Source organism: Typopeltis vanoorti, chromosome 12, assembly GCF_054136105.1.
Source record: "Typopeltis vanoorti isolate ZY-2024b chromosome 12, IOZ_Tvanoo_1.0, whole genome shotgun sequence".
NCBI classification, from domain to species: Eukaryota; Metazoa; Arthropoda; class Arachnida; order Uropygi; family Thelyphonidae; genus Typopeltis; species Typopeltis vanoorti.
In genome coordinates, this window is record NC_143560.1 from 86,643,222 (window position 1) to 86,873,082 (window position 229,861).

The window sequence follows — 229,861 nt, forward strand, 5'->3', positions numbered from 1 at the left end:
TTCATAAATGTGACAAGAAATATCTTAAATATAAAATATTTTTTTAAAAAAATTGGTCAAACGAAAGCATAAATGAATTTATATGTAAACCACGATTGTCTGTATGATTATAGAATTGCGAGAACTAATTTCACAAAATTAAATAATTGTTACGAATACTGATACCCCTCAGGGTAAAGAGTAAAAGTAGTTGTATAAATTCTAAATATTATTTACTATGATGTGTTTCATAGTAAATATGCGCATCATAGTATTGGTTTAATAAAATAGTCTGATTGGAAGTGCCGTTTGTATCTAAATAGACTAAAGGTTCAAGTCTAGTCGCCAACTAGACGAACGTTCTAAGCCTTTCTTCGACCGATTACCCATTTAGTCAATCTCTGGCAGGAGTAAGTGTGTTTTTCTACTGGAGACTCAGGTTTCTATCCTGTAATCTCAAGAAAATCGCAAGTAGAAGCTAGACCATTTCAGACAATAACATATCCTGCTAGGGTTAGGTATCAAGCGATGGCAGCTCACTTGTTTGCCCGTCTTCATCAGTTGCCTCTTACGATTAGTGATAATCTTGGGCCAGCTATCTCTGAATTGGCTACAGGTGGAGAAAGAACTGCCCACTCAGTCTCTAGAAGCCAGATAGGGTTAAGAGGTTTCGCCTACTCCCTATAAAGGATTAAAAGGTGTTAGTTGCTTGTTTTGTTTTAAACCAAGTAAAGAAGAAAAAGGGAGTGAATTTCTTGAGAGACAGTTACCTTAGCAGAATGTAGCATAGGATAAATGACAATCAAATGACTTACATTAAATTATTTTATCAGAAGATGTCATTGTAAATGAAGTGTCAAATCTCAGTTTAGTTGCTGAAAATGACTGTGAAGTGATCACTAGGTGATGACCAGACATAGAAGGATTCTGGATATATGGTATCCCATAAAAAAAAAAAACTACTGAATTTCGACACCTCCTTTAGTACATACTATTAGATATGCCGTTCGACTGCATGCACATTAATGCTAGAGCTGTTAAACATTATTTTTGTCCATACAGAGTTAGTAGAGCAAATGATCCAAGCCTACTACAAGTTTATGAGCAGTTTGTTCGTCACTTCTGTAAGCTTGTTCCAAGCAATAGTGTCATCATTGCCTTAATCGAGAGGTTCCGCCTTACCTGGAGTGTTCTGCCACAATGGAAAGGGTATTCAGAGAGACCACGATCTGTTAACACAAATAAGAATCACGAGCGTACTAAAACAAGTGTTAGTCACCGAAATAATCCGAACACTCCCCACCTCAGTCAAGACCAAACAGCGGTAAAACGTGGGGTACAGAAGCGGTGACTACAGAGAATCCATAAGGAACTGGGTACCTTTTCGTACGTCATTCAGATGGATCAGTGTTTAACAGCAATAGATTACGTGGACGGCAGGAATTTTGTGCAAGTGTGCTGGCCAATATTTATGAAGAACCGTACTTTCCCTAAAACGTCTGGTTCTCGGACGAAGCGCATTTCCATCTAAGCGGTCATGTAAACAGACAAACCTATAGGTTTCTTAATTTCTCGAGACCTGAATTTGCCCAAGAGAAACCTTTATACAGCATGAAGTCAGTCATCGCATGGCACGAGGTTTCCGGCCATGACATAACTGGGCCCTACTTCAATGAAGAAGGTGATCTAGAATAGGGAACGCTATATCGGGAATGTGTTGGTTCCATTCAACCAGGATTTGCATGGTATGTGTCGTGAAAAAAACATTCCATTTCCTGGCACAGGTACTCCAACAGAACAGAGCAACTGTCAGTCATCACGTGGTTACAGAGCCTATTTATGAGAACATTTCCCCTGGAGGTTCATTTCGAAGTTCACAGAATTCCTATATTCTTCACGTTCTCCTGATATCATATCACTAGATGACTTAGTTTGGGTTGAAGGAATGAGTATGCCATCATGACTCGCTTTCAAACCTTAATGAATCAAGGGATAAAATTTCCTGATATGTCCAACACATATCCCAAACGTTGTTCTCCAAGATGACAGAGATCCTTCGCATGCGCTACGAAACCTGCCTTCAAAGACAAGGTGCCCATTTCGAGAACGTAATCCACTGTTATTAATGCTTTATTCGCCAAAGAATCCATCGATAGTTAGGGATATAATTATCAGTGGAATTTTTTTTTCCATACTATATATGAAACAATATTGATAGTGATAATGACAAATTGAGGAGGCAGCTTGCAGCTATATCATGAAATGAGGAATTTAAAGGATATGCGATCAATACTTCTAGGGAGCCCTGCTCAGGAACTATCTGACAGAAGAGACAATGTCTGAATGAATGCATTCCAAAATTATAAGGTTAAATAAAGTAGATGTGAAGTGGATGAATGAAGAGGTGATGCATGCAATTTGGAAGAAGAAGAAGACATCGAAGCAACACAAAATGAATGACAATAATTAGCAATGAGAGTACAAAAATCAGGCGAAAAGGTTTATTTGCTTTTTTTAAAGTTTGCGAAAGTGCATTATATGAATAACATTTAGCCATCGATGGTGTGAGAACAGGAGATACATGTATGTATATCTGTAGACACGTATATGAGGAGTTGAGTAAACGACTGTAGAACTTCAATGTGTGTGTGTGTGTGTGTGTGTGTGTGTGTGTGTGTGTGTGTGTGTGTGTGTGTGTGTGTGTGTGTGTGTGTGTGTGTGTGTGTGTGTGTGTGTGTGTGTGTGTGTGTGTGTGTGTGTGTGTGTGTGTGTGTGTGTGTGTGTGTGTGTGTTGAGAAAATGTCCCAGGGAGTTAACAACAGCTTCAATGTACCCTTTTTTTTTTTTAAGGTTAGTCTTGTGCTGGGCCAAGTTCCAAAGAAGTGAAAAGAGGACAAAACGTTGTCCTTCTTCATAAAGTAACTGATGGGTCTAAGGCTTCGAACTATAGGCCAATCTGTTTGTTGTAGTAGTTAAAGGGTTGGAGAGGTCAGCGAGGACCTCTCCAACCCATTCAAAACTTGGTTGACAACATCATTCTCTTTAATGGACAGCCTGGATTTGCTAAAAGAAGATCTTGTTTTAGCAGTTAGCTTACTTGTTATAATAGCATGACAAATGTATTAGAAAAGGGAGAGGTATACACTAGTATATTGGAATTTTGCAAAGGCCTTTGATAGACTGCCACATGACAAGTTAATAATAAGACTGGATGGAGTTGGATAGTTAATTAGTGCGCTGATTTGAAGATTGATGCCTCATGGTGATCAATAGGCTGCATGTGGTTGCGATATTCCAAAAGAGAATAGTCACGAGTGATACGCCCGAAAAGGTCTCTTTCCAAGTCGTTGTTGTTTAACTCGTATGTTAGAGATATTGAGGAAAAAAATTCGGAGGGACAGTTGATTGCAATATTATGCAAAATTGGGTAGAGCTATGAAGAATAGGCCAGATGTAGCTTGCAAATGTGAATGAACGAGTGAGTAAGATTTTTCAAATCAGTGTTGCAACGCTACAGATTTTAAAATTCGGGAGTGCAGAGTGCAGACGACGGCGACCTCGTTCCTGACAGACTGTTTAAGATCACAGTCATTCCTCTTAGACAAGTATTGTAGATTTTTTTTCCACTCATTAAACATCCATAATATCTCACCTTTTGAGAAACCAGTCGGCTCTACTATTTTCAAAATGATGGCACTAGCTAGGTGGGTACTCACACACAATAACCCCTTTATCGAACTCCGAAAGATCCTTTGCTTTCCACATTGTGTTTTCCACATTTTCCGCTATTGACGATTACTGACCAGCCGCACTTAAATAATTGCCTAGAACACATGGTGATGCACGTGACAATATTTTGCACTCCGCGTAAGTGATGCTTAAGTACATCTGCACAAAGGTTTCTAATCAGTGGCCAGTTTCTAATCTAACCATTACTACTACTGCTAATTAGTAGGATTAGTAGTAGTAGTAATGATGATATTTTATAATCTATTCCCATATTATCCAATTTATGCAACAATCCTCCATACTTTATTCTGCATTAACAGTCCAAAAGTATCATGAGGTATCCATTCCCTTCATCCAATTAAATTGTGACTTTATTATAGAATATGAACTATTTGCTCACACATGACTTCCCTTAGTATATCTATCATGTTCATTGCACAATATGGATTCTCTGTCAACTCATTAATCTATGCTTCGTCTGACCAACCTTTCCAAAATGTTTACACCCATTGCAGAGATGCTGATAGGTCGATCGTTGGATACGGCAGTCATTGCACCATTTTTATACAATGGAATTACTATATTTTACAGAATGTAAAGGAAATAAGTGATCCATTGAGGTAATAGTGTATAGGAACCTAAACTTTCAAGAGCATTTTGCTAAACCTACGAGTAGAGCACAGAGGATTATGGCAATAATGTGCAGGACACTGATGTTGAAGAAAGCATGTTACGATTCCATTATACCCATATAAGACTTTAATCAAACCATTTATAGTTACCATGCAAAAATTTATTTGGTCATTTGGTTTTCAAAAGGATGAAGATATATTGGAAAGGGTCCACATATGATTGACTAAAATAGTTTCTGGCTTATGTAATGTTAAACACGATGAAATGAAAGGCACGCAACTTGCAGAGTCTCTTGGGGATCGAGGAGAAGGAGAGATCTATTTGAGACGTATATGACGATAGATTTTTTACCGGATTAATATGGATGAGTTTTTAATAGAATGGATAGAAACACTGTCCATCTAGAACAAAGGGCAAAAGGATAAAGGTAAAGCTTAAATTAGCCAGCCACATACAAATGTGACAGGGGTTTTATCACTTGAACACTCGTGTTTTTAAGTCTTGCAGAACACACAAACTGTGCCGGCGAATATGGACAGCTTAAATATATCAGCCTATGTAGTCAGAATTAGCACGCTATCATGGTATTAATTACATTTCTAGAAAACCAAGTTACTTGGTCATGAGAGGTTATATAAATTGTTATTTTGAGATTACCATTGAAGCAACTAAGGCCATGAAGACAGTGTTTGTTATGTTTGTTAATTATATGCGTTCTTCAGACTGGTTTGGGCTGTGACAGGCCAGTGAACGTAACATATCAGGGAAAGATTAAGATCTGAGACAGCAGAGTAAAATAATAAAAATCTATAAAAACTAAATGAAAAATTGCGAAACTTGATAGACTTGGTCATAAGCAATTATCTCGAGATTGAGATTTTTCTCTAGATTTAAAAAAAAAAATCTAAACGAATGAGTAACAAGTAAATGCGATTTTTCGGGAGGTTGATTAAATACTATTTTTACTAAATAGCTTAAGGAAATTACAACGTATACTAGGATATACATTAATATAAAATTTAATACACTTCCAATATTTCGGGAACGTCACATTGCCATTTTCACAGGAACTTAAAAACAAGACACGTGCACGCAAGCACAACAGACAGTAAATGAGGACGAAGAAGGAAGCTATTCTTTCTCCTAAAAGTCCTGATGGTGCCCCGCTAGCGGGCAATGTTGGCATTCTTGGGCGATTGGGCTGAAGATCTTGATGTAGGTTTCCCAAATTTGGGACAGTCTCATGCAACAGGACTTTTAGGAGAAAGAATAGCTTCCTGCTTCGTCCTCATTTACTGTCTGCTGTGCTTGCGTGCAGGTGTCTGTCTTGTTTTTAAGTTCCTGTGAAAATGGCAACGTGATATTGGAACGTTGCCGAAATATTGGAAGTGTATTAAAATTTATTTTAATGTATATCCTAGTATACGATGTAGTTTCCTTAAGCTATTTAGTAAAAATGCATTACCAACGTCTAGGCCTTTCCACAAGAATGATTAAATACTAATTTACAATTAAAATTTAATGCTAAATAGCAAATATAGTTAAAATATGCCATGTACCAAAAGGATATTCATCCTTTTGCCACGTACCTATGAAGTAGCCCTTCACAGCAAATAGCAAGGAAATAAATAAGTGAAGTCGCCACTTTATTTATTTATTTTAGATTCACATTTTTTGTGTGTCTGTGCTGAAACATACAGAATTTACATACAAAAATCCTATTTAGTAGAAAATAAGATTAAGTAGGAAAAATGGTGTTATGTATAAGGAATAGAGTATCCTTGAACTCCTTGGGGAGACTCTCCAAGGAGTTCAAGATGTGTCATTTAATAATAATAGTAATGACTAATACGACAATCTATGTTAACTCACTGGACGTTGGCTAACACTAACCCATTCTAGAATTTCGATATTGCGCATAATTCCAGTCATTTAGCATTTGCTTTTTCCTTTTAGCTTTGTTGCAATACACGTACATGTTCGTTAGTGGTATACACAATGGTAAAAAATGTATTAATTAATTAATTAAAAATTTAAAAGTGTGGAAAATCATTTATGGAAAGCCATAAAAGAAAAAGATCATTTCCCATAATATTTACAAGAAACAAACACATGGTGGCTGCTTATAAAAGCATGCTGAAAATGGCTGTATACGTTCTTCAAACATTGCTTCAATTCTCTATCTATTTATAGTAGTTCAGTGCTATAAAGATTCGTGAGAAGATTTTACACGGAATTCTATTGAATCTATTTTCATAGAAGAGTTGCTGCGTCAAATAATATTTCAGTTCGATACGCTTGCTGTACAGTTCACTGTAAGTGAACATTAGACAGTTGCAGTTCATAATATGAAGTGATGAATCGCAGTTAACACTCCAAATCAGATAGATGAATTTGCTACTGAGATTTCCAACTATCCAATGTTGTTTACCAGAATGTATAGTCCTATCTGTTAACTGAAGTGGAAGTGCTGTTATTGGTGAGTATACTTCTGATTTTGAAAGGATGTCCGGAAAAATGAATACTTAACATTTCACTGATATTCTGAAGAAATCCGAGTTGTCAGCAGTTTACAGTGATCAACCTGAAACATACGAAAGTGTTATATGAAGATAATCAACGTGAGTTGTGAAAGACGCTATGCCAATCTATTGGGGATGTAGCTAAATGCATTAAGGAAGTAAGGGTACAAACATTATTCCAATAAATTAAAACAATGTAAATTCATCCAATTACTACCAGACCGTTTGTTCCCGCTGAACCTCCTAGATATGAGCTACATTCCTGAAATAATGTCAGTGAACAGAGAGAGAGAGAGAGAGAGAGATGGATATGCTAAATAATATAGTTTATACCAGAAAGTGAGGTACTTTATATTGCATCGTACAGTAAGAGTTACTCTCTATCTTAGGCAGATCTCCACACTTTGAAAACGCTTATCAAATAAATGAAAATGGAAATGGTTTCCTGATTTTGGATACAACTACTGTGATCAATAATTCTAATTTCATTGACAATTCTAGTAATGTGATCGTGACACTAAGAAAGACAGTGAGTTTTTGTGACATTTTCAAGCTGTGTATAATTTACTGGGAACTCAAGATAAATATCATTTTATTACATTGGTTTCATACACTTATTAGATGATTTTGCATGCAAATGTCTTGGCGGTAAGAGTTAATTGTGCCAAGAAGATACATAAGTTGGCACCGTGTATTTGATCTCAGTATAGGCGTTTTCGCCCCCAGTCTGCTCCAAGACTTCTAGGGTTTGCTGAATGATATCACCCAAGTTTTCCTGCTTTCTTTGGCCATACTCAATATGATCCAAGAGGTTCACTGAAAAAAAAAACACACATATATATATATATATACACACGTGAGCGTGCGTGCGTACAGGGGCGCCCCATGAGTAAGAGGCGCCTTTGTTCAAAGTTATATTTCAGCGTCTCCATAAAATAGCATTTTCAAATTAAAATGAAATGGTGCTCCTCCTGATCAGGCGCCTTTGTACATGCACGTGGCGGCCCTGTGTGCGTGTTTACATGCATAATACAGACTAGCTTCTGGGTTTCTCTATTCTTATTATTCCAGCAAGTACCCCACCCCTCATTAACAATATCCATCTTTGGATATAGGTCGCCGAAAAAATTGAAGAAGCGCTCGTATTGTTACTGTTATTATTTCCAAAGTGATGGGGTTATTTCGATGGAGTTAGGCATAACAACTTCTTACCAAGATGCCATTCATGGTCTCCCTCCTACCCTTTGTGAGAGGATTGCTCACTACCTCTCTGATCTTCCATTATCTCTCATGGCAGATGATATTGTTTCATCTAATTTATCCATCAATGACATTTTACCCTAAGGTTCTGTGGTTTCATCTCTATCTTTCTCTTATGCATCGATGGTGTGCTCTCGACAGTGTCCAATACTACACACAGTTTTGTTAATAACGTACACTTCATTACTCTTTATCATTCACAAAACCTTGTAGTATTCACAATATTCAAACTTCGAGATTTTCTATGGTCAATGCCTTAAACACCAGTCGTTTGCCATTCTCAAGTGGGGTAAAGATACTTTAGTAAATTTTAATACCGCTAACATACAGTCCTATTTTATTTCTTTAAAGGAACTCCATGCATTACTCCCCATCATTTAGGATAATATTCCACTCACTAAAGTTCAGATCTATCCTTTTGTACTTTTGCATTTAGCCCATCCTGTCAAAGACACATCATGTTCATAGCATCATCAGTTTGCAAAAAAGTTTAATATAAACTTTCTAAATATTCCTTCTTTTCAAGTTCTAACACTATATCCCAAAATCCTTCCAACTTTAGACGATTGTTCTCATATTTGTTGTGGCACAATGGATACCTCCTCAGAATTTTTGATTGTATTCGGAAGAGGGCTGTTCTGCTTAACAGATAATCTCTCTCTCTCTCTCTCTCTCTCACACACACACACACACACACACACACACACACACACACACACACACACACACACACACACACACACACACACACACACACACACACACACACACACACACACACACACACACACACACACACACACACACACACACACACACACACACACACACACACACACACACACACAGACTCCCTCCATTCGCTTTCCTTTCAGTACCAAGCTTATCGAATCAACTGCTCATTTCTTCCATCATCCCATATACTTATGGGGACGGCTGAATTCCCTTGGAATTCAACCTTCCCCATACTTCAATACACACATATATAAGGACCCTGTCAAGGTCTCTTTATTGGATGCTGCTTACTTAAAATTAGTGGTTGTCTTGGGCTTGTTATCTCTGATTGGCTACCAGTAGAGATTGAACTGCCCTATATATATATATATATATATATATATATTATTTTTTTTTTTTTCTCAGATTGAAAGTTATTTCTTCTATAAAATGTGATATTTATATTGATTATCTTTTAAAATAATAAGCGTAAGAATAGGCTTATGTTACAAAATTTTGTTCTCGCATCCAAGACTATCTTGACACAGAAAGTAAAGTTATCAGATAACCATTTGGATGACGAAGGAATGGTTGCCTCTTTGGAACTAGCCAACCAAATCATATTCTATATAGGAAGAAGTAGCATATATATATATATATAATTTCGGTGCAACAAAATCGGATATTCCTCCTGAAGTGTGACTCTCTATCTCCACTTTTGTTCTTTTCCTCAAACCGTCAGACAAACATGACCCAACCACAATGTCTATTTCTGAAACAAGAAAGAAACAAAATGTCATTTATCATGAGATTTTTGAGAAGCCTTGTATAGCTCAGTGGAAGCAACCTCTGCCGTTAAACTACCTGAAAAAATGTTCTATTCTAATTGTCCACTAAAGAAACATTTACTTTTTTCTTTTTTTTTTTTTCTTCGCCCTACTGGTTCGCAAGTTTCTTCGAGTTCTCGGGCACGGGCAAGCAGGTTTTTTTCACCTGGAAAGTCAGGTTTTACGTCCTGTAAATTCAAGAAAATCGACCGTAGAATCCACACAATTTTCAGATAGTAAAACGTAGTGTTAGGGACAATGAGAGGGCTGCATCTTTTCACTGTGGCGTGTTTAATTATTGATAGTCTTGGGCCAGTTATCTGATTGGACCAGTTATCTGGTGGAGACTGAACTTTTCCCTCAGTCTCTAAAAGTTAGATAAGGCTAACAAGGAAACAAATGGCATTAGCTGATGTGTGTGTGTGTGTGTGTGTGTGTGTGAACTTATGAATACTCTTTCACTCATATAACTTTCAAAAAAACATGTCTTTTTCTTAGACTACTCCCATGTACAACAGTTCTTCTAGTATAATTAATATAGTCAGAATGTATATACCCTACTTATGAATATAAAATATTACTGTATAAGTTTTTTTATGCCATAACGAAGAAATTTATACGTTTCCCAGTCGATTTTATTAAAAAATTTAAAAAAATTATACAGAATACCATAATGAAATTTTAGTTCTAGGTTGTTGTCCAAAATGAATAGAAAATATTTAAGTAATAATAATAATAATAATAATAATAATAATAATAATAATAATACAACTTACTGTTTCTGCCTTTAAACATCCTTGCAACATGTAAGAGATCGCGATAGTGTCGGACTAGTGCTAGTCCAACTAATGGGGATGCTGTGGCCATACGTTGCATGAGTTTAAAGGTATTTATCATCACTTTTAAATTATGAGTTTCCAGGGCCTCTACAGGAGAAATAAAAAAATGAGAACTATGAAGCAAATCATTTAAGAATCTAATTTCAAAATCGTTTCTATAACAATAAAAGAATTTGCAAACACATAGGTGATAATCATTTTCCTAACGCAATTTTTATTATTATTACTTACACTGAGCCCATATACGAAGGGTTGCTTGGCCAACATATAGTACATTAGTACCGTGTATATGAAGAGAAATGAGAAGCGACAAACTTGTTCACATTGGATTTGAAGGCCTGTGCATTGTATTCCTTGGGAAACATATGGGAAGGCAGGATGTTCCACAATACAGAAGCAGTAGGAATGAAGGAGGAGGAACTGAAATATTCTATGAGTGCGGAGAGTGACTGTGAAGAAATACCGGGTGGTAGCTGCACGTGTTTCAAAGGATTTCGTAGGAGAGAGAGAGAGCTGGGTGGGTGGATAGTTCTAATGAACATTTACAATGGAAATATCTCTAGAAGATGCATGGAGTACATACACAGTGAAATATAGCGCCCTTCGATTTGAAAAAACCTGAGTTCGATTCTGGTGGTGACGAATCTTTATATGGGCCTTTTCGATTGAAGGTGAGTTAACCAATTTCACGGAGGTAGAAGGGTTTTTTCTCCTAGACACTCTGACTTTTCATCCTGCATGGTGATGAGGGTAGGTAGCGTTGATGATAGTAGTAGTGGTGTAGTGTGTATTTGGAGAATGAAGTATTAGGGGAGACAGTGAGATATGTGTAGTGGAGTAGCGTAGAGTGCCCTCCCATGATGATTACCTGGACTACTTGGAGTTTCACTTAAAAATAATAATAATTAGCATGAATATAAAATATTCACTCTAATTGTATTCCAAAATCATAGTTTGTGTTTTAAATCAAATTATGCAGGACCTGAGGAAGCAAGAGGTGCTGTAGAAGTGCAGGGGAGTAAGGTAGGCAAGATTGTGCATGAAGAGGTGAGTGGTACAAGTGAAAAGAACGAGAGAGAGTGAAGGAGCACTGGGTAGACCGGAAAAGAATGGAGGGCCTGGGGAGAGGCGGTGTAATATTACAATATTACACCGTGTAATATTATAATATTACCCCATTCCTTACTGTTATTCACTGTCTATGATCACTATCAAACGTAGTTTGATAGTGATCATAGACAGTGAATAACAGTAAGGAATGGGGAGGAGTGATATCCAAGAAGTAGGGTCAGTGGGACTTGTTATAGCAACAGAAATGAGCTAGTGTATATGTTTACAAATGCTAGAAGTATTCGGAACAAGGGAAATGAAACTGGCATTGATAGAGTTCAGTCGCCCAAAAATTGCATCGTTGAACGAGGACGACTTTCTGACAGAAATAGAGATGATGGGATAGGCAGTCTTTCATGAAAACAGGCAAGGCAAAAAGGGAGGAGGAGTGCTATTAATGATGGCAGAGGAGTTGGGCCCATCTAGGGTAAAGATGCAAGGAGCAAATACTGATAGTTGTTTTGAAGCAATAATGTGAAGTGGAAGTGGACAGGATGAAATGTTTAGTAGGGTATTGCTATAAACCTGGTAATGCGGAAGGCAGCAAGAAAGTAATGTTTAGGCAAATTGGTCTGGTTAATAAGAAAAGGGTGATCATTCCATGCAAACTTCAATTACGGTAATATAGACTGGAATGAAGAGGCAGCATTAAGAACCACAGAGAATGAATTGCTTGAGTTTTTAAGGCACAGCTACCTTAATCAGTATGTAATAGAGGCCACACGTGGTTCGAAAGTCTAAGATTTGATTATCTCATCAGAAGATATTGTTGTAAGTGAAGTGTCACATCTTCTTCCATTTGGTGAAAGTGACATTTGAGTGGTGACCAGCCATATCAAGACCATTGGGAGAAAGGGTTGTATGCTGAACTATAAGGCAAGTCATGAAGCAGCTTGCAGCGATATCATGGAACGAGGAATTGGATAAGAAGGAAATCAATGTTGGTTGGTCTCAGGAGGTATCTGGCAGAGGCAAAAACTGAGTGTATTCCAAAGGTCAGGAGATTAAATAAGGTACATGTAAAATGGATGACTATAGAGGTGAAGCATGCAGTCTGGAAGAAAAAGGCATTGTGGAGGCAGCACAAAATGAGTGGAGATAATCATTTACACGAAGAGTACAAAAAACAAGGAAGGTGACTCATTAATAAGGGTAGCAAAAGTGTCCTACATTTGATATCGGAGTTTTTTCGATATGTGGCCAGTAGATAAAAGAATGATGATGTGGGTGACAATGGGATAATAAAGTGATAATGGGAGAATGATATACCCTGAGGAGGAGGATATAGTAGAGGTGTTTAATATAGTATTCCATCCTTGTGATTGAAACACAATGCAGAATTTGAGAGCAGTTGGAATGGGAGAGGAACCACTGATAATTAGTCTGCAGGAGATTTGAGTAAACTTGATGTCAACAAGGCCATGGGCTTTGATGGTATATCAACGCGTGCCTTGAGGAAATATTCCAGGGAGTTAAAAACTGCTTTAAAGTAATTTGTAACATTAGTTTTAGATTAGCCAAGATCCCAAAGGAATGGAAAGATGTCAAAATTGTTCTGCTTCACAAAGGGAACGGTAAGAATAAGGCTTTGAATTATAGTCATTCTGCTTGTCTGGAGTTGTGGTCAAGGGGTTGGAGAAGATAGTGAGGACAAGAATTCAAAACTGGGTGAATAGGAGTAGAATTCTCTGTAATGGACAGCATGGGTTTGCAAAAGGAAGTTCATGTTTTAGCAATCTGCTCATTTATTATAACAAGGTGATGAATACATTGGAACATGGGAGATGCATGTACAATCGTATATTAGATTTTGCGAAGGCTTTCGATAGATTTCCACAAGACAAAGTAATAGTAGTAGTTAAATTGGTATAGACGGGGTTGGAAAGTACATTAGTGCGTTGGATTGGAGATTGACTGTCTGATTGATAGCAGGTTGTGTATAAGGTAGTGATATTCCAGAAGAAGAAAGTCATTACTGGGTTCCTCGGAATCTTTTGGGGCCCCTTTTCGTTAATTTATATACAAATGAGATTGCAAAAGTACTTAAATGGTGATATGCACCTATTTGCAGATGATGCAAAGTTGGGGACAGTTATAAGAAATAGAGCAGATGTTGTGGATGATGCTGTAAGAGGATATAAAAAAGACTGTCTGAATACGTGAGTGTGTGGGGATGTCAGTTTAATATAGTAAAGTGTAAGATTTTAAAATTTGGGAAGCAAAGAAGGGATGAAGAATTCGTGGAGAAATTTTAGAGGTGATGAAAGATCTGGGAGTGATGGTGGATAGTGAAATAAAATTTAATGGATATTTTGTTAAAATGTGAGGACAATACAGTGGATTATGGGAATGATAAGAAGAATACTGACGTGTAGAAATGTCGCTGTTCTTGTTCATTTGTACAAATCTTTGATCACATCACACAAGGATTAATGTGGAGAGATTTAGTCAGCTGGTTTAAAAAAGATGATGGGATGCGGATAGGGTTCAGAGACGATTGACTAAGTTGGTTTCTGGTCTCTGGAATGTGGAATATGAAGACAGATTGAGAGAATGTAAATTGCAGAACCTAGTGGATAGAAGGAAGAGGGAAGATATGATCGAGACATAAGTTGGTAAGGGATAATTACCAGATTAACGTGGAATGAGATTTTTCATAGAATATTTGAAAATATCTCGTTATCCCTCTGTCTCCAGAGAGAGAACGAGAGGCCATCCCTGGAAGCTGTCTATGGTGGGTGTGAGCAAAGGAGTGAGAAGTAGATTTTTTTTTGTATGGAGAGTGGTGGGAGATTGGAATGCATTGCTTGAGAGTGTGGTGAGTGCAGGGATAGTGAATGCATTTAAGTCAAGGTACAATGAGCTGTGCACGTAAGAATGGGTCCTCCATGCATTAGAATCCTCAATCCTGTTTACATGATCGAGGATTCTAATGAATTCAAATGAATATACTGCTTTGGTAACTTCATACTTTGTTATGGTTCTACCTCCTTCATTCCTTTCCACGTGATAGTTAATTTGCCGGTCTCACAAGGAAGTGACTTGGTATGTTTCTATTTTATCATCCGAAAACAAACAAACTGATAAGATAAAATCTCACTAAATTAACAAATATAACACGCGAAGCGCATAGCTACTAGGCTAACCGCATGGACAGTTTTATATTACTGATATAATATAGCAAACGAATATACTATATCCTGGTCTCCCAACCTTTTTGAGCAGCAGTTGATAAAAGCATTTTCTGAGAGTGAGAGAGAGAGAGAGAGAGGATGCAATCCTTGGAGGAAACAAGAATTCTTCAGTGCAGATTTCATTCCCCTCCATAATGGTAATGTTTCTGATGCAAAGTGGCAAAGTTGCCACTTCTCACTGAAAGGGATATTTAAACAAGGCCTAATTAATTCCTTTGGATTAGCGTCTGGCAAACGAAAGTTGTATTATGTTAATAAATCATATGTATGTTTGAGTAGGATTTTAAAAGAGGAAAAATTATTGTCATATAATTAGTAATGTAACATCATCGTATAAATAGTTTATAAATAGTAATGTGCTTGGAAAATATATCTGGAATAAAAAAAAAAAAAAAAATAGTGGCCCTTCTTATTCCGTGTAAGGGAATAGAAGACGTTAGCTGATTTTTTTTTGTTTTTGTAGTAAACCTTTAAAATGTCATTGCTTTAAATAAATAGCATTGAATAAAGAACGAAAAGATTCTAACATTAAATATTATTATTATTACATGACACCTCCAAGGAGTCCAAATAATCATCGAGGGGAGGGCACCTACTCTACAGCTCTCCATCTACAGCACTCACGCCACCAACTAAGGCAAACCACCACTACCATCATCACCTACACTAACGCCATTATAAAGAGGAGGGATACAATTTTTAAATCAATTTTAAATTTAAAAAAATTTAATTTTTTAAGCGCCTCCGTAGCGCAATTGGAAAAACGATGGTATTGCGCCCTTCAATTGGAAAATGGCTAAGTTCGAGTCTCATCATGAAGGAATCTTTATATGGACTTTTTCAATTGAAGGTCAGTTAGCCGATCTCATACGGAGGCAGCAGGGTTTTTTCTCCCGGAAACTCGTGTTTTTCATCCTGCATACAGACAAATCCGCCCTTCAGAACACACGCAATTTACAGACAAAAAATACTAGTTGGGGTGGTGGTGGGCGGTAGATAGCGCTGATGTAGATGATTGGTAGTAGAGGGTCAGTGTAGTGGTGGTGGTGATGGAGAGTTGTACAATAGGTGTCCTCCCGAGATGCGTCTTCGGACTCCTTGGAGGTGTTACGAATAATAATAATAATAATAAAATATTTTTTGGACTTGAAAAAATGACAAGTTGGCATTCTTCTGAAAAAAAAATCGCTAAATAATTATGTACAAAGAACAAATATAAACCAAACGAAAGTAGTAGGGGCCCCACTAGTAACCAGATCAAGATCAAGATAAGATAAGGAATCGTGACGTGATTGGTTGTTCATTTGATGACGTCATGGGGTTAGAATTTCCCTGGAGGTATATGTGTCAGTGATCTGAGTTCTTGTGTTTTGGTTCGTGTATGGAATTATGAGTGATGGTTGATATAAGGATTCGTGTTGTGATTGGTGGGGCACTAGTGACCAGATCAAGATCAAGATAAGAAAAGAAATCAGGTCATCGGTGTGTGTTGTTTTCAGATGTAGATTAGTGACGTCATTTCTTATTGTAAATAAGTGACGTAATTTGTTAGTTGTAAATAAGTGACGTTATTGTTTTGAATGGAAAAGGGAGGTATATTAGTGGATAAGGAATCGTGTCGTGATTGGTGGGACTTCTAACCAGATCAAGATCAAGATAAGATAAGGAATCGTGATGTGAATGTTTGTTGTTATCAGATAAAGGTAAAGATAAGTGCTGTCATTTGTTAGTTGTAAATAAATGACGTTGTTGTTTTGAATGGAAAGGGACATATATTAGTGGATAAGAAATCGTGTCGTGATTGGTGGGACACTTTTAACCAGATCAAGATCAAGATAAGATAAGGAATCGTGACGTGGATGTGTGTTGTTATAGTTTGGAATGTTTGGAATTTCGTTAGAGCCCTCGTCTATCAGGGACATCACGTGGTGTGTTTCGTTCGCTTAAAGGATTATGGGTGATATTTAGAGATAAGAATCGTGACGTTATGTTTTTGGAAATTTCTGGGGTACATATGTCTCTCTATGATATCACATGGTGTTTTGGTTTGGCTATGGAATTATGGGCGATGTTTTTGAGATAAGATATCTTGAAATTTTCCCAGGGTGACACGCATCGGTTATTGTCGACATGTTTTGTGTTTGGTTGTCTATAGATGAGTGTACTAATTTTCCAATACATTTTGGGGTATGTCTTTCCTGTTAAAGGATGGGAATTCTTAGAGTAGAGTAGAGTCTAGTGGCAGCTGTGTTTCCAGCTTTTTACTTAGCGCAAGAATGCAAAGCAATCTGGCGTTAAGTAAAAAAAAAAAAAAAGCAAAAACAATCAACAATTAAAGATTTTTTTTAAATAGATAAATGTAAGTATACATTGAAAATTCATTTATTTTCAAATCAGCTAAAAAAATCAGCTAACGCCTTTTTATTCCCGTATACGGGGAGTAGGCGAGGCCATTTAAAGGGCCATCTATCTCTGATTGGTACCAATCAGAGATAGATGGCCCAAGGCTATCACTAATTAAGCGGTACTCAGTGAAGAGAGACGGCTCAAATGTGCCGCCATCTCGTGGTCCCTAACACAATATATTTGTCTGAAATAATGTGGGTTCTACGATCGATTTTCTTGAGTTTACAGGATGAAAAACACGAGTTTCCGGGAGGAAAAACCTGCTTGCCCGTGCCAGAGATCGACTGACTCGGGAACCTGTCGAAAAAAGGCTTAGAAAAATTTCTTCCTCTAGTCGCCGACTAGACTCGAAACCAAGTCTTCAAGTGCGGCCAAGCGCCATGCTTGGCAAACGCCACATCCACTGAGCTTAGACTCACATAATAGCAGTAAGTCATCTTTTAGCCTTTTTTTTAAATTTTGTTTTACATTTCCTGCTATTTATTTGCAGTAAATGTAAAAAATTTGCACTTTTTTTCTGAAAAGTGTAAAAAAGGGGTTTTACTGTATATTTTTGTTAGGATTGGGAAAGATATTGAGGGTTGATGTTTAGTAAAATGGTGTTAGTGAAAGCCTCATGTAGTGTCTAAATTGCCAAATCAGCTTAGGATGACATTGAGTTTTTTTTACAGTGACTACATTACCGAATTTTGTCTTTCTTTTTAATATATAAAGTTATAAGGTGTTTTTGCAATGGAAATTAAAAACATATTCATGAAGATATTTCAAACTGTTTTTGTGTTAAGTGAAATGCTCTTAGTCATTACATAATATATATATATATATATATATATACACATATATATTTGCTTGTTAGTGATTGGGAAAAGATGTTGAGGACTAATGTTTAGTAAAATATTCTTAGTAAAAACATCATGATGTAGTATCGAAATTGCAAAAACATCTTATGATGATTATGATTTCTTTTATTTCTAAACGATATTTCTGAAATCTAGAAAGTAATTTTTTTTTTAATAGCAATCATCCGTTATTCGTTTTGTTGATGGCGATGAGAATGTTTTTAATCATCACCCCATTTTTCTAGAGGTTGATTTGACCGGAGAAAATGAACAAAGCACAGGATGTGGTGTTGATCCTCATGTAACAATCGCTGGTGTGGCTGGAGGAAGTCGTGACCCCCGAAAATTTATATAATTTACATTCAGTTTCTGGATGTGAAACTAAAGTCTCTACTTCTATTATTGAACCCTCACTCTACAGGGATTTTTATACTGTTTCGGTTGCCGATCACGTAATTCTATTAGGTACTCGTCAATTAGAGTATCAAATTCGATTTCGTCATCTTGAACGCTTTTCACCAGATTGTTTTTTTGAATTTTTTCGAGATATGCTTAATAAGATCATTCAGCATTTATCAAGTTCAGGAACTTTTTCTCACTTTCAGTTGGGCATTAGTGCATTCAGTTTAGAAAGCAATATTAACTTACCCTTCATGGTGCTTTCTGAACTAACTATCCAAAGGATAGTTGATGCATTTTATGCTGCCGCCCAATCGAAATGTGAGTTTCTTTTTGTAAATTATCTTGTTATCAATGTTGTACTGATTAATATCTGTAACAATGGTGGTGGAAGAACCAATGTAAAAAGAAGAACGCTGATAAGCCTGGATGAATTTATGAAAATCAAAAGAGCTGTTGTGGAAATTAAAAACAAAGACAATCTTTGCATGGCCCGAGCACTTGTTCTGGATGATTCTTCACACACTGATGATGTTGCAACATACAGACAAGTGCGTTTAGATCGTAAACAGATAAAAACAAAGAGGGCTTTAACTCTCCACAAAATTGCAGGGGTTCCGCTCATTTCTTGCGGTATTCCAGAAGCAGATCTCTTTCAAAAGCATTTGACTCCAGAATACCAAATCGTAATTTTTTCGGCAGATGCTGAATTTTCTGTGGTGTCTCATGGTGCAAATGCAAGTAAACAGATCTGTCTTTTATACCGCAACTCTCATTATGATATGGTGCATAGTGTGCCAGCTCTGCTTAGGAATAAATATTATTGTTCCAGTTGCTTTCGGACATACAGCACTTCTATCAAATTACAAATGCATAGATGTAAAAACGTGTGCGCATCCGCTGCCACACAAACGCCAATCATAATGTGCAGAACCTTCTTTTGTGTGAGTCATGCAATAGATATTTTCTACGGCAACAATTGTCTGAATTTATACATACAAAATAATATTTGTTCAAAACTCTATCATTGCGGACAGTGTTTGGATACTTTCTCTACAGATAAAAGCCACATCTGTACACCTTAAAATTTCTGCCGCCACTGCAAATTAGTTCACCCAAAACAGATGTGTTTTGTGCAAAAATCAGAGGTCTCAAATAAGGAAATTTCTATGATTTTTTTGATAGAAACTATTGCTAAAAATCATCGCCATGTTTCTGTTTTGTTGATTTTGGTAGTCACGAACGTGAGTTCTGGGGTGAAAACTGTGTGGGTCAGATTCTAGATGAGTTATTTTCTGTCAAGAATATCATGAAACGGGGACAACCACTACACCGTCAAACCCCGTGTAGTGTTTGATGCAAAGACCCATTAAGCATCATATTTCTTGACAGTTTTTCCTACATTAGTGTCACACTTAGGAAACTTCCAGCCATGTTTGATCTCCTAGAAGTTCATAAGGGTTTCTTTCCTCATATGTTTCACACATCCGATTCTCTGGATTATCATGGAGTCATCCCCAAAAAATCATATTCCAGCCGGAATTTATGAACAAAGAAACTCGTACAGAGTTCGAGACTTGGTACGAAAATCAGCTAGACAGTGAATACTGCCTGAAAGCGGAACTTTTAGCTCATACAAAAGATGATGTGCATGTTTTGCATGACAGTTGCAACACTTTTTGCACTCTCTTCATAGAGCTCACCCAGATTGATCCCTTTCTCCATGACATTACAATTGCAGGATTATGTTTGAGAGTATTTCTCCAAAACTTTTGGAAACCTAACACTTTGGCCATACTTCCTGCTCGGGGTTACATAGGGGCAAACATGCAAAGTCAAAAGGCTTTGTCTTGGCTCAAATGGCAAGAACAGCAGAACCATACAACATGCACGTTCTGTGGGGGAAGAAGTCCACATTGGACCTTATTTTGTTGATGGGAAATGTGGAAGCTTATTATATGAATATTACAGTCTCTTCTACCATGGGTGTCAAAAATGCTACAGACCAAGTACATACCAACCATACAGAAACAGAGACATGATTTCCCTTTTTGAGCAAACGAAGGATCGCGAAAACTATTTTCGTAGCAAAGGATTCGACGTAATCTCAATTAGGGAATGCGCAATTTAATACAGAAATTTCTGAAAACACAGCCTTGAAAACTTTATTGCTGCTCTTAATATTCCAGACTGCTACAAAATATATCACAAAATTCAGTCAGAAGGGGAAGTTATTCGCTATTTGGACTTCAATAGCCTTTATCCATGGGTAATGAAATACCAGGTATTTCCTATTGGGCATCCCGAAGTTATTCTCGATACTTTTTTTGACTATTCTCCTGGGGTATACTCTGGTATTTGCCATGCAAAAGTGGAAGCACCTACCGATATCTTTTTATCAGCTTTGCCCATCACAGTTAACAAAAAATTAATCTTTCCCCTATGTGGAAAGTGTGCTTCCGAAATGGCCCCATTATGCTCTCATACGGACCAATCTTTTACAGGTTATTGGTGCACTCCAGAATTAGATTTAGCATATGCTTGCAGTTATAAAGTTTTACAATTTTACGTGGTGTGGTATTTTCCTCAAAAATTTGAAGGTGAAGAAAACTTCTTTGCTCACTACATTGATACCTTTCTGAAGCTGAAACAGGAAGTATCTGGATGGCCTGAAGGTCAAAACTGACAGTCTTATCTGGATGAGTTTTTGCTAAGGGAAGGTGTTATGTTAAATAGTGAACACATTAGTAAAAATCCTGGTAAACGTTCACCTGCTAAACTTTGTTTGAATTCCCTATGGAGAAGGCTTGGTATGAGAATGTTAAGAACTCAGACCCAGGTGATTTCCTCTTATTAAGACCTAGTAGAACTTTTTTAGATAACAGTAAAGTTATCCAAGATGCCAGGTTAGTTTTTGAAGAGCAGATGATGGTTGCCTACTCTCCTATTGAAAGCACTGAGCCTGAAAGTAGGAAAGGGAATGCTGTCATCTCCTCATTTGTAGCTGCCTACGGTAGGATAAAGTTATATGAGGTCATGAGGGAACATTTGCAAAGATGGCTTTTATACACAGATACTGATTCTGTCATTTTCAGTGAAAAACCAGGTGATTACTCACCGTCCACTGGTCACTACATTGGTGAGCTAGGCGACGAACTTGACGGTGACTTTATAGTTGAGTTTATTACCACAGGCTCCAAATCTTATTCCTACAGAACGCGGAGGGGGGTAAGACTGTGACCAAATGCAAAGGCATTACTTTAAATTCTCGCGTGGCCACTGATATTAATCTGGAATCTATGATAGCAGCAGTAAGGGGTGAGCCACAAAACATCCAAATTCCTGTATCATTTTCTATCCATAGAGACAAATGGAGCTGTCAGCTCAAAACGACCTCTGTAACAAAAAGATTTGGACACACTTTTGCGAAGCACATAGTGTCAACAGACACATGCACTTTTCCTTATGGGTATTTTAAAGGATAATTCCTTACACTCACATACCCCATAAGCAAAAGATGCCATCTATGGGACAGAAAACTAAACAACATTCTACCTGGTAGGTAAAAATCCATGATTGTTTCCCAACACTATAATTTGCAGTGTCGCTGTTCTCTTGTACAATTTTCACATCAATGTTATTGTTACTATTATTCCACAATAGCTTTTTTTTCTATCTTAGAATTTAAAAAGAAAAAAATCGTCTTGGCATGATTACATGGTGACTGTAATAAAAAAAATTCTTGATGGGGAGAATTTTTGATATTAAAAACAAGTATCTATTTGTTTTTACATGATCTCTGATTATATAAAAATAATCACAGTCTAATTATGTTATCATTTTCGATATGTTCATATATCCATTTACATGCATTATTTCGGGAGCTACTCAGTCAGGAAAAACAACATTCGTGTTGTCTCTCATAGAACATTGTAATCAACTAATCAAACCACCCACCGGAGCGAATCGTTTACTGTTACAGCCAAAATCAGGATAAATTTAAAAAATTTACCAACATAGAATTCGTGAATGGTTTGAAGTTACCTGAATTTGATTCAGGTAACTTCAAAGTGGAGCACTGTTCTCTTTATTACGCAGTATCATTGTTCCTTTATTGAGTTCACTTATTAGAAAATGAATATGTTTAAAAAATTTACGCTACTCCAATCACCGGAGGAGCGTGAATTGTACACACTCGATGATGAAATGAGTGCCATTTTAAAAATAAGAAATAACCATGCAGATGAAAAAGTAAAAGCATATTTAAATGTTCTGCAAAAGTATTTAGGTTTGAACAACCAATTGGCTCACACAGAAGGAGAGCAATAGGAACATAGACTGCCACATCCAGAACCTTCACTGAACAAACCGAATACCCAGACCTATTCTCATCAACCATCAACGTCAGCCAGTCCCAGTGAGGAAAATGCTTCCACTCCAATCCCTGCCCGCAAGAGAGCTCCAAGAAGGACTACTAAATCCGTCTTTTTATCTCCAGAAAGCTGCGTGGGAATAAGAAACTGGTGTGGGAAAAATGGTAAGTGAAAAAAAATATTTTTTTTAAAATTATTTTTTTATTTTCAGTAAATGATCTGTAACAGCATAAGTTACTACAATATCATTTAACCACAAATCCTTAGAATAGCATTTGCTAATAATATTTTGCATAGAAAGACCACGACATCTCAATATTAAAAAATATACACAATGCAATCCACACGCGACAGATTCCTTAGCTTGTACAGCTACAGAATTATAATGCCATTTATTAGTGTTGAGATTCAGAAAGTTAACAGTATCGTTTTCGGGTGGACGACCGAAGCTATCGAAAAAATCGCCGTGTTTGTCTTTAATATAGATAGCTTGCCAATGTTGTCCTGGCAATCAGGTCGGATATGTGTTCACGACGAACATCGACTGTTGTTTTCTGATCGAATGTTGTGGTAATTCATCACGAGCACAAACTCCTAAACCCACTTTTCTTGTGGTGGGTTCTAACTCTAGTATACTTACTAATTGTTCAGTGTTCATAGTCCAGTAACACAGAACGATCCTTTGTTACGGATAACGTACACTCAAATTCTGCATAAAGAACCACTGTGATGTTTTCAGGAAGAGGTTGAGCAAATTTGACTTCGATTCGCACACTTCCTCTTCTTAATGGGCTGAAATAGGGGTCAACGGCATTTTGATCTGGCGAAAAGTCAAATCCATAGAGAACGTTTCCCTTTACGTATTCCTCAAAAGAAATGTCATTACCAGTCTCTGTTCCATTTGCCTAGTGATGTGGACAGTAACATATAACATCTGCTGTAATGCCTTTCTTTGAAGTTCGGAGTCAAAGGTTGTGAGGGACACTGAATACCGTCAGCTGTCACTACAAGAAAATTCAGATTGAAATGATGAAAATTAAATGGATTTCTGTTGAAAGTGCCATTAAATCCATCACTAGCGACCAGTCCAAAAATTAATCTAGATGGTATTTCACCTAGATACAGATTGTCTCGTGTGGCATCTGACATACCCTTGGGAATCGAAAAATAAGACACTTGCACACGATTGATGGGATATACCATGTTTGACTTGTCTAAACAGACAGGTGAGCCAGCTGAATCTTTGGATTTATTTTGACTTTGCGCAAAAAAAAGTGTAGTCTCTTCAATTTGCACTTTAGCCTTAGAATCAGCATTTGCAGTCAATAAACAAAATTCGGGAGAACTGCGAACCATACGAACACGAACAGTAACGTTGTTGATCAAGTACCGGTCTTAATGCATGATGTCAGCGTGTATTCGCCCAAGCATCTCGACACTTTTCGATTGGTTAATTCGAGCTTGTCGTCTATGCATCCCGCATTCACTTTTGGTAAACATATCACTAATGTTAGTCACATCATCTTCAACAAATAGTTCATTTGTCAGTTGAGTGTTTTTAGCATCTCTGTCATAATTTAGTAGGTTTTCAATATAAGCCCTATAAGGATACCCTATAAGGATATCACTGGTTTATTTTGGAGAAAAAAGTCAGTTTGACTGAACAGGGAATGGAAAAAATTATTCACAGCACCAACTGAAGAATCTTCGATAGGTTTATTATCATTGTCAGTGATGCGCACACGAACGCGTAGGTATTATTTTCCCAAATCCAAGTATTCTTCAGATGTACCTGGTATGCAAAATTCCACAGGACCTCCACTGTCAGTACTGGATATTGGTTGGTAGGTGACATAAGAACTTCTTTCCACACACATGTTGACACGAGGGTGGGAAAGAAAGATCTAACTCACATCATATCCTCAGCAAAAGATGTCATCTCGCTTGCGCTTTTTTGTATTCGTTTTTTTCTTCTTGCTTCCTTGACCTCTCTGAAGTAATCGGCTCTGAGCCTTTTCAGCAATGGTTTTCCCAGCTTCTGATGCTCTGTTTATAAAGGCTCGACGTACAGGTACCCCTTCTAATACATCTCCTATCATATGCTGACCGGCTTTTAAGGCTTGACGACCGACAAATTGAGCTGCAGGTTTTAAAAGTGGACTTAGAAAGGAGAAGGCACTTCTGAAAATGCTACTTAATCCGTACCCACGCTGTATTGAGGGGGCCTTTCGTAAACATTTGAGCCCGACCTGCCTGCATTGTGTAATATCTGAGATAATCAGTCATCCGGAACTGTAATTTAACTATTGTCTTTCCGCCACGAAAGTGGAACAACTAGCTGCTGTCAGAACGAATTTCAATGCTAATTGACTGAAATGTTTTCGTAACGGATAATAATCAGGTTGAGCAAAAACGAAGGAACACTTGTGCTGCATTGAACAACTCGTAACAATGGTGCACATGTATCACCAAATTTCTGTTCTTGGATTAAATCAGAATAAACAAAATATGCGGCTACACCCCTCTTTATATCATTTATGTAAACTGTTTATATCAACTGGATGTTTCCCTGTGATTGTACCTTTCAGTTTAACACCAATCTGATTAAAACCTAGTAGAAGGTCCAAACCAGAGGCCTCCTTGGGACACACCAGGTTGTAATCTTTTGGGACTGTCAGAGAAATTGTGTTGTTTAGGTTCTTTTTTCCAGTAATCACAGAACACATCAAACACTGCTTGAAGACGTTTCAGAAGGTGAATTGTAACTCCCAGGGGGAATCGTTTACACTTTGTAAAATCCTTCTTTAGACTTTTCGAAAACTTTATTTCCTGTGATGTTGTTGCTGTCGATAGTGTTGACTCCTCTAACTGCACGTATCATATGAAATTCATCGTAACCGAAATCGATGTTATTAAATTCTCCCGGAAGATGAATTTCGGCAAGAGTAACTTCCCATTTACCTTTAAGTCTGCTCTCGTGTGGTAATTCCACTTGAAATTTCGTTTGCGTGTTTGTAGGAAACATTTTCACACTGGCGTTACTGGGAAGGGTTAAGTAAAACATTTTCGCTACGAACCAAAGAATTATACGATGAGGGATAACCGAGCCATTTAACAAAATACTGAAGCTTTCCTTTCTGTTTGCGGTGTTTAAGTACTTGTTCGATTAGATACACGTCTTCCGGAAGTTCATTGGGTATATCAGCCTTTTGCAGTTGAGGTTCGTAGAAAGTTCCCTCCACTATCTCTCCGTCCCGACTGCGAACTCTGTATACGACAGGGTTTCTATTAATAACCTGAGCAATAGTGAACAATTCTCGTGTCTAGTTACCCCAATACCCTTTTCTAAATTTGTGGGTATCATCACTTAAAACCACACTATCACCTACTTGAAATTTTGGATTGGTAGTCTCCTCTTGGGTTCCGTACAAATATTTCCAAACACGATCCTCGTTGTGAAGGTTAACTTCCGAAGTAGCCATACCGATAGTGCGGTGTGGTGCGAGGTTATAAGTATGTACAAGGGTCGGCAAAACTTTCGTATAACTTTTACTATTAGTATACGTCATCCATCTGTAGATCTTTGTTTTCAATGTTCTGATAAATCTTTCTGCAATGGGTGTTTTCATTTCGCTCCTGGTCGTGTAGAAATGAATATTATGGTTCTTAGACAATTCACGAACTTTCTTGTTGCAAAACTCATTTCCTTGATCAGTGTTTATGTAACATGGCGATTCCTCTTTAAAAATAGACTCAAAAGCATTAACAACAGCGTCTGGTGATTTCTTCTTCAGGGTTCGAATCCACGCAAATCGGGAAAAACAATCAATGCATACAAGAAGGAAACACACACCCCAATTCTCTTTTGCATGGGATGACATATCTGCCAAATCACATTGAAAAGTGTGTAAAAGTGTCGGGACTTTGATTTGATTGCGTTTAAACTTTCTTCTAATGGGTTTATGTCTCACACATGTAAGCTGTGTTGCTAACCAACTTTTCACGTTTCACGTGGCAAATTTGTATGTTTCTGTAATGCTTTGATACTTCCAAAACTAACTACTATATTAGGATTACTATAATCTACTAACTTTTCCATTACTAACAATAAGTTTTTTCTTTGCAAGTGAAAATCAAGAACCATCGCAAAAGTGGCAGATGCTTCCTTTTATAGCAGTACTGCTAATATTAGTGTACATGGAAATTACCATAATCATCTGGGAAGCAGTATCAAAATCAGGCAATCACACATGCCTCATCAAAGAAAGGTTATGACAAGAAAAACACCACATGCATTGGTGATATCTGTAAATTCCTATTTCTGCATATTGCATTGTAAATAATATCTGTGAAATAAATATGTAAACTTAAAAGAATAAACAGTGTCGTTGATGTGTTATGCATGTTTAAGTAAGATCACTTTTGAAATCACAGTGAATTCACACACAATTAATTTATTTATTTATTTAATGAACGTTTAGATCTTAAATTTCAGACAAATCAAAATATTCGGAGTAGTTATGAATAAAATATGATTTAGAATATGAATATAGAATAAAATATAAATGAGCTATGGAAAAAAGTGCATATTTGAGTGACATCAGCGTATAATTAAATTATTCAGAAAAGCTTGAAACATGGCCGCTACTAGACTGACTCTACTCTACTCTAAGAATTCCCACCCTTTAACAGGAAAGAAATACCCCAAAATGTATTGGAAAATTAGTACACTCATCTATAGACAACCAAACACAAAACATGACGATAATGACGGATGTGCACCCTGGGAAAATTCCAAGATATCTTATCTCAAAAACATCGCCCACAATTCCATAGCCAAACCAAAATACCATGTGATATCACAGAGAGACATATGTTTCCCAGAAATTTCCAAACACATAACGTCACGATTCTTATCTCTAAATATCACCCATAATCCTCACCACGTGATGTCCCTGATAGACGAGGGCCCCAGCAAAATTCCAAACATTCCAAACTCTATAACAACACACATCCACGTCACGATTCCTTATCTTACCTTGATCTTGATCTGGTTAAAGGTGTTCCACCAATCATCACAACACGATTCCTTATCCACTAATATATCTCCCTTTTTCGTTCAAAACAACGTCACTTATTTACAACTAACAAATGACATCACTTATCTTCATCTGATAACAACAAACATTCACGTCACGATTCCTTATCTAGTAATATATCTATCTTTTCAATTCAAAACAATAACGTCACTTATTTACAACTAACAAATTACGTCACTTATTGACAATAACAAATGACATCACTTATCTACATCTAAAAACAACACCCACCCACGACACGATTCCTTATCTTATCTTGATCTTGATAGTGCCCCACCAATCACAACATGAATCCTTATCTCAACCATCACCCATAATTCCATACGCGAACCAAAACACAAGAACTCACGTCACTGACACATATATCCCCAGGGAAATTCCGAACCACGTCACACACAAGGACGTCATCAAATGAACAACCAATCACGTCACGATTCCTTATCTTATCTTGCTCTTGATCTGGTTACTAGGGACCCCTACTAGTAAAGAAAATAAACCGCTTGTCTGATTTCCTTCCATACTGCTATATCATACACTGAGGAGGACCCGAGAGCTTAGGTAAGGCTAAAATTTTTCAAAGTGGCATATTGAAATTTTTCAATAGTGGCGTAAAAATTTTAGTTACATCAATATGCTTTCCCATGTTAGAGCAATCAGTCAAGTCAATTTTTTGTCCTAAAACCATTAAATCCACTTCGATTTAATGTTACTAAAGTAGTAGTGTTTTAAAATAAAGTAGAATATTTATAATGAAGTTAGATAGGGATAAACGGCCTCGCCTACTCCCTATATACTGGAATAAAAAGGCGTCAGCTGATAAAAAATTTTTTTTTATATATAATGAAAAAATATAAATAAATGTATGAACATAAATATATGTATAGAAATAAATTTATGTTAAATATATTTTATCAAAATATTTATATTTATTTATAAAATAAGGGTAATAATAAAAACGATGAGATTAATCAGTGTTTCAAGGTCAGTTTCTATGGCACTATGAATCGCATCATAATTACTCTCAATCGCATCAGCATTGAGAGTAATTATTACTGTATTCTGTTTATAACAGTCTAAATTTCTGTATATTGAATTTGAATCATATGGATTTGAGTTAATGTTAACCGATGAACGTCAATATCTTCTTTTGATTAAAAGAAAAACAAATAAATAAAACAATGAAATTCACATTACTTACTTTTCATAGACTGAATGAGTCTAGGGAGAACTCGAAGAATATCATTCTTGGCCTTCGGAAGTATTCCATAAATCCCTTGGAACACCAAAGTTTCATAAGGAAATGTGGCTTCTGAGAGCCCTTCGAAAAATATTGGGAGATAGTAGCGATAATTGAGCTTATCAAGGTCGGCCTAAATATAAAGAATGATTCACAATGAGATCATAAATATATATATATATATATCATGGCCCCCACAAGGAGGCTGACATGACTCTAGCCTGAGGGCCCGTCTTCTCGGGTCAGCCAGTTAAGTGAGACTAATAAAAGACAAAACGAAACTTTATAAAATATGATATATATATATATATATATATATATACAGGGTGTTCGGGATAAATTTGACAGTTTCGTAAGGAAAAAGAAAATCTTCTTTGTATCTATTAAATTTAATGAATTGACAAAAAAACATTACAGGCAGAGTTAATTACAATACTATCAACAAGATTTACTCAAAATAACCACCATTAGCATCGATCACAGCTTCAATTCTGCTTCGGAACCTCGAACAAGCTGATGCTACAGTCTCCCTGGGAAGGTCCGCAAAAACTGTTTTAATTTTATCCATTAACTGGGCTTTTGTATTACTGGAAGTGCGATTGGTGTCTTTTTCAACTGCGCCCCATACAAAATAATCCATGGGGTTAAGGTCTGGGGAGTTTGGAGGCCAAACATTTGGACTGGTGAAGTCGTAGAAATTTTCGGACAACCATTTTTGACTTTTCCCAGAGGTGTGACAAGGGGCCGAATCCTGCTGCCATACATACGGCCTACCATTGACTACCCTTGTTATCCAGGGCTTGACTACAGTTAGCAACTCCACGAACAAAGCCCGAATTCCAATGCCAGGGTTCTTCAACACCTGTTCCTGCAGATTTGCGAGGAATTCTGCTGTACGAACGCAATCAGATCGTCTGCTAGGGATCTTTCTTCTTGCTACATCCTCGTAGTCACCATTGCAAGTCTCTAGTTCATGCCTGATTGTTTTTACTGTATTCAGGGAGCATTGGGCAGCAGTCGTAATATCCTTATTTTGATGGCGGGCACGAATCATCATGATACAAGTTATTCTCTTCCATGATTCAGGTGGGTTCCAGCTATCCATCCTTTCTGACATCTTGTATATGAATGAAGAAGGGTCCAAACTTTTAAATGAAGAGAAGTGTGTGTTAATACATGTAACTTACGGAAAAATATAATTAATTATAAATATGTCAAATTTATCCCGAACACTCTGTATATATATATACACACACACACATATATATAAGATTAAGATTATAATTAATACTATAAGCCAGTCAAGTCAAATTTCAAAAAAAAAAATAATAATAATAAATAAAAAAAATCAAAATTTCAAATTTTCAAATATAAAACTTCAGAATACAAAAGTCAAAAAAATCAAAATTAAATTATAAACTTAATGTTGACTTTTTAAAATCATATATAAGTGCCTGTGTAGCTCAGCGGATGTGGCGTTTGCACACCGCCGCGCTTGACCGCACGAAGGAAGACTTGGTTCCGAGTCTAGTCGGCGACTAGAGGAAATTTTTCTAAACCTTTTTTCGACCGGTTCCCGAGTTAGTCGATCTCTGGCACGGGCAAGCAGGGTTTTTCCTCCCGGAAACTCGGGTTTTTCGTCCTGTAAACTCAAGAAAATCGACCGTAGAACCCACATTATTTCAGACATTAAATATATTGTGTTAGGGTTAGGGACCACGAGATGGCGGCACATTTGAGCCGTCTCTCTTCACTGCGTACCGCTTAATTAGTGATAGCCTTGGGCCATCTGTCTCTGATTGGGTACCAGTGGAGATTGAAATGCCCATTCAGTCTCCAAAAGTTAGATAGGGCTAAATGGCCTCGCCTACTCCCGTATACGGGAATAAAAAGGGGTTAGCTGATTTTTTTTTTTTTTTTTTAAATCATATATCAGTTGTTGTTTTTTTTTCTGTGATATCTGAGTACATCTTTTTTAAAGGTTTTCTTTTTTTATAACAAAGAATATTTTGTAATTCTCTTCTGGGTATATGATATAAATAACGATTTTACTTTCATTAATAAAAGGAAAAAACTGAAGATCTGGGATGATACAATCAAAGAAATAATGAAAAAGAAAAAAGAAACCTATCACAAATGGTTAAGCAGTAAAAGATTAGAAGATGAAATAGAATATAAAATAATAAGAGCCATAGCTAAAAGAGAAGTCAGAAAAAGACATAGAATTTTATATAATTCAGAACATGATTTATATAAAATAAGACCCAATGTATATAAGATTTTGAAACACTTGAATGCAGATACCAAAGAAAACATAAATTTAACACCGAATTGAAATTAGAAGAATTTCTAAATTACTACACAGAATTGTGGACAGACAAATATTTAAAAAAAAAAGACAACTGGCAAACAATTAACGAAAATGAAAAGGAAATAACTAAAGAAGAATGAGAAATCAGCCTGAAAGAAACAAGAAACGGAAAATCACCTGGTGAAGATGACTGGTGAAGCTACGTTCAGAACTATATAAATATGCAGGAACAAGATTCAAAGAAAGGCTCTTATTATTTTTAAATAAAATTTATTCAACTGGAACCCCCCCCCCCCAATAGAATGGAAAAAAGCAATTGTAATTCCTATCTTTAAAAAAAGGTAATAGAGATGATCCTAAAAACTATAGAGGTATCAGTATACTAAATTCCTGTTACAAAATATAGCAGAATCTTAAATAGTAAACTAATGAAATATTCCGAAAAATTTATTTTAGAAGTACAGAATGGATTTAGAAAAGGACGATCATGTATAGACCTGGCCTTTTGCCTAAAATTAATAATAGAGAAACGAAGAGAATACAATTTAGAAACACATATTGCATTTATTGACTTTGAAAAAGCATTTGACAAAGTTAAAAGAAACATATTATTTAACATATTAAAAGAAAGACAAATACAAATAATATCCTAAAAGCTATCACAAGTATATATGAAAATAATCAAATACAAATAAGATTAAATCACGAGCTATCATATACGAGAGCGATAAACCAAGGGGTCCGACAGGGATGTCCCCTCTCAGCAACTCTTTTTAATATCTACTTAAATGAAATAATAATAAAATGGAATAAAAATTTACATCAAGGAATTAACTTTCTTCTACAGTAAACTTAAACTCTTCTCTTTGCCGACGACCAAATAATAATTACAAATTCTGAAGATAACTTACAGAAAGCTATTTTTAGATCTAAGTGAGATATCCAAAGATTATGGTATGATAATATCAACGGAAAAATAAAAAACTATGGCCTTTAAAGGACAAGATCCAGCAAGAACTAAAATAGTAATAGATAACAAGATCTTAGAACAGGTGAATTCATTTAACTGCCTAGGATGTATGATCACATATGAAAATGAAAAAGATATAAACGTAAAAATTGAAAAATATTTAAAAATAGCAGGTGTAAATAACTCTATATTTAAACCAAACCTAGTTCAAAAACAAACCAGACTAAAAGTATACAATACATTAGCCCTACCAGTCTTAATGTATGGAAGCGAAATCTGGACAATAAAACAAAAAGACGAACAAAGATTAACAGCAGAAATGAAGTTTATGAGAAAAACTGCAAAGTATACCCTATTTGATCACAAAATAAATGAAGAAATTATGTAAAAATTAAACTAAGAATCAGTAATAGAAAAATTAAAAATATAAACATAAATGGATGGAACACGTTCAAAGAATGAAAACAGAAAGATTACCAAAACAAGCCTTAAATACAAGCCATTAGGAAAAAGAAAACCTGGACGTCCTCTTAAACGATTCAACGATGACTTCTAAGGCCGGAACAGGCCATGCTAGGTCTAAATCCTTGACACTGATGATGATGATGATGACATAATGTATTAAGCAAAAATAATACTAATTACTTTCACTTTAGAATACTTTCAGCAGTATCGATACAGTTGTATTCAACAGTATTATAAATTAGTAAAAGATGGTTTATACCATTCTTATATAGCAATCGTACCCACCCACCAAAATCGGAACTTAGGCGAACTGTCTGTGGACGTATGCTGGGGCAGCCAATTCTGCCTTCCGATAAGAAACGTAATGGCTTCAGAGCAGTAATTAAAATTATCTACCGCCTCTAAAAATTTCTCAAATCACTACCAAGGCTATCATAAGTTTCAAATTCATAATCTGCTGGCTGCAAAGCTAAAACGCCGTCTATTCGACTACAAGGCCAGTGAATTTACTGTCAAGGGTTGATAGTTATTCACATGACACATTATTGTGACGCCATATTGTCGCTTCCCCTACTTCACTGTATTTTGGGAATGAAGCCTTCTGCCAGAATTAGTGGTAGGGTCGCAGAGTTAGACATTAATTTTACTATGGACAATTGACAAAACAGTAATTAGTTTTTTTCAGTATTTAGTATTTTAAGATGGTGTACTTAATTTTCTTTTTTTTTTTTCAAATAATATTCATTTCAGTTTTAAATGCGTACGGGAGTTATTTCCAAAGTTTCTACAAACTATATTTTTGTTAAAGCAAAATATTTATTTAACAAAATATACTTACAGACCTTCATTATAACAATATAATATAATTATAATTTATTATAACATAATGTCTGTTTTTCCTTATCGCTGGTGCACTACGTTTGTAGTCTTGTATTCTTGTCAACGGAAGTTCGGCTGAAGTCAAGTTTACTTATTCTTTTTTGTTGTTTATTTGATAAGTGGATTCAATTCAACAGAAACCTTGTCATTAATAGTGAAGCAACTTTTAGAACAAATAATCTGTAGGATTTATGTCAAGACTGCGCACATGATGGAGGGGTTTCGGAACCCTTCTCATCTGCAGTTTTCCATAAGCTGTTCATTACACAATATCCACATCACTCTTATGCTCTTCTTCTTCCATTCGGACGCCTCATTTTGTCGAAAACAACATCAGAAATAGTAAACGAGAACACGTTTTATGATTCAAACAGTTTGGCTTACAAAATTTAAAAATAAAAATAAAATAAACCAGCTAACGCCTTTTATTCCCTTATACGGAGTAGGCGAGGACTTTTAACCCTATCTAGCTTTTAGAGACTGAGTGGGCAGTTCAATTTCAACCGATATCCAATTAGAGATAACTGGCACATCACTATCGCAAATTATAAGCGGCAACAGATGAAGAGACTGACAAACAAGTGCTGCCATCTCTTGGTACCTAATCCTAACAATATATGTTCTTGTGTGAATTAGTGTGGGTTCTACGGTCGATTTTCTTGAGTTTCCGGGACGAAAAACCCTCTTGTAAGTGCGAGAGATCGACTAACTCGGGAGCTGGTCGAAGAAAGGCTTAAAAAAGTTTTCCTCCAGTTCTTAGCGCAGAGGATGCAAACATCACTTCAACTGAGCAACACAGGCTTTAAAACTTATAAATAGGATTTTATTTTATTTTTATTTATCTCACTGAAAATTCACGGTAGTTATTGTTCCAATTTCTTTTGAAGGACTATCCCTTAATCTCCGTCATATACTTCATGTGGCACTACATACTTACATGATGTATCACTTTGAAATCAAAAACTTAATGTTGGTTTTGTATCATAGCAAGTCAACGAAACCTATGCAACTCACAAAAAATCAGAAATAACATAATGATTTAAACTTACTAGCCACTTTAGTTCATAGGTATGTTTTCTGTAGGAAAGGGCAATGGGAAGCTCTCCTCTGTTGTAATGATTTCGAAACTCTGTTGGTGGTAAAGGCTTATCTCTGTGTATAGTAAGAATATCTAGGCTTGGAGGTTCTGGTACCTACAAAAGGGAAAGTAGCAATTAAAGTTAAAACGATAATTTATTTTTCATGAAGAAAAATTATTTGGTATAAAACTCAGAAAACTCAGTACAATAAGTCGTAAAAGATCTAAAGGAAGAAATAAATTTCCTGTGAATAATATATATTTTACAGTTTTATTGTATTAGTTGAATTAAATGATGCTATTTTCTTAAAAAGTTCAACTGCCTTATTATTATTATTATTATTATTATTATTATTATTATTATTATTATTCTGACTGATTAAAATAAAAACCTGAATTCTATCTGGTTCCAGGATTTAGCAAAATTTACCTGCGTGTTTTCTTGAAGGGCTTGTATGGTAAAAGCAGGCACAGTTCTAATTGGATTTCGCTGTTCAATTCGCAGGAAATTCTTCTCCATGATGGACCTTTGATGTTAATTTCGGAAGTTATTGAGTTCATGACATGGCCCCAGGTGTTTTGGTATTAAGGCAGATGTTATGCCACATGAGAGACCATTCAGTCTAAAAGCAATGGTGTCCCTAGGTTGACTGTTAGGCTAGCATTTGCTACAATGAGATTTAAAACAAGTAGTCGGGTCAACGACGTCACAATTATTCAAACAGACAGATGTGAAACAGTTTGCCTGAGTATTAGAGTACAATGAGAAAGAGATGGAATATTTTAAATTGCCAAAATAACCCCATATTATGGTATTATATATATGCAATATGCAATGCCACTGGTCATTTTTTCGTTAATTTTTCTCTAATGAATTAATACTATGTTATAAATACTGAATTAAGATTGCATTTTTGCACATTACACAAAATATATGTATATTAGCAGAAAGAAACAAATTTGTCACATTTTTATATCACCAGAAATTCACGGGTTTAGGTGTAAATTTTTCGGTGAGGCAAAGGATGTGGTTTCGAATAATCTTAAAGAAATTCGTAGCGTACATAAACATTATTTAAAATATTAACATAGCCTGGGAAGATCTAAGAAGTTTATTTATTTGATGAATCGCAATTTATTTCCCGATAAGAATCCTGGGATACTTAAAAGAGGGTTTATTTATTTATCATGTCATCATCATCTTGACGCGATAGGCTGAATGATCTGTTCAAGGCTAGGAAACCTGACTTACAGAAACCCAATTCGTTCTATATTAAGGATGTTAAAACGACGAAGACACAGGATAGATGTCTGAGGATACGTGAACACAAGGTAGACAGGCATTGAAAAAGTGACTATAGATGGATATTAAATACTGTATTCAGTATCTGATGGAAAACATGACAGAGAAGTAATACTTATATTGAGTGAAGAGACGAGTAAAAGCTTTATGAACTGAAAGCCTGCAAGTTACAATAATAATGGCTAGAAAATATTATTCAGATCTTGAAGAAAAGGAGATCTTTTGTGAAGAACTACAAAAGTGAATGGAAAAAATTTCGACAAATGACGATACATGACGTAGTGGAAATGGAAGAACGAAGGTACATTGTGCCCTTCAATTGGAAAAGACCCGCGTTCGGTTTTCGTCGTGACGAGATTATGTGAGGTTTTTTTCAACTGAAGGTGAGTTAGCCGATTTCAACGGATCTAGCAGGATTTTTTTTCTCTCGGAAACTCCGGTTTTTCATTCCGAACAGGCAAATCGGCCATGAGAACACACGTAATTTACAGACAAAAAATTCTGTTAGTGGTGATGATGATGATGATGAGTGGTAGATGGTAGTTGTGTGTATTGGGAGAATTATGCTTAATTCTCCCAATAATAGTAAGGGGGGGACGATGAGATGTTTGTAGCGGAGTGAAGTATAGCGCCCTCTAGTGATGAGTCCTTAGAGGTGTCACATAATAATAATAATTATTATTATTATGGGTGATAAGAATGCCAAAGTTGACAAAAGAAATAATGAGGATGAGAGAGAGAGGGGGGGGGGGAGAGAGAGAGAGAAAGAAAGAAACTTTGCATTATATTAAGTTGAACTGAATTAGTGTCATAGGACGAATATAAGTTACTAACCAATCTTGAAGCGATGATATCTACTCTTTACATTCAAATTGTGAACATCTCTATGCATATAAGGTACCATAATTTTCATCAGCATAGTGTATATGTATATATAAATGACAGCATTTTCTGTTTAACCGTATGTATATAGAAAACGAATATTAATCACGTATAAATTAGAGATGATCCCATGTATTTCCGTTTCAGAATATAGTGATTTTTTCGCCTGAAGGTCTCATCCGCATCATGCTTCAAATCTGCAGCTGAATAGATAGCTATTATCTCTTAGGAGAGAGAGAGAGAGAGAGAGAGAGAGAGAGAGAGAGAGAGAGAGAGAGAGATGCACTTATTAATTTCTTGCGTAGAAGTATACATTATTTTAGGTATATTTTGAGATTTTTTACGTATTTGAATTTCTGAAATCTGAAAATCAAATGCCTGCATATCCTCCTGTAAACCCCTGTGTGCTCTATTTACAGAAGAAATAATTATCCGTTCAATTTTAGTTAGCTACCAACTAAAATAAATGAATGAATCCTCAAACGCTTTTTTTTTATATATTCCCAAAATATAAGATATATGAATATTCATATATTCAATATATGAATCCATTCCACTCATTCGCCATTCTCCAAGAACCTAGTCTGCACACCCTTACTAACCCACACAACTTCCAAGTGTGACTCCTTGTTTTCTCCCTACTCTTCATGTATTGAAAAAATTCTTTTGTGTTAATCTTACACAATCCTTTTTAGTTACTTATAAGTTTCTATCATATTCCCCTCTCCTAATAATTTTTCCAAATACAGCAAATTCATCCTTATAATCCAGGCGGATCATATAATGTTCGCTCTGTTATTTTTATTATTTTTATTTTTTGTAATTTTTTTCTCGGATTCATAAGAAAATTGTAAAGTCACAATATTTTGGTATAAATTTGGTAAGATACCAAATCACCACTGTCCCTGTGGAGCTGAGACCCAAACCATTTACATATAGTACAGGAATGCGAGCTGACCAGTGGCGTATTTAGATATTTCCCGCCCCTAGGCCAGCAGAAAGTGGCACCCCCCCATATTTAATGAATATGTTGATTTACATGTATAACCTATTTATATCGTAAATTCGTAATATCAATATAATTACAAAAATGAGAGCCCGGTAATTTCCGCCTCCTCTCAAACTTTGTCGTTCTAGGCCCGGACCTACACCACCTATACCTAAATACGCCACTGGAGCTGACAGCATATCCAGGTGACTTTAAGGATATCTTTGACCTATGCCCAGAGGCGATCAACTGGATCAAAAACCTAAATGTTAAAATATGACTTCTGTCTGATTCATATTTGTATTTGCCTGAATGTAGACTTTTTAAAAAAAATTTTTTTTTATCATATATGTGTATCTTATCTATACTCATGTGTATTATATCTTATTGTCTTTTAATCATGTGTACAAGCCATACGATAAATAAATAAATTTGGTATAAATACACCATAAGGCTACTACTGTTTATGAATGTGATAATCTATCACCCAACTAGTGTTAGACCGTAGATGGCGCTGTGGTGAATATAGTAGTGCTGCCTTGTTGGAGGATTAAGTAAGGAGATAGTTGTGGTGTAGCAGAGTAGTGTGCCCTCCCACGATTAGTCAGTGGACTCCTTGGAGGAGTCACATAATAATAATCTCCCTTGTGGCATATACTGGTGTGTTTTTCATAATAAGCATTAATAACAATCTGCGTGCTTACAAATCTCTAAGGCCTGCCAACAGTGGCTTGCGTAACCATTATTTTAGGATAAGGGTGACAAGTCTTAAGCCTTTATATATATATTATATGTTACGGGATTTGAACACAGGGCTTTTCAACCAAAGGTCTTCGCCTAAACCACTGAATCGTTAAAGCTCCGTGTTATTTATTTATTTATTTTTATATATCATCTGACAATTAACTGGTTAACTCGCAAAAAGGCCTAAAATTACCCAACGTCGACTATCGATTACATTCTGTTGGAAAACAAATTATTAAATTTAAAATCTGTCCATAGTAAACAGTAAACTATGTTATTATTATAAGTCAAGTGAATATTGGAGAAAGTAAAATTCTACTCATTTTAATAGTTCGATTTTTTTTTTTTTTTTTTTTTTTTTTTTTTTGAGTGACTTTAAAACACAGCACTTACTCAGTTGATCTTTTCACTCAACTAAGGGTCGACTTTATGGCGCATACTTTTACAGACAGTACTGGTATCACTCATATGATGAACGGATCTTGTACTGGAAGAAATTTAAAAAAAAAAAAAAAACTGCTATTTTTCGAACTTTATTTACTGCAAAATTCTTATACAGTTCTGTTAGTTTTTTTTTTTTTTTAATTTATTAAACATACCCTCCCTAGACTTAAGTTTAAATTAATACATAACACACAGATGAGAAAAAGAAGTATTATCACCGGAGGCCACAACGAATGTTTATTAAATTCCCTATAATTACAAGAGTATCGTCCAGATAAATATAGATTAGTTGTGGAAACATGATACATAAGTTGGCACATTATATTTGATCTCCACGTGTGCATTTTCACCTCCAGTAAATTCTAATGTCTCCAGGGTCTCCTGTATGATGTCGCCCAAGTTGAGCTTCTTCCTTTGGGCATACTCGATGTGATCCAAGAGGTTAACTGTAAAAATAGAAGAATACTAGTATTAAAAATATATTCAAAAATGAATTCTTTTTAGCTGGTTGAAAGCGCGGATAGCGTATGTGCATTCCCAGTCTATACGTGGGATTCAAATCCCACTGTGATAGGAATATTTGTTAACATCTTTAGATAGTATACGAAATTTCATCTTCCTGTGTGAGATCACCACCCTACATATCGAATACTTGAAGGTGTCATGTTTACATTTTATATCACGGTTGCCGGATTATCTAACCTCAGCCCATTCACAGTAGATATTAAAAAAAAATTATACAAATAAGATATTAGTTAGCTATACCAAACTGAGTTAATATTAAGATTGCATTCGGCCAATTATACATAAAGAGATATCATATCAAACACATGATAAACAAAAACAGTTTTCGCAAACCTCCCCCCCCCCGCGACTGGTCAAAAACAAAAAGAAACTGGTGAGAAAGGTTAAATTTCCACTAAACTCATGTATCATTGGTTGTCATTAAATTCAATGAATAATTAGCGGCATTAAGAAGATGCTCGATATAGTTATACACAGTGGTGTGTTGGGACTGGCTCGTGCGAGCCGGTTGTTAAAATTTTTAAAATTTAGCCAGCCGGTTGTTAATGTTTTTAAGTCGGGCGAGCCGGTTATTAAAATTCTTTATGAAAGGATAGATGATGAATGGTGGTATATACTTTTTCTCGTAAATATTTTGAAATTGTATAATAAACACTTACATATATTATTATTATTATTATTATTATTATTATTATTATTATTATTATTATTATTATTATTATTATTATTATTATTATTATTATTATTATTATTATTATTATCAAAAATAAATGCATAAAGGAGAATTCACAAAACACAAACTCAATTTACGAACGGGAATTTGGAAACGATTTTATTTACTAAACAATGTCTGTATTCATTAAAACACAAACACGTTATCAAAACTCCCGAACTGGGTATTTGAATAAACAATAATGACTTATTTTATGGGTTTGATTCGTAGTAGAGGTTCGGTGTAGTGGTTGAGACAGTTGTAGGTGTCCACCTGCGATGAGTCTTCTGACTCCTTGGAGGTGTCAGGAATAATAATAATATTTTTCGGCGAATTTCCAAGAACTTGCAACATTAAGTTCTTGGAAATGCAACATTGTTGCACTATCGATAAATACAAAAATTCGTCGCGACGGCTACAGTCTCTGATCATTTGATCGACTACGAGTGGTAATATTAGTGTTACATTTTTTTTTTTGTTCAGGATTTCATTTGATAATAGGTAAGTTGTAGGTAATATAGGAAAATTTTCTTTAATATATGTTTTTATTTCGGTTTTTCTCTTTTTTTAATAATTAAAATAATTTTAATCAGGGTTAGAGTTTTGCGGTAGAAAAAGCGGTTAGCCGTTAGTTGAAAAAAAAAAAAAATGAAATAGAACGAAACTTCTTAAACATTAAAAGGACAAAATTTGAAGAAGAGCAGAAACAAAGACATCTGAAGATACAATAGAACTTTGTGAAGAATCAAATTTTTCATAAAGCGAGCCAGTTGTTAAAAATTTACCAACACACCACTGGTTATACAGTACTGTTCCAAACCTCCTATCCCCCCCCCCCTCCACACACACACACAGTACTAATATTGGATTCGCACTTTAAAGCTCTCTCCATACAATAAAAATTAATCTAGCGTCATCGTTGTTTTCTCAGCTAATGATTGGGAGTGATCGTTCGTGATGTTTCAGCTGAGGTGAATGAAATGAGATACTGGTATTTTGCCTTTAATCTTGAGAAGTGAATGCTAGTAATGGCCACACTTAACTTCGGTCTGGTCATTGCGAATCGGCCTTAATCTCCCATTTAGAATCATCTTTAAGAAGTTCTTTGGTCATAATGGATTAATAGTTGGCTTCAGATATCAACTGGGAATAAAAAAGTTATTACTATTACCTATTAATAATTAACTAGTTATTACAATAGTAATGTACGATAGGTTTGTAGATTAGGGAGGCGATATTCACATTTAAAAAATAATAAAATAAGATTAGGCTGCCTGGAAGAAATATGGCCGTTTAAACTGTCACATTGCTTTAAAATATGATAAGCCAAAAAAAATCTTGCTCATTTAGAACATTTCAGGGCTTCATCCCATCCAGGCTTTTCCAAGGAGAGGAGCCCAGAATAAAGCCCTAGATTAGGAGAAAGCTGTAATGACAGAAGAATCAAAACATCGAGAATCTCACAGCCGGATAAAGCCAATCCATATATTTAGAAACAAATTTCCCGGAAGCGTTGTATTATCATCTATTTTTCCTTTCTCCCTCTGCTTGTTGTCTTTTAAATATTATTTAGTGGATTCCAACAAAATAGATCAGAATTGGTCACAACTTTCTCAAAAATTTTGCTTACCATTTTTCCCTTTAAACATTCTAGGAATGTGCAGAAGATCTTCGTAATATTTTAGCAACGCGAGACCAACCAGTTTTGATGAAGTGGCTAAACGCTGTAGTACACGACAAGTATTTATAATCACCCTTAAATTTCTTGTTCTAAAGGCCTCTAAAAAGTATACATAAAAATCGTTAATCTATTAATTAAAAATGGGAAAACATTTATCAGAATAAAACCTATCAGCATTATTGTGCAAAAGTTTTATCAGTTCATTTTGTACCTATCTGGAAAAGTTTTTTTATTTTTTTTTTTTTTAAGTTACATGCCATTCAAGCAATCAACCATTGTGATTCGTCATCATCCTCATCCGCTGTGGTAGCCTCGTCCGATAGGTTGAGGCTACCACGAACAATAGCTTTCCTGTTTAATCTGCCTGCAGTTATTTAAAATTCTATACAAGTTCTGGTCACTTATGCTTCTGCTTTTTAACTCTTTAACTCTACTTTTTTTACTGTTTTCATCATATTCTGGATATATTTAAAATAATAAAAGGTTAGAAATTTAGAATGCTTCATTAAGGATGATTAAGCAGAGTTTTATCTCATGGACTGTCGGGTTTATCATCCCGCGTACAGACAAATCGGTCTTCAGAACGGCACGCAATTTACAGACAAAAAGTACTGTTGTTGGTGATGATGGGCGGTAGATGGCGTTGATGGTAGTAGTAGCGTAGTAGGAGAATTAAGTAGTAGTGGAGAAGGTGAGATGTATTTAGCGAAGTAGAGTAGAGTGCCTTCCGGCGATGAGTCCTTGGATTCCCTGGAAGTGTCACATGAGTTTGTTGTGTAGATGGTTTATGTGGCTATTCCAGTTCATATCTTCATCGAAGTAAATTCCAAGGTATCGTATTGTTTCATAATAATAATAATAATAATAATTATTATTATTATTATTATAATTTTTTTAACATTTTATTATTTCTTAGGTAAATTACATACATTATATGAACACAATTATGCATAACAAATACTTTGTCGTACATAAATTTTTTTTTAAAATAATAATAATGTTATTATTAACAATAACTGTTTACAGCATATATTATTATAATATTTATAATGATGATTATTACAGATTTTTCGTTGCAATTTTACACTCTATATATACAATATTAATGGATATAATCACTCTATATTGCATACTTTTGTAACAGTTATTACATACATAACATACATTTGATTACATATGATACATTACTTACTTTTGTTTACATATATACATTACATGCATTTGGTTACATATGATACATCTTGGATGAGAACTAATTTCTCTGCTTTTATCCTCGAAGCTTATATGTAAGCTTATCAGAGGATGACACCAGTTGGTTATTATTTATTGGTTTTTTTTTTTGCTGTGTTGGGAAGCTACGAAATCTATGATTGAGAAATTTGCGCCCGCCCGCCCGCCCGCCCGCACGCACGCACGCACGCACGCACGCACGCACGCACGCACGCACGCACGCACGCACACACACACACACACACACACACACACACACACACACACACACACACACACACACACACACACACACACACACACACACACACACACACACACACACACACACACACACACACACTGAGGTCTTGTTATACAGCATGTATTTCTGACTGTCCTGTAGATGGCATCGAAATAATGTTTTAGCAAAGCTGCATAGTGACATAAGTGTTTTGCTGTCAGTATTTTGTGTTCTGACATTGCAATGTATATAAAGTCGATATTGTCTCTTTATTCCCAAAAGATCCGTTTTATCATTTTGTACTGTAATGACATTAATGTATTTAGTTTGTAGGGTGCACAGAAAGCATACGTTGTTATAGCGTATCTTAGTATATTTTGGCATGGTGCTTTGTATATTAGCGTTTTTAGGCATGTGGAGCTATGTCTTTTAACCTGTAGAGTTTGTCAGTTATTGTTCGGAGTTTGTTGTGTAGATGGTTTATGTGGCTATTCCAGTTCATATCTTAATCGAAGTAAATTCCAAGGTATCGTATTGTTTCAACCTGAGTGATTGTAGTGGTTTTACTGTTCGGTGTGTTTTTTATGTTGGGGAGCGGATGTTGGATGGTTATATATTTGTTATCAACTGGTCGAGTCAGTGGATTTCTGAATATCATTAATTTTGTCTTATCTGAATTTAGGTGTATGGAGTGAGCCAGTCTATGAGCAGATTTATATCATGTTGCATATTTGTTTGGGCTATGCTTGCGTTATTATGGATGGATATTATAGCTGTATCGTCTGCGTATTGGAAGATCTTATCTTTGAGTGGTAGCCGATTAATATCGTGAGTATAAATGTTGAATAGAGTTGGGGAAAGTAGCTCCCTATGGCATTCCACAGGTTACTGGTAGCTCTCTACTTCGGTTTGACCCGATACGTGTGATATTCTTTCTATTTCGAAGATAGTTTGTAAACCACCTGTGCAGAAGCCCATCTATTCCAACATGCCTCAGCTTTTCTAGTAAGATTTGATGTGTAAGTGTGTCAAATGCTATTGTTAGATCAATAAAGACTACCATGGCAATTTTGTTTTGGTCTAAGGCGGTATTAATTACGTCTGTAAAGTCTTCCAAGAGTGTTCCCTTATTTTTCTGAAAACCGTATTGTGTTTTCGGGATAATATGAAAGTTTTCTGTGTATGCTGTGAGTGTCTTTAGTACGATCCGCTCCATAATTTGATTGATAATTGGTAATGTTGCTATGGGTCTGTAATTGCAGATTAAATTTCTTGTTTGTATATGGGTGTGATTATGGCAGTCTTTAGCATACTAATACTTCAGAATACTGATACTAATATTACTACTACTAATAATAATAAACTTTACTGATCTGTCATAAGTATTTATTTATTTATTTTAAATTATTTCCTAAGAAATATTTCCTTTCTGTTTAGTTGGTCCCTTTCGGAGTTCGATAAAGGGCTTGTTGTGGATGCCCATCTGGTTGGAGCCACCATTTTGAAAACAACAGAGCTGATTGGTTTCTCAAAAGATGAGATATCCAGGGTGTTAATCAGTGGGGAAAGTAATCCCTTTGCTGGTCTGAAAGGTGTAACTGTGGTTCTGATACAGCCTGTCAAGAACGAGATCCCCATCGCCTGAGAAGTCTACGGACAAACAGAACTTCCTACAGGCAGCAATTGACGGAAGCATTTAATGAAAGCTGTTCCCTATTTTACTTTATTTATTTTTTTGGTTTATGCATAGAAGATCCTCATCCCCATTATGTATTGTAATTTCTAACATATAATTTTATATCATTTTGCCATTTTTTTTCTGCAAAATGGTCCGACTGAAATAAAAATTAAAATGGGTAGATAAATTTTAGAAGAGATCCCAGTACCTCATTTCATTTCATTGATATTTATCTAGCCAGAATGGAGTTATTACTTGCATACATTCAAACCTTCCTGCCATTAAAAATGGTCTGATCGAAACCAAAATTAAAACCGATTATCAAACTTTAGTAATGATCCCAAATAATAAATTTCAATAAAATTCGTCAGCTCATGTCATGTCAGAATGGAACATTATATGTTTACAGAGAGACAGATAAAACTAATGTAATCGCTGATACAACGTGATATGTATCGCGTTGTCCTCGCGACTGCGATACGGAAGTGCTCAGATATAGAAAATGCCAATAGTGAAAATGCACCTTAAAGAGAACGAAACTAACTCACTGCAGAAGAAGAACGAACTGAACTTCCGAGGAAGTTCATTTGGTAAATGCTACAGGTTGTTCATCGATAAGGCTAGGAATGTCTTGTTGGGTAGTTTGGAATTGCGGCCGAAGCAACTAAGGTCATGAGGCAAGAATATTGTGTTTGTTAATTGCGTGTAATCTTATGGCCCGTTTAACTGTTTGTTGAGATTGAAAAATCCCAGTTTCTAGTAAGTAAGAAAAGTCCCTCTACCACCTCCGTATGAGAGACCCATCCTCGTTGGCCGAGAGGATAGCATACTCGCTTTCTAACCAACATGCTGTGCGTTCCAATCCCACCATGAGCATAAATGTTTGACATTGTCTTATTAATTCTCTGTGAAAAGGACATCTGCGACCTTGTCACTTCTTCTCCCAACAAAGACGTCACTCCCCAAAACCCTAAGAGATACGGAAGCAACCATATGGCGTCCAATAAGATCTCATGTGAAAAACTAAGTTAATAAGGAGTGTCTTGATAATAATAAACTGAAAAAATTCTACGACACTACACAGTATTTTTTTCCCTCCAAATAAAAAATTAGAACTGGCGCACATAATTTTCTGAAATAGTGGATATATTGAATTATCAAGTATAACTAACACCGATACAAGTTTTGTCATATAAAATTATGAAGTGCAATTAGCTTAAAAAATACACAATTTGCTTACCTTTCATATGCTGAACTAGTATAGGCAAAACGCGCAAAGTGTCCGTTCCTGATTTTCCAAGCATGTCATAAATTCCTTGGTTCACCAAATGTTCATAAGGATGACCGATTTCCTTCAGGCCTTCGAAAAACAGCGGAAGGTAATATCGATAGTTGATTTTATCCAGATCTGCCTAGATGTTAGAATTGTTATAATTTTCAAGTTAAAATTATGAGCTCACTGAACTCAGTTGAAATTTAATTAAGGCTCAAAGCTTGGGCAAGTATTTTTTTAATAAAGATCTAGTTATAAATTGAAAGAGAATCTAACTGTTACCAATGAAAGGATTTACGTTACAAAATTCTTGAAATATAGACTAGTCAATTTATTATAGTTAAAATAAATAAATGAAAAAAAATATTGTTTTGTAAACATGAAAATATCTTATTCAAACTACCTTGAATTTATCTGCTCCTGTGCATAGACATTGAATAAGTCATTGATTTTTATGATGTAAACAAACCTTCTACAGTTTTCTCAAGCAAACCAAAATCAAGCAGTCTCTTCTGTGAAGTGCTAGTCATTAAACAAATTCAGTTTAGGTAAGGCATTATATACCTAAACTGTATACTGTACCCACATTAAGAAAAGCATCAACCAGCATGTCTTCAAAAGGTCCTTGTTTTGTTTAGCAGATAGCATTGTTCAATAATAACTCTCACGTATATACTTCACTGTCTATCACACGTATGCTTCCTTTCTGTTGCTGAATAATTTCTCATAAATTGCCCTTGAAATTCTCATAATTTCAAGGGCATTATTTAAATGAAATTACATTTTTAATTCTTTCGCTTTCTTTTTTTTTTTTTTTTCCTGAATCCTGCTAAAAGAACGACCTGCATTTATTCCCTATTTATTTATTGATAGTTCAACTTCGAAAGCAATGTTCTCTTCTTACTTTCTTATTGTAACATATATCTTTAGAAACAATCAGTCCTTAATATTTTACAGAAAGTAGAGCCTATTATTCAAAGAAAACAATAACAGCATTGTTTCGCTTTTATCTGTGTCTTATCTTTGTATTATGTGTGTTGTGTTTACACTAGATTTTCAGTAATTCATTGGTAAGGTTACTAAAATAACAGTAACAATAAAATGAGCGAATGCGGCTAACAATGGAGTAATAATCATTATTAGCACCTCCGTGGAGTCCTAGTGAATTGACTACTAGTGGGAGTCAATTTACATTCCATCCCTTTCCTCTGACATATCTTACACATTATTAAAAAAAACTGTAAGATTCAGAAAAGTCCTACTGAAAGCTGAATATCATCTTACGGTCATATTAGCATTAAAGAACCCGATATAAGATGATTACCCCCATCGTCAAATAAAGTAAAAAAAAAAAAAAAAAAAATCCCTGCACAGTTTCCTCAGAATCATTGGCGAAAATTCGAATTCAGTTCTTTTCTGAGCAAAGAGAGTATGTCGATTAGTCCTTCAGACTCACTACGGAGATGCTGTATAGGGTGGAAGAGAGTCCGACAGTCATGTACTAAGTTAGTGATACTACATCGCATTCTTGAAGAACAGAGTTACATTCATAGAAACATAACTTCGTTCTAAACAAGGTCATTCAAAACTTAATTTCTGATTGGAGGCATGCGACAGACTGATCTTATATTCTAAAAGCATTATTACAAAAATGAAAGGGGAATCTATAAAGAGATAGAAGGTGCCTGTAAAGTTCTGGGGAAAAGATATTTGTATTTATAACGCTAAGGTGCATGAAGACAGGCCATTATATGTTCAATTCTAGTCTCCAACTAGAGAAACGTTCTGCCGAGTTTCCGGGAGAAAAAAAACCCTTCTACCTCCGTATGAGATTGCCTAACTCACCTTCAATTGAAATAAATCGATATAAAGATTCCTCTCATTAAGACGAGAGTCGAACTTAGGCCTTTTTCACTCGAAAGGCACAGCGTACCCTCGTTCTTCCAATTGCGCTATGGAGCCGTTTATTTAATAGTAATAATAATAATGTGCTGACGCCTTTTTATTCCCTTATAGGGAGTAGACGAGGCCTCTTAATCCTATCTAGCTTTTGAAGACTAAGTGGACAGTTGATCTTCGCCGGTAGTCAAACAAAGATAGCTGGTCCGTGACTATCACTAATTATAAGCCGCCGCCGATGAGACCAGCAAGAAAGTGCTGCCATCTCTTGGTACCTAAACCTAACAAGATATGTTACTGTCTGAATTAATGTGGGTTCTACGGTCGATTTTCTTGACTTTATTTAATAAGCATCCTTATTTCTGGAAAAAAATAACAGCTTTCCTTGATGACTTTCTGCATAATAAATATTTTGTTCGAAAGATAATTACATTTAGATTTACTTTTAGGCGTTTTTGTCAAGTACTAACTATTAAATGGACACTTAGATAAATTTCCAAGAACAGTGATGTTTAACATTTTACTGCATTCCTAAATGAGAGTATTCATATCATGCTTTTATACTAAAGGAGTGTTTAAATTTTTTTTAAAAAATCTACCCTAACGAAGTTCTGATACTAATATATTCTAGATTAGCAGTCTTTCGTGGGATTTACATAAAAAATAGATAATAACGCTTGCTTTGATACTTTTAGTAGTGAAATAGTTATTTTATTAGTGGACGAAGTCTAAGATGTTACTTTTTTTCGGGCAGTACATCCTCTGTCCAAAAAGAAACCGAACTCTTTGAAAACAGAAGAAACTAGTGGAGCCACTTGTTGTATCTTTTTTGTTGTCGAAAGTAGAGACTTTCATTAGTGTTGTGTCAACTGTTTATCACATTGGTTTCATTAGAAGCCGAGTTATAGCGCCAAGAGTGGCAGTGTGTTTTGACGAACGGTTGGAAAATGAGTTTCAAACAGAGAGCTGCGATTTACTTTTGTGTTAAACTTGGTAAAAGTTTTACCGAAACGCATCAAATGCTTCAAAAAGCATACGGTGATGAATACTTATCCCGTACTCAAGTTGAACAGTGGTTTAAGCGATTTCAAAGTGGTCGTGAGAAGCTTGAGGACGACGAAAAGCCGGGCCATCAAAAAACTGGACTGAAAGAAGTTAACATTCAAAAGTGTGTGATTTCATCAAAGAAATCCCGAAATCGTCCGTGAGATTGATTGAAGATGAATTGGGGATTCCAAAATCAACTGTGCACAACATTTTGACCGAGAGTTTGGGCCTTCGTAAATTGAATTCGTGATTTGTTTCCCACAAGTTGACCGACGACCAAAAAATGTATCGAATTGAACACTGCAAGGACTTCATTAAAACCGCTCGTAAGGACTTAAACTTCCTTGAAATGTTCGAATATTCGCTACTGGTGATGAAACGTGGTTTTGAGTATGAGCCCGAAACAAAGCGCCAGAGTGCTGAATGGAGACCACCAGAAGAGGGGCATCCGAAAAAAAGTCGCTTGGAGAAGTCAAAAGTAAAGACAATGCTGATTTGTTTCCGAAGGCATTATCCACAAAGAATTCGTTCTTCCTGGCGAATTGAAAGCGAGAATTCGTCGCGTACAGCATGAATATCGTGACGACCGACCGTTCGTCAGAACACACTGTCACTCTTGGCACTATAACTCAGCTTCTAATGAAACAAATGTCATAAACCGCTGATACAACACTAATGAAGTTGCTTTCTTTCGACAACAAAAAAGATACAAAAGGTGGCGCCAGTAGTTTCTTCTATTTTCGAAACGTTCGGTTTCTTTTTGGACAGAAGGTGTATAATATCTTTAAGCTGATATCCCCCATCTCATAGAAATTGCCTTATATTCTTTCGTCCCTCACTTGGCAGTTTTTCTTAGGTTGGCCTCGTTAGCCACAATTTTCACTGCATATTATTTGCGAGTAGCTAAAAGATAGATAATCTGTAAAACGTGTTCTAGAGATGATCAAATAGTCTTGTTCACAACTTCAACAAGGAGATGGTTTCATAATTCAGTTATTGAACATCATGTCGAACTAACTGCACCAGCAATAATGATATACCACTGATATGTTTCTTAATACGAAATAAATAAAGTTAATAAATAAGATAAATAAGATAAATAAGAGATTTCATCCTACTACTTTTTCTTCAACCGATCACTGTCACTGCTGAAAAATTTCGCATTTATTCTTGTCTTTATATAGTGTGTGCCAAGCATGGAAATTTACCAAAAGAATAACTTAATTAATTGCGTTATTTAGAGTTTACTTATGGATTCAAATAGAGCTTTTGTTGGTGTAGTGCTAGAAAACGCCAAGGCTCAAACATTTCTTGAAGAAATAATCTGATACCTACCAGCCATTTTATTCTATACTGATGAGTGCTGTAATCCATGGCAATTGGAAGTTCTCTTCTGTTATAATAATATCTGAACTCTGTTTTCGTCAGTGACCTTTCCTTAAATGCATTACTGCTTGGTGGTTGCGAAACCTAAAAATGATTAAAAAAAGCTTCTGAGATTAAAAAAACAACTTTTATATCTTTACGTCTCGAAGTGATTAGCAAACAACATGCTATGAATTATCCTTACAGCTAAAAACACTCAAGTTTTAATTTAATACAAATTTATTTTTATAGCTTTAAACAACATAACATTCTATTGCCGGTTTGTAGGATAAAAATCCCTTTTGCTTTAGTATGAGATCGAAGAACTCACTTACAGGAAAAAAACTTTTATATAGATTCTAGATGCGATTCAAACCTGGAGGTTCCATCCAAAATACGTTGCCGATTACCAATTGAACTATGAATACTCGAAGTAACTATCAAGCAAACGTTGGTAGGTTTTCTCGATAGTAGCATCTCCACTCTCTCTGATCAACAGCGATCTCACTCTAACAAGGACACTTGTGATGGTCTTGAGATGGTAGAATCTGCTCATTGGAAGTCTGAAGTGGCTTAAAAATTATTGCACTATTTGGTGTCTAGAATAAAATTCTTGGATTATTTAACCCTCAATCCCCTGCTTCTACTATGGACTATAGGCTTATAACCTTTTGGGGGTGAGATTAATATATTATATTAATAATATATTAATAGCATAACTTTTGGAACTAATTTTCAAAGAGACCTCGTTTCTTTTCGCTTCGTTCCATCACTGCCGGTCCTAAAGTAAAGCTAGAAGATGCTCTCTCTCCAATATTACGTGGAAATAAATAAGGTGATTGTTGTACCTCATTGTTTTTGATTAATCAAAATACTGAGATATACTGGTTCATCTATCTCAATTCCTGAAAAAGAAAAAGAATTTCGTTTGAGGTCTGTGGAGCGCATGAGATGTGATGCTTTGTTGCGAGGTGTAACCGTTCGTGAATGAATTCTCTACGGTAGACTGACCGACCTTTAACCTTGAGATGTGTAAGCTTGTAATAACTGAGTTCGTAGTTCTTCACTTTCTTGCTCAGTATTAGCCATGTTTGATAACAGATTAACCATTATCATTAGCCAGTGATTATTCCAGTATGTGCAATAAGAGTTATCGAACATTGGAGAGCAACGACAAAGTCATTATCACGAAAAGCCACGCGAAGAAAAATATACGTGATGCAAATATTAGCATCCCTACTGATAGTGATACTCGTGGTAGCTCTAGTGCTAATGATAAGAAGCTGTTCAGGTGACAGCTAACGCAGTTTTCGTAAAAATAAATGGAACAACAATATGAAAACGTACAACGTAAACGGCTGGAAAAATATAATTGAAGAACGAACGAGAGAAGTGAGAGTGAGTAGTGTAACCTTTATTTCTAACTTAACTTTAAAACATTAATAAGAATGTTCTCGTTGAATTAACGATATGCTCATCAGAACTCATTTATATGCTTTTCGATTTCTTTAGTTTATTGAATTATATAAAGCGACACTAACAAGATCTCTTATGTAGCTTTTGTGGCAACCTTTCTGGTTTCATAATGGTTCGACCTAAAGAAGAAGAAAGCACGTTCTAGGTTTCATTCTAGTCGTTGATTAGGGGAACTAGGTCTTTTATCAGAAGGATACTGAGTTAGTTGTTCTTTGGCAAGGAGTAGGTTTCCTTCTCCAAATCAGAGAAATTGACCATGGAATTCAAAGAATTTCGACAAAAATCCACGCTAAGAATGATCACGAAATGAAGGCGTTTGTCTGTTGTACTTTCTCTCTGTTCTCGGTCTTTTCAAAGTCATCAGCAGCCATGAATTCAGTTCAGATATGTGTGATGGATTTATAGGCAGTAAAGACCACTGCCTATCAATTTGGCAAGAGCAGTAGGGTGCACCATTTCCTATATATTTTATCTTAGATAAAATATCAGTTCTGTTCTGTTCTGTTTTATGCTTGCACATAGACCCACACTATATCACGTAGGTAAATCAGTCCGAATAGGTTGGTAAATTCTATTCCCGGAATCTCCTACTTTGCATCTTACTTGTGTTGTTCTGGTCAGATTGACTATTTTGCGGGAAAGTCGAAAAATCAACTTACGATCAAATAAAAACCCCGATAAAAGTTCTTCTTGACGTCCTTGACGGGATTCTATTGGAGGTGGTCTTTCCAACCAAAAATCATAATCGAAACTGACTGAGCTGCTACAGAGGATCAGTAGAAGGGCGAATTCAATAATAATAGAATTGAAACTGCATTAATTAGGTATATTATATTAAAAGCTTTTGCAAAATGGTGGATAGAGTTATAAAATATGGACATATGAGGAATAAATTCCTATATTAAGCTTCATCGAATTCGTCAATTTGTTTAAGATGAAATGCGCAACATGACGTCATGCACATACATAAATTGCTCTTAAGTGTTTCCCTATTGAAACTTTAAAATACTGACAAAAGTCCCCTCGTTTTGAGTAAATTCAATTAGAAATATATATAAATTAATATACTCACCTTGGTGTTTTTCTGATAAGGCTGAATAGTAAAAGCGGTTACCGTTCTGATAGGGATCCGCCTCTCTATTCTTAAAAAGTTTTGCTCCATTTTGTCTCGTATGATATTATTTGATGTTAGGTATTTTGATGAACAACGACTGATGCCAAACTTTTTGTTACATGCGAGATGGTTCACTAAATGGAAGCAATAGATCCTGTCAGCAGTTCATTCTTACTTTGATGAAATCGCAACAATGTGATTAAATGACCAACAAAGTGATGTCATAGTTGAAAGAATTCTTTTTGATTGAATAGCAAGGCAAAAAATAACTGTTACCTATAATTCTTTTTTCTTTTCTGTTACCTATATGGAAAAAAAACAGAAGACACATATATAAAACATACATTAAAATACTAAAGAAAATTAATGTAAAAATTCTTACATTTTAAATGTAAGAATTTTTACATTAATGTAAAAATAAAAATAAATTAATTAATCAATTTATTTTTATTTTTTTTTTTTATAAGCAGAAAATTCTTCTAAACTGAGGCTGTGTGGAATTTCAATGTGCATGCCCAGTGTTTCACATTTCTTATTTCATAGCATGATCCCAATACTAAAGTGCATGCGTTTTTTTTTAAATATTGAATTAAATTAAATTTATAACTGTTGAAGTATAGCCAAAAGCCAAAACGCAAGAAACTTAACTGACTGAAAGAAACGCTGGACCTTTAAGCATGTTGGCATACACTTTTGGAAACTAAATACAGTACAATACATTTAAATATAATACTGCACATTTATGTGATTAATTTGCATGATGCGCCTTTTAAATCAACAGCGGATAGCTCGAAAGATCCCTCACGGATCACATTTCAAGAATACAGGACAGCGAAGATAATATTATTGGCAAAGCAAGCGATATCGCAATGAATTAAATCAATATTTTGCATCAGCAGAGAGAGGTGTCTGCACATTCATAGTAACTCGCATACAAAGTCGGTAGATTTATGAGTTGGATCTCAGTTTCCTCTAGTTTCTCAGTTTCTCAACCAATTTCAGAGTTCTCCAATCCATCTTTGTTGTGGATAAGTATCGTATTTTTTTTTTTTTTTTTTTTACCTCTCTAATGACTACCGCTTCAAATCGTACATCCTCAGCAAAATCAACAGAACATATACCAGCATAAGAACATAAATACTACTTAAAAATTACGAGTAGTACATTCAGAATCGGCGCTAGGGGTTTTGCCGCCCGCATGCAATTTCTATCTAAGCGCCCCTGTAATGATCCGGAGGTGTGTGTGGTTCTTTTACGGTAATAAAAATTTTAATTATTTGAAATTTCCTAAATAAATTTTGACAGAACAGCCACACGTTGGTTCGCTAAATGTTCGAACAGGGGGTGTTGATTAGGCAGGATAATCGTTAAAAACCCGAATATTCAAAAAATTCTCAAAAGTTAAAGCAAATTTTGATAAAGCCACTTCACTTTAATCGTTGAATATAATGATACAGGGATTATAGCCTTCTCACCGACCCGAATCGCTAACAAAATTAAAATGAATTTTAATTAAAGTTAAAATTTATTTGAACTAAAGTTTAAAAAATTCTTGCATTTTACAAGTTACTAAATTCTTAGTAACTTGTAATAATTTTTATAAGTGGAACTATCTTTTAGGAAATTCAAAGAAACTCAAGATAGATGAGAAAATAAGAAAAAAATTCAGAAATAATTAGAAATTTAATATAAATATTCAAAAAATAACATCTTTACAGAATAACAGAAAATAAATTAAATTACATAAATATACTTGAAATTTTTTAAATTAAAATTTTAATGTTTTTGATTTCATATTCACCAAATTAGAAATAATGGTCTTAACGTCTAATTCCGCACATATATCATTTTCAATAGCTATTAACGCCAAACGAACAAGCCTTTTTTGTGACATACTTGTCCTATAAGTAGGTTTTAATCAATTTCAACTTGTAACAGATAAGGTTAATAGTATTCTTAAAGCAATTGAAAAGTTAGGGAAAGATAAATTATTGGACAAAAGCACATAACTCGTCAGATAGTCCTATTGCCTTTATGTCTTTATTGTCGCCGTCCTTCATCTCTAAATCGTCACAATTTTTTCGTAAATATTCGTTATTAATTTGTAGTAATCTGTAAAATAAAATTAAGAATATCGAAAGGGTTTTGAAAATTTAAATTATCCTTCAGAAAAATATCACGGAAAACACATAACTCGTCATATAGTTCTATTGCATTTACGTCTTTATTGTCGCCATCCTTCAAAAGAATCTCTAAATCGTCACAATTATTTCGTAAATCTTCGTAATTAATTTGAAGTAATCTATACAAGAAATTGAAATTATCATGATATGTTTTCAGTTGTTCAAAACGTTCTATTAACGAACACATTGCAACGTCTAGAAGTGTATAAAACACGCTCACTCTAAATTTATCTTCTGGCGATTGTGGCGTTTCGTTATGATGCTCGTAGTCAAATTGTCGTGTCTTCTTTCGTCGTCAGACTTACGAACCAGTTTTAAATTCTTGTTCTCCGTCCACCTCTTCAGTCAGTTCTTTTGCCGTTTTTAGAACTTCTTTAAAATTTGTATCTGATCGATACTCTTCTAAGAACATTTTTAAGTTTTCGATAGATTCTAAAGCAAGTGTAATGTTCATATTTTTGTCTTGAAGCATTTTACTCACAGGCTTTATTCTGTTAAGTAAATCATGCCAAGTTATAAGAGAGCAAATAAATTTGTAGTCCTTTATTTTAGCACATAATGTTCGTGCTTCATGCCGAGTTTCTTTATTAAAATTTTCATTACTTAAAATTTCAAAAAGTGCATTGTAAATTTCTCCTGACTGATATAGTGGAGAGCTGAAGCATTAATTTTACTTTCCCATCGCGTTTCTGATGGCTGTTCCAATGTTAATTTTTTTACGAATTTTAAAAGGATTGTCAACGTTTGTAAGAGAATGAAAATAAATTGCATATTTCTTGAATAATTGCAAAGAAACTAATTGTGTCTGAATTCACTTTGGCTGCATCGTTAATGATTAAATTTAGAGTATAAACAGCACATGGTACGTAAAAAGCTCGTGGATTTTTGTTCAAAAGCAAATTTTGGAGCCCATATTTTTTCCCATTCATATGAGACAAGAGACGTGGGAGTTATTGTGGACAGAGAACTTACGTTTAAAGGGCATATTGCAAAGATTGCCAAAACATCACATCAAATTGCATGGTTGTTGAGGAACACACTAACAAGCAGGGATAGGGAAGTTATTGTTCCACTCTATAAGGCATTAATAAGGCCGCATTTGGACTATTGTGCACAGATCTGGTCGACAGGATTTCTTGGTGATGCGGAAGTGGTGGAGAGGATTCAGAGGCGGGTTACAAAGATTGTTGCAGGTCTGTGGGATGTTCCCTATGAGGATAGATTGATGATCTGTGGGCTCCAAAAATTAGCTGATAGACGTAGGAGAGGAGATATGATAGCGGTATTTAAATTGTTAAAGGGATTTTACAGGATTGATACTGATGATATTCTTAAGACCAGTGCAGGATGTGAGAGAACGAGGGGCCATCCCTGGAGATTGTGTAAAAGTGTGGTTAACAAGGATGTTAGGACTAGATTTTTTACTTGGAGGGTTGTGAATGGGTGGAATGCTTTGCCAGAGGTGGTTGTGAATGCTTCAACTGTGAATGAATTTAAGGAGGGGTATGACAGTTATTGTGTAAATAATGGTTAGTGTGTCAATGTCGGGTCTCTCGCGATGAGTCTTTTGATTCCATGGAGACACCGTTAAAATAATAATAATAATAATAATAATAATAATAATATTTGTCCCATTGTCATATACCCTTGACCTCGCATGTCTTCAATGGGAATGTTCCATTTTTCCAGTTGTTCCATTATTGTTGCACATAAACCACGTCCTGTGGAATCTGATATATTTGCAAAACCTAAAAAGTTTTTCCTGATCTTGACAATTCCATTGTCACAGGAAACAAAGCAAATAATAATGGTCATTTGTTCTGTTTTACTTACATCAGGTGTGCAGTCTAAAATTATGGAATAATATTTAAATTTTCGAATTGATAATAAAATTCTATCCCTGATTGCGTTACTTAAGGTTTCCAATATTCCATTTTGACTGTCTTTACTCAAATAGTGTACTCTTCGCAAACAGTTCGACTAATTTAAAAAAATTGCCGTTATTCCTTTCATATAATTTATCAGATGATCCGCGAAAAGCTAAATTTTGGCTACCAAGGAATTATATAATTTCAATCAAGCGTTCTTTTAGTCCAATGTTTCTTTTCCATTTCATACATATTTTGAGTCTGGCAAAACATGTATTTCATACATGCTTTGCCAGGCTCAAAGTATAGTTTTGTTTTGTTTTTAAAATTTTTATCAAGTTCCTTCCATTTTAAGAAATTTTCCATGTGAGTTAAACTAGTCTCATGTCTATGCAAAGTTGTACTTACATTTCTCCAATTGTTAAAGCCTTCTACACGACTCTTGATTCAGTAGGTGCGAAAAGTTTGCAAAAAAGCAAAAAACAGAATTTAAGGTTTCGGAATAAATGAGCCATGTTCTTGGCACGAGCTCCCCGTTTTCCATTTTTCTATTATAATAGGTGTCGCCAAATTTACGATCATATGTATCTCTGGGATATATTATATTTTTCTTTTGAACGGGCCCCATTTCAATTAAAACAACTCGTAATTTTTCATCAATATTTCCCCATTCACCTGGATCTTCTAAATTTTCAGAGACTAACAATGTGTTAGTTTCGTGTTTTTCACTTAAAATATGCGTTTTAAGTGAAAAAGTTTTCACCTAACTGTTTTTCACTTAAAACATGCGTCTTGTTATCTTGGTCAATAGTTGCAATAGTACTTTCACGCAAACCGGATGATGTGCACGGTTCTTCAACTCTGATTTCTGATGTATCGAGTTGGTTACAATCTGACTCAGAATATTTTAATATTTTAACAAATTTATTAAGAGCCCAACTTTGATTCTTAATATGTGCTTCTTTCGCAGCATGACGCTTACGATTTTGTGCACTGTATAACTTTTTTTTAAATTTTTGATTCCATTTCTATTTTATCCCACAAGAAATTATTACACAACACGACAAAGAGACGAAATAATAGTCTGCACTGCTCTACTGTCAATAGCCTACTGAGATGCGTAGCATGTGACTGGTTAACTAGCTACAAATGTTTTGTACGAAAATTTGTTTCTGCGCATAAAAACCGTTCACCATTTCACTTCAGATAGATTGCAGTAGATACAAAATTCTGCAGGCAATTTAGCCTCATCTCGCTGCAAAATTGTAAACTGCCGGCTGATCAAAGAGGCGACAATATACAATTTTTTAAATTTTTATTCGGTGTATCCGGCCTTATTTATTTTAATATTGATCATTCGAAGAATGATCAATATTAAATTTTGTTTCTTCAAAATGAACCTATGAACCGTAACCCGACGGTGTCCCCTTCGTAGCGGCGCCTACATGCACCACATGCCCGCTTCCACCGGCCTTGTGTACATTGTCATAACGTATTAAACTACAGCAATGAAGATGTAGTTACCTCTTGAAGGCGAAGAATTAGTGATTAAAAAAAAAACAAGATCTGTTTGCTACTTTCAGGAAATAAAAAGGTCGAGGAAGTTATACACTGCTCAGAAAAATTAGGGAATATTTCAGTTTCTGTAGGATAATTATAAATTTCTGCATACAATTATAACTATTGGGTACTTTATACATTAATAAATATTTCTTACTTATGGTGTAATTGATGAGATATTGTTTAAATAACCGATATTTATTACAAATTTAACAAATTACACATTTTAGTCTGAAATAATTTTAACGAGAATAACAACAAGAATAGCCAAAAACGGTTTTGTTAATTTTTAATAGAGCGTATGGTCTCCATTAACAGCCAAAATTGCGGTATATCTTGATTGCATAGACCGTATAAGATGATCAAGCAGTTCATGTGGGATATTTCCCCACTCTTCTGTAAGAGATTTCGACCAATTGAAGCGATCGTGGTGGCACCAGTCGAGCAGAAGCGCGCTTACCTAAAGCATCCTAGGCATGCCGGTGATCAGGCAGGCCAGTCCATTCATTCAATACCTTCTTCTTCAAACCACTCTTGTACTAAATTTGCACGGTTTAGACGAGCATTGTCATCAATAAAAATGAATTCTTGGCCAACTGCGGCAGCATATGGACGAACTATAGGTCCCAAAATCTCATTGCGATACCTTTGGGCTGTTAAGGAACCGTTTCTGATAAAATAGAGATCAGTATGGCAACCTATACTCATTCCAGCCCATACCATCAAATTCCCACCTTGATGTTGGGCTCTTTCGCGAACAAATGGTAGATGATTTCTTGTTCCACTTCCACGTCATATCAAGGTACGTCAGTTATCTGGTTGCAGACTGAATCTGGACTCGTCATTAAAAGTACATGAGCCCAATTCTTATTTGTCCAATTGCGGTGTTCATGTGCCCAAATTCTTCTGACTCTTTTGTGATTTGCAGTAAGTGGAATGCAAATCATTAGTCTTCGAGCATATAAGCCTATTTCATGAAGACGATTTTGAAAATTTCCCTTCTCCAGAAAGCGATTCCAAAGTGCAACTTGCTCGTTTGTCCAGTTCTAATCGACCAATGGCTCTCCAAACCATGAATTCCGGGATATCATGTTGCTCTGCCATTTTTAACAAACTAATGGGTGGTATGTGACACAAGTGTTTACAATTGAAGTGATAATTATGCACTGTGGAAGTGAGGGCGACAAGCCATGCCTTTTATACCCCCCTTCCCCCACATGCTAATACGGATGGTAAATTAGTATGTTAGATTTTTTTTTTAATGTTGGGCCCACATACGAGAGGTTGGCTGGTCAACCTATAGTACATTAGTACCGTATGTGGGTAGTGGGGTTGGGAAAGGAAAAACTTGATTACATTTGGTTTAAACGCCTGCATATTGTATTCCTTGGGAAATACATCAGGGGAAGACTGTTCCACAGTACAGCAGTAGCAGGGATGAAGGAGGAGGAAAAGAAACTTGGTGTACTGTGAAAGAATGTTGGGCACAGCTGTATGTTCCAATGGGCTTAGTACAGATTGGGGGAATTACTGATGCTGTTTCAGATGAACATTTTCTATGGAAATATTTATAGATATACAAATTGCAGAGATTAAACGTCTATGTGAGAATGAGGGGAGCGAGTTGGTAAGAGATGGGTCATTTATCAGTCTAATTACTCTCCTCTGTATTGAGTCATGCATTTTGAGGGAGCTTTTAGGAGCTCCACTCCAAATGTGAGAGCAGTATTCGATAGCTGGACGGATTTGCGATTTGTATAAGGTTAACAGCTGTTTAGAGGTGACGTAACGTCTTGAGCGAAAGAGTAAACTAGTTTTTTGGAGGCTGAGGATGCAATGCTTATGATGTATATTTATGCCAGGAGAGGCTTGATATCAGAATAATTCCGAAAAGAGAAATCTCATCTTGTCTGGGAATTTGAGTGTTATCAAAAATAATGCTGTGGGAAAATGGTTCTTTTTTTGTGAGAAATAAGACAAAACTGGGTTTTACTAGCGTTGCAGTTGATGAAGTTATCTGCGCTCCATTGGAGGATGGCTTGGAGGTCAGAATTAAGGAAAGTGGTGGTTGATGCTCTGTGAGTTGTGGAGAGTACGGTTTGTCAAATGAAAGCGAGGAGTGCAATGTGCTGTCGTCTGCAAAACTGTGTATTGGGTTGGAGGTCAACTGAAATAGGTCATTGATATACAGAAGGAAGAAGGTCAATGAGAGAACTGAACCTTGTGGGGCACCAGCATTAGTTGGATGGTGAGAGGATAAGGAACCGTCTACCATCACACATAATGTGTGTCCAGACAGAAAGCTGGCAAATCCATCTGCATAAGCCCTGAGATAGTCCAAATGATGCGAGTTTACTTAGTAAACGTTTGTGCCAGACCCTGTCAAAGGCTTTAGAGATATCAAGTGCAACCACTCGGGATTTTCCGAATTTTTCCATAGCATTTTTCCAGCAAATTCAGTCCTATCCAAAGTGATGTTTTTCTCCATTACTTTGGATAGGACTGAAGTGAGTGAGATAGGGTGGTAATTAGATTGCAGGGATTTATTATTATTATTATTATTATTATTATTATTATTATTATTATTATTATTATTATTATTATTATTATTATTATTATTATTATTCCTGACATCTCCAAGGAGTCCGAAGACTCATCGCGGGAGGACACCTACAACTGTCTCAACCACTACTACGAATCATCTCCATCAACGCCGTCTATCACCACTACCACAGCTAGTATGTTTTGTCTGTAAATTGCGTGTGTTCTGAAGGGCCGATTTGTCTGTATGCGGGATGAAAAACCCGAGTTTCCGGGAGAAAAAACCCTGCTACCCTATTTGTCACCCTTTTTTTTTTTTTAAGGAATGGGTTGAATATAGGCCAGTTTCTAGGCTTTGGGATATAAACCTGTGGAGTAAGAAAGTATGTACAGACGGCATAGGATAGGAGTCAATTCTGGTGCATTCAGGACAATTGGAGGAATGCCATCAGGGCCAGGAGAGTTTTTCGTGTCTAATTTAGACAACCGATTTATTATCTCTTTTTGGCAAATGGATACAGGGGGAATTGCATGTTGGGCAGTTGGAATGAGTGGAGAGCATTTGCCATTTTCAATGGCAAATGCTCTCCACTCATTCCAACTGCCCAACATGCAATTCCTGTTTGTCTGCCAGTTTGGCTGCTTGCGGGATTTTCATCCCGCAAGCAGGCAAACTTGCCCCTTGGACACACAGGCTACAGTCATAGGATACCTCAAGGGATGAGAAGTAACCAACATATTCCGTAGGGTTTTGGTTCTGAATGCCTACACGGTAAAAAGTGTAGGTCTACGCGTGAGGGTAAATTAGGAAATTAGGATAGGAGATTTAAAAAAGTGGAATATGGAAAAGCATTTAGAAAAAAATTTTTTTTTTCTAAATAATAGAGAAAATATGGAAACTGTTTAAATTCTGCATGCTTTATAGAAGCGATTCAGTTTTGTCTTTTATAGTAATTTTGTGTTTATAATAAAAAATGGCAGTAAAAAGAATGTGTAAGTTGGTAACATTTTTTTTTTTTTTTTTTGGTAGACTCACTAAGCTACTTCGTTCCGTCTGAGATTACAACTGGATGGGATGGCAGCACTGTTTTATGTATATATATATATATTTTTTTTTTTAATGCAAATTTTGTGGTACATGTGTTCGTGAAGGAACGTGTTGGTTGCGGAATCAGAAAATCGGGTTAATAGTTGTTATTCTGACTTTCAGGGTTTCGCAGCTTTTTCGGAAGCTTTTCGTTACGTTCATGCAGTTCGTAAGAAGACTTCTCAAAAATGCCGGTGAACGAAACCAATGCAAAACCATCAAAACCTAAAGCTAAGTCGAAGAAAGCTGTTGCTGAAAAGGATTCCAAAGCGTTAGGTGCCCCTGATTCGAAATGTAAAGTAAGTTGTGAAATGAAACGTGCAGTTCGGTCATTCATGTTACAAAAACAATACTTATAATTAAATTTCAATAAATGGTAGCTCCATTATACCAAGTTTGTTCTGATGGCTTTCATATAGGATTGATACTGGATACATACAGGATTGAGACTGATGATATTCTTAAGACCAATGCAGGATGTGAGAGAACGAGGGGCCATCCCTGGAGATTGTGTAAAAGTGTGGTTAACAAGGGTGTTAGGACTAGATTTTTTACTTGGAGGGTTGTGAATGGGTGGAATGCTTTGCCAGAACTAGTTGTGAATGCTTCAACTGTGAATGAATTTAAGGAGAGGTATGACAGGTATTGTGTAAATAATGGTTAGTGTGTCAATGTCGGGTCTCCCGCGATGAGTCTTTTGACTCCATGGAGACACCATTAAAGTAATAATAATAATAATAATAATAATAATAATAATATTTGTTCTGCTAGCTTCCGATGGTGCAAGGCATTACTATCGTACTATGAACCTAGATAATACATGCAGTTTAGGAAGGGTCCAGTAAAATTCTGAAAGGTCTTTGGAATACCTGTGGATGAGAGCCCGAAAGTAGCGGTGCCTTTGCGATGGTGGAAGTTTTTGTTGGTGCAATAATTTTATATTGTTATTTCTTACTGCAAAGCAGTTTTTTTTTCACTCAGCTTTATACAGACCAACGGATTAATATGCTGTACCTGTCATTTTACAAAACAGAACACTGGCATCCTAAAAAGTTGGGAAAATGATAAAAAGAAATAAAATGTAAAATAAACAAACAGGAGAACAGAAAAAAATTTGTACACATACATAAAACAATTAATCTGATAAACTTAACGGTTTAAATTTCCACAACTTGCCACGTTATCCACATAAGTTGAAGCAAAAACACCTGTAGCCCCCAAAAGCTAATGTATCTTTTAAAGCCACAGAAACTAATGTATTGTCCCTGTAGAAATGTGCAGCCATGTCAATACTAAAAAAGAAGCTGACACCATGCAGGTACCAGCTTCAAACTTTCAAAGGTTATTAGGCTAGGCCTGTTTGGTTCTTGGTACCTGCATGGTGTCAGCTTCTTTTAAATTGTCCGTATTCATTATAATTTATAATTGCTCACCTTGTTTATAAAATGAATGCATTTAAATTTTAATTATCAATATTATTTACATGATCGGCCATTCACCTTCATCACGCGATATATTTGAATCTTTAGCTCCAATGCTTCTGTAATTAAATTATAACAATCAATTACCCAAATAGCGTCATCTTTGCTACCATCCAGGGAAGTAGAGATACCAGTTTTTAAAAAATTCTTGACAATTATTTCTGGCAAAATCATGTCCCAATCTCTCAAAATCTATTAAAGAACAGTTGTAATGATGGTCTCTAAATCTTCTCTGTCAGAGCCAGGTCATAGCCACTGGCTGCCATCCATTCCACTCTGTATAGAATCTAGACCTCACCTCATTCACTGCTTTGCCCCTGTGTAATCCAAAATTGAATAGAAACCAATGCTCTCACTTCCACATTTCCTCTACTGGTTGCCTATCTCTGTGCATATAATTGGTGCACTATTAACAAAAGATTGCACAACTCTGTGACAAAGGCAGGCTGATGATTGTTGAGTTAATGCTGATTCTCTTCAAGTGAATTCAAAAATATCTGAAACTGCCATAACATTCACTATCTATTTCTTAAAGTTCTAAACGTTTTTCATGTGCGAGGTATATGCGAAACTTTTTAATTCCATTTTTCATAAAGTAAATTAAAGGATGTAAGATATACATGAGAACGAGTATATTCTAGTAAATACAGTATTTGCAATATTTACTATGTCCCCTGAACTTCAACTTGCTATCTACTAACACTCCACGATCCTTAGTCTGATTCAGTTTCTTCAATATTGGATATCTAGTCACAGCAAAGTACATGACTACATGACTTTGTGTTTATTCCATGCCCACAATTCCAGCCTATTCAAATCATTCTGCAAGTACTGCATATCAGTAGCATTCCTGATTACCCTACCTATCTCTGTATGTCACCTGTCAAAGCCTTCCCAATATCATCAATGTACAGATTGAAAAACAGTGGACCAAACACTGATCCTTGTGGTACACCACTAGTTACCTTAAATCTTGTAGACTCACATCCCTTATATACCATTTTTTGAGATTTGTCAGTCAGCCATCCTCTTATCCATGCTAATATTTTATAATCCAAACCCATATTCTCCAATTTGACTGTATTCGGTCAAAAGCATTCTGCAAAATCCAAAAGTATTATGGTGTATCCATTCCACTTGTCTAGTTCAATGGTAATATTATTATGGAATGTGAATAAGTTGCTAAAACATTACCTTCCCTTAGAGTAAACTCATGCTGTTCATTTCAAAGTAGAGATTCACTGGCTGTCCCTTTTACCAACCTATATAATTTAATCCCAGAACACAGAAGGTTCCGCAGGAATGGAATAAATGTATGGTAATCCCATTGCACAAGGGTGCTGCAAAGACTGGGTTATCCAACTGTCAACCCATTTCTGAATGCGAGCCCTAACCATTTTTCCAAAATCTTCACCACTACTCCTGAGATACTGATTGGTCAATAGTTGGATATACTGGTCTTTGCAATGCGATTACCTTACATTTTTTCCATTCCTGCAGCACCTTCTGTGTTCTGGGACTCAAATTATATAGGCTGGTCAAAGGAATAGCCAGTTAAGCTGAACACCCTATTAGCAGCACCCTTGCTGATATCCCATCAGTCCCTATTGCTGAATTCTTATTCAATTTGTGCAACAGCACTAATACCTCCTCTTCATTCACCTGAGTTTCTTCATTCAGTGAAGATGTAGCAGTTGAAGAACCTCTTCTGCATCTATCATCCTCACATCACCTACATTCAGTAGATTTTTTATTTCATATTATTATTATTATTATTACATCACACGTCCAGGGAGTCCAAAGACTCATCGAGGGAGGGCATCTACTCTACAACTCTTCGTCTCACTACTCCACCAACCTTCAGTCAAAAGCTGTATTCAAAAGTAGTAATCATTCTTTTTTTTACTTGCAGCATATTGATAGAATTCTTGTGGGTTGTCTTTAGCTTGCAGAGCCAGTTTCATTTCATACACAGACATAGCTTTCTGTACAACAGTTGTGGCTATTCTCGCCTGCTTCTTATAATTTTTCATAACGGGCATCATCCTTATGCACACGGTATTCCTTCCACATCATCCGTTTCTTACGAATCTGTTGCTTAATAAAATTACACATCCATTTGACTCCTATCTTGTTTATTCATTGAACTCTTGGGACTTATTCTGATATTGCATTATTTAAGTACAGTGGTATCTCGCTAATCAGAACCTCTTTAGTCCGAACCCTCCAGTAATCCGAACTGCGGTTTGAAAGAAAAAAAAGTTTTATTTATTACGCATTATTATTTTGTGTACTATTATTTTTATTTAATAATTATTAATTTAACTATTATTATTTATTTTATTATTATTACAATACAGTACAGTATTTTTTCATACTGTCTATTGTGCGGTTATACTGTAGGCCTTTTTTGATTTATTGTGTATTCACGTTTACTTTTTTATACTGTACACAAACGTAAATTTCACAAACAAATGTTATGGAATGGATTACAGGTAAAACCGAAAGTGGAAATCAAATCAGATGCTGAAATTATAAGTATGACGCTACAGAATGAATTAGAAGACAATATGACGATAAAGAACTTGAAGAAAAAAAGGTAAAACATGAAGAGGCAGTTGGCAGTTTTAATATGTCTATAGAATGGGCTAAGCAGAATGATATGCCATTCCACAAAATTTTATTGCTAATTCAGCTCCGAGAAGAAGCATTCAAAAAAAGTTTAGCTTCCAAGAAGCAAAAGAAAATCAATGACTTTTTTTTACAAAGAAATAAAAAAACGTTTTTGTGTGTTATTTTGTGAAACTTTTTTGTATTGTGTACAAGAAAGTGATTTTTTTAAAGCAAATTAAGTTATGTATACTGAACTATACAATTTTATTAAATCAGAATCCTCAAAAATGCAGGTACATACAAACTAAATTTTTTACTAAAATAAACTTGGGTACTGTATTATTTTTTAAGTTTTACATTACAGTACAGTAGCTTTTTTTTTATCAGTTACTTCATTTATTTACAGAATTAAATTGATGTACCATTAGAATCTGATTATTTTTGTATTAAATGGTAGTTATTGTTGTCTCTTGGGGGAAAATTCACTAATCTGAACGAGCATGGTTTTTATTAGTTCAAATTAGCGAGATACCACTGTATTTTTTAAATGCTTCCCATGCACTGTCAATATTCTTCCCGTCTAGTAATAGTAACTGATACCTTTCTGCTGAACTCAGTTGGTCATAATTTCCTGCTTTATAGTTCAGCATGTAACCTTTTCCGAATGGAACATTCATAAACTTAGTCACTTCCCCAAGTGAGAACTTCCTGATCATGGTCACCAATCAGAGGGAGAATCATTACGTCCTTACCTGAAACATCCTCTGATACCATAATCCAGTCTTTCTCAACCTGTGGTCTGCCGACCACCTGTGGTTTGCAACGATGGGACAGGTGGTCTGCAGGCAGACTTCAATTAATTAAATAAATATATATTTTTTATTTATCCAAAAAAAATTATCCCATTTTAATAAATGGGACTTGTCCTCATTCGAGATGTTCAGGGGGCTTGCAATCGTCAGCAGTCTATTATAAAAGTCTGATGTGCTTTCTCTATCCTTCTGTATTACCCTCTGTAGTTTCCATAGGTTTGGGTCCTATGCCCCTTATTTTCAAAAACTGGGAGATTAGAATCTGTTTAAATTTTGAATAATCTAGGGTTCTGTTCAGAACTGGTGATGAGTAGAGAAAGCCTTTCGCCTTTCCTACCAGCTTACTACATAGCAGTATGAGGAGCTGAAAGTCTGTCCACCTTCCAGTTTTCCTCGACGTAGCAAAAAAATGCATGAACGTAGTCTGTTTCCTCCCCAGAGAATTGTGGAAACACCTGTTGCGGATTTATGGTTCTAAAGAATTCATTATCGTCAATATCTGTACTTGATGCTACAGCCATTGTGATATGTCAATTACACTTGTTATAATACTTAAATTTTAAAGTTCTTAATGTTTGGCTTGCCTGATCCTTTTCTACAACCTACCCACTGATTTCTTTTAATTTTTCTTAGAAATCAAATCCTGTCGGCTGTGCCATTGTTACGTTACCCCCTTTTTATTGTTATGTCTATTTTATGGTCAAATTATGTCTCTTCCTTCCCTTATCTCACTTCTTTTATATGCTCTAATCTTTACTCTTAACTTGGGGCCGTATTTTACTATAAGGATATGGTTCGTGGGTTGAAAGCAAAGAGAGATTCCCACCAGACAATGGCAATTCCTTTGTTTCTGAGCTAATGCTGGTTCTTTCTTCGGACTTAAGGAAAATTTCTATTTTTGCTGCGCCACCCTAAGTTCTAGATTTTCAAACAGTGAAGAATCAAAGAACCAGTACCGAGCTCTGAACTGTATCCTTAATTTCTGAATCTTATATAAAATAACTCGAGTCTCAAATTTATCGCTATCTTGGAATTTAGTCTGTCTTTCTAAACTAGGTTTCTTAGTTTAGAGTCCTTACGTGAAATCACAATATTCTAGACTTAAACATTCCATTAAAAGTTACGATCACTCTTTCTGCACACTTTCATTGAACAAAGAAAAGTTTTCTACGTTACCACCCAGTTGGGCACTGGTGGAAAATCATACACATCTTGATACAGTTTCACCTTCAGATTTGTTCCTGGTTCCGTTCAACCTGCTGTTTTCTTCTCGTCAGATTCGGGCTAGATGAATCTTGGACACTGAAGACATGTGCTTGCTGTTCACTGGTCGCCAGGTTTAAGCAAAGCTCGGCTGTCTATACTGCATACAGGACCTCAGCTCCGCTGGACGAACTTTCTATCGGCAGATTCTCAAGGACTGCTCGGCATTCTTTCCTCACTTGTGGCTCGACGCTTTGCCCAAGAAACTGGGACGAACATCGAGGCATGGAGAGTATGACTCCCACAAGAGCAGATGACTGACCGGCAAGGGACTCTGGCAGAGGATCCAACGAATGAGAGAAAAAGCCCCGGTTCGGCAATGCATTGCCTTTTTAAATTACGCGTCCCTACACTTCTGTACTACGTCATATCCTTTTCATTCCTTGCTCACTTCAAAGTACAACTCCCTTCACTAGTGCCACGTTCTCCCCTAGTAATCTCTTTGGTGGTGATGAGGGTTTTTAATCGCGTGCCTTCTCTTCACGGTCAACACATACTCTGGCACACATGCATTGCCTCTGGCAATCGATCTTTGATCCGTTAGAACCGTCACTCAGTAGTGCACAAACACTCATGCTATTTTTAGCAAAGCTTAGACAGTGGATTTAATCACAACGAAATACATTATAATATTAAGGGATAAATAACAGAATTCTAAAATCACTAATTTGTCTGGCACCTTTACATTTAATTTTACCTGCTTGACATATCAGTATGTGCAAAGTTTTAAAGTGCATGTTAAGCTCTGAAGAAATTATAAGTTAACCACTTTTAGTTTTATTCAGAACTTAACAGCACGGAACCAAAATTGAATAAGTAAGTTAAAATTATTGAAATCAAATGGAGACTTATAAAAAAACAAATATCATCAGAATGTTCAAAGGCGGAAGCAATAAAACTATATTGTTGTTCACTTCACCCTTTTTATTATTCATCATTCTGCTGCTAAATTTGCAGTGGCAGAATGACAATAATAAAAGAGGGGTGAAATGAACAATAATATAGTTTTATTGCTTCCACCTTCCCTTACTGTTTTGTCAGATTTGAAGTGAACATGTGTTATCCACATTTCAACCAATGGCTTGTTGTTTATTGATTTTTATTATTGGAGGTTTCTTGAGAAGTGCTAAGTGATACTTGGACAAAGTGTGTCCTGAGTTAACTCCAGTATTATATATTTATATATTTTTCAGAAACGTTTTTTAATAATGGAAAAGTGGCTTAGAACTAGGACTTTGAAAGAAGAATAAATGAAACAAATGATGCTAACCCTAATTGTGATACAAGTGTTGTAACGGCGAGTAAATCTGATACTATTAAAGAAGAAGAAACAAGCAGTTCAAAGAAAAAATACAGTAGGAAATATAACAGTTCATATTTGGAATTCGGGTTTACTTGGTGTGGAAATGAAAGTGAACAGAAACCTCAATGTGTTTTGAAGTGTTGTCGAAAGAGTGCATGAAACCTGCGAAACTCCGACATTTAGAAACTAAATATTGTGATGTGAAAAATAAGCCAATAGATTTTTATTCAGCAACGCTTAGGGACATTAAATCATGGGAAAGATATAGTTTCGGCCATGGGTTCCATTAATAGCAAGGAACTGGAAGCATCCTGTCTCTTAAGTTTGCGCATAGCGAAAACAGGGAAACCTCATTCTATCGGGGAAATTTTGATACTTCCAGCTATAAAAGATGTGGTAAAAACGATGTTTGGCAACAAGTTACTAAAAAATGTTGATTTGATTCCATTTGAAAGAGGAATCAAATCAACATTTTTTGATTTGTTGATTTTTAATTCGCTATCAGTTGCAGAATTAATGATATGGCAGGTGACATAGAATCTCAGTTAATCGAAAGAGTTAAGTAGAGCCCTTATTATGAGTTACAAATAGATGAAACTACTGATGTCACAAGTGATGTGCTGTTAATATGCTACGTAAGATATGCACTTGATAACAACATTCGTGATGATATTCTGTTTTGTAGAACTTTGCCATTCCGAACAACTGGAGAAGAAATATTTCACACTCTCAATAATTACATAATACACAAAGGGATCCAGTGGGGAAAATGTATGGCTTCTGTTTGGATGGAGCTCGCGCCCTTACAGGCAGGCATAGTGGGGTTGTTTCTATGGTCAAGGAAGTAACTCCGGATATGAATTGGGTACATTGTTTCATACATAGGGAAGCGTTAGCCTCCAAAGGAATGCCACCAGAATTTAAAACTGTGCTATGTAATGCTGTAAAGCTAGTTAATTTTATTAAAGCTCGACCATTAAATAACATTTTTTTCAGTATTCTGTGATGAAATGGGCAGCGAATATATACAACTTTTGCTTCATTCTGAAATTCACTGGCTTTCCAAGGGCAAAGTACTAAAAAGGTTATTTCAGTTAAGGCATGAAGTTTTATTATTTGTAAATGAACGTAATTCTGATTTTGCATCACCCCTTGTTCACAAAGCATGGTTATCAACACTATCCTATCTTTTAGACATTTTTTCGAAATTAAATGAACTAAATTTGAGGGAAATTCTTTAACTGTTTTTGATGCCTGCGACAAAATAAAGGCATTCAAGAAAAAACTGGTTTTATGGATTAATTATATAAAAGACAATTTGCACTTTTTCCAACATTGGAATCCTTTTTAATAGAAAATGATATTTTTGTTGATTCTGAGTTTCTGGAAAGGGTTTGTGACCACCTCAAAAATCTGAAACGGAATTTTGAATCATATTTTCTGAATAACTTTTATAAAAAAATTTTCTGTGGATTCGCGATCCATTTCAGGCTTGCTGTCACGAGAACGACCATTCGTTATCAAAATAAGAACAGTTAATTGAGCTTTCAAGTGACAGTGGACTTAAAATGCAATTCCCTGATCTTGGTTTGGCTCGATTTTGGATCTCGCCTTCAGTGAGAAGTGAAGTTCCTGTATTATCTGAAGCATTGAAAATCAACACGAAGTTCTCTACAACCTATCTTTGTGAGAAAGGATTTTCATCACTCCTTCAAATAAAAACAAAATACAGAAATCGTCTTCATGTGTGTGTGTGCCGATCTTCGACTGAATTTGACCAATATTGAGCCAGATATCCAGCAACTCTGCTATGGCCGAGAAGCTCAGCCATCTCATTAAAAGTAAGTAGTAACATAATTAGATCATATTATTTATTTGTTTAATAAAAATTAAAACTTTGTTCAATGGTGATACACTTTTAATCATTTACTTCCAATTAAATTAATTATGTTTCCATATGTATTTAAAACATGCTTTTAGATTTATTATGTTATAAATAGCACAGTTTTTCCGAAATGTTGGTAATTCCTACTTAGGTTTAAAAAAATTACGAAAAGTCAAAATGACATATAAGGAAATAAATTAAAAACACTATGTTTATTTTTGAAGTAAAACTTTAATTCCAACATTCTAAAATGTTATTTTTCTTGCTTTTCTGTTCGCAAAATCGTCGATGACATTGTCGAAGTCTATTTCATCACTCTGTTGCTGTTTTATAGACAGTAGGGCAATATTTCTTAAACACCAAAAAAGTGTTGCCCTGGGACGGATCGCCCCCAGCTACGCCTCTGTAACTTAGTGGTCCGTAGAATTGTTTTCAGCATTTTACTAGTCCTTGGCCTTAGAAAGGTTAAGAAATGCTGCTATAATCAAATCTAACAGTCTTTGACCTTGAGTTCCTTCTGTCACATGCTGCTTGAGGAAGTTGTCTCACAACAACTCAATAAATTCAGTTTCATTCTTCTTGTGAAGTTTTACTGATACCCAGTCATTATTTGGATAATTAAAGTCTCCCATTATGATTACTATTTTTTGCACCCATCATCTCTGTTTGGAGGTGAATTTCTTTATCACTAGCAACTGATACACCAGGTCTATAACAACACCCCACTATGTTATTGATCTTGTTAGATTTCACCTCACACCAGATGGCTTCAAATTCACTGCCACATGAAATACTGTTACTACAATCATAGGTCTCAATGATAACTGTATTCGAGTCATCTGATATCATTAGCAGCATGCCCCTTTTTCTCCTGTCCTGTCTATCCTTCCTACAGATACTATATCCTTTACACTCAATACCAGTTAGTATGATTCTCATTGCCAGGACTCGATAATTCCTACAAATTGAGGTCCCAAGGCAACAAACTCTATCCCTTTGTTTCTGATACTCCTTGCATTCGTGTATAAACATATTAATGTTTAAAGTTTATTTTTCACTTGGTTAGAACTGCAAAGGTTGCTCCACCTTTGCAATGAGTTGCCCGGTGTTGTACCACCTTACCCCAGTCCTGAAGATACTTCCAGGCACAAACTCTGTTTGCTCACACTTGGATAAAGGATTAAACTAAATTTATTATAACATATTAATCTACCTGCATGTTCTTTTGTGTACTCATGCTTGCAGTCTGCATGATACAGTTGAGCAACTTGCAGATCTCTATTCTTCTCTAGTGCCTTATACATGAAGACATCTTTGTACACGTTTGATGGGTCCGAACTGATGAACACAAAGTCAAAATTGTTCTCTCATTGTAATCATTTCCATGATAATGCCCATTCACATCATTAGCACAATTATATAATATTGTTACTCTTATACTCATATTCTCACCATTCCTCCCATTATAATTTAGTTTCCCTGATTGTGCATTAGGTCTAATACCAGTTATTAGTTTTTCAACAATGCCATTATGCAGTGTTGAATGTTATTTCACAGGTTTCTGATTTGAATGAGTTGGTAATTGGGGAACACAAGGGTAATTGTGGGAATGTTGAAATGTATCTACACAAATGCCAAAAGTATCAGCAAATACTTCTGGGAAAGGGAGAGGAGTGCAGCTCAAATTGGCAAAGTTATAGGCATCATTGAGACCTGGTTGACATAGAATGATATAGGGATAGAATATAAAGGGTGTTGTATTTTCAGGGAGGATAGAGGGAATAGGATAGGTGTGGGCATTGCTGATGAAAGTTGAAGAACTGCAACCAGCAAAATTAGAACTCAAAGAGGATTTTTAGGTCTTGGGGAGATGGTTCATTTAAGATGGTCTGATGTGAGATAGAGTCCAGCAGGACAAAATATATTGTTGGGTGCTACTATAGACCAGGGATTCCATATGAAGATGGAGATACCATCAGCAGATAACACGGTAAGTGTAATGTAAGCAATTATTATGGGAGACAACTATGGGGACATAAATTGGAGGGAGGAAAGGGGGCATGGCAAGATGGAAGTGGAATTTATACAGTTGCTAATGGAAAATTACTTGAAACATGTTACGGAGGGGGATCAAGGGTTTGAGAGTGTTGGATCTGGTAATATCATCAGAAGATATATTCATAACCAAGATAGACACTGCCTTCAATTGAGGAGATTGACTGTGCAGTCAGGTTCTGGGAAGTTGCCAAACGTGGAATTCTCTGTCAAAAAAGTGTTTATGTTGAATTATAAAGCTGGTAATTATGACAGACTTAGGAATCATCTTGGAGCAGCACCATGGCTTGAAAAGCTACAAGGAAAGAATGTCAGAAGTGTGTGGGAAATGGTCAAAGATTGTTTGAGAGAAGCAGTATCAGATTGATTACCCAAGGTCAGGATGATAAATCAAGTGATGATTAAGTGGATGAGTAGAGATATAAAGCAAGTGGTACAACAAAAAGAAAGAATTGTCAAAGGAATATAAAGAATAAGGTTATCATGCTCATGGGCAGTACAAAGTGTGAGGAAGAAGAGTGACTAGTATGGTAAGAAAGGCCAAATCAGATTATGATAGGAAAATTAGCTAAGTAGACTAAAGTAAATCCAAAACAGATTTTTGTTATGTAGCAAGTAAGCAGAAAAATAACTCTGGTATTGCAGTTGCTAATGTGACTAGGCTAATGTGAAGATTCATATCAAAATTGAGGTAGATGAACAAGAGATGTCAGCATATACTGTTGAACCTCACTGTGAATATAGCAGTGAGACTGGATGGCATGTCATTCCGTGTATTATGCAAATATTCAGGAGAACTTGTAATGAAGCAGTCCAATTCTCAGTTCTGGCAGGGTTCCAGCTGAGCAGAAAGAGGGATTAAGTAAGATAGTTCCATTGCATAAAGGTGGCTCCAAGACAGAGGTGGCAAATTGCAGACCAATTAATATATCAGGAGTGGTTGTTCAGGTATTGGAAAAATTGGTTAAAGGTAGAATTCAGCATTTGGCAGATAGGAATGCAGTACTCTATAGTGGTCAGCACTGCTTTCTAAAGGGTAGATCCTGTCTTAGTAATTTATTCACATTTTATAATAAAGTGACAGCAGAATTGGATAAAGGAAATGGCTACGTCATGATATTGCTGGACTTGTCAAAGACATTTGACAGAATACCATGGAAAACTATTGCAAAGTTGGAGCGAATGGGTATGAAGTCGGTATGAAGAAGATGGATAGGGGAGTGGTTGACAGATGGACACCAGAGAGTAGTATTTGGCAGAATGGAATCTAGGAGAATGAGAGGGAGTACTTCAGAGTTCTGTATTAGGGCCACTATTCTTTAATTTGTATATCAATGATATAGGGAAAGATTTAAGGGAGTTTAAATCTTTGCAAAACTATGGGGGGCAATAATTGATAAAGGTGATGTAGATATCCTACAGGATGATTTAAATAAATTGGCATTGTAGGCAAAGATTAATGATTGTCAATTTAATGTTGCAGAATGTAAGATTATGCATTTTGGGTTGAAAAGGTTACATATGTTGTATCATATTGATGGTACTGGATTTCAAGAAATCGATGAGGCTAAGTACTTAGGAATAACGATGGTTGAAGGATAGGTTGACGGTGTGTGGCTTACAAAGTCTGGTTGATGTGCGGAAAAGAAGGGACATGATATAAACTTACAAGATAATAAAAGGGTTTTATGAAATTGATGCAAAGGAAAATTTTTGGTATATGATAAATAGAGAACTGGGGATCATTTGTGGAAGTTGTGTAAGAGTGTGATTAGTAAGGATGTGCGGACTAAATTTTTTGTCTGGAGAGTTGTGAATGAGTGGAATGGATTGCCAGAATTAGTTGGGAGTTCCCTGACAGTGAATGAGTTAACAGATAGGTATAATAGGTTTTGTGTGTATAATAGTTAGTTTGGATCTCTCATGATGAGAGTCCTGACTCCATGGATATACTGTATCATAATACAGTAAAATCTCAATTTAACAGACTATTAAGGACTAAGGATTGTCCATTAAATTGAATATTAGGAATAGTATTGAAAATAAAACTTTCAGTGGTACAGTATTAATATATTTTAATGAGAACATTTTTATGTAACTACCATTTTACTGAGAATTGGGCTTGTAAAAAAAAAGCATCAAGTTTCAGTTGCTTTCTACTTTTTATACTTTTCTTAATAATTAATGATTGAAATTGCCGAAAATGTTCTTAATAAGCAATCACCTCTGGATCTGAAGATGCACCTGTGAACAAGATGTTGTCGTCCATGTGTTCTCTAACCACCAATAGTTTCGGACCAGCTGGAACCGCTTCTTCTTCTTCCTCGTTGTCAACCTCCTGATCGCCTAGTAGAACATCTTCAGCAATCTCTTCCTGAATTTGGTAGCTTGGGTCACCCTCGTCGATGTCTAGCCATTGTTCAATGTCATTCTCACTGATCACCAGCTCACATCAAAGTTTCATGGAAATCAGAGATTTCAAAACCTCTGAAATCGTATTCTGGTTCACTTCCATTCAGTAACTTGGTCCAGCCATTAGCCAATATTGTAGCCTTTATCTCCTTCCAAGCAGCAGCAAAATTAAAGATGGTGGACTTGATGTTGTATGCGTGCAAATTTTGAAGTCTGGCTCCTCTTGTATCTTCTTTGGGATCATTTTCATTCTCCAAGACAACCATAACCTGTTATGGTTATGGAAATTAATAGTATATAATAATTTCCTCTTCAAGAAACTTATACAACCAACCTCTTGCAGGCAATAATGACTTCCTAGTCTATAGGCTGTATCATAGAAGTGGCGTTTGAAGGAAGATACATTTTATTCTTCCATTCCAACTTATTAACTCAAGTGTCTCTGCTATCGTCAAGTTTACTCGTTTTCTTTTACCCCAGACATATTAACTGATATTAATAATGATTAAACGGTTTAACTAAAATTATTCCAGCAACAGCCTAAACACCACGTGTTTTATGCTGCTGACGCTATGCTATCGAACCAAACCACATGCACGCGCACGAACTATTAAGAGAGTACGCACGAAATATCATGAATATACGTGAATGTATCCGAAGATGCAATTTATAAACACTGCCAATCGCTTCCAATTAATCATCATATTATTTATTTTTTATTATTATATAAATACAGATTATTTCATTATCTGTGTTTATTTTTCAAACTATGTCCGTTAAATCCGAAGTCCATTGAATCGGGGTCTGTTAAATCGGTGTTGGTAATGTTGTTGATAATCTTGTTAAATTATCAAGTTCCTGATATCTACCTTCAAGGAAGGGGGGGGGGGGTATATAGAATTACATGAAGGTTTTACATTATTACTAAATTCCTGTCAACAGTTTTCTTCAAAATTAGTCTTATCTGTCAGGACCAATGCTCATGTTTGCATTATTAGTATATAATAATTTCCTCTCCAAATTATAATTTGTAAATAATTAATTTAAAGGCATTCTTGTCACTTCATTGCATCTAAAAATTATATTTTGTTCTTTTAGGTTTCTGACAATACGTCTTCTAGTCCTGTTGCATCATCTCAGAAAACAGCACCATCAGAATGGTTTACTTCAGAAATACAAGCTATGATGTATTTTCAGTTATTTCAATTTCATAATACTAACTAAATTAAACTTGAAAAGAAATTATATTCTTATTTAATCCTTTATCCAAGCATAAGGAAACAAAGTTTACATATGAAAAATCTTCCTTACTGATCTGCTTATATATAGAGGCTGACTTCATATCAGTTGCTATTCCTGCATGATAGCAGTACCTTTCTTGAGGTACTTCTAACATGCAGGAAATAACCTCTCCCAGAACTCTGAGTGCTCTCCATGATTCACTCTAAATCTCACTGAATGACCTTGAAAGGTCATTGACAAGCAAAACTCACCAGCGAGCAGAACTGCTATTCTCCCCAGGATCACTCGGAGTCTGATCTCAAAGAGATACTACCAAAATTTAATAAATGTGGAAATCATATATTTCCCACATGCAAAAGTAGAGAAAAGGTGTATGACCTTATTATTGAAATAGTCTGGTTCAGAGATAGTTGTGTTAATTTGTTTCACTTGGTTATAATTTAAATTACACTTGTAAAGAAATTATATTCTTGTTTAATTCTTTATCCAAATGTAAGCAAAAATGTTCGTGTGTGAATTATCTTCACAACCATGCTACTTGTATACCAATTTCCTTAGTATCTCATAATGCAAAACACACTTCCTTTTGGCCTTGCATAATGCTATGCATTGGTCTGTATGCATTATTATTCCCCCCCCCCTTTAATGCTTATATGAGAAAAAAACATTGTTTTCTTTCTTTTCAAATATTAAACAGAATATATTAAAGAATATTAAATATTTTTTTTAAACCTTTACGTATGTGGATCAAAGACACTTAATTGGTCACACAGGTACGCCATTTTTTTAAATTACAAAATTTAAATACAAAATTGTTTATTGTATTCGCTTAACACGATTTCACTTGACACACATTAATTGATGGATTAATTAATTGTGTTGAGTGAGGTTTTCCTGTATTTTTTTTTTTTTTTAAATTAGGAATTTGTTGACTATTCTGTCTTATTCTGTGGTGGTGGTGCTTTTTAAAATACTTCTGTTCTTTGCATTTTAATTGTGTTCCATTGTCAATGTACTGGAGATACTCTTGCTAATAAGGCAAAAATATTTAATCCATTAATTTCATTTTCACCTAAGTCTTGGTTACTATCTGTATTTTCAACAAACATAACAGCTTATATACCTATTCTGAAACAGGTGCTGAAAGTGTGGGCCACTAATAGTGATGCACTGCATACAGCCTCTCCTTGTCATTTGTCATCTTGACCTTTGATGTGACCTGTTTCCATAAAGGAGCTCTGTCATGATCACTGAGTATTACTGCAAAAAGATATCTTCCTAGGGAAGGAAATGCTATCTCGATCCACCAGGTGGCAGATAACTTTAATCACCTGGTGAAACAGCACTCTGATTTTTGGAGGCCTGAAGTGGCCAGTGCCATATTTGGTTTGGAGAGAGATTCCAGCTTCTCTATCATCCCCTTTTCCAATTAGTATAAGTGTTATCCTTCAAGAATCTGTTAAGCATACATGGACGCATAAAATGCTCTTAATTTCAAGGGCACAACAGTAAAAATGATTTTGTAGGCCAGCTGCCAGTAGTGCCTACAGAGTGTCCAAGTAGTGGCACGTTGAGACCATGTTACGGTAAGGATACTGAATGCTCTATATATGTGATATGTCCAAGAGTTTGTCTTCTTTCACTGCATGTCTCTTTCTGTTTTGCTATTTGTATAAATTTGAATTGTTTCTGCAGCAAACTAGTTGAGTGCTGTGTGTTTTATCACAGTTGTAATATTTGTTGTAATATTTGTGCCCTGAAGATGCTAGTTTGAAATCCAGTAAAATATTAATAACTCATTAAATCATGTAATTTGTTCTACTGGTGTTGTTTTTATTGTAAATTATTATTATGTATACGTGTGTAGAGGCTTAAGTGCTGTGAGGACATCATGTTGGAGGCTTAATGGATTTTTTACAACACTCAAAAAGAATTAAAATAGAATTTAATACTTCCTATATTTCGTCCTAGTCACTAGGACATCTACGGGGATTACAAAAACAATTAATGTAACATATACACAAATAACAAACAATACTAAGCCCAACCACGTGGGTGACACTAAAGTCCTATCTAGGTAGAGCGCCCTCTAAGGGCAGTAGTAGGTGGCCTGGAATGTAAGGTGGGAACTCTGGTGATGAGTGTTTCCCAAATCTTCGGAAGCTTAATGTAACCGTATTTATTGAGATTTGGTTGGTTTTTGAGAGCTGCTGCTGCTGCTTCTAAGAAAAGTCTCTCTTTCTTGAATTTGCTGTGGTGGAGCATGGTGGTTTTCTTCCATGATACCCTGTGGGTGGTGTCCAAAACATGGTCAGCCAAGCCTGAATGGCCATAGTTGTGTTTGAAGATGTAAGACCTGTGTTCCTCTAGACGGATGGATGCTGATCTGCCTGTCTGTCCAAAGTACGCCAGCTTACAGGAACAGGGTACTTTGTAAACTCCAGGCAGAGAGAGAGGAGGGAGCTGATCTTTCGTAGAACGGATAAGGGTAGCAAGTTTGCGGTGGGGCTTATATGCTGTGTGTAGGTTGTACTGTTTTAGTATCTTGGCTATTTTTTCGGATGTGCCAGGGATGTAGAGTATGGTGATGGCATCTTTAAAATCTTGTTGACGAGAAGAACGGGGAATGGGGGAGGAGTTGATTATTTTTTTGATACTGTGATCGCTGTAGCCATTGGAGAGGAAAGTGCTGTGTATGTGGTTAAGCTCAGTAGTGAGGGCGGTTCCACTGGAACAAAGATTGTGGGCTCTCTTGGTAAGAGTTTTAATAATGCCATATTGTTGAGAGGGGTGGTGGTGGGAGAGTTTGTGAATGTATCTGCCTGTGTGTGTGGGTTTTCTGTATACGGTGAAGGTAAGTGTATCATTAGGCAGGCGTGTGACTAAGGTGTCTAGGAAGGGTAAACACTTGTTCTTTTCCTTTTCCATAGTGAACTGGATTCTTGGATGTAGACTATTGAGATGACTGAGGAAGGAGTCTAACGTGTCTGGGCCATGAGGCCAAATAGAAAACACATCATCTACATATCTTAGCCAGATAAAAGGTTTGAGTGGGGCTGAGTCTATGGCTCGTTTTCGAAATCTTCCATATAGAAATTGGCAAGGGGGGGGGGGAGAGGGGGGAACCCATGGCAGTTCCCTCTATCTGCTTGTAGATTTTGGTGTTCCAAGAGAAATACCCAGAGTTAATGGCAAAGGAAAAGAGATCTAAGATGTCAGAGGGAAAACGTTTTCTAAGAGAGATAAGGTGTGAATTAAGGGAATATTGGTAAACAAAGAGGAGATATCAAAGCTTACCAATATGTCTGTCTTATTCAACGTTAAATTTTCTGTGAGGGCTTTAAAGTGGGTCTAGTTTTTTATATAGGAAGGAGAACTTCCGGTGAGGGGGATCAGAGAATTGGCCAGCTGTTTAGATAGTCTATAGCAAGGTGCATTGGTGGCATCTACTATAGGCTTGAGTGGGGAATTGGGTTTATGGATTTTTGGTAAAAGAAAAAAAAAAACCTTTCCGCTCCCATTCCTCCCGAATATACGGTTTACCAAAAATCTATAAACCCAATTCCCCACTCAGGCCTATAGTAGATGCCACCAATGCACCTTGCTATAGACTATCTAAACAGCTGGCCAACTCTCTGATCCCCCTCACCGGAAGGTCCCCTTCCTATATAAAAAACTCGACCCACTTTAAAGCCCTCACAGAAAATTTAACCTTGAATAAGACAGACATATTGGTAAGCTTTGATATCTCCTCTTTGTTTACCAATATTCCCTTAATTCACACCTTATCTCTCTTAGAAAACGTTTTTCCCTCTGACATCTTAGATCTCTTTTCCTTTGCCATTAACTCTGGGTATTTCTCTTGGAACAACAAAATCTACAAGCAGATAGAGGGAACTGCCATGGGTTCCCCCCCTCTCACCCCCCCCTTGCCAATTTCTATATGGAAGATTTCGAAAAACGAGCCATAGACTCAGCCCTTCTATCTGGCTAAGATATGTAGATGATGTGTTTTCTATTTGGCCTCATGGCCCAGACACGTTAGACTCCTTCCTCAGTCATCTCAATAGTCTACATCCAAGAATCCAGTTCACTATGGAAAAGGAAAAGAACAATTGTTTACCCTTCCTAGACACCTTAGTCACACGCCTGCCTAATGATACACTTACCTTCACCATATACAGAAAACCCACACACACAGGCAGATACATTCACAAACTCTCCCACCACCACCCCTCTCAACAATATGGCATTATTAAAACTCTTACCAAGAGAGCCCACAATCTTTGTTCCAGTGGAACCGCCCTCACTACTGAGCTTAACCACATACACAGCACTTTCCTCTCTAATGGCTACAGCGATCACAGTATCAAAAAAATAATCAACTCCTCCCCCATTCCCCGTCCTTCTCGTCAACAAGATTTAAAAATGCCATTACCATACTCTACATCCGTGGCACATCTGAAAAAATAGCCAAGATACTAAAACAGTACAACCTACACACAGCATATAAGCCCCACCGCAAACTTGCTACCCTTATCCGTTTTACGAAAGATCAGCTCCCTCCTCTCTCTCTGCCTGGAGTTTACAAAGTACCCTGTTCCTGTAAGCTGGCATACTTTGGACAGACAGGCAGATCAGCATCCATCCGTCTAGAGGAACACAAGTCTTACATCTTCAAACACAACTATGGCCATTCAGGCTTGGCTGACCATGTTTTGGACACCACCCACAGGGTATCATGGAAGAAAACCACCATGCTTCACCACAGCAAATTCAAGAAAGAGAGACTTTTCTTAGAAGCAGCAGCAGCTCTCAAAAACCAAACAAATCCCAAATACTGTTGCATTAAGCTTCCAAAGATTTGGGAAACACTCATCACCAGAGTTCCCACCTTATATTCCAGGCCACTTACTACTGCCCTTAGAGGGCGCTCTACCTAGATAGGACTTTAGTGTCACCCACGTGGTTGGGCTTAGTATTGTTTGTTATTTCTGTATATGTTACATTAATTGTTTTTGCAATCCCCATAGATGTCCTAGTGACTAGGACGAAATATAGGAAGTATTAAATTCTATTTTAATTCTTTTTGAGTGTTGTAAAAAATCCATTAAGCCTCCAACATGATATTATTATGTATAACCATCAGTCCTTAAACTTATTATGTTACTGTTCTCTAAGCTATTTTCATTATATCCTCCAGATTCATGTTTCACTGCAGTTCTGGACATGTAACTTGAAGAATTTCTTTTTTTGATGGCCTTACTTTTTTTTTTAATATTCCTGAACCTTTTTTCCCATTTTTTATATCAAGTTGGTGTCTCAAAAAATCTAACTTCTGCTGCTTCTGTTCTTTTCTTATCTCTTTCTCCTCATGTCATATCCCTGGTTTTGAATTGTTTTGGAAGTAATGTTGTATGATTCTGGAGACAAGTAGAATTAAGTGTTGGCACTTAAGATTAAACCTCAAAATACAAATTTATGCACCCACCTCTGGACATTCGGATGAGGAGATAAAGAAATTCTATGAAGAATTAGAAGACTTTAAGATTAAATCAGAATAAATGGATTATGGTAATGGAGATTTTACCTGTAAAATTGGAACGAAGGACAATAATGAAACAAGTATAGGAGAGTTTGGTATTGGAGATAGAAATGAAAGATGAGAAAGGCTAGTAAGATTTACAGAAAGTCAGGGTCTGTTTTTAATGAGTACATTTTATAAAAAGAGAAAGGCATGAAAATGGATATGGCACTTGCCTGATGCTATCACAAAATATGAAATAGACTTTATTTTGAGTAACAGAAAGGAATTAATAGAGGATATATTAGTAATAAATAAGAAAGATTTTGATAGCGAGCATAGAATGCCCTGAGCTGAAATCAAATTAAACAATGGAAAATATAGCAAAGAAACAAATAGAACTAGTGCTAAAATAGATAATGAAATTATTAGAACACAGTACAAAAAATTTGAAAAGATTTTGACAGAAAAACTTAATACAAACGAGAAGAACCTTAAAAAAAGTAAAGTAAGAACTAATAATTAAGTCAAAATACTAAAGACTTAATTAAAGAGAAGAAAAAGACAAAAGGTACTAGGGAAAAAATAGAATTTATTGAATTTAGAAAATTGGTGAGGAGAGAAATAAGAAATTATATTAAAAGCTATAACATCAATACAGTAAAAGAAATTATAGAAAAGAATAAATCATTGAAAGTAATAAGAAAGGAAACTAATAACGGTAAGAACTGGATTGCATGTCTCAAAAATAAAAACAAGGAGATAAAGTACGATAGAAATGAAAACATGTGAAGACTTTTATACCAGGATGTATGAAGATATCTATCTATACTTGGATCCACTGAAAATGAAGAAGCCAAGATGATACTGGAAATAATGTTGGATGAAGTGGAGAAAGTAATTGCAGAAATGAAATTTAACAGAAACCCAGATGAAGATGGAATACTGGCTGAACATCTAAAGTCAGGAGGGAGGACATTATGGAAGGAATTTGTTAACACCATGTTCCAACATAAAAATGTGCACAAATTCACATGGAGAGAAGAGGCTAGGAATAAGAAAAGTCTCATTGACTATGTTATTGTTGATAGTGATGTTTTCTCCCTGGTGCAGGACACCAGAGTGTACAGAGGATTTGAAATTGGAAGTGATCACTATTTAGTCTTGAGCAGGATAAAATTGAATTTCATATTGAAAAGAATAACATGTAAGAAAGTTTTAAAGCGAATAAAAGTTGAGCAGCTCTCAGATGTGAACTGTAGACTAAAATACAGAAAGATTATTGAAAAGAAAATGAAAGAGTTTGAGAACAGGAATCAAACCTTGGAGATTCAGTGGCAAACTCTGAATAAAACATTGATTCTGCCAGAGAGGCATGTGGTGAGGTTGTGTGCAAGGATAAAAAAATCAGAACTCCCTGGTGGACACAGGAAGTTAAAGAGGCAGTGAAGGAAAAGAAGAAAGCATATCAAAAGTTCCTGTCAAATAAGTCAGCTCGTGCTCTTAGAGAATATAGAGACAAATGCAAGAATGCTAAACACTCTGTAAAACTAGCTAAACAAAAGTCATGGGAGGACTTTGGCAAGAATATAGAAAATAAATATCAAGAAGGTGGCAAAATATTCTGGAGGTTGTTGAAGAAGCTTAGGAATGGAGGAAAGAGTGCTGTAAAAGGAATTAGAGATGATAAAGGTGACATGAAAACAGGAGAAAAAGATATCCTTGAAGTATGGAGTAATTACTTTGAAAAATTGCTAAATGAAACAAGCAGTGATGACAGCACAGTGATAAAAAAAAACACTGACCAGGCATGCAGTCAGGAATACATATCCATACTTGAAGTAGAAAAAGCCATCAAAGGCTTGAAATGTGGAAAGGCAGCAGGAGTAGATGATAATCGACCAGAAATGCTGAAGTATGGTGGTATAAAAGTCTTACAGTGGCTGCACTGCATAGTTCAGAAAGCCTGGACAGAGGGACGAATTCCCGATGATTGGAGTAGAGCTCTCATAGTACCCATATATATAAAAAGGGAAATAAAACTGAATGTGAGAATTACAGCGGTATTTCCCTACTGAGTGTTCCTGGCAAGATCTATGCAAGTATACTTGAGAAACGGTTGAGAAGAATTGTGGAAGAAAAGCTTGGTGAAGAACAAGCTGGATTCAGGCCAAATAGAGGCTGTCAGGATCAGATCTTCACTTTATGACAAATAGTCGAGAAAGCATGGGAATATAACAAAGATCTGTATTTAAGTTTTGTCGATTTGGAAAAGGCATATGACAAGGTGCCAAGAGAGAAGCTATTCAATACGCTGCAGTTATATGGTGTCAATGGGGCATTATATCAAGCAATACTTAGTCTTTATTTGAGTTGTAAGTCAGCAGTTAGAATTGAAGGAAGTACAGGAAGATGGTTTAATGTTAAATCTGGTGTGAGACAAGGATGTACATTATCCCCTCTGTTATTCATTATCTATATGGATCACATTATGAAGGAATGTGGTATTAAACCTGATATCAAAATTGGAGATGTTAATGTCAGCGCTTTGCTTTATGCGGATGATATTATACTTCTAAATAAATCCGCTACAAGTCTGCAAGATTCTCTGACTAAATTGAATAGCTTTTGTAATAGATATGGTATATGAAGGTCAGCAATAAAAAGACAAAGACAATGAAAATAGGCAGAATCATTGAAAATGTCAACTGTGTTGTGAATGGAGAACCTGTGGAACAAGTAAAACATTTCAGTTACTTAGGCCCGATTTTTACTGAAGATGGTAAATTAAATATAGAAATAGACAACAGAATCAGCAAAGCTGGTATGGTGGGAAGTCAATTGAATAAATTCATATGGAATAAGAAAGAAATTAGTCGGAACACTAAATTAGCTGTATACAAGACAGTGTTCAAACCAGTTTTAACTTATGGATCTGAGAGCTGGGTCAGAAGTAAAACACTTGACCAAAGACTAGAGACCGCAGATATGAGAGTCCTGAGAAAGATTATAGGAATGAACAGATGGCATCAATGGCAATATCATATTAAAAACGAGGATATTAGGAAAGAACTTGACATTGTCAGCATCCAGTAATGCATTAGCAGAGCTAATCTCAGGTGGTATGGTCACTTAAATAGAATGGGAGAGGAAAGATTAGCAAAACAAGTGTTCTCTGCCAGGTTGGCAGAAAAACGACCCAGAGGAAGACCAAGATATAGGTGGATTGATACGGTACAAAGTGCCTTAGACGATAGAAATATAAGATCTGATAATGTTGGAGTCTTGACAAGTAACAGACTGATTTGGAGGAAAATTGTAGATAGGAAGTTAGTAATGATGTAATTTTTTCATGTATTACTGTCATATCCTGTACACCCCTTGAGGGTACATGGCAGGAATGTGATGATGATGAAACAAGAAGAAAAAACCATGAACAATGAAATGATGCAATTATGGTCCTAATCCACAAAAAAAAAAGGAAATAAATAATTACAGACCAATAAGCCTATTATCACAAATATATAAATTGTTTTCAAAAATATTGTTAAATAGATTAATGATGAAGTTGGATGAAGCTCAGCCAGTAGAGCCAGCTGGTTTTAGAAAAAAAAATTTTTTTCTACAATAGACCATATTCATCCTATAAACCAACTAATAGAAAAAAACTAATGAATACCAAATAGACCTTCATGTGACGTTTATAGATTATACAGAAGCTTTTGAATCCATATTTCAAGATGAAATGATGGAAGCATTGGAAAAACAGTTTATAGAAATAAAATATTATGCTAATAAATAAACTATATGAAAAAAACAACAGTGATAATAAAACTAGAAAACAGAAAACCATTTTGAATACAGAGAGGAATAAGAGAGAGATGCACTTTCACCCAAACTATTCAGTGTGTAACATTGGGAGAAATATTTAAAAATTAAATTGGGAAGCAAAACAGAATTAATATAAATGGGAAGCAACTCGGCCATCTAAGATTTGCCAATAGAGTAAAGAACTACAATCTGTGGCAAATGAGCTATGGTGGGAAAGCCTAAAAATAGGACTTAAAATAAATATTGATAAACAAAGTATAGGACAAAATAATTATAGCCGGAAAAGAACTAGATCAAGTAGATGAATATATTTATCTTGGACAAACTGTAAGTTTTAAAGAAATACAAAATAAAGAAATAGAAGAATCATTCAAGGTAATAGAGCCTTGAATGTAATAGGAGAACTCCCATTGTGTTTAAAAAGGAAAATATTCAACAGCTGAATGACACCAGTGTTAATGTGTGGTAGCAAGACATGGAGCATAACAGAGAAGCAATGTGAAGATCTGAGGATAGCCCAGAGAAAACTGGATAGAAGAAAATGCTGAAATTACTTAAAGGGGTTAAATTAAGAATGAAGAAATAAGAAAACAGAGAGGAGTAAGAGATACGAGGGTGGTCTGAAAAGTTCTTGGCCTCAACCATAGATGGCAACACTATCAGCAAGATTTTTTTTTTCTAAGTTGGTACATCTGTCATAAGCATTCATGTGAAATTGTAAGTCATTCCATCAAGTAGTTTGTTTTATACAGCTGTCTGAAGCAAAAGTGGATAAAATTGAGTATCGTGTGGTTATAAAATTCCTTGTAAAAGAAGGTTTAATGCCAAAAGAAATTCATTCGAAGTTCATAAAAGTTTATGGGCACTCTTCTTCATTTTCAACAATTAAGAAATGGACTGCCGAGTTTAAACGTGGCCGTACCAGCCTTGAAGATGATCCACGTGAAGGACATCCAAAAAAGTGTAACAGCACCAGAAATCATTGATCAAGTACATGATATGGTATTGGATGACCGGCGAATCAAAGTGCATGAAATTGCTGAGACTAGGCATTTCAAAAGAACGTGTAGGATATATTTTGCATGAAGCACTGCAAATGAAATAGCTTTGCGCAAGATGGGTGCTGCACTTGCTCACAGCAGTTCAAAACAGCACTCACATGAAACTCTCTGAACAGTGCTTGGAGCATTTTAACAAGAATAAAACTGATTTTGTGCGTTTATTTATTAATATGGATGAGACTTGGATTCACCATTATCAGAATCCAAACAGCAGTCAAAACAGTGGACAGAAGCCGGTTGTTCAACTCTAAAGTATACAAAGTCGGTTCCATCAGCAGGAAAGGTCATGTCATCAGTGTTTTATTATTATTATTATTAAACAAGACCTCATGGAGTCAAAGACTCATCTAGGCGGTCCTTTTATCTCACACACATCTCATCATACCGGGTCTTAAACACATTCAAACTCCTTGCAGACACCACACTCTCAGGCAAGGCATTCCAATCATTCACAACTCTGCACGAAAAAAACCTGCCTCTCACTCCCCTACTCACACCCTCTTTATACAGTTTCCAGGCATGACCTCTGGTTCTCCCCTGATCTCCCACTATTCTCTGTAGAACTTCTCCACCATTGATCCTATAACAACCCCTTACCAACTTGTAGGTCTCTATCATATCTCCCCTCTTCCTTCTCTCCACTAGACTCTGCAAATTACATCTTTTCAATCTTTCCTCATACTCGACATTCCAGAGGTCAGAAACTACCTTAGTCAGTCGCCTTTGGACCCTTTCCAACATCTCTTCATCCTTCTGAAAACCAGGTGACCAAATCTGGGCACAATAGTCCATGTGTGGCCTAATCAAAGCCTTATACAATGGAACAAGAATCTCCCTACTTCTACACGTCAGTGTCCTCCTCATCATTCCCAGAAGTCTTTGTGTTGTCTTCACAATTTTGGCGATGTGTCCCCTAAATTTTAGATCCTTATCCACTATTACTCCCAGATCTCTTATTTCCTCTACTTCCAACAATATATTCTCACCAAGCATAAATTCTGCATCCCATCTTTGTTTTCCAAATTTTAAAACCTTACATTTTGCAACATTGAACTCACATCCCCATTTGTTTGCCCAATCACTCAATTTATTCAAGTCTTCTTGCAAGACCACAACATCTTCACTACTCTTAATGGTTCGTCCCAACTTTGCATCATCTGCAAACAACTGAATATCTCCATCCAAATCTTTGCCAATATCATTAATATACAAGTTAAATAGTAATGGCCCTAAAACAGATCCCTGAGGCACTCCACTAGTGACTTTCCTTTTCCTGGATATTGCACCCCCATACACAACTTGTTGATACCTATCAGATAGCCAGTCTCCAATCCAATGCACTAATCTAATATCCAACCCCATCTGCTCTAGTTTGACTGTCAACTTATCATGAGGTACTCTATCAAAAGCTTTTGCAAAATCCAAATATATTACTGCGTATCCTTCTCCTCTGTCCAAGGAAGCAGTCACTTTATTGTAAGATGCTAACTTATTGTAAGAAAGTCACTTTATTTTAGGATGCTAAAATTTTGTTTATTAATTATCTTGAAAAGGGTAAAACAATAACTGGGAAATATTATTCCGATCTTTTAATCAGACTAGATGAAAAATTTGTGAGAAAAGACGCGGTTTGCAGAAGAAAAAAATCATCTTTCATGAGGACAATGCACCTGCCCACAAAGGTGTTTTGACAATGGCAAAATTAAAGGATCTGCACTATGAATTGTTGGACATTCACCCTATTCCCTCGACTTGGCTCCCTCTGACTTCTATCTCTTCCCAAAACTAAAACTCCTCGTTTTTCTTTGAATCACGAGGTGATTGCAGCTGTGGAGGGGTATTTTGCAGATCTTACTGAAAACCTCTACAGGAACTGGATAGTGGTGCTGGACAATCACTGATTGTCCATAATCACTGTCCATAGTAATGGACAGTGATTATGGACGAATTTATAATTTCTAAAAATAATTTTGAAATTATAAATTCGTTTTTTCATTGTTAGGCCAAGAACTTTTCATACCACCCTCGTATAAAGAAGTGATAAAAAATTCAAAATGGAGATGGTCTGGTTATCTAGTGAGAATGAGATGACAGGTGGACAAGATTGATAGCAGAATGGCAACCAAGAGAGGGGGAAAGGAAAAGGGGTAGACAGAGAAAAAGATGGAGAGATGATATCCAGACATTGAGAGAAATGAAATGGTGGTCAGAGACAAAAGAGAAGGAAAAACAAGAAGTTGGGGAGGCCTATAACCTGTAGTGGACAAAGAAGGGCTAAGAAGAAGAACCTCTCTCCACAATCAGCATTGCAGAATCATGATATTGTTTTGGTGCATTAGAAGATAGAAATATAAGATCTGGCAATGTTGGAGCCTTGATAGGTAACAGATTGATTTGGAGGAAAATTGTAGATAGGAAGTTAGTAATGATATAAATTTTTCATGTAGTACTATCATAACCTGTACTCCTCTTGAGGGTAAATGTCAGGAATTTGATGATGATGATGATATTGCTTTGGTCTGTGGACCTTCTCCAGTATTTTTCCACATCACAGTGAAAACTAGGTGACCAACTCTAATAGTCCAAATGTGATCTGGCCAATCCTTTATACAGTGGCACAACCACATTATTCCTACTTGTCATTACTCCATATAGCAGCAATGCAATGTACAGTTCTTTGCAGCACTTGGAGTGTGTCCTCTAAAATGGCATGCGAGTCCACTATCAACTATTCCCCTGCAGATATCAAATCTCATCCACTTTCAGAAGCACAGTTCCATCAATACAGTCCACTACTTTTATCTCTGCACTGCAAAGTGCAATAATTGGTGCTTATTACTATTAAAACTACAACATCTTCATTTAATAGTAATAAGCACCAAGTTAAGTATAATGGAGACATCGCTCCATTATACTTAACTTGCTGGTATTGTTCAGAGTCAATCTGTATCTTACCACTCAATTATCCATTCGTATTTTATTACACTCATACAGAATCCTATGTCCATCTACCCAATTATTTATTCTATTCCTAACCAACTTCTCCAATACCTTGACTACAACTGCAGTAATAAAGACCAGTCTATAATTGGAAACTTCTATCCTAGAACCATGTTTGTAGAGTCATAATATTTTGCCTTCTTTCCATTTTTAGGAACTTTTCTCACTACAAAACTTGCATTAAATAACCAGGTCAAGGAATAAGCCAACTGTTTTGCATATTCCTTAAAAATACATGTGGGGGATATGTCATCCATTCCTATAGCTGTATTATTATCTAACCCAATCAACACCTGATACCCCTCTGATTCTTTTACATCTAATTCCCTTAATGTTGCCCCTTTTATACATGTTGCACACCGTCATTTACATTAGTATGATATACATTGATAAAGTGCTCATTAAATGATGTGGTCACTTTGCTAACCTTTCTAACCTGCATTTATATTCCTCATGCAGCTGCTCACTATCAGCTGTCTTGCATCTCCTCCATAACATCTTTTACACCACCAATTGTCTGTTTTCACTGTTCATCCATTTCATCCTTACTCTATTTGCTTAACTCTTCATTTATTTATTTATTTATTTTTTTTTTAATCTGGCTCCCACTCACAAAAAGTTTTTTTTGTAACCCTGTAGTACATTTATACCTTGGGTGGGCTAATTTTATTAATTTTTTTATACAGTCCAGAAACCCTGCTCTAAAGATCAAATGTACACCTTTTTCAAGTCACTCAGGTCTCCAATAAGCATGGCACTGGTCTCACACCAGGCAACAAAATTCATATCCCATCTAAAGATGATCATAAACATTCATGCCCATAACAGGATTCCAGCCTGTTGGTTGGAGGTAGATACAGCCAACTAGACTGGCAGACTATATTGTCTGACTATCGGTCATAATTGCAGTCAGTTTGAGAAAGATGAATAATCACTGGACTGGGATAAGAAATGACCAAAATTGTGGGCTTGAACTAAACAAGATTTTTTTAACCAGTTCTTAATTGTATGGCACTTTCTTAATACGTTCAAAAGGTTGCGTAACCTAGTTTAGTTCTTAGAAGGTTACATAGCCTTTCACTGAGCTGTGAAAGTGCCATGCCAGTATGTTGTGAAATGCTTCCTGATGAAAAGAAATACAATAGCAGTATGTAATTATTCTAGTAGAAAGTCTTATACATTGGCTATTCCATGTCAGAAATGTAACATTGCTGACATATAGGAAGTATTAATTAAAGTTGTTATAATTGATATTGAGTATCCTTTGTCATTTCCTGACATATAAGTTTCATTTCATACTAAACAAAAGTACTTAAAATAGAATGTTAACTTGGAAGGCATACAAAAGCTGAGTGTCACAATGTAGTGAAACACATCAATTTTTGGTCACGTAACATTATTACCAAATGAAAACACTAGATGGTGTGATATGTCAAACCATTTGAAAATGGCAACTTTCGAAGGTGCAGAGGGAGCAGGTTGTGGGTTTGAGTTTGAGGAAATGAAGTCTGCAACACAAGTTCAGAGAGATTTCTGCATGCAATACAGCAAAGAACCTCCTAGTAGACACATGATTTACACATGGCACAAGATTTTTATGGAAACAGGCTATTCTGTGCATCATCCAAAGTCAATGAGAAGGCCACGTATTGCCAATGCTGTTGTAGAAGAATTTTGGGAAAGTTTCTAGAGAATCTCTGGAAAGTCAACCAGACTGGTGTCTCATCAAATTGGAATTCTACATGTGACTGTGTGGTATATTTTACAACAGTATCTACATTTAAGGCCCTACAAATTTACCCTCATACAACATTTGAAAAAAGATAAGAAAATATGCCAGGATTTCTCTGTGGAAATGATCAATCAGTAGTATAGAAGAAAATTAGGACTTTTTGGACAAGATCGTTTTCAGTGATGAGCACACTTCTCATGTAAGTGGACAAGTAAACACAATTGCAGAATTTGGTGAAGCAAAAATCCACACACCATCATAGAACATGGTTGTGACACCCCAAAAGTTAATGTTTTTTGCACCATGAGCAAGAAGAAAGTGTATGGACCCTTCTTTTATTTGGAGTCTACCATTTCTGGTGGTGTGTGTATCTGGACATACTACAAGGGTACCTAATATCACAATTAGACGATGATAACCATGATGGATGCTTACATTTCCAGCAAGATGGTGCACCTCCTCATTACCTGACAGATGTAAGGTCGTACCTTGACACCTGTATTTCAAGCAGATGGATTGGTAGAGGTGCACCTGTAGCACCACATTCCCCTGAACTGTACACCATTAGATTTATTTCTTGTGGGGCTTTATGAAAGATAGAGTGTTTGTACCACCATAAACAGCCAATTTGGATGAACTGCATTCCAGAATTACTTCTGCCATTGCTGAGGTTACGCCAGATATGCTCTGCTGTGTGTGTGGCAGGAAATTGATTATGGATGTGACATCTGCAGAATTACTGGAGGCAGTCGCATCGAAATTTAACTGTCTGTGTTGAAACTTCAAGTATTACGCTACATTTGTAATAAAAATTGTTCATCTATTGCTATTTACCTTAATGGCAAGTTAAATATGGAAATAGACAAGAGAATTGGTAAAGCTGGTATAGTAGGAAGTAAGCTGAATAAATTTATATGGAATAAGAAAGATAGTCGAAATACTAAATTAGCTGTATATAAGATGTTCAAACCAATCTTAACTTATGGATCTGAGAGCTGGGATAGAAATAAAACACTTGATCAAAGACTGGAGACCTATGATATGAGAGTTCTGAGAAAGATTAGTGGAGTGAACAGATGGCATCATTGGCAGTATCACATTTAAAATGAGGATATCAGGAAAGAACTTGCCATTGTTAGCATTCAGGAATGTGTTAGTAAAGCTAATCTCAGGTGGTATAGTCACTTAAATAGAAATGGGAGAGTATTCTTTGCCAGGTTGGTAGGGAAAAGACTCAGAGGAAGACCAAGATGTAGATGGATTGATACAGTAAAAAACACCTGAAAAGACAGAAATATAAGATCTGATAATCTTGAAATCTTGACAGATAGCAGATTAATTTGGAGAGAATTGTTTATTGGAAGTTAGTAATGGTGTAACTTTTTCATGTAGTACTATCATAATTATCCTGCACATCCCTGTAGGTATATATCAGGAATTTAACAATGATGGGAGAAAAAAAAAATCAAGATTCTTCATTAATTCCTGTTGAATGCATAAACTACTGTATGCTGTCTATTTGGAAGAGAGAAAAAAAAAACTTTTGGGTTAGGGATACTTAGAAGTGACCAGATTTTATGTCTAAAATCGGACTATTTTTTATACATAAAAAGATATGTTTCAAAAATCAAATCAATTTAAGTAGTTATTCTCGTGATTATTTTCATATTATTGGAGATATTTCCCATGATATGAAAATGTGTCAACAAACAGTTCATTTAACTGGGCACTCTTGAAGAAAAGATTGACTGTTCATAATATAAGCCTCTGATGGCAATATACCACCTTTCAGGTGATTGAATCTTCTAGGATGAATATGCTGCTGTGTGTGCTAAAAAGATTATTTTCTTCTGACAGTACAGAGAGCTAAGTGCATGTTCTTAGTCATCATGGCCTTTGTAGCCTGAATCCTATAGGATTCAGGTCACAAAGGTCATGATGATTAAGAATTAAGGAGAGGTAAGACAGTAGCCTATCTTATTCTCTAGTATTAGAATTGCTGGAAGAGTGGCTGTGGTCTAAAATATGGCTACATGAACTACTTCTTAGCTCTGTACTGTTCTGTGTGGAAGTAGCAACTTTAAAGACCACAGATAATCCTCATTATACACCATCATTTTCATTATTGTGCCCTTTATCTTCTCACTTATTAAAAATTTTTTTTAAATTGTTCATTATAATGCAGCACTGGTAATAATTTTAGGCATGGCTTTGGTGATAACAGACGTCCTCTAATAGAATCTGCTCGTTTAGTTGAGGAAATCGTACATCAGCAGATGAACACCATGGTAAGTTTTGTGTTACTGTTCATTATTGTCACTTGTCTTGTATGTAGGGCTTATTGAATGAAGTGTGTGTGTATAACTATAGTATCATACCTTTCTTTAAATTTATTCAGCAGTGTATGTGTGATTCAGTCATCCCTTTCTCCTCCCTCCTTGTTGAGGATTTACTCATTATGATTTGTTATTGATTTCAGAAAATGATGAAAAGAGTAAAATGAAATTAATTTTATATTTAATAATTTTACTAAATAAATAAATATTTTTATTCTTCTAACATAATCAATAAACTGTTAGCAATATAAATTATTTATTTTGGCTACTGTTTTTGTTACCATGCATGCAAAACAAGTTTTTAAAAGTGGATAGATTGCATAGCCATAATGTTCATATCACCTTCACTGACACTTAATTCAATTATTATACTTGTATAACATAAAAGTATACTACAAATGATAATACTCCATCGTGGAAGTATGATTTTATATGATAAATTTGATTCATTTTGATAAAATTATGGAAACTGCAACTGTGTTAAGAAAATTACTTTAATTTTCTGACATTTCAACCTTCATATTAATTTTATTATCTGCAATATTCATGGAGCGTACGTACAGAGACAAGCTATATTGCATTACAAACAGTATGCCAAAGTAACAATGATTTAATCAACCAGCAAGTGGAGGGATAAAAAAAAAAAAAACTGCTTCAAAACTATATCCTGTTTATAACATCATAAGAGACCAAATTCATGTGAATACTTTTAATACAGCAATAGTGGTGACCTAATCAATAATTTAACATAAGTGTTAAGGCTAAGATACTAGATTAATAGTCAAAAAAGTTTGTGGGTAGAATATGTGCCAACCATATTCTTGAGATTTTTAAACCATTGTTATTGTTAAGATTAGGGTGGTTGATAAGAATGTCACAGGCCACTTTAAATTTTCATTCATGCTACATTTTGGTGTGATGTAATGAAGAGATGCCTTTCAAGTCAGTCTTGTATAGAGTATTCAGGGCATGATCAAAAAGGCCAGATTTACCATAGTTGTTAAATTTAATGTATCATTTATGTTCCTTTTATCTGATAGGAATAGTGTGTCCAGTTTCACCTATATAAGGCAAATTACAGGTACACTGAATTAAATTATTGAAAGATTTTTTCACTTGGTTATACTACAAATTAAAGATGCCAAGAAATTGTATTATTAGTTTTATCCTTTATCCAAGTGTAAGCAAACAAAATTTGCACATGAAGTAACTTCACGACTGGGCTACTTATATTCAGAGGCTAATGACTTCACATCAGTTGCCTTAGTATCCCATAATGCAATGCGCATATTCTTACAGACATGTATGGGAAGCTATGCATTATGGGAAGGGCCATTACCCAGACTGGTTTCAACCTTTGAGGTCTCATCAGTCGGAGTCTGACCCAGAAGCGATACCAAGGTTGAAGTAATGCAGAAAGTCATATTTCCATATACAAGTAGTCAAAAGGGGTTACACCTTATTACTAAAATACTCTCGATTAGAGATGATTGTTGAAAGTTTTTTTTTTTAATTGTTTATACTGTAAATTAAAGATTCCAAGAAATTATATTCTTGGTTTTGTCTATCCATCATGGGTAGTGGCCCTTCCCATAAAGTTCATAGTTTGGAGGATTGAGCTAAGGAGAATGGATGTCAATTTAATGTGGAAAAATGTAAGGTTTTGCATTTTGGGGTGAAAATATTAGCAGCAGTATATCGCATTGGTGGAACTGTTCTCCAGGAGATTAAACTAGGCCAGGAATTTGGGAGTGTTGGTGGATAGGGAGTTGACGTTTAGGGGACACATTCCAAAAGTGGCAAAATCAGCTCATCTAATCACTTGGTTGCTGAAAAACACTTTAATGAGCAGAGACAAACAGGTTATTGTTCCTCTGTATCGAGCCTTAATAAGACCTCATCTAGACTACTGTGCCCAGATATGGGCACCAGGGTTTCTTCTCGATGGGGAGGAAGTGGGGAGGATCCAGAGACGAGTGACCAAGATAATAGCAGGACTATAGAATGAAACTTATGAGAACAGGTTGAAGATTTGTGGATTGCAAAAATTGGTTGATAGGTGGAAAAGGGGTGATATGATTGAGACATTCAATTGTTTTTGACCTTGCAATATTTTCATAGTCAAGTTGATATGAAGAAGTGGCCAATTGCAGACAATCATCCAAATGATCATTTGTAATTTGGTTTCTTAATTGATTTTTTATGACGGTCATATTTGAAAAAAAAGCGGATTCTGACAAGTATGTCGATTCGAAACATGACAGACTTTTTTGTGCAATATTAGTTAATATTGGGAATTTTTCATATGCACACTTCCAAATGACTTCATTGTTTATTGATTTTAAATGTAAACTATTCTGAATATTTATTATCTCAAGTTCTACTTCAGCTTGGTTTATATCAAAGAGTCCACTAATTTTATTTGAAATGTCTGTGATGTTCAAGTTTTCTTGAAATGGATTATTGATAAAAAATACAGTCATTTCAGTTTTATCTTTAAATCTTGAATTTATTTCTTCCTCAACTAATTCTATTTCATGAATAAATTCTTTTAAATTATAGCGAAGCATTTCTTGATTTTGTTCAAAAAATCTTAATAAATATGGGAGATGTCTGAAATCGCAGTCATTTATATTTTTCTTTAATAAAAGTAAGTATTGTTGGAAAGTTTTTATTGAACTCAACATGTCAATTAAATTTTTATTTCTACCTTGTAACTCTAAATTTAAATTGCTTAATTTCGTACAGAAATCTACTTAAAATGATAAGTGTAACAACCATCCTTTATCACTCAATTGTGGATAAATATCTCCTTTTTCATCAAGAAAAATTTTTATATCATTAATTAATACAAGAAATCTTTCTAAAAATTGACTTCTGGTGAGCCAGTGAACATTATTGTACAACAGAAGTTCCCTATCATCATCATCTGCCTGTAATTTAAATAACCGCCATTGCAGAGCTTTTCCTTGAACAGAATTTACAATTTTAAATGTAATATCCAAAATATCTTTTGTGTTTAATCTTTTACTACACAGTACTTGTTGGTGAATAATACAGTGGTATGTTAAAAAATCTGGATATTTGTCATTGTTTTTACATAATGAAATGAAGCCTGATTTATTACCTATCATTGCAGGAGCACAATCAGTAGTAATAGACAAAAGTTTAAAAAGCAGAAGTTTGTGTTGTTTCACAAATTCATCAAATGCTGAAAAAATGTCTTCTCCCCTAGTCCTTCCCAATAATGGTATAATTTTTAAAAGTTCTTCTTTACTTGAATAATCTTGAAATACCATGCGAATAAATACCATTAACTGAGCAATATCAGTGAAGTCATTTGATTCATCAAATTATAATGAAAACGCAACACACTGGTGAATGTCTAACATTAACCTTGGCTGGAAACTTTTCTCCGGCAATTTGAAACCTTGTCTGCGGCCTTGAAGTAGTTTCTCTGTAGCGACGTCTCGAGCCGAGAAGCTCCTTTCTGGAAGCGAGAAACTCCTCTCTCAAGCAACGTGGATCCGGGCAGTCTCTCTGATGGTGACTCTTGACTGGGTGGCCTCCTCTCTGACAGCAATTCTGGAACCGGGACCCCTTCTGCTTGCTTCAATCCCTTCTTATTAGGCCTCCTTTGAGACCTCGCATGAAGTTTGGCAACCCCCAAAGAATCGGAATGAGTCTTCCATCTTAAGTTTCAAGTTTGGCACGCCTTTGGTTCTCCTCCGCTTTCTTTTGATTGTAAGTTGCTGGCCATCGGAAAGTTGTTTGAGCTCTTTCTGACTGACTTCAGAGATGTTTACACTTAGAGCCTGCAAGCCTTTCTCGTACATACAAGTTTCGATAACAATCTTTCTAATGCCACCATGTACACTTTGGCGACAAAAACATTGCCTTTGTTTTTAACACACTAACATATTCTTATTAAAGCAGTATATACAGTTAGCTTCAAAAGAGTTATTTACAAAAACATTAATACAAACTATACCGAGACAAACAAAGTTTATTTTTTTACAATATTCACATGGGACTTAACCTAAGTAAAAAATCGATGTAATGTGCTTTAGAATATTTAATATTTAAGCTATAATCTAGTTTTTACACTTTGCTTATAATCGTATTCACTCTGCTCGCTGTTTGACTTCCACTGATCCAAATTAATTCATTTACCCAGACTTATAAAAAAATTTACTGATTTGACAATTTTAACGAAAAATAAACAATAGCAATACACTTAAAGTGAATTAAAAATAATACAAAATAATGATAACTAAAATATTATGTTTTCAGTTTTAATTAAATTTGTAAGGAGGAATATACAAGAGATCGACCAAAAATCGCTCCGCAATCGATGGGTTGAACACCCCTGTTGTATTGGAAAGGGATTTAATCATAAAAGGTCGATTATCGCTTAAATTATATAAGCGAATTTGTTCCTTTAATAAATTCCATATGTAAGTAGATCCGTATGCAAAGTATTTGAATAAGTTTTGAAAAGGTTTTTGAATAAGTCCAAAAAATTAAGTTGTTTCAACAGATTTAGAGAATGAGCGCTGCATGGTATGTATTTTGTCCCACGAGATTTAGAGAATGAGCGCTGCATCGTATGTATTCAGCCAGATCATTGATTTCTTTTATTTGGCTTTGCACTCCACTGTATTTCCCTGACATGTTTGCTGCATTGTCATAACTTTGAGAATGACAGTTTTTTATATTGAGGTTGCAATCTTGAATAAATTGTAAAATCTCTTGAGGTAATGCACTGCCTTTGTGACTTTTAATAGGCAGAAATTTGAGAAACCTCTCGTGTATTTCAAAAGTACTTGGATTTACATATCTTATTATAAAAGTCAGCTGATCGACATGTAGCAAATCAGAAGGGAAATCGACTATAATACCAAAGTATTTTGCTTCTTTAACTTCTTTTAGAATTTTGTCAAGTACATACTCTCCTAACAGTTGAATAAATTCATCACAAATAGTTGAGGACAGGTATGACGCATTTCCACATCCACAATTTGCAAATTTCTCTATGTGATTTGCCAGAAACACATCATATTTTGCTAATAATTCTAGCATACCAAAATAATTGCCATTGAAAGGCGATCCAAACATTTCGTTTTTTCCTCTTAGTGAAAAGTTTTTAGTGCAAGCCCTCGCTCACAAAGAAAAAGTATTACATCGACTATTCTTTGTAATACTTGTTTCCAATATTCGGACTCGGTTTCCATTTTTTTTAATAAAAAAGTTATCTAAACCCTTCTTGTTAGATCGAATGGACCAACTCAACTATTAGTTGATCCCGAACTTCAACTAAAGAATATAACTTGCAAAATCCGCAATACACCGTTTTTGTCTTTGGTGAAAAAACTAGCCAAGGACGATCAATTTCTTCGCCATTCAGCATTTTCCGTTTGAAAAAGGATTTTGAAATGAACCGTTGAACTCCTCCACTTATTTGCAGCGTAGACTTTATCGTTTCTTTGTCATCAGAATCAATATTTTGTAGAAAATAACCTTTTTTGAACAAAATATTGAATCAGCTGTTCTTGCTCACAATTATTCCATTTAGCAGGGTCATTATTTGGCGAAACACGAACAGTCACTGTGTGTGATGCACTTTCTTGTCCATTATTATCATTAAGCACAAATTTTCCTCTCTCCTTAAAATTTTCACCATTTGAGCCAGAACTAGGCAGAGAAGGTGCGATTACTTGTTCATCATTTTCATTTTTCATAATAGAGCTCTCGGATGTCAATATCGAAGAAATGCTACTAGCATCATTGGCTTTTAATTCAAGAAATCCTAAATTTGCCCCTTTGCTTCTCTTTTTTTTCTTTTCTTGTTGTACTTTCCGCTTTTCTGCTCCACTTGGGTACCGCCGCTTCATAGTTAAACACTGAGTTTTCCAAAAAAAAAAAAAATTTTTTATTACTTACATTTGCTCTTTAACCTGATTGTTTATCTGTTTTTTTTTTACAATTTTATGAAGTTTTTTTTTTACTTGCACTTCACTCAAATAAAGAAAACATGAAAAGTTTTCTTTATTTGAGAAAATAAAGTTATTTTCAAAAATAACTAAAAAGTTATTTTTGAAACAAACACCTCACTCTTACACGATTCAATAACAAATGAAGTTAAGGAGCAACCAGGCGAACCTTCCTATCTTGGCAATGCAATCAGTTTTTGTGACCTCAAGGCTGTCAACAGCGCCGTGCGCCGACATTGGTAATGCGGTTTAATTTAAAGCGTAGATAGCACGCGCTGTTCAAAATATGAAGCTTGTCAACTAGCGCTGACATTGGTATTGCACCATTATTTAAAGCATAGATAGTACACACTGTTCAAAATGCGTATTAAAACATAATGTTTTGAAAAAATTTTCGCTTAAAATAATTAAGATTTTTATGATGTTTACTGAAAACATTAATCTATTTTAGGAAAATGCCTTGCCTTCGGGGAGCCCCCCCTAAAGCCTGGGACCCCTAGGCACGTGCCTCATTGCCTTAATGGGTAATCCGCCACTGTGTGGATTACCCACGCAGTGGTGTAATCTCTTTGACCCTTAAGCACCCCAGCTTATGTATATATAAGTGGTTAATTCATTATGCTCATATTTAATGACTTTGGCTACTAGTCCATTAGCACGCTTTGTTGTTCTTCACCAGCTTTATACTTTCCTCTACTTCAGCCAGGGAAGGTTTAATTATTTCTGGTTGACAAGTATGATGAGTATTCTGTTTGAAAGACACAGTAGGTTCATCACAATTTAGGAGTTTGTTAAAGTACTCTCTCCACCTGTTTGCTAATTCATCTCTAGTGGCTAGTATTTGTCTATTGCTATTGTTGATTACTGTTGTTTTCATATGTGGGCCTGTTTTTTGGTTTTTAGTTTCATGGAAAATTTTCTGGGTTATTTATTGTAAAGTATTTCTGGATTTCTTCTATCTGTTCACGAAAGAATTTTCTTTTCTGTTGTCTTATTTTATTAGCTTCCTTGCTGCTCTCTTTGTATCTCAGAGAGACATGAATATCAGCTGGGTTATTAAGCCAAGTGCTTCTATCTTTTTTGCTTTTTCTTTGCTATTCACATTCTTCATTGTACCATTTTTTGCCCTGTATTTTACTTTGAATTCCAGTTGAATTTTCTGCTGCTACTTTTATCCTATCCTTGATATGATTCCAGATGTTTTCAGTATTTTCATTCTCCTCTGGTTGTATATTTTTCTATTTCTATTTTCATTCACACTCATATTTTCTTATCTCTTCTGTTATATCTAGTTTGTTAATATTGTATCTCAGTTGATTTGTATGTACTGAAAAATATTTTCTGTTTATTTTAATCTTAAGTAAGGCACCAATTAGAAAATGGTCACTATCACACTAATTTCCTCTGACGCTCTAGATATTCTGAATGCAATTTCTGTCTTTTATTGTGTGTGTGTGTGTGAGAGAGAGAGAGAGAGAGAGAGATCCTGAACTCCAAATTGCTAGCAAACTGTCCTAAAGATAAAGAAGACCCAAGTTATGTTCAATAGCTACATCCAACCTGAAATAATAAAAATCAGTAATGATGAAATTAAACAAGTAGATCGTTATATATAATTAGGACAACAGATATCAGTGCAACAAAATATCATGGATGAAATTAAAAGATGTGGAATGCTTGGGTGTAAAGCATTTGGAAAATTACATTCAATATTCAAGAGCCAACTATCATTATGCCTGAAGAGAAAAGTTTTTAACCAATGTATTCTTCATATATTGACATATAGCTGTGAAATATGGACACTAAATGCAATGAAAATTTCAAAATTAAGAATAACATAATTTATTATGGAAAGAAGTATGCTTAGTATCACAAGACTGGGTCACAAAAGGAATGTGGATAAGAAATCAAACCAAAGTCTCTGATGTCATAGGAAGAGTGAAACATCCAAAGTGACAATGGGCTGAGCATATTGCTTGAAGACAAGATCAACTATGGACAAAAGAAGCTGGATTGGATTCCATGAGAGGGAAAACGACCACTATGCCGACCTAAATCACAGTGGATTGATGATATCAGATTTGCAAGAGTGATATGGGAAAGGAGATCCATGGACCGACAGTTTGGACTAATCTTGGAAAGGCCTTCATCCAGCAGTAGATTGACAGTCGCTGATGATGATGATATATGTATAGTGTGCATATATATATATAGACACTCCGAAATATGTAAATCTGTACTTACAGAAGAAATTCTGCAGTCCCACATGCTGCATCATCCCAGTTCTCGCATGTCTCTTGCTATGAATGCATATATATAGTGTTCTACTTATTTTATTATTTTTTTAAATTTTTTTTTAAGTGTTTTTTCCAAATATTATTCACAATGGTTGGTGGTAAACGTGTCCTTAAATCAAAACACAAATCATCTCACAAACATACTAACTACAATCGATCTAGAGATGAAATGACAGATAATAAAGAAATATGAAGATGGATGAAGCTTATCAGGTGTAGCACATGAGCTTGGTCCTGCAGTATCGACAGTAAATACCAGAGTAAAATAAAGGATGTCTTGTTTATAAAAGAATATGTTAAAGGAACAACAGGCAGCAAAAAAAAACCCATTAAGATGCACTAATGGAGATAGAAAAATTACTTATGATATGGATGGAAGACCAGATCTAGAAACATGTTTCTTTGAGGACCTTAAGGGAAATGTCTTGAAGGAACACAGTCATTTGCTGCAAGCAGTGGTTGGTTTGCATCCTTTAAAAATCATCTTGGCTTTCAAATGGTAAAATGTATTTGGTGTATTATGTGTTTAAAAATTGTCCAACTGGATATGGTGTATAATATATGTATCTTTTATGTATTTAATACCTACGAGGGTGGTCTGAAAAGTTCTCTGCCTTGATCATAGATGGCAACACTATTGGCATGATTTTTTTTTTCTAAGTTGGTACATCTGTCATAACCATCCATGTGAAATTGCAAGTCAATCTATCAAGTGGTTTGTTTTATACAGTTGTCTGAAGCAAAAGTGTTATCTGTATCCCTTGAAATGGATAAAATTGATTATCGTGCAGTTATAAAATTATTTGTAAAAGATGGTTTACAAAAGAAATTCATTCCAAGTTCATAAACGTTTATGGACACTCTTCTCTTTCATTTTCAACAATTAAGAAATGGGCTGCCAAGTTTAAACATGGCTGTACCTGCCTTGAAGATGATCCACGTGAAGGATATCCAAGAAATGAAACGAAGTGCACGATATGTTATTGGATGACCAGCTAGTCAAAGTGCGTGAAATTGCTGAGACTATAGGCATTTCAAAAGAACGTGTACGATAAATTTTGCATGAAGAATTGCATTTTCTCAGGGGCTCACATTGGTGAGTATGGGCATGGCAAACCTGAGATACCCAGGCTAAACCTGATCTCACTTTGTACAATATATACTTGGTATATCATATCTGGAGACTGGTCTTCTACTCTTCTTTCCCTCTACTCTCTCTCTCTCTCTTACTTCTTACTCCTCCCCTCCCCCTAAGTGCTATTAGAGCAATTCGAGGGCAAGGGGGGTGACTCTTTTCTCTCAAACTGTAATTTCCACTTTCTACTAAAAAAGGCAAGCTTAGTTGTCTTAAAGTGGCAGCCCCACCACTAGGATACCTGTCGTCATGCTGGTCACTTGACATAGGAAAACACATTACTTTCAAGTCTCAACGAAATCCAAACCGGACAGAAAACATGGGAAACGAATGCAAACTGGAAAAGGTTAAGAAACTTTGGAAAAAGAAAAACGTGGTGCAATATGCTACATGGAACACAGAAAGAAGAATTAGATAAAATTTTAAATGACGAAAATATAGAAATTGCAGTTCTTACAGAAACAAAAAAGAAACTTAAAGAAACAGCTAACTACAATATCATATATAGTGGAGTTGAGAAACAAATACATGCAAAATCTGGTGTAATGATTTGGATCCATAAATCAATTAAAGCAAAAATAACACATTATACGGAATGAAAGATTATTAGAAGTGTGATTAAAATTAAATAAAGAAAATTTAACAGTTGTTGGAGTGTATGCACCCATGAAGAAGGAAAAGAAGAAAAAAATGATTACTTTTACAGAGAGTTACAAGGAATATATAAAAAATTAAATAAAACAGACCATATAATTATAGCCGGAGATCTTAATGCCAGAATAGGAATTAAAAAAATTGACAATACTATAATATGCAAAAACTAGGGGGGCTCTGTCCCCCCTGCTGCCTAAGGCACCCCCCCACCCCCAAGTTCTGGACTAGTAGGCTGGTTCTCCTTGAATTTTGAAGACTCTACACTCAGACACTCAGGGTAGCCCATTAGTTTCAAAACGTGACATAAAAAGGCTTATAATTTTATATATATATTTAGGGTAGATTTGGAGAACCAACAGTAAACAAAAATGGAAAGCAATTCATTGATTATACAATATATAATAATTTAAAAATAATGAATGCATTTTACAAACATAAAAATGTATATAAATATATGTAGTGTGCAAGAGGACAAAAATCAATAATAGACTACTTTATAGCAAATGAAAAAGCAGCAAACCTCGTCCTAGACGTTAAAGTTAGAAGAGGGCTAGAAATTGACACAGATCACTATTTAGTACAGGCAAAACTAAGATTTCTGCCATACTGGCTGCAAAAATATACAAAAAAATAAACAAACTAGAGAAACAAAATCTAATTATAAAGTAAGACTACTAAATGATTCAGGTATAAGAAATTTATACCAACAAAAATTACAAGAAAATGAAGACATTGAGAAAGAATGGCATAATATAAAAGAAATTATCACATCAGCAGCATATGTAAGTGTCTAGGAACACACAGAAAATATCATAAAAATAAAAAATTACATATATGGGACAATGAAATAAAAACAATAATTGAAAATAAAAAGCTGGTTTTTAAAAGATGTTTAAGTAGCAAAAAACAAGAAGATGAAATTGAATATAAAATAAGATGAGCAATAGCCAAAAAAGAAACCAGAAAAAGACACAGAGAAAGCTAGGAAAAATTTGTATCATATCTAGAAAATGACATATACAAAATAAGACCTAGTGCATACAAAATACTAAAACACATGAATGCAGATATAAATTATGAAATAGATGCAAAAGAATTCTTGGATAACTTTATAAATCTTTGGAAGGATAATACTGGCATCAAAAATAATTACACCAGAAACTTACAAAATATCTTAAATGATATGATAACAATGAAAGAATTAAAGGACAACCTAAATAAAATAAAAATGGCAAATCAGCAGGAGAAGATGGGATAAACTCCGAACTGTATAAATTTGCTGGAAAAAAATTTCATCAAAGATTACTAAAATTTTTAAATAAAATATATACAAATGGACAAATACCAATAGAATGGAATAACTACAGAGGTATTAGTTTATTGAATACATGCTATAAAATATATAGCAGAATACTTAATGAAAAACTAAAAATATACAGTAAAAACATATTATTAGAATGTCAAAATGAGTTTAGAAAAGGATGCTCTACAATGAATGCAGCTTTCTGTTTAAAACTACTTATAGAAAAAAGAAGAGAATTCAATTTGGAAACTCATCTTTTGTTTATAGATTACGAAAAAGCATTTGACAAAGTAAAAAGATATATATTGTTTGATATATTACAAAGAATAAATATACCTAATATTTTACTACATGCAATATTGAATATATATAAAGATAATGAAATAAAAATAAATGAAAAGTTGTCTGAAAAACAAGCTATAAACCAAAGAGTAAGACAGGGATGCCCTCTGTCTCCAACACTTTTTAATATTTACCTTAATGAAATATTAATACAGTGGAACACCTTAAACAATCAAGGTATAGAAATTTCCTGGAATAACAAAATAAATATGCTATTATTTGCAGATGATCAGGTAATAATATCAGATAAGGAAGACAATATATAATTTAAACATTATAGTAGAACAGTTTGGAAAGAAAATTTCCATATATAAAACTAAAACAATGGCATTTTGTGGACAAATTCCAGTTAGAAGCAAAATAGTTATTAATAATAAAATAATAGAACAGATAAATACATTCAGTTATCTTGGATGTGAAATATCATATGAAGGAGAAAAAGACATAAAATTAAAAACTTCAAAATTTTTACAGATTATAGGCCTGATAAATAGAACACCCAACCCAAATATAGTACAAAAAGAAATACTCTTGAAAATATACAATACTTGAGCAGTGCACACATTATTATATGGCAGGTGAAATTTGAGCAATAAACAAACAAGATAAAGAATAAAAACAAGTGAAATGAGATTTATGAGAAGAGCTGCAAAATACACATTATTAGATCAAAAAAGGAATGAAGACATTTTAAAAGAACTAAAAACAAAATCAATAAAAGAAAAACTAAACAATTATAAACAAAAATGGATTGAACGTGTGAACCAAATGACCAACATCCGATATCCTAAACAAATACTAAAATATAAGCCAATCAGAAAGAGAAGGCAGAGTAGACCTCAAAAAAAAAAAAGGATATTGGATGGATAATGAGACCAGAACAGACCAATATGGTGTATACCTGTAATTGGTGTTTTTTGAAAAATGCAAATGAAAAAAGCTTTCGCAAGATGAGTGCTGCACTTGCTCACAGCAGATCAAAATTGCACTTGCGTGAAAATCTCTGAACAGTGCTTGGAGCATTTTAATAAGAATAAAACTGATTTTGTGAGTCGATTTATTACTATGGATGAGACCTGGATTCACCATTACACACCAGAATCCACACAGCAGTCAAAACAGTGGACAGAAGCCAGTTGTTCAGTGTCAAAGAAGACAAAGTCGGTTCCATCAGCAGGAAAGGTCATGGCATCAGTGTTTTGGGATTAAGGCATTTTGTTTAGTAATTATCTTGAAAAGGGTAACTGGGGAATATTAAGATCTTTTAACCAGACTAGATGAAAAAGTGAGAAAAGACCTGGTTTGCAGAAGGAAAAAAATCATCTTTCATCAGGACAATGCACCTCCCCACAAAGATGTTTTGGCAATGGGAAAATTTAGGGATCTGTACTATTAATTGTTGGAGCATCCACCCTATTCCCCAGATTTGGCTCCCTCTGACTTCTATTTCTTCCCAAAACTAAAACACTTCCTGATTGGTCAGCGTTTTTCTTCAAATCAAGAGGTGATTGCAGCTGTAGAGGGGTATTTTGCAGATCTTACTGAGAACCACTACAGGGACAGGATAATGACTCTGAAGCATCGCTGGAATAAATGTATTAGTCTTAAGGGAGATTATGTTGAAAAATAAAAATAATTTTGAAATTATAAATTCATTTTTTTGTTGTTAGGCTAAGAACTTTTCAGACTACCCTCATATGTTTATACGTTTTTTTTTTTACTATATAATATTTCTGTATTGCATTACATTTTTATTTTTTGCATATGTGTTTGATATCACAAAATCTATTGAAAGGTTGGGAGAGGGAGGGGGAGTGGAATTCGACTTACACGAATTTTGACTTGCGCAAAGAATTGTGGAATAGTCTACTTGAATATTTCGAGGAGTGTCTGTACTAGTAACCTCACTATGCCAACATATGAAGTTATGACTGTTATAAAAGTAAAAAATTATATTTTTTAATGTTTTAATTCTAGTTGTAAATTAATATTAGTGAAAAAACTGAACATGTTATTTGCTTGGTTTATACCGCTCAGGAAGTCCTAAAAATTGAATTCTTGATAAAATACTCTGAAAGGTGCAACAGAAAAGTTAATTTCAGTTTTCTTCATTTTCATAAGGCAGAAAATAACACAATGGGACCAATTTTGTAGCCACCTATCAAGAGTATCATAAAAATTTTTAATTTTTTTTTATTTGGTCCCACCCCCCACCCCCCCAAAAAAAGATTTTTATGCTTCAAAGCCGGTTTATTGTCAATTTTGAGGCAGTTTTGTTTATAGAAGACATGATTCAGTCAGAGTGATCTGGGTATATTCGTATTCCACCACATATGTATATATAAATTAAAGATACCAAGAAATTATATACTTGGTTTAATCCTTTATCCAAGTTTAATCAACCAGAGTTTGCACCTGAACTATTTTCAGGACTGGGGTAACTCATAAAGAAGCTAATGACTTCACATCACTTGCCTTAGTATCCTATAATGCAAAGCACATATCCTTACAGGTATGTATAATGCTATGCATTAGGGGAAGGGTCACTACACAGACCAGTTTTGACCTTTATTGAAGTCTCATCAATGAGAGCCAGACCCAGAAGTGATATTAAGGTTGAAGTAATAACGAAATATTTTCATATACAAGTAGCCAAAAGTTAAACCTTATTAAAATACTCTGGATTAGAGATAGTTGCTGGAAGGTTTTTCCACTTGGTTATACTATAAATTAAAGATACCAAGAAAGTATATACTTGGATTAATCCTTTATTCAAGTCTAATCAACCAAAGTTTGTGCCTGAACTGTTTTCAGGACTCGGGCAACTCGTATAAAGAAGCTAATGACTTCCATCACTTGCCTTAGTATCCCATAATGCAAAACACCTATCCTTATGACCCTTCCTCCTAATGCATAGCATTATACATACCGGGAAGGATATGTGCTTTGCGTTATGGGATATATGTATGGATACATGTACATATGTATCATACAAAAAATTGTACTTGTGGGATTCATCTTAGAAAGTGTAGGGTAGGCAAAAAAAAAGTGCACTCAGAACACCTAAAGCAGGTGACTACCATCTTGAAAAAAAAATAATCTGTCGGAAAATGCAAAAAAATTAAAAAGTAATCAAATCTAAAGCAATGCTAGTAAAAAAAAAAAAAAAAAGAAATTGCACAAGCTGGAAATAAGCTGTGATGAATTTTAAAACCCCTCCAAAATTATGAAAGGGCTGTGGTTATGCCAAATAAAAATGGCTGCTATAATTAATAGGATGCCAGGAAAATATGGTGACAAAATAACTCACTTTCATAAAATCAAAAATTATACAGATTCTATTCCCTAATAATTTCACTTGGAATGATCCATTTGAAATGCAAGGAAATTTTCAATTCAGATGCTTATATATTTTTTTCTTCTTTTATTTTTAATGACAGTTTATTTCTTTTGTTTTCACATTTGTAGCTTTTGAAAGCAGCTGACATAGCTTCTCTCAGAAGTGCACGGTTTATTGGTCCAGAAGATATTTTATTTTTGATGTCTAAAGACAAAGTGAGTAGCTAATTCTTTCTGTATCTTAAGTGTTTCTGTAATACAGTTGACTCTCAATATAGCAAACACGACAATAACAAACTCCCCCTTAAGCAAATTACTGAAAGGTTCTGACCACCTACACGTATGCTGCTAAACTTAAAAAAATTCACTGTAGCAAAATATCCACTATAACTATTCATGTGATCCTACAAGCTTGCTATAGTGAAAATCAGCTGTATGATTAGTGCATAGTGCATTCATAATATTATTAGTCACAGTAGGAGCATTGTCCATAGCAGTGGCTCTTGTATGCATGTTGCTAAGATAACTCATTATTTTTAGTAGATAAGCCTGAATGGCAAAGAAATGGAGCTAGCTGAGGAATTAGATAAGTACCAGATCGACATAATAGGGGTGACTGAAACAAAAAAGACCAAAACTGGTGAGATCTTTCTGAGCAATAAATACAAAATGTTATATTCAGGCAATGACAATCAAGGAAAAGAAGGGGTAGCCATAGTATTCAATTCCACAGGCACAAAATACGAGGCTTATCTTCTTGAATGGCAGTCAGTCTCAAGTAGAGTAATGTGGACAAATATGAGAATGAGGAACTGGACAATGAGACTTATTTGTGCCTATGGTCCCACAGAAGGTTCTACTAAGGTAGAAGTGGAGGAATTTTTTGACACTTCAGAAAAAGCAACTAACACAATGAAGAAGGAAAAGTTGGTCCTTGTTGGGGATCTAAATAGCAGAGTAGGAAATGATTGTGAGACATACAAAAATATTTTGGGAAAATTTGGTGAAAAGAGCAAAGCTAATAATAATGGCAAATATCTGTTGGATTTCTGCTCAGGACATGGACTGGTTATTACTAACACCGTGTTCCAACATAAAAATGTGCACAAATTCACATGGAGAGAAGAGGCTAGGAATAAGAAAAGTCTCATTGACTATGTTATTGTTGATAGTGATGTTTTCTCCCTGGTGCAGGACACCAGAGTGTACAGAGGATTTGAAATTGGAAGTGATCACTATTTAGTCTTGAGCAGGATAAAATTGAATTTCATATTGAAAAGAATAACATGTAAGAAAGTTTTAAAGCGAATAAAAGTTGAGCAGCTCTCAGATGTGAACTGTAGACTAAAATACAGAAAGATTATTGAAAAGAAAATGAAAGAGTTTGAGAACAGGAATCAAGCCTCGGAGATTCAGTGGCAAACTCTGAAGAAAACATTCATTGATTCTGCCAGAGAAGCATGTGGTGAGGTTGTGTGCAAGGATAAAAAAATCAGAACTCCCTGGTGGACACAGGAAGTTAAAGAGTCAGTGAAGGAAAAGAAGAAAGCATATCAAAAGTTCCTGGCAAATAAGTGAGCTTGTGCTCTTAGAGAATAGAGAGACAAATGTAAGAAAGCTAAACACTGCATAAAACTAGGTAAACAAAAGTCATGGGAAGACTTTGGTAAGAACATAGAAAATAAATATCAAGAAGGTGGCAAGATATTCTGGAGGTTGCTGAAGAAGCTCAGAAATAGAGGAAAGAGTGCTGTAAAAGGAATTACAGATGACAAAGGTGACATGAAACAGGAGAAAAAGATATCCTTGACATATGGAGTAATTACTTTGAAAAATTGCTAAATGAAACAAGCAGTGATGACAGCACAGTGGTAAAAAACACTGACCATGCGTGCAGTTCAGGAATACATATCCATACTTGAAGACATCAAAAGCCTGAAATGTAGAAAGGCAGCAGGAGTAGATGATATTCAACCAGAAATGCTCAAGTATGGAGGTATAAAAGTTTTACAGTAGCTTCATTGCATAGTTCAGAAGGCCTGGACAGAGGGACAAATTCCAGATGATTGAAGTAGAGCTCTCATAGTACCCATATATAAAAAAGGAAAATAAAACTGAATGTGAGAATTACAGAGGTATTTCCCTACTGAGTGTTCCTGGCAAGATCTATGCAAGTATACTTGAGAAACGGTTGAGAAGAATTGTGGAAGAAAAGCTTGGTGAAGAACAAGCTGGATCCAGGCCAAATAGAGGCTGTCAGGATCAGATCTTCACTTTACGACAAATAGTCGAGAAAGCATGGGAATATAACAAAGATCTGTATTTAAGTTTTGTCGATTTGGAAAAGGCATATGACAAGGTGCCAAGAGAGAAGCTGTTCGATACTGCAGTTATATGGTGTCAATGGGGCATTATATCAAGCAATACTTAGTCTTTATTTGAGTTGTAAGTCAGCAGTTAGAATTGAAGGAAGTACAGTAAGATGGTTTAATATTAAATCTGGTGTGTGACAAGGATGTACATTACCCTCTGTTATTCATTATCTATATGGATCACGTTATGAAGGAAAGTGGTATTAAACCTGATATCAAAATTGGAGATGTTAATGTCAGCGCTTTGCTTTATGCGGATGATGTTATACTTCTAAATAAATCCACTACAAGTCTGCAAGATTCCCTGACTAAATTGAATAGCTGTTGTAATAGATATGGTATGAAGGTCAACAATAAAAAGACAAAGACAATGAAAATAGGCAGAATCATTGAAAATGTCAACTGTGTTGTGAATGGAGAACCTGTGGAACAAGTGAAACATTTCAGCTACTTAGGCCCGATTTTTACTGAAAATGGTAAATTAAATATAGAAATAGACAACAGAATCAGCAAAGCTGGTATGGTGGGAAGTCAATTGAATAAATTCATATGGAGTAAGAGAGAAATTAGTCGGAACACTAAATTAGCTGTATACAAGACGCTGTTCAAACCAGTTTTAACTTATGGATCTGAGAGCTAGGTCAGAAGTAAAACACTTGACCAAAGACTAGAGACCTCAGATATGAGAGTCCTGAGAAAGATTCGAGGCATGAGCAGATGGCATCAATGGCAATATCATATTAAAAATGAGGTTATTAGGAAAAAACTTGACATTGTCAGGAATGCGTTAGCAGAGCTAATCTCAGGTGGTATGGTCATTTAAATAGAATGGGAGAGGAAAGATTAGCAAAACAAGTGTTCTCTGCCAGGTTGGCAGGAAAACGACCCAGAGGAACACCAAAATATAGGTGGATTGATACAGTACAAAGTGCCTTATTCGATAGAAATATAAGATCTGATAATGTTGGAGTCTTGACAAGTAACAGACTGATTTGGAGGAAAATTGTAGATAGGAAGTTAGTAATGATGTAATTTTTTCATGTAGTCCTGTAATATCCTGTACACCCCTTGAGGGTACATGGCAGGAATTTGATGATGATGATTAGTGATATCGTTATATATAATTGTTGGTATTTTGTTTATTTTTGGCTGTGTTATTAAGAGGTGTTGTTTAATCATCTGTTGTGTGTTATACTTTCAGAAACATTTTTCATTATGACATCAATGTGTATGAGAAAAATGGTGACCAAGACATCGATGTTGACTAATATCATTTAGTGCAACATAACAATGTAGTGGAAACAGTGAATGATAGTGTATGAAATATGAATGAGAGTTTGAGGGAAGTGGTTGAAAGTAACAATGTGGATGATGAGATGCTAGTGCAAAAAGAAATTGCATGCTTACCTCATGGGACAAAACATGAACTTGAGTGACTGGAGAAATGATTGGCATGTGGTACAGAAGGATGGAGAATGAAAGAAAGAAAGAGAGTGAATGGGAAATGTATAAAAGTGCAAGAAACTGGGAGAAAACAGATAGTATTATATGGGGATTTGATGATAAGAGGTATACTTAATGAGAAAGTGACAAAAGCATGTTTTCCAGGTGTGAAGATAAGAGATGTTAGTGAATCTTTAAGTTTGCAGAAGAAAGAAGCAAATGAATTCATTATTTTGGCAGAAACAAATGATTTGAAATGTGAGAAATATGCAATGAGAGAAGGTATGAAAGAGTTGTTAGAAAAAGCAAAAATGAAGAGTAAGAAAGTAAAAATTGTACATCTGCTGCCTTGGTATGATAGGATAAAATTGAAAAGAAGGGCCATGATTGTCAATGAGACGATTGTGCAGGAGGAATGGTATGCAGTTTATAGATGCGTAGAGTGAATTTGATAGATATAGGGACCTGTGTATGCCTGATGGACTGCGCTTAATTTCAAATCTCTCTCCCACAGTGGATAGAGATTTCAAATTCAGAAGACATATTACAAGAGTTGGCACAACAGCTGAGAGGATTACTTGGGTGCTAAAGAGCACAGTGACAAGTAAAGTTAGGGAGGTTATTATTCCTCTTTATAAGATTATAATTCGGTCACATGTTGACTACTGTGCACAGATTTGGTCACCTGCATTTCTTGGGGATTGCAAGGAGGTACTGGAGAGGATTCAGGGATGAGTCACCAAGCTGGTGACAGGTCTATGGATTGTTCCCTATGAGGATAGATTGAGGGTGTTTGGGTTGCAGAGTTTAGCTGACAGGTGGAGGGGAGGGGATATGATAGAAACTTATAAATTACTAAAGGGACACTATACGATTGACTCAGAAGAAAATTTTCAATACATGGGAAGTAGGGGGGGGGGACAAGGAGTTGGGAGGTTATTATTCCTCTATATAAGGCTGTGATTTGGCCACATGTTGACTACTGTGCACAGATTTGGTCACCTGCATTTCTTTGGGATTGAGAAGAGGTTTTGGTGGAGAGAATTCAGAGAGTCACCAAGCTGGTGACACGTCTGTGGAATGTTCCCTATGAGGTTAGACTGAAGGTGTGTGGGTTGCAGAGTTTAGCTGACAGCTGGACAGGAGGGGGTTAATATAAGAACTTATAAATTACTAAAGGGACACTATAAGAATGACAGACAAGAAATTTTTCAGTACATGGGAAGTAGGGGGGAAACAAGGAGTCGCACTTGGAAACTGTCTAAGAGTGTGGTTAGTTAAGGGTGTGCAGACTAGGTTCTTTTTTTGGAGAGTGTTAATGAGTAGAATGGACTGCCAGAAGCAGTTGTGTGCACCCCAACAGTGAATAGGTTTAAGCAGATGTATGATAGGTGTTATGTTAATGGATAGAGTAGTCACTAGTATGGTTATCTGTAAATATGAGTCTTACTGCCAAAATGGACAAACTTTTAATGATGTGAACAGGTGACCAAACTAGTGTGTGTGTGTGTTCCCTTTCGTCCTTCCTTCAATAATCCATAGTTTTTTTTTTTTTTGTTTGCATAACTAAGTAAATAAATAATGTGACAAAATATAGCTGACACTAGGTTTGATAGGTTATGATAATATAGATAGTTAAACCAACTAGTTTTTACCATATGTTAGTGGCAAATAGCACCACACACCATCCAACCACCACCTCAAAATTTCACAGTTGGAGTTATGATTCATCGTTCCATAACACAGCTCTCGAGCTCCATATCCTACTCTACATGCTCCTTGCACCACTGAAGACGATGCTGCATGTTGGTTCAAGTAATGTGAGTCATGCATATTGTGGTTCCTTTCATGGAACCCATGTTGTGAGCCTCAGTTCTGAATGTTTTTGTGCAGATTCATGTTCCAGTTGATGCCAAGAACTCTGCATTCAACATGTCGGTCAACGAATGGCAGTTTTTATATATTATCCTTTGTAGCAGCCTCTGATCACATTCAGTGAGTGGTTGATCCTCGACTGTGGGTAATACTTTCAGCTAACTCCCAGTGCTTCCATTTCAATATGGTATCATGATTTGGCTGAGAGAAGGGAACTTTGTCAGTTCCCTTCTCTCAGCCATTTCACCTGCACACAGTTGCAGTGACTTCAGAGTATCCATATTCTTCCAATTTATACTGGCAACAAACATGTGGCTCGTTACATGGCACAATGCACCTAGATCATTTTGGTGTCCATTAGCTTCTTTCCAAGCAGTGTATTTTATGCATTCTCATCTTCCTTTTCCCCTCTTTTACCTTGTGGTGTCGAGGGTTTATTAATCATCAGACCTCAAGCTGTTCACAGGATAAGGTGGTCAGCCCTATGCCCCAGTGTATCCTATATCCGTAGTGTTGAGTTCTCAAGGCCAGTTTGCCTGCTTTGCGGGATGAAAAAACCCTACTGTCCATCCACTCCCAAGACCGGCTAACTTGGCTATGGCTGAGGAAGATCCTTCAGCCCCTCACCTCACCAACGGGAATCGAACCCAGGACACTCCTTCCCCAGGCATATGGTTGTAAAGAGCACTGCCACTAGGCTAACTGCGCTTAGTATTTTATGCATTAATTTAATTTAATTTTTAATAGTATGTTCACAAAGCCAGTGAACAGCAGCTTGTGAAAGTATCTTATTATTATTATTATTATTATTATTATTATTATTTATATGGGCACTCCGCATAGTCAAAAAACTTGTTGTTGAACCATACTAGTAACTGGTGTAGCATTTTTCACTTCATCAGGGGCTTTATCTTTTTTTTTAACAGCTAACGACAGTAGTGTATGAGGTAAGTTTAGCATGCAGCGAATTTCAATACTCACGACACCAACAACAACATCCTTAAATTTAATCATTTTAATCTTAGTATCTAATGGATAAGGCTATGAGTCTTCTTCTGTATGAATGGGCATTGGTCATAACTGAAGACCATCATATGAATACTGTCATGAAGTGAAGCATCGTTATGAAGGGCTTTACTGTATATTGGACTTCTTGTTTTACATGTGATGGGATAGTGTGTATTGGAGGCTTTCCACCAATGTGCAGTAGACATCACGTGGAACTTGTTTCCATTCCTACATCAAAGCAGCACTGAGTCAGCGATAGATTGAAGATGTGCTGCTCTGGAACTCAATTGCCACTCCCATTTGTCTCACAGGTGTTCATTAGGGTTGAGGTCAGGGCAGTCGTTTAACAGCTGCAGCTTTTGCCATGGGACATTGTTGTCTTGATAGTAGCACGAGTCTGTTCCATAAAAATTCCACAGTGTAGGCAGCACCTGATTATCCAGAATATCAAGGTACTGAGCTGCTTTCATGGAAACACGGACAGTGACCAGTGGTCCCACTCCAAACCAGCTGAATGAACCCCACACCATTACTTCACCACTACCAAATTTTACTGTGGTTACAACACACTGTGGTAACAAGTGTTCACTAGGCAGCCTCCACACCAGCTATCAGACTAGAAACAGGTGAACCTTGATTCATCACCCCAGAGTACTGTTTTCCATTGGGCAGTTGTCCAGTTCACATGCTCTTTGCACCAGGCCAGACGATCCACCTTGTTCATTGTTGTGATGTTCAGCTTGTATGTCTCTGCTCACCATGGTGTTACTGGCATTCTGGAACTCATCATGGATGTTTTGTGACGATTGTAGCTGGTTTTTGTGTGCATTTTAACACCCTCCTGTCCCTGTCAGTCATTTTCAGTGGCCAGCCTGGGTGTTTTTCTGCACTAGTGATGCTCGAAACGTCTCCATTTGTTGATCACATCGCCAACCACTGATTTTGGATGCTCCAGTTGAGTATGGCAACAATGCCACCAATGTGACAGCCCACAATGACACTGAGTTCATATCATGTTGCCATACCACCTGTATTCAACTGCTATGATGAAATACTGCTTCTTACTATCTGTATACAAGTTTTTATGTTATTAGCAAACCTGAAATGTTCCATAACTTCAAATAACAGTGGTGTCTGGACAATTATTGGTAGATTGTGCGTGTGTGTGTGTGTGTGTGTGTGTGTGTGTGTGTGTGTGTGTGTGTGTGTGTGTGTGTGTGTGATGCAACAGATTTACTCAGCTATATGACATGATTAAAAAAATAGAAAAAATACTATTTATTATTTGAACCCATAACTAGTTTTGTCTTAAAAGACTTCATCAGGTGTGTAACATGAAAAGAGAAATACAAAAATATATACATTACAAGAGGCAGCTATAAATTAACTTGCTAAAGTATTGCTGACATTCGAAGCCAATCTAAATGACATAGCATTGTTGGGCATGTTCGCACAGGCATGATCTCAAATATGCCAAACTTGGATAGCTGAAGAGTGACAATCAGATAGGTTATAGCTAAGGTTAGTATTAACCTTAGGACAATTTCTATTAATTCCACAATTCTTCTCTCTGATTCATCATAGCATCTAAATATGTTTTCTGATTTGTTCCAGATTACTGGATGAATGACAGAATCTTCCGTAGGGCGAGCAGAATTAAGAACGTGATTAGATAGTGCACTGACTCTTTCAGCTTTGCCGTATGTAATGTTTCTCACATATTTTTCGATATGCAACTCAATGGATTTCTCTGTCTGACCAAAATAGGACACATTGCAGTTACACCAAAGATGATAAACTCCTGGATACTTAGGCTTTAAGCCAAAACGAGTAAGGAAGAGAGTTTGGAAAGAGGCATGAAAGAAGTGTGGATTTTTAATTTCTTGAGGGTTTTAGCTAACTTCAGTGTAACGGAACTGATGTACAGTAGAGATATAAAGCATTTTACATCACTACTATCTTCAGTACAGTGAGCAGATGGATTAAAAAGTAGCTCACAAACTTTCTCTTTGGGATCGCTGTTTTTCTGAAAGGTTGTGTGAAGAAACTGTAGTTTTTTGGTGATCTCTTCTTTTTCACTGAGGAGGAAGTGAGGCACATTTACCCAAAGTAGAAATAATGTCAAGTTTCTGGGGGCAGATAATGATGTGATTGCACATGAAGGCATCTGTTGGTACGTGTGGGTTTTCTATAAAGCCAAGGTTATGGAAAAGATATATTGATGTTTTCTTAATTTGGAGTCATGGGCCAGATTCTTTAAAGACTTTCTGAACAATCAGTGCCCAAGAATACAATTTACCTTGGAATTGGAAGTTAACAGTGCTCTCCCATTCTTTGATGTAAAACTCACTCACATGCAAAAACCAAAGATTTCTATTTATAGGAAACCCACACATACCAACAGATACTTTCATGTGCAATCACACACATATGTATATGTGTGTGAGTTGTGTTTAATATGTTCCCTGAATGACTGTGTAGAGTTGCTAGTAATCTTAACTGTAACTTTTTTAAGCATTTCATACAGAGTGTTGTACTCTTATAACTTTTGTGTATTAACATGCTTTTGTGTTTTGTCAATTTTAGATATGGCATCTACAGAGAAGCAGCAAAATGTGAAGTGTTGCTTTGAAAAAAATTGAAACAGCTGTGGGGACTTGCAGTATTGCATCAGGCTTATGATATTGGTAATTTTAAGTAGAATGAAGACAACGTAAGGATAAACATTTTCAAAGTTAGAGATACTAACCTTCAGCTTTGAAAAAAAAAATGTTGATTGCTGAGGTGAAAGAAGTTATTCAAAGAAATTGTTGAGTGACTGTCAAAGCAAGAAATGGTAAAAGAGACTGGAATATCCATGACTGATACCATGCAGTTCTTAACAAAAGGAATTTATGAGATCTAAGCAAAGTTTTTGCCAAGTCTTTTGACAAGGATTAGAAATTTAAATTTATTTCAATTTGCAGATATCTCCTATAATGAATGCATAACAGTGAACATTATTTGAAAAACATCATCACAGAGATGACAGATTTATAGATATAACAGATGCATGAGAGACATAATTCAGCATTATTTTCTTTTATTCTAAGTTGTTTAACTCAACTTAAAAATAAAATCAAAAAATCTATGACAAAAAAAAAAAAAAATTTTTTTTTGTTACTTTCCATTGCTTACCAGTGTATCCTTGAAAATGCTGACAGATATTAGTCGGTGAAACATGTCGGATATTAAACTATTATTTACTTGACTAACGTACAGAATTAAATCTTTAATTTATTAATACTAGTGGTCAAGAAAAAGGTCATAAAAAATTATTTATAATTATAAATGTATATTTTTTAATCTCACAAGTTGCACACAGATTCATTTCCCAACACATGAATTATTCAACTAATCTGTTAAATCATCAAATGTTTGAATAACCAAACATTTTTAATTTACAATAACATGTAAATATATAGAACATCAAATTATCAGGACCAATGAGAAAATATACTTAACATTTTTGCCTAATAATAACAAGCAAACAAAAAAATAATACACACACACACACACACACACACACACACACACACACACACACACACACACACACACACACACAGGTGTCCCTCGATGTTACCATGTATATCAAAATCGTGTTGATCAAATATAATAATCAATGGTAAAAAGTACAATTCATCCATAATCAATTACTGTATTAATAGTTCGTTTTATATGGTAATCTTTTAGGAAAGATAAAAAATGAATGCAAAGTAAATGTTTAAGAGGCGTTTGAACAGTTTTGGTTTTTTTTTTTTTTTCTTATCGCCATAAATCCTACAATAACAAGCAAAATGACTCTCCGATTCTTGGCAAACAAGCATTCTTTGATTAACATTTGGATCCATATCCATTACTTACTGCTTAAGTGATTCTAAACTGTAAAATATTCCATCCGGTTCTTTGACTGTTATCTCCTTTGGGACCTCATCTTCACATTCCATTTATTTGTTGTCTTCATATGCACGTTGTTGTTCAGTTTCAAGAAGATCGTTGTCACTGAAATCTTTTGAATTTGAATCCAATAATTCTTTAACATCTTCAGCATCAACACTATCAAAACCAAGGTCTTCACCAATTGCAACGATTTCTTCAATATAAATCAGGATTTTGAAAACAACCTAAGTCATTAGTGCATTCTGGCAAAATGTTTTTCCAAACAGCTTTCTTGCAGCTAGAAGACACTTGCTCCCACGAGTCGTGAATGTTTTCAAATTACGTGTTTAATGTTAAATTTTTTCCACAATTCTTGGAGCTTAATTGCATTTTCTCCCATTGTTGTTTCTACTGCCTTTGAGAATGCCTTTTTAAGAAAATATGCTTTGAAAGTTGCAATGACGCTCATGTCCATAGGTTGTAGCAATGATGTCGTATTTGGTGGGGAAAATAAAACTTTCACATTCTCACACAGATCATTAAGAGAATTTGGATGACCAGGTGCGTTATCTAAAACCTAAATTATTTCTCTTGCAATAAGCTTCGACTGCCGGGCAAAAATAAGACTTAAACCAATCTTCGAATAGACTTTGTGTTTCCCAAGCTTTCTGATTCGCCCACCAAATTACAGGTAAAGAGTTTTTGTTACATCCTTTTAAAGCCCTCAGGGTCTGAGTTCAATAGACAAGCAGTGGCTTCAATTTAAAATCTCCATTAGCATTCCCTCCAAGCATAACAGTTAAGCAATCTTTTGATACTTTATGGTCAGGCTGCTTCTTTTTTTGATATAAAAGTTCTAGATGGCCTTTTTTTTCAATAGAGGCCAGTTTCATCTACATTGAAAATTTGGCGGTAATCGTAATAATTTTCTTCGATAATTTTCTGCAGCTCAGCAAGAAATGCAGATGCAGCATCTTCATTGGCACTTGCAACTTCACCTGTTATTTTCACATTGTTTAGTCCAGCCCTAGATTTAAAATTTTCAAGCCAGCCTTTGCTAGCTGCAAATTTTGAATTGTCTTCTTTATATTAAGTCTCTTTAAGTCTTAGAGCTTTGGCCGTGATATTATAGGCACTAATTGGAATTCTCTTTTGATTGCAGTCTTCCAGCCAAATAACCAACAGATCTTCCATTTCAGCCATTATAGCAATCCGGTTAAGTGTGCATTACGTAGTTGCAGATGTAGATGCAACTTTACCTTGCTTGCAATACTCATCAGCTTTGGATAAAATAGTCCGTATTGTAGACTCCTTAAAACCAAATTCGCTTCCGATCTTACTTTTACTTTCACCACATTTAAATCTTTTAATTATATCAAGTTTTGTATCTAAGGTAATTACTTTCCTCTTCTTTTTTTCACTTAATGACCCTGTTGTGGATTGCTCTTATTCTTTGACAAGATTAATGGGCTGTAAAATTTACGAAGAACGTAATTTGTAAATACATGCAGCAGAACAACTGGAGCTTGTAATACACCCACTCTTAATGCTGGCAGCGAAGTAATTGGCTAGCACTCAGGCTCAGGGAGCATGGCTGCGTAGGAGGAATGACGTCATCATGCTCACGCCATGAGGCTTGCATGTTTTTGTGTGGCGAATTTAAAGGTGCTGCATTAATCAAAATTCTTGCCGCATATATCAAGGGATTGTCACAATTAATTTTGGCGTGCTAATTAAATTCCGTATTAAGCAAGGGATACCTGTATATATCAGGGGTGTATATTCAAGGTGTGCAGTGCACATTCATGGAATTGCAATATCACTGATATTATATTTTTGCATCCTGTTAAAGACTCCCCTAATTGTTTCCTGACTGCATGATTCCTAAATTTAAATGCAATATACTAATGCTTCATGAAGAGGACACTTTTCGATCCGTAAACATTGCATCACGTTAACATGAATGTCATGCATAGCCCTATGTGCAGTCACAGATATGGACACCTTTGAACAGATGTGCAGTAGGTCAAATTCTTAACATTCCAGTGGTTTTTAAACCACCCAGAAGGCAAGGCAAGGTGTGTGCTGAGACTATAGCACCTAGAAATCAGTGGCTGTGATTAGTCATTTTGTCAACCAATCCAGTTTAACATTGTCATTTGTCATGAGTTGCTGTTTTTGTTTTCTGAATTTCATCTGTTTTGCATGTCTGAAGTGTGAACTAATGTGTTTAAGACACTGATACAGACAAGTTTTTAATATATAATTTTCTATAAATAAGTAGAATGAGTTATTTCCACCTTTCTTTGGTTCATTCCGGAAAAATAATTCCCCAAGTGATTACTTTTTCCAATTTCTGTGCATATTATATAGCTGTATTTAAAAGTCGTCATAATTCAAATGATCCATGTCTCATTCAAGTATTTGCTAATGATAATCTAATCTTACCATGAAGTGTAAACCCTCTGTGCATCTCACATAAACGGCATGCATGAAGCATGGCTATTGTTCATTTGACCTTTATGCTTTCCATATTTAAAATTCTATCAGTTTATAAATTATTAAAATTATTGATATTAATTAATGATTTACGAGAGAGATAAACCAAGGGGTTCGACAGGGATGTCCCCTCTCAGCAACTCTTTTTAATATCTACTTAAATGAAATAATAATAAAATCGAATAAAAATTTACATCAAGGAATTAAACTTTCTCCTACAGTTAACTTAAACACTCTCCTCTTTGCCAACGACCAAATAATAATTTCAAATTATGAAGATAACTTACAGAAAGCTATTTTAGATCTAAATGATATATCCAAAGATTATGGTATGATAATATCAACGGAAAAATCAAAAACTATGGCCTTTAAAGGACAAAATCCAGCAAGAACTAAAATAGTAATAGATAACAAGATCTTAAAACAGGTGAATTCATTTAACTACCTAGGATGTACGATTACATATGAAAATGAAAAGATATAAACATAAAAATTGCAAAATATTTAAAAATAACAGGTGTAATTAACTGTATATTTAAACCAAACCTAGTTCAAAAACAAACCAGGCTAAAAGTATACAATACATTAGCCCTACCAGTCTTAATGTATAGAAGCGAAATCTGGACAATAAAACAAAGAGACAAACAAAGATTAACAACAGTAGAAATGAGAAAAACTGCAAAGTATACCCTATTTGATCACAAAAGAAACGAAGATATTATGAAAGAATTGAACCAAGAACCAGTAATAGAAAAAATTAAAAAATATAAATATAAATGGATGGAACACGTTCAAAGAATGAAAACAGAAAGATTACCAAAACAAGCCTTAAAGTACAAGCCATTAGGAAAAAGAAAACTAGGACGTCCTCTTAAACGTTCAATGATGACTTCTAAGGCCGGAACAGGACATGCTAGGCCTAAATCCTTGATACACATGATGATGATTCAAAGTTATCCTACAATTAATTGTATTGGACCAATTAAGATGAGTGCAGATGTGCTGTGCACTCTTAAAACTTTCATACAATCAAATTGACATGAATTTTGTACCACGGGTTGCATAAGCCACACGACAGCACACCCAACCTAAATGGGCACATGATGCCACTGATATATATATATATACATAAAATCTAAAGTTTTTTGCTCTGAAACAGTTTGAGAACGGGAAACTTGATAGACCTTCTCCCTAGTATTTTCACAGACACTCACAAACATCCATGTCCACGGCAGGATTTAAACCCCCAGCCTTTTGGCTGGAAAGTGGATATGCTAACCACTTGGCCAACCAGGCAGCGTATGAACATTAACTTTATTAATGTTCATAATAAAGTAAGAGAAATTTGTACAAAAATGGAACTGTGGCAGAAATGCTTCAACAATCAAGATTTTTACAAGTTTCTCAGCTCTGGATGATTTTATGTTTCCACCTGAAAAAATTCTTATCTGATTATTGAAGACCTCAAACCCCACAAACCAGACCTATGTGAACAATTTAGAAAATATTTTTCAGAACTAGAGACGGGATTTGAGTAAATCAGGAATGCTTTCAGATGGATGGATTACATAAAAACATCAAGGATAAGCTTACATCGAATGGAAATAGATAATTTTGTAGCACTAGCTTTAGACATATCACTGAAGAGCTCAGGGAGGAAGTTTGATGGACTTATGGCTCCATGTGCAGTTGGAATAATATTAGATTTGTGAACATAGCTATGAAATATTATTACCATTTTTATCAGTGTATAATGTCATGTTGGGTTTTTCAACACTTTTAAAAACAAAAGAGATTGGTTAAACATGGAGCCAGATATGAGACTAAAACTCTGTAACTTAGAACCTGCGTATGTTTAATGCTGTCTGAAAAAAAATAGTGCTTCTTCACATTAATACATTTAATGTATAAAGTGCCTCTGTAGCACAATTGGAAGAACAATGGAACATAGCACCCTTCGATTGGAAAAGACCTAAGTTTGATTATTGTCATAATGAGAGGAATCGTTATATGGGCTTTTTCAATTGAAGGCAAATTAACCAATCTCATACTTAGTTGCAGTATTTTTCTCCCCAGAACCTTGGGTCTTTCGTCCCACATACAGGCAAATTGACCACGAGAACAATTTACAGACAAAAAATACTGTTGTTGGTGGTGCTGATGGTAGTAGTGTTGTCAGTGTGTTTTAATTGGAAAATTAAATAGTAAAGGAAGTGGCAAAGGACCTTCTAGGTGCCACATTGTAATAATAATAGTAATATTTTGTACTTATTTTTATACAAACTTAATTCCTGGAATACTTGAATAACCAATTAAAAGTAAGTTTTTTTTTTGTTGTTTTTTTTGTATAATTCACTTCCTATCTTAATTTTCTTTTGACTTAATTTTTCACTGAAAAATATTAAGTGTATGTTTTGCCAATTGCTCCAAAAATTGCACTTAGGGATGATGTATGAAGGTTCACCTCTAGTGGTAAAATATGACCTATTGATAAAAGATGGAATATGGGGTTAGTGGGCTGCTGAGTTAATGTGCTTTACTCAAGTGGACCATAGCTAGTAAAGTTTGAAAAACACTGCTTTAAAGAGTACTTTCAGAAGTGGAAAAGAATGGGAGAATAGAGCTTTGCTGCTCAGGCAGATCTTTGAAGAGGAAACTGAGTTGTAACTCTTGAAAGAAATTATCAATGAATTCTAGTAACTTTTTGAGACAAAACAAACAGTATATGTTTCTCTTTTCTATGTCATTTAACCTTTAAGTTCTATACAATTTTAAATTCTGTAAATAAGAAGCTATGTTACTTGCTTTATCTTTTTCAGATGGTATTTTATTTTTAACACAGTATGATTTCATTGTTATGCTCTGGAAAGATAATAATGCTTATCATTAAAAACAAAGTTTTAAAACTTACTAGCAAAGTTGTCACTATTGTATTTACTTCTTTGTTTAGGTAAAGCTGCACCGTTTAGTTAAATATTTAAGCATGAAAGATGTAAAGGCTTCGTTGCTAAAACCATCAATAGGACTTGAAGATGACGAAAGCATTGATGGATCAGGTAATTTTGTAATGTTCTACAGTGCAGTGGGTGTTTACTTATTGATTACTTGGGGGGGGGGGAATAATAAAAGTGGTAAGAGAATTTCATAGTTTGTGAGTAGTTGTGAAAAGTTTTTTTTTCGAAATTATCTTCATTAATCCCAAGTGACTACAAAAATTCTTCATTTTCATAGTTGCTTGGGGGTTATGGTCTCACTGCTTATTTTTGGATGTAAAGTGCTGGTGAACTTTCCTGCCTTCGTTATATTGTCATCAATGTGCAACAAACTTAAAAATATTTGAATGCCTAAAATGGGCATAGATAGATTCTTGACGTTCTTATGAAGGTGGGACAGAGTGAAACATATTCTTCTTAAAAGGAAAGAATTTCACTTGTTTCAGTTTCCACATCTCATTCGGGATAAATTCATACGTCTCAATATGAGAATCAGTTTCTGAAGAGCTTTTGAATTCTCTCTCATGAAGTTCATATTAAGATGATAGTGATTTCAGTTTGCATGCTTCATTAACAATTTCCTTTTAGTTTGCTACACAAGGAAATTGTTTAGCAAACCTTGTGATACAACAGACTATTTCTCTTGTTCCTAAGGGTTCACTATAATAAGCATCTACTCGTGTTAGTCAAACACCAGTTTCCCTTATATTCAATTTAACGAGTAAAGAAAAACATTTTGCTTTTTTTTTTATAATAATGTGGCTGTTTAAGTATATTTTTATTGTAATTTTCTTATGCAAAAATTTGTGATACATTTACATATACTATTTAAAGTTTAAATGCCATTATTTCTCTTTCAGTTAACTGTTATAGTAGAGTAGCCGATATGCTTTTCAACATATGTCACATCATTTTAGTACATTGTTTTGTCCATTTTTTATTATCATAGTAGCAAGTATTCATCATAAAACATTTTAGCAGCTAGGTGCAATCTATATGAAAGTTTAACTTTGACATATAGTATTGCTTTACTTTTTTTCACTTTATTTATTTTATTTTTTTTGTAGGCTTATGCCAAATACTTGTAAAGGAAACTCAAATATACTTATGTTTGTATTATGACTCAGTAGACAGCTCCTGGGTATACATCATGTAACTAGCATTAATATTGCATGATCACTCATATTTATTTGAGGAAACATTTTTCTTCTCTCTGATGTACACATTGTTTACTATATGTTAAATATGGTTCCTTGACTTGGCATTTATGAGAATGTGTTATAACACAGAAATGATGCATTTGATAGCAGTCACCTTTTATACTTGACATTAATTTTCACATGTTAACAAACATGATTGCTTTACAGATCTATCATTCACTGTGATGAATGACATTCTGTATTCAGTGTCATTCTCAGAGACAGAGAAAATCTATTTTTTCCTCAAGCAAATACTGAATTAGTACTTCATTTTATAACTGAAAATGAAAGTTTCTTTTAAAGTTGCAGAATTAAACCTTGTTACATATTTTTGAGATAGAACACTGCTGTGGGCACTTAATGTAAAATATAATTCTGCATCTAATATAACAGAATTATTCCCACACTTTTTGAAACATTTTTGAAACATTCAAGAGGAATACTTTAAGAAATTAATTTAAAGCAAAAGATGAATTTTTAAATAAAAATGCTTGAGACAAGCTTGCAGAAATATCTGAATTAAAGAACGTTGAGAGAAAATATATTATTATTATACCCCCCATGGAGTTGGCAGACTCGTTGTGAGAGGCTCATTCAACTGACAATATATTTATCATACTGAATCTTGTTTAAGATTCAGTATGAATATATAATTCAGATATGAAGTGTCAAAATCTTAACACTTCCTGCATTAACAACTTATTTTGGTAATGTGTTTCATTCACTCCCAGTTCTCCATGTTAAAAGTCTATTGCTCACACTCTTCTTCACCACACTTACATAACTCTAGAGGACCTCTGGTTCTTCTCCTCTCATCTTTTGCTCTTTTTATAATCCCCTCTAGTCTAATAAAATCCCCTCACTAACTTAAATGTCTCTATCATATCACCTCTTTTTCCCCCTTTTCAGAAGGTTCTCCTTTGTAATAATTTGTAAAAAAATTCTGAATCAGTTTGCTTCTTATAAAGCAATTTGGAATTTTTACCTTGTTGAAAAATTCTCTTTCCTTAAAGAAGCTCTTCAGATGTTAATTCAGATATTTTTGCCATTCATTTCTGTATTAAGTATAAAATTTCTGTTCTTCTTTTGCTAGCTCTCTGTTTAGCAGCTACAATAATTTGCTCTCCTTGCATAATTCTTTCCTAAATGAGAAAATTATGTAGTTGCTTAATAGAGGGACTGGTCAATTCTTCAAGATGAGCAAGCGTTGATTTTATCTATTATGTGCCCATTCCCATTTTTTGGCATTTAATGCACATTTCATTAAATTATTGCTTGACTTTGTGACAGCAAAGGAAAATATAGATATGACTTAAAAATATACAATTGAGTGTTTGATGTATATTAACAGTAGCTTGCAGCATATGCATTTACAGGTAACCCTCCTTATATGCAATCTCACTTTACGCGTTTTCGCTATAATGTGATTTTAAAAAGTTAATTTAAAAAATCACAACTGGTAGCAATTTCGTAGTCATTGCTGTGTATGGTCGTGTGCCCTGCTTTGACAAGGCAGCATCGTGCTGCATGTGAGTCTCACAGAAGGTGTAGAACTAGTAACCTCAATTGTTGGAGCCTTCTGCAATGCAAACATTATGGAAAAAAGAGGTAATTGTGATTAAAATACTTCCAAGACTAAAAAACAGAGAAAAGCTATAACACTGGAGGAATGTAGATGAGACAAATGTGCATGAACTGCTCGAGTCCCACTCATCAGAGCTCACTAATGAAGATCTTCTGGAAATGGAAAACGACATAAATGGTGAAAGTCGGGAGCTCTTTGTTGCTGATCAGATCAAACAGTTTTCAACAAAATTATTATTTTATTTCAACAAAATAAAATTATTCTGTCATCACAATAATTGAAGAAAATGATCCTAATGAGACTAGAAGCACCAAAGTTGCAAGAGAAATTCAAAATTTTTTGACTTGCTACAAAGAACTTCATAGAAAGAGGAAGAATGCTGCCTGTCAGCTGAGTCTCATCTGTTGATCACAATCTGATCTTTTGTGAAGATCATCAGCCTATCATTCCAGGGACTTCAAGAGGGTGATGATCCAGACTCACCAACCCAGTCCATTCATTATCTGATTGAAGATTCAGCTAGTATGTCAGAAGTATGTAGTGTTTAGGTGTTTATGACATTGTATTAATTAAATTCATTCGTTAAAATTTGTTTTGCTCACGGGTGTAAAGTTTTCATTTTTTTTTATCCTTCTGAAGAAACCCCTATCCCTATCTCACCCACGCTAAATTCACCTCACTTTAGGTGATTATTTCATAGAACCAATTAATCGCTTAAAGCGAGGGACACATGTATCTTATAGTGAGGACCATTTTCAGCAACACCAACTCATTTCACTAGCTGAATTAATTATGCTGAACTGTGGTTTCTTCATCTGCTGTTTATGGAAAATTGGGTAAATTTCAGCTTAAGCCTTCATTATCTGGTGAACTAACCTGACCTTTTAAGTTGAAGATATTCTTTGGTTACCAGAGGAGACATAACCTCCTTAAATAATGAATGACTGTATTCATCTGTGGATGCAAATGTTTGTTATCACAGAATTGATTATCTAATAAAAAGATTTATTATTGTTATATTTCACACTAGTTTCTTTGTGTATCTGCTTTGAAAATTAGCTAGAAAATTGTTTTCATGGTAGACACATAAACATATTGTATTGAGGCAAAACATAAAATAGATTAAACCATAATCATGCCAGTTGAAACGGAAACATGTGGCTACTGTATTTCTATTGCTATAACATGGCATACATGCAAGGGAAGATGAAACCTCTCTCTCTCACTCTACACACACACACATTCATATTAAAAAAAGTATTTTTTTAATGTGAATCTTATCTATGAAGGTTATAAAATAAACCAATAGTACCTTAATACTGTGGGTTGGCCAAGAGTTAGATAATGTGGAAATAAGCAGTTCTAGATACCAGACAATGAAAATTTTCAGACCTGATCAGGTCTTTGGTGAGCAGAGTATTGGTTTCACACAAGGTAATGAAATTCATCTACCACCTAAAGACATTCACAACTAGGTCCATAGTAGGATTCAAACCCCTACAACCTGTATCATTGAAGAGCAAAAACAAAAAACTATCACTTTGCCATCTAGGATGGTCATGTTTTGCTTCAGTGCAATCTGTTAATTTACTGATCACAGAGCCAAAAGGTTCTTTGCTGTTTTGTCTCCTTTGAAATGAAGGTTATGTTATCATTTAAGAGTATTGATTTACAAGGCCTATAGTGATTCTCATAGACAGGCTTATACGTTGGTTATGCATTACTAAATCACTTAAGGAATTGACAACGTAGATACGAATATAAATTAAATTACACTTTAATAAATATTTCCAATATTTCGGCAACGTCACGTTGCCGTCTTCAAAATGAACTTACAAAAAAGGCATGTGCACGTAGGCACTACAACACAATAACTGAGAATGAAGTGATGAAGCTATTGTTCTGCAAAAATTCCTGATGATGCCCCCAAGTGGGCTAAGTAGGTGTTCTTGGCCATTGGGCTGGTCTGCTGATATAAGCCTCCCAAATTTGAGGCAGTCTCATTCAATCAAATTTGTTCAGGTTTGGGGAGTTTCTTATGGCTGAGGCTGATTCCATAAATAGTCTTTCGAATTTGTATTTGCTATGGTGTATTATAGCTTTCTTCCACCATATTCTGTGGCATGTATCCAGAACATGGTCTGCAAGACCAGAATGACTGTACTTGTAAAAACGGATCTAGTCCTTGTGTTCCAAAATTCTGATATTCGCTGTCCTGCCTGTTTGCCCAAAGTAAGACAATTTACAGCTCCAAGGGACCTGGTATACACCAGGTAGGTCTAGGGGAAGTGGTTGGTCTTTAGTGGAGCGGATAAGGGATGCCAATTTTCTGTATGGTCTGTAACAGGAGGTCAAGACATGTTTTTTTAACATTTTGGTAATTTTTTCCGAGGTGCCTCGGATGTAGGGAATGGTGATGGATTTAGAGTAATCCTTATTGTGTGTGTGTGTGGGGGGGGTTGTGTGGTTTGTAGGGTTCAATATTTTTTTTTGGGGGGGGGTAGCCATTGGCTGAGAAAGTGTTCAGGATGTGACTTAGTTCAGTGTTTAGGGCCATGTCGTTGGAACAGATTAGTTTAGCCCTGTTGTATAGTGTTTTCACCACTCCATATTGTTGTGAGGGGAGGGGGGGGATTATTGGGGAATGTACCTGCCTGTATGGGTGAGTTTTCTATATACTGAGAAAATCAAGGTTCCATCAGGCTGGCAGGTGATTAGTGTGTCTAGGAAAGTGGAGCTGTTGTTTTCCTCTTTTTCCAGGGTGAACTTGATTCTGGGGTGTTGGTTGTTTAAGTGTGTTAAGAAGGAGAGGAATGTATCAGAGCCATGTGGCCAAATAGCGAACACATCATCAACATAGCGAAGCCATATGGTTGGTTTTTGTGGAGCAGAGGCTAAGGCTTTTTCTTCAAAGGTCTCCATAAAGAAATTGACCAAGGGTGGGGAGAGTGGTGAACCCATGGCTGTCCCCTCTATTTCTTTGTAGAATTTTCCCTGCCAAACGAAATAGCCTGAGTTCATTGTGAACTGAAATAGGGTTGAGATATCAGGAGAAAATTTAGCGTGGATTAGCTCTAAAGTTTCCTTGAGTGGGACATTTGTGAATAAGGACGAGATGTCAAAGCTGACTATTATGTCAGTATGTTGGAGTGTAAGGTTTTCTATGCTGGCTTTGAAGTGGGCTGAGTTTTTTTGTGTGATGGTGTGTTGCCAGTATAGTGTGTGAGTGCTTTGGCCAAATGTTTAGTTAATTTGTATTTGGGGGAATCAATGCCATCCACTATGGGACGTAATGGCACATTTTCTCTATGTATTTTTCGGAGTCCATAGATACGGGGAGGGGGGTATAGAGTTAAACGGCTTTAATCTGTTGGTAACTTCTACAGGCCAAGAAGTGACTTTCTTAAGGAGCCTGTGAAGTTTTCTGATTTGTGAGTTGGTGGGATTGTATTCGATAGGGAGGTAAGTAGCCAATCTAATAGAAGAGCATTAAGCTTACCTGTGTAGTCCTTTTTGTTTGGTACTACAGTTGCATTTCTCTTATCTGCTTTGGTGATAACTATTTCTTTATTATTCCTCATTTCCTGCAGAGCTTTATATTCCTTGTTGGATATGTTGGTTTTTGGTGGGTCTTGCTTTGGAGAGGAGACAAGCTACATCCAGTTTTACACTGTTGGCGATTTGATTTGGAAAGTGGCAGATTCCGCTTCGATCTGGATCATAATATCCTCACTAGGTATTTTTCTGGGAGCAATGGCAAAGTTGTGGCCACATGAAAGCACGTTGAGTGCTTCAGGGTAACTGAAGAAAGGTTTATTGCGGTTTGGTAGGAAGTTTTGGATTGACAGTTGACTCTATCCCCCCCCCCCCCCGTATTTATTGACCAAAAATACATAAAGAAAATGTGCCATTATGTTCCATAGTGGATGGCATTGATTCCCCCACATACAAATTGGCTAAACATTTGGCCAAAGTGCTCACACACTATACTGGCAACACATCATCGCACATAAAAAAACTCAGCCCACTTCAAAGCCAGCATAGAAAACCTTACACTCCAACATACTGACACAATGGTCAGCTTTGACATCTCGTCCTTATTCACAAATGTCCCACTCAAGGAAACTTTAGAGCTAATCCAAGCTAAATTTTCTCCTGATATCTCAGCCCTATTTCAGTTCACAATGAACTCAGGCTATTTCGTTTGGCAGGGAAAATTCTACAAAGAAATAGAGGGGACAGCCATGGGTTCACCACTCTCCCCAGCCTTGGTCAATTTCTTTATGGAGACCTTTGAAGAAAAAGCCTTAGCCTCTGCTCCACAAAAACCAACCATATGGCTTCGCTATGTTGATGATGTGTTCGCTATTTGGCCACATGGCTCTGATACATTCCTCTCCTTCTTAACACACTTAAACAACCAACACCCCAGAATCAAGTTCACTCTGGAAAAAGAGGAAAACAACAGCTTCCCTTTCCTAGACACACCAGTCACCTGCCACCCTGATGGAACCTTGGTTTTCTCACTTTATAGAAAACCCACCCATACAGGCAGGTACATTCACCAACAATCCTTCCCCCCCCCCCTCACAACAATACGGAATGGTGAAAACACTATACAACAGGGCTAAACTAATCTATTCTAACGACATGGCCCTAAACACTGAACTAAATGACATCCTCAAAACTTTCTCAGCCAATCGCTACCCTCCCCAAAAAATATTGAAACCTATAACCACAACTCCCCCCCCCCCCCTCCACAACAAGAATACTCTAAATCCATCACCATTCCCTACATCCGAGGCACCTCGGAAAAAATTACCAAAATGTTAAAAAAAACATGTCTTGACCTCCTGTTACAGACCATACAGAAAATTGGCATCCCTTATCTGCTCCACTAAAGACCAACCACTTCCCCTAGACCTACCTCGTGTATACCAGGTCCCTTGCAGCTGTAAACTGTCTTACTTTGGGCAAACAGGCAGGACAGCGAATATCAGAATTTTGGAACACAAGGACTAGATCCATTTTCACAAGTACAGCCATTCTGGTCTTACAGACCATGTCCTGGATACACGCCACAGAATACAGTGGAAGAAAGCTACAGTAATACACCGTACCAAATACAAATTCGAAAGACTATTTATGGAATCAGCCTCAGCCATAAGAAACTCTCCAAACTTCAACAAATTTGGTTGTATGAGACTGCCCCAGATTTGGGAGGCTTACATCAGCAGACCTTCAACGGCCAAGAACACCTACTTAGCCCGCTAGGAGGTACCATCAGGACTTTTAGGAGAACAATAGCTTCATCACTTTATTCTCAGTTACTGTGCTGTAGTGCCTACGTGCACGTGCCTTTTTTGTAAGTTCCTTTTGAAGATGGCAACGTGACGTTGCCAAAATATCGGAAATATTTATTAAAGTGTAATTTAATTTATGTTCGTATCTACGTTTTCAATTCCTTAAGTGATTTAGTAAGGCCTATAGTGATTTAACATAACAAAAAAAAATAGGTTATATAAGTTTAACTTATATACATTAAGGAAATGCATTAAATTGTTTAGTATTGGACCTCCAGAGTTCACTTAATGTTGTGTAGTGTGCTTTGATAGGAAAGGCTTTCAAATCTTTTCTAGAATGTAAAGAACTTTTCTACGGTCCATTTAACTTCAGGTGCATTGTTAGCTGGTCACATATAGAGGATAACAGGAATTTCTTTTCCCTGAAATTTGGGTTTCTCATCCCACAAAACAAACAAACCAACCAGAAAATTGGCAGACCATCAAAGCATTAATTAGGTTTATACGTAGTCAAGTTACTTGGCTGTGATGGGTCTTTGAGCCTAAGACATAAGGAAGAAAATGAAATTAATTATTTATTTTTTATTATTTTTTAAGGGGATTCTAAAGTACATCTATCTCGATGTAAACATTCAAAGTTGTGCCATGATTTCCTTACTTCAGTCGATCAGACAGGAGAGTTAATGTCTATTTTCACAGACGATATCTTTGATGAAATCAAATATGAAAGAGAATTGGTAAGTTATTAATTTACCATCATGAATATTTGACTTGAAAAAATGCTGAAGCAGCAGATTATTCAGTATATATTATTTCATGTATATTTTTTAATTCTTTATTAATGTAGAGAAAAGATCAGCAGACAAAATGTATGGATCAAGCACAGTATCTGGAATATGCTGAAGCTAGGCATGCATCATTTTGTAAGTTTTTATTGAGTTTGAGTATATCTCTCAACAGTATTCAGTTTTGATAATGAACAAGATTAAATTTTAAATATAAACTAGGATGATCTTTCACAGAATATTTATAAAATTTTCATTTTATAAATTTATTTTAGTTATATTTTTATAACTAGATAATGCACGAACTAGTTTCACACCACTTACATTAAGTGGTGTCTTCGGAGTGGTAGATATAGAAAGAATGAAAACTCAGATAAACTGCTTGAGCAGTCAAAATGGGAACAGTGATGCGTTGCACACTTCAGCTGTCTTGTTTGATAGTTTGAAGGTGTTTGTTGTAGTAATTGAAGGTAATATTTTGAGAGATCCGATTTCTGTAGAGTTAGCCACGTGACTGAATAATCAGTGGATTCCTTGATTTCATGCAAAAGGAATCCACTAATATAGAATGCCTGTTATTCTAGATCAGGCATTTTTGGCTGTACCAGTCGATAGGGTAATTTGTCGTGGATTCATGATGTGCAAGTTTAGGTTTTTCCGTGCTTTTGTATTCTATATTGCTGAGCTGTTTTTATTATTATTATTTAAGAACTTCTGCATGTCTGTCCCATGTAACAGATCACAAAATTATGAAATTCTATCAAATGGATGTTTCTAGGAGTTGCTAATTTTTTCTTTGTAGAAGTGGTTTTAATTATTTTTTTTCTTGTATCTTCCACTATGAAGAAGAAGATAAACGTAAAGTATGAAAATTATTTTGTGCATTACCTAGTTGTAAATTATTATAATAACTTATGAAAACATTATTTTATAACTAAGTCGTAGTTGTATTATTATTGAATACCTTCTGTAGCTCAGCCCACCTGTTCATACCTCTTTTTAAATTCATTCAGGATCAATACATTCACTACAAGTGAAATTGCTTTTCACTCCCTTTCTACAAATGCCTCTCTAGAACACAACTGTGAGAGTGACATGACATTTGGCCATCATTGGAAAAGACCTAGGTTCTAGTCTATCAAGGATGTGAGGAAACTTGAAGTTCTCCATATTTTTCTAAAAGTGACTTTGCCTTCTTATGCGGAGATAGCAAAGGTTTCAATCCTGGATTTGGGTTGTGCAAGCAAAAGGGAGAACGCATAGTTAACCAACATCGTATGCTTGTCTTCAGTCTTGGTTGCTTTGGCCTTATTTCCCATCAAACCAATCCTGGTTATTGATTCTCTTGCTATATGTATTGAAAAAATCCCCCCCTTCATTTATGCTGTAAATTTCTACACCACGTTATATCTGTATGCTATCTGCTCTTTTCTACCTGTTTGCCAAACTCTACTTTCTATCCATTAATCTAGTCTCGTAGTCAACATTCTATAGTCTTGATATCATCTTATTTTCATCTCACCATTGCACATGTTTCTAAAATTCAGGCGACTAGATCTGCACACACTCTCAGGTGGCTTTAGATCAAGATCTGGTAAATAGGAAAAACAATAACTTTCTTCATCCTTCACACCCATAACAGTTAGCTTTTATGTTGTCTTTACCATATTTGCATTATTCTCTCTGAACTTCAACTTCTGCCCAATGTCACTTTGTTTCCTCAGTTTCTAGGAGCAATGTCACCAATATAAGAAACCAGTCATAATTGTTTCTATCAGTATAAACTCTGTGAACAGTATTTGTTGTTTTAAGGATACTTGCGACATAAGACTGAATGATATAATCACGTAATCACAAGAAAGATATTTATTTAACCAAATATTTCGGTCTGGAAATAGCAGACCATCGTCGGTGGTATTACAAGAACAGTTTAAAAAATATACAAGCTAGAATACTAACAATAGATCGTTGAAATTAGAACATGCCGCGTGATGTTATATCACTAAGTATGAAACGAAATATTTTGAAGTAGAAACATGATTGAATTTGCTATTAAAAAAAAAAAAAAAAAATTAATGAGTAATCTTGATTAGGCTTTCCCAGATTTTTGATATAGATATGCAGTCATTACGATTCAGGTTGGGATGATGGAGCAAGGCCTCCACGCTTTCCTTGAACAAACGTTCGAACCTATAACGGGATCTATGTAAGAGGCGCGTCTTGGACCAAAGGATGCTGTGGTCAGTTTCAATCCCGTGTTGAGCCAAACCAGACTTTTCAGGTTTATTGTGAAGAATGGATGATTGATGTTCTTGGATTCTTTTTTCAAGAGAACGTCCAGTCTGTCCAAAGTAAGAGAGATCACAGTTGCAAGGAATTTGATAAACTCCAGGAAGAGATAAAGTTGAGCGTTTGTCTTTAGGAGAAGGAAAATGAGAAGACAATTTGTTAATAGGAGAATACGTAGCTGTTAAATCATATTTCTTCAAAATTCTTGCGATAGGTTCTGAAATACCGGAGATATAAGGAATAGGTACTCGACGTATTGAATCTTTGTTGTTTTGTGGAGGATTATAAGATGTAAGAAGACGTTGAATACTTTTTTCAGAAAAGCCATTGAGTTTCATGTGTTGCTGGATAGTAGAAAGTTCTTTCTGTAGATAATCAAAAGTAGAACAATTAGTTTTGGCTCTTTTGATGAGACATTTTATAATTCCTGTTTTATGACATGGATGATGGGCTGATTCTTTCAGAATATAACGACCTGTGAATGTTGGTTTCCTGTATACTGTAGTTGTAAGAATATTTGAAGATGATCGGATGAGGAGAACGTCTAAAAAAGATAACTGGTTGTTTTCTTCTAATTCCATAGTAAACTTTATGCGATGATGTAAGGAATTAATACTGTTTAAAAAGGAAGATAAAGTGTTTTTACTGTGAGGCCAAATAGCAAATATGTCATCTATATATCTTACCCAAAAAGATGGTAGAGGGAAACTAGATGTGAAGAGGACTTTTTCTAAATGTTCTAAATAAAAGTTGGCTAAAGCTGGAGAAAGAGGACTTCCCATGGCTGTTCCTTCTACTTGGCTATAAAATTTGTTTTGACATATGAAATAACCAGAATGTATAACGAAATCGAATAGTTTTATAATATCTTGAGGAAAGATGTCAGCAAGTAGTTTTAAAGTTTCCTTAAGAGGTACATTGGTGTATAAAGATTCTATATCAAAACTAACCATAAGATCTGTAGGTTGTAATGAGATATCTTTTAATTTTTCTAAGAAATCTGAGGAGTTTTTTAAAAAAGAACTCGAGTTGCCAATGTAAGATTTCAGTAATTTAGCTAGATATTTGGCTATACGGTAAGTAGGAGAATCAATGCAATCTACTATTGGACGAAGAGGATAGTCAATCTTATGGATTTTTGGAAGGCCATAAAATCTAGGAGGTCTTGCAAAATGAGTTTTAAGTCTTTCAATTGTGTCTTTATCCAAACTGATGACTTCATCAAGGAGAGAATTTAATTTCTTTAGTTGTCTGTTGGTTGGATTATAATCAAATTATTATTATTATTATTATTTTTTTTTTTTTTTTTTTTTTTTTTTAATAGCAAATTCAATCATGTTTCTACTTCAAAATATTTCGTTTCATACTTAGTGATATAACATCACGCGGCATGTTCTAATTTCAACGATCTATTGTTAGTATTCTAGCTTGTATATTTTTTAAACTGTTCTTGTAATACCACCGACGATGGTCTGCTATTTCCAGACCGAAATATTTGGTTAAATAAATATCTTTCTTGTGATTACGTGATTATATCATTCTGTGAACAGTATTTAATAGGGTGATATGAATATATTTCAAAATTCAAATTGAGCACTTAGACTTATTTGTTCCTAAAACTTCAGAGAAAGTTCTGTTGGAAAATTAAATGTCATTAAAGAATATCCAGTATAAAGAAAAAACAACAATTGATTCTTGTTGGAGACCTAAACAGCATCAAATTTCTGATATGTATCCTTAAGAGGTATAAAGAATATTATCATTATACCACATGTTGACTAAAGTTATACTACATGTTTACATTACTGCTCACTTCCTATCAATGATTTTCCTCCAAAGTAGTCTGTTGTTTGTCAGCACTCCAATATTGTACAGATATTGTATTTCAGGTGCTATAAACTGCATCGGTCCATCTAAATCTTGGTCTTCCTATGGGGCTTTTTCCTGCTATCCTGTCATTAAAAACCTGTTTTAGCTAATCTTTCCTCTCCCATTCTGTTTAAGTAGCCATACCACTTAAAATTTGGCATGGTCACTTAAGTCACTTGAATTCTAATAATGTCAGGGTCCATCCTAATATCTTCATTTTTAATATGATTCCGCAATTGATGCTATCTGTTCACGCCTCTAATTTTTCTCAGAATGCATATCTATAGTCTGTGGTGTCTGATACCTGTTTTATTTCTAACCCAGCAGTCAGACTCATAAATTAAAATTCATTGAACACTGTCTTATATACAACTGGTTTGACTACTCTCTCTTATTTCATATAAATACATTAATCTGATGCTCATCACACCGCTGCTTATTTTGCTAAATCCGTATTTAGTTTGCCATCCTCGCAAAAAATTGTGCATAAATAGTTGAAATATTTTACGTGTTCTATACATTCAGGATGTAGCTGTTGTTTGCCAGATTTGTTACAACATTCAGCTTAGTTCAAGAATCTTGCCGAGTCTACTGGATTTATTTACGAATATCATACCATTTGCATAAAGTAAACTTTTGTAAATGGCATGATATTCCTAGGTTGTGATAATATAGATAGTTAAACTGACTGGTTTCACCATATACATTTGGAGTTACGCGGTTTCTTATATGTACGTATTCCCGTCCCACTTCACGCCACACCACTAGTTGTATCTTTCTGGCGCTGGCTGCATTCGCCAGTGTCGCACATGCTTTGAACAAGCACTGATGTGTTTCGTGCAGTCTCCATTCATACACAATTTTATAGTCTACAAACCCTGCGATTGTTTAATGTTATGTTCTTGATAAAAATTTTATCATCATCATCATCATCAAATTCCTACCATGTACCCTCAAGGGGTATACAGGATATGATAGTACTACATGAAAAAAATTACATCATTACTAACTTCCTATCTACAATTTTCCTCCAAATCAGTCTGTTACTTGTCAAGACTCCAACATTATCAGATCTTATATTTCTATCATCTAAGGCACTTTGTACCATATCAATCCACCTATATCTTGGTCTTCCTCTGGGTCATTTTGCTGTCAACCTGGCAGAGAACACTTGTTTTGCTAATCTTTCTTCGCCCATTCTGTTTAAGTGACCATACCACCTGAGATTAGCTCTGCTAACGCACTCCTGGATGCTGACAATGTCAAGTTCTTTCCTAATATCCTCGTTTTTAATATGATATTGCCATTGATGCCATCTGTTCATGCCTATAATCTTTCTCAGAGCTCTCATATCTGCAGTCTCTAGTCTTTGGTCAAGTGTTTTACTTCTGACCCAGCTCTCAGATCCATAAGTTAAAACTGGTTTGAACACTGTCTTGTATACAGCTAATTTAGTGTTCCTACTAATTTCTCTCTTATTCCATATGAATTTATTCAATTGACTTCCCACCATACCAGCTTTGCTGATTCTGTTGTCTATTTCTATATTTAATGTACCATCTTCAGTAAAAATCGTGCCTAAGTAGCTGAAATGTTTCACTTGTTCCACAGGTTCTCCATTCACAACACAGTTCACATTTTCAATGATTCTGCCTATTTTCATTGTCTTTGTCTTTTTATTGCTGACCTTCATACCATATCTATTACAACAGCTATTCAATTTAGTCAGGGAATCTTGCAGACTTGTAGTGGATTTATTTAGAAGTATAACATCATCCGCATAAAGCAAAGCGCTGACATTAACATCTCCAATTTTGATATCAGGTTTAATACCACTTTCCTTCATAACGTGATCCATATAGATAATGAATAACAGAGGGGATAATGTACATCCTTGTCACACACCAGATTTAATATTAAACCATCTTACTGTACTTCCTTCAATTCTAACTGCTGACTTACAACTCAAATAAAGACTAAGTATTGCTTGATATAATGCGTCATTGACACCATATAACTGCAGCGTATTGAATAGCTTCTCTCTTGGTACCTTGTCATATGCCTTTTCCAGATCGACAAAACTTAAATACAGATCTTTGTTATATTCCCATGCTTTCTCGACTATTTGTCGTAAAGTGAAGATCTGATCCTGACAGCCTCTATTTGGCCTGAATCCAGCTTGTTTTCACCAAGCTTTTTTTCCACAATTCTTCTCAACCGTTTCTCAAGTATACTTACATTGATCTTGCCAGGAACACTCAGTAGGGAAATACCTCTGTAATTCTCACATTCAGTTTTATTTCCCTTTTTATATATGGGTACTATGAGAGCTCTACTCCAATCATCGGGAATTCGTCCTTCTGTCCAGGCTTTCTGAACTATGCAGTGCAGCCACTGTAAGACTCTTATACCACCATACTTCAGCATTTCTGGTCGAATATCATCTACTCCTGCTGCCTTTCCACATTTCAAGCCTTTGATGGCTTTTTCTACTTCAAGTATGGATATGTATTCCTGACTGCATGCCTGGTCAATGTTTTTTACCACTGTGCTGTCATCACTGCTTGTTTCATTTAGCAATTTTTCAAAGTAATTACTCCATATGTCAAGGATATCTTTTTCTCCTGTTTCATGTAACCTTTGTCATCTGTAATTCCTTTTACAGCACTCTTTCCTCTATTTCTGAGCTTCTTCAGCAATCGCCAGAATATCTTGCCACCTTCTTGATATTTATTTTCTATGTTCTTACCAAAGTCTTCCCATGACTTTTGTTTACCTAGTTTTATACAGTGTTTAGCTTTCTTACATTTGTCTCTCTATTCTCTAAGAGCACAAGCTCACTTATTTGCCAGGAACTTTTTATATGCTTTCTTCTTTTCCTTCACTGACTCTTTAACTTCCTGTATCCACCATGGAGTTTTGATTTTTTTCTATCCTTGCAGACAACCTCACCACATGCCTTTCTGCCTGAATCAATGAATGTTTTCTTCAGAGCTTGATACTGAATCAAGGTTTGATTCCTATTCTCAAACTCTTTCATTTTTTCTTGAATAATGTTTGTATATTTTAGTCTACAGTTCACATCTGAGAGTTGCTCAACTTTTATTTGCTTTAAAACTTTCTTACATGTTCTTCTTTTCAATATAAAATTCAATTTTATCCTGCTCAAGACTAAATGGTGATCACTTCCGATTTCAAATCCTCTGTACACTCTAGTGTCCTGCACCAGAGAGAAAACATCACTATCAACAATAACATAGTCAATGAGACTTTTCTTATTCCTTGCTTCTTCTCTTCATGTGAATTTGTGCACATTTTTATGTTGGAACATGGTGTTAGTAATAACCAGTCCATATCCTGAGCAGAAATCCAAGTACAGGTAACCCTCGTATAACACGGTTTCGATATAACACGGTCTGCAAATTGTAGTAACCCTTGTTCAATGCAGTACTTATACAGTGCAGTTTCGATCCAACAAATTCTACAAATTGCAGTAACTCTTTATCTTTTCATATATTTTTCATCACACTACTTAAAAATCAAATTTTATCTTCGTTAAATTTGCGTCTGCCCGTATCGCGCATGTAGTTATAAGTAGCGAATTTATATTAGGGGAAATACCCTTTAGCACGCATAGTTTCATAGTTTTGTTTCATTGTTTATATGTTTTCTTAACTTTCGTGAATTACCTGAATTAAATAAAAATATTTTTTCTTTGGATATGTTATTGTCATTTATATAATTAAAAAAAAAAAAAAAAAAGACTATTTCGGAACATAACCCTACTTTTTCTATGTGATCTGAGTCTCGCATAATGCGACATTTCTGTGGAACCTAACATCCATGTTATACGAGGGTTACCTGTATTTGCCATTATTATTAGGTTTCTTTTCTCCAAGTTTTCGCAAAATATTTTTGTATATCTGACAATCATTTCCTACTTCTGCTATTTAGATCCCCAACAAGGACCAAATTTTCATTTTTCATTTTGCCATTTGCTTTTTCTAAAGCCTCAAAAAATTCCTCCACTTCTACCTTAGTAAAACCTTCCGTGGGACCATAGGAACAAATAAGTCTCATTATCCAGTTCCCTGGTCTGATATTGCCCATATCACTCTACTTGAAATTGCCTGTCATTCAAGGAGGTTAGCTTCATATTTAGTGCTTAATACTATTACTACTCCTTCTTTTTCCTTGATTGTCATTGCCTGAATATAACATTTTGTATTTATTGCTTAGAAAGATCTCACCAGTTTTTGTATTTTTTGTTTCAGTCAACTCTATTATGTCGATCTGGTACTTATCCACTTCCTCAGCTAGCTCCATTTCTTTGCCATTCAGGCTTCTTATGTTGATAGTATCGATCTTCAGCTCTGGTGATATTGAGTTGGGGTGTGTTTTAGGATTTTTTCCAGTCGCTGACTTTTCTCTCTTTGTCCTGATTCCCTGGCGAAAACAACGAGGCCTTGTTTAACCGGGTGAGCAATGCCCCAGCCAGAATGAAATTCTGTCATGTTGTACCATCATTTAATATTTTGGTTTAAGCCAATAAGAAGACAATTTGTTGGCTAAATCCCAAATTTGCCAGCCCATCCTCGTGCATTCAGTATCCAGGTAGATATTTAAGAGGGTGCCCCACGAGAAGGTGAGGATTGGACATTAGGCCAGAAGCTCTGGTCGGTTCTGTGCATTCCTTTAAAGGCTATGTGGGTGGAGTTCTCCTCTCAGTTGTACATTATGCTTTGTCCACTACTAATAATGTTCAGAAAGGGAGGAAAGAATACTTACCACAGAAATGGATGAAAAGTCATAAAATCGCAATGAAAAGTGAAGATAAGGATGTTCTGAAGTATTTAATTTTAAAAATTATTAAATGAGATAAACAGAATAGAATGGTGGAAAATATCTATGATAAATGCAGTCATGAGTGCATTTCATTATTGGGAAAAAAGCTATCAAAAAAATTTTAATTGTGAGAATTAAAAAGATGTTTCCTTACCGAGTATTCCGGAAAAGATTAATGCAAGTATATTTGAGAAAAGACTAAACATTTAATAGAGACGTGGTATAATGTTTTAAATAAAGGCTTCACAGATGTAAGAGAAAACTAAATAGAGTATATTACTCCTATATATTTTGCTGAAGTCATGAGCTTCATTCAGGGAGAAGGCAGAAGAATTGATACAGGCATTTAAATTATGAATACAAGAACTAGTCATATAGCATTCATATCATATCACCTATCTTGGTCATAGTCTTCAAGTAGGAGGAAACACTATTAGAGTTTGTAGAAGTGAGTGTAGGTGTATAATTAATTAAAAATTATAAACAATTAACAGTATTAACAAATTAAAAATATTTAATTAAATATTTACAATCCTAGTTCTAGAAATCAAAAAGTGCAGACTCTGAAATTGTCTTCATGGAAAATGTGGAGCATGCATTTAGTTTCATATGTTAGAAGTAACCATTGTAATTAATTCCATGTTTTTTACAAGGGGGAGAAGGGTAGGCATTTAGAGATAAATGCAGCTAGAAAATGTGTAGTTTGTTGCATATTCTTTTGCAAGGGGATATGGGTAGGAATTAGAAGTAATATGCAATTAGAAAATATGCATTTACTTCTAAATGTCTATATCTGTCTTCTTGTAAAAAAATGTGGAAGTAATTGCATGCTCCACACTTTCCATGAAGCTGAACAGGGAGAAAGGTTCAGGTTCTTATGATATGCTTCCTAAAAACACCCCAGAAAATTTCAACCTCCATGCTCCTTCCATACAATTTCACTAGTCAACAATCTAAAAGAGTGCAGTTTTTAATGTGTGGAAATTACTTCTTTTATTTATTTACTTTTTTATTTACATGTTCTGCTTTTTAACTGATCAAAAAAAAACAGAAAGATTTCTTTTCCTTTACTGCCTATTTTGTCCATTCTCATTAATGTAGGCCTTTATGGGAGGGAGGGAGGGATGTGTTATATGTGAGGTCCAAGTTCTTCTCATGGCATGCTTCCTAACAATACCCCAGCCAGCTTCCAATCATGACTCCAAGTTCATAAGCTGCAAAATTCTCTAACTTGTATATTTCTGTCATGTCTTGTCTCCACCTGTTCAAACTTTGAAAACTACATGTCTTTGAGTATCCTCACATGCACATTCCATAGGCTGGTTATAATCTTGGTGATGTGATGAAGCTGAATCTTTTTAACTGGTAATCATGTCAGGTAATCATATTTGCATGCAGTAATCCATATGTGGTCTAATCAAAGCCTTCTAAAGTGAGAGAATAAGTTCCTTGGTGTTCTCTTTAACAGCACTGTTACATGATGTAATGACTTGCCTGCCTTACCAATATGATATCTAAATTTTAACTCACTATCCACAATAACTTCTAAATCTTTAACTTCACTGAACCACTTCCAAGAAATTCCCATTAATATAATATCCTGCCTTGATCTGCTCTGTCCAAAATGCATAACTTTACTTGGCAACAATAAATTGATATTCATTGTCATTATAAACAGTCTGTTATAATAAATCATGTCTCTTCTTGAGCATGTTTACTAAAGACACATTTACAGCATCTAACAATAGTCCATTCCACATATGTGATAGGTATTTTCTTAACATACGACTATTTAAATGAACTCTCCCTCGATGAGTCCTTCAACTATCTGGAGGTGATTCATAATAGTAAATTTAATTCCAGAAATACAAGATGCTGAACTGTTTACAAGTTTTCAAGACTCAGTAACTTAATTGTTGTAACATCAATTTCACATCAATAAGTGAAAAGAATAAAATTATGAAAATGGGTAGAAACATTGAAAATACCAATTTTCTTCTCAGTATTAGTACAAACTAATAAAATATTCCAACAACTCTGCACAGTAGTTTTTATTGAAACAGGATAAAAAGTTAATAGAAATCTCTTTTTATTAATTTCTCTTTTACGCAAAATTATATATTTTAGCCAGCCTGGTTGGTCAAGTAGATAGCGTATCGTCACTCCAGCTAAAAGGCTGCAGGTTCGAATCCTGCCATGGGCATGGAAGTTTGTGATTGTCTGTGGAAATACCAGTGGTGGCTGGCGGTACATGGTGTTGGTGTAGTTGCGGTCAGTTGGTGATTGAATGGTGGAGATGGAGTTGTAGAGTAGGTGCCCTCCCTCGATGAGTCGTTGGACTCCCTGAAGGTGTCAAATAATAACGATAATAATAACAATAATATTTTACGTAGAATTTTCTATAGAGTATGTAATGGTATACAGAATAAGAATGAAAAAAAATTGAGAAAAGAAAAATATGTATAAAAAATTTTTAATTAGTCTAGAAAGTTTCAGAGTTGAACTGTAGACACAAATATATAAATGGTATTGAAGCAAAAAGCAAAATAGTTTGGAAACAAAGAAGATTCAAGAAATTAGAGGCAGTACTGAAAAAGATAATGTTGAAAGTTCCAGGCAAATATTTTTTCTTTAATTTTTTTGTCATATATCCTTAGAGAATACCGAGAAAAATGTAAGAAAGCTAAACAAAAAAAGTCATGGGAACACTTTAGGAGGGATATAGAAAGCAAATATCGTGAAGGCAGCAAAACATTCTGGAAACTATTGAAAAAGCTTAGAAATGAAGGAAAGAGTACTGTACTGTAAAAGAAATCAGAGATGATAAAGGTGATATAAAAACAGAACATAAGGATATTCTAGATATCTGAAGTAATTACAGTGAGTGTCTGCTTAACATGATATCTGCATTCCTGTAATTTTTCCTTTGGAATGCATTAAAATGAAATTGTAGTTAAATTCACTTCACTTTGATTTTCTGAGTCATGGGACTCTTTTTCAGTTGAAACAAGTGCAATTTCTTATTGCCTATTACTATGCACTTGACAGTAAAGCACCAAACCCACACGATATCATGCCATAAATTTGCTTTTGCTTTCTTTTTTTTTACTCATAAATTTCTCTATAGCAGGCAAAGATGTTTTAAGCCATTCTTTGCACTTTAATTAAACAGGGTTTTTGGATCTATTTTCTCAAACTGAGCTAAACAGGAAGCCAATTCTCAAAATTCTTTGGCCATCTCTTTTGCTATGAACCTTTTTTGCTGGCCTGGTTGGCCGAGTGGTTAGTGTATCTGCTCTCCAGCCCAAATCTAGGGGTTTGAATCCTGGCGTGGGCATGGATGTTTGTGATTATCTGTGAAAATACTAGTGGTGGTCGGTAGCAGATGGTGTAGATGATGAAGGTATTAATAATCTTAAACCAATATTAAGATTACATTTAATAAAAAAATGGTACATATTGTTGCATGTTGATTAGTTGCTAGTTATTAAAAAAAATCTGTCAAGAGATATTTGAACTTTTGCTTTCTTTCTTTACTCATAAATTTCTGTATAGCAGGCAAAGGTGTTTTAAGCCATTCTTTGCACTTTGATTAAACAGGATTTTTGGATCTATTTTCTCAAACTGAGCTAAACAGGAAGTCAATTCTTAAAATGCTTTGGCCATTTCATTTGCAATGAACCCTTTTGGTTCCGATTCTGGTTCCACAGTTTTGTGTCTTTCTTCATCTGCAACTTTAGCTTCTAGTTCAATGAGATCAGCATTTGATAACTGTTCATCGTGCTATTCTGTATGTTCCTCCACATCATGCTCACCAATTTCTATGTCTAACTGATTTGCAACAGTTAGATTTTTTTCACTAACTTCCTCAAATGTTTCGTCCCTTTTGAAACTTTGGTCACCAGGAACAAATTGTGAACAGATTTTTTTTTCCACACTCATTTGAAACTTTTGCTTTATTCCTCCTAGCATTATGTCCAGCTTGGGGTCCACTATGATGATGTGACTTCAGTGACTTGCCACAGAGCCTAATATGTGTGTGTGTGTGTGGTGGGGAGGTCATTATATAAGTATTTTATGACTATAGACGTGTGTTCACAGGACCAGTTTTTGCCTGTTTTGAGGGATAAAAAACCACAGTTTCTGGGTGAAAAGACCCTCCACCTCCGTTTGAGACCAGCTAACTCACCTTCAGTAAAAAATACCTGATAAAAGGTTTCTCGTGTCATAGAATGGAATTGAACCCAGGTCTTTCTAACCAAATGGCTTCATCTATATCAACTGTGTTACAGAGGCTCCTTTTGCAATATTCCTTATTGCATGATAAATACTGTAAGGTTTCCAGAATTCCCTAAGTGTTATTTTGGGATTTGTATCCAGTGCTTCATTTGATTGGACAAATGTTCTCCATAAATAGTAGGCCTTGAATTTTGCTATGACATTCTGATCCATCAGCTGTGGTAATGATGTAATATTGGGTAGAAGTTTTACAACTTTTAAAATGGGTGGAAATCATCCACACGGGCAGGATGGCTGGAGAATTGTCTGAAATAAGCAGTATCTTAAAGGGAATGTCATTTTCTTTGCAATATTTTTCTACTTCAATAATAAAACAGTTGATAAACTAGTCTTCAAATAATGCTAGAATTATCCATGATTTCTGGTTGGATTGATAATGGACCAGAAGTGTTGCTTTTGTAATGCCTTTTTATGCTCATGGGTTTTCAGAGTTGTGAACAAGTAGTGGTTTCATCTTGCATGTTCCAGATGCGATTACACCAAGCAGAAGTGCTACCCTGTTTTTTTATGCTTTGTGTCCTGGCATAGTTTTTTCCTCTATGAAAATGTAGGTGTGAGGTGACATTTTTTGATAAAACAGCCCTGTTTCATCCATGTTAAATATATGCTCAGGCAAATATGGATTATGGACTGTAATCACTCCAGAAAATTTTGGTTGCTTCATTATGACCACTAGTAGCCTCACCAAATATGTGTACATTATGAAAGCCAGCATGATTTTTTAAAGCATGCAAACCAACTATTGCTTGCAGCAAACCACTCTGTTCCTTTAGGATATTTTCCTAAAGGAATAGTGGTTTAACAGTATAACATGTTCTTTTATACGTAAGGCATCCTTTACTATAGTATTTACTGTTGATGCCTCAAGACCTAGTTCATGTACTATATCTAATAAGCTTTGTCCATCTTCATATTTTCTTTATGATCTGTAATTTCATCTTTAGATCAACTGTAATAAGTATGCGAGATGGTTCGTGTTTTCATTCAAGGACACATTTACCACGAGCCATTGTGAATAATATATATAGAATAAACACCAAAACCATGGAAATAAGCACAAAACTATGTAGATGTGTTCACAGCAAGAGAAGCACTGGAACTGGGACAGTGCAGCATGTGGGGCTGAGTATCAATTTGTGCATCTTGGGGAATTTCTTACATTAGTACAGATTTATGTATCTCTGGGGAATAGAGAGTGCATATTTTCAGGCCCACCAAATTTTGACTTACTTTTTGTATACAATCCCCTATATAAATATTAGGAAATTGTTTTGGTTTTCAGTTAGTCAGTGACAAACAATAAATCTTCAGGTTTTCTGTTGGTCTCATGTAATATAATAAAATTTATTATGCCAGTAGCACCACAAAAAAAAGAGGTGCAACAGATTGAATGTTCTATAATCACTTGTTGGACATGATGCTTTCCGTCAATAGGATGTATCATAGTGTACAAAAAGATGAGTTTCATTTGTGAAAGACTATATCATAAGGAATTGTGAGGCATGTGCTAAGTGCCATAACAGTGGTTAAGCTAAGGATAGAAATCTTGCTGCTTCTTTAAAAGAAACCTCTGAAATAGTTTGCAGATAATGTGAAAAGCTACAGATACATCAGAAGAAATGAGATGTAAAAAGTAAATGAAACATTCTGTAGTCACATATAGAATGGAGCACTGTGAAAAGACTCTTTCTCAGTAAAGAGATCTCTCTCTCTCATAGAGAACACCTAAGCATGCATGTTTTGGGATTTCAGAACATTTAAGCAATTTTTATTCCTAAAGATGAGCTTTAATGATTCAGTATAATTTTTTTAGAATTGGTGAACTGTTTATCTAGTTATGATATCCTGCCAAAAAAGAAAGAAAAGTGATGCTAGTGAATCTGTTTCAAACAAAAGCGAACTGCTGAACCTAAAAAAGTATAGGGATTTAAATATGAAGCCGTGCATCATTAAACAAGCTGAAAGATGAATGTGGGCTGATGCATGCCAATTTATTAAGATCTGATCATCTGTGGCACACTGACAACATTAGGTGAGCAGTCCCTGACTTTCTCCCTCTGAAAACAAGCAGAATGACTGATTTTTCCCACCTCTCAAGCAACTATGAAAATTATTAAAGAAACTCTGTAAATAGTATGCCTTGAAGTTGGATTATAGGGAATGCGACTCATTTTGAAATGTAATGGATGGTCGCATTTAATTAATTTTATTTCATTTTTTTGAGCAGATTTTAAAGAAAAAGACATTTTACATTTACGGCTTTTTATTAGTACTTTTTTTTTTTTTAATCAATGTGTAATTTACAGTTGTGTTTATTTTAACATGCATTTTCTTGAAAGAGGAAAGTTCATGACAGCATTTTTTATTTATTTATTTTTTATGATAGCTAAAGAAGATAATTTGATGGAGAAGGAAATGATTCCCATTGCTTGCTGATTGTGAAATTCACTTACTGTTTTTTATCATGACGAGCAAGGTGCGGTGTGCTAGCCATTTGGTTGGAATTGTTGCCAAATGATAAACAGTGTTAATCATGGTTAATCATGGTAAGCAGAACTCACTGTACTTGGAAAGATTGTTAAATGAAATAAACCCTTATGAAACAGTGCTAAGAAGTATTCAAGTATTACAATCAGATTTACATATCAGTGCATGGAGAAAGAAAAGCAATTTAAGGAACTTGCATTGTTAAAAGGTAGCTGGAGTCATTTATGTTTGATTCCCATCTTGTCAAGTGTTATCTCCATCCAGGAGGTTGACTATAATGGATCTGGAATTCATAATGTGCAGTAGAAAGATAAAATGGTGATGCTCTAATCTCTTCCATCTTGCAGGTAGTATCCTAGAAATGTGTGTTTCCATAGCCAATTTGCCTGTTATGAGGAATGGGATAAAAAAACTTAAGTTTCCAGGAGAAAAATACCCTTCACCTCCATATGAGACTGGCTAACTCACCGTTTGGTTGAAAACACTTGATAAAGGTTCCTCTCATCATAGATGGAATTCGAACCCAAGTCTTTCCAACCAAAAGGATTGTTCATACCAACTGAGCTATAGAGGCTTAATATTTGATTATTAATGTCCAAATATTGAGATATAAAAGTTATCGGATTTGTTACGCTGCATAATTTAGAAGTTTTCATAATTCTGACGTAATTCAGAATTCTAATATGCTTAACGGTAATCAGAATTGTGGAAGAGAAACTTGGGGAAAAATGGGCCAAATAGGATTTATCAGGACCACATATTTACTTTAACCACATTGACGTTAGTATGGATTAAATCCTCATGCACTTCATATCCATGATATTTCAATGTAATGTTAATGCTGATAGAATTTTAATATGTACTTTGTATCCACTGAAACTTTGATGTGTATATATGTCAAGGTTGGTTGGGTGGTTAAGATAAGTAGTTGAGAAATTGTGAGAATCAAGGATTTGTAATTGGAAAAGGTGTATGACAAGGTGTCAAAAGAACAGTTATTCAAAATGGTGCAATTATATGGTGTAAATGGAAGGCCTAACTAAACACTTTAGAAAGGCTGTACTAGCTTTATATAAATCAAATATAAGACAAGGGTCATCCTATCCCCACTGTTATTTGTATGGATCACATTATGAAAGTGGCATTAAAACTGAGGTGAAGAAGATATTGCTAATGATGGCAAAAAATTGTGACTAGCAAGAGTAGAAGTTCAGCAAGAAGATATAGCTGAGGGTAAGCAATGCATTTGAAGCTATCTGGTGTTGAGATAAGAGTCAGTAGGACAAAAATGGTTGTAGTTAGAGGCTTATAAGTGCAAAAGGAGGGATGGTTGACATGCATTGGAAAATTAGTGTAATGAGCACAGAGTGAGTAATAATTATGAAGGAATTTGACTATGGAAACATAGATTCAAATGAGAGAAGCAAATTGAATCTATGTAGTTGCTAAGAGATAGTTACTTAAAACAGCATGTGCTAGAAGGTAATATGGGTTTGAGATTGTTAGATCTGGTGATAGCATAAAAAAAATTTTTACTAAGGTAGCCAACCACTTTGCCTCTAATTAAATTGGAATCAAATGGACTGTAGATTTTGAAAGATTAAGAATTAAAAATATCAAGAATTTGAACACCAAAATAGGAACCAAAACTAATGAATTACATGCAGGAGAAGCAACGTGTGGTGTGCTGGCCATTTGGTTGGAATTGTTGCCAAATGATAAACAGTGCAAAACTCATATTTTATGTTTTCACATAATTGAGCTTCATGCTCAACATCTTTCTCTTATATTTTTTATCTCGATCAAATTTGGCTTGTCAACAACTACCTTCTCTCTAAAAAAATACACATCCAGATATGTCCTTTTACTATTTTAATATAAATTCAAAATTTTATATTGGTCAAATCTAAATTAGCCTTTGGTTGGAAAGTAGGGTGGCTCCATTACCAGCCATGCTTTCTATATTCCTTCAGTAATTGCTTGAATTCTCTTTTGACATACTACATTTAGTTTATTTAGCCATCCAACTGGCCTTGACATGTCCAAGCTGCCATGATGCGAAGTGTTTGTAATTCCCATTATATTATATTTGAAATATACAGGATGTTTCAAAAAGAATGACCCGATTTCAAATAATTATTTTATTTATTGTGGGGTCCCGTGCGTCCAATCCAACGCTGAGGCAATGTTTTTTAGAAACTGACGAACTTGGAGGTTTCAATGTGACAGTCCTCCGTCTTGCCAAAAAATGTAATCTTCAGATTCTTTATTCAGCTGTGGAAGTAGCCAGTCCTGCAGCATCAGGGCATTCTTTTTGAAATACCCTGTATATAGATGGATAGGAAGTGCATGAGGAGGGATATATTTCATTTGTATTGATATAGAATTAAATGATTTGTGTTCTAAACTTAAATGAATAGAAATGTAGTCAGTATTTTCTCTTTAATGTTATTTCATTATCATAACAAGTATAAATATAATTTGAAAAAACATTAGATAATGTCATATGGAGAAGCAAATTTAGGCAGATAAGAAACCTTTGTTTGTAGCATTATTACTATTATGAATTTTTTTTAAAATGCCACACTTCTTAGAACACATGTCTTATAAGTCAAGGGATACATGTAATTTACATTTTATTTGTTTCATTTTCATATTAAAGCTTTGCTGTTTTAAATTATATTTTATTCTAACCATTCTTATGTATTCTAGGTCGTAAATATCGTGCTACAAAGTTTAGAGACTGGCTGCTACGAGACAATCTCACAGATATTAAACCTAGTGCAGTAACTTTGGAAATATTCAATTATCTTGCTTATGAAACTGTAGCACAAGTAAGTTTTATATTCTGATGAATATTTGCAAAATTCATTTTAACAATTACTTTAAGCATACAGAAAGTCTCAAATCAAATTTGCATTATTATGTATATTATTCATAATTGATTTGTTATTGTCATGTATTCCTTAGCTACATCATATGTAAATTTATTCTTTGCATATGACTACTTATGGTATTTTTTGCCAGCAGGATTAGAAGAGTGAATAGCATCTCCACTGTCTGATCAGCACACCGTAGATTCAACGATTTTATGATAAATCTTATGTATGGCAGGGTTGTGCACTGATTCCACTGCTCTTTGTGTTCTAAATGGATCACATTATTAAGAAGAATGGTATTAAACCTAACTCAAAATTGAAGCTATTAAGATTAGTTCTTTACTTTATATAGATGACAGTAATAATAATAATAATCTGCAGTATTTATAGGCCTTTAAGGGCTATAACTTGCCCAGATTGACTTTCATAATCATATAGATGACATTAAACTCTTTAAACAAACCAGCCACAAGTCTGCAAGAGTCTACAATAAATTACCTATAAGTTTAAGGTCATATCTACGTGTTTCATTTAGCATTGTGTTGCTTCTGCCTGATTCTAGTTGCCAGCCAGTGGAAATTTTTCTAAGCCTTCTTTCAGCCAGTTCCTGAGTTAGCTGATCCTTGGTGCATTCAATGTATACAACAGTGGAGTTGTGTACTCATTTTGATTGAGTGTGCTGTCATGTGGCTTATGCAGCCTATGCTACAAAATTCATGTCAATTTAACTATATGATTGCATTTTTATTGACATATGAAAGTTTTAAGAGTGCATAGCGCATCAGTGCTCATCTTAATTGGTCCAATGCAGTTAATTGTAGGGCAACTTTGAATACAGTTATATCATTTAATTTATCAATTAATTATAAGCAAATATGCATAGAGCAGGGGATAATGTGTTTGTTTTAAGATATATTAGTAAACAATAATGAAGGAAACAGCTATATTTGGTTGGTATATTTGAATTACTGAAAGGTGTAAATAGAATAGTAAATTTGGAGGAGGAGCACGAGGCTTACCTTCTTTGACTACAATCGTACAATCCATTAAGGCTCTGTGCAGAAAATGGGACATTCAGTAGATTATCAACACTATTTTCCATTGTAAATATGTGTAAAGAAGTTATAAATTATTTATAGAAAATTATTAAAAACTTGTCTATATCCGTGTTCTAAACACATCAGTTCACACTTATGTGTGAACTGATGTGTTTAGGACATAGTGCAGCAGATCATATTCTTGATTTGCTGCACTATGTTTTTGTCTGTTCATTGGGCTCAAAGGTGTCCATATTTGTGACTGCACACGTGGGCTATTAACATTAGCAAATGTGATGCACTGTTTACACGCAATGCCTGAAAACAGTTAGGGGAGTCTTTAACAAGAATAAATGCAAAAATATAATATATCAATGATATTGCTATTCCATGGATGTGCTCAGCACACCTGAACATACACCCATGGTATGCAAGTAGGTCCCCCCCCCCCCGAAAAAATTAAGGTTTTTAATCCCACAACTCAGTGAAAGTGACCATAGCATACTGTGGGAATGTACTCACTCCTGATGATGGTGCGAGTTGTAGCCATTTTCTTTAGCTTCAAACTTGAAGCTAAAGAAATTATCACCTCCTCTTTTTTGGAGAATGGATAGGCATTAAAGAAGACTTATTTACAACTTTTATTTTATTTATATCAGCATCATCAAGATGTATATTTCCATAGCTGTTCTATGATTCATGTTGAAGTTTCTAGAACAGAAAACTACATAGGCACTGGAATGCAAATAAATTTAATGACTGAAATTAACTATTTACAAACTGATCCCTTATTGCTAACTTATACATGGAAGTGTTTGAATCCCCCATCAAGCCCAGAGACATATATATGATTGAGACATATAGACAATGTTTTTGCCATTTGGCTGCATGGCCCACAAGCTCTCTCTAACGTTTCACATTTCCTCAATAATAACCATCTTCAGATTAGTTTCATTGTAGAAGAGGAAAAAGAAGGAGCTCTAGCCTTCTTGAATACTTTAGTTACAAGGCAAGCAGACAGTTCTCTCATGTATTTAGTTTACCATAAGTTCACGTGCGCACACGCACACAGAGGTAGATGCCTACATTCCACTTTACACCACCGTCCTGCCCAGAAACTTAGAATTTTCAAAAGTTTAACCTCTGGGGCAGAGCAGATTTCATCTTCAGGACCAGCACTGCACCTGGAACAACAAGCTCTACTCACATCATTCCATCAAAATGGATACAACAAAAAACAATCCTTACCAAACTCCTTAAAAAGAACAACAAATTCTCATCCCTCAAAAAACAAAACTATACATACACCATATCTTTACCTTACATCAAAAGTGCAACAAATAAACTCAGCTTTCTTCTGAAACAATGCAGAATCAGAGCAGTATACAAACCTCTAAACAAAGTATCCACCTTCCTGAGACAATCAAGGATTGCCTAAACTTTCTCTCTCTTTCCAGTATTCATTGCCAGTGCTGAACTCAGTATTTTAGATAGACAGGATAAGAAAAACAACTTCATGATATGGAAGAAAGCCAGGCTAATTCACAAATCCCAGTTTAAATTGGAGAAACTGTTTCTGCAAGCAGCACAAGTTTTACAAAACCAATGGTTTAATCATGCATAGATTTTGGTGCACTTCCTTGCCTACTGTAAAATCTTGTGTAGAAGGATTTTTGTACAATCTTGTGTAAAATCTTGTGTAGAAAGTCAAGATCTTGTGTAAAAGGATTTTTGTACAAAAATCCTTCTACACAAGATTTTACAATCATATACTGATTTTACTCAAGATTTTACAATCATATACTGATTTTACTGGAAAACAAAAAAACATACGAAATACTGCTTAATTAGCAAATTTTTTAATGTTTATGTAATATGGAAATATTTTAGAGTGAACTGTTAAATCATTTAACTGCCAAATTATTGTATAATAACAAAGAAAGTTAAGTATAAATTAAATTGTAACAAAGGATTGTTAAACAAAGATATATCCCAAACAGATTAAAATATGACCTAAGGCAATCACTATCGCAAAAGTCAAGTATGTACAGGGTTTCCTTCATTAATGCAGCAACCTAAAAGGGTGCTGTGTGCAGACCCATGAAATACCTAAGGGAATAAAATCGTAGCAGGACCCAAGGTCGATGGAGAGATATGAATTTTTTTTCAAAACTTTAAAAGGGGGAGACACAGAGTCACGATACAGCAGTCTCGGTATTCATCGTTGGAAGGTGGTTCTTGTTGTGGTTCATTGGTATCGTTAGATTTTCGTAAACCGGGGTAGAGGTCAGTCACGGTCTTATCCAGGTTCGAAAATGTTGTGCCGATTCAAGGTTGGTGATCTATGTTCCAGCCAACAGAGCCAGAAGTACAAGATAACTCATTTGTGTTTTGAAGAAAGAGTTCCAGATTTCCTGACAATCTCAGAAATAAGAAGTGGCCCTCATCGATCAAGGAAAAAGGTGCCCGTATGTGTAGCCAAGATCAGAAAATAACGGAGGATGGTGATTTCAAGAATCTACTAGTGTGAACCAGATGACTACGTACAAAGTAAGGTCAAATATATTGTATTTTACTAGAGGCGGAAATTGTGATTACTATAAAGTTTTATGTTAATATTGTTTGAGGATTGAAGGCATTTAGCTAATCATTGAATTAACTTGTTCGGTTGTAGAGACAGGATAGAATTGATGTAAGGTGAAAATTTAATATGCTTAATATTGTTTATTAGCTAAGCCTGTGTGTTGTATAGCATGTGTAAGTTTGCACTGTGTAAATTAGTACCTTAGACACTTTATCTAGAGAGAATTGTTAACTTAGGATGATTACTTATAATTCCAAGCATATTTTGCTGTAGAAGTATAGAGCCTGAACTATTTGCATGTTTAGTGTTGATTTTTAATGTACATTCATTTATCATGAATAAATTGTTTTGTTTGTCAAATAATTTGCCTGATTCCTGCATACCAATGTACTGCTCATAAAAATCGAATCTGTGTGACCTAGAGTGTTAAGTAGCCACGACTGAAAATTAGTAATTTTGTGTTGCTGGATTTAGTAATAAGCATGAGACAGGAAAGTTCTGTGCCTTGCTGAGTGGATTTTCTTTGGAAGGATATTCAACTCCTATCCACGAATCCTGATGGCGCAGTCGATATAAACAAATAAATTTTCAGAATTCTATATAGAAAAACGCCAGTAGTTAAGACAAAGAAATTGGCTCCAGCCAGAGTCAATTTCTTAGTTCTAAAGTTTTGTGCATGTGAAGAAGCATAATTACAGCCTTGAGACAGGGGAGGGAATAAAGTTGAATGAGAGGATTAAAAATAGGAGACTAAATCAAGCAACATATTTAGAGCTTGGAGTTAAGACTGTATAATAAAAAGAGTATAATAAGTATTACAAACTAAGATAAAGTTAACATAAGTTTTGAATAAAGAATAAAATATATATAATAAGAATTTTACAAAGGTGCAGTAGACATATCAATATCGATATATCAAATACAATTACAACAAGTATAAGATAAGGAAAATTAAAGTAATGGATAAATATTGAATAGACATTTAGAATCAAGTATAAATAAAAATTGACTAAAACAACCATAAGAATCCTACATTTTACACTACCTATTTTCATTAATTAATAACAGGAATCAAATCACCTCAAAGAGTATCACTGTTGCTCTCCATGAAGCTTGTTATTCCAGGTGCAGTGCTGGTCATTTTACTTTGTGTCTTCACCAAGTGTGTAATGTTAAAATGCTTCTGATAATGCTAACTTCATCATCATGTACAGGATATGATAGTACTGCATGAAAAATTTACATCATTACTGACTTCCTATCTACAATTTTCCTCCAATTTTGATCTTATATTTCTGTCGTCTAAGGCACATTGTACCGTATCAATCCACCTATATCTTGGTCATCCTCTGGGTCGTTTTCTGCCAACCTGGCAGAGAACACTTGTTTTGCTAATCTTTCCTCGCCCATTCTGTTTAAGTGACCATACCACCTGAGATTAACTCTGCTAACGCATTCCTGGATGCTGACAATATCAAGTTCTTTGCTAATATCCTTGTTTTTAATTTTTTATTAAAAACGAGGATATTGCCAGGACTCTCGTATCTCCGTGTCTCTAGTCTTTGGTCAGGTGTTTTACTTAGGACCCAGCTCTCAGATCCATAAGTTAAAATTGGTTTGAGCACTGTCTTGTATACACCTAATTTAGTGTTCCGACTAATTTCTCTCATTTTCCATATGAATTTATTCAATTACTTCCTACCATACCAGTTTTGTTGATTCTGTTGTCTATTTCCATATTTAATTTATCATCTTCACTAAAGATCGTTCCTAAGTAGCTGAAATGTTTTATTTGTTCTATAGGTTCTCCATTCACAATGCAGTTTGCATTTTCAATGTTTCTGCCTATTTTCATTGTCTTTGTCTTTTTAATGCTGACTTTCATACATATATATTACAACAGTTATTCGATTTAGTCAGGGAATCTTGCAGACTTATATTATTTAGAAGTATAACATTGTCTGCATAAAGCAAAGAGCTGACATTAACATCTCCAATTTTGATATCATACTTAATACCACTTTCCTTCATAATGTGATCCACATAGATAATGAATAACAGTGGGGATAATGTACATCCTTGTCTCACACCAGATTTAACATTAAACCATCTTCCTGTACTTCCTTCAATTCTAACTGTGACTTACAACTCGAATACAGACTAAGTATTGCTTGATATAATGCCCCATTCACACCATATAACTGTAGCGTGTTGAAAACTTCTGTCTTGGCACCTTGTCATATGTCTTTTACCAGATTGACAAAACTTAAATACAGATCATTGTTATATTCTCATTTCTCGACTATTTGTTGTAAAGTGAAGATCTCATCCTGACAGCCTCTCTATTTGGCCTAAATCCAGCTTGTTCTTTGCCAAGCTTTTCTTCCACAATTCTTCTCAACTGTTTCTCAAGTATACTGGCATAAATCTTGCCAGGAACACTCAGTAGGGAAATACCTCTGCAATTCTCACATTCAGTTTTATTTCCCTTTTTATATATGGGTACTATGAGAGCTCTACTCCAATCATCGGGAATTTGCCCTGCTGTCCAGGCCTTCTGAACTATGCAGTGCAGCCACTGTAAGACTTTTATACCACCTTACTTCAGCATTTCTGGTCGAATATCATCTGCTCCTGCTGCCTTTCCACATTTCAAGCCTTTGGCTTTTTCTACTTCAAGTATGGATATGTATTTCTGATTGTATGCCTGTTGAGTGTTTTTTTATCACTATACTATCACTGCTTTTTCACTTAGCAAATTTTCAAAGTAATTACTCCATACTTCAAGGATATCTTTTTCTCCAGTTTTCATGTCACCTTTATTATCTCTTAATCCTTTTACAGCACTCTTTCCTCCATTTCTGAGCTTCTTCAATAACCTCCAGAATATTTTGCCACCTTCTTGATATTTATTTATTATGTTCTTGCATAGTCCTCCCATGACTTTTGTTTAGCTAGTTTTACACAGTGTTTAAGCTTTCTTACATTTGTTTCTGTATTCTCTAAGAGCACAAGCTGATTTATTTGCCAGGAACTTCTGATATGCTTTCTTCTTTTCCTTTGCCGCCTCTTTACTTCCTCTGTCCGCTATGGAGTTCTGATTTTTCTATCCTTGCAGACAATCTCACCACATGCCTCTCTGGCTGAATCAATAAGGGTTTTCTTTAAGGCTTGCCACTGAATCTCCAAGGTTTGGTTCCTGTTCTCAAACTCTTTCATTTTTTCTTCAGTAATCTTTGTGTATTTTAGTCTACAGTTCACATTTGAGAGCTGCTCAACTTTTATTTGCTTTAAAACTTTCTTACATGTCATTCTTTTCAATATGAAATTCAATTTTATCTTGCTCAAGACTAAATAGTGATCTCTTCCAATTTCAAATCCTCTGTACACTCTGGTGTCCTGCACCAGGGAGAAAACATCACTATCAACAATAACATAGTCAATGAGACTTTTCTTATTCCTTATCTCTTCTCTCCATGTAAATTTGTGCACATTTTTATTTTGGAACATGGTGTTAGTAATAACCAGTCCATGTCCTGAGCAGAAATATAACAGGTATTTGCCATTATTATTAGCTTTGCTCTTTTCTCCAAATTTTCCCAAAATATTTTTGTATGTCTTATAATCATTTCCTACTCTGCTATTTAGATCCCCAACAAGGACCAACTTTTCCTTTTTCATTGTGTCAGTTGCTTTCTCTAAAGACTCAAAAAATTCCTCCAATTCTACTTTAGTAGAACCTTCTGTGGGACCGTAGGCACAAATAAGTCTCATTGTCCAGTTCCCCATTGTGATATTTGCCCACATCACTACTTGAGACTGCCTGCCATTCAAGAAGATTAGCCTCATATTTAGTGTTGGATACTATGGCTACTCCTTCTTTTCCTTGATTGTCATTGCCTGAATATAACATTTTGTATTTATTGCTCAAAAAGATCCCACCAGTTTTTTGTCTTTTTTGTTTCAGTCACCCCTATTATGTCGATCTGGTACTTATCTAATTCCTCAGCTAGCTCCATTTCTTTGCCATTCGGGCTTCTTATGTTGATAGTATCGATCTTTAACTCTGGTGATGTTGAGTTGGGGTGTGTTTTCAGATTTGTTCCAGTAGTGAACTTTTCGCTGTTTGCCCCGGGTCCCTGGCGAAAACAACGGGGGGCCTTGTTTAACTGGGGCGACGCCCCAGTTGTGGCGTTGCCCAGTTTTACAAAGATGATATCATCTTTGTAACTCTTCTTTGCAGCCTTTCTACAGCCTTATTCCCTCAGAACCTAAGATACCAAATATGCACATGGTAGTCTAGATGCAGTTGTATCAAGGTCTTGTAAAGAGACAAAATGACTTTAATATTCTTACATGTCAATGTTCATTTCAGAATTGCAATTATCCTCTTAGTTGTATTTGCAATTTTTGTTATGTGACGTTCAAAGTTCAACTTCCTGTCTATGACAATATAATATGACATTGGATAACTTTATACTTGTTAACATTGAATTGATGGTCATTATCATTTGTCCACACTTTATCCTGTAAATTAGTTGCATCAGCAAACAATTAAAGATCTGTCAGGCCCTCCCCAGCATCATCAACAGCAGCTTTATTTTGGTCCACAAATTCCTCTTCATGCTTCTTCCATTCTGGCCGATCTTATACATTTCTCCACCATAAATGTTAATAACATCTTAAGGCTGGTCTACCTGGTTTCCAATAACCTGTTCTTGGTGTCCATTCTTTTGCTCTCTTTGTCCATCTGTTATCAGGCATTGTCATCACGTCCTGCCCAGTGCCATTTGTTGTCATTTACTAATACAATGTCCATTACATTTGTTTGCTTCCTTATCGAAGTATTATTCTTTTTATCTAACTGTGTTATTCCCAGAATAGCTCTTTTTATGTTTCATTGTATTGTTTTCAGTTTCACTAGATGTTTTTTAGTCAAGCTCCAGGTTTTAGTATCATAGATCATTGTTGGGAGGATACACTGGTTGAGGATCTTACTTTTTAGGCAATTTGGTAAATACTTTTAAATATATCTTTATAATGGTTAAAAACTTTTCATCCTACTGTTATTCTAGCTGAAATTTTATTATCAAGTTTATGGTTGTTTGTAATGATTTATCGTAGATATTTTTGTGAACTCACTATTTCAATCCATCTTTGATTTATTTTGATCTATTTTTGTTCTGGAGTATTTTCACTATACATTATTTTTGATTTATCTGTATTTATTCGTAAGCCTATCTCTGAACTTTACTTCATTTAATTCAATAATCATGTGTTATAGTTCTTTTGGTTATGTTGCTATTAATATGATATCATCAGTGAATCGTAGATTACTTAAATATTCTCTATCAATATTTGAGGGCTGTAGCAAATAATTTTGGTGAGTTATTCTCCCTGTCTAATTCCTATTTTTATTTCTATTTCTCTCTTTTCCATTTAAATTCATCAGTGCTGAACTGCTCTCGTGTATAAGTTAATATGTTGATATAAATATCATCTATTTCTATTTTAAGGCTTCTAGCATTTTACGTAGTCTATTGAGTCGAAGTCTTTTACATAATTTATGAATGCCAAAGAAATTGGTTTGTTATATTCTTTTGTTTTTTCCAGTATACTTGATTTAAGGCTTGTAAATGACCTGAAGTTGAGAAAGATCTAAAGATGAGAAGGAACCCTCTTGTTCTTTTGGTCGATAGAAATTTAATATGTTGTTTATTTAGCCGTCAGAATATTTTTAAAAAGCTTATGAAGGACTTTGAGAAGGGTTATAGGTCTATAATTTCTTATAAGTTTTATTATCCTTGTGTAGAAGGATGGTTTTTCCAGTATTCCAGCTTTTAGGGGTTTCCAGTATCATTAATATTTAAATTAAACAGCAGTGGTCCAATGACTGATCCCTGTAGCACAACACTGGTCACCCTTAAATCTGGCAGTTTCATCCTCATATATCATTTTCTGATACTGTTCATCAGCCACTCACTTATCCAAGCCAGCTTATATTATTATTATTTTATGATACCTCCAAGGAGTCCAAAAGACTCATCGAGGGAGGGCACCTGCTCTACAACCCTCCATCTACACCAATGTCATCCCTCTACCACCACTAGTATTTTTTTGTCTGTAAATTGCATGTGTCCTGAAGGTCGGTTTGTCTGTATACAGGATGAAAAACCCAAGTTTCCAGAAGGAAAAAACCCTGCTACCTCCATATGAGATCAGCTAACTCACCTTCAATTGAAAAAAAACCATATAAAGATTCCTCCTACCACAATAGAATCGAATTTGGGCATTTTCCAATTGAAGTGCACAGCGTACTAACATGACTTCCCTTTGGTAAACCGTGCTGTTCCTTGCAAAGTATAGTGTGTTTGTCAGTCCATTTCTGCATGTAATTTCATACCAATTTCTCTAATTACTCTTTCACTCAAAATCTTCACCATCACTCCAGAGACACTGATAGGACAATAGTGTTGAATTTTGAATGAATAAAATTCATTAGGAATTTATTCAATCACAATTTAACAAGTTAAACCCTGAAAGGATATGCTTGCATCCTAGTATATATTATATATATCTTGACAAATATAGGATACAGTGATTAAGAAGAAAAATTGTGTATATTTCAGTATAAAAGAATTTCTACTACATTGTATATTTGATAGTGAAGTTTGGTAAATTTTATATTGTTAAGATTGATACACAATGAATTGCTGTATAAATTGCATGTAACAAAGTGAGAACACAAGGTCATAGTACAAGGGCAAACCATCGGATTAAGAAGTTGTCCCAAGCGGTATCGTGCGCATATGGCATGTGGAGACCTAAGCTGTTCGGAGAAGATGCTACAGAAGTGAGACCCACGTCTACAAATAAAAACTTTTTGTGGTTTTTATCCAAAAACCACAAAATTTTCTTCTCAGTTGTCTGGACGTGTAGTTTGCAGAGAGTTCTGCTCTTACTCCCGGGTAGTAGTAGCAGTCGGAGATGCTGCATAGTAGTTGAAAAGGTTGCGGGTCTCAAGCCCTATGATGAAAGGATAGAAGTTTTACACAGATAGTTGCCAACTCATGGGAAAGCTCAGCGACTCGGTAGCGTGCTACGTGAATGCAGAATCACCGTTCGCCAAGAATGTACTCGATATACTAGCAACGTGTGGACCAACCAAGGAATCCCAGCCGTAAAACCAACGGAAAGGAAATAGTTAAAAGAAAAAGAATCAGGAATTGAAGGGACAAATATAAAGAATCATCAAGTACATTATTGTAACCTTTTTGTCAAGTAATGTGTGTGAGGAAGAAAAATTAACTGTAATTTAAGAATTAAGGACTCTGATTAGAATAAGACAGGACTATAGTGCTTTGATAGCAGTTAGACAAAAGGAAAAGGAACGTTCTTTACATGTGCTGATTGATAATTATGTTTTAAGAGGTATTGAAGTGTCTTTATTTGAGTAATTTGTCAAAGTCTGAAGTTTCATTTTTGTTTTATGATCTAAGAATGCTAGTTATGATTCTTTTAGAGAAGTGTTTATATGATATTGATATTTGTTTAAAATGTATGTAAGTTATTTTGTTTAACATTCTAATAGTAATGATTGATTATTCTTTACACTGTATGACAACAAATATGATGAATAAACCTTTTGCTATTTTTAATTTGATTGCCTGTGTCTAAGAATCCAATGCATCACTCATAAATTATTCGAATCTAAGTGGAAGGGAATAAACGATAGTTAAGGTCATGATTGCAAAAAAAGGTCAATAGTGGATACATCTGCAAGTTCACTTCTTGATTGGGAAACTCTTTTCTTAATCTAAAGGTTCTCGGTGGTGCAGCAATAAAAAACAAATTTTCCCAGAACTTTAAGAGAGGCTTTGTCACCAAGAATTGGCTCGACCTTGAGGCAATTCCTTTGTGTTCTCAATAGTACCACGTGACATCCAAGGAGAGGTATACTATACAACATATAGATATATAATAAGAAGATTAGGACATAACAGTAGTTAGGTCCATTGATCTTTGCACCACCCTTGTGCAATGGGATTAGCATACATTCTTTCCATTCCTGTGATATCTTTCCTGAGCTGAGAACTCATATTATGCAAACATGCAAAGGGCCTACCCATTTCAGCTGAACATTCCTTTAGCAAGTTCCATAAATAATTTCTCTAGTTACCTGATGCCAAATCCATTGAAGCACAACCCATTCCTCTTGTGCAAGTCTTTTTCTACCATCAAACTCACTCCACACATTCAAAAACTTATACCCATTTTTTCTACATAACTTGCACACAGAATCTATTATAATAGCCCTTCTTCTTAACTCATTACTAATGTATCTAGGTAATAAACTTAGAAAATTTTCACTTTCCCACTTTTCTTTGTCATTTTTTTCATTAAATCTTTCATATCCTCTTTCATACTATATATGTATAACTACTTAAATCATTAGTTCCAACAAGCACTACCTCCTCTTTTACATTTATTTTCTTTTTCTCTGTGTATTCATTGCATTCTTTATTTTAGCTCTCGAGAAGTTCAGTCTAATGACACCACTGTCAAGCACAAATTCAATTATCAAATCACCGTACCATATTACTTCTTTTTTTTTCCCTTACATCTTAATTGACTTGTTGTTATTATTTCCTCACTTTCCTGCCTCTTATTTTTCTTTTCCTGTCTTAGTTCTTGTAAACATTTCTGTGCTTTTTCTAATAATTCCTTTTAATCTGGAAATTTCATACTAATTGTTCTTCATTTATGTCATCAATATAGAGGTTCTCATATCCAGATGATAACTAATGATAATGATAACATTCTATATTATCATTAGTTTTCATTGCTGTTCTATTGTTCTGCTATGTTTTTGGTGCCATTTTTTAAAAATTATCTTAATTTAACAATATGTCTTAAAGTATATTAGCAAAAATATTAAATATAATAAAATCAGTAAAAACTACTGTAAAATCTGGTGTAAAATAATAATATGGTTATTATTATTTTGATATTTACCTGAACATCAGTTAAGTGAGCATCAAGACTTCACAGTGAATTACAATCAGTCTTATAGGAAGCATACATTCTTTATACATCCATACCCTAATGTCGTTGATAGAGGCATGCGAAGCAAATTGTGCTGTACATGTTCTCCTGGGACAAAGGAACTGAGATTTTTAAATGACTGGAATATGTTTTATAATTTTAAACTGACCAATTTGTATAGCTTATCTTGTAGTATTCCAAATAGAAAGTATGGGGGGATCGAGAATGATAGATTATTTAGTAATGGATTAATTTGTGTGTGTGTGTGTGTGTGTGTGTGTGTGTGTGTGTGTGTGTGTGTGTGTGTGTGTCAAATGAAAAATGCAGAAATACATTTACAGAGATTGTAAATACTTTTGTACTGAGCAATGTACAAAAGAATGTGAAAGAAGAACATGGACAAAAACAAGCAGCAGGGCGTATAAAGGGTGTGAAGGTTAAAAGGAGAAAAAAAAGATATTGTATAATTAAGGGTGTGAAAGATGATAAAGTCATTAAAGCATGTTATCTAGGGTCAGTATTAGGGATATAACTGAAGCAGCAAAGTTGCAGAGGGATAGAGTGAGATTATTGTGGTTGTGGGAACGAATAATCTAGGTTGTGAAAGATTTTCTGTGAGACCATATTTGAAAGGTTTGAGAGCATTGGATCTGGTCATAGCATCAGAGAACATATCAGTAGACTAGAGATAGAAAAAATAGAGATGCTTAGTATATTGCAGAACATTAATGCTAACACTGCCATAGGATTAGATGACATATCGGCCTAATTCTCCTGCACATTACAAGATAGTGCTAATTCTCTTGCACAAGAATGTGCAAGAGAATTAGCACCTCCTCTGACCAACTGTTTAATTTAAGCATCAGTTCTGGTAAAGTTCCAAATAGAGTGGAAAAGAGGATGTTTAGTATATTGCAGAACATTAATGCTAACACTGCCATAGGATTAGATGTCATGTCGGCCCATGTGTTACAAGAATGTGCAAGAGAATTAGCACCTCCTCTGACCAACTGTTTAATTTAAGAATCAGTTCTGGTAAAGCATAAAGAAGCTCCAAGACAGAAGTAGCAAATTACAGGCCAATCAGTATATCAGGAGTGGTGGTTAAGGTTTTGGAGAAGTTCATAAAATTAGAATTCAGGACTGGGTGGGTGTGATGCATGGTTTTGTGAAAGGTAGGTCTTGCTTTAGTAACTTGCTTTCTATAATAAACAGGATTCCACATGGAACTCTGCATAAATTGGAGCAAATGGGGATGGATATGAATCTGGTAATTTGAATTAGAGAGTGGTTGATGGACAGATATCAGAGTGTAATAAATTTAGTTTAATCCTTTATCCTATATATAAAAGTGTAAGCAAACAAAGTTTGCACCTGAAAATATTTTCAGGACTGAGGTAAGGTGGTACATCCCTTGGCAACTCATAGCAAAGGTAGATCAAGCTCTCATCACTCCTTGTCTCAGTATCTCCCATAATGCAAAGCACATCTCCTTGCGAACATGTATACTGCTGTGCATTAAGGGAAGAGCCACTACCCAGACAGGTTTCGACCTTTATTGAGGTCTCGTCAGTGGGAGGCAGACCCAGAGTGGTGATACTAAGGCAGAAGCAATGGAGAGGTCATATTTACCTATACGAGTTGCCAACCAGTGTACCACCTTATTATTAAATTACTCTGGATTTAGAGAAAGATGTTGGAAGTTTATTTTGCACTTGGTTAGACATGTAAGCAAACGAAGTTTGCGCCTGAAAATATTTTCAGTACTGAAGTATCTGGGTCTGCCTCCCACTGACGAGACTTCAATAAAGGTCAAAACTGGTCTGGGTAGTGGCCCTTCCCTTAATACATAGCAGTATACATGTCCACAAGGAGATGTGCTTTGCATTATGGGAGATACTGAGACAAGGAGTGATGAGAGAGCTTGATCTACCTTTGCTACGAGTTGCCAAGGGATGTATCACCTTACCTCAGTCCTGAAAATATTTTCAGGTGCAAACTTTGTTTGCTTGCACTTGGATAAAGGATTAAACTAAATTTATTATGATCTAACCTGTCTGCACGGTTAGCCTAGTAGCTATGCGCTTCGCAACCATATGCCTGTGAAGGAGTGTCCTGGGCTCAATTCCCGTCGCCGATGTGAGGAGCTTAAGGATCTTCCTCAGCCATAGCCAAGATAGCCGTTCTTGGTCGTGGACAGCAGGGTTTTTCCCCTCAGTTTATCTGAGGTTTTTCATCCTGCAAGCAGGCAAACCGCCCCGCGAACACACAGATCTACAGCCATAAATACTTAATCCCCCCAGGAGGGGGCTCAACTCGCCCCAATAGGGATGGGGGAGAAAAGGGAGGAAACTCCATATGAATAAATAAATTATGGTCTAACCAAGTGCAAAATAAACTTCCAAGATATCAGAGTGGTTTATGGAGGAGATGAGTTCAAGAGAAGGCAGGTGACTAGTGATGTACCTCAGGGCTCAGAACTTGGTCCTCTGTTGTTTTATTCATACATTAATGATATTGGAAGTAATCTCAGGAAATATCTACTTCTTGGCAGATGATTCAACTTCATCAACTACTGCTCTTCTTTGGAAGAGCAATAGTTGAAGGTTATATAGATATCTTGCAGGATGACTTAAATATGTTGGCAATATGGGCAAATTTAAATGGCTGCCAGTTTAACGTGGCTAAGTGTAAGGTGATTCACTTTGGGAGGATGAGATCACTTGCTGTGTACTTTTGATGGAATTGAACTGCAAGTTGACGAGGCAAGGGACTTGAGGTGATTGAGGATAGAGAACTGAAGTTTAGAGGACACATTGCAAAGGTAGCCAAAAAAACTGCACATCAAATTACATGGTTGTTGAAGAACACACAAGCAGTGGTAGAGAAGTTATTGTTCCACTTTATAAGGCATTAATAAGACCATATCTGAACTATTGCACACAGATCTGGTCACCTGGATTCCTTGGTGATGAAGAAGTGGTTGAGAGGATCCAGAGGCGAGTGACAAAGATTGTTGCAGGTCTGTGGAATGTTTCCTATGACAATAGTTTGAAGGTCTGTGGGCTCCAAAAACAACTAGCTGATAGGCAATAAGAGAAGAGAGATGATAGATGCTTATAAGTTATTAAAGGGGTTTTATAGGATTGATACTAATGACTTTTTTCTGTACTGTGCAGGAAGGGAGAGAACAAAGGTTCATCCCTGGAAATTGTATAAGAGTGTGGCTAACAAGGATGTTAGACTAGATTTTTTGCTTGGAGGGTGGAATGCATTGTCAGAAGTGGTTGTGAGTGCTTTGTCTGTGAATGAGTTTAAGGAGAAGCATGATAGCTATTGTGTGAATAATGGTTAGTGTATCAATGTAGGATCTCCCACGATGAGTCTTCTGACTCCATGGAGACACCCATTATAATAATAATAATAATATAGTTAAAAAAAATCACGAAAATTACTATCTTACTTGGCGCTTCAAATTTACCCATCTGTTTTGATTCTTTTTAACTTGTACTTCAGGTAGAATCAAGTGCTTAGTATGTTATGGCTGTCAGTTGCATGTGTTCTTCTAGCTGGTTATCCAGAAGGAACACAGCTTTCCTGATAAAATTAAAAACTGACCAAATGTGATCTACAAACAACATTCAAACTAGTCTCTAAATTAGCTTCTTTTATTTGCTCACCAAAAGATTGTACTCCATCCATACCCATTCCCAGATGGATAATTTAAACAAGTCTATTATGTCCTTTTAGAAAAATCTGTTGCATTAAAAAAATAGATGTAAGAATGAGAGAAGAGTGGTTTGGCTGACCTCTTTAGATATGATTCAAAAACCCATTTGTAAATTATTGTGGTCTTCCTCAAGCCATCAAAGCTACTTTGCATGTAAACAAAGTATTGTATGCCCACACTTTATAGAACCGAGCATGGCAATGTGCAAAGAATAGTCAATTCATGCTGAAGAGAAGAAAGAAATAAAGGATGTATGAATTGGTCAGCAACACACGGAATCACGTGCTTTATACGTAAAGGTTCCAACTTTTGTACAAACAATATAGCTACCACTTCAAGAACTAGATTTTCATGAAAGAAAAGCTAGTTTTTCAATGTATAATAATAATAAATACTCATCCCACAAAACACATCACATTGATTACCCTAATATCAAAATGGATTCTCCTTCTTCTGACATGCTTAGAAGTGTCAAAAGGTCTCACATCTGTGGGCATACAGTAGTTCAAAAGTTGCAGTTGTTCAGAGTATTCATAATATAGGTAAGATTTGTTTTATATTATGATATAAAGGCATCTTAGTAGAACTTCAGGAGACATAAGTTTGCTGCCATGGAAATAGTTTAGAAGTCCGTCGTGCTAAACCACAAAAATGCATTAGAAATCCTGAATAGCAGCTTGGGATTTTTCTGAACATTTTCACAGCACTGCTTTTTTTAAAGGATATTAGAATATTGGTTAATTGGCAAGCTGTAGAGTAAATAAATGTTTAAATAATGGAAAAGCATAAAAGATAACCTAAGACAGGTGTTAACTCCAGAATATTTTCAGAACAGTTGAAGCAGTTGCAACATCAGAAGGTGTTGTGGTATCTAGGTTATGAATTATTTTTCAGCTCTCTCTGGGGGGGGGGGGGGTAAAGCTTATTTGGTATAGTAGGGGAGATTTCTCTTGATTTATGACCTTGTATGAAACATTTGTGACTAATAGTTAGATCATGTTCCCATTTTTTCTGCAGTTAAAACCAGAAATTTATACAACTTTATGAGCTTGCATTAGAAGAAAATATGTAATCATTGCTCAGAAGAACCAGTTATGTGGTTCAGGTTTATCTGCTTCAATGCATCAACTTTTTGTAATTTTATAAAATTTAAAATTATTATTTTCTCATGTGGTACATGCTTGTTTTGGTGATTGAAAATATTTTTTTTTAAAATCCACTTTGCTAGGATATATCATCCAAGTGAAAATATTGTTATGACAGATGTGATAGGGATTGATATGAGAACAGAGGTTGGTGAATTGGAGGTACTTAGGATATTCCAGAATCTGAATGCAAACACAGCTGTGGAATTGGATGGGATAATGACCTGCATTTTATGAGAATGTGCAGGGGAACTGGTGATGCCTCTGACTGTGCTGTTTAAGTCTCAGCTGTGGCAAAGTCCTAAGACAGTGGAAGGAGTGCAAAATAATTCCTTTGCATAAAGGAGGATCTAAGTCTGTGGTAGTAGATATTGAAATTATAAACCAATTACTAAGGAGCAGTAGCAAGAATACCGGGAAAGTTGGTCAAAAAGAGAATTCAGGAATGGCTTTGTGAAGGGTTGGTCATGCCTTAGTAATCTACTCACTTTTTAGAATAGTGACAGCTGAGTTACTCAGTTAGTTTGATAAAGGGAATGGCTACATAATACTGCTGGATTTTGCAAATTGCAACAAATGGGGATGGATATGAAACAGGTGATATGGATAAAAGGATGGCTGATGGATAGATACCAAAATGTAGTATATCCAGGAGATAGCAGGTGACATGGTGTGCTACAGGGATCTGTGCTTGGATCACTGCTGTTTAATTTGTACATAATTTACTGTATTTTTCCGTGTATAAGACAATACTTTTTTTATAATGTTAGACCAAAAATTGGGGGGTCATTTTATACACAGGAGGGAGGGGGGTGTAACTAGTTGAAACCCACGGTTGCTGTGGCGAAACTGCCGGTACCTTATCTCCACGAACAGGCTTCCACCAGTCACTAGCCATTGTTAACTCTGTCGATTGACATCATTAATGGCTGACTCTGAATAAACGATTCATATCTCTGAAAGCATTCATGCGCCTGCAACTTGTTGGCAGGATAAGTTAATGCATTAACAATATTTTGAGCACTAGCCCATAAAAATGTCCGAAAATAAAAAACGATTGTCATATTCTTAAAAATTCAAATTAAAAGTCATCAAAATTATACATGTATAAGACGAACACTACTTTTTTGAACATCGAAATAAAGCTTCAGAGAGACAGTTTGGACCTCCTCCCACTGAGTATTTATTTATACTATTGATTTCTTTTGGGTTCGAAAAAGTAGTGTTCGTCTTATACATGGACACGTCTTATACATGGAAAAATATGGTATACAAGAAATAATTTGAAGGGAAATATTCAGTTGTTTGCTGATTATACAAAGTTGGGTAGGGTAATAGTTAATCAAAGTAACGTAGAGAGCTAGCTTGTAGGAAGATTTAAATAGGCTGACAGTATAGGCAAAACATAATGGATGTGAATATAATGTGGAAAAGTGTAAAGTTATGTATTTTGGGATACAAAGGTTACAATTTGTGTACCACACTGAGGGAACTGTACTCCAGGAAATTGATGAAACCAAGGATTTAGAGGTAGCAGAAGATAGTAAATTGAAGTTTAGAGAGCTTGTTGGCTTAAGTAGACAGATATTCATGGCAATACTTGGTTATTGAAGAACACACTCACAAGCTGAGATAAGTTTGTTATCATTCCTCTTTATAAAGACTCAATATGACCACATCTGGAAAGGTGCTCAAGTCTGGTCACCTGGGTTTCTTGAGGATGAGGAAGTGATAGAGAGGAACCTGAGGCAAGTGACCAAGATGGTGAGTGATCTGGAGAAGTGGAATGCTTTCTTTGAGGACAGATTGAAAGTTTGTAGGTTGCAAATGTTAAAAGATTTTATAGGATTGATGTAGGGCAAACATTTCAGCACTTGGCTAGAGGAGACAGAACAAGAGGTCATCCTTGGAAGATGTGTAAGAGTGGTTTAGCAATTGCATGAAAACTAGATTTTTCACTTGGAGAGTGGTGAGTGAATGGATTGGGTTGCCTGAGTGAGTTGTGAGTGCGACCTTTTGATATATGTGTGCTAGATAAATGTGTAATTTTTTACACGTTTACCTAGTAGACTAAACAAAGAGTATCATCACTCATTGCTTTACAAAATAAGCACTGGTTCTACCAGAACTATCATCTCTTTTCTTTTCTGTATTTCATTGCATTTGTTATTTGTTTGATTTTTGCTTCTGGAAAACTCAAGTAGTACAGATCAGTCACCAGTGGGATGTTTTATAAGTGAATCACCATATCATATTACATCCTTCTTTTTATATTCTATTTTACTTACCTAATTAAAATGAAATTAAATGTTCTAGGTGGTAGATGTTCTTCATCCAGTGAAATACCTCTACCCAGCTTATTGGACATCTGAAGTGGCAAATGCTATGTTTGGTCTCTAGAGAAGGGATTCTGGTTTCTGTACTCCTCCCTCTTCACCATGCAATGTGAGTGATACTCTTCAAAGCCATAACAAACTTACTTAGAGTACCATAACTTCCTCTATTTCAAGGGTACATAGTTAAAGCTGTGGTGCTGCAGGTTGCTACCAGTTACTGCATGGGCCAGACCTGTCATTAACAAGTCAGGAGGCTTCCCAGTCAACTGCCGCATGATCTTGCTTCCACATACTCTGCCAGGTCATGCCTGGAAAGGGAGTCTGAGTAGTGTTATGTGGGGGTCGGTACCATCAAGGCCATGTCATGTCCAAGAGCCTATCTTCTCTCACTGAATCTCCCCACTATATTCTTACAATGTGACTGTGACAAAAGTGAATTGTCCTCGTAAACTAATCCCATCAAAAAAAGCCACATCACACCAGTCATAACATACAAACCAAGCCAGAATCTCTTCGCTAAAAACTCACTTTCACATCCACTTTACTAACATCCATGGCATTTACACACCCATAAATGATATTTACCATCTTCCAGACATCTTATTCCTGACAGAAACCTAGTTTGCAGCTACATCTACTACTGTCCATCTTCAGTGCCCAAACTACCCACTTAAATATTCTTTTCATTACAAGGATGGCACCTGTGTCTTTGTGAAATCTGACATAGCCTACCAGAAAATGGCTAATTTAGAATTCCCTTCTTTCGACCTTCTCTGGCTCAAGGTTTTCTTGTCCCATTCAGTAACATTCATTTGTTGTATTTACTTGTCTCCAAACACTAATGGTCTCCGATCCCTTCACATTCCTTTCCATGAAACTCAGCCATCAGCAATCCAGCTGTCCAAATAGTGAGGTCATCTTTCTGGGCAACCTCAATGTCCATAGTTCCAACTGGCTCCCCTATTCCAACACCACCAACCAAACTGGATGAGATGCAAGTCTTTGATATAAGTAATGACCTAACACAAATTGTATGTCTACCTACTTGAATTCCTGATAATCCTCTTTACTCTCCAAATACTCTGGATTTCTTTTTGACCAGTTCACCTTCCAGATATACCATTGAGGCCACCTCTCCTCTTGGCAACTCGGACCACAATCTTGTACAGGTCTACTGTCTCATGGAATGCCTCTCTTCCAATCACTTCTGACTTCACATCCTTTGGAATTGCAGAGGAGCGAATTGGGATGACCTCTGGAATTTCTACTCTCTCCTTTCCTTGATCTGACTATTGCTTTCGCTCTTCTCACCCTAACATCTGTGCCAAACAAGTCACAGAATTATTCTCACTGGAATAAAGGGTTTCATTCCCAATTCAACCCATAATCGTCATCCACTTTCCAAGCCCCGAATCAGCTGAAAGTGTATCAAAACAGTCTAAGAAAAAATTCACCTTACTGCATGTGGCTTGCATCAAGCACTTCCAGCTTTATACTCTGCCTATACTAAAGCATGCAACTTATGCAAATCAGTCATGGCAAATCCCAATCCGATTTTATAAAATGCAACAGTAGAAAACTTGCCTCCAAATGGAAGCTGTACCTTCTATTCCCTTGCAAAGGCCATTGGGTGCAACTCCTGCTCTCTTGCACATCCACCTCTGATGGCACCACTGTTACTTCACCTAAAGATAAAGCTGACTCCTAACATTACTCTTTTCCTCAAACTCCTCCATAGATGACCAAGGGAAATCATCTCCTACCATCCCAGAACCCAAGTACTGCCTCCTGTATTTTTTTGATAAAAAGACAGAAGACTACTAAACTTGGGCACTAAAATGTCTTCTGGTCTTGATGGCATCTCTCCAGTCATTCTCAAGCATTGTATTCCAGAGCTAACATCTGTCCTGCATCATCTCTACAATTTATTATACATATCTGGTACTTATCCCGCAATCTCATAACCATCCTATTTCAAAAAAGGATGATAGAAGTCTACCATCAAACTACCAACCAATTGCTAATACCTCTGTTCTCTCCAAAATAATGGAGAAAGTCATCAATAGCCAACTCCTTCTATTAAGAGGCCCACCAATTAATCAGCAACCACCAGTATAGATTCTGCCATTCATGATCCACAGCTGACCTTGTAATTTACATCACTCACCACTGGATATGTGTCATGGAAAGGTTCAGAGAAACTTTTGTTGCACTTGATGTTTCCAAAGCTTTCAATCATGTGTGGTATCAAGGCGTACTAAACAAATTGCCAATCTTTGGTCTCTCTGCCATCCTCTGTGAGTCAGCTTTCTCTCTGGTTGTTCTCTGCAAGTCTTAGTAGATGGCTCCCTCTCTTCAAGTTTCACCACAAATCCTGGAGTACTTCAAGCTTTATCCTATCACCTACTCTCTTTCTCCTGTACATAAATGACCTCATAATAACTACTAATCCTATCCACAGTTTTGCAGACGATAGTACTCTCCTCTCATCCTACTCATTTGACAAATCATGCAGTACTCTAATATCCAAGGCTATAGGATTATCTACAGCTAGTGCCTTAAATATTGATATGCATACTATCCTTCAGTAGGGCGAGGACAACCTTGTCATGTTCAATGACACCAAAACATGGTCTTGCCTTTCTCTTGCAAGAGAGTTCTCAGTTGACCTACCCTTACCCTCAGTAGTACACAAATCACCAGACAAGATCAGATCTCTCTCTGTTTGGACTAACGTTTACCTCTAGTCTCTCCTGGCATAAACATATCACATCAGTTGCCCCCTCAACATTCAAAAAACTTGGCATTCTCTTTTATTCAAGAGGTTGTTTTACACCCAACCAATTCTTAACTATATATTTGGCCATGCTTAGAATACTACTTGCATGTTTGGGGTGCTGCTGCTAAAACTTCCCTTAAAATCTTGATGATGTCCAGAGGTAAGCAGTTAGACTCATAGATGATCTTTTCTCTCTCTCTCTCTCTCTCTTACAGGCTCACTTCAACCTCTATCTCACTAGCACTTCTATGGTCACTTCCTCCAGTTAATTGGTAACCATCATTCCTCCACTTTCTCTTCCACATGTTAATACAAAAGCAGCAGCTGCCCAGCATGCTTTTACTGTGTAACTGCAAATGCATTGTACCTACATTTCCTCTTCCTCTTTTATTCCATCCACCTCTGTCTTACAACCTACATCTCTTCAAAAAAAAAAAAAAAAAACATCAATAAACTTCTACTTCATTCCTCATCTGCACCTCACACACACACATAGCAGTGACATGCTTATAGTCTCTTTATTTCTTGTATATGGGATCAAAAATAAAAAAAAAAGAAGAAAGTCATTACATAATAACCTGCTTCAGTGCATTATTATGTCTCCTTTTTGCTGCTTAACTTTCTTCTCCTTCCATTGCTCTTCTAAATGCTCTAATTCCTGAATCATCAGTCTACTAATTGGCTTTAATCTTGAGATTTCTAGTTATGTTCATGTCTTCATGTTTTTTTTCAATGGACAAATCGTCTGGTTCTCATTTTCATGTTAGTGTTCCATTCTGTTGCTGCTCTCTCCTTGTGCATATTTGGCATATTTTGCTGCACTATTTAATATTGCAGTATCTCAAAAAAAAAAAAAAAAGTTATGAAATGCACCAAATATAATAAAAACACTAAAATCAGCACTAATATACTATAAAATACTAATTTTTCTAAATAAAAACATAATAAAAGAAATAAAAATTACCTAATTTACACAAACTGACTTCTCATGAAATTGCCTCAAACCTAATATTGCTGGAACTAAATTATAACCTGTATTTAAACTGTCAGATTAATAGCAGTTGCTATTTTTGTATCATTTTTTTGTCATATTGATATTTAGTAAGTAATATTAAATTACTAGTCATTCTTTTGTTTAGTATCAGTTTCTATGATTAGTACTTTTTTTTTTTCCTTCTCCCATCAAAGATTGTGGATCTGGCACTGATGGTTAGACAAGATACAAAAGACGATATCCTAGATAGAATGCAACCACCAATATTGTGTAACCCTGAGTATCCAAGCATTCAGACATCATTTTTTACCCAGCGCTCATATACATCAAGTAGACCTGATTCTCCTTCTCAGGTGACTATGAGATCTTTATACTTAATGTTTTAATATTTGCTTACATACTTAATGTTGTAATATACAACTGCTGTAATCCATTTAAAAAACAGAAACATGAGTAACTTACATGGATTATTAATATTGGTAACTTTATACTAATAAATTAATCATTTACTAATATAGAAATTTTTCCCATATCATAAGTATCTTCAATTTAAAAATGGAACAGAATAGTATAAAAAGAAAACAGAAAAACAAATTGAGACTGAAGTTTGATATCAACAAGCAGTTAATGCCTAATCAAAAAAAAAAGAAAAAAGTTGAGCAGACAGACAGATTGGAGGAGTATTTTTTACCATATGGGAGATGTCATCAGACCTCTTTCTGGGTAGGACAATTTAATAATGCTTTACAGCTTTCTTTGTAAAGCTGTTTCATAACAGATGTATGCTTTAGTGAGGTTCCTATGTTTATAGGAGGTGGAATTTGATATATATTTCGTATTCTTTATGAATGAGCAAAGGCATGTCTTTCAGATTGTCCAGAATATGGTAAATCACAACAGCAGGGAAGCTGGTAAACATATGGAAAATCTAATAACAGAAATTTGATTTTTAGCCAAGAAACAAATTATGCATTACAAGGCATAATGCCATAAGAAGATTTGAGAGGCTTGAGAATTTTAGCGATGTGTTATGATACTCCTTGATACATGGAATTGATATCATCTGTTTCTCCAAAGACTGTTTTTAACTGAAGCTTCTTGGTTGTTATACAGCTCTCTAAGAGAATTAGATGCTCATATATTCCCATTGATCTCATCATGTTCCACAATCTGTTGTGATCCACACAATCAGAAGCTGTTTTATAATCAGTAAAACAGATGAATACTTCCTTCTGAAATTCTCTTGTTCTTTCATTATCTATCTCATGTTTACTGTCTGATCTCTAGTTCCTCTGTCTCCTAAAGCCTGCCTGTTTTCTGGCATTTCTCTATTCACATATAGTTCCAGTGTTGTTAGGATCACTGATTAAAATTAAATTATGGTTCTGTTTTAATATCAAATTAAAACAATGGTTCTGTAATTCTCGCAATCTCTGGGGTTTTTTGGAATTGGGATGAATATTGATATTTTCGCGATCTCTAGGCCAGCATATTTTGTGACAAATTTCAGTTAATATATTCATTACGTCCCCAGCTGTTCTCAATAATTCCATTTTGATGCTCCATCAGTTCCAGGAACTTTTCCTTTTGGCAGCTGTTCCATTGCTGAAATCACTTCACTTTTCATTATCATTCATTCCTCAACAAATTCTCTCCTTCAATATTAATATCTTTCTTGTACAAATGCTGTACATACTCTTTTCATCTTTTCTTTTCTTTCCTTTTTTTTTTTTTTTTTTTCACTTCTTTCTCTACAGCCAAATTTTTTCCTGAATTACTTTTTTACTTCTCCTTATCTAAGGATAAACTTCCCTGTAATTTCATTTCTTTTTCTAAACAGATCTCTTGTTCTACCTGTTGCACTATTTATTTAGATGTTTTTCTTTATCTTGATAATCTGTCTCTGGAAATCTGCATCAGTTGTCTAATCCTTTCTTCATTTCTCTGAAGTTTCATTTTTCTTCTTTCTCTTGCTATTTAAATAGCTTCTTCTGACAGCCATTTACAACGTTTCTTTCTTGGTAATTTATTTAGATTCTTTTTTATTCATTCTATTACTATAGATTTAGTTAGTTTCTTTCCACAGTTCTTCTAATTCTCTTCGTTATCTGATTTCTTTATGCGCCATTAGGTGAAGTCCACGTATACAACCTTTTTTTTATTTTATTGAAAGTAAGCATTTGTAATAAAGAAATTTTTTTTCATAAAACTTCGACATCTTTTTCCTGTTTCATTCCTCAATCTTAAATCAGATTTTCCAGTAGTGCCTAGTTCTTATTTTTCTCCAACCTGTTGCATTCCAATCATCTAATATCAATGGAAAATCTACATTATCAGTACTGTACATTCCTTGTTACAGTTTGCTATAAAATTCTTCTGCCTTATCTTTACTTGCATCTGTAGTGGGTACTAATCTTTGAGTGTGTCATTCACTGGGTATCCATTTATTCCAATTAGGATTATTCTGTCAAATAATGGGTTGTAATCTGAAATGTATTTTCCATATTCTCTTCTAACTGTCAATGTCCTTTATTTCTTCTAAAACTTTCATGTGCAGAGTAATAACTGAAGTCATCAGTACCCTATTCCTGTCCATCTGAGTCACTAATTACTAAAATTTTGAGTTCTCATTTCTTTCTTTACTAGTTTTTCTTGGCACATACTTCTTTCATTCCATGTCTCTATTTTATGTAAATCAGTAAAGTGGAGGCATCATCATCTTCTGAAATTATCAGAAGATGAACTTTCCAAAGTTTTTTTTTCATAGTTCAGAGGGCATATTACAAAAGTTAGTAAAATAGCTGAATGAATTACTTGGATGTTGAAAAACACGCTAACAAGTAAAGATAATAAAGATATTATACCTCTTTATAAGGCTATGGTTCACTTACATCCTGACTACTGTGCACAGATTTGGTTTCTTGGGGGGACCAGGAGGTGGTCGAAAAGATTCAGAGACAAGTGACCAAGATGGTGACAGGTCTGTAGAAGACTTTGTAGGTTACAAAGTTTAGTTGATAGTCAGACAGGAAGGGATGTGATATAAACTTTTATTAAAAGGATTTTATAAAATTGATGCAAGTGAAATTTTTCAATATATGACAAATGGAGAACTAGGGGCCATCCGTGACCTCTTGTTCTCTGACTATTTGTCAAAGAACAATTGTGTAAGAGTATGGTTAATTGTGTAAGAGTGTGGTTAATAGGGATGTGCAGACCAGATTTTTTGCATGGAGACTGGTGAGATAGTGGAATGGATTGCCAGAATTGGTTAGTTCCCTTACAGTGAATGGATTCAAGGAGGGGTACGATAGGATTTGTGTGTGTGGTAGTTGATTTGGGTCTCCTGCGATGAGCCTCCAGACTTCATGGGGATGCTGTAAATAATAATAATAATTTCATTGAAAGTTCTCTTCTCCAATACCCATTTCATATCTTCTGACCTGGGTATCTCATCATCCAAACCATATCTCAATAACTTAAGCCTTCGTTTATAAGATATTCTTGGCAAAATTATACAGAATTGGTTTGTCATTGCCTTCTTCTGTGTTTGTGATGTATGTGGGCCTTAGAAATCACTGCTTATCTGCTATGGGAGGTCCTACAAGGAAAAACTTGTAGCTCTCCAAACAGTATCACCAGCTATGGTCTGCATTCACCTCCTCACCGCATTGAGGTGTACATCTGACTTGAGGAGGTGGATGTGTATACACGTGTGCAAAACTCTGAATCATTAAACTTTCTAAGTTAGGTAACTTTTAGCAATTTGGTTTAAAAATATCTGCATGTAATAAATAATGTTACAAAATCTTGATTCAGAACAGAAGCCAGCAGCTTATTTCTATGACATTCGCTTCTAGCTTCATAATGATGTAGTTGACTTTCATTTAAGGTTAAGAGGGGGAGGAGATAAAGTTAACTCCCACTTGTTGGAACCCCCAGAGTTTGTTATAGTGGATAGTTTGATTTTCTTTAGAATAGCATTATGCATATGGGGTTATGATTATGACTTCTTGGTAGTGAGAGGTTAGTTGATTATATGCAAGTATACATATTTCAGTTTCTTAAAATAATAAATAATTTGAATTTTACAATATTATTTTATGCACAAGCTAGTAGACTAATAGTTTCAAGGCAAATTTAAAGTATTATTAAATTAATTTAAAAAATTGGAATATTAGTAAGAGTGGTCCTTGGCTGATCTACTATATCATCAAAGCTTAATAGATTTTTCTGAATTACTGTTGTTCTGGCTAAAGTGTTGCATACCATAAAGCACATTGATCTTTTTATCAGACGTCACCATCTTGATCTCTTCTGATTAGAATAAAATCGGTGTACATATGCACTGAACTGAATCAGTAAACTTTCAACAATTAATCCACAGTTCGAATCAATTCTTATTGAATCTTTTTTCAGTTAGAGTAGTTCACAATTTTGCAAGCTGCAGGGGTTTGCAACCTCCATAGTTGAATTGCAAAGGACATCATGATTTGCTTCCAGTTGGAAAGACCCTGGTTTGAATCTCATCCAGAATGCAAAGAACCACTATAAGGATCTGTCGAGTAATGGTGAGTTAACTGGTTTTGTTACTGACATGACAGGGTTTCCCTTTCTGGAAATTTAGGCATTTTTTTTACCCCTCAAAATAGGCAAACTTCTGGTGAAAATTCATAATCTCATCTTCCTTTCCCTCTTTTACCTTGCGGTGTCGTAAGTTTATTAATCATCAGACCTGAAACCGTTCACAAGATAAGGTGGTCAGCCCTATGCCCTGGTGTATGTGTTGAGTTCTTGAGTTCTCAAGGCTGGTTTGCCTGCTTTGTGGGATGAAAAACTCCAAATAAACTGGGGGAAAAATCCTGCTGTCCATGCCCAAGATCAGCTAACTTGGCTATGGCTGAGGAAGATCCTTCAGCTCCTCACGTTCCCAACAGGAATCGAACCTAGGACACTAACCTTACTAGCCTTGCTAGCTTCAGTCATAATATCAACCTAACTTAACCTAGTCTGAATTTGAAGTGCCTAACTTTACAATAATGCTCAAGAAAAATAATTCAGCACATTACAAATGAATTATGACAAGATCTCCAGCTTCAGTCTCAGCATGTAATTAAGAATTCAACAATTTGACACTTTGAAAAGATCCATATCAAACATTGAAAGAAGAAAGGCAAAAAAAAAAGTAAATGCAGAAAACTCTTATGCAAATACGACTTATACACCTCTTATACAAATGACAGTTGCCCTGTGATTTGTTAATTATTATTATCATTATTATTATTCTGGGCAACTCCAAGGAGTCGACAGATTCATCGAGGAAGGCCCTAACATCATGTCAAGAACAACTATTCGACATTCACACAGTATCTATCATACCTTGCCTTGAACTCATTCACGGTCGTAGCACCCATAACAGACTCTGGCAGCTTATTCCACTCATTCACCACTCTCCAAATAAAAAACCTAGCTCTAACACCCTTGTTAACCACATTCTTGCTCAGCTTCCATGCATGGCCCCTAGTCCTCCCACCACCAGTCCTATTTTCAAAAATATCTTCTGGATTAATCTTATAGAAACCCTTCAGTAATTTGAATGTCTCAATCATATCACCCCTTTTCCACCTATCGACCAATTTTTGCAACCCACAAATCTTCAACCTATTCTCATAAAGTTCATTCCACAGACCTGCTATCATCTTGGTCAATCATCTCTGGATCCTCTCCACTTCTTACCCATCACAAAGAAACCCTGGCGCCCATAACTGGGCACAGTGGTCTAGATGGGGTCTTATCAAGTCTCGATACAGAGGAACAATAACTTGTTTGTCTCTGCATGTTAAAGTATTTTTCAGAAGCCAAGTGATTTGATGAGCTGATGTAGCCACTTTTGCAATGTGGCTCCTAAACTTCAATTCCCTATCCACCAACACTCCCAAATTCCTGGCCTCATCAATCTCCTGGAGTGCGGTTCCACCAATGTGATATACTGCTGCTATTCTTTTCACCCCAAAATGCATAACCTTACACTTTGCCACATTAAATTGACATCCATTTTTCCTAGCCCAGACCTCCAAACTATCCAAATCATCCTGTAAAATTTTGACATCCTGTGCATTCACAATTGCTCTACCCAACTTTGCATCATCAGCAAACAAGTGAACACTTCCTCTCAAATCCTTTCCTATATCATTGATGAACAAATTGAAAAGTAGTGGTCCAAGAACAGAGCCCTGTGGCACACTAGTAGTCACAAGCCGTCTTTTAGACTCAACTCCTGAATAAACCACTCTCTGGTATCTCTTCATCAACCACCCTCCTATCCTCTCCATCTGCTCCAGTTTACTGATTAGGGTTCTATGTGGTATCCTGCCAAAGGCCTTGGCAAGGTCCAGTAGAATCACTGTAAACCCATTACCTTTATCCAGTTCAGCCGTCACTGTGTTATAAAACGTGAGCAAGTTACTGAGGTATGATCTACCCTTCACAAAACCATGTTGTCCCCCATACAATATCCCATTTTCATCTATCCAATCCTGTATTCTTTTCTTGACTAATTTCTCTAAGACCTTGGCAATGATTCCTGATATGCTAATCAGTCGGTAATTTACAACAGCAGTCTTGGAACCACCTTTATGCAGTGGAACTATTTTTCCCTCTTTCTACCCCCTCGGGACTAACCCAGACCCGAGACTCAAAATTAAACAAAATGGTCAAGGGTAATGACAATTCTTTAGCCACTTCTCATACAACACGAGCTGGTATACCATCCAATCCCACAGATGTATTGACATTGAGGTTATGCAATAGACTACTCACCTCCACTTCATTCACCACAATTCCCATATAATCTACTGGTTCATTCATTTCTGCAATGTCACCACCTGGATGATATATTCTTGCAAATTGCTCACTCAGTAACTATATCAACTGATTCAGTTACCTCCCTACCATCGGCATTCTTTAAAATCATTCTGCCATATACATTTTTCCTTTTACTTGCAACATATTAAAAAAACTGTTTAGGATTCTCTTTAGCCTGCATGGCCAATGTTCTTTCGTAATCCTTTTTTGCTTTTCTTACTACACTTGTTACCCTTCTGGCCTACGCAAGAGCAAGACATTTGAACGTTTATGTCTTGGATCTAACACCTTTCACATACATCATTTCTGCATTCATATACTCATCTGGCATCTGTCTCACATCATGCAAGGAAGCATACATTCAGCTAATTCTGGGGAGGTAGAAAAAATCTGCCATCAAACACTGCTGACCACTGCTTGCCCTCACCTGTTCTATGTAAAATAAGGGAATCGTTGGCAGTCAACTTTTCACCAGCTTGGAGGTCTACCAGGTAGTGCAGTCTGTGATAAACATTCACCATGTTTCATATAGTTCAAATCAGAACTCCAGCTTCATTCTCAGCCTACACTATAGCTCATATCTTTTTTATTTTTTAAATCCGAATTGCGCTTTTAGTCTCTCACTAAGCCTGTTGGGTGCCAGTTCTGTTCTCACATCTAGATGGCACCATGGTAGCATCATCCAAAGATAATGTTTACTTCTTGTATCAATCTCTTTCAACTCTTCCATAGACGACTGTGGCAAAGCCTAGATAGCAGTAAGTCTTCTGGTCCAGATGGTCTCAACAGTTTTGCTCAAAATTTGTTCTCCTACCAGAATTACCATCCATCATGTTTCACCTGTTAGCTGTTGTACTCAGTTGGTAACTGCCCAACAACATAGAAGAAAGCCTATATCCAACCTATCTCTAAAAAAAAAAGGGGGAGCTAAAAGTCTGCATTCAAACTATCATCTCATTATCCACACTGGAGCCTACCAGGGTTGACTCTAGTCTTTCTTAACACAAACACAATATATCCATAGGCCTCTCATCCTCAAAAAAACTTAGTATCATCTTTTGTTCATGACACTTCTCACAGTGTAAATCTCAACTCTACCAATCATTAGACTACTTGATGGTATTTTAAAGAGAGTTGCCCGTTTAAGAATTACATTCTCACAGATTCGCTCTGATCACTTTCTAGATAATCTATGTTATGAAACTTATGGATACAATTACCGTGTTAGAGTAAAACTTTAGTTTAATATAAACCGAAATATACACTCGACGTTTCGACCTTCACATTAAGGTCATCTTCTGGAGTATACATATATATACAAAGAAACAAGCCGCACTACAATCTAGGTGATTAATCATAATTTCACGGGCTTCTTTAAATTTCCATTCATACCAAGTTTTTGTATGATGCAAAGAACAAGTACTTTTCCAATCAATTCAATGTAGGGTGTTAAGAGCATGATCTGAGAGGCCTTCTTCACCAAAATTATCATATTTAATGTGTCATTTGTGTTCTTTTTTTATGGATAGGGATTGTATGTTCAGTTTCCCCAATATAAGGTAATTTACAGGTGCAGTAAACTCCAGGGTGTGCCAGTGGGGGTAGAGGATCTTTAGAGGTGTTGAATATGTTTTTTAATTTTAAAGGTGGTTTAAAAGTGGCATTAAGCTTATAATGATGTAGGATTCTATTAATTTTTTCTGATAACCCTTTAATATATTTGAGTGTTATGGTTTTACTGTAATCTATATTTTTGATGAAGTTTTATGAAGAATTTTATTACTAGTATTTTTGCTACAGCTGTTATTTATAAATGTATTGCTAATAATTTTTAATTCTTGTGTAAGAGCTTGTTCATTGGAGCAAATTGTTATAGCTCTGTTTATGAGGGTGTTGATGACTCCAAATTTTTGTGGTGGCGATATCAGTTAGCATGTATATATTGGCCGGTGTGTGTAGGCTTACAGTAAACAGTGAAGGATAGACTGCCCAAGGGAAGATGTGTGACTAGTGTATCCAGGAATGGGAGCGAGTTCTGATTTTCAATTTCAATAGTAAATTGTATGCGCTCATGTTGTTCGTTCAGGTGGCTAAGGAATGTGTTTAACGTTTGGTGGCCGTGTGGCCAGATAATGAACACATCAACGTAGCTAAGCCAAACTAGGTTTTAGAGTAAAGGAATCAAGAGCACGTTGCACAAAAGTTTCCATATAAAAATTAGCAATTGGGGGGGATAGTGGTGAGCCCATGGCTGTACCTTCTTTTTGTAGGAAAATTTATTCTGCCACAAGAAGTAACTGGAACGTAGTATGTGTACAAAAAGATCTTAACATCGGGTGGAAATTTGTTCTGTAGACGAAGAATTGTGTCATTGATTGGGATATTTGTGAAAAGGGCAGAAACGTCAAAACTGACTAATAAATCATTTTTGCTGAGTGTTATGTTTTTAATTTTGTTTATGAAGTGCTGTGTGTTCTTTATATAGCAGGGGGAATGACCTACCAACTCCTTGAGTGTTGATGCTAATTTCTTGGCTAGGTGAAAATTAGGGCTGTCTATTCCCTCAACTATCGGCCGAAGCAGAATGTTATGTTTGTGTACCTTGGGAACAATATATTCTGGGAGAACGGGCATAAAGAGGTATTAGTTTTTTAACAGCGTCTGACGGTCAAGAGGTGACAGACTTTTAGCACCAGAGGTCAGGTAAATAGTTTTAATGGCTGATCAGTAACTGTAGCATGCCATGTAGATTGTAGTGCAGCTTCTTGTTTCTTTGTATATATACGTATTCTCCAGAAGATCACCTTAATGTGAAGGTCGAAATGTCGAATGCATATTTTGGTTTATATTAAACTAAAGTTTTACTCTAACACGGTAGTTGTATCCATAAGTTTCATAATATATTCTGATCACCGTGTAAGCATGAAGAGAAAGAATTCTAGATGATCTGTTTATTCTAGATATATCTGTTGCTGTATGTATTTTCATGGGTGCTGCTTCACGGAATTTGCCATAATCATTCCTTCAATTTCCTCTAAACATGTTTATGCATGCATCTGCTAGCCACTATCAGTATGTAGTTCAGGATCAGTCTTATCAAACCAACCTCTCATTCTTCCTGTTCAGTCCATGGGTGCTGGAACATCTTTCTTTCTTTCTCCTGATCACTTGCACACATGTGACACTATTTTGTTATAGGTTTTGAATCTTGTGTGTGAGGTTCATATAAAATTAAAATAAAAATAAAAATCAGCTGAAAAAAAAAAAATACTTGATTTTTAGAACTGTGGACCTTGATTCATGTTATTCAGTCTAATAGAGTTCAAAGGTACCGTATGCTTATGTTATATAGATTCCCCCCCCCTCCCATTTATCTCCAAATATGTCTTCATTATATTCTTTTTATTTTCAAACAGTAATGCTTGATTACTAGTAGTTTATAATTAGACTGAAAGTGATGTTTAGGTACTAAAAGGGGTGAGAAGCAAATCAAAAATGGTTAAGAATTATATATTAAACTGATATACCATATATGTAACTATTACTAAAATGAAAGATAATTGTGTGTTATAAGATAAAGTAATTTTAAAACTTAATATAATTATTAAGAAAAAGTGTTCTTTAAGAAAAAAATTTACATGAATGATTAACACACACATATGACATTTTTCTGATGAAAGTTTCTTTGCAGATGACAACATCACCTCCAGCATCTCCAGTTTCCCAGGCTGCTGGGTCTCATTTTCCCTCTACTGCAGTAGCTGTATCAAAACCTAGACCTCCAAAGAAAAGAAGAAAGGTAATTTTGAGTGAATTAATCTTCTTTCATTGCTTTAGTTGGTGCTTCACATATTAAAATAAGAAAGTTTTTTAGTGATACACATTAATAATATGTTACATGTGTGAGAATTATTTTAAATGTAATTGTTTTCATTAGAGTGAAAGCCATGTCGCTCAGGAATACCCAGGTTCACAATGCATTCAACCATCTGATATTAGAGAAGCTATTAGACGCTACTGGAGACAGACAGGACCATTCATGTTATTTTCTGTAAGTAATTTCTATTATTTGGTGTATACATCAGAATGAGATTTCACTCATTTATTATCCTTGACAAATATATTTCAGTATATAGTGTACCATACTAGTCATTTGATGTAGTGAGTAAGCTTTTTGAGGAAGGATATTATTCTCTACTATTTCAAATCACTTCTATTTAATATAGGATTTTCATGTGGTATAATATATATATACTGTCAAAAAATATAAATATCTAAAGATGCTTTCTGTATTAGATAAAAATTATGATAAATTTCATTTCTTTATGAATGTTCTTGTTGATCACAGTCTGTAGGCTGTAGTCTACACATAAACATTCAAAACAGTTAGATAATGCAGAAACCTTGTTGTGCAGACCAAATGTGGAACTTTTTTTCCCCCTCAAGGCACTTAAATTGAGGCTCAAGAGAAGAAAAAAATAATAAAAAAATTCTGTGATAAGCAAAGTGGTGGTCTCACACTAGGTGATGGAAGTCATATACCACCTAAATACTTTTCTACACATTCATTTCACACACTGTCTAATTCAGACCTACAGTCTGCTGGTTGGAGAGTGCTCTTCAGCACTCATTGGTCACTGATTTTATGTCACCTACCAGGTAACGATTGTGCTGTTACTGCTACTAGGCATTTCCACTTTGCAGTAACATCACTCACAGTTGATCAGAGCAGCTGCAGCAGTGAGTTGTTGCAAAGGTGGCATTTATGATAATGCCACATCAAAAATCACTGAACTCTTCAGTACGGTCCTGTTTATTGCTAATGTTTATCTATGATGATTTCGAGACACTGTGTTCCATCCTAACCATGGCTCACCTGTGTGAGCCATGGTTGGGATGTGTATAGCCATGTCTACTATTACAAAGATGTTCAGATATTTTTGATCAGCTAGTTTACTTTATTTAAGGATCTGCTTCAATTGATTGGAAAAAAAAAGATGTGAGAAAATAATAAGAAAAGCTTAAAAAAAGGAATGCTTAGAAGAAGGAATTTGTTATAGTGAGAGGAATTGTCTTACAATGATGATGATTTAAAAAAATTAAAATAAAAATCATCTAGTCTTACCTAGTTTGAGATTTTGTTTCATGATAAGTCCTCCTAAGCAATTTGATATTGTAGAATGAAACAAGGAGATATCAGCTTCAAAAAATAGTGATGGAATTTCTTTATTCTTTTCTTTGAAAAGAGTTATTAATTTATCTTAAGAATTGTTTTAAAAAATCAACAACAAAAAAAACATAGTTTTTCAGTTTCAGTTCTGAGTTTATCCTTTTAGAAAATGTGAGGTTGCTTAAGGATCATAACTGGGAGAAGATCTCTACATAGTTGTTTACCAGACAGCTTCTAACATAATGCCCAGTTCTTCATTCTTGTGATGCATCACTGTTAGTAGGTATATGCCTGCATACTAAACAAATGAGGATGTCCTGGCAACTAGTTGACAAGCATTTAGTTGGCCAAGTTATATTTTGTATTGGCTTAAACCAAAAGACAATGATGGTATAACAGATGAAATATCATGCCAGCTGGGATGTCACCTGGTTAAACAAGGTCTTTTGCTGTTCTTTTTTGGGAAAACAGCCAGCTACCGGAAGAAACTCCAACCCACCATCAGCAGAATTCATGAGAGGCACCATAACTTTATAAAGTATTAGTGGGCAAGAAGTGGAACTGGCAGAAGAATGGAAGAAGTATTACATTAACGCAATTGGCATTACTGAAACAAAGAAGACAAAAACAGATGAAATTCTACTAAATAACCAACACAAGGTTACATTTAGGTAGGAATGACCATAGAAAGGAAAGAATAGTTATAGTATGCAACACTAAACACATAATCTTGAAGAGTGGCAGTAGTGTCAAGTAGAGTGGATAAACATCGAAATTGGGAATTGGACAATGAAACATTTGTAAATATGGTTCCCCACAGAAGGAAGCAGAGGAATTATTACTGACATAAAGAAAAAGTTGGTCCTTATTGCAGATCGAAATGCAAAGTAGGAAATTGATACAATTTTTTATGTAGAAAAAAGAGTAAAGCTTATACTAATGGTCAACACCTACTGGTACATGGACTAGTCATCACTGAAATCATGTTCCCACATAAAAAGTGCACAAGTTCACAAGGAAGAACACATACAAGAAATAAGAAATCTCATTGACTATTATTAATAGTAATACCTTCACACTAGTGAAGGACACAAGACTATATAGGAAATTTAAAATAGTAACTGTTCACTATTTAGTTTTCTGCAGGATGAAATTGAATATCGTATTGAAAAGAATCTACTAACTCCATTTATCCACCAAAAGGAATAGGTGATATTGTTTTAGCTTTATCTAACTCTTGGAGACTCATGGGCAGTCTTCCTGTAGCCAATCAGAGATCACGGATAACTGGTCCAAACTTTCATGATCTTAAACAGCATATGGTGGAGAGAGTATAGCAAACAACTGCTGCCATCTCTTGGTCCCTAACCCTAATGTAGTATATTATTGTTTGAAATAGTATGGGTTCTATGTTCGATTTTTTTTTCTTGTTTATGGGATGCAAAACTCGAGTTTTCAGGAGAATAAAAAAACTCATGCCACAGATAAACTAACTCATGGTTGAAGAAATGCTTAGAAAAAGTTTATCTTTGGCAACTAGAATTGAACTTAGAGCATTCTTTCTTTGGGCAGTCTAACACTATGAAGCAAATGCCATTTTCACAAAGCTACACTTGCCTGAAAAGAAAAATGTATAAGAAAATTTTTAAAAGAAACAAAGTTGTGAGCAGCTTACAGAAGTGAACTGTGGAAAGAAATATACAAGTGAAAATTAAGACAAAAAATGAAAGAGTTTGAAAACAATAACCACACCCTTAGAGACTCATTGGCAGACTCTGAAGAAAACATTGATTTAGCTGGCAACACATGGTAAAGTTGTCTGCAGAAATAGAAAAATTAGATCTTCATGGTGGATTTACAAAGAGAAGAAAACATATTGAAAGTTCACAGCAAGTTAGTTAGCTTATGCTCTGAGAGAATACATAGAAAATGTAAGAAAACAAAGTATAAAAGTAACTAAACAAAAGTCACAGGAAGAATTTGGTAAAAAGTATAGAAGATCGCTATTAGGAAGGTGACAATGTTAGAGAAATCAGGAAATTGGCAGTATGTTATAGAGACTGTTGAAAAAACTAAAAAGAATCTAAGATGATAAAAGTGGTGTGAAAACTGAAGATATTTTGGATGTCTGGTGTAATTGCAGACTGTTAAATGAAACAAGCAGTGACAAAATGGTACAAATTATTCAAGTGGGATGCAATTAGGAGTACATATCCATATTTTATTTGGAAAACCATCGAAACTTGAAATATGTAAAGGCAGCTTGAGTAGGTAATTTGACCAGAAATGCTCAAATATGGAGAATAAAAGTTTCACAGTGACTACACTGCATGATTGAGAAGACCTAGTCTGAGGTTGGATCAAAAGTAGGGCTCTTACTAGTATCAGTCTATTAAAAGAAATAAAGCTGAATGTGAGAATGCAAATGAATTTCCCTACTAAGTGTTTGAGGTAAGATTTATGCCAGCATACTCAAGAAGAAGCTCTGAAAAATTGTTGTGGGGAAACTGCTCAGACTAAATAGAAAATGTCAGAATTAGATTTTTCACTTGAAGCCAAATAGTTAAGAAATCTGAGATTATAGCAAGGACCTATATTTGTTTTATATATCTGGAAAAGGCATATGAAAAGGTGCCAAGAGAAAAGCTGTTTGAAATATATAGCTATATGGTGTAAGTGGAAATTGCAAACAATACATGGTCTGTTTTTAGTTGTAAGTTAGAATTGAATGAGGTACAGAAAGATATATGTTTTGATGTATAATTTGGTTTGTGATAAGAGTGCACATTATGCTTCACATTATGAAAAAAAAGTGACATAAACTGGATATCAAAATTGGATATGTTAATCTCAGGTCTTTATGCCAATAATATTACACATCTAAATATAAATTTATTTCAAGTCTGCAGAATTCTTTAACTAAATTGAATAACTTCTATGACAAATGTGTTATGAAAATCAGCAATAAAAAGATAATTAAATAGTCAGAAACATTGAAAACATCAGCTGGATTCTGAATTTGGGAATCTATAGAACAAGTGAAAACATTTCAACTATTTTGGTTGGATGGCATAAGTGGCTGAATCATATTAAAAATAAAGTTATTAGCAAGGAACATGACATTGTTAAAAATCAGGAATGTGTGAACAGAGCTAATTTCAGATAGTATAGGAAACAGAAACAAAATAGGGAAAGAAACTTTAGCAAAACAGGTATTTGATGCCAGGATTGGGAGCAAGATGACCCAGAGGAAGACCATGTTCTAGAAGTCAAATAAGTCAAATGGAAAAAAAAAAAAAAATGCCCTTTTCTACAGGGAATAAAGCAGCAGTCCATATAAAATATGAGAACTGCTTCTGCTTTCTTTCTGTTTATATTCTCTGCGATCTTCTGCTATTCAAGATATATTCCATTTCTAATTTAAAAAAAAAAAAAAATACAAGTAAAATGTAATCTGTACTAGTTGCATTTTTCTACTGTAATTTCAACATAACATGCACAGTCACTTCTGTAGTGGGCAAATGTTAAATTTTTTGGTCTACAGACCAAAAATTTAACATGCCTTTATTAAGTGTCTGTTACTGAATTTTATATTCTTTATACCAGATGAACAGTTCAAATGAGAACTTAAATTAATTACAAAATACATTATTACAAATGCAGAATGAGTTTTGAATGTTTATATAATAATTAGTGTTACAGAAATTACTTTTTCATCACTCATAATATGAAATAAAGAGATTTTTCTTTTGAAGCTGTTATTTGCAAATAATTTTATGATTAACTTCTTTCATCCATTGTGCTGCTGGTTTCTATGATAGTTGCATGCCTTCTTATAATTCCACGTAAATTCCTTCTCTCTTGATACAGCTGCATTTCTATTCTTCCTTCAGTTAGCACTACATGGTCACTCTCACCAGTTGAGAGAAGTAGGACATCTCAGTCACAGCCAGATCCTCTGATGCTATGACCCAATCATAAAAATTCTTGATCCTTGTGCTCCCTCCACTATATACTGTCTAAGACAATTCTAGATCCAAAATAAAAAAAAAAAAATCAGTTCCCTTAGTACTGCAGGCTGCCTCCTCCACCCAATTTATGTTACTATGGTTGAAGTCCCCCATATTGATCACTTGCCAATTTAATTTGCCTAAACATTTGTTGCTCATCACCTATATTTACTGGTCTATAGCAACAAATGTTGCTACTATAAATGTCTTGTCTTATAAATGCCTATCTCACATCATATACTCTCAATAGCCTGCTTCTATACCTACTTATGCAATAGGGCATACACCCTCTCATTTTTTAAGCCACTATTTCCACAAGATCATCCCTGTTATTTTTCACCCTTGTAATTTTAGTTTTCCTGCCCTGATACATTCACTTGCCCAGAAAGCAACAGTCTCCAAATATCTACATTCAAATGTACTCCATGCATCCACATATTCCAGACTACTCTTCCTACACATGCTTGCAATCATCTCATTTGTTATCGCTGCTCTTCTCCTCCACTCTGCAATATTATACCTGGGCAACACATTCACTGGCTTCCCTCTGACATATTTCTGTTGCACTATCCCTAACATCAATCTTAAATCTCTCACTACATGATTTGTGCTATCTCTCAGATCGGTCATACCATTACTACCATCTCCTATACATTTTCACTTTTCTTCATTTCCATTACACTCTCCAGCAAGCGGTCAACTCTGTACCCCAAATCTCTGAATCTCCACTCTTGATTCATTCTTTTCTTGCTGGCATCCCTAACTTTTTCTGCATCTTGTCTCTCTCTCTCTCTCTTCTTTCTCTCACACTTTCCCTTCTTTCTCTCATCTCTCTGTTCCTTGCTTCCACGCTCTCTTGACTTTCTCCAATTTTCTCTCTTTCCCTGTCTCTCATTCTCTTGCCTTTCTCTCTCCCTTGCTCTTCTCATGACTTTCTTTCACACCTATTTTCATTCTCCTCACACTATCCAACCTCACCAGTGCCTCCTAATCTCTTGATTTACCTTCCTTAACTCATTCTTATGTCTTCCATCTGATTTCTCAGCAGTTTTGTTTCTCTCTTCCTCTCCATATATCCTGCTTTCAACTGATATTCACACACACGTAATCATGGGCATCAGATAAACCATCTCCCTCTCCTGCACTGTCCAAGGTCAAATCCATGTGTACATCTTTCACATACTCTTTACCCTTTAACACACTACTGGTATCCACAAATTGGCATTCACCTGTTTCTGAAGCACTATCTCTCCCATTGCCAAATCCTGAGATTGAAATACTTATATCTCCCAGTGCTTTTCACTGCCTACATTTCATTCACACATAAACACTCATTCCTCACTTGCCACATTTTAAAGCCATGGGATGCGTACAAGCCATGTGCATAGCCAGCAACAAAATCCTCAGTTATGCTATGAATAATGTAGTCTTTTAATGGTAGTAGGCTGGGTGATAATGTGGTAGACCTAGTGGCCACTGTGTTGAATATGATCGATACAATTGAATACAACGCAGAGATGATAACATTCTAATAAAAGACCACACCAGTTATACAAAAAGTTATCAAAATTTCGATAGTGCAAACTTAAAAACTAGTGGTAATAAAATAAACACAGTGAAATCTTTCCTTGCTACTAAACTTATCTTTTGTTTAACAGGTCATGTTGACCAATTGCTATATCTTCATGTGCTCCTTATCTTAAAATTCTTTTCTCGGTATTCTCTCCTCCATTTCTAAGATTTTTTTTATTTTTTTAATAACCTCCAGAATGGTTTGCCACCTTTCTGATATTTATTTTCATTGTTCTCACCAAATTCCTACCATGACTTTTGCCTGGCTCATTTTACATATTGCTTCACTTTATTGCATTTTTGTTTGTATTCTCTTGACATACATGCTGATTTGCTTGCCAGGAACTTTCAATATGCTTTCTTCTTTTCCTTGACTGCCTTTTATTTATGAAATCTTTTATGAAAATTGCATATATAATGAATTGAATTAGATATAAATTTCTCCTAATAGAAGATTATTAGATAACCAAATTTCTTAAACTATATTTTTCTTTCCATAGAGACAAGCAAAATCTGATTTCAATTATCACACAACTGTAGTTTTGTGATAATTGAAATCAGCTTTGAACTTCAGACGATGGGAAAATTTTCCTTAATTAATGTGTCTATTTTTATGAAACTGTAAAAATACAAGACTTCTTCTCTCCCTTCACAAAGCTATGCTGTTCCCATAGAGTATCATATTCTTATCAACATGTTCCTGAATTCTACCCTTAATCAGATTATTCAATACTAAGCTTAATCTCCGAGAACCAATTGTTCCCAGACATACATCATAGATTTGCAATAGGTTTGGCAACTTCTCATTTATGGGAGTGATGTATATATATTTAAAAAAAAAAAAAAAGTATAATTTATTACACCTTCTTGGATTGCATCTTTTATGTAATGGAACTATCTTGTTCCCTTTCTGTTTCCTTGAGAGACTGCCAATGCTGAGACTAAAATTAAATGGCCTAGTTAAGAACGTTATAATTTCTGTTGCAGAAATGTTGCATATTATCCCCTCTCTTCATCCAATAGCACCCTTCTAAGCATCCATTTGTTTAAAATGTAGTAAAAGAGCTTTTTTGGAATTTCCTTTGGTCTGCTCAACTAATTTCCTTAATTATTGTTATTATTAATATCAGACCTCCATGAAGTCAAAAGACTGATCACTTGGAGGCACACACTGTTACACACAAAGCCCATCAAACCATGCTTTCAATTCATTCAAAGTATCTGCATTCACCACATTGCTAGGCAACATCATTCCACTCACCAACCATGCTCCATGCAAAGTATTTATCCTTATGTCCCTGCCCACACCCTCCTTATGCAACTTCCAAGGAAGCTTAGAAGCTGCATAAGGCGGGTGTGTTCACCAATTAGAGGAACATTTTCTAAGCATTTTTTTGACCGGTTCCCGAGTTAGTCATTCCCTAGCACAGGCAACAGGTTTTTCATCCTGTAAACTCAAGAAAATCGACCATCGAACCTACACTGTTTTCATGGCAATAAAAATATTGTGTTAGGGACCACAAGATGGCAGCACTTGTTAGCCATCTGTTCACTGTGTGCCAATTAAATTAGTGATAGTCATGGGCCAGCTATCTCTGATTGGCTACCTGTGGAGATTGAACTGCCCACTCAGTCTCCAAAGGTTTGATAGGGCTAAAATGGCCTCATCTCTACTTATATAGGAATAAAAGGCATTAGCTGATTTTTTTTTCTCTCTCTCTCTCTCTCTCTCTCTCTCTCTCGCTCTCTCTCTCTCCATGTGTCATGTCTCCTTCCAGTGTTCATAATTTTTCATAATTGTGCTCCCTATAATGATTGGTTGGAAAGACCTGAATTTGAATCCTGTATAGGGTGTGAAGAACTGGAAAGTCCTTCAGCCAAAGGTGAGTTATATGATATCATATGGAGGTGACAGAGTTTTCCTCCTGGAAACTTGAAATTTTGTTTTTCATCCTGCAAAACCAACAAACTAGCTAGAAGTGAGCTAATTTACCAGTATATGTCATCCACGTCTCCTTTTGCACCTCATGGTCTATAGCAACTATATGATTTGTCCTATTGAGTTATCTCACACCACATAGCTTCAAATGTGCTGTGACCCTCAGTGCTAATTTTTTTTCAGTTCTGCTTTCATTAGCAATATCTTCTTCTTCCATTAACGATATCTTGCTAAAACCTAGAATTTCAGGTCAAGTAATGTCTAAAACTCATCACCCTTGTTCTTAATGCCTCCAGTATTAATATACATGTCCAAGAGGATGTATTGCAACATCCTCTTGGACCCACAGATTCCTGGTATATTTTGATAAGTACCCCTATTCAGTTCTTAAACATGAGAGACTACATTTAGTATTTATTCTTAGATCTTTCTCATTATTATGCTCACAGCAAAAGTGTTTGCACACATCCTCACTTCTATCTCCCTCCCCCCTCTTCCAACAGCCTTAATTTACCTTACTTTGCAAATCCATTCTCTCACCACACAACTTTTTTCAGGCAGTTAATTCTGCTGAAACTCAGGTCCTATCCATCAGTCATATACAAGTCCTTTTGTCCATCTAATTCACTGCTGACATCTAAAAACCGCACACCATTCCTTCCTCCTACATAACCATGGAAGAAGAGCTGTGATATGATTACAAATGAATTAATGCTCTTCTTCCAAGTTCACTCCTATCATACTGCAGCAGCAGATATACACACTTTACTCTTTCACTCTTCTTTTCCACTTCTTACAGTAACTCTTTCATATCCTTTAGGATTGATGCGCTTGTTTCAGCACTTGGCTAGAGGGACCAGAACAAGGGGATCATCTCTGGAAGTTCAATAAAGATGTGGTTAGTAGGAATGTGAGGACTAGATTTTTTGCTTGGAGAGTTGTGAGTGCTTTGTCTGGTCTCCAGCGATGAATTTTCAGACTCCACGGAAGTGCCCATATAATGATAATAATAATCTATAAATTATATATTTAGTTTAATCCTTTATCCAAGTGTAAACAAACAAAGTTTGCACCTGCTAGCACATCTCTATACGGACATGTATAACGCTATGCATTAAGGGAAGCAGCACTATCCAGACCGGTTTCGACCCCTTTATTGAGGTCTCATCAGTGGGAGCCAGACTCAGTGGGGGTGATACCAAGGTGGAATTAATGGAGAAGTCATATTTATCTATACGAGTTGCCAAAAGGTGTCACACCTTATTATTAAATTACTCTGGATTAGAGAAAGATGTTGGAAGTTTTTTCACTTGGTTAGACTATAAATTATATATTTAGTTTAATCCTTTATCCAAGTGTAAGCAAACAAAGTAGTTTGCACCTATAGTATCTTCAGGACTGGGGCAACTTCTGGTAAAGGTGGTATAAGTTCTCATCACTTGCCTTAGTATCTCCCATAATGCAAAGTACATCTCCTTGCAGACATAAGGCGCAAACTTTGTTTGCTTACACTTGAATAAAGGATTAAACTAAATATATAAATTATAGTCTAACCAAGTGAAAAAACTTCCAACATCTTTCTTTAATCCAGAGTAATTTAGTCAACCTTTTTTTCAGTTACTCTGAAGCCTTAAGCACTCAGCGTGGCCACAACTTCGCCATTGCTCCCAGGAAAATACCGTCCAAGGATTTTATGATCCAAATTGAATGCGGTATCTGCCACCTTCCAAACCACATAATCCACAATATCAGACTGGATGTAGCTTGGTTTCTCTCCAAAGCAAGACCACCAAAAACCAACATATCCAAGAAGGAGTATAAAGTGTTGCATGAAATGAGAAAAAAATAAAATAAAATAATCACCAAAGCGGATAAAGGAAATGCCACTGTAGTACTCGACCAAATGAACTACACAGGTAAGCTTAATGCTGTATTATTAGATTGGGCTACCTACCTCCCCATTGAATACAATCGCACCAACTCTAGAAAACTCCACAGGCTCCTTAAGGAGGTCACTTCTTGGCCTGTGGAAGTTACTAACAAATTAAAACCATATAACTCTATAACCCCCCCCCCCCCCCCCGTATTTATGGACTCCCAAAAATACATAAAGAAAATGTGCCATTACGTCCCATAGTGGATGGCATTGATTCCCTCACATACAAATTAGCTAAACATTTGGCCAAAGCGCTCACACACTATACTGGCAACACACCATCACACATAAAAAAACTCAGCCCGCTTCAAAGCCAGCACAGAAAACCTTATACTCCAACATACTGACATAATTGTTAGTTTTGATGTCTCCGTCTTATTCACAAATGTCCCACTCAAGGAAACTTTAGAGCTAATCCAAGCTAAATTTCCTCCCGATATCTCAGCCCTATTTCAGTTCACAATGAATTCAGGCTATTTCATTTGGCAGGGAAAATTCTACAAACAAGTAGAGTGGACAGCCATGAGTTCACCACTCTTCCCACCCCTGGCCAATTTCTTTATGAAGACCTTTGAAGAGAAAGCCTTAAACTCTGCCCCACAAAAACTAACCATATGGCTTCACTACCGTTTGCTATTTGGCCACTTGGCGCTGATACACTCCTTTCCTTCTTAACACACTTAAACAACCAACACCCCAGAATCAAGTTCACCCTGGAAAAAGAGGAAAACAACAGCTTCCCTTTCCTAGACACACTAGTCACCTGCCAGCCTGATGGAACCTTGATTTTCTCAGTATATAGAAAACTCACCCATACAGGCAGGTACATTCACCAACAATCCCACCATTCCCCCTCACGACAATATGGAGTTGTTAAGACACTATACAATGGCTAAACTAATCTGTTCAAATGACAATGCCCTAACCAATGAGCTAAATCACATCCTCAACACTTTCTCAGCCAATGGCTACCCCCCCCCCAAAAAAAAAAAAAAATTCCAAAAAATATTGAAACCAGTAAACCACAAACCTCCTCCTCCTCCTCCTCACAGCAAGGATTACTCTAAATCCATCACCATTCCCTACATCCGAGGCACCGCAGAAAAAATTACAAAAATCCTAAAAAAACATGACTTGACCTCTCGTTACAGACCATATAAAAAATTGGCATCCCTTATCCGTTCCACCAAAGACAACCACTCCCCCCCCCCACCTACCTGGTGTAGACCAGGTCTCTTGCAGCAAAGTAAGTTGTCCTACGTTGGCCAAACAAGCAAGACAGCGAATATCAGAATTTTAGAACACATGGACTACATCCGGTTTCACCAGTACAACCATTCTGGTCTTGCAGACCATGCTCTGGATACACGCCACGGTAGAAGAAAGCCACAATAGTACACCGTAGCAAGTTTAAATTTGAAAGACTATTCATGGAATCAGCCTCAGCCCTAAGAAACATGCCAAACTTCAACATATTTGGTTGCATGAGACTGCCCCAAATTTGTGAGGCTTACATCAGGAGACCTTCAGCCAAGAATACCTACATAGCCCGCTAGGGGGAACCATCAGGACTTTTAGGGAAACCATAGCTTCCTTTCTCGTTTCTCATTTACTGTGTTTAGTGTCTGCGTGCACATGTCTTTATTGTAAGTTCCTTTGAAGATGGCAATGTGACGTTGCTGAAATATTGGAAATATATTAAAGTTTAATTTCATGTATATTCTACTAGGGGACTCTGCCCCCTGAAGCCTACGGCGCCCAACCTCTCGTGTTCCAGACTGGTTGGCCAGTTCTCCTTGAATTCTGATGACTCGACACTTAGGGTAGCCCCTGAGTTTCAAAATGTTTCAAATAACTTGACAAAAACGTTGCATAAAAGGCTTATCATTTTATATTATAGAGAGCAGAAAATGTTACACAAAAACGTTTCATAAAAAAGGCTTATCATTTTATATTATAGAGTAGATTGTACGTTGTAATTTCCTTAAGTTATTTAGTAAGCATGTACAACCAACGTCTAAGCCTTCTACTAGAACAGAGTTATTTAATAATAAGGTGTGACACCTTTTGGCAACTCGTATAGGTAAATATGACTTCTCCATTACTTCCACCTTGGTATCACCACCATTGAGTCCGGCTCCCACTGATGAGACCTCAGTAAAGGTTGAAACCAGTCTGGTTAGTGTCCCTTCCCTTAATGCATGGCATTAGACATGTCTGCAAGGAGATGTGCTTTGCATTACGAGAGATACTAAGGCAAGTGATGAGAACTTATATCATCTTTAGCATGAGTTTCCCCAGTCCTGAAGATACTTCAGGTGCAAACTTTGTTTGCTTACACTTGGATAAAGGATTAAACTAAATATATAATTTATAGTCTAACCCAATAAAAAAACTTCCAACAATAATAATAATAATCCTTTCACATTCCATGTTAAATTTACACCTTTTAAATAATTTGTTCCAGCCATAATGATTAACTCTTTCACTTTACCTCTTTACATTCTAACATGGTCACTAACATCTTTAATCTTCATGCTAGGAAAACCATGATTTTTTCAAACTTGCTTGAAGTAAACCTCTAATAATGGAATTACCATTTTACTTCTGCCCCTTTCTCATTAATATGCTTTACTTCTTCATCTTATGACTTCTTTCTTAATATTCTCTGCTATTCCACTTGCCAGATCCTCCTCTGGTTGCTTTATCTCTGTCCTGTAAATAACTCTAGCATACTATTTGTTTCCATTAAAACCACCTAACTGTTCTCATCTTTCACCCGTTCTTTTATGTTATCCATTTGACTTGCATTTTATCATTTGTGCATTCCTTTTTTTTATTCTTTGCAGCACTCATGTTTTTGCATTATTTTTTTCACAACATATTCACAGCACTGTAACTTTTGACAAACTTACGTTCATAATACATCGTACAAACTGTTTTTGCTTCTCACCCACAAACAACTCACTTTTGATAACAAATATATAGTGCACGTGCACACATATGAACATTGCATCTCTCAAAGGTTTTACTGCACTAAGTTATTTAAATTTCTATAAGAGTTCAGTCTATGCTCTTGAAAGAGCAATAGGTATTGTTATTTCTTTTAATTCTTTGAAGTCATTTGTTTGTTTTTACATCACTATTTTCATAGCAGTTTATGCATTACCTTTATTTGAATTCATTAATTTGATATGGGGTCACTTAAGGGTCATAGCCAAATAACTGGAGGAGACCTCCACATTGCCTTTCAGGATTGCCGAAAACCAAGTGGGCTTCTAACCTAATGTCCAATCCTCACCTTCATGTGGTGTATCTGCTAAGTACTGAACAAACAAGGATGGGCTGGTAGTTTTGGACTTAGCCAACCAAATTGTACTTTCTATTGGCTTAAACCACAAATGCATATGATGGCACATCATGAGATTTCATGCTGGCTTGCATTTCACTTAGTTAAACAAGGTTTTCCACTGTTTTCATCAGGGAACCAGGGTGAACAGTGAAAAGTCAGCTACTGGAACAAGCTTCAACTCAACATCTAGAAGAAGAATAAACCCAATCAGAAGAACTGAAGATAGGAACCATCAGTATAAGGAGTATTAATGGAAAGGAAATCAAACTTGCAGAAGAAATGGAAAAGTACCATGAGAATATAATTGTCATTACTGAGACAAAGAAGACAAAAACAGGTGAGATCTTACTAAATAAATATAAGATGTTATATTCAGGCAATAATGATCAAAGAAAGAAAGGAGTAGTGATAGCATTCAACAACAAACATGAAGATAAACCGCTTGATTAGAAGGCAGTTTCTGATAGAGTTTTATGGGGAAATGGAACTTATTTGTGCCTATAGGATCCCACAGAAGGTTCTTCTGAGGAAGAAGTGGAGGAATTTTTTGAGTCATTAGAACAGACAGCTGGCATAAAGAAACTGGAGAAAGTGGTCTTTATTAGAGATCTGAACAGCAGAGTAGGAAATGAATCCCACCAAGGCCTATAGGAATGTTTTGGGAAAATATGGAGAGAAGGCCAAAGCTAATAATAATGGTAAGTATTTGTTGGACAAATACTTACCACTGGGACATGGACTAGTCATTACTAACATCATGTTTCAACATAAAGAAGTGGACAAGTTCAAGTGGAGAGAGGACACAAGAAATAAGAAAAGCCTCATTAACTACATCATTGATTGTTAATAGAGATATCTTCATGCTGGTTTAGGATACAAGAGTGTATAGAGGATTTGAAAGTGGAAGTGACCATTACTTAGTGCTTAGCAGGATAAAAATGAATATCCCATTGAAAAGAACAGTATGTAAGAAAGTTTTAAAAAGAATTAAAGTCGAGCATCTTTTACAGTAAACTGCAGACTCGATTATACAAGCATTAGTGAAGAAAAAATGAAACAGATTGAAAACAAGAACCAAACCTTGAAGTCTCAGCAAAAACTCTGAAGAAGACATTGAATGATTCAACTAGGGAGGTATGTGGTAAAGTTGTCTGCAAGGATAGAAAAATATAAAAAAAAAAACCTCATGGTTGATACAAGAAGTTAAAGAAGCTGTCCTGGAAAAGAAGAAAGCATATCAAAAGTTCCTAGCAAATAACTTGGCAGATACCCTAAAAGAATACAGAGGAAATTTTAAGTGAGCTAACTATGTGCAAAAATAGTAAAAAAGAAGTCATGGGAAGATTTTGGTAAAAGTATGGAAAGTAAACACCAGAAAAGTGTTAAATGTTCTGAAGGCTATTGAAGAAGCTAACAAATGGAAGAAAGAGTGCTGTAAAAGGAATCAAAGATGATAAAGTTGCCATAAAAACTGAAGATAAGATCATTCTAGATGTTTGGAGTAATTACTTCGAAAAATTTTAACCAAAACAAGCAGTGACAGAACCAACTAGAAAATTTTCAAGAGGAATGCAAAGAAGAGTACATATCAATACTTAAGGTAGAAAAACCTGTCAAAAACTTGAAATGTGGAAAGGTAGATGATATTCAACCAGAAATGCTAAGTATGAAGGTATAAAGGTTTTGCAGTGGCTACATTGCATAATTCAGAGGATCTTGTGAGAAGATCGAATTCCTGATGATTGGAGTAGAGCTTTCACAGTGCCCATCTATAAAAAAGTAAATAAAGATGAATGATGCAAGCATACTTAGAATGAGGTTATAGTGGAAGAGAAACTCGTAGAAGAACAAGCTGCGTTCAGGCTAAATAGAGGTTGTCAAGATCAGATTTTCACTTTACGACAAATAGTGTTGAGAAATCATGGGAATATGACAAAAATCTGTACTTAAGTTTTGTAGATCTGGAAAAGGCATACAACAAGCTTCCCAGAGATAAGCTTTTCAAAATGCTACAATTATATGGGGCGAATGGAACATTATACAGAGCAATACATAGTCTATATTTAAGTTGTAAGTCAGCAGTTGGAATTGAAGGAAATGCAGGAAGATGGTTTGATGTAAAATCAGGTGTAAGACAAGAATGCACATTATCTCCATCTTATTCATCATCTACATGGATCACATTATGAAAGAAAGTGGCATTAGACTTGATATGACTTATCAAACTTAGGTCTCTGCTTTATGTAGATAATGTTGTACCCCCTCAACACATCTAGTGCAATCATCCAGGTATCTATAACTAAATTCAATAACAGCTGTAATAACAAATTTGGCATGAAAATCAGCAATAAAAAGACCAAAACTATGAAAATAGTCAGGAACAGGAAAACATATTTCAGCTATTTAGGCACTGATTTTAGTGAAAATGATATGCCAAAGAACCAAACTAACAGTTTAAAAGACAGTGTTCAAATCAGTTTTAAGTTATATATCTGAGTGTTGGGTTAGAAATAAAGCACTTGATCAAAGACTCTTGACTACAGATATGAGGGTTCAGGGAAAAATTAGGGAAGTGAACTGATTGCATTCATGGCAGAATCATATTAAAAATGAAGATATTAGAAAGGAACTTGACATTGTTAGCATTCAAGAATATGTCAGCAGAGCTAATCTAAGGTGGTATGGTCACTTAAATAGAATGGGTGTGTGTGTGGCGGGGGGGGTAGCAAACAGGTCTGGGTGGATTGATTCTGCCTTAGAAGCATGAAATGTTAAATATTACAATATTGGTGTGCTCACAAGATTTGGACTGATTTGAGGAAAATTGTTGATTTTAGATTAACAATAATGTAGACTTAATCGTACTGCTGTTTTACTAACAGAAACAATCCTTGAAGTACATATCAGGAAATTGATGATTATGATTCAATATGTTCTTTGATTAGTTAGTGAATAAACCCTTGGGGGTGGGGGGGGGGCTGTTGTCCATTACTTTGCAAATGACAAAATTAGTCATAATTGATCAGAAATTTCTTAATTAGTTGACTGGTATATCTAAGTAAAATAGCGAACTATTTTACTTAGATATTATATTAATTGATTTAATAGATGTAATAATTTAATACATGTAATATTAAAATTCTAATTTCCATGTTGGATCTTGTTCCTTTTAATAGTTTTGCCATGGATCCAGTAGCATAATAGTGTTTGATATCACATATATGTAGAGTTAATAAGACATCTTATAACTAGTAATTAGTCTTCAATTGTAAATTACTTTCTTCATATGTGTGTGTGTGTTGATATCTATATATATATATATGATTTTTTATTTTTTTTTCCCCCTCCTCCAGAAAGCCCATAATAGTATCATGGCTACCAGGACTTTATGTTGCTGATGTCCACATCAGGAGGTTCTTGATAATATTGAGGCTCATTTTAAAAAATTCTTCATCTGTATTTCAAAAAAATATACATTTTTGAAATAATCAGATTCAGCTTTACTACCTGTACTTTAAGAAATTATGTCTTGGTTTATATCGCCAGTGTATAACAATGCTAAACTTTAATATTAAATGTAAATCATTATAATTACATACAGTCATTCTCATTTAGTTTAGAAGTGCATTGTCATGATAGAATGAATATTTAATTGCATTTGTAAATTTGTAAGAATGCATTTCTGGTTAAGAAATAAAGAATCTGGCTTGTTCATACTTCAATTTTGTTATCAAATTTACTGAATTCTTTAGAAAATATTTGTGAAATTTATATAATGCTTCATTTTTCTTAGTTTACTAACATATCATAAAAATCTGTTTACAAAAATTTATCAGTACAATACAGCCAGTGCTATATTTATGCTTAAGCAGCAAATTATGAAAAGTGTCTAATATCTGTTTTGTTTTATTCAACTTAATTCTGGGAACTCTGTTCTGGAGACCAAACATGGTACTTTTTTTTTTTTTCTAGGTTCTCAGAATTATATAACTCTTAGTCCATGGTACACTCATGGTACTAATGTGCTATTATAAATTTACAACCTCACATGTAGATTTGATTGGGGGCAGAGTAAATAAGAAAAGATCATCATCTGCCTGAGATGGGTTGAGGCTACTATGACTAAGAGCTTTTCAGCCAGTCAACATCCTGCACCGAACTATTCAAATTTCTATGGGAGTTCAATCCACTCATGCCTTTGATGTTCTCTATCTGTTTTCTTCTTTGCCATCTTATCAGCATCTTTCCTTCTACTTTTCCAGTTTTGAGAATTTGAAATCTTTCGGTAGGCATTATGCTCTGCTGATCATAACATTGTGACTGTTTTTATTTGATTCTGGCTATTATTGGAATATGATAGGTTAATTCTTTTTTAATCTCCTCATTGGTTTTTATTTCAGTACAACCAAAGTCTCTGTATCATAAAGAACTGAGGAGTACCATTGAGCTTTATTATATACTTTGATTTTAAGATCTTTTGAGATTTAAAAAGTTTCTTCATAATTTATCTTTGATTAGGGTGCTTAAGTAATTAAATTTCTTTAACTCATTGTAATTTTTATTTCTTTCTGCTCTTAAGCTGTTCTCTGTTCTTATCCACTGACTGTGATTGTTTTGTTTTTTGTTAAAATGCATCTGCATTGCATAATCATTAAATAAGAAATGTTTTTACTGTTTTTATGTAAGTTTTCTGTAAAATACTTCATTTTCTTTATTATCTGTAAATAATGTTAAATCATTTATTTTGTGTGAATTGGAATTTCGTAAGTTTGAACTGAAACAAATTTTACCATTATAGCAATAGTTTTTATTAGTAGCATATCCCTAGTAATTTTATTTTTAGTATTTTTAGAGTATTTTTCTCTCTTTTATTTTTTTGTTTTAATATTTCAATTGGTTCATTTTTGCTTAGTGAGTCAAACAGTTGTTTAGTCTATAAAGCAGCAATAAAAGTCTGTTCCTCTCTGCCCCCCCCCCCCCCACACAAGTTCTGATAATTGTAATTGAGTGGATATTATTGTATCTGTAGGATCTTATTTTCCTAAATCCCATTTGCTGTTCTCCTAAATGTTTCTCATAGGATGCTTTTATTTTGCTTATATAATTCTTAATAAGACGTTAATAAGGCTACTGGTCTATAGTTTGCACATTCCTGAATATTACCTAAGGAAAAAAAAGGGGGATACTCTGAAAAAAAAATAGTACCAACAGGCATAACAAATGTAATTCCAGCTATAGACAGCAAATATTAACTGATGAAATACTTCATTAGTTTTTTTGTTTCTTGAAATGCAGTCAATAGAAATAAAAAATACCCTCTCTCTTTTATTTCAGAAATAAAAAATAAACAATGGAATCAATGATATGTGTGAATGTGAGGTTTTAAAATGTTTGGATTCATGTTTGGATTCAAAGCAAGGTTATAATAAACTATAAGAATGGAGAAAAACTCACTTTAAAACTTATTAATTTGTAGAATTTTTGCCTACATTTCATAGGCATCCTCAGTATGGCAATCAGACAAAGAAAATTCTAAAAAGCACTAGCTTGGGAGATAATGTAACATAACTAAAACAGTCAATAATTTCCTAACTAAAAATAAATAATAAAAATAATAAAATACTAATCTTTCCTAATCTTATATATATATATATATATATATATATATATATATATATATATATGGGGATTCATTGACTTGGTTGAAATACATATTGTAAAAATAGAGTTGAATGACTTAAACCGAGAGTTAAGTAAAAAAGGTTTAATAGTAGAACACGACTAGTTTTGGCTTATAACAGCCTTCATCAGGTGACATTATAAAAGAAAAGATTAAACACTGAAGCTTAAAGAAACTATGAACAACATAGAAAGTCTCTATACATAATTAGGATGAAAACGTTGTAGTTATATTTAAAGCCGTTCTTCCGTTTGTTGCATTGTTGGGAGAGTGCGTGCTTGCAGCATCACGTGAACACCAGTACCTGATTACTGCTGAATGGCTATCTGGGAGGTTGTAGCTTAAGTTATTATTTAGATGTTCAGGGTTGAGGATGATTTCCCTAGATTCTACGATTTTTCTCTCCATTTCATCATGGCAACGAAAATGTTGGTAGATCTGTCCCAGCGGACTGTATGACTTGGGTTATCATCATTAGAATCAGCCGAGAAAAGGATATGGCTTGATAAGGCACTGGCTCGCTGTCTCTTGTAAGCAATGTCCCTCATGTGTTCCTCCATATGCAATTCAATAGATTTGTCCGTCTGGCCAAAATAAGGAATATCACAATCACACCATATTTTGTACACACCAGGATATTTAAGATGATGATGACACGGTTTTGGGTAGCTTATTAAGGAGCAGAATTTTTAAAGTGGAGTGAACAAAGTTCTGATATTGTATTTTTTTAGAACCTTGGCTAATTTTTGTGAAACTTAACTTATGTAAGGAATAGATTTATTGCCTTTAAATGTATTTATTTCTTCTGTGTGATGACTAGTAGGATTAAGAAGGAATTTTTCAATAATTCTTTTAGAATATCCATTAAGTAAAAAAAGTAGTTTTGAAATGATTTATTTCTGTAAGAAGTCCATCAAGAAGAGAGCAAGCTCTATGTCCCAAGGTAGAAATTATTCCAAGATTTTGGAGAGGGAAGTGATGGGACTGACTAAGAAGATACCTGTTAGTATGTGTAGGCTTTCTATACATCGAAATTTTTTAAGTTTACCGGAAGAGAGGATCAGTTTCAAGGGAACTATCAGTTTCAAGTTTGGCTGTGAACTTTATATTTGGATGTCAACTATTGAGATGTTTAAGAAAATCCATAAGGGAATCATGTCCATGGCTCCAAATGAGGAAAATGTCATCCACATAACGTTTCTAAACCTTGGGTATTAAAGCAAAGGAAGAGATAGCCTTGCCTTCAAAATCCTCCAAGTAAATATTTGCAAGAACAGGGAATAAAGGATTACCCATCGCCAGACCATGATTTTGCTTGTATATAGTATCTTGGAATCTAACGTAACCAGATTTGATGCAATGGGTAAGTAAAGCCAACGTTTTTTTGGATAACTTTGTCTTTGAGTAATGTTAGGACTTCACTAATGTTGGGACATTAGTGAGCAAGGAAACTATGTCGAAGCTAGCCATGATTTCATCTTCATTAACTGTCACATCCTTAATGTACAAAACAAAGTCTGCTGTGTTATTGATAAAGGATGAAGACTTGCCTGAAAAGCATTTGAGGTATTTTGCAAGATGTTTAGAAAGTTTGTACGTTGGAGAATCAATACCTTCCACAATGGGACGTAGCGGGGTGTTTTCCTTATGGATTTTTTGAACTCCATATATGCACAGAATAAGAGGATGGAGAGAGCGTAGAGACAAGCAAATGTTTTGAAACAGTTCAGTGGTTGATTTTTATAAGTTGTTGGTATGATTTTGAAGTTCTCAAGTTGGATCTCTCTCAAGTATTGAGTAGGTATCACTTTGTAGTAATTCAAGCATCTTATTTTGGTAATCTTCAGAGTCTAGGATAACTGTTGCATTGCCTTTATCTGCAGGAAGAATAATTATATCTCTGTTATTTTTTAAACTCTTAATTGCTTTGCGTTCTGTTGAAGAAATGTTATCTGCGGGTGGTTTTGCGTTATTGATAATAAAGATGGATTCAATATGCAGAAGTTTTGCATCTTGTGAAGGGAGGAATGAAGTCAGTTTTTCTATTTTCTTTCTATTTTCGTAAGGAGTGATTCTTTTGGAATAAATTTTGTGGGGTTTTGAGAAGTTTCTATTATTTTGTACTCTTTTTAATGTTTAAATTTCTTGATAAGATTTATTTGTTATTGTATTTGGGCTGCTTGAGATTCACAGTTCATATTAAAGATATGCCAACTCATTATCTAGAGATTCTTCTAGTATAATATATATATATATATATATATATATAATTGAAGGAGTAAAAACACTAAGTTTATAAAATTACTTGGTATCATTAATATATATATATATATTATATATTTATATATATACTGACTATAACCGAGACTAGAATAACAATTAAATTTATTCAAAATGCAACATGTTTCATCAGATTGTCCAACTTCTTCAGGCGCTGGAACATAGAAAGCAAGTAAACACTATAAGAAACATCGTATCACTATAAAATGACTATTATAAAATCAGTTAGCTTTGAACTGTAGCTACAGTCCGTGTTGAAGTTCTATTGTTAAGTAGCTGCGTGCGTCTGATTTCATGCGTGTGCCAATATCGGATAGCAGAGCTAAAAGAGTCTAGATTATAGCTGAGGTTATTATTTATGTGATGAGGGTCCATAACAATTTCCTTAGACTCGACTATGCATCGCTCCACCTCGTCATGGCATATATGAAGGTTTGAGGTTGTTGTCCAGTTTATCTCATGTTGACAGCCTTCATTATTTGTGTTTACTGAAAACAATACATGGCTTTACAGGGCACTTGCTCTAGTTCTTTTGTAGGCAATGTCTCTCTGGTGTTCTTCTAGACGTAGGAGGATGGATTTTTCAGTTTGGCCATAGTATTGCTTCCAGCAGTCACACATGATTTTGTACACTCCTGGGAATTGTAGATGGTTGTGAGCTTGTTTGTATTTGCTTAAAATCGGTCTTAGTTTAGGAAGAGTAGAGAAACAGGTTTTTATGTTGAACTTTCTTAAAATTCTTCTTAGTTTCGTGGAGAGCGAGCTGATATATGGTAAGGAGATATAACTTTTTTGATTGTCTTGTGTTTCTGAGTTGTTTTGATAGCGGTGGTATAGATGCTTATTAATAGTTTTCGACAAGTAGCCATTACTTGTGAAGGTTCTTTGTAGATGTTATAGTTAATTTTTTAGATCTTCGTCTGACAGTATAGATCTAGCACGATGTACTAGGGTCGAGATGATTTCTGTGCAGGATAGTGATGTGAGGATGCATGCAGGTATCTATCTGTGTGTGTAGATTTTCTAAAGATTGATATTTTAATAGAATCAGATGACTTAGTAAGTCTTGTGTCTAGGAAGGGAAGAGATCCATTTTCTTAGACCTCCATTGTTAATTTGATATCTTGGTGGAAGTTGTTTAAATGATTTAAAAAAGACTGAAGGTTATCAGTGCCATGGTCCCAGATAAGAAATATGTCATCTACAAATCTTAGCCAAATTTTTGGTTTAAGAGTAGCTGAGGAGATTGCCTTTTGTTCGAAATCTTCAAAAAAAGATGTTAGCTAATATAGGAGACAGGGGGCTTCCCATTGCCAATCCTTTATTTTGTTTGTAGATTTTCTTCTCATATTGAAAGTAGCTGGAGTGAATGCAATGTGATAGCATGGAAAACATCTTTTTTGAGATTTTGTTCTTTAAAATATCGAGAACCTCTTGAATTGGTACGTTTGTAAAGAGAGCCACCACATCAAAGCTCCCCATGATATCTAAAGGCTGGAGTTTGAAATTTTTGATTTTCGAGAAGAAATCTGTTGAGTTTTTTATATATGAAGAAGAATTTCCTGTAAAAGCTTTAAAAGATGAAGCCAGAAACTTAGATAAGCTGTAGGTAGGTGTGTCAATACTATCTACTATTGGTCTCAGTGGGTAGTTTTCCTTGTGTATCTTTGGGAGACCATATAACCTTGGGATGAGTGGATGTAAAGAGCGAGGGGCAAGGCGTATGTTTTGTGGAAGTTCTGTGGCTTTTTGTAAGAGGTTGTTTGTTTTGTTATGTATCTCCCTCGTTGGATCTCTCGCAATTTCCAAGTATGTATCTGACTCTAATAATGCCAAGATTTTTTCATGGTAATCTGTTTTATTTAGCACTACAGTTGCGTTGCCCTTGTCAGCTTGTATGATAATATTAATACTACAAATTGCTATATATATATATATATATATATATATATAAAGTTAGGAAAAAATAAAATAAAATAATAAATATATATATATATATAGATATTATTTATTAATTTTTTTAGTTATGAAATTATTGACTATTTTAGTGGTCTTACATTAAATACTAAATTGGCACTTTTTAGAATTTTCTGTTGTTGTTTGATTGCCATTCTGTATAGCAAAGTTTCATGGGCATCATGCCTATGAAACGTTGGCAAAAATTCTATAGATAAATAAGTTTGAATTGATTGAAGAGTATGGTTTGTGATAACTATATAAAACTTTGGTTTTAATCTATAAAACTCTGGGTGCATTTTGTAGAATGTATAAGCACCAATTAGATTTGCCACATCTGTCTCTGTTATTTCAGGACACAAAGTGAAGCCACCCCAGAGTCCTTACAAAAATTTGTCAGTCCTTCCCAATTTTTTGTTTCATTACATTTGATCATTTGCAGAGGTGCAAAGGAAAACAAAATGTGTTGAAATTGTAATACAGTTACTCCACTTTAACAGAAGTGAATTTGATAAAATTTGGATTTAGGATAAGCATGAGAAAATATTTGCATTTCAATGTTTTCGTTTGGATCATTTTTATTGGCAGAGTGATTTGAACTAATAGTATAATTAGTTACTAGAAGGATGGAATTTAATGAAATATGGTACTAGGATCTCTGTTAAATTTTATTGCATTGTTTTAGTTTTTGTTTTCATTTGGACCATTTGTAGTGTCAAAATTAGACAAAACAAAATATATCTTGATTATGTATGCCAAAAGTAGTTTGTCATGGAATGTCATTGATGCACTATATAACTCACATTTTTTGTCAGATTTTTGTAAACTTACCATTGCTTGATCCTGTTCATTGTTGAATTGCATAATGTCACTGACATGATGAAAACCGAGAAAAAATAAACAGACAAATTCTGAACAGTTTCAAAATGTATTGTTTTTGTCAACAGTTATAAGAGGTTACTCAGCCTGTGTTTATTTGGTTGTGTGTGTGTGTACAGTGCAATTAAGGAGTTTTCCTTGTTAAACCATTCCTGTAATCTCCAGACTGTTTGATGAAAGATTTGTTGTTGATATAATGCTGTTTTTATTGGCAGAAAACAGTTTGAAATTGAAGTTAATGAAATTTGGTATTTAGGATTGCTATTAAAATTTAAATTTGTTGAGTTAGTGCCTCTGTAGCACTTTTGAAAGAACAATGGGACTTTGCATCCTTTGATTGGAAAAGATTTGAGTTTGATTCTAATCATGATGAGAGGAATCATTATATGGGTATTTTCAGTTGAAAAATTAGTCTCAGCTTAAGGGTTTTTTCTTCAGGAAACTTTTTTTTCCCCCTGCATATAAGCAGATTGTTCAGACAACACGCACACACACAGTTAACAGACAAAACTACTATTAGAGAATGGACAGCAACATACTGCATAAATGAAGGATTAAGTAACATTTATGCAGTATGTTGGTTTGGAGTGGGACCACTGGTCATCCATGGTTCCATATGAAGGCAGCTCAGTATCTTTCATATTCTGGATAATCAGGTGCTGCCTACACTGTGGAGTTTTTATGGAACAAACCCATGTTACTATCAAGACAACAATGCCCCATGCCACAAAGCTGCAGCTGTTATGGTATAGTATGAAGAGATGGGTGTTAAACCCATGTGTAGAGGCTTAAGAGCTATTAGGCCATCATGTTGGAGGCTTAATGGATTGTATACAGCATTCAGAAAGGATTAAAACGGAATTTAATACTTCCTATATTTCGTCTCAGTCACTGAGACATCTTCAGGGATTACAAAAAACTAATGTAACATATACACAATTCATTTTAGAAATTATGGACTTTACAACTGTTATTAATAACTTTTAATTTCCCAACATTTTATTCTTCATGTTACGATCATCATCTGGAGCATATACGAATATATAGGACAAGGTGAGTTACATTACATACAGTAAGCTAGAGAAACAATGATTAGATCAAAGGTTATTGTACTGCCATGACCTCTGGTGAAAAAAAAAAATTTAATTACTTAGAAACTACATCAAGCTAAATTCTATTTATGATAACATGAATAAACATTCTTTCTTACAGATAGTTTCCATTCAGTAACAATGATGTCATATTTTTAGCATTACAATTGTTATTTTAGATTTAGGATCCTGGATTATCTATAGTTACTCTTAGAGAGGAAGGTTCCATGGGCCAAATATATGCCTTCCATATGTTTGGGATTTTTAGACCATCATTATTATTCAGATTGGGGTGGTTGATAATAATCTTACAGGCTTCCTTAAATTTGCGTTCATACCATGTTTTGGTGTGATGTAGACAACTAGTGCTTTTCTGGTCAATTCTATGTAAGGTTCAATGCATGATCAGAAAGGCCAGCTTCACCATAATTGTTATATTTAATGTGTCGTTTATGTTCTTTTTGTCTGATAGGAATTGTGCGTCCTGTTTCCCCTATATATGGTAGGTTACAGGTGCAATAAATATGGTACACTCCAGGGTGGGCCAGCAGAGGGAGTGGGTCTTTGGATGAGTTGAGTAAGTTTTTTTATTTTGCAGGAGGTTTAAAGGTGGCTTTGAGGTTGTATTTTTGTAGTATTCTGTTTATTTTATCTGATGTCCCTTTAATGTAAGGAATGGTTATAGTTTTATTGTAGTCTGGTTTGGCTTTGTTTTTTATTGAGGTCTTGTAGAGAATTTTGTTGAGTGTTTTGGCTGTAACCATTTTTTAGAAAAGTATTGCTGATAACTTTAAATTCATCTTTCAGTGCTTGTTCACTGGAGCAGATCTTCAGGGCCCTGTTTTTTAGAGTATTAATGACACCTAGTTTTTGTTGAAAATTTATTTATCACTAGGTTAGACTATAATAGATTTAGTTTAATCCTTTATCCCAGTGAGAGCAAACAAAGTTTGCGCCTGAAAATATCTTCAGGACTAAATATAGTGTTGTACTATCTTATCCAGTAAGTAGTGCAACACCAAGGCAACTCGTGGCAAAGGTGGAGCAAGCTACCAGGCACTTCTAACCCAGTATCTCCCATAATGCAAAACACATTTCCTATGTGGATATGTATACTGTTATGCATTAAAGGGATTGGCCATCTACCCAGACTAGTTTCGACCTTTATTGAGGTCTCTTCAGTGGGAGCCAGGCCCAGAGCTGGAGATACCAGGCAGAAGCAGTAGCAAGTCATCTGTGCCTATGGGAGTTGCCAAAAGGTTTATCACCTTTTGTAAAAATTACTCTGGATTTAGAGAAAGATGTTGAAAATTTATTTATCACTAGGTTAGACTATAATAGATTTAGTTTAATCCTTTATCCCAGTGAGAGCAAACAAAGTTTGCGCCTGAAAATATCTTCAGGACTAAATATAGTGTTGTACTATCTTATCCAGTAAGTAGTGCAACACCAAGGCAACTCGTGGCAAAGGTGGAGCAAGCTACCAGGCACTTCTAACCCAGTATCTCCCATAATGCAAAACACATTTCCTATGTGGATATGTATACTGTTATGCATTAAAGGGATTGGCCATCTACCCAGACTAGTTTCGACCTTTATTGAGGTCTCTTCAGTGGGAGCCAGGCCCAGAGCTGGAGATACCAGGCAGAAGCAGTAGCAAGTCATCTGTGCCTATGGGAGTTGCCAAAAGGTTTATCACCTTTTGTAAAAATTACTCTGGATTTAGAGAAAGATGTTGAAAATTTATTTATCACTAGGTTAGACTATAATAGATTTAGTTTAATCCTTTATCCCAGTGAGAGCAAACAAAGTTTGCGCCTGAAAATATCTTCAGGACTAAATATAGTGTTGTACTATCTTATCCAGTAAGTAGTGCAACACCAAGGCAACTCGTGGCAAAGGTGGCAAAGGATAAATAAATTTTCAACATCTTTCTCTAAATCCAGAGTAATTTTTACAAAAGGTGATAAACCTTTTGGCAACTCCCATAGGCACAGATGACTTGCTACTGCTTCTGCCTGGTATCTCCAGCTCTGGGCCTGGCTCCCACTGAAGAGACCTCAATAAAGGTCGAAACTAGTCTGGGTAGATGGCCAATCCCTTTAATGCATAACAGTATACATATCCACATAGGAAATGTGTTTTGCATTACATTATGGGAGATACTGGGTTAGAAGTGCCTGGTAGCTTGCTCCACCTTTGCCACGAGTTGCCTTGGTGTTGCACTACTTACTGGATAAGATAGTACAACACTATATTTAGTCCTGAAGATATTTTCAGGCGCAAACTTTGTTTGCTCTCACTGGGATAAAGGATTAAACTAAATCTATTATAGTCTAACCTAGTGATAAATAAATTTTCAATGTACTCATCAGTATTCTTAACTTAATCCTCCCCTTATTAACTGCAATTACTTGCCTATGAGGATCTTTGGGAGATAACAGGAATAACAGAAACAGGAGTAAATAAGTGAAACATAATTGAAAAATCTTCAGGAGTGATGATTTTTTTCAAGCTTTCTAATATTTTTACTCTGAATTCCTATATATTTTATTATTATATTCTGAGAAATCCTTTATATCAAAGGATTAATTAATCAAAAAATTATTATTATTAACAGTAGGTGAATTATTATTGTTATTAGTAGACATGCATGGTGGTCAGCTACACGACAGGAGAACAAAGGAAGTTGCCATTTTAGCAGTCGCACCAGGATCGCCCAAAACTAGAAAGATAAAGTGCTGTAAATGCCAGGAAGAGTTGACAGGGAGAAGAAAACCACATAACATTCAAGAACTGCCAGAGAAATATGCTTTTTCTCTGTTCAGGATTGTCTGAGGCCACTTGGCAGTGAAAATCGAATACCAAGCATGATGAGTGGAAGCACCCATGTTGTAGAGAAAACAAAGCAATGTCGCCTTCAATGGCAGGTGGGAAACAAACAGCCAACGCAACAAACAACAGCAGGTGGCAAACAGCTAACCCAACAAACAACCCCAGGTGGCAAACAGCAAACAACAGCACTCGGCAAACAGCTAATGCAGCAAACAACAGCAGGTGGTTAACAGCTAATGTTGCAATCAGCAGCAGAGGAAATGAAAAACGAGTACAATAACAGAAATCCAGGTGAGCCTACTTTGAATGTATTACTAGAAAATAAATTACAAAACATAAAAGACTGTTTATCATATTTGTTGGAGAACTATTTGAAAAACATACCACACAAATTACTGAAAATTCAACCAATATGAGGAATTTATTAAATTTAATAACAGTTCTGTAGAAGATGTATCGCAGACCGTTAGAGAAATTAAAAGCAGCGTTAAAATGTTAACGGAGAGGCAGCAAAACTTAATCAAAGAGACAACGGAACTACGGCAACAACTAAATTCTTTGAAACAACATTACGAACTTCTAAACCAACAACAGCATAAAAATGATCTCCTCATAGATGGTCTCTCATAAATTGCTGCTAAACATTTAAAAGACACGGTAATTCAACTGAGCCAGAAAATTGGTGGTCCCATAGAACCAGAAGATATCCAGCTGGTTCATCAATTACCTCAAAAAAGGAAAAGAGAAGGTTTTACCTGACCTCACTCCCATCGTGGTGTGACTCGCTAACAGCCTGACAAAAGTTAACCTCATAAAAGCTAGCAGGATTAAAAACCAGTAGCCAAGGATCTGAAGGGAACTCACAACAATACCCCAATCTACCTGCCTGAGTACTTAACGCCATATTTATCAGAAACTGTTCTACCATATAAGGAAAGTAAAAACAAACAAAAAAAAAAAAAACAGGTTATATGGATAAGAGACAGCAAACTATTCTTTAAAGATGCAAAGTCAGTTTAAATAAAATCTGTTGGAGATCTCAACAGATTGCCACATTAAAAGGAACACTGATTAGTCTTAAAGAAGGGTACAACATACCATCCTACATGAATGCAGACCACCAAGCAGATTTAATTACTCTGGAATATGACAGCTGTCACATTGTAAAACTCGATAACAGAATGGAAACAAGTGACTATCCCAAAAAAGAGGACTATCTATTCTTCATATCAATATCAGAAGCATTCAAAAATACTGGCTGACCCTGCAGACTTATCTGAAGGAAGATATAGACAACATAGATATTTTAATATAACAGAAGTATCCACAACAAACAAAGAGGCAACCATCTACCAAATGTCAAGCTTTCAACAACACAAACACTGCAGACAAACTAAATGAGGCAATAGTATAATAATATTTAGCAAACATCATTAGAAGTAATAGAAATAAACTATAAATTAGAATTTGTGAAAAATATATGCATCGAAGTTAAAATTATCAAACAAGAGAACTCTTTGATGTTAAACGCAATATACAGACCACCCAATTTAAGCACCACAAAATTTCTAGATGAATTAAGCAGATGGCTTTCTACCATGGAAGAAGGTGCCTTAGAATATCTGATAATAATAGGGAACATAAATAACAACACAGCACGATACCTAGACCTCTTATCAGCATATAACATAACCCCATCCATACATTCGTATACACTAGAAGAGATAGTCGAAAATACAATCACTTCATTCTGTATTGATCACATAAATATATGGGCCCCTCCAAACAGCTCTACAGCAGCTTTCATAACATGTAAACTGGCAGACTATTATGTCAGTGCGCTACAGTTGCATACTGAACCAGAAGCCTTAAAACTCACTGAGACTACAAAACAGTATAACAGCATCATAAAAAACTATAGAAACGACAAAATCAGAAAAACAGACTGGTTGCAGATAGCATCTTCAGACTCTGCTGATGCTGTATATACTAATCTTAAACTTACATTTAATAAAATATATAACAAAGCATTAACAAAAGTAAAAATATGCTCTCAAATCAGATGGAATCCATGGATAACAGACAACATATTAATAGACATACAAAGAAAAGATGCCCTCACAACTTAAGAGGTTACCTAACAATACAGTTTTACAAGCTGAATATAAAAGAAAACTGAATCTCAGATTAGAACTGTAAAAAGAAACTATTATAAATCACTTAAGGAATTGACAACTAGATAAAAATATAAATTAAATTGCACTTTAATAAATATTTCCGATATTTCGGCAACGTCACGTTGCCATCTTCAAAAGGAACTTACAAAAAAGGCACGTGCACATAGGCACTACAACACAGTAACTGAGAATGAAGTGATGAAGCTATTGTTCTCCTAAAAGTCCTGATGGTGCCCCCTAGCAGGCTTATGTAGGTGTTCTTGGCCATTGTGCTGAAGGTCTGCTGATGTAAGCCTCCCAAATTTGGGGCAGTCTCATACATCCAAATTTGTTGAGGTTTGGAGAGTTTCTTAGGGGTGAGGCTGATTCCATGAATACTCTTTCGAATTTGTATTTGCTACGGTGTATTACTGTAGTTTTCTTCCACTGTATTCTGTGGCGTGTATCCAGAGCATGGTCTGCAACACCAGAGTGGCTGTACTTGTGATGGGGAAGACTTTTATGCCATTGCTAAACTTGATTGGTCTTGTGTGGCCGGTCTTGAGGCGAGTAAGTGATTTAGTAATGCATAACCTTGTCTACGAGAAGAAACTATTATAGAAACAAATTAACAAACCTGGCACCTGATCAATGAAATGTTGGACAAGACACACAAAACCACTGCCTCTGAAACAATAAAACACAGCTTTGCTTGCAAGCCCAAATCCCTCAAGCAGTTGACAAAGAACTTTAATCAGCACTTCTCGAACTCTCTCCAAAAACTGCACGAAACATTTTCTCCTCACACAAAGAAATATTCTCCACTAGGACCATGAGCAACCCAGTTAGTGTGGTCCCCACAGTAATAAAAGAAAAATTGTCACTTGCAATTCATCATATTAACCCTAACAAAGGACCAGGAATAGATGGAATCAGACTAAAAGACATCAAAAAAACACTCAACTAACCTATGTCCGGTTATGCTAAAACCGTTAAATAAAATCTTCGAAACGGAGCACATACCTGAAACACTAAAGACTGCATTAATCACTCCCATGCATAAACATGGAAAAGGAAACATGAGTAATTACTGATCCATTGCCAAATTTCTGTAATCAACCAAATCATGGAGTGCATTGTGTATTGCAAACTCTCCACTTACACTGAAAAATTCCAGATCATCCCAGAAACCTAACATGGTTTTAAAAAAAAATAAAGGAACAGCAACACTCCTGGAAGAATTCACAGACCTAATAAACGCTGCTTTAGATATAAAGAATAGTATTAGTTGTTTTTATTGACCTAACAAAAGCGTTTGACACACTAACATACAAATCCTTGAACAAACTAACACATATTGAAATCAGAGGTCATCTACTCCAGTGGTTCAAAGCATACATGAAAAACAGAAAGCACACACACACACGTAGGATCAGTGTACAGCAAAGAGGGTTCTGGTAATCTGTGGAGTACCACAAGGAGCAGTTCTTTCTCCTGTTCTGTTTAACCCACACACACACACACGATATTGGCCATCTTCCCCTATAAAGTAATATCTTCCAATACGCAGACGACACGCCCATAGTATTCATTTGCAACAATGCAAATATAGCTTACACAAATAAGCAGCATTACATCAATCTGATCACTAACTGGCTAACTGAAAATGGCACACACACATATATATATATATATGTGTGTGTATAAATCCTGAAAAAAACCCTGAAAGTTAATGATATTTAAAAATCCCCAGACCCTACCCATAGGAACTAAATATCTCACTATCCAAATCCATCCTCCTATACACACACAAAGCGCTAATCCTAAAACCACAACCATCACATGGGTGAAAATAATGTGTTATCTTGGACTTCACTTCGATGCTGATCAAAGTCAATAGCCATACAAATTACCTACACAACAAACTCAGGATAATAGCAAGCAAACTATATCGATTAAAAGACATTGCTCTGACATACATAAAAATACTAATATATAACACATTATGTGAAAACATTTTAAGATACGCAATAATATCATATGTATTCTGTACAGACTTCAAACTTAACTGATTACATTGCAAAATAAAATGGTAAAATTGATATTCTGGGAACAAAGAGGACAGCCCACATTTATACAGGCAAGGACAGAACACAAAATATTTAAGGTGAAACATTTATGCCACTACACAGTCATGCTAAAACATTACTTCAGTTAAACTTACAGAGTAACCAGAAGAACAACATATCAGATAACAACACCATAGTCAACAAAATACATAACATAAGTATAATAATCACTACGGAAAAGCCACCCGAAACTTCTACATACCTGACATGATCAACAAACTGCCATTCGACAACAGAAACCTAGGGACCCTACAGACAGCTGAAACAGGCAGTATATAGATATTATAGCGAGATTGAAAATTCGAGGGATATTACACACAAACACACACACATGCAAAAACCTGTAACAAATTCCTCTCGTACACGATTACAAGAACACAAACTTAAATTTAAATGCCATTTAAACACAAATTTAAATGCCATATTTAAATCCTGCCCCATCAAAAAAAAAGGTTGAACCATGCTCATGCAGTGGTAGTCTGTGGGGGGCATGTACTTGTTTCTACACGTTATCTGGCAAAAAAGCTTTTATATATATATATATATGTCTTCATATATGTGTTTCCAAGCACATACATATAAAGAGTTAAATCTACACCTGGCTCACAGTGGGTACTGAAACAAAACCACCACCATCTATTATCTTCCTCAGATAAGCTTGAAGCTTCGAGGCAGAAAGCAGAAATGCCACCCAAACAAACAAACAAGTATATCAAAAAGAATATAATCAGTAACTCGTGTACTGAATTTTTGTAGAGAAATAAAATATCTGTATTAAATACAGAATCTATAAAAAAAAAAAAAATATTAAAAAGAAAAAGAGTCAAAAGACCAAGTACAGAAAAATTATGCATATAAATATAAAATCATTCCATTATTATTATTATCACAATTGAACTGCGTGTTGTATTACTGAATTGTATGCACATTGGTGCCAAGCCATTTGTAAATATGAGGATCAATATTTAGTTAGTTTAAAAAAATGTATATATATAAAGTAAAATGAAGTTGAATAAAATGGAATTTTATTCACCTGCAACTGTAAATGACAATTACAGTTACATGTTAGTTATTCATTATATATTAAAACTGTGTAATCTTCATTGTTAATATTAGAACAAAATGTCTTGTAAATACATATGAGTAAAAAATATTATTAAAAAGTTTTTATTGAAATCTAATGTACAAAATGAACCATATATACAGCATTAAGTGCTGAACTTTGTAAAATGATATGTTGGAATGTCACTCAAAATTATTACTGTATATATGTAAATATTTCAAGAGATCAATAAAAATATTATTATTAAGAAAATAGTAGTAATAGTAATAATAATGATTAATGTTATTCACCTTCATCCTCCTCAACCTAATGATTGCTAGGATAGTAGTGTTACTTTATGAGGGAATAAGTATAGTACAGTATGGGTTCTTATTGTCTTTCTTGTCAGATAATTATTTCATGTCTGTTGATATGTGTGTGTTTATGGGACTGACTTGCTTGTTTTCTGGAGGAAAAGCCCTGCCATCTCTGTATTATGCTTGCTGACTCGCCTTCAGTTAAAGAGAACTGATAAAGATTAATACACGTCATACATGGGATTCAAACCTAGGTCTTTCTGATTAAAGGGCTTCGTTTATACCAACTGAACTATGAAGGATCCATTATTATTATTACCAGTAGTAATATGGGACATCAGTACAGCAATTACTATGGGATGAATTTTACTCAGATTCAGGATTTGAAACTTTTAGAAAAAATTGTTGAACCATTCCATTTTCAGTTCAACTATATTCGGGGCTACAAAGAAACATCTCAAAATTATGTATTACAATAATTCTCTGACTTAGCGGAATTTGCAGAAGTTACAAGAAGTACATCAGTACAAGAAGCTGTCTGCAAGTTCAGTTTTAGTTCTGAATGGATCACTTTTATTATAACATTTTCATAAAGAGGTTTCAAAAAGATATTAGCAATTCTTCTCTGGCTGGATGAAATTTAATGAAATTTTACAGTTAGGATATATGTTAAAGTTTTAATTTCAGTCTGACTAGTGTTATTGTAACAAAATTGGTAGAACAAACTTTGTTCTCTAGAGATAAATCTGTCTGCACAGTGAAGCAGTATGTACACTTCCATACAATGTTCTAAAATGCAACAAAATAATTATTACGTTTCAGTGACTTACATATGTTGTCTATATCTCGAGTAACATTAGTTATTGAATTGTTTATTCGATGAATTGCCATTCGTTAAATTGTTGTTTGACAGTCATATTAACCGAGCAGTTTGCTGAAGTGTTTATTCGGCAAATTGCTTTTTCACTGAATTGCATTTGATAAACTGTCTTTTGATTAACTGTTTTTTGATGAATTTTCGTAGAACCATTTTTCTCAAACTTTTGAAGTATTCCTTATTGCATGATAAATGTTGTAAGATTTCAGAAATTCTCAAGTGTTATTTTGGGATTTGTATCTAGTGCTTCAATTGCTTGGACAAATGTTCTCCTTTAAGTAATATGTCTTCATATTCACTATACCCCTGATCTCTTGGCTTCAGTAATGATTGAATGTTGGGTGGAAGGTAGACAACTTTTACATTGGGATGGAAATCATCCACATAGGCAGGGTTGCTGGGAGAATTGTCTAAAATAAGCAGTATCTTAAAGGGTAATTTTCATTGCAATATTTTTCTATTTCAGTAATGAAGTTGATAAACCAGTCTTCAAATAATGCTAGAGTCATCCATGATTTCTAATTGGATTAATAATGGACCAGAAGTGTTACTTTGGTGAAGTCTTTTAATGTTAGTGGGTTTTCGAAGTTGTGAACAAGTAGTGGTTTCAACTTCATGTTCCAGATTTATTTATCCTTTGCCACCTTTGCCACGAGTTGCCTTGGTGTTGCACTACTTACTGGATAAGATAGTACAACACTATATTTAGTCCTGAAGATATTTTCAGGCGCAAACTTTGTTTGCTCTCACTGGGATAAAGGATTAAACTAAATCTATTATAGTCTAACCTAGTGATAAATAAATTTTCAACATCTTTCTCTAAATCCAGAGTAATTTTTACAAAAGGTGATAAACCTTTTGGCAACTCCCATAGGCACAGATGACTTGCTACTGCTTCTGCCTGGTATCTCCAGCTCTGGGCCTGGCTCCCACTGAAGAGACCTCAATAAAGGTCGAAACTAGTCTGGGTAGATGGCCAATCCCTTTAATGCATAACAGTATACATATCCACATAGGAAATGTGTTTTGCATTATGGGTGATACTGGGTTAGAAGTGCCTGGTAGCTTGCTCCACCTTTGCCACGAGTTGCCTTGGTGTTGCACTACTTACTGGATAAGATAGTACAACACTATATTTAGTCCTGAAGATATTTTCAGGCGCAAACTTTGTTTGCTCTCACTGGGATAAAGGATTAAACTAAATCTATTATAGTCTAACCTAGTGATAAATAAATTTTCAACATCTTTCTCTAAATCCAGAGTAATTTTTACAAAAGGTGATAAACCTTTTGGCAACTCCCATAGGCACAGATGACTTGCTACTGCTTCTGCCTGGTATCTCCAGCTCTGGGCCTGGCTCCCACTGAAGAGACCTCAATAAAGGTCGAAACTAGTCTGGGTAGATGGCCAATCCCTTTAATGCATAACAGTATACATATCCACATAGGAAATGTGTTTTGCATTATGGGAGATACTGGGTTAGAAGTGCCTGGTAGCTTGCTCCACCTTTGCCACGAGTTGCCTTGGTGTTGCACTACTTACTGGATAAGATAGTACAACACTATATTTAGTCCTGAAGATATTTTCAGGCGCAAACTTTGTTTGCTCTCACTGGGATAAAGGATTAAACTAAATCTATTATAGTCTAACCTAGTGATAAATAAATTTTCAACATCTTTCTCTAAATCCAGAGTAATTTTTACAAAAGGTGATAAACCTTTTGGCAACTCCCATAGGCACAGATGACTTGCTACTGCTTCTGCCTGGTATCTCCAGCTCTGGGCCTGGCTCCCACTGAAGAGACCTCAATAAAGGTCGAAACTAGTCTGGGTAGATGGCCAATCCCTTTAATGCATAACAGTATATACATATCCACATAGGAAATGTGTTTTGCATTATGGGAGATACTGGGTTAGAAGTGCCTGGTAGCTTGCTCCACCTTTGCCACGAGTTGCCTTGGTGTTGCACTACTTACTGGATAAGATAGTACAACACTATATTTAGTCCTGAAGATATTTTCAGGCGCAAACTTTGTTTGCTCTCACTGGGATAAAGGATTAAACTAAATCTAACCTAGTTTTTGTGTTAGGTGGTGGTAGGAGTTTATATGTATATATTGGCCAGTATGTGTCGGTTTCGGTAAACAGTGAAGGAAAGATTGCCAGATGGAAGACGTGTAACAAGTGTATCCAGAAACGGAAGTGTATTGTGTTTTTCAATCTCAATTGTGAAGAACTGTATGCGTTTGTGTTGTTTGTTTAGGTGGCTAAGGAATGTGTCCAGTGTCTGGCGGCCATTGGACCAGATCGCGAAAACATCGTCAACGTATCTAAGCCAGACTTTGGGTTTTAAAGGAGAGGAATCTATATGTTCTATATAAAAGTTAGCAATGGGGGGGGGATAATGGCGAGCCCATGGCTGCGCCTTCTTTTTGTAGGTAGAAAACGTTTTGCCATACAAAATAACCAGAGCGTAATACATGCGCAAAGAGCGCTGTGATATCTGGAGGGAATTTGTTCTGTAAAAGGATTGTGGTCATTGATTGGGACATTTGTAAAGAGGGCAGAGACATCAAAACTGACTAATAAATCATTTTCTAATGTAATGTCTTTGATAATGTTTATGAAGTGTGTGTTTCTGATATAGGAGGGGGGAATGACCTACCAACGCCTTGAGTGTTGCCGCCAATTTCTTGCTAAGTGATAATTCGGGCTATCTATCCCTTCGACTATCGGCCGGAGTGGTGTGTTTTGTTTGTGTATTTTCGGTAACTCATAAATTCTTGGGGAACGAGCGCAGTGCAGAAATATTTTTTTGACCGTATCTTTGGGCCATGTAATTGATTTAAGTAGTTTCTATGTTTTCTTTTTTATTCTATTGGTTGGTTTGTAGTTAACGAGTTGGTATGTATTATTTTCCGAGACTAGCAGATTCATTATTTCTAAATAAGTGGTTCGGTTTAAAATAACGATGGCACTTCCTTTATCGGCTCTAGTTATTACAATGTTCGGATTTGATTTTAATGATTTCAACGCTGTTAATTCATGTTTCGTTGAGTTGCTTGTTATTGTTTTGTTATGATTTAAAATGTTGGCGGTTTCTACAAAATATTATTTGGGGTGAATCTTAAGCCCAGAGGTCATGCCAGTAGAATAACCTTTGATCAAATCATTGTTTCTCTAGCTTACCATATGTAATGTAACTCAGCTTGCCCTGTATATTTGTATATGCTCCAGATGATCATAATATGAAGATTGAAACGTCAGGAAATTAAAAGTTATTAATAACACGGTTGTAAAATCCATAATTTCTAAAACGAATGCTGATCACATCACCGTGCAACACTAAAAGAAAGAATAACATACACAAATCCCATACAATACTAAGCCCAACCACATGGAGGGACTCTAAAGTCCTATCTACGTGAAGCGCCCTCTAAGGGCGGTTGTAGGTTGCCTGGAATGTAAAGTGGGATCTCTTACAATAAGTGTTTCCCAAATCTTAGGAAGCTTAATGCAACCGTATTAACATTTTGTTGATTTCTGAGAGCTGTTGCTGATTCTAAAAATAGTCTCTCTCTCTTGAATTTGCTGTGGTGTAGCATGGTGGTTTTTTCCCATGAGATCCTGTGGGTTGTATCCAAGACATGGTCAGCCAGACCTGACTGACCATGTCTTGGATAGACCATTGTTTGCAGATGTATGACTTGTGTTCCTCCAGGCGGATGGTTGCTGATCTGCCCAAAGCATGACAGCTTACAGGAACAGGGTACTTTATAAACTCCAGGCACTGAGAGAGAGGAGGGAGCTGATCTTTTGTAGAACAGATAAGTGTAGCAAGTCTGCGGTGGGGCTTAAATGCTGTGTGTAGGTTGTCCTGTTTTAAAATCTTGGCTATTTTTTCTGATGTGCCATGGATGTAAGGTATGGTGATGGCATTTCCAAACTCTTTCTGAAGAGAAGACCATGGAATGGGGGAGGAACTGATTATTTTTTTTTTAATACTGTGATCGCTGTAGCCATTGGAGAGGAAAGTGTTGTGTGTATAGTCAAACTCAGTTGTAAGGGCGGTTCCACCGGAACAAAGATTGTGGGCCCTCTTGGTTAGAGTTTTAATAATGCCATATTGTTGAGCAGGGTGGTGGTGGGAGAGTTTGTGAATATATCTGCTAAATAGAGAACACCTCATCTACATATCTTAGCCAGATAGAAGGTTTCAGAGGGACTGAGTATGGCTCGTTTTTCAAAATTTTCCATATAAAAATTGGTAAGGAGGTGGGAACCCATGGCAGTTCCCTCTATCTGCTTGTACATTTTGTTCTTCCATGAAAAATACCAAAATTGATGGCAAAGGAAAAGAGATCTAAGATGGCAGAAGGAAAAACGTTTTCTAAGAGTGTTAGAAAGTGACAATTAAGGGAATATTGGTAAACAGTGAGGAGATGTCAAAGCTTACCAATATGTCTGTTATTTAAGGTTAGATTTTCTATTGGGGTATTGAAATAGGTAGAGTTTTTATAAAGGATGTGGAAAGTCAAGTGAGGGGGGGGGGTCAGAGAGTTGGCCAGCTGTTTTGACAGTTTGTAGCAAGGTGAGTTAGTGGCATCTACTATAGGTCTTAGTGGGGAATTGTGGATTTTTGGTAAACCGTATGTTCGGGGGGTCAGAAAGGTTTGATTTTTTTCATAATGTCCGGCGGCCAGGAAGATATTTTTTAAGTAAGTTTAAGATTAACTACTGTCTGGAGCGGTTGCGATTTGGATTTACACAGATTGTTATACTTTTTAATATTTTTATTTTTTGAAATTCTTTCAGTGGGGAAGCTTCTGAGATGTCAGAGAGAATGGACCAAAGTTCAGATTTAAGTACAGTGGAGAACTCTGATTGTGAGGAGCCAGTGGCGGCGTTCGTCTCGGAGAGGGTAGCATGAGTAGCGGCGATTTGTTCCAGCAGTAGTGCAGAGCTGGAGCGGTTAAATCGCCGCTATTCGTGCTACCCTCTCCGAGACGAACGCCGCCATTGGCTCCTTACATTCAGAGTTCTCCGCTGTACTTAACCCTGAACTTTCGTCCATTCTCTCTGACATCTCAGAAGCTTCCGCACAGAAAGAATTTTAAAAAAATAAAAAATATACATATCAAAAAGTATAACAATCTGTGTAAATCCAAACCGCAAATTCATTCACTCCAGACAGTAGTTAATCTATCTTCCAAAAGGCTCAAAGACGATGCCGGTATAGTACGCCCACAGATACGAGACCCTTCGACACTTCTGCGCATGTCAGAAGAAGAAGAATCCATTCCGATAATAGGGTAATCAATCCGTATTGCGGGATGAGTGTTTATTACACATCGGAAAATTAACTCTTATGATCATTGTAGTTTTTAAAGTGGTAACTATTTTGCATGTATAACTTTGAAATTTTTACGTATAAAGCACGTAATTTCGCGTGTTGGTGACCAATTCATACATCGCCTTATTTCTGTCTTCCGTTAAACATGAATTGACTCTTCTTGGGAGTCTGCCAACGACTGCTCACGCTTCTGTGATCGGACTTCTACTTAATGTAATGTATAATATCGAACACGGGACCTGTCGCTTAGCTTAGCAAATAACATCAGACTTGACTTCGCCTCCAAAAAAGTAATTTATCGTCTTGCCAATATACTGCTCTCAGAAAATTATGGAAAGAAAAAAGTATTGTCATCACTAGAGCGGATAAGAGTAATGCCACAGTTGTTCTTAATTTCACGGAATACAATCGAAAAATGGAGATTATCCTCCTAGATCGCTCTACATACATCCCACAGAAACACAAGTCAAAAAATTAAAAAACTTACTTAAAAAAGTATCTTCCTGGCCCCCCCGAATATACGGTTTACCAAAAATCCACAAACCCAATTCCCCACTAATACCTATAGTAGATGCCACTAACTCACCTTGCTACAAACTGTCAAAACAGCTGGCCAACTCTCTGAACCCCCCCCCTCACTTGACTTTCCACATCCTTTATAAAAACTCTACCCATTTCAATACCCCAATAGAAAATCTAACCTTAAATAACAGACATATTGGTAAGCTTTGACATCTCCTCACTGTTTACCAATATTCCCTTAATTGACACTTTCTAACACTCTTAGAAAATGTTTTTCCTTCTGCCATCTTAGATCTCTTTTC

At 35.4% G+C, this 229,861-nt stretch overlaps 3 protein-coding genes across 3 annotated transcripts; 1 reads left to right on the forward strand and 2 right to left on the reverse strand.

Moving 5' to 3' along the window:
* Positions 1-1,812: 1,812 nt before the first annotated feature.
* On the reverse strand, positions 1,813-35,383 carry LOC150100964 (parkin coregulated gene protein-like). The gene is made up of 5 exons (XM_090401946.1): positions 35,294-35,383; positions 34,835-34,978; positions 29,122-29,293; positions 10,441-10,590; positions 1,813-1,955 (listed from the first exon to the last, which is right to left on the reverse strand). The coding sequence occupies exons 1-5, from the start codon at positions 35,381-35,383 to the stop codon at positions 1,813-1,815; spliced, it is 699 nt and encodes a 232-aa protein (XP_090258072.1).
* Positions 35,384-39,509: 4,126 nt separating this feature from the next.
* Positions 39,510-53,495, reverse strand: LOC150100965 (parkin coregulated gene protein-like). Its single transcript, XM_090401947.1, has 5 exons — positions 53,406-53,495; positions 50,828-50,962; positions 46,514-46,685; positions 42,092-42,241; positions 39,510-39,670 (listed from the first exon to the last, which is right to left on the reverse strand). Exons 1-5 carry the CDS (start codon positions 53,493-53,495, stop codon positions 39,510-39,512), a joined length of 708 nt encoding a protein of 235 aa, XP_090258073.1.
* Positions 53,496-62,727: 9,232 nt separating this feature from the next.
* Positions 62,728-206,165, forward strand: LOC150100966 (transcription initiation protein SPT3 homolog). Its single transcript, XM_090401735.1, has 12 exons — positions 62,728-62,985; positions 77,609-77,697; positions 95,104-95,188; positions 110,429-110,515; positions 126,368-126,473; positions 135,095-135,234; positions 135,345-135,420; positions 153,784-153,905; positions 177,795-177,953; positions 188,156-188,263; positions 188,402-188,515; positions 205,797-206,165. Exons 1-12 carry the CDS (start codon positions 62,875-62,877, stop codon positions 205,839-205,841), a joined length of 1,242 nt encoding a protein of 413 aa, XP_090257861.1. The 5' UTR covers positions 62,728-62,874; the 3' UTR covers positions 205,842-206,165.
* The last annotated feature ends 23,696 nt before the right edge of the window (positions 206,166-229,861 follow it).

Bases quoted from the DNA above. Each gene is read 5' to 3' on its own strand.
- LOC150100964 (XM_090401946.1), bottom strand. From the start codon at position 35,383: ATGGAGAAGAATTTCCTGCGAATTGAACAGCGAAATCCAATTAGAACT. The intron at 34,979-35,293 runs GTAAATTTTGCT...TCCCTTTTGTAG, and splicing joins CCCTTCAAGAAAACACGCAG to GTACCAGAACCTCCAAGCCT. The intron at 1,956-10,440 runs GTAAGTTGTATT...TGATTCATTAAG, and splicing joins GATGTTTAAAGGCAGAAACA to GTTTGAAAGCGAGTCATGAT.
- LOC150100965 (XM_090401947.1), bottom strand. From the start codon at position 53,495: ATGGAGCAAAACTTTTTAAGAATAGAGAGGCGGATCCCTATCAGAACG. The intron at 46,686-50,827 runs GTAGGTATCAGA...TCTAACATCTAG, and splicing joins AGTATAGAATAAAATGGCTG to GCAGATCTGGATAAAATCAA. The intron at 42,242-46,513 runs GTAAGCAAATTG...TATACTTTTTAG, and splicing joins ACTAGTTCAGCATATGAAAG to AGGCCTTTAGAACAAGAAAT.
- LOC150100966 (XM_090401735.1), top strand. From the start codon at position 62,875: ATGCCGGTGAACGAAACCAATGCAAAACCATCAAAACCTAAAGCTAAG. The intron at 77,698-95,103 runs GTATTTTCAGTT...TAATAATTTTAG, and splicing joins TCAGAAATACAAGCTATGAT to GCATGGCTTTGGTGATAACA. The intron at 177,954-188,155 runs GTGACTATGAGA...GTTTCTTTGCAG, and splicing joins GACCTGATTCTCCTTCTCAG to ATGACAACATCACCTCCAGC.